Source organism: Schistocerca gregaria, chromosome 4, assembly GCF_023897955.1.
Source record: "Schistocerca gregaria isolate iqSchGreg1 chromosome 4, iqSchGreg1.2, whole genome shotgun sequence".
NCBI classification, from domain to species: domain Eukaryota; kingdom Metazoa; phylum Arthropoda; class Insecta; order Orthoptera; family Acrididae; genus Schistocerca; species Schistocerca gregaria.
In genome coordinates this window covers 675,176,569-675,426,270 of record NC_064923.1, presented here as the reverse complement: position 1 = coordinate 675,426,270, position 249,702 = coordinate 675,176,569, and the positions used below count along the sequence as shown (strand labels likewise).

At 40.1% G+C, this 249,702-nt stretch overlaps 2 protein-coding genes and 1 non-coding gene across 11 annotated transcripts; all 3 read right to left on the bottom strand.

The window, feature by feature from the left end:
• Positions 1 to 13,376: 13,376 nt before the first annotated feature.
• LOC126268088 (peptidyl-prolyl cis-trans isomerase 5-like) lies at positions 13,377 to 22,296 on the bottom strand. The gene is made up of 4 exons (XM_049973592.1): positions 21,922 to 22,296; positions 21,476 to 21,683; positions 21,042 to 21,226; positions 13,377 to 13,680 (listed from the first exon to the last, which is right to left on the bottom strand). Exons 1-4 carry the CDS (start codon positions 22,015 to 22,017, stop codon positions 13,546 to 13,548), a joined length of 624 nt encoding a protein of 207 aa, XP_049829549.1. The 5' UTR covers positions 22,018 to 22,296; the 3' UTR covers positions 13,377 to 13,545.
• A 75,761-nt stretch (positions 22,297 to 98,057) lies between these two features.
• LOC126268086 (threonine--tRNA ligase 1, cytoplasmic) lies at positions 98,058 to 235,000 on the bottom strand. 9 transcript variants are annotated; one of them, XM_049973582.1, is made up of 18 exons: positions 234,667 to 234,773; positions 217,409 to 217,744; positions 195,089 to 195,178; positions 187,110 to 187,264; positions 185,142 to 185,257; positions 174,085 to 174,218; positions 167,429 to 167,542; positions 164,829 to 164,972; positions 140,643 to 140,789; positions 132,416 to 132,610; positions 130,149 to 130,219; positions 126,515 to 126,677; positions 121,513 to 121,650; positions 121,248 to 121,426; positions 120,918 to 121,092; positions 114,496 to 114,610; positions 99,090 to 99,286; positions 98,058 to 98,236 (listed from the first exon to the last, which is right to left on the bottom strand). In XM_049973582.1, the coding sequence occupies exons 2-17, from the start codon at positions 217,706 to 217,708 to the stop codon at positions 99,138 to 99,140; spliced, it is 2,385 nt and encodes a 794-aa protein (XP_049829539.1). In that variant the 5' UTR covers positions 217,709 to 217,744; positions 234,667 to 234,773; the 3' UTR covers positions 98,058 to 98,236; positions 99,090 to 99,137. The 9 variants fall into 9 exon arrangements, with proteins under 9 accessions (XP_049829539.1, XP_049829542.1, XP_049829543.1 ...); XM_049973585.1 differs by having other exon boundaries at positions 98,058 to 98,233; positions 234,549 to 234,750; XM_049973586.1 differs by lacking the exon at positions 234,667 to 234,773 and adding an exon at positions 234,553 to 234,640.
• Positions 218,651 to 218,724, bottom strand: Trnat-ugu (transfer RNA threonine (anticodon UGU)). Its single transcript has one exon. It is a non-coding gene; the product is annotated as a tRNA-Thr (tRNA).
• Positions 235,001 to 249,702: the final 14,702 nt, after the last annotated feature.

The window sequence follows — 249,702 nt, the reverse complement described above, 5'->3', positions numbered from 1 at the left end:
AAACCAAAACCACAGTGACTGCTATCTGAATGCAAGTAGTTTACATTATCCTTTGCATGAAGAGCAGCCTTAATACATTGAGGCACAGAACAATATAATTTCTTATGGTGAACATCAGCAGTATCTACAAAACCCATACAATGTGCACTAGTGCTGATGGTTGGTTGGTTTTAAAGAGGGGGAGAAGGGACCAAACTGCTAGGTCATAGGTCCTTTGTTCCGAATAAAACAATCGAGACTGACAACACAAAACAGAGAGAAAGGAAAAACCACAAGAATGACAGAAGGGCAACCAACACTTAAATGGACAAAAGGGGACAAGAAAACCATAGAAATGCAAGGAACAGGTAGAATAGATTAAAACGACAAAACAGGTTACCATGGCTGGCTGACCATGTGAATAAAGAGAGGAGGAAGACACAGAGGGACAAAAGACATGCGCTAAAACTTATATCAAATGATAAAACCCACCATCACAAATAAAACGTAAAACTAAATCAGGTGTTGTCAGGTAAAATTAATGGCAACGAAGCCAGTAACCGAAGATTTCGTCATAGGGCATTCAAAGTGGGACAGTGCACCAGGATATAAGGCACTGTCAACTGGGCACTATACCGACACTGAGGCAGGTCTTGGCAGTGCAGGAGGTAGCCCTGGGTCGCGCAAGCCGTAGTCTCCTTAATTGCACGTAGTCTGTTGTGTGTACAGAGACTGTGCCATTTCGTCTTCCAAAGCCAAAAAACCTGCCGGTGTAAAAATGAACGCAGGTCAGTTATTGGAATGCCGATCTCTCTTAGCAATTTCCGTGTAGCCTGTTCGACCAGCCTACAGCAAGTTTGTTGCCTGGGATTCCGAGTCTTGGGATCCACAAAAACACCACTGAACGACCGGACCATTCCAGGGCATAGATGTTCTCCTGGATGGTCACTATCACAGGATGACGAGAGTAGCACTGGTCGATAGCTTGTAGGCTGCTCAAGGAATCAGTGCACAGAAGAAACAACTCCCCAGTCCATGAACGGATGTGTTCAAGAGCATGAGATATAGCCACCAGCTCTGCAGCGAAAACACTGCAGTCATCAGGCAAGGAGTGCTGTTCAATATGTCCTCCATGGACATACACGAAGCCAACGCGACCATCAGCCATTGAGTTGTCTGTGGAAAACACTTCATGGCCTCGGTACATTTCAAGAATTGAGAGGAAGTGACAGTGGAGAGCCGTCAGGTGAAGTGAGCCCTTGGGCCATGTGAAAGGTCCAGGCGAAGCCGCAGCCTAGGTGTACACTGGGTCAGACGTAAACTGCAATTGTATGCCCTGACCTGGGCCACTGATGCGAGAGAGGAACCGCTGTGGGTACGAAAAGGAGATGGTAATTCAGATGCGCAGGAGAACTACGAACATGTGTAACGTAACTGGCAAGCAGCTGTGCACGCCTGATCTGCAATGGAGTGAGTTCAGCCTCCACAAGGACGCTGGTCACGGGCCTCGTCTTAAAAGCTCCTGTTGCTAGTCAAATGCCACAATGGTGCACTGGTTTGAGTAAATGCAATGCTGAGGGTACTGCCGAAACATAAACCAGACTCCCATAGTCAAGGAGGGACTGAACAAGGGCTTTGTAGAGCTACAGCAGCGTAGAGCGATCTGCACCCCAGTTGGTATTGCTCAGGCAGCAGAGGGCATTGAGTTGCTGCCAGCACTTCCACTTAAGCTGACGAAGGAGAGGAAGTCGAATCAATCGGGCATCAAAAAACCGGTCCTAAAAATCGATATGTCTCCACGACACTGAGGGGATCATCAGTAAGGTACAGTTCCGGATGAATGGTACGATGCCGACAGAAGTGTATAACACACGACTTTGCAGCCGAAAACTGGAAGCCGTGGGCTAGAGACCATGACTGTGCCTTGTAGATGGCTCCCTGTAACCACTGCTCAGCAACACCAGTACTGGTGGAGTTGTACGAAATGCAGAAGTCATCTGCATACTGAGAGGGTGAGACGGAAGGCCCTACAGCTGCTGCTAGACCATTAATGGCCACTAAAATTAGAGATACCCTCAATACAGAGCGTTGCAGGACCCCATTCCCCTGGATATGGGGGGAACTATCAGAGGCACCAACTTGGACATGAAAAGTACGTAGCAACAGGAAATTCTGGATAAAAATCAGGAGCGGACCTCTGAGACTCTACTCGTATAATGTGGCAAGGTTATGATGTCTCCAGGTGGTGTCACTCGCTTTTTGTAAATCAAAAAAGACGGAAACAAGGTATTGTCATCTGGAAAAGGCTGGTCAGATGGCAGACTCAAGGGACACAAGATTATCAGTGGTAGAGCGACCCAGGCGGAAACTGCCTTGGTACAGAGCCAGTAGACCATGTGACTCCAGAACCCAACCCAACCGCTGACACACCATACGTTCCAGCAGCTTGCAAAGAACGTTTGTGAGGCTGATGGCTCAATAGCTATCAATATGAAGCGAGTTTTTGATGGGTTTTTGCACTGGTAAGATGGTGCTCTCCTTCTAGTGCAATGGAAATACACTATCGCATCAGATCTGGTTGAACATCACGAGGTGGTGTCGCTTGTTGCCAGATGAGAGATGTTTCATCATCTGACTGTGAATCTGATCTGGCTCAGGAACTGTGTCTGGGCAATGTGCAAGGGCACTGAGGAGCTCCCACTCTGTAAATGGGGTGTTATAGGGTTCACTGTGGCGTGTACTGAATGAGAGGACTTCCCCTTCCATCCGCCATTTGAGAGTGCAAAAGGCTGGTGGGAATTCTCCGATACAGAGGCGAGAGCATAGTGCTCATCAAAGTGCTCGGCAGTCACGTTTGCGTCGGTAGATAACACGCCATTTATGTTAAAGCCGGGGACACCTGTTGCGGTCAGGTACCCAAAAACTTGTTTGATCTTTGCCCAGACTTGGGAAGGTGACGTATGGCACCCAAAGGTCGAGATGTATCTCTCCCAACACTCTTGTTTTCGCCTTTTGATATGCTTGCAAACGTGGGCATGGAGCCATTTAAAGGTGCCGCTGTAGAGCTTGCCGACACTCCTTAATTACCTCAGTGACTACTGGGGACCACCAAAAGAATCTCTTTTGCTGGGGCCACCCTAAAGAACGAGAGATCGTGTTTTCCACCGCAGAAACAATCGTAGTCAACTGCTCAACCACCACATCGATGTTACCATGTGGGGGAGATTCAATGGTTACAGCAGAGGTGAAGGTGTCCCAGTCTGCCTTGTTTAAAGCCCATCTGGGCAGGTGTCCGTGGGCCTGATGCCGGGGCTGTGACAGGAAGATAGGGAAGTGGTCACTACCACACAGGTCATCGTGCGCTCTGCGGGGTTAGATGGGAGAAGGTCAGGACTGCAGACTGAGAGATCAATGGCTGAATATGTGCCATGTGCCACACTGAAATGTGTGGGGGCACCTGTATTTAAGAGGCAGAGGTCGAGTTGTGACAGCTAATTTTCTATATCTCTGCCTCGGTCAGTAAGCACAGTGCCACCCCACAAGGGGTTATGAGCATTAAAATCTCCCAAAAGCAGGAAAGGTTTAGGGAGTTGATCAATCAGTGCAGCCAATGCATTCAAGGGTATTGCACTCTCTGGAGGAAGATATATGTTGCAGACAATTATTTCCTGTGTCTTGACAGCCACAGCTTCAAGAGGTGTTTGAAGAGGCAAAGTTCACTGCATACTGAGTTCAGGACATAAACACAAACTCCACCTGATACATTATTATAGTCACTGTGTTTCTTGTAATATCCCCTATAGCCATGGAGGGCAGGTGTCCGCATTGCCGGGAACCAGGTTTTACTGGAGGGCAATGCAGAAAGCAGGTGTAAAGCTTAAGAGTTGCTGTATCTCAGCCAGGCGGTGGAAAAAACCGCTGCAATTCCACTGGAGGATGATGTTATCGAGAGATTGGGAAGGCATGAAGCACGCAATGTGGTAAGTTATGCCTCAGGGTTAGTTGATGCCACCGATAGAGTATTTGTAGCCATTTCTATGGTGGATGAGGCTTCAGTGAGATCCAGGTCTGCAGGGGACATTAAGATCTCCACCACATCCCCAGATGCAGAATTGGTGGTGGTGGTGGTGGTGGTGGTGTTAGAGACACCGGAAGGTCCTCTTTCTTAGCAGACTACTACTTAGTATTCTTGCTCTCTCGCTTCTCTTTAGGGACTTGCTTGATAAGATTTCTCTGAAGAAGGCACGGAGGAAGCTCTTTGTCCAGCAGCTTTTGGCTCCTTGAGCTACTGGAGAGTGTTCGCCATGGCATTAGAGAAGACCTTGGGAGAGAGGGTCCCAAGGGACCCCTTCCGCATGAGAGAAGCCAGGCTGTTGCTTCTCCAGCAGGGGGGAAGGGCCGATGTCCCCTGCGTTTGTGGGGGCCTTGCTCCTGAACTAGGTGCTTTGGGTGCAATGGAGGAAGATTTTTCCCCTACCACCAAGGATGCGGATGTATTCTGATGGCTCGGAGGGCCCACTGTTCTTGGCACAGAGTGAGGAACCATTGGCACTCGGGACGGCATTGGTGGCGTAGCTGAAGCATATGTCGACGTCAACTGAATGGGATGTAATCTGTCACATTTAAGTTCAGCCTCTGTGTAAGTCAACTGGTCCAGGGTCTTGTACTCCATGATTTTCCGCTCCTTTTGGGGTACCGGGCATTCTAGCGTGCAGGTAGAGTGGTGCTCTCCATAGTTGATGCTAGTCGGAGGAGGTGCACATGGAATATCTGGGTGCAGTGGACATATGCAGTTTCGACATGTGGCGCTGGAAATGCAGCGGGAGGACGTGTGCCCGAACTTCCAGCACTAAAATCACCACATAGGGGGAGGGATGGATGGTTAACGTCACAGCGGTAAGCCATCATCTTGACCTTTTCAGGCGATGAATCACCCTCAAAGACCAAGATGAAGGCAACTGTATCAAACTTGTTGTCTTTGGGTACCCTGTAAACGCGACGATGGAAATGAACACCCTGCCATTCTAAATTCACGTGGAGCTCATAGTCAGACTGCAAGAGGAGATCGCAAAGGAAAATGATCCCCTGGACTATGTTGAGGCTTTTATGGGGAGTGACGGAAACAGGAATATCACCCAGCTTGTCACAGGCAAGTAACACTCAGGATTGGGCTGGGGATGCTATCTGAATAAAGATTGTGCTGTTTCGCATCTTAGACAGCAGTCACTTCTCCAAATTTATCCTCAAGGTGTTCAATGAAAAATTGAGGCTTTGTAGGTAGAAAGGGGTCCCCATCAGTTCTGCTATAGACTAAAAACCAAGGCAAATATGCCCCTCTCCGCTCTGTAGCCCTACGTTTGTCCCATGATGTAGTGAGGGAGGGAAACAATTTAGGGTCATACCTGTCAGCACTGTGTTCGATCTTGCCCTTCTTAGAGACTCCTGGCTCCATATGATCACCAGCAAGAGATGACTAAGGGGCTCTCCCCACAGGTGCCACCCAGCCACAGCAAAGGTCACCTAGCATGATGGCCGTTTCCGGGAGCCCTGATGCCCCAGGAAGACAGGTATCTACTCCTTGGCATACGTGGGGAGTTTACAGCTCAGGCATCAGCAGTGGGATCCCTGTGTTGTCGGGGGGGCTACCACCAAATGGGTACATGACGGCTACCATCAAATGGGTACATGGCGGCCCCACCACAACGGACTATCTGCTGTAATGGATACTGGGCACAGAGAAATCCAATGTTGTCGTGGGGGCGAAAGAGGACAGGAGACAACGGAAGAAGATGACATACCCCGGAAAGTGTCCTCACCCAAATGGTTGAATTGCAGGTGGGGATGCAAATTTATGACAAGAGATTCAGGAGATCGAATCTAAGGGCACCGTGGATAACTCGTGCACCACTTAAGGCATCCTTACCCATAGGTCCCGCACCCCTGTAGAATTTTGAAAGTGGCAGGTCAAACCATAGAATGGGACCTGAACTCATAAGGCCAAAAAGTGAGACTCCTTTTAGTCACCTCTTACAAGAGGCAGGAATACCTTGGGCATATTCCAACCCTCGGACCCACAGGGGGGCACTATCGCTGAGAATTGTGTCCAGCTTACACAGTTCATAAAGCAAAGGGAGCAATGGACTAGAGCTGCTTAACTCTACTTCCCGTGCCTATGACTTTCCAGCCTTCCACTGGGAGGTTTCAGACACTGGACCATCTATATGAGAGGTAGCAGTCACATTAAGTGACCACTGGCATTTTTTGACGTCGATGTGCATTAACCCCTCACAGATGGCACCACCAGCAGTGAAGGGTATATAAATCTTGTCAAGGATGCAGAAAACAGTGCAGTCCTTGTCGTGATGTGGAAACAGAGTAATTTGTCTGATATCCAAAGGGGCAATGCTGGAAGCATGGTTAGCTCTGTCAACTGTTCTCATGCCATCGTGGTTAAAGTATACCATGCATAGCAAATTGGTGTTATCCCAAACCAGCACCGAGGCACCTGTGTTGCACCATGGGCCATAGATGACAATGGTGTGGGTGAACAGACGTGCAACTGTTGACCAACTGAAGTCCAAATGAACCAAGTAACTGCCAACACTGTCTCCTCAGTACCATTCAAACAAATTCTATGTATGGGGCTCCACCACAATAGCCTGGTTCATATATCTATTCTGATGGCTGTTCACCAGCAACAAAGGCTGGAAGTTTCACACCAAGATGACTGGAGAGGGGTGATAGGTAGGCTTTTCAGATGAAGCACATTTTACGCTCCACCAGGTTGAAGGCAAACACCCTGCAACAATTGAGGGGCCCAGTGGAAAAGGGGCATGCCACCAGAGTATGTTGTGTTGGGAAATGGGAATTAAGGAAATATGATTTTGTATAGTAATGTGAACTGCTGTGATACCAACAGTAGGTGGTGTTTTGCAAACACTTAAATATTAGGTCACTTTATTACAATTTAAAGTACAGAAAATGAAATCCTTGAGACTTAGTCACATTACAGAGCATGTCATTAATAGTAAAACTCCTCATCAATGTTTTTCTGTTCCATTGTATCATCACTACCATCACTTATCAATGACTGATAAAAGCTTAAATATATTGGAGGCACTAATTGCAGTAAGCTTTGAAGGTCCTTGAACTTTGCTGCCTTAATTTGATGTCCATTTGGATACTTAGGAACTAACTGGCAGTCTGCAAGCTTTGTAAATTGCCCACGACACTTCTGTAAACTAACTCACAGGTTTGTCAGTTTGACTCTGTGAATATTTGATATATACAGAATGTTCATCACTCACTAATCTTAACACCATTGCTTTTCTCATGTCTGCAAGCTTTTTGTCAACAGTAACACTGTTTGACGATACTCCTCATTATAGACGACGAGACATGAAGTCGTCTTTCTTCGTTTCAACCACAATGAATGGGTTCTTTTGCTTGCTCTTTCTTATAAGTTCAGCCCATTTTGCTGGAGTGTACACAGCCTGTCTCTTTCTTTTCAGTTACTCAATAACTCCAAAATCCCTGTGACATGGCAGGAGAAATTGTGCTCAACAAAAAAACATTTTTTTATTAGGAGGTACAACCACAGACCTAGGATAATACAGTTTTTAATTTGTCCAACACACGAATCAGAATAAATGATGAGCCTTTGAGGGCACTCTTCATCATATCTAAATCCTTTAAAATGCAGCTAGCTACTTCATTGGCGCCTCTAGATGCAACATTCCAGGACCAGACACACATCACTACAACGGTGAATACAGAAATCATATGTCCAAACACATCTCTTGTAAAAGATCTGTTTCCGTCAAAATAGATGGTATTGGCAATGCTTGTAAGTCCATGCATTAAACAAGTGCATCACTACCATCCTGTTTTGGCACATGTGTGTCACTTTTCAGAGCACTACATCCAGCTTCAGCTTTCTCAAGGTGTACTTTGATGTCTGTGGATTCAGTGTTATGTGCTTTAGCAGAATCACAAATACGACATATATCACTCAGCGGCAATTTAAAACCAATATTATATTCAGTGTTGAAAATGGGGTCATACACGTTTCACTGGGACTTCATCTGAATTTTTAAGATCTTAACAGTACAAACGATACATTCCAGCAATCGAGTGAACAGAGGTTATGTAGGACTTGTTCGGATTTTATGTTTTACTATAATATGATGTGTACCTTGGAAACATTTTGATGTGGTTTCTACCCCTATTTTTTCTCTCGTCCATTGAATGTTTACCTCTTCTATCCTGTCTAGGTTTATGTACAGAAACATGTTCTTTTATATTCATGATTGTGTGTCACATTCTTCATTGCTATTGACAGTCCTCAAATGTTTAACAGAAATGGTATGAACAGCTAAAAATGAAGTCCTACACACTTCAACCTCAGTAACAGGTGTGTCTGAAATAAAATACCTGAAAGAAACCTTCCTCCTCTTTGGCTACACTTTTTTTGCACTTATTAGGCCGAACTACTCCAAATAAAAAAGCATTTTGCTTATTATAATCTCCCAATCTTTTTTAGAAGGAAAGACAAACCTACGTTTCTAGCATTTGCAGACTTAGAGAAAGTCTTTTGAAAATGTTGACTGGAATACTCTCTTTCAAATTCTGAAGGTGGCAGGGGTAAAATACAGGGAGCGAAAGGCTATTTACAATTTGTACAGAAAGCAGATTGCAGACATAAGAGTCGAGGGGTATGAAAGGGAAGCAGCGGATGGGAAGGGAGTGAGACAGGGTTGTAGCCTCTCCCCGATGTTAATCTGTATATTGAGTAAGCAGTAAAGGAAACAAAAGAAAAGTTCAGAGGGTATTAAAATCCAAGGAGAAGAAATAAAAACTTTGAGGTTTGCCGATGACATTGTGATTCTATCAGAGACAGCAAAGGACTTGGAAGAGCAGTTGAATGGAACGGACAGTGTCTTGAAAGGATGATATGAGATGAACATCAACAAAAGCAAAACGAGGATAATGGAATGTAGTCGAATTAAGTCGGGTGATGCTGAGGGAATTAGATTAGGAAATGAGACACTTAAAATAGTAAAGGAGTTTTGCTACTTGGGGAGCAAAATAAGTGATGATGGCCGAAGTAGAGAGGATATAAAATGTAGACTGGCAATTGGAAGGAAACCGTTTCTGAAGAAGAAAAATTTGGTGACAGAGTATAGATTTAAATGTCAGGAAGTCATTTCTGAAAGTATTTGTATGGAGTGTAGCCATGTATGGAAGTGAAACATGGACGATAAATAGTTTAGACAAGAATAGCTTTCAAAATGTGGCGCTACAGAAGAATGCTGAAGATTAGATGGGTAGATCACGTAACTAATGAGGAGGTATTGAATAGAATTGGGGAGAAGAGGAGCTTGTGGCACAACTTGACTAGAAGAAGGGATTGGTTTGTAGGACATGTTCTGAGACATCGAGGGATCACCAATGTAGTATTGGAGGGCAGCGTGGAAGGTAAAAATCGTAGAGGGAGACCAAGAGATGAATACCCTAAGCAGATTCAGAAGGATGTAGGTACTGGGAGATAAAGCAGCTTGCACAGGATAGAGTAGCATGGAGAGCTGCATCAAACCAGTCTCAGGACTGAAGACAACAACAACAATCTCCCAATCAACAAAACTCAAATATTGCCTCCACCTGTTCTTCATTCAATGTTGTGTATTTGCAGAAACTAGTTTTGGAGCTTGGATCTGTGGCACTATGAAACATTTTCTCGGGACCAATTTTTTTTCCCTGGGATTTATATTCTTTTCCATTGTTTCTTAACCTCTACCTTTCATTATCTATCCACTCATTTTCTTTACGATTTTTTTTTTACTTGTACTGTTGCATTTTCTTCATGTGTAACTTTAATAGCAACATCTTTTGCCACCATCTTGGAAATATATGAACCACATTTGAGAAACACTTTCTGATTCGCTTTCCGAAACCAAGTCAACCAATGAGACGAATCGACTCATGAGACGGGAGATACTATTGGTATGGGCCGCTATCCACTGGGAATTGTCAGTCCTGAGTAACAGCAAATATGATATGCTCTCTAAAGGAACAAGCACATGCCACTGTGCTAAAAGTTCCCACCTACAATACTAGTTGGCATCGGCTGCCTTCCTGTACCAAAATCACTGTGCGTGTAGCATGTGCTCCTTTTCCACTGGGTTCCTCATCTATCAGAGAAGGGTCAAGGCCATAGGAGGGAGCATTACAGGCTGGGGAACGTCATTCTGGAAGTCTATCCTTGGGAACCACATGCACCCCTATATGCAGTTTGTTTCTCCTCAACACTGGTGGAGTCAACAAGTAGTACAATGGAAGGTGTCACACAGCTTGCAGGGTATGCACATAGTTCAAGGAGTACCAGGATGAGTCTGCTGAACTCTTAGGACCATCTCGATAAGGCTGTTCGCATCACGGATTCTCAACCAAGAAAGCTTGCATACCTGGACAAGACACTGGATTTGGCATGGCTTCACATCCTTTCCAGAACTCCAGTGACTCTTTCCCTGCATGTCCTGCAGTGGTCCGCACTGCAAAAGGTGGTTATGCAGGCTTTTTACCGTGACTGGACAGTGTATAAATGGAACACCATGCCAGCCCTAGCAGTCGGTGAAGATTTTATTCAAGCTTGCCATTGCAAAAGACTGAGGACCAATGAAATGATCAATATTCTTAACCCATTTTCAATGAAAAAGTTTGCCTGTTTAGTGCTTTGTGCACAGCATGAACGATGATACTTGGATTGGTCCACTGGTCTGAGACATGCTAGTTGTGTTTTACTAATTAATGGAAAATCTCATAAAGATGTGAAACAATTACTAACAAAGAGAGAGAGAGGGGCTGGCCCGTACTTACCTCAGCTCAGTACAGCTGATACAAACACAAAAAACAACCGAAAATTTAAGTTCCTAGCTTTCGGAATAAATGTTCCTTCATCAGGGAGGAGAGAGGGGAAAGAAAGAGAAGAAGGGAAAGTGGATTTAGTAACTCACAACCCGGGTAATGAAGCAACAGGGAAAGGAAAACAGGGAGGGTAGCAAGGATGGAGGCATGGTTGTCAGAAGGAAGCCAAAGATATTCTACTATAGGTACTGTGCCAGCTTCAAACCAAAGAGGATGCATTCAGAAGTAAAGAGGTGTATAGTATAAAGATGTAGGATGAAAAGATGCATGAATGGCTAAAGAGGAAAGGGGAAGAGGAGAAGACTGAAAACAACTCTTTTTCGAATCTGAATTTCACCTGGTCCTTCTCCAAAACCCAAGCCACCTTCCTGGATGTTGACCATCTTGTTGAAGCTCACATCCACACCTCTTTCCATATCAAATCCACCAACAAACAACAGTACCTTCACTTTGATAGCTGCCATCCATTCCACATCAAATGCTCCCTTCCCTACAGCCTAGGTATTCGTGGCAAACATATCTGCTCCAGTGACGAATCCCTCAACAATTACACCAATAACCTGACCAGTGCTTTCCTCTCCCGCAACTATCCTGCAGACCTTGTCCACAAACAGCTCTCCCGAGCAATACATTCCTCCCCATCCAACAATATTCCTACCCTCAGACCACACAGAAGCATCCCCCTTATCACCCAATGTTATCCTGGCCTCAAATACATCAATAAATTACTCCGCCAGGGATATGACTTTCTCAAGTCAACCCTTGAAATGAGATCATCCCTTGACAAAATTCTCCCCACACTACCCAGAGTTGCCTTTCGTCGTCCCCCTAACCTCCGTAACATCCTTGTTGAACCCTACAATATTCCCAGACTACCTTCTTTACCCAGCAGTTCCTACCCCTGTAACCGACCCCACTGCAAAACCTGCCCCATGCACCCCCCCCCCCCCCCACAACCACCTACTCCAGCCCCGCTACTGGTAAAACATACACAATTCAAGGCAGGGCCACGTGTGAAACTACACGTCATTTATCAGCTGACATGCCTGCACTGCACAGCCTTTTACATTGGTATGACAACAACAAAACTGGCTGCGCGCATGAACGAACACAGATGTACATGAACGGACACAGACGAACTGTCCGCCTAGATGTCCAATACCCAGTAGCGGAGCATGCCCTCCAGCATAATTCAAGGGACCTAGGAACCTGCTACACCGTATGTGACATTTGGCTTCTCCCACCCAACACCAGTCCCTCTGAACTTCGGAGATGGGAACTTGCACTCCAGCACATCCTTTCATCCCGCCATCCCCCTGGACTGAACCTATGTTAAACCACCTCACTCCCATTTACTCTTCAGTCTTCTCCTCTTTCCCTTTCTTCTTTAGCCATTCATGCATCTTTTCATCCTACATCTTTATACTATACACCTCTTTACTTCTGTATGCATCCTCTTTGGTCTGAAGCTGGCGCAGTACCTACAGTAGAATATCTTTGACTTCCCTCTGACAACCATGCCTCCATCCTTGCTACCCTCCCTGTTTTTCCTGTTGCTTCATAACCTGGGTTGTGAGTAACTAAATCTACTTTCCCTTCTTCCCTTTCTTCCCCCCCCCCCCCCTCCCTCTCCTCCCTGATGAAGGAACATTTATTCCGAAAGCTAGGAACTTAAATTTTCGGTTGTTTGTGTTTCTATCGGCTGTACTGAGCTGAGGTAAGTACTGGCCAGCCCCTCTATCTCTGTTGGTAATAGTTGTGTTTTACTGTAGGCAGAAATCTATTTCCCATGTGGTAGGAGTAATGGGAAGTCTCCCATTTGCACACAGAAGCAAATACTGATTGAAGACAGTTTTATATCCTATTACTGATGAGGTAATTACACACTGAGCAGAATCGCACATTAGAGAAAGAAATTGGGGAAGGTCTTTTGAAGGAACCATCCCCAAAATTCCCTTAGATGACTTAAATAGATCACAAAACCTAAATCTGGATGACCATACTTCTGAACAGATTATCTTACTAATGTGCCACCTCAGTTCATGGAAGGCTAAGAGTTTTTACATTGATTAGGTATGGGAGTTACACTGAAAGTTAAAAATACTGGACCCCTCTCCCAAATTCTAGCTGAAGAGACCTACAATTCTCACTCAAAAAGCTAATTTGTAAAACCATGTTTACGATGACACGCTCTTAGCTTTGTGTACTGTCAGGCGTGACAATCAGTGCCATTAAGACAAACTGATTTTGTGTGATCAAATCATGATATAATACATACCAATAAAAATAAAGCTTTGAAGTATTAAAGAGTATGTTACTTTTGTATTTTTAAACACTTAAATCTCTACATCAAGTTTTGTTATGTTACCATTAAACTTAATATAACATGGCTGGTATTTAATTATGCTGTTTTCACTCTTAACAGCATGTCTGAAGGATATTAAGATTGTTGCAATTTCTGAAAAAACTGGATGCTCTGTTTATAAAAAAATCTTTATTCTCCACTTGTAGAAACAGACACACAAAAGTTCCAAGTTATACAAAGATCATTTAACAAACATTTCTGGAATGACCTGCCCACCGAGTTCACTGTAACTTCTGCTTCTGTGATGTTCTTTCACCTCGAGTTCCACTTACACATCTTCATTCGGTCGCTTCTTCCTTAGTCACTGAAAAGGGTTCAGACACAGTTTCTGCACCAGAGTCTGCTATAACAACATCTTGGTTTGGCCTGTCTCTTGCATCCGTAGGTGTGGATTCAATCTTCCTGACAACATCCTGCAATCAAATTTAATACTGTGTGATGCATCAGGAGAAAACAGCAATGGTCTGTCCACAAGGGAATGAAGATAACATTTTACACTATTGCTAAGCAAGCAGAGGGAGAATAAGGAATGCCAACTTCTGGTATTCAATATCTTCTGAAAAAAATTAAAAACTGGTAGTGTAATAACCTAACAAGTAACAATATTCTCTGGGACAGGCCACCCTGTGCAAGGGTTGGCAAATACTGGAGTCCTATGAGGTGATAAATCAGTCTTCCAAAATAAGGACATTGGTAATTAAGAGCCACCAGTGTCAAACTGAGTATCTATTATGAAAATGAACAATGGAATGTATGATACGTGTTTACCAAAGGCCATCCACATTCTAACCTCGAAGTGTCTTAGTAACACCTGTCACGAGCAGTCATGGAAAGTTGAGATGACTGATCAGCTGATTCATACAGCTAATTAGTTGATGTTTCCATTAAAAGTATTAACATTTTAATGTTAACAATGACCTCCCATTGCTAAGTTCTAGAGAGCAATCAAACTGCCTTTTATGAGGAGAACATTGTTTTTTTCAGGAGCAAATACACGAGAAAATGTAAGGAACAATTTAACATTGAAATTTCATTAATTGCTTTTGGCATATATGTATTTTACATTACTGCAGAGATCTAGATGCAAGTAAACAAAAAATGAGGGAAAATACTGCCAGCAGACAAGCTGACAGACCTCTAGCTACACTACAGAGCAATCTGTCAACTCAACTAAGATTCCACCTTTACATTCATTGTCTTCATAAACAGGCCACCAAACTGTCACTTCCAACCTAACCTAGATCTCTGGCTACACATCAGTCAGTCACCATGTAGATTCTGCGTTTGTGACAAAAAAAAAAAAAAAAAAAAAAAAAAAAAAAAAAAAAAGTAGTCATATTTCATAATTATAGAAGCGTCCGATTCCACCCGTCTGCTTAGACCTGTGACATGAATACAGCAGAAATGGCCATTCTCAGCATCTCCAATATGGTGCCTATGACATTACTTCATACACATAGCAACAAACATGAAAATACATATACCAAGACAATAACATCTCCCTCCAATAATACAATCAACTAACAGGACAACCATAGGAAATTGGGGGTTTTAGGGTGAGACAAGCTAAATATAACAGTAAAAAAATGATGCCAGAAAGCACAAAATGATTGGCAAAGAAAAAGCAATTTACTAAATTCTGCTATACCAACCAAATCCACAGTAATCTGACACTTCCCTTGACCTTTATAGGTCAACCATAGCTGATTATACCAAACACCTACAGCTACAAAAATAGGAATCTGACATTTCCCTTGACCTACACAGGTCAACCACAACTATAAATACCAAAAACCAACACCTACAACTACTAAAAATAAAACCAGACTCAACGCCTCAAAAACCCAAAAATCAACATCCAACAAACTGAAACACACTCAATACATACCACCAACAAACTCAGCACTGCAAACTAGGTTGGCCACCCCAAACAAAGAAAAAAAAAAAAAAAAAACACACACACACACACACACACACACACACACACACACACACACACACACACACCAGAGGGCACCATTAAAGACAACAGGATGACATCTACAAACACAACTGATTTGTAAACTCTGCACCATAATGACATCACACACACCCTTATGTCACGGATCAATGCAGACTGGTGGGATCGGACACTTCAGCTGACAATATTTCAACAAGATAGTACAAAAACATTGTATAGATCAATAAAACAAACTTTTATAAACAGCAAAAGCATAAAACTAAGAATTAGCCATCCAGACAATGCAAGCAATCAAAGCAGAATGTGAAGGAAAGGCTGTCCACATAAAATGATTAATTCATAAATTAACAGCCTGAAAAAGTAGGTAGATAACTGCCCACTGGCTACCACATAATATCCTCCCACTGGCTGCTTCAAACTTTACACAGAAACCTGTTGCCAAGATGTACCTTATACTGTCAATAAGTGCAACCCACATGCGATTTTGTATGATGTTAGCCATAAGCATGGTCACTGTTCTAGAGAAATCATGGTGTATGTATGTGTTAGTTATACTTTGAAGACCAGAAAAATATAGAATGAAGTACATAAATACAGAGAGAAATGTAGGCAGCCCTCTCAGCCCACACCTGGTACTGATGGATGTAAAGCATGTATGAGAGTTAAATTTTAACAGCATTCTTAGATTTAATGACCTTACTGAAATGTGTACACTTGGTACATGTTTATATTGAAAAGTTGGTACCAAAACCATTTCTGAAACTTCCTGCCAAATTAGAACCTTGTGCCAAACCATGACTCAAACACAGGACCTTGCCTTACACAGGCAGTGCTCTTATCGAGTTTGCTATATATGCAATACCAAACTTTATTTCTGCCAGTGTTTTACTCCTGCCTTCCAGACTCCACAGAAGTCCTCCAGCATACATGTGGTATTAGCACTCCTGGAAGAGAGGACAGTTCAGAGAAATGGCTTGATTACAACCTTCACTGCTGGAAGAAAAGATAGTGGGGAAATACATGGATTGGCCACAGCCTTGGGAAATGTTTACAAAATGAAAGTTCACATAGCATCAGAGATTCCACTGTTCTGAAACATCCTGGAAGATCAGAACTATGTGCAGGACCAAGACTCAAAAGCTTGACTTTGTATGCTCTTACCTAAAGAGCTATGAAGTTTGGAAAGTGGGAGAGCAGTCCTGCCAGAAGTGAAGCTTAGAAAGTAGGTCACAAGTCCTGTCAGAATAGCTCAGTTACCAAGACCAATACCCACAGAAGGCACAGGCCCATGTTCAAATCCTAGTCTGGCACACAAAATCTGCCAGGAATTGTCAACAACAGTGCACACTCCACAGCAGTATGAAATATTCTTTCCGAAAACTAGTGGTACTGAACACTAAAGCGGGATGACAGAGGCTCATTCAGCTGAATATTAAGAAATTTAGAATGGCTGTAGAATGAAAATAAATGCCATGTGACTAGGGCCTCACATTGGGTAGACCGTTCCCTGGGTGCAAGTATTTCGATTTGATACCACTTCGGCAACTTGCGCGTCCATGGGGATGAAATAATGATTAGGACAACACTACACCCAGTCCCTGAGTGGATAAAATCTCCGACCCAACCGGGAATCAAACCCAGGCCCTTGGGATTGACATTCTGTTGCTCTGACCACTCAGCTACCAGGGGTGGACATTGGGATTAGTGGTGTACTGTCACACAAAGGCTGGCAATACAACACAGTAATTATGCATAGCCAATGAGAGTAGTTTTAGACAGCCACTAAGAGGCAGAAAAATAACCAGAGATGTGTGTGCCACTCCAAAGCCAGACTTTGAATACTGCTTGACACTTTTTTTTAGTACTATAAATAACCTACTGAAAACATTTATGCTGATGCCACCAATTTGCTTTGATCCATGACATCACCAAAATGGTGAACATAAACCAACCATCAATATGTGTACAATATGCACCATAATAAGAGTTGCAATTAGTGTCAGGGCATATTGGTTTCATCAATTCTCAACCAAACTCTCACCTTCCAACTTAACATAGATCTCGTGCAGAGCTACAGGTCAGTGTCACCATAACCTACTGGTTCTCTAACTACACAACCATAACATCATATACCACAATTATCATGGGTCGAAGACGACTGCTGATATCAGTTATATATTGGTTATGTTCAATCCACTTTTGGAAATCAAGATAATGTTGGGATATGAAAATGTTAAATTGCTACTGCCAAACTCATTGTGTTACAGTTCTGAATTAGCTCCTGTATGTTCCAGAGCAGGTGTGACTCGTAGCTGAAGGCTCTGAAGTGGAAATATCCAAAAATATACAGAGTGTTTATAAATGAATATCAGGGTTTTAATGCTTTACAATATTTATTATATTAAACTTACAGTTATAAATGATATGTCAAATGAAAGAGCAACTCAAACAGTTTTACCAAAAACCTTATTAATGTTAATTGTGAGCACCATTTGTCGCACTGCACACATCAAGTCTATAGCAGAGTTCTTCCCAAACATTGATAAGTGTGTCTTCGTGATTGTAGCAACAGCTGCTTCAATCCGGTTTCTTAATTCAGGGTGGACTGCTGGTAGCAGAGGCACGCACACATGATCCTTGATAAAGCCCCAAAGGAAAAAATCTCATCGCGTTGGTTGGGTGAACATAGAGGTCATGCAAAGCAAGCCCTGTCATTGGGCCCCTTGCGACCTATCCAGCACTTGGGTACAGTGAAGTTCAACCAATCACATACTTCGCTATACCAGTGAAGTGGCACTGGTGCCAAACAACTGAGTTGCTCTTTCATTTGACATATCATTTATAACTAAGTTTAATGTAATAAATATTATAAAGCATTAAAACCCCGATATTCATTTATAAACACCCTGTATATTAAAATATATATATCTGTGTTGGATTACAGGATTTAAATTATCAAGACATTGCAAATATTTTTCCAACATGAATTTATGTAATGACAGGCAAGGTTTTTGGAACAGCTGATATCGAGCAGCTTAAGGTTGCACTTTGAAATGTCACACAGCTTTACACAGCAGAGGTTTGAGGGTGTGTCTTCTGCGGAGTATGGCTAACACAGGCCTGATGAAGGCTCAGACCCTTCAACCAAGCTGTCCTATTTCATAAGCAGAACTTGGGAGATGCCATATTGGATTTTGTCCTATTCATCTGAAGCCCATAATTGGCGCATTTTATATTATAACTTGCATCCTATGAAGATGTACTACTTCGAAGCACCAGCATATTAAGGATGTCTCAAAAAGTGCCATTAGTACAACTTCTTGTAAGAAAAGGATGGGAAACATCATACTGGTGGTTAAAGACTGTTTCATATTGCATTTTAGAATTGTAACTTGTGTTTTATGAAAGTATGCTGTTTCAAGGCAATGGCACACTGAAGATATATCAAAACATTTGTGGTACAATTTTTCATAACTAATGAATGAAAGGAAAAATGGTTTGCATCCCGTTTTCTCAACAAAAAATTTATTCACCTTTGTGTTTTCTGAAATATTCTGGAACTGTCTTGATTTGTTATAAGTAAGTTCTGTAATATCAGGTGTTATGTACATATAAGAGCGCCCCTCCCAACTACATTGCTAATCCTGCTGTACTACCATTTGCACAAAACATTAAGGACACTTTAATAACAGCACTACCCTATTCTCAGCTAGCATTTTAAAATAATTGCCTTTGAAGCTGAACTTTATACTTAGATGGTACCAAAATAAGTTGGGAGAATATAACATTACTCTACGGATAGAATAATTTGATGGAACAATGGCAAACATGTCAAGGATATCAATAACAAGAAAAACAAATGCTGGAGACCCATGAATTTCTGTATACATAGCTAAAAATTAAACCTATAATATAATGGAAAGGGGCGACTATAATACCTTTTTCTTAGAAAAATTTTACTGCTTCTCCTTGGCCCCAAGACATCATTAACTTGAAAAGCCTTATTTCACATATCACAGCAATACTTACTATAATTCTTGGGGAACTCTATCCCTGATACTTATTACTCAGGTAAAATTTACCTTTGAAATCTTTTTCAACAGGTAAGACAGACAGATGTGCTTTCTGAAGTAGTTACGGAAAATATACAACTTGTGTCTAAACTAGTGACTCGCCAAGTATAGTGTGACCATGTGAAACCTCCCAGATTTCAATTCAAAAAACCTGAGAGGCAAGGATACTTTCAGTTTGCAATATATGTAACGCAACTCAATTGCTTAAGTTTTTATCCAAACTATTCTTAGTTATCAGAAATGATTACCTCAAGGAAGAGTCCAATGCACAGTATGTGAAAGGGGCATGAAGGGGTGTCTACAGAAATTTCTACCTTTAATTTCAAAGGGAGCTACCAGACATTAAGACAATTAAGACTTTGTATAACAAGTTCCTAGCCCACTAGAAGTGTAAAAAGGGCAGATTCTGGCAGAAAATTAAACCTCAGTTTACCAAGTATCATGAGATCTTAACATCTCCAGCTCAGCAGTTCACAAAGTGTCGTATAAACTTCACTCAAATGCTTAGAAGTTCTTGATAGGATCAGAGACAACCCTAGATGTCTCATATCGTTTTCTGATGAAGCAACCTTACACAGATGTGGGAAGGTGAATGTGTGATGAAAGCATATTTGGACAATTTTCTTCATTGAACCAACAGTAACATGAGCTGTTTATATGGATGTGCTTTGGCACTTTGTTGACCGTCAGCCAGATGTAATCTTCCAGCAGGATGGTGACCACTGCACTGGAGCTTATACATTACCAATTTCCTAGACTGAACATATCCACAATGTACAGCACATGACAGTGTGCCACACCTGTACCACACCTTGGTGTGCACACTGCTTGTGCACACCGATGTATACTACCATCTAGACATTTTGTGGGTTACAAAAACATCCCTGTAGAAGTCAATTTTTTTGTACAAAACTGAGTTACTTCATAGGATGCCACAAACTGCAAGCAACTGCTTTCTTCTTTAACAGCATTTGGAAATTAGGAAGGTTTCCTGTGGATGGTTAAAGTGCACTAACGGTGTCAGCAGGTCTACTGCTGTGCACTGCTCTTAGCAAGAGACTTAAGAGCACTGATCTATTACGAGATTATAAAATTGGTTACTGGGTTTTATATGCATTTCTTGTACTGCATTGTCTGTTTCTTGGAATATGGCAGGATTTCTTGGGCACTGTTTCATAATCCAAGGCTATAGTTTGCTTATCAGTTGACAAAGACTATAAATGTGACAGGAAGAAAACTTCCTGTGGTAACAGATTAACCTGTGTTGAAATGAGTCACTTTGGTTGAGAGTTGGTGAAGTGAACGAATGTCACTTGAGGAAAACTGGCTGTGGTAAAGGACTAATCTATCATTCAGACCAATGATAGATATGAAAAAATTGTGGGTAGGCTATTTCCAAAACATTTCAGTTTCCTAGGTTGTAGTTATGCAGAAGCCTATCAGTACGGTTCAAATTTTACAGAACATTGTTTTACACAACAACATTCTGCACAATATATTCCATTATGCACCACAATCTCATACACTCCACATCATGTTTATCGAACATTTTCTTTCTGCCATTTTGTCTGATCATTCCCAGCAGTTAGTATTATCACCTGCAGCACACAATACAAAACCCACCAACACCACCAGTGTACTTTTAGGCTATACATATAGACAGCCTGTATATGCAACACTTGTCTTCAGATGTTTACCAAACACTCATACAAAAATGCATTCTAAATAAATTAGAGCTTACCATTCCCTTCAACACTTTTCCAAATACAACATGCCTCCCATCAAGCCATGGTGTTTGTTTTGTGGTGATGAAGAACTGAGAGCCATTTGTGTCCTTTCCTGCATTGGCCATTGAGAGCCAACCTGCTCCATAGTGCTTTAGCTTGAAATTTTCATCAGCAAACTTATCTCCATAGATGCTTCGACCTGGTTTTAAGAAAACACAGTTACTTTAAACAATTTTGAGAAAACAGTGGCCATCAAGTCACTGCACAGCATTTTGCTAAGATTGTTTGGGCAATTTAATAGCTCCATAAAACTGTCCAAACAAACTAACCAAAGTGCTGTTTCAGAAAGTCAAGTAGAGTCTGTACTGTTCAGTATATACTTCATAGTATGATAATTCTATCTTTACAATTTCTCTGTAAGTGTAGAGTAAGTCAAGAAGCTACCCACCTCCAGTTCCATCACCCCTGGTAAAATCACCTCCTTGTATCATGAAGTCTTTAATCACTCTATGAAACTTACTTCCCTTGTAACCTTCACCTTGAGGCTTTTGTGCGAGCTCAACAAAATTCTTAACTGTCTTTGGAACAGTTTTACCGAACAGACCAATCTCTATTCTGCCCACATTCTCCTCTCCGATCTTTATGTCAAACCATACCTGAAACAAAGATATCCATATTACATGTCAAAACTAGCAAGTACTGTTAAAAATATGAGAATTCTGTGGTATTTACACCAAACTTCTATGTACTTAAAATTATCACAGTAGTTTTCACTCCAGCGGTTCTTCGTAAATATCAATGGCTTGATGGGACATGCAGCTAGAATATGTTGCTGACGTTTGCACTTAGTATTATTTCTGAAATAATGTTACTTCTAAAATATTTTTCCAATACCTTGTCTGTTACTTTAGGGCCTTTCTTTTGATCACCCTCCGCAGCAACAACGTAGAAAAACAGAAAAACTGGCACCAGAACTTGCCAACGAGCCATTGTAGAACGTTACATGCATCAAAGGCACTTAATCAACACCACCACCACGCTGTCACTGAACTCCCGACCTCTCCAATCTTAGTTTTCTCTCGCCACTGTAGGTGTGAAAAATCTGAAGGTATGCGTTGTCCAATCAGATTTCGACAGCTCACTGCCTTCAAAATCCAAAGATACCGATAATACTGGATCACTCGTCCTGCTATGGCCTGCAATGAAATAAAATAGTACGAAAAAATTTACCTAAGTTATAATAACGTCCATGTACTGCACTTTTTGTACACTGTATTCTGCGCATCATTTATTATCATTAAGATCGATTAACACTGAACAATACGGACAGAAACTGTACGGAACTTCATAAAAATCCACGATGCGTTACGAAAGCGCACAGGCCGTCAATGAAACGTAACAGGTCGCTTACGCCAAGCTTTCTCGAAAGGCGTTGACTTTTACCAAGAGCGGGAGAGAGGGAATGGCGTCGGTTTATTTCATTAATTTGCCTAGTTTCCCCACAATGTTCCATGATAATTTGAATTTTTTTTATGAGTGTTCTCCCACAAGAGAGAGCAGATATCAGAAAGCAAAAAAATGGTTTTGGTTTTACAATGTCTGGACAAAGAGGAAATTGATGAAGCAATTTTCATTAATGACATTTTTAAACGGTGACAGAGTCGTTCCATTTAAGGACAAAATACAGTATTTTGACATTTAGTACTTAGAAACAAGCAACAAAATGCAATGAATAAGATATAAAGGACTCGTGTATTGCTTTATGAACAATTTTTTTAATTTGTTTGTATGCATATATTTTCGCTGCAAATAAATGCCAATGGTTTGACAAGATTTTCCTATTGTTTCACTTCTCAGCAGTTTATTACGCAAAATTTATCACGGAAATCCGTAATTAAGACTGCTTTGGCGATTAATCAATTTTATCAACTCTAGTTTCTTAATTCTAATGCTATATACAAGACTGTTTGTGTCATAGAATGTATTTCACAATTTCACTTTCACCCTTTGGTGGGCTAAGCAAAGCGAATTGTATTAAAGTTCCGTCTATAGTGCGGCTTTTGACAGTTCAGTGTCGAACGAGTGGAGGAAGTGTAGCTGCCAGCGTGAGCTGAGCGACCAGTAGCCTACTCGGCGTGAACAGCAAACCATGAATGCTGATCGATCTGCAATTTTTCGCAAACAATTTTAAAGAAACTATTTGGTAATAAGCTCTGATTCTTGCTTATCGTATTGCTTAATTCGCCAGCTTCATGATGAGCTGCCTATCACTTCGTTAATGGATAGGGTTATTGTGATATTTCGATATTAGGTACAAGAAATTTGCGTTTGATACATGTTAGGTCATATGTTTCTGCGTATGAAATGTAGATAACATACATTCTTTAAATTCCAAAGGATATCGCTGTCTGTCTCCAATATTGAAAAAATGAAATGTACGTACAGCACTCTGGCACTCCGTGAAGAACTCGTGCACCAAAGGAAAAGCCAGAATCAAATATTCATAAACCCCCCATATTTTATAAACGGTTTGATATAAGTTTTTGGCAAATGATAGCACGGAAGGAAGAGAGTAATTTGCCATATTAATACGTGAAGCTTCCTTGTCTGCAGCTATATTCAAGCAACTAGAGACTTTAATAATACACTGTTTGAGGGTTATTTTGCAATTTCAGCTGCATTTTGGCAAAAGAAGCAGATTTTAACATGGCAACAAGAGAATTATATAGTCCTCAAAACTCGTCACAGTTCTTCATGAATCCATATCTCCTCAGTTACCTTCTTAGTTTGGCTTAAAATTCGAGATTAGTCCTGTGGTTTAGCATTTGCAATAGCTGCTTTTATTAGCATTTCTATCTCTTTTCAGGATAAACTTTGTTTTTTTTTTTGCTTCATTCCTTTTCTCCTAGTCCCATGTACTCTCAATGGGATTTAAGTGAGCATAATACGGAGGAAGCCTGGTTGAATTATGTCCTTTAGAGTTAGCTAGCTGGTCGAGCTGGTAGCGTTGAGTTTTTGGCTACAATTTGCAGTAACGTCGCCTTATACATGCTAGGTTCAACTTTACCCCAGCAACATTATTTTATATGTATTCAGAGTAAAATACCGGCTTTCTTCTACTGCATTTTTAGAACTTTTCCATCCCAACAGAGTGGTGTGATGTATTGTCCATTACTACTGTCGAATACAGAGGGATATTTTTCAGCGGAACATTACTTTAGCAGCTAGTGAATGTGTTAATCGATGACACTTCTATTGCGACTATCTTATTCACTAGTACATCACTGTCGTTATCAATGCAATGCCAACAGAAATCACTTGTTAACAGTACCTGCAAATCACTACAACGCCAGAAAATACGACTTTACAACGAGAGCTGACGAATGTAATGTGTGACACCATGTGGTACTGTTTATCCATAGTGTGGCAAGAGGGACGCCTTCCCATCTGAACTGCTGGCAACATGGCAGGGAAAGCTCGTTCACCATTGGAGTTACCTGGGATATGGCATCATGTTTCCTCTAGTGAGCCATACATCAAAATTCACAACTAATTGTAAATGGACTATAGTATGATCAGCGGCCAATTCACACTGTCTGCCACATCATGTCCCACCAAGACATTCTGCAATGCATTTCAAATGGTGGCATAGACAGTGGCTGTCCCATCCTGCCATGTCATGTCACAGCACTGTCAAGGTTTCTCAAGATGGAAGTTTTGACAGGTGACATCATCTGTCCATTGTCGATCACATGCCCCCCAGCCTTTTTCCTCCAGAGTGGTCATGCTCGGATCTACATATTTTGTTTGGATGTGTCTTTCGTGGTTGATATCAGTTGTGTGTTGTAAGTTATTTGTTACAAATAGTTTCGTTTTGTTACCCATCTCACAGTAAAAAACAAGGAAATAGTGGTTGCTGGTGACTTTAATGTGGATTTACTGAAAATCTCTGTCAGTGAACAGTCATTGCGATCAGTAACATTGTCATTCAACTTAGTTCCAGCTGTGAACTTTGCAACTAGCGTATGTAAATGCTCTGAGACTGTTATTGAAAATATCCTTGTAGAGAAATCTAGGGAAAAAGTCATACCCCAAAACCAACAGTAAATGAGCTATCTGATCATGACATGCAGCACCTTGTGTTAAATGTTGAAACTTGTCAGGATGAAAAAAAAATCTATCACATCTGCGTACAGGAGGACAATAAATCAGTTAAAAACTGAGAATTTTGGGAGATTGTCCATAGACATGAACTAGATAGGCGTTTCTAATATTTCTGACTCAAATGGAAAATACAAAGCATTCATTAATAAAGTTAAGTCCTCCTTTGAAAATTGTTTTCACTTAAAGGTAACTGAAATCAAACAGAAGTCTAAAAATAAAGAATGGATTACACAAGAAATAAAGATATACTGTGGGACAAAAGGGACTGTATCTACTATCTAGGAACAGCTCTGATATTAGCATTGTAACGCATTACAAAGAATACTGCTAAATATTGAAGCAAGTAATTCAGAAATCAAAGCAGCTTTTGTTATGAGGAAAAGATAATTACATCAGGCAACAAAATAAAAACAGTATGGGATATAGTAATGACAGAGACAGGTGGGGCCAAAAAGCAAGAGGAACAGATAGCTGTAAAAATAAATGAGACACTGGTAACAAGTGCATATAGTGTTGAAAATCTGTTAAACAAGCACTTTGTTTCTGTTACTGACAGCTTGCGGTTATCAGGTTCGATGGACAGTGCAATGGAGTATCTGAAACCAGTCTTTAAAAAAATCATCAGTAAAATGGAAATGCTACTCACATCTCCCAAAGAAGTAGTATCCATCATTAAATTCTTAAAATCTAAGTATTCTTGTGAATGTGATAAAATATGAAAAGAAGTGTGCTCATGTGAGTTGAATTCGCTTATCAGTCGAACATTTACAGATCGGCTAAAATATTCCGAAGTTAAGCCCCTTTACAAGAATGGGGATAAAGAGATACCATCAAACTATCGACCAATTTCACTACTTTTGCTGGCTTTTTCAAAAATGTTTGAAAAGGTTGTGTTCAAGTGTCTCCTTAAACACCTGACTACAAACAGTATATTGTACAAGTCACAGTTTGGGTTTCTTAAGGGTTCTGATATAGATATAGTTATTTACACTTAAAGTGAGAATGTACTTAATTCATTAGATAACAAATTAGAGGCTACTGGCATTTTCTGTAACATGTCAGAAGCCTTTGACTCTGTGAATCACTGCATTCCTCTAAGTAAATTAGAATATTATGGTGTCATCTGATTGCGAATTAGTTACATGTGGTGTTCGTCAAGGTTCCATCTTGGATCTGTTGCTCTTATGTAAATTAGTGATTGCTCATCTGATACATTGTCAGATGCTAAGTTTGTTTTGTTTGCAGATGATACAAACATTGCAATAAGTTGTAAGTCAAGTACAGCTTTAGAAATGGCTGCTAATCATATTTTCACTGACATAAATGGTTTAAATCTAATTCATTATCATTATACTTTAAAAGACGCAGTATATACCGTTTATAACCTGTAAGAGATTTACTTTCAGCGTGTGTATAACATATGCAGACATGCAGATCGAAGAGGTTGACAATGTTAAATTTCTGGAATTACAACTAAATCCTAAATTCAGTTGGGAAGGGCATACCACAGAATTGCTGAAGCGCCTAAAAAGTCTGTATTTGCACTGAGAATGATGTCCGATGCAGGAGATATACATGTGAAAAACTTGTATATTTTGTTTATTTTCATTCTATTGTGCCATATGTGATCATTTTCTGAGGTAACTCATCAAACCGAGCAAACGTTTTTAGCGTGCAAAAGGATGTAACAAGAATCATTTGTGGTTTAACTTCAAGAAAATCACGTAGAAATCTGCTCAAGGAACTTTGTATTCTAACCACAGGTCCTCAGTATGTTTATTCCTTAATGAAATTTGTTGGAAATAATACATCTCTATTTCCAGCCAACAGCTCAATGCATAGTATCGATACTAGGATCTAGGAAAAGCCACACAAAGACCTAAAATCACTTACCTTGGTACAAAAAGGGGTCCAGTATTTAGGAACACACATTTTCAATAAATTGCCAGCAACCATTAACAACTTGGTTTCAGATAAAGCACAGTTTAAACAGAGTTCGGAAGATTTTATAATAGGCAACTCCTCCTACTACATAGATGAAAATCTTAGCAGGGATTGTTAGACCAGCTTAAGTAAAAACGTCTGCTAGATTTCTGTTTTGACAGCACATGGTCACAAGATTAGGTATTTTGTGTATGATAAAATTATTAAAAGTGCATAACAACGTTTCACTCTGACAGTTTATTAATTCTGTAAATATCATCAGTTCCAGTTTACAATAATGTATTCACCTATTTTGATGATCTCCTGTCAAATGATCAGGGTAGTGAGTATTATGTTCAAACGTTTTATTTTTTTATGTTCTGCTTCCTAACTTGTTCCACGCCAACGAGAATCATCTCATTTCTGGGTCTGAATCTAATCTAATCTAATCTTTAAAATTCATAGTATGAGTCTGTCCAAAAAATTCCGGAAGATTCGCAATTTTGCGCCAATCGTGAGTTGGAGCGAAATGCTGTTGGCATCCGTGCATGTATCTGTGTTTAATGTGTAACTGGCGGAAGTTTCACTATATTAGATTAGATTAGTTTTTCGTTCCATAGATCCGTGTTGAGGAGATCCTCGTGGATGTGGAACATGTCACCTTTTTTTATTTTTTATTTAAATTTTCTTAAGCTGAAATAACAATACTAATAGCATAAATATATACAACACATCATTTGTTTCTATTAAAAAATTCGTCAATGGAGTAGAAGGAGTTGGCCACTAGTGAGTCTTTCAGGCTCCTTTTAAACTGATCTCTATTTGTAACTAAATTTTGTTATGTTTGCTAGCAAATTATTGAAGATGAGTGTTCCTGAGTAGTGGACCCCTTTTTGAACTATAGTAAGTGCTTTTAAGTCCTTGTGCAGATCATTTTTGTTCCTGGTATTGTATGTATGAACTGAGCTATTTGTTGGAAAAAGAGATATATTATTTAGGACAAATTTCATTAAGGAGTAAATATACTGAGAGGCAGTAGTCAGTATACCCAGTTCTTTGAAGAGGTTTCTACAGGACGTCCGTGAGTTTACTCCACAAATAATACGTATTACACGCTTTTGGACTCTGAAAACTTTTGTTTGACTTGAAGAGTTACCCCAAAATATTATACCATATGACATTATGGAATGAAAGTAGGCAAAGTATGCAAGCTTTTTCACTTTTATGTCGCCTATGTCTGCTAACACTCGAATTGCAAATACAGATTTGTTAAGGCGTTTCTGCAGTTCTGTGGTGTGCTCCTCCCAACTGAATTTATTATCAAGTTGTAATCCCTGTGTACATCTATTCGTTATTAGTCAATGCTGCACTGAGCATAACATTTTTGTGTCACATAGTTTGCAAATTTTGAGATGAGTCAGAGGAGCAACATGTCTGAATTAAATTTTGCATTTAACTCAAGTAAACCTTTACAGAAACACAACAAATGATGCAGGAAGCCTATGGTGATGAGTGCTTAAGCCATACTCACAACGGGAGGCCACAGCACTGGGATCGCAGATTTACTTCAAACTTTGTACACATTTAGTATGCCATTAGAACAAGATAATGTGAAAGCAGGAAGGTCTACTATTCTGGCAAAACGGAGAAAATCGCAAGAGAAGTTTTATGCACTTACACTAGCCTCTCGCTAATCCAGCTCTCAGTAGTCTGGCCTCTCAGTAATCCAGGGCACATCCAAAAACAAGTGCACAATGAATTATCGTGCACAAAAATGGTTAGTTAAACTATGTTTTATACACTGTATTTGAAATTGTACTTTCTTTACAGTTCAGAATCGTGGATTCACATCAAGGAATCATGACATCATGTCACGGATTGTGCGGCCCCTCCTGCCAGTGGTTTGAGTCCTCCCCCAGGCATGGGTGTGTGTGTTGTTCTTATCATAAGTTAGTTTAAGTACGGTGTAAGTCTAAGGACTGATGAATTGAGCAGTTTGGTCCCTCAGGAATTCACACACATTTGAACATGTCTTCTAAAAGAAAACATGTTACGCCAGATCTCAAGCAGAAACTCTAAATATTAGTTGTGCTATGCTAGTCTCAGTCATAGTGGAGGGAAAGGGAAATTTTATCAAAACTCAATGAAGGCATGGTTGCGCGATGAAGTCTGGGGCCGCTGGCAGAGTGTGGTAACAGTTGACAGCCAACAGGCCAGGCAAGGTAAACATGGCACTCGCAGGTGTGGAGCTGCAACGGCAGTATTGCATGCACGATTTGTTTTGAGTGGAGCAACAACAGGGCAGGAAACTGGAGCGTTCCTGTAAGTTAAGTTATTGCAATGTATGAGGCGGGGCACTAGGCCAGAGCCAAGATTGGCAATTTGTAAATGGCTGACATTTGGGAATTTATTCCTGCCTTTCCCTCTCTGACACGCCATCAGAAGCGAGGGAGAAACCAATATAAACAGACGGGCAATTTTAGCTTGGGATACAGCGTGCCAGGTCAGTCGAGCGATGGGACAGACATGTGCTGGTCTACACTTATAGGGGCCAGTCTGGCAGCAATGTTATAAGTATTGTGCATAAACTTGTATTCGGTTTTCTATGTACTTGTTTGGGTTATATTCCGCCTCTGGGGACACAACACCAGGGCGGGACGGAACGGCAGCCTGGAACTTGGAGATCGCATGGTCTGCATGAAAGAGGGCAGTGACAGCAAGCTGCAGCAGGTCCAGGAGGTGCTCGGTTTCACTCGAGTCGACGGGCCACGTTCACTTCGCACCTGGCGTACTGGGGTCCGGGCGAGGCGTACGCTGCGGAAGGCGCAGCAGTACTGTAGCAGCGCCAGAGACAGTGGCGGGTGTTGCCATCTGGCAAGCAGCACTGGCAGCAAGTTGTGGCACAGCATCGACGAGGGCGCAGGTTCGAGTCTGGTCCTGTCCTGGGAGCTGCGGCGGCCCGAGGGCCACGGGTGACCAATACACCTACCTTCATCCCACGGTTAGACAAAGCAATCCAAATGGGGTCGAGGGCGGCGAGGACCAGGGACTATAGCAGCGACTGGAAACGTGGGCAGCAGCGCAGCGCGAGTTGCAAAGCAGGCTGGCCTTGATGACAGCAGCAGCGGCATCAGCATACCAGGAGTCTGCTGAACTGGCTGGACTCACACGACAGTCTGCTGAACTGGCTGGACTCACACGACAGCGCTCGGACGGCACGCCGACACTACATTTCACCCATTGAGTACTATAAATTGTCGGAATAAACAGATGTTACCGAATACGGCTGTATCGCTCTGCACTGCCCCTTGACGCTCTTGAACTTGCTCAGCCTGCCGCACTGGGTCCCGTTTTTAGTTCTGCCATCTGGAGTCGCGGGTTCAACCCCATGAGCCTGCAATGGTGGTGTCAGAAGTGGTGCAACGCTGGTACCGAATTTCCACTCCCACATCTTAGGTCAGGCAAGTAGGTGGTGCCTATGTAAAGGGGTAGTTGAGGTGTTTGATTGCGTTCATGACAGGTGGTCGTACACTTCTTGTTACGTCTTGTTGTTCGGGAGGTGTTCGTCCATACCAGTATAGGGACATACCAGTATAGGGAGGAACACAGGACTGTTCACCTGCACACGTGCATGATGTGGAGTGGTGAGTGATGTTTGATTTATTGTTTATGTGTCATCCTTTTGTGTTTTGAAGGGTTAAGTATGAATTAGGATAGACTTTTTAAAGGGGTCTTTTGTAAGGCCGGAGGGTCCTGTAGATTTATCTAGATTCAGGGGAAGAGGGGGACATGATAACATAGTGCCTAAGCGACGTAATTTTTGTAACCTCTCAGGCCACAGATTCCTGTGTACAAAGTGGGTGCCAAAAACTTGTTTTATTTGTAAGATATTTGGTCATTTGGTGCGAAATTGTTCAGAATGTAGATGGGCGACGATTCGCCGCAAGAACTACGTTTAAGGGGTAGCAGAGTGAAATTAATGGCAACAGAGGAGCTATAAGCCAGAATGGTGAAAACACGGCAAGCAGAGGAGGCTGCGGCAGTGACCACAGCGGAAGCTGTAGCTGCTCTAACAGAGCAAATTCGGGTATTGTCAGAGGTGAGGATAAGTGACAAAGAAAAATACGAAGAATTAGCAGGGAGATTTGAGGCATTGCGAGTAGGGGAATGGACGTTGGATGAAAGTAAATTACAGGTCGTGGAGTGTCATTGACCTTTTGACCTGGCAATTGCAGCATTGATTAATCCCTTTTCGGGTAAAGCAACAGAGGATGTGTCGGTATTCCTTAATGACATTATCACAATGGCCGAGGCCAATGGGTGGTCGGTTGTTGTAATGTTGAGAGTGGCGAAGTTACACTTAATACTGGAGGCCAAGTCGCACATATTGTACCATGAAACAGTGAACAATGTGGGGACGTTTTCAGAGCTTGAGGCTGGGTTACGCCAGAGGTATCAACATCAGGGCAGTACCAGGTATTTTTTGCGAAAAATTAAGTGCATTAGTTATGAGGAGAAATGAGTCTGTGGAGGTTTTATCAGACAGGATTCGAAAACTGAATGCACAAACGGTCGAAATGTCAGAGAATGGGTAGCCTCATAGAGTATTGTTACAAGAGGCCGAGAACAGGGCATTAGATGTGTTTTTGCGGGTAGTACCGCCGGAGATGTCACGTCGGGTGAAAATGAAGAATGCCAGTGATCTTGCGGCGGCTCTGAGGATTGCCACATAGAGGAGGTAGATTATGCGACGAGGCAAAGTGTGGAGCATAGAGTTCTGGCAGCGGAAATTAAGTGTTTTGGTTGTGGCCAGGTAGGGCACATTAGGAGGCAATGTCAGCGTCAGTTGCTGTGTTACTCATGTGGGAAGGTGGGTCATCGGGCAGTGAACTGCAGGAGTAAAAGTAGGGGGGAACCTCGGCGGCGGCAGCCGTTAAACGGGAACGGGGTTGCTTCAATCGTCAGAGAGCAGTGCCAGTGAAAGTAGGTAATGAGCTTGTAGGCGCACAGACGAAATGCTGCTTATTAGGCTTGGCGAACGGAAGAGAACAAAGGTTTCTGGTTGACATGGGCGCATTAGTCTGGACCCAGTTGGCAGGAGAAGGCTTGAGCTACCACGTTATAGGTTACGTGGTGTGGGAGATAATAAAGTGGAGTCACTGGGTACGATGGTACTTCAATTTGTGATCGCAGGAACTAAGTTTAGTGAGCAGGTAGACGTGTTACCACGTGTAGTGAGGGGTATTCGGTGATTCTCGGACTGGACTTCCTTGACAAACATCATGCTAGGATAGATCGTTGGCAAACAAACAGTGGAATTTCATGGAACAATGTTTGGCATGGGGGAAAGGGTTGCAAATGGACGAATGTCGCAAGGTGCACTTGACATAGAGGTGAAGCCAGCTAAACTGCGAACGCACTCATTAAAGGTCGATCAGCAGGATAACATACCGGCAGGAACAGGGAAGGTAGTTTGGGTTTCGATAAATATGGAATTACCAGGGGATACGTTGTACATGGTGGAGCCACTCTTGAGTAATGAGGAGCTGGATAATGCGCACTGTTTTGAGCGGAGGAGTTTAGCTCACGCATGTTATGTGGAAGGAGATTATAGAGTTCCTGTAAGTATAGATAACTTCAGCAGAGCGGATTTTAGCTTCACGAAAGGGATTTTTTGATGAATATGACCTCAGTAGGGAGGATTTAGAGGCGAGCCATAAGCAAAACGTCGATGCAGCGAAATTAAGGGCAAAATTACAGCAATCGCAGGGAGACAACAGGGTCGCATTGGAGGAATTATTATTGACATTTAGCGATTTTTTCAGAACGTAGGGTAGGTTATCGGCAACACTGGTTACGAAGCATCACATACAAATGGAGGATAATACACCAGTGTTTAGGAAACCATATAGGAAGCACGTCACATGCAACCACTACTAGAGGAGTTTATAGAGCAACTACTATGTGATGGAGTCATAGAGCATAGAGATAGTCCATATTCAAGCAATGTAGTTCTCGTACCTCAGAAGACTTTGGATGGTACAAGGAAATATAGGTTTTGTTGTGATTATAGGTTTCTGAATGCGAAAACCATTTCGGACGTGTATCCGATTCCGAATGTAAGTATTTTACGACGATGGATTTACAGAGTGGATACCACCAGTTGGAAGTAGCGCCAGAAGATAAGGCAAATACAGGTTTTACTGCTCCTGGGGGAAACTATCAGTATAAATGTATGCCGTTCGGGTTGAAGAATGAATGAGCAACGTTTCAGCGATTATTAAATGGGATTTTAAGGGGATTCAAACCAAAGACATGTAAGGTTTACCGAGATGACACTACAGTATTTTCTAATAATATACCAGAAAATGTATTGCATTTAAGAGAAGTCTTTAGCAGATTGTAGTTGACACAGTTAACATTAAATTTAGAAAAACGTAATTTTGCGCAGAAGCAGGTCAAATATTTAGGTCATGTAATTAGTGAACAAAGGGTTCAAACCGATCTTCGGTTGACAGAGGCAGTTCAAATTTTTCCGACACCACGTACAGAGAAGCAATTACAGTCATATATTGGGTTATGTTCATATTATCGTAAATTTGTAAAAGATTTTGCAAAAATAGCAGAGCCTTTACTAAAGCGTTTGAAGAACGGGGTTAAATTTCAATGGATGGAGGAATATCAGGAAGCTTTCGATGAAATAAAGATGAGATTAGTTTCTGGTCTGGTGTTGGTGTTCCGAATTTTGAAGAAGACCTCATCTTATCATGCGACGCTTCAAATGGCGCAGTAGGATGTGTTTTGGGGCAAATGGTGAATGGACAGAAGCATCTGGTGGCGTATGCTTCTAGACAGTTAAATAGGGCAGAGCGGAATTATTCCACAACGGAAAAGGAGATGTTGGCTGTAATATATGCAGTAACGTATTTTCGTTGTTACTTTTATGGTAGGAAGTTTAAGGTCGTGACGTGTCATGCAGCATTGAGATTGTTACCGGGACTCAAACATCCTTCTAGTCTATTAACATGGTGGGCTCTAAAATTCAGTGAATTTGACTTTGAAGTTCAAAAAATGTCCGACAGGTGGCGCTTCATCTGATCAGAATAGCAATAATTAGCGTAACAAAGTAAGACAAAGCAAAGACGATGTTCTTTACAGGAAATGCTCAGTATGTCCACCATCATTCCTCAGCAATAGCTGTAGTCAGGGAATAATGTTGCGAACAGCACTGCAAAGCATGTCTGGAGATATGGTGAGGCATTGGCGTCGGATGTTGTCTTTCAGCATCCCTAGAGATGTCGGTCGATCACAGTACACTTGCAACTTCAGGTAACCCCAAAGCCAATAATCACACGGACTGAAGTCTAGGGACCTGGGAGGCAAAGCATGACGAAAGTGGTGGCTGAGCACATGATCATCACCAAACGACGAGTGCAAGAGATCTTTCACACATCTAGCAATATGGGGTGGAGCGCCATCCTGCATAAACATTGTACATTCCAGCAGGTGTTTATCAGCCAGGCTGGGGATGATGGAATTCTGTAACATATCAGCATACCTCTCACCCGTCACGGTAGCAGTTACAAAACCAAAATCATACATTTCCTCAAAGAAAAAAGGCCCGATAACGGTAGATGTGGTAAATCCAACACATACCGTGACTTTCTCATTGTGCAATGAAGTTTCCACGACAGTTCTAGGATTTTCGGTAACCCAGATTCTGCATTGACAGACCCTCAGAGTGTGAAATGAGCTTCGTCAATCCACAACACGTTACTCAACCAATCGTCATCTTTCGCCATCTTTTGAAACGCCCACACCGCAAATGCCCTTCACTTCACTAAATCGCCTGGTAACAGTTCATGATGCGGATGGATTTTGTAAAGATAGCATTGGAGGGTACGCCTAAGTGCCAACCAAACAGTAGTGTATGGAATGCCAGTGTGATGTGCGACTGCATGAGTGCTGACTTCCCCATGCATAGACGAACCTGCTACAGTCTCCATTTCTTCCTGAATTGTCTCAGCAGCACTATGCCTTATGCTCAGTTGGCCGCTACGGGGTCTATCATCTAAACAACCCATAGCTTCGAACTTCGAAATCATTCTCGCCACAGCTGCATTTGTCAACGGACCTTTAACCGTTCGAATCCCCTTCCTATGGTCATAGGATCATAACGCTGAACTAGCACATTCCCCATTCTGATAATACACCTTCACTAAAAGCTCGTTTTCTGGTAATGTCAACATGCTGTGACTGCAGGCACATCTGATTCTCTCTCTTTTTTTTTTTTTTTCCTTTATTGTGATTTTAATACCTGTGACAAACAGGTAGGCCGGCAGCGGACCAAGTATGCCGCTCTTCGGCCTCAGAGTATACACAGAACAGAGATGAGTGAGATATAAAAACAATCAAGACGGCGGGGTACAAACAGTAGACAAAACAGAGTTAAAACGGAGTCGGTCACGTGCGTAGCACAATGGATAAAAGCGGAGAAACACGGTGCACAAACGCAGATGGCAGATGGCCACACGTGAACCAGCGGAGCACAAACGACGAAACACAAACACACTGCAGGAGAGTCGAGGCACAAACACATGCGATGGTCTTCGGCGTAGGACGATGAAAGTAACTGATGGAAGACAGCAGAGTCGTGGCCTGCCAAGGGGAAAAGGTGTGGGGAAGAGGAGAGAGAGGGGGAGGGGAAGATGCCAGTGGAGGAGAGGGATGGAGGAGAAGGGGGAGGGTAGGGGGAGTGGAAGCCCAAGGAGAAAGGGGAGGGGAGGGAGGGAGAGAAGGGAGAGAGGGTGCCCACAGGAAAAGGAGAGGAGAGGGAAGGTAAGGCTCAAAGTTGGTAGGAGGGGTAGATGGAGGGGAGGAGGGCATCATCAGGGAGGGGGAGTTGACGGAAGCCACCGAGGGAGAGGGTGTGGAGAGTGTAAAGATGGAGAGCAGGTGGGATATAGGAATGCAGGCGCGGCAGCGGGTTGGGGTGGGAGAGGATGGGAGAGACAAGAGGGTGTGGAGGATCAAGCTTGCGGGAGGTGTAGAGGATCCGTAACCGTTCGAGGAAAAGGAGGAGGTGCGGGAAGGGAATCAGGTCATAGAGGATCCGCGTGGGGGAAGGGAGACGGATGCGATAGGCGAGGCGGAGCGCATGGCGTTCTAGGATCTGAATGGACTTGTAGAAGATAGGAGGGGCAGAGATCCAGGCGGGATGAGCATAGCAAAGGATAGGACGGATGAGGGACTTGTAGGTGTAGAGGATGGTGGAAGGGTCCAGACCCCATGTACGGCCAGAAAGGAGCTTAAGGAGGCGGAGGCGGGAGCGTGCCTTGGCTTGGATCGTCCGGAGATGTGGGTTCCAGGAGAGGCGACGGTCGAGGGTGACACCAAGGTACTTGAGAGTAGGTGTGAGGGTGATGGGACGGCCATAAATAGTAAGATAGAAATCAAGGAGACGGAAGGAACGAGTGGTTTTGCCTACAATGATCGCCTGGGTCTTGGAAGGATTGACCTTGAGCAACCACTGGTTACACCAAGTGGTGAACCGGTCAAGATAGGATTGGAGAAGGTGCTGGGAGCGTTGCAGGGTGGGAGCGAGGGCAAGGAAGGCAGTGTCATCGGCGTACTGGAGAAGGTGTAGGGGAGGTGCAGGTGGAGGCATGTCTGCCGTGTAAAGGAGGTAGAGAAGAGGGGAAAGGACGGAACCTTGGGGCACACCGGCGGAGGGGTAGAAGGTGTAGGAATCAGTGTTGTGGATGGTGACATAGGAAGGACGGTGGGAAAGGAAGGAAGCGACCAGACGGACATAGTTGAGAGGAAGAGCAAAGGTTTGGAGCTTGAAAAGGAGACCGGAATGCCACACACGGTCATATGCGCGTTCGAGGTCGAGGGAAAGGAAGATGGCGGAACGACGGGAATTGAGTTGTTCGGAGAGGAGGTGAGTGAGGTGAAGGAGGAGGTCATCGGCTGAGAAGGACGGCCGAAAGCCACATTGGGTAGGGGGGAGGAGGCGGTGTTGGTGAAGGTGCTTGTGTAGGCGGCGGGTAAGAATGGATTCCAGGACCTTGCTGAAGACCGAGGTAAGGCTGATGGGACGGTAGGAGGAGACAGCGGAAGGCGGTTTGTCGGGCTTGAGGAACATCAGGATCCGGGAGGTTTTCCACAGGTCGGGGTAGTAGCCGGTGGACAGGACCACATTGTAGAGCCTGGCCAATGTGGAGAGGAAGGAGGCAGGAGCTTCACGGAGGTGACGGTAAGTAACACGATCGTGACCGGGAGCAGTGTTGCGTTTAGGGCGAAGTGTAGCAATGATATCTTGAGTGGTGATTGGGGTATTTAGTTCTGTGTGTGTGATGTTGTCCAAGTACTGGAAGCCAGGAGCAAGCGGGGGGACAGAGGTATCAGTTCGATCACGGACATCAGGAAAGAGGGAATAATCGAACTGGGGATCGTCAGGGATGGTAAGGATATCGGAGAGGTAGGAGGCGAAATGGTTGGCCTTACTAAGGGCATCAGGGAAGGGGTGGTCATCATGAAGGAGAGGGTAGTAGGGAGAGGGTTTAGATCCGGTAAGGCGGCGGAAGGCTGACCAGTACTTGGACGAGTTGATAGGTAAGGTGGCATTAAGACGGGTGCATGTCTGTCGCCAGTCCCGGCGTTTCTTTGCCGTGAGTAAGTTCCTGATGTGTCGCTGTAGTTGCCGGTGGCGTCGTAGTGTGTCCTGGTCACGTGTGTGAAGGAAGGCACGGTAGAGCCGGCGGGATTCACGCAGGAGAAGGACGGCCTGTGGGGGTAAGGTGGGGCGGTGCGGATGGATGGCAATGGTAGGGACGTGGGCCTCCACGGCCTCAGACAAGGTCTGCTGGAGAAAGGAGGCAGCACGGGTAACGTCATCAGGTTGGTGGTAGGTGAGGGGGTGGCTATCGACCTGGAGAGCAAGGGAGTCCCGGTAGGCATTCCAGTTGGCACGGGAGTAGTCATGGACATATTTCGGGGGAGGGTCATGGCGCGGGTCGGGACGGGGGCGACGACCGTCTGATACAGTGAGGAGGACAGGGAGATGGTCACTGCCAATGGGATCAAGGACGTCCACCGCTATGCGGCCAAGCAGGGTGGGGGAGGCTAGGACGACATCGGGAGTGGTATTGGATTCAGGGCGGGTGTGTTGGGGAATTGGAAGGACGTCGCCTTGGAGGGTGGCAAGGAACCGATGCCACCGCCGTAACTGGGCGGCAGAACGACTATGGATGTTAAGGTCGGCGGCGATCACGTAGGAGGAGAAGGTACGGTCGATGTGGGAAAGGAAGTCGAAAGGAATAGGTGCAGCGGGGCGGACATAGATGGTGGCACAGGTAAGGGTAAGGCCGGGGAAGAAGAGACTAAGGATCAAGTGTTCTGTGGGGTCAGGAAGGAGGGGTTGGAGCCGGACAGGGATCTGGCGGTGGTGGCCAATGGCAACTCCGCCACGCGCTATCTGGAGTGGATTGTCAGACCGGTGAAGGAGGTAGGGCGAGGTGTGGGCGGTGTGGTGGGGCTGAAGAAAGGTTTCGTTCAGAAGGAAGGCATCCACACGGTGGGTCGTAAGGGTATGCATAAGGAGGTGCTTGTTGGTGGGAAGGGAGCGGATGTTATTGAACAGGATACGGTGCTGTCGTGCCATAATGGGAATTTAAACGAGGGTGTCGAGACGGGAGAAGGTGAAATGGGCCTGGTTGTGGGAATAGGTGGCGTAGGTGTTGAGGTGGAACACGGAACGGGCAGCGAGGGAAATCTGGTGGAGGGTGTGGGGACGCTGAAAGGGATGGACGTTCTGGAGCACTATTGTGACGAACCTGATGATGTCCTCTGCGGTGGGGGGAGGACGGAGGGAATTGCCAGGAGGGGTGGGGTCATCCAAAGGGCGGAGAGGAACAGTGAGTTCAGGAGCGGATGGAGGAGGTCGAGCCTTGCATTTCTGGGAGTAGGTAGGGTGTTGGAGGTTGCAGGTATTGCAGGAGGGAGGAGACTGAAGGTTGGGGCACTGCCGGAGGAAGTGCGCTTGCTTACAATGCGGGCAGACTGGGGCCTCGCGGCACTCTGATGTTGGGTGTGCGTTATAACGCAGACACCTCTGGCAGCGAATGGATTGTGGTGGGGAGCGGGAGGGGTCAACCTTATACCGGCGGTGGAAGAGGAGGGCACCCTCCTTAAGGAGATGGTCGATGGAGGGAGCGTGTTCGGAGAAAACTCGCATAAGGCGAGTGGGGCCCGCAGAGTTGAAAATGCGGCGAACAGCTCGCACCTCCAGGTACGGGTGGGCCTTCAACTCCGCCAGCACCTCTTCCTCCGTGATCGTCGGGCTAAGCCGAGTGATCACGGCGGTGAGGGTCGGCGGGCGACGTGGGGGTTGGGGTTGACGGGGGGAGGAAGGGGAAGGAGCAGGGGCAAGGGAGGCATTAGGTCCAAATCGGGTGAGAGGAATTCGGGAGAGGATGTCGGAGTGTAGGGTAGGGCTTGGGGAGGTGATCAAGACAGAGTCCCTACGGGGGGTAAGAAGGGAGATGGGGGCTGCAGGGAAGTATTGGCGGAGGAGCAAGGTCAGGTTGCGGGCCTCCAGGAGAGAGGGATCAGGACGGGAGAGGAGATACTTGTAGGAGGGGGAGTTAGAAGAGGAAGTAGAGGGGGCTGGAGGGGAGACATCCATGGCATCTAGGGGTGGGGGAGGGGGAAGATGCTGGGACTTCTTGGGTGCAGAGGAGGCGGGGGTGCCACTGGGACGCTTAACAGCGGGGACAGGATGGGAGGAGGCGTGGGGCACGGGAGTGACGGGGAGATGACGGGAAGCGGCAGGTCCCGGTGTCGGTGCTGGTGCTGGTGCTGCTGTTGGTGCTGCTGTTGGTGCTGCTGCTGGTTGTGGCGCTGCTGCAGGTGGTGGTGCTGGCGCCGGCGATGGTGCGGCATGGGTCGTAGCCCGACGAGACACAACCCTGGCAGGGGCCGCATGAGTGGTGTGGGGGAGTGGGGGAAAGGGGTCGTGTGTGGAGGCTTGGGGAGAAGGAGCAGGGGATGGGGCGACAAAGGGAGCTGGGGTGGGAAGGGTGAGGAGGGGCGGGATATAGTAGGACGGGGGCGACTGAGCACACCAAGTAAGAGTAGTGGCAGCGAGGGAGGGCGTCGTATAGACGATGGCGGTGGTAGTGGCGGTGGTGGTGGGGGTGGTCATGATGGCAGTAAGGAAAACTGGAAACACAGAAAAGAAGAATGGGGACAGACAAGGGACAAAGTCAGGAACAGATTACAGATGACAGATGAGAGACGTCGAGGAGCGAAAGGATGAAGGCAAAGACGAAGACGAGAATAGCGACGACAACGAAAGCAGGAGAGGAAGACGAAGCACTGGGTCCTGGCGGCGGCGGCGGCGGCGGCGGCGGCGGGGGCCGGAAGCTGCGGCGGCGGCGGCGGCGGCGGCGGCGGCGGGGGCCGGAAGCTGCGGCGGCGGCGGCGGCGGCGGCGGCTGGGTCCGGAAGCTGCGGCTGGGTCCGGCGACGACTGCTACTGCAAAACTGGCGGCACTGGAAACTGCTGCTGCTGCTGCTGCTGCTGCTGGCGGTTCCGGAACTGCGACTGCGACTGCGACTGCGACTGCGACTTCTGCGAAGCCCTAGCACTTCGATACGTAGCAGTACTCTGCAAGGTATCGAAGGGCGGAACTCTTCCGAGGTCCGCCGAAGAATGGATCGATTCTCTCTCTCATTACAGCTCCTTTTATACACGATTGTCATGTGCAGTCACTGATGTTTTGTGTCCAGTGCCATCTGTCGGACATTTTGTAAACTTTGGTTTTCTTTTTGTTCTAATAAAACTCTATGGCATTTCAAGCATGTGTGTCAATTTTTACCTCTCTATCTACATTATTCCTTGGTTTATTAAGTTTTGACATTTATACTGACTTTTTGATCACCCAGTATAATGAAAGTAAATAAAGTCTTTGTAATGTTAAAAAACTCGTGCTTACACTTATTTTTTAATCTATACTTTTATCATGCCTGTGCTGATTATTTAATTTATATGACATTTGAGAGGTAATGTAATGAAAAAACCCACATGCATTTTCATGAAGTTGTAGTGAGTTTCTTATGTTACTTGACGATTTACTATTTGTAATTAAATTTTAAAGGACGAAGGGCAAGCTTGGAAAGCCCAAATCAAACTTTGATATATAATGATGTGAACGATAATATTCAAAATCTGTAATATAGTAAGTCACAGTGTGCCAGACCAAAAGAGTAATGTAGAATTACTTGTCGGATGTGCTCTCGACATCACACATTGCATGCAGACATGGACAACGTAAATTGAAACTTCATGCAAATACACGGGGCTTTTTTCATGTTCTTACCTCTCAAATGTCATATAAATTAAATAATGAGACCAGTGATGGAAAAAATGTAGATTAAAGTGTAAGTGTTACCAGGATTCGAACCATTGGTACTCCAACGACCATCCTGCAATTCGCTAAATGTAACCACATGACCACAATGAATTCTTGCTGTGAGCACCTTTGCATAGCTGCAGATTTACAGAATACATATGTAAAACATCTCTTGCAATTTTCTCGGAATTGCCAGAGTAGTGCATATTACTACTATCCCATTATATTGTTTTAATGGCCTACTAAAGGTGTATAAAGTTTGAACCCTTGATCCCAACGTCGTGGCCTCTCCTGGTCAGTGTTACAAACGCTTCACAGGATTTAAAAATGGTTAGATGAAAGTTAAGGATGACCCTTGTTGTGGACATCCTGCGACGTCTACTGACGAAGCTCATGTGAGGAAATTAAATGAAATTTTGCATGCCAATTGAAGACTGAATGCCCGAGAGATTGTGGTAGAATGTAACATATCAGTTGGATCACGTCATGAAATTCCAATACAGCATCTTGCAGTGCATTGTGTTGCCACCATGTTTGCCCATGGCTCATGAGTCAAGACCAGAAATACCTTCGCCTCACAATCTGTGAATAGCTTTTCGATCGCACAAATGAGAATGAGATGTTCTGTACGAGAACCATTATTGGTCATGAGTCATGGATCTACAGTTACAACGTTGAGACCAAGGTTCAGTCTTGACAATGGGTTGGGAAAGGTTTTCCAAGACCAAAAATATCTCATCAGGTCAGGCCAAATGTCGAAGCCATGCTGATAGTTTTCTTTGGCTTTGCAGGATTAGTTCATCATGGATTTTTGCCACAGGGACAAACTGTTAATCAATGTTACTACTGGGGTGTGTTGCGATGCCTATAAGAAAATGTGTGAAGAAAATAGCCTGAAATGCGGCAAGATAATTCATGGCTCTTGCATCACAATAATGTACCCGCACATTCATCCCTGTTGGTGTGTGACTATTGCACAAACAGCTGCCTCATCATCAGAAATCTCCAGACCTGGCCCCTACAAACTTTTTTGTATTTCTGAAGTCGAAAACCCTGTTGAAAGGATGAAGATTTGCAACAACAGATGAGATAAAAGAAAATTCTCAGACAGCACTTTGCGCGATCCAGCAAGAGGCATCTGAAGACTGCTTCCGGAAGTGAAAACAGTGTTGGGATCGGTGTATCAACTGTGGAGAAGAGTATTTTGAAGGAGACCATGTATGATAAGTAAAAGGTAAGTGCATAAAAATTTTGTGGACAAAGTCCCTGAATTTTTTGAACAGACCTCATAAATGATGAAAGATTAATTGAAGCAGTGAGGCAACAGCCTGAATTTTATGACATGAGTATACTAAACTACATACCTTCTACTACATTTATAAAGTGGAGTTTTATTCATACCAGTAGCATATTTAATATTTCACAATTTAATGGATAGCAATATTCCTGCAACATGAACTGCAAAAAGTACTTTGTGTAGAATCTGAATAGTAAGTGGAATTTATTTGTATGTTGTCACACATTTGTAATGTTTCATAAAGACATGGGCTGAAACTTTCAGGACAGCAACAGTGGTAAAATTCATTTTTTGCGTATAATACATGAAGTAATGTATTAGAGTTGTTTTTTTAAATGTGTATTTGCAGCAGGTTTATGTATTGTTAAGTGGCTCTCTGTATTGTGAGTGAACAGTTTTGCAAGCATAAGGGGTCAATATTTATGTGGTTTCAGTAGGACAAATAAGGTACTTGAACTATTAAAAGCCAAATACAAGATGGAAAGAAAACCTATATATCTTGAAGGGAAAGGCATTTAGGGAGATATGACTAGTGTACAAAAATTTGCACTTGCCTGTCAACTACGCTTTACTCAAACAAACCATTTTTTCATGGTATGTGATGACAACTTGTAATCCTGTGTTCCTTTTAGTAATTCCATGTGATGAAAAAAAAATCTGGTGCCTCAACTTTCTAGAATACTTATAATATTGAGATGCCTCTTGCTCAAGATCCTTGTATAGTGTTGGCAATTCCCCTTCTGTACCACATAATGACGTTTTTGGACCCACTCTTTTTTGCCTTGTTTTGTACTTCTGTCTCCTTTCTCTAAGTTATCCTTGCAAGCTGCAAAGCATTTGAGTCCAATAAATGTCATTTTCATGCAAATACGAACTCCATGTGACTTGAGATCACAACGCTTGAATTGACTTGATGTGCCGTGATGTAATGGACAGTGTGGATACACCTTTACGTGATGGTGTCATGATAGGCAGAGTGAATTGACCTCAAACCAAAGTTTGATGGTGATGTTGCCTGCTATTTATTTATTTATTTATTTCATGTTCCAAAGATCCAGTTAGTGAGTCAATCACAAGGATATGGACTATACCAAATTGTAAAGGTTTCGATTTAAACTTACAATAAATACAAGGGCAATTCAATGCCAAATTGTACATAGTTTAAGTAAGACATACTATAAATTCATCAATAGATACAATGTCAGCTAGATAACATAACAACCATTTAAGAGAAAAAGGAGTTTCAAATAAAGGTTAAAGATAAGAGCACAAAGTTAAATTAGATATTAGGCCTACAAGAGTAAATACAGTTACAGCCAATTTGTTGTTACAAAAAGTGTGCTAATGCTCAAATGCGCAATAAAATCAACTGAACTACTTCTAGACACAATAAGTTTAGTGATGGTATCCATTTTCTTTCAGATATTCATCCACAGTATAAAAAGATTTCTCTGTCAGGTAATCTTTGAGAACTTGTTTAAATTTTGGCAGTTCTGTATGAACACATTTGATATGTAGTGGTAGAGCACTGAACAGCTCAATGCTGGAGGAGTAAACACCTTTTTCTACCAGAGTGAGATGTTTCATTTCGAAATGTAGATTGTTTTTGTTTCTGGTGTTACAGCCATGGAATTTACTGTTGTCTTGGTAGATAGATTAATTTTTGCACACAAAGGTCAGCAAGGGAAAAATATACTGTGAGGCAGTTGTTAGGATACCTATCTTCCGAAACAAGTGCTTGCAAGTGTGTCTTTGATGGACCCCATACATTATTCTGATTGCTTTTTTTGGATGGTTCCCCCAGAATATGATAGCATATGACATCAATGAATGGAAGTAGCCAAAGTAGGCAACATTAATGGTGTCAACTTCAGCCACTGAAGAAATTACCTGTAATGCAAATGTTGCTGAGGTAAGTTTTTTACATAGATGAAGTATGTGAACTGACCAATTAAATTTGCTGTCTATGTAAGCATCCATTTTGCTGATGTATAGTGCAAATTGGCTTTTAACGCCAATTTACACTGCCGTCACAGCATTGTCGCATCTTGGCATTCACACTGTACGTCATGTCGTGGCCCAAGAAGGAAATTCAAGTCACGTGATCACAACTCAAATGGCTGTCTTCAACTGTTTTTTTCGCAGGTATCCTGAGCTACACAAGATGATTTTCAACTATTTTTACATCCAAAGGTGCCCATACACAATGAGATAGTTTATGCATGTGGATGCGTATTTATACTATAGTGACATTTGTTGGACTCAAATGGTATGCAGGTTGTATGTTAGAGAAGGAAGAGAGAAGTGAAAGACAACATAAAAAAGAGTACGGCTCTGAAAAATGTAATTACATGGTACAGAAGGAGAATTACACTCACTATACTCACTATACAGGGAGCTTGAGATAGAGGAATCTGCATTTTATGTTTTGGAAAGTCGAAGCATCAATTTTTTTCATTTGTTATGTTAAACTGCAGGCAGAATTACTAGGTGTAACACAGTGTAATGAACTGCCATGGGTTTGTTTAAGGTTCAGTTTAGTTGCTTGTCCAGTGCAAATTTTTGTGTAATTGCCATATATTCCTCCAAGATATATAGGTTTTCTTTCCATCTTATATTTTGCTTTTAATAGTTCAAGTGCTTCATTTGTGATAGGGTTAGCTAGTGGAACCACATAAATATTGACCACTGATGCTTGCAAAACTGTTTGACACATAATCCAGAGAACTTGATAACAATAAAAAAAGCCTGCCAAAAACACAACTCTAATACATTACTTGACGTATACTTTGCACAAAAACCATTGAATTGCAGCCATACTGCAATCCATTTCATTGTAAAACATTAAATATGATACTGATATGAATAAAAATCCAATTTATAAATGTAGTAGAGGGCAAGTGCTTTAGTACGCTCATGTCTTACAATTCAGTCTGCTACCTCACTGTTTCAATTAATCTTTCATCTTTTATTATAAATCTTAATGAGAGAAATAATGAAATGAAACTATTTATAACAAATAATGAACGTAAAACAATTGATATCAACAATGAAAACCACAACAAAACAAAATATGGAGATCTGGTTACGGCCATGTATCGGCAAGAAATGAGCTTGGGCTCACATGATCAACAACGTATGGACGACATCAACCATCAAAACTTTCTTCCCAAGAAATCTTGACAGTGTCATGATGTGACTTGGTGGGATGATGATGTTTGGTTTGGCTTGTGGGATGCTCAACTGCATGGTCATCAGCACCCTTACAAAGTCCCATGATGTATGGCGGTATGGCCAGTGTGGATGCCTCCATTTGAAATGCATTGCAGAATGTTTTGAAGGTATATGACATGACGTGACGTGATGTGATGTGATGGGACGTGACGTAATGTAACGTGATGGCCAGGTTGTTGCTCTGCTTCATGTTCTTGAATGAATGATTGCCAGTAAGTCTCCTCCTCTCCACTGTCATCACTTGCACGCGGTTTGTGCAAGATGTCATCATTCAATTCACCATCCAAGAATCTTATTCAGAAATTCCCCTTTTCTTTCTTTCTTTCCATTTTCTGAAGGGTTAGGGACAGGCAACTATTTTGTTGGATGAGCCCTTTCCTTCTGTAAGAAAACTTGAGCTAGGCGTTTGGGGAGTTGTAACTGTTCAGTGGAATCCTCTAAGCAAATGCTTTTAATTGGCTGTATTGTTACTTTTCTTCTTCTCTTGCGTCTATATTGTTTGTTCTACAGCACTGCAAGCACATGTTCAATCTGTGTGACATTCACATGGCTAAAGTGTTTGACAGAGAGGGTGAATAAACTTCACACAGGTTGGCAAAAGTTACCAAAAATGACCAACACTACCTTGCCTAATGACACAGCCCCTTGAGTTGCTTACATACCCACACAGAAATCACATAGATGCTCAAAGGACACAAAGTTCAATGTGCACAGAGTTAATGCTCTTCTGTAGTCCTCATAGGCCCTACTGTGTTGTGATGTAGCTAACCATCATGTTATCTTTTCTATTGGAAAGGGACCACGTGCCTATTAGATCACACTCGCAGAATGCTCTGCCACTTAGAAGTGAGTGGATAGCAAGTGATGGGGAATGACTGTCACTCACTTGGCTTGCAGTGTGGATGCTGTGCTCTAGTTTGTTCCTTTGACTCTTTCGGGTGGTCAGTACAGAGTCATTCAAATACACTGAGAATTCTTCATGATCAATAGCATCTTGGCATGGGTTTTCAGGAAATTTCTTTATTATTTGTTGCTGGTTCAGGGGAAGAAAACCGCTAGCCCTGAGTTCAGGAATAATTTTTCAGAAGATGTGATTTTAGCTTTAGACAATGTGTGCCTTAATAAGAAAGGGGAAATTTTTTTTCGTAAACTGCTATTTATCCTCTACTCCATTTTCCATGTCAGCCTTTAAAGGTTTGAAGAATGACACATCAAGTGACTGCATCAAGTGGTTGCATTAGTTGGTAAGGATACAAATGTTTATTATTATCATTGGCAGCTGTGATGACTTCAACTGAAAAATGACTTGAGAGATTATCTCTGATATTACTTTTGGACCTGTTAGCCGTTTGGCATAAGGCAAATGGACAGTAAAGAACGAATTTAACAGATGACACACATCAAACCAGCCATTTGTAATGAGCACTGTGTAACTCAAGGGCTTTCTGATTTGTAGACAACATATACTGGCAGCAGAGTACATGTGCTGTACCACAGAACATGAGGGAAACTCCAGTTTCAGACAGTTTCCTTTTCCTCTCAGGATATTTATTGCCACTTTTAATGAGAGCAGTCTTATTTTCTGTGTCATCAGAGATGTTTGTAATGTTTCCTGGTAGTTCACCATTCACCGAATTGTTTAGGTTTTCAAAATATTCATCAATAATTTCTTTAGTAAGGGAGGATCTGTTCAGATTTATGTTGTCACACTGATAATAATGCCTCACAAATTTTCATAAATAAATAAGAGTACTCAGTAACATCTGGGACTGGAGCAACTGAATTACATTCTCTGCCAGGGTTTCGATTACCTGTCGTCATGCCCTGAAATGAGAAATGTCCTGCCCACTATCCTTCCCGCCCCTCTTACCATGGTATTCCACCATCCACTGAACCAACACAATATACTTATCCATCCTTACACAACCCCTGCTCCCAATCCCTTACCTCGTGGCATATACCCCTGTAATAGACCTAGATGCAAGACCTATCCCATACATCCTCCTACCACCACCCACTCCAGTCCGGTCACTAACATCACCTATCCCATCATAGGCAGGGCTACCTGTGAAACCAGTCACGTGATTTACAAGCTATGCTGCAACCACTGTGCTGCATTCTATTTAGGCATGACAACCAACAAGCTGTCTGCCTGCATGAACAACCACCAACGAACTGTGGCCAAAAAACAAGTGGACCACCCTGTCGCTGAACATGCTGCCAAACATGATATCCCTCATCTCAATGACTGTGGCATATGGATTCTTCCCACCAACACCAGCTTTTCTGAATTGTGCAGGTGGGAACTTTCCCTGCAATACATCCTACATTCCTGTAACCCTCCTGGCCTCAACCTTTATTAGTCACTGTCCTCAGCCATCCAGCCACCTGTTCCCATTCCAGCACTACACAGCCATCATTTCACCACCACACTCAGTCTTTTAATTTCTTTTCTTTTTATTTCTCTCCTTTCCCCTACTTACCCCCTCCCCCCTCCACACCTTCTCTCCTGCCCTCCATCTAAACCGCAACACTTCACTGTCCGCCACTCCCACCATACTATCCCTTTGCCTTCTTTCCCCAGCCTCCTCTTTACCCCCACCCAGTTGCCACTCCCATCATGCACTGGTGCTGATGTTCGCAGTGTGGTTTCAGTTCTCTGAGACTGCAAACATGTGTGCAAGTTGCGTGAGTGTGTGTGTGTATGTGTGTCTACTGCTGACAAAGGTCTTAATGGCAGAAAACTATAATTCTGTGAATCTTTTTGTTGTGCCTCAGCATCTCCACTATACGGTGAGTAGCAACTTTCCTTGCCATTCTTTGGTTGATGGGCAGTGCTATGATTGTCGGTTGGTGCATTTCCATAGTTCAAAAATTGTGCGTTGTCAGCCTACACAGCATTAGTAGTTTTGGTTCCTACTGGCATTAGCTATCCATGGTTAAAATTTCATGACACAATTTTTCTCCACCCTGCATATATAAGGAACTGTTTGGTTATCAAGATGAGACATGCCTCAATCATTTCATCATAAGAAACTACGGCAGGGGGAAGCTGTTGCATTTGAGACTGGAAAAGTGACAGCAATTCAACAGAAGGACAAAAGATATGTTTTTATTTGGACAACAATTCACAGTGCTGTAATGAAAGCTGTAAAGAAAATACACAGAGAAATGCTGAAGCCAGTAGCTGTTGTGGTGTACAGTGACACAATGGGCAGAGTAGACAAGATAGATTAGCTAACACCCCAGTGACCCTCTGAAAAAAAGGATACAAGTATTACAACAAAATTTCTTCAGTGTTATTGTAGTAACTTTAAAAAAAAGGGAGGGGGGTGAAGAGGGAGGTGAAAAAAATCCCTTTGAGTTTCATATTGCTGCTGTCAAGAACATTATTTCAAAACATCGGAAAGAGAATTTGCTTCAAAAGTAGCATGTCACCCATTCTTAAGCAGCAATCCCATATGACTGATTAACTGCCATTTTCCGTCCACTGGAAAGAAACAGCATGCAACAACGACTTGTGTCATGTGCACCTACGTTTGGGTTACAGATGGGAAAAAGGCGAGATGGGAGTCGAGGTATTGTTGTAAAGACCTTTGTGTCACCCTGCGCATTGTTCTTTGCTTCACACAATTGCAAACATTTAAAGCCATTGCTAAATTCATGGTTGGACCTCACACCCACATAGAAAATAAAAAAATTATTAAAGTTTCAAGATACTTTAGTCAAAGGCCAGTGCAGGAGTATACTACAGATTTTATTTACGGTTATGACAAAAATCTGTAACGCTTCATTTTGTGCTTTAAGAGCTACCTTTAAGTGTCTATATGTAATATCATTTGTTAAAGGTAGTGTTTAATTTCTGAAAAAACAATATTTTGGAACATAATTGTAAAAAAAAAATCACTATGTTAAGGGTGTACGTATTCATGCTCATATAATTGGTATTCCCTTATGCAGTTAAATTCTGTAGCTCCACTAACAGTCTGGCAGAAATAACACAATTTAGTTCATATACTTCCTTTCATTTATGTTTGTTTTGTTGCTTTCATTTACTTGGCTTTAGAATTTATTGTAAAAATTGTATATTTGTTTCAGAAGAATCATAAATAGCATTTGTAGATTATATCACTTATGGTAAAGTCACACTGTTTAGTAGTGTCCATTCAACAGATAAAAATGTGCACAGTAAATAAAGTAGTTTTAATTTAGGAATTTATTTGTGAAAAGTAGGATGACAATCTTTCGAAAGAAACAGGCTTTGTGGATTTACAGAATATCATTCATATTCTGCCATGCATCCTGGGAGGGGGGGGGGGAGGGGGGGGGGAGAGTGATGTATAAATTATCAGAGAATAGGATACTGAAAATAAATTCTAGCATATGATACAGTTTTGAGTTAGTAATTTGTGACATGTGTTTACAGCTAAATTACAAAGTGAATTTGAGATAACAAAGAAAGTACTTTAACTGATCCTGTCAGCAACTAATGTGAGCAGTCCTTTCAATTATAATTTTGCACGATATATTGAATAAGTTTTTGGCCATTAACTTGTATATCTTGTCATCACCATATAAAATGGAGCCTTCAGGCACACCTTGTGATACATACTCCAGTTGGAATAATAATTCACAGCATCTGAGGTGTTAGTTGCTCTTTGTTTTCTGTTGTAGAAGTATGATGTGACCCAAGTTAGAGCATTTTCCTTAATCTTGTATTTGTCTCATTTGTAGAAAAGCAAGTCTTGGTTCATGGAGTGAAACACTTTTATAAGATTGCTGAAGATACCTGCAACTTTACTCCTCTGGTACAATGATTTTCATATGTTTTCAATGCTATTCACTGCATCCAGAAGTTTTTCCAGGTTGAAATCCAAATTAGTCACCTATAGTAATATCATTTTTTTATAATAAAATTTTTGATCTGGTTTGTAGCTCCTTTCCCTAACACTTTTGACAGGACTGGAAGAATAGAAATAGAGCAATAGTTTCCTGTGTCTTTCTCAACCCTTTATTGAACAGAGGTCTGACTTCAGCATATTTCAAAACATTGGGAAAGCATCCGTGTTTAAAAGATTGGTTGAATATTTTAGTTGGGGAGAAGCTATAATGTCACATACTGTTTTAATCACTTTAGTGGGTATCCCATCTCATCCAGCAGAGTTTTTATGTTTTTATGGTAATATAACATTTCCCACCGCCTTTATTGTTACTTTTTTTTTTTTTTAAATTATAAGTCACTCAGCTTCTTGCTGGAGTCAAAAGGCATTTACTTTACTCTGATACTCTACTACATCAACATTTGAAACTTTGCCACACTCTGAAGAATTCACTTAAACACTCTGATATTTGAGCTGGGTTTACAACAAAGCTATCATCTGCTTTAATCCTAGATATTTCATTACTACTAATTCTAACACCTAATTCTGGTTTGACAACAGACCACACTGTCTTCTTCTTCTTCTTCTTATTCTTCTTCTTCTTTTTTTTTTTTTTTTTTTTTCGTACAATGAACTTATTGTTTGCCATTTGTTTGGCTGCCTTCACAACTTTTTTAAATGTTGCTTTATAATGGCAAACATAGTAAAACTTCGTTTTTATTATATTTTAGTTCGTCATGGAGTTTTCTCATCCTGGCACTAGAAATTTTCATTCCCATTTATGTAAGATTATTAGTCATTGCTTTCAACTATGATATTAATATCAAAGTCAGCAGCAATAACTCTCTTTTTCTTCTTTTCTTTACTGATTTTTTCAAGCAGACAATGAAATTTCACCAGAAAAGCTTCAATAGTAGCTTTCTCTGGTACTCTATAATAGAAACTACTAGCCTACTACATTTGGGTTCCTCAATTTGATACAGCAGCTTTCAAATATGCCCTCTTCATTTAAAAGATTAAAATCATTTCTTATTTCATATTTTATATCAGAATAATTGAGTATGCAAGAGCCTGTACAAAAGCTGTTGACTAATCTGAAAATTTATAAAGAATTTTAATACAGTCAGATGTAATCCTGTCTTTATTGAGGCAAATAACTTTGATATTTCTACCTTCAGATAGAATACCGTAATCTGTAATTCGTCCACTTTATGACCTTTGTTTAAAACGTCAGCCCTTAGACCATTTATAATCAAGTGCATTATGCAGGGACGTTCTTTCCTATTTATGGTCTGAAACATACTCTATCTTGGGTACCGTTTCCGTCTTGCTGTTTTCATTACAAAACACTGTTTCTCTCCCATCATTTCTTATAAGTTTTCCCTATTTTTCAGAATTTTATGTGTGTTAGCAAACATTTTACTAAGAATTTTGGTCCTACCCTATTTAAATGAAGACTGTCTGTACCCAAACATTTATTGATTAAGAATTTATTCGGATTTATGAACAGAGCTCCTAGATCATTACAGTTTTCATTTAAATCACGATTTATTCTCTCTGTATAAAGAGTACTGACTGATCTTCTGTAGATAATACCACCCATCACGATTCTAGACATTTTGTAGAGGTTACTGACAGATCAAATTAAATTTCTTGTTTCACTTACACGGGTGAAGACGCCTTCATAATTCTTCCGAGATGTCTCTGCTGAACCATCCTGCGAGCTATATATGTTGCTACAGTGTGTCTTCAACTGTTGGGTGCTGATTCCTGGACGAACATCTGTTGTGGAATTTGACACTACCACATATTTCAGCAGAGAATCGCATAGAACACGGAATTCATTTCTTTGCTCTGTTTTTCATTGCTGAAACATTTTGAATTCTTTTTACTTCATGTTACACTTGTCCACTTGTATATATTTTCGGTTCTTGAGACTTCCACGTGAGATTCTTCCTTAGGTGCAGCAAATCATGTTGTTTAAGCTAATAACTGTACCATTCCGTCTGTTTTTGATGTTTTTTCCATCTGTTGCCTCTGCTGTTTTGCAAAAAGATTTTTTCCTGCTTTTCAAGTCACAGTTTTCTTGCTTCTGCACAGATAATTCTGCTTTTAAAGTGTCAGTGTCACTATGTAGCACTTTAATAATTTCTTCCTGCCAACTCACTGTGAAAGCTAGTTTTGTGTTTTCACCCTGAAAGCAGTCAAGGCATGACTAGTGAACATAATTGATAATGAATATTAAGAATATTTTTGCTTACCTTTTTAGCAACCACATGTTGCACTTCACCCATTTCTGACAGTTTCCACATGACGCACTACTTAATATTTGCTATTTACTTGTGTTGTGTCACTGCACTTTTCAGTGGCACATCTTTCAGTTATTGAGTTTTCATCTATTTCTGATGCCCAAAGAGTTGCTCCATTTTTCAGACAGCCTGACGAATAATATGGTGAAACACCCACAGCCGAAGCTAAATAAAATTTGGTCTATACTTCAATATGTCAACAAGAAATTCAAAAGCTTGTGCGTGGCAGACAGACATGTACCAATTTGATGCTGTATAAACTGAGACTTGGATGGGCGCAGTATCTACCAGTGGAAAGGGCAAGGAATAAGGGGGCCAATGATGTCCATGTGCAGTTGAGGAAATCATCTCTGAGGGATGTCGAACTTCCCAAGGAGAGGGTGGGCATGTCTGCCAACCTTGCAGTATTGGCAGGAAATGGATGCATATGCCCAAGTGTGGCAATCATGTTTGTCATGTAACCAATCATATGGTAACATTGATACCAGGATGGACAAGTTTATTAAGGGCCGAGAAAATAGAGCGCGACAAGGGGGTGGGAACAAGTGGATGGATACTGCCAGTGGGAGTGTCAGAGAGGACCAGGAGGGGAGTTCCTGGCAAGTTACATATCTCAAATGAGAGCAAAGTATTGGCCTCCTGGCATAAAAGTTGGAAGTCTTTGCCATGAAGCTGATGTGTGAGGTTGTCTAGGCTCAGGGGTGATGAGATAATGTTGACATGAGAAAAGTAATCAAACACGACATTGTCTGCATCTTGGGTGTAGCAAGCATCAGTGAAGTACTGATCCATGTGCCGAAACAGACAGGACAGAAGATATGGATAGCAACTGTGAGGGATTTGTGGTCTAGATAATTTGTGGAGGGACGACCTTCATTGTCATCTTGGGAGTATTGTAAGGCTTTATACACTGCGAGTAGTTCACGATTGTAGGCTGACCATTTACATGAATAGGCTGGGTAACATCACCAACATGCTGCATCAAAGAGACTGGGTAACATCAGTGACAGCATCACTGACCTTGGCCGAGAGGGAAATGTGCATCAGGTAGTGAGTGGGCCACTGTGACTGCTTCAGACAAGGCGGTTTTGAGGTATTCAAAAGCATCACCATCTCTAGTGTCCATCGTAGTTTACATTTGACAGAAGTATTCTTGCCTACAAGTGTGCCAGTCAGAGAAATCTGAATAGACACAGCACGTGGTAGGTGGCATCAATAGAAATTCACCATTCTGAGGAAACGATGAAGTGCAGAGTAGTCCTGAGGGAGAGGTAAGTTAAGAATGAAATTCACATGAGCAGAGGTTAGTCAGACACGTTCAGTGGAGACTGTGTGCCCGAAGAATGTGATGGCTGAACTGCTCAGCTTTGACTTAGCGAACTTGCTCAAGTTTTTTTTTTTGGTATTCCTCAGTGGAGGAAGAGAAAATGAGGATGTCATCCAAGTAGGCATTAAGAGTGAGGTAAGTCAAACAGAAGAGAGCTGATAAACCATTGCCACATTTGGGATGTGTTTTTCAGGCAATATGGCACAAAAAAATATTCAAAGAGGCAAAAAGGGGTAATGGTAGCCATTTATGGAATATCTGATGGGTTCATTGGGATCTGATGGTAGGCCTTGTGACAGTAAATTAGAGTTAAAATGTGAGAGCCGTGGAGCAACTGGGTGAAATCTTGGCTGTGGGGGATCAGGTAGTTGTTGATGATGGTATGCACATTGAGGGATCTATAATTGCCACACAAGCAAAAAGTGCCATCCTTCTTAAGAACAACGTGACTCAAGGAGGACCAGCAACCTTTGGAGGGACAGTTGATTCACGATTCAGGTCTTTCTCACACTCCTTGGTGTAATGTAGTTTGTAAGCATTGAAGTACTGAGCTTTATGATGTACCAGAGGGCCTTTGGTGGCATTGATTCTGTGGCACATGCTATTAGTGACAGCCCCTAATAAACTGTCGCTGGGGATGAGGCAGGAGCTAAAAGGAGAAGCTCAGTGGAAGGTGCCAAATCACTAACCTTGGTGTGAGGGGTGCACTGCAGCAGCAGTGACAGTCAGTCGCACTCTGGGGAGTTATCAGGTACTGCATGCATAGCCATGGTGTGAGATGTCCACTGCAGTGGTGGAAGTGTAGGTGCTAGGTTGGAGCTACCCTGTTGAGTGCCTGCAGGGAGTCAGCAGATGATGAACAGAGCCCATGACAGTTCAGCAGACACATATGAGAAACAATAGTGCAATTTTGCATTTTGGGCATGGAATGCATTGACTTGAGAGTACTCGCATGAAAGCTTGATGAGCTGTGTGGTAATTGTGCCATGGGGGCAGAGGGAGAAACCACCGATGGGTTGGAGATGTGGATGCCTATGGCTGGCAGGGTCTGTTGGCACATGAAATGTAAGAATCTGAAGAGTGGCATACAGAAGCAGAATGTAGGTCCAGAGAGAGGCTGTTGTGGCATAGGAAATCCAACATGATGACTGGGGCATCAGTGTATGTGACTTAGAATGTCCAGAGGAAAAGCTGTTCCTGGTAAAACTGAAGTGACATTTTGATGGAGCAATTAATGGCGAGTAATTTGTTAACAGCGACCAGAGCAAGTTTAGCTAGAGACAGCAGAGTAGTGGCAAGAGCAGCAGGTATGAGCTGATATCTGCTCCTGTGTCCGTAAGGAAACAAAGACCTGAGTTTTTCTCCATGATGCATAGTCAATTAGCCATACGAGGTGGGATGGGCTGTGCTGAGTGAGACGGTAGGTGCTGAATAGAGTTATGGTGGGATGTGGCGCCTAAATGTGCCTGCCCGTTTCATTTGGGTAAGCAAAGCAAGGTGGCCGACAGCTCCAGACAGTATCCTCAAATATGGCATGGAATCAGCAAAGCAGATAAGGCAGGTGGGGAGTAGGGGTGAGGTGTCAGCAGCCACCAGTGTGTGCTGCTATAAGACAGGAATCCATTTGGGTATTGGTTTGGCTGGTGGCTGCGGCAGGCGTCATGGAGCTGCTGTTGGTGCTGTGGGTTAGAGGCTGCCAGGTGGCAGCACTGCAGTGGGAGTGAGTGTACTAGAGTGTGCACGACATTGGTCATGTTAAGGCAGAGCTGGGTGTAAATGTGTGCCAACCATGCTAGTTAAAGGAGACGATGCATGTCAGATGTGCCAGTGATGTTGAGCTAATGTACAGGCTTGGTCAGCAACTTGGAGCTTAGATTCATGAGAGTCCACCATGCATGACAGAAGCTGTAATTGCTATTCATACTGCAGCCTCAACAACCAAACGATCCATTGAGGATGTCAATCATCACCTCAGCATCGATTTGTGCTCAGAGATGTCACCAAAGTTGAGACTGTTTTCATTCACCATGTTGCTCCTCATGAATAATGTAGTGAATGACTTCAGTTGGTGGGCACGAGAGGTGTTCAACGAGACAAGCCTTCACCAACAGTTACTTATATTCAGTAAGTGACAACAGTAACAGATCACTTGGGATGTCAGTCTGATGGAGAAATCTGGTAGAGATGACTCACCAAACAGATAAACCATGCGCTGTCATTGATGATACCATGGATGTCGAGAAGATTGCCAACCAAGGCAAACCGCATCATCAGATTATCCTTTTGTAGGGCCAGCAGTTTAGGGAATCTGCTGGGTGCCACCTGTAAATGGCAGAGAGTAGACCTGGATGAGATACTTGAGCTTAGTCATTTGCAGGGAGCACAAAATCTGTACTAAATGTAACGTGGTCTGTTGCTGGAGGTCTCAGTTATGGAGTGAGGGCAATGACCGCTGGTGGAGCACAGTGCAGATGGCTTGGATGTGCAGGGAACTGTTGCAGAAGAAGTGGCCAGTGTTGCCGTGACAGTGAGTGGATGGGTTACAGAAACACGGTGGTAGAGTGGTGCAACGTCATGGACCAGCATGGAGGGGTTGGCCGGTGCCACTGTGAAAATGAGTAGAAGACATGCCACAGCTGGATCAAAGCATGATGCATCTGACCCAGAGATATCATATCCCAATGCAGAAGGAGCAACCAGAGTTACTGAAAATATGTGCGGATGAAACTGATAACAAAACTTCATGGTTGGGAACAGTCAGCTGGACCAGAAGATTTTGCACAGATTTTTGAAACTGTGAATCACATGACTTGGATTACAGTCCCAGGAAGATCCAAGCAGTGGTGAAGGTAGGCATGTAGTTAGTCTGTTGCAGTTGTTGCGCAAACTATCCATGTTGTGCAGTGTGATGAGTTGGCCATGTTGGGGGGGGGGGGGAGGGGGGGGGGAGGGGGGGGGAGGGAAATGTGGTGACCACACATGATCCACGATATGGTAGGCACAAGATCATGGTTGACCAAAGTTTAGTTTTAGTTATGTCATGTTCCGTAGATCATTTTCCTGATTATTTTATCAATACGGTGTGGAACAAGTCAGATTACAAGATATATATATATATATATATATATATATATATATATATATATATATATATATATATATATATATATATATATATATATATATATATAAAGATTCCAAGACTTACCAAGCGGGAAAGCGCCGGCAGACAGGCACATGAACAAAACACACAAACACACACACAGAATTACAAGCTTTCGCAACTGGCAGTTGCTTCGTCAGGAAGGAAGGAAGGAGAGGGAAAAATGAAAGGGTGTGGGTTTTAAGGGAGAGGGTAAGGAGTCATTCCAATCCCGGGAGCGGAAAGACTTCCCTTAGGGGAAAAAAAGGACAGGTGTACACTCGCACACACACACACACATATCCATCCGCACATACACAGACACAAGCAGACATATTTCTGCTTGTGTCTGCTTGTGTCTGTATATATATATATATAAAATAGAAAGAAACTTCCACATGGGAAAAATATATTAAAAACAAAGATTCCAAGACTTACCAAGCGGGAAAGCGCCGGCAGACAGGCACATGAACAAAACACACAAACACACACAGTATATTTAACATTAATGTTGTTGTTGTGGTCTTCAGTCCTGAGACTGGTTTGATGCAGCTCTCAATGCCACTCTCTCCTGTGCAAGCCTCTTCATCTCCCAGTACCTACTGCAACCTACATCCTTCTGAATCTGCTTAGTGTATTCATCTCTTGGTCTCCCTCTACTATTTTTACCCTCCACGCTGCCCTCCAATACTAAATTGGTGATCCCTTGATGCCTCAGAACATGTCCTACCAACCAATCCCTTCTTCTAGTCAAGTTGTGCCACAAACTTCTCTTCTCCCCAATCCTATTCAATACTTCCTCATTAGTTATATGATCTACCCGTCTAATCTTCAGCATTCTTCTGTAGCACCACATTTCAAATGCTTCTATTCTCTTCTTGACCAAACTATTTATCGTCCATGTTTCACTTCCATACATGGCTACACTCCATACAAACACTTTCCGAAAAGACTTCCTGACACTTAAATCTATACTCGATGTTAACAAATTTGTCTTCTTCAGAAACACTTTCCTTGCCATTGCCAGCCTACATTTTATATCCTCTCTACTTCGACCATCATCAGTTATTTTGCTCCCCAAATAGCAAAACTCCTTTACTACTTTAAGTGTCTCTTTTCCTAATCTAATTCCCTCAGCATCACCCGACTTAATTCGAATTAGTATTTTGCAGCTGTGGCTTATTAAACTGATTGTTCGGTAATTTTCACATCTGTCAACACCTACTTTCTTTGGGATTGGAATTATTATATTCTTCTTGAAGTCTGAGGGTATTTCGCCTGTTTCATACATCTTGCTCACCAGATGGTACAGTTTTGTCAGGACTGGCTCTCCCAAGGCCATCAGTAGTTCCAATGGAATGTTGTCTACTCCGTGGGCCTTGTTTCAACTCAGGTCTTTCAGTGCTCTGTCAAACTCTTCACACAGTATCGTATCTCCCATTTCATCTTCATCTATATCCTCTTCCATTTCCATAATATTGTCCTCAAGTACAGTGCCCTTGTATAGACCCTCTATATACTCCTTCCACCTTTCTGCTTTACCTTCTTTGCTTAGAACTGTGTTTCCATCTGAGCTCTTGATATTCATACAAATGGTTCTCTTTTCTCCAAAGGTCTCTTTAATTTGCCTGTAGGCAGTATCTATCTTACCCCTAGTGAGATAAGCCTCTACATCCTTACATTTGTCCTCTAGCCATCCTTGCTTAGCCATTTTGCACTTCCTGTCGATCTCATTTTTGAGACGTTTGTATTCCTTTTTGCCTGCATCATTTACTGCATTTTTATATTTTTCATCAATTAAATTCAATATTTCTTCTGTTACCCAAGGATTTTTACTAGCCCTCGTCTTTTTACCTACTTGATCCTCTGTTGCCTTCACTACTTCATCCCTCAAAGCAACCCATTCTTCTTCTACTGTATTTCTTTCCCCCATTTCTGTCAATTGTTCCCTTATGCTCTCCCTGAAGCTCTGCACAACCTCTGGTTTAGTCAGTTTATCAAGGCCACATCTCCTTAAATTCCTACCTTTTTGCAGTTTCTTTAGTTTTAATCTACAGGTCATAACCAATAGATTGTGGTCAGAGTCCACATCTGCCCCTGGAAATGTCTTACAATTTAAAACCTGGTTCCTAAATCTCTGTCTTACCTTTATATAATCTATCTGCTACCTTTTAGTATCTCCAGGATTCTTCCATGTATACAACCTTGTTTTATGTTTCTTGAACCAAGTGTTAGCTATGATTAAGTTATGCTCTGTGCAAAATTCTACCAGACGGCTTCCTCTTTCATTTCTTACCCCAATCCATATTCACCTACTACGTTTCCTTCTCTCCCTTCTCCTACGCTCGAATTCCAATCACCCATGACTATCAAATTTTCGTCTCCCTTCACTATCTGAATAATTTCTTTTATTTCAGCATACATTTCTTCAATTTCTTCATCATCTGAAGAGCTAGTTGGCATATAAACTTGTACTACTGTAGTAGATGTGGGCTTCGTATCTATCTTGGCCACAATAATGCGTTCACTATGCTGTTTGTAGTAGCTTACCCACATTCCTATTTTCGTATTCATTATTAAACCTACTCCTGCATTACCCCTATTTGATTTTGTGTTTATAACCCTGTAGTCACCTGACCAGAAGTCTTGTTCCTCCTGCCACCGAACTTCACTAATTCCCACTATATCTAACTTTAACCTATCCATTTTGTTTTTAAATTTTCTAACCAACCTGCCCGATTAAGGGATCTGACATTCCTAGCTCTGATCCATAACGCCAGTTTTCTTTCTCCTGATAACAGCATCCTCTTGAGTAATCCCCGAACGGAGATCTGAATGGGGAACTATTTTACCTCTGGAATATTTTACCCAAGAGGATGCCATCATCATTTAATCATACAGTAAAGCTGCATGCCCTCGGGAAAAATTACGGCCGTAGTTTCCCCTTGCTTTCAGCCGTTCGCAGTAACAGCACAGCAAGGCCATTTTGGTTATTGTTACAAGGCCAGATCAGTCAATTATCCAGACTGTTGCCCTTGCAACTACTGAAAAGGCTGCTGCCCCTCTTCAGGAACCACACATTTGTCTGGCCCCTCAACAGATACCCCTCCGTTGTGGTTGTACCTACGGTACAGCTATCTGTATCGCTGAGGCACGCAAGCCTCCCCACCAACGTCAAGGTCCATGGTTCAATGGGGGGGGGGGGGGGGGGGACTGGTCAAATATTGGAGTGTAAGCACCAGACCACTCGTGGTTCCATGTCAGTTGTATCAACAAATGTTCATTACCACTTGTTAGCTTCAGATCACGTCAGGGTTATCAGTGAAGTGGGGACTTGTGTTCACTGCTTATGGTCCTAGATGTGCAGTGAACCAGTTTTACTGCTGCATCAATGCACTGTGTGCAAGGAAGAGGCTCAGTAATGGGAATGTGATGGACACTGATAGGAGTTGTTTTGTCAGTGACATACATTTATTTTGCCATATCTCACTAGATGTTACAAATTCTTTTCTTAATGTTTGTACTGGTGTGTTCCATTGGTGGTATGTCTTGATCACCAACCCTGGAGGGTACACGGACTGGTGATAAGCACACTCATGACTATGTGAACAACCTGAAACAAAGGTGACGTCTCTGAATGGTCAGCTTTTGCTGTGACTCATAGAGAGTTGTGTTTTTCGCGGATGGATGAAAGACACTGAAAAATGAATGAATGAGCGAAACTTTGACTGTGCATTTGAAGGGAGTCATGTTAAATTGAACTTTGTGGTTTGCAGTGAGAAAGATCAGAGGCCTATGTCACGATGCATTGTCCATGATTGCCTGCTTTGTTTTGTGTGGGCTGATGCCTGTCGCACCATTGCCAGTATTTGGCATAACCTTAAAACTGTGCATGTGGGCCAGCAATTGCTGGGCACTGCTTGCGTTGGCTTTGACCACAGTTTCACTATTCACGCATTTCTGCAGTGCAGCTGTCATACTGTGTAATCCATTATGAAATTATTGACTGATCACTACTACTCGCATCAGAGATTACCTAGTTGGAAATTGACCAAGTATAAAGTGCTCTACATACAATTACATTTGCATCATTCTCTTGTTAATACAATCCCATAGTATAAAGTACATGTAGGACTCAAATATTTCATTGAAAGAAGAAAAACAGTTGTGACGAGTACTTAATCTGTCAGCCTTAACATAGGAGGGAGGGCCATGCCTGCAGTATACACAACACCAAACTGTATTAACCACAATATTCACCTGACAGCTGCTGCTCATATACTACTGGTTGCGGTGATTTACAGTACGTACAGTAACATCTTGTATATGTAACTCATTCAACAAGATAGACAATGAGCAGAGTTAAAGGAACAGGTGTAACACTAGGAATAATTGTCCTGTGTTGGTAGTCTCTAATATTTCACTCAACCATGTGTGCAGTAGCACAGTCAAAGGTAATCTGACATCATTCCTGAGCCAATAGATCATCAGTAGATTGCAAGAGGTGAGTCTTGGTGCTGTTTGTCAATGTAGGCTGGCTGTCAGGATTGGGTGACACAAGTGGGGTTTCAGGCAGGTAAAATAGAAAAGATTTGAGGCTAGCGTTAAGTATATGCGTTAAATGGGCAATAAGTTTAACAGTGAGTGTGATTATGGCACACAAGAAACTGTTGAATTGTAGTTCCCTGTTAGTCAAAGTAAGCTGATGGGCCTGGGACATAAATAAACAATTGTAAAAGAGTAAAGCCACTACAATATGCTGTGGTATCGAGTATAGTAAGTTGTTTCCAACAGGTGCAAATGGTACAAATCAACATTCTTGTATCATAATAACATTGCAAGGGCAGGGAGGCATTTTAGTTTCCTCAAAAATAACCCAATTTCACAGTCTGTGACACCAGTGTGGAGTGATAAAGTACAGCATATGCAATATAAGTGGAAAACTGGAGCTTACACGGTCTTCTGCTACTAAGGTGTAGTCCAAACGGTATAACAATGTGATCAAAACTAGCTGTCTGGCAGTAGGAAAATGTTGGTAGTTACCTGAGGGACATTAAGGAGGACTAGTAAACGATTTGTGACAGTATTTAAAATGGCTTCACACTAAAATAATTGACTGGATATTCACAACTCGACCAATGTCCATAATTTAAGAATGCTGAACAAAGTCAGTATGAGAAGATGGATTAGACAGAGGTACTGTTTTGTACTTTCTGTTTGCAAGTCACAATAGGTAGCACTCACATGGAGCAAAATGTAACAGGATATTCAGATTCAATTGACTCATGGCCAAAACGATTAATTAGTAGAATTTACAGAACATTGGCAGAGACTAGTAACACTGAACTCTGCACAAGTTCAAAGTTTGTTCCTCAATTATGAAAAATGTAGTATAGATTTGTAATCAATGGGCTAATTAACGAGGATGCTATCTAAATGAAATGTTTACCAATACATTTCGATTTGAGTATGTAGAAAGCTGCAATAGGAGTATGAGGTGAGATAGGAAGACAATTGTGATCAGCTGTCACAGCTCATAGCGGCACTGGTAATCTGGTATAGCTCACCATGTGATTGATGAACAGGGAACAGATGTTCACAATAGAGAATATGGCGTACTTGGTTATAGTGGGTTAGCCAAATTAAAAAAAAAAGAAAGACGGAATCTAATCTCTCTACTTAGGGATCTAATTGTTCTATGCCAGTGCTAATTAATTCAGATGAAAAGAACAGCTAGCAGAACATAACAACAATAGTCTGAAATGGTGGTAAACACAATAATAGAAAAGGAACAATCACAAAACATTAATGTCAAACTAAAGTGCTATAAAATGTCACAGCGTTTCTCTTATGGGAATGTTGGGGGGAAACGTGATACAGGATAAATAAATAACATGGATAAATTCATAGATGTTAAATGGGAATAATCTGCCATGATATAAATGAAAGTGAATGCTTGACCATTGTCTGCATATGTACACGCATGCATCAAGAATCAAGAAATAAAGGTAGCAGAGTGACATGAGGCTGGGATGGATTGTCCACACAGGAATGTACTTGACTGTAAGCATGTTCAACTGACTCTTTCCCTTTGCTGTATATCATTTATTAATTGATTACTGATTCACTGATTTGTTCCTCCAGAAAAGAACACTGACTCCCCACTTAACTAATCACTTAAGAGGTGATTTATACCCCACAGTAAATCTTTGGAGAACACATAAATGGACACTGTGGAAAGGGAAGAGCAATGCCTCTGTACTAATGGCTGGAAGAGATAGACAGAGCTGGCACTGTTATTGAGATGTAACTGGTCTTTTCAATGGCCAAAGGAGAAAAATGGAGTAAATTTAATGACAAGACAATAGAGTAAGGCATATGGGGGAGGGTTTCAAAAATTAATTGCAACAAGTGTCTACAGGTACTCACTGGCGTCTCATTGACAATACCGGTCGATATATGTCATGCCTTGTCTGTAGCTTAAGAACTGTGTCACTAGGAAGTCATCCCTATTGGTTCAAATGGCTCTGAGCACTATGGGACTCAACATCTTAGGTCATAAGTCCCCTAGAACTTAGAACTACTTAAACCTAACTAACCTAAGGACTTCACACACACCCATGCCCGAGGCAGGATTCGAACCTGCGACCATAGCAGCCTTGCGGTTCTGGACTGCAGCGCCAGAACCGCACGGCCACCGTGGCCGGCATCATCCCTATTCCTCCTCCTCTAGTGTGGGTGAGAATCAATATCTTTACATGAATTAGTTAGCCGGTAACACTATTAGAAAATGCCTATACAATTCCCATTGTTTAGCATCAGTACCATAGGCTGGAATAAAAAGGGCAGTATGGCCAAGTATCTTTTGTGTCTTTACTCACAGTTCCAGGGTAGTGTCAGAATTATACCATATGAATACTGACCCATCATAATACAGGCAACTCCTGCCATATCTCGTGGTAACAATCTGTTTCTGTTCCACTTATGCATATGAATGGATGCCTTACAATCACAACCCCTGTTAGGGAAACAGTTCGACATTATGTTCAGAGTGCATGCGTTTTCGGCACCAAAACTCAATAAAGAGATAATGTATACCACCATAGTGGTACAGAGATACAGAGAAGCAATCCTTAAATGATCCACAGGACGAGGAATAAAACCACAATCAGGAGTGATGAAATTCCCTTAAAGTATTTTAAACGTAAGTTCCACTTTTTTAATGAACAAATAAGAAATGACACGTGGTGTGTCTCTTACATTTTGTAATACTCAACAGCAATGAAATACAGGGTGTCCATAAATTATCTCTGCAAATTAAGACTTTAGTAATTTTAAAACTATACTAGATATTAACAAATGGTTTTCAACATGTGATTAGATAACACATAAATTTTATTTTACCTTCCAGGTGATGCAATTCTGGCACAAAATTGAACTTCAAAACCTGATAAAATGTGGACACTGCAGGAGAAAGCTCAGTGTTTAGCCTGGTTCATTTTGAACAGGATATGGAAAGCAACAATGTCCCAACCAGCTATTCAGTTTTGGTATATTTCATTTATGGAAACAGGCAATGTTCTCCATAAGAAGGTGGCGGCTCACCCATCTGTTTCAGATGCCAGTGTGGACAAGATACAACAGGCATTTGCAAGGAGCCTGACAAAATTGGTGTGTACAACGACCAGAGAATTGGAAATGAGGTGATCAACAGTGAGCAATGTCTTGCATAAGATGTTATGACTGCATCCCTACAAGATACAGTTGTTTCACGCATTAAAGCCTATGGATAAACCTTGTTGTGGATATGGGGTAGGCAAGATTTGTTTCTCTGATGAGGCAATGTTTCATGTATCTAGCAAATCGAATCATCATAACGTTTGTATATGGGGCTCACAGCATCCTCATATTGCACATTAAATGGAAAGAGACAGTCCCGAGGTCAATGTCTGGTGCAGACTGATGCACAGTTGTATCACTTTCTCATCAGTTTTGCTGTCAATGGTGGTGTTTTCCTGGACATGTTACGAGAGTTTGCTGTGGCACAACTGGAACTTCTGAAACCTGATTTCATATTCCAGTAGGATGGGGAACAACCCCATTGGTCTCCAAGCATTTGTCAATTTCTAGGTGAAAAGTTTCTGGATGGATGGATTGGACAAGATGGTCCAACTCAGTGGCTGTCATGATCCCGTGACCTCGCACCACCAGACTTCTTCCTGTGGGATTTTATAAAGGATCTGATGTACCAAACTAAGGTTAGAGCCCTACAGCACTTGAAGGCATATATTGGGAAAGCATTTGTTCATGTCATCATGGAGATATCGAATTGTACATAGAGAAAAATAGAATTCTGACTAGATGTTATCCGCACCACTAAGAGTGCACATATTGATGTGTATAAGTGAGGAAACAAAGCTCATGAGTTATCACATGTTGAAAACCATTTGTTAATGTCTAGTATAGTTTTAAAAGTATTAAAGCCTTAAGTTGTAAAGATAATTTTTGGACACCCTGTATTTTGCTCACAGTGATGTTAAATTCATTACACAATATAAAATTATACTATAACTCATAGTTATGGCTAGGCTCAGGGGAGATGGGCTGTCATGCCCTCCGGATCAACATACACAGAACACAGTACATCAAAATGCAAACATAGCAACTCAAAGCTCAACAGTTTTATGTTAGTGCAAGTGAAATACATGAAATAACATGCATTGTCAGTAACCACAGCAGCAGCAGGAGTGATTAGCTCATCGTTATTAGTTCCAGATCAGCTTTCGTTGTACTATGAGCATTTACTCTTGTGTGATATGGTTGATGCTTTTACCTCAAATAAAGTGTGTTAAATTCTATGTTGCATCCTGCATATTGCTACTAGAAACTGCTTTTCATTATTCATACGCATTTAGTGACTCTCTCAAGTGCCTCCTACTAATACTTGATAAATCATCGACGCTACCAAATGTGTAACTAATGTATAGCTTATCTCATCTACGAATAGTTCACGTACTGTATCTCAGTCTTCAACTGTGTAGTTTTATGAGTCCCCTGCTTATAATCTTCGGATCTCTCTGTCATGTCCTGTTTTTCGTTCTGCACATTGATGATCCTGGTAGGCAGCAGCTACAGCAACGTCTTCTGCCATGAACTTACCTTTGACGCTCATGGAATCAGCTGTAGTGTAGTAGCTGATAATTATCTAACAAAAATGTTTGAGAAATGTGGTATCCCCCTCAGAATGGTATTTGGTACAATTTCTAATAATTTGTATTAGTTTCCTGTTTTTGGTTTAATGGCTGAAGTGAAATTGTTGTTTCCATGACTGTTTCCATGACTGTGCTTGAATGACTGATGCCATTTGACATGCAAGACAGAGAAACAGCCAACCTGCTACTAAGTTAGCTGACTGAAATCCATTCTCCAGTCTGCTGCAAGTGTGTTTTATGGACATTATTGTGGGTGCTTGTGGACTGTCTTTTATGTCTGCTTTAGCTAGGTAGTTTCTTAAGCACTACCCTGCACTGTGTAGTAAGGAAATGACTTGTGAATGTGAGCATATTAAATCTACAACACAGTGGAATGTAGTTGCACCATGTGTTTTGCTATTAGTAATTTGGTGATTGGTAATGAAGTGTTTTGTAGCATTGTATAATTTGTTTAGCCATGTTATGGGGTACAGTGGATCATCTCACTATCCTTGCATGTACCAAAATTTTTCATAATAATTCCTAGATTTCCAGGTTTTTGATACCATTCCTCACAAGCAACTATTGATCAAATCACCCACATATGGAGTATCGTCTCAGCTGTGTGACCGGATTTGTGATTTACTCTCAGAGAGGTCACAGTTCGTAGTGATTGATGGTAAATCATCGAGTAGAACAGAAGTGATATCTGGCGTTCCGCAAAGTAGTGTCATAGGCCCTCTGCTGTTCCTGATTTACATAAATTATCTAGGTGATAATCTGAGCAGCCCCCTAAGATTTTTTGTAGATGACGCTGTAATTTACCACCAAGTAAAATCATCAGATGATCAATTCCAATTCCAAAATGATCTAGAGAGAATTTCTGTATGGTGCAATAAGTGGCAATTGGCACTAAACAAAGAAAAGGGAGAAGTCATCCACATGTTTACTAAAAGAAATCCAACAAATTTTGGGTATATGATAAATTGCACAAATCTAAGGGCTGTCAATTTGGAATTACAACTACGAGCAACTTAAATTGGGAAGACCACGTAGATAATATTGTGGGGAAGGTGAAACACAGCCTGCGCTTTGTTGGTAGAACACTTACAAGATATGACAAACCCACTACAGAGACAACCTACAATATACTTGCCATCCTCTGCTGGAACATTGCTGCGCGATATGGGATCCTTACCAGGTAAAATTGATGAAGGACATCTAAAAAGTGCAAAGAAGGGCAGCTCATTTTGTGTTATTGAGCAATAGGGGGTGAGAGTGTCACTGATATGATACACGAGTAGCGGTGGCAGTCACTGAAACAAAGGCAGTTTTCTTTGCTGCGAGATCTATTTACAAAGTTTCAATCACCAACTTTCTCTTCCAAATGTGAAAATATTTTGTTGACACCCACCTATGTAGGGAGAAATGATCATCATAATAAAATAAGAAATCAGAGCTCAAACAGAAAGATTTAGGTGTTCTTTTTTCTCATGTGCCATTCGAGAGTGAAATGGTAGAGAAGTAGTATGAAAATAGTTTGATGAACCCTCTGCCAGGTACTTAAGTGTGAATTTCAGAGTAACCATGTAGATGTAGATGTAATGTCATCTTTCGGTCTTGAGGCTCCACTTGCATTCAGCAGTTTAACATGAGGCTTATATAGCATGGTTTACCAGATCTTGGGGGGGGCCTGCTTCAAGCCCTAACACAGGTATTAAAAGCAGAAAGGGTTAGTGGTGGTCTTTTTCACAAAGTGGGGCACGAGGCAAGTCTCACCCTCACAGCTGTGTGGACTGTAACTGTAACTAAACAAACAACATATTTTGTTTAATATGTTTCAGACGGCCTTAAGGTGGTGGGCCAGTCCCTTTATCCAGCCATATGGACAGTGGGTAGTAGCTGGTTGAGTTTAGATGGAGAGTTCATAAGTCTTCGTGAACTGTCTCATGAGCATACACCCAATTGATTCGTACACTTGACTATTTGTTGTATGCTGAAGCAACATGCTGATCCTAATCTGAACGTAATTTGTTGACAGAGTATGACAATATTTGGACAATTGTCTCATGTCATATTCGTGATGACCATTAGCTATCAGATGAAAAGTGTGGTTCTCTATTATTTGATTCATAAAAATTTGCATACTTGTATGAATAAGACAGACATAAAATTAGTTTCTTGATTGGTCAAGATAGTGTCAGGACTTCTGTACAGCAGAAGTAAATGATAGACAAAGACACACAAACCAGTTTCCGCAGTCAAGTCTGCAAGAGGTACTAGAATTACGTACTTGGGAAAATGATAGGTGATGAATAAGATGTATTTATTATGCTCTGTGGGAAGGGACCAACAATATCCCAAGTGACATTTTGAAATGACCTTGTAGCTTCTGGGAGGGTCTGCAAGGGAATTTTGGTCCTTGGCTGGGATGCCCTTTGAGCACACGGCAGGTAATTCTGTACGTATTTCAGAACATAGGTCTGTCTACCTTTCCATCAGAAGTGGGAAGCTATCCTAGCACTTGTAACATGTCAGCCATTGTGGCATGCTTGAAAAATGTCATGAGATTGCATCATGATGTGCTGTTGTAATTCTTAATTATATTACCCAGCCTGGACTTACTGTATAAGATACCATCTTCTATAACAAAATCTGAGAGGGAAGCATACCAATGATATTCTACAACTCTTTCTTGTGCTTCTTTTAGTTCTTCTATCAAATCATCATCTTTCGGGACAACCCTCTCCACTGAGTTAAGAGACTACTGGAGACCTTTGAGCTCAACATCCACACAAGGGCCGTGTGGTCAGTGAACACAATAAATTTTTTCCCATAAAAATAACATTTGAAATAGTTTACACCAGAACAAGGGCTAACAGCCTGCCTGGAAATATAACCTATAGGACTTTCTTCACCATTATATTCCTGACTAAGGTTAGCTCCACTAACATAATTTGAAGCATACATAGAAAGAACAAAGGGTTTCTCAAAATCTAGATAGGTCAGTAAAGGTAAACATGTCAAAAAATTTTATTTTTGTAATAGCTGCTGTACACTCCTCTGTCCACTCAAACATAGTGTCTTTCTTCTACAACTTTGTCAATGGTTTAGCCACCGTGGTATAATTCTTCATAAAACAATGGTAATAGTGCAACCAAGAAATGATTGCAATGCTTTAACCTTAGTGGGAAATGGAAAATTCTCAGCTCCTTCTGTTGGTCTTGCAACTGCTTGGCTCCATCTGTACTAATAATATGTCCCAGGTAATGAATATGTGATTTTGCAAAAGAATTTTTCTCTATTTTCAAGCTTAAATGCACACTTTGCAACCTTGGCACACATTTCTTAATCCCTCCAGATGTTCCTCAATTGTTCTTGGAAAAATTATGATATCTAAATATACACTGATGCACTAAACAAACTGGTATAGGCATGCATATTCAAATACAGAGACGTGTAAACAGGCAGAATACGTGCTGAGGTTGGCGACGCCTATATAAGACAAGTGTCTGGTGCATCTACATCTACATCTACATGACTACTCTGCAATTCACATTTAAGTGCTTGGCAGAGGGTTCATTGAACCACAATCATACTATCTCTCTACTATTCCACTCCCGAACAGTGAGCGGGAAAAACGAACACCTAAACCTTTCTGTTCGAGCTCTGATTTCTCTTATTTTATTTTGATGATCATTCCTACCTATGTAGGTTGGGCTCAACAAAATATTTTCGCATTCGGAAGAGAAAGTTGGTGACTGAAATTTCGTGAAAAGGTCTCGCCGCGACGAAAAACGTCTATGCTGTAATGACTTCCATCCCAACTCGTTTATCATATCTGCCACACTCTCTCCCCTATAACGTGATAATACAAAACAAGCTGCCCTTTTTTGCACCCTTTTGATGTCCTCCGTCAATCCCACCTGGTAAGGATCCCACACCGCGCAGCAATATTCTAACAGAGGACGAACAAGTGTAGTGTAAGCTGTCTCTTTAGTGGACTTGTTGCATCTTCTAAGTGTCCTGCCAATGAAACGCAACCTTTGGCTCGCCTTCCCGACAATATTATCTATGTGGTCCTTCCAACTGAAGTTGTTCGTAATTTTAACACCCAGGTACTTAGTTGAATTGACAGCCTTGAGAATTGTACTATTTATCGAGTAATCGAATTCCAATGGATTTCTTTTGGAACTCATGTGGATCATCTCACACTTTTCGTTATTTAGCGTCAACTGCCACCTGACACACCATACAGCAATCTTTTCTAAATCGCTTTGCAACTGATACTGGTCTTCGGATGACCTTACTAGACGGTAAATTACAGCACCATCTGCGAACAGTCTAAGAGAACTGCTCAGATTGTCACCCAGGTCATTTATATAGATCAGGAACAGTAGAGGTCCCAGGACGCTTCCCTGGGGAACACCTGATATCACTTCAGTTTTACTCGATGATTTGCCATCTATTACTATGAACTGCGACCTTCCTGACAGGAAATCACAAATCCAGTCGCACACCTGAGACGATACCCCATAGCTCCGCAGCTTGATTAGAAGTCGCTTATGAGGAACGGTGTCAAAAGCTTTCCGGAAATCTAGAAATACGGAATCAACTTGAGATCCCCTGTCGATAGCGGCCATTACTTCGTGCGAATAAAGAGCTAGCTGCGTTGCACAAGAGCGATGTTTTCTGAAGCCATGCTGATTACGTGTCAATAGATCGTTCCCTTCGAGGTGATTCATAATGTTTGAATACAGTATATGCTCCAAAACCCTACTGCAAACCGACGTCAATGATATAAGTCTGTAGTTAAATGGATTACTCCTACTACCCTTCTTGAACACTGGTACGACCTGTGCAATTTTCCAATCTGTAGGTACAGATCTATCGGTGAGCGAGCGGTTGTATATGAGTGCTAAGTAGGGAGCTATAGTATCAGCGTAATCTGAAAGGAACCTAATCGGTATACAATCGGGACCTGAAAGACTTGCCCATATCAAGCGATTTGAGTTGCTTCGCAACCCCTAAGGTATCTACTTCTAAGAAACTCATGCTAGCAGATGTTCGTGTTTCAAATTCTGGAATATTCCATTCGTCTTCCCTGGTGAAGGAATTTCGGAAAACTGCGTTCAATAACTCCGCTTTAGCGGCACAGTCGTCGATAACAGTACCATCGGCACTGCGCAGCGAAGGTATTGACTGCGTCTTGCCACTTGTGTACTTTACATACGACCAGAATTTCTTCAGATTTTCTACCAAATTTCGAGACAATGTTTCGTTGTGGAACCTATTAAAGGCATCTTGCATCGAAGTACGTGCCAAATTTCGCGCGTCTGTAAATTTTAGCCCATCTTCGGGATTTCGCGTTCTTCTGAACTTCGCATGCTTTTTCCGTTGCCTCTGCAACAGCGTTCGGACCTTTTTTGTGTACCACGGGGGATCCGTTCCATCTCTTACCAATTTATGAGGTATGAATATCTCAATTGCTGTTGCTACTATATCTTTGAATTTGAGCCACATCTAGTCTACATTCGCATAGTCAGTTCGGAAGGAATGGAAATTGTCTTTTAGGAAGGCTTCTAGTGGCACTTTATCTGCTTTTTTAAATAAAATTATTTTGCGTTTGTTTCTGATGGATTTGGAAGAAATGGTATTGAGCCTAGCTACAATGACCTTGTGATCACTAATCCCTGTATCAGTCATGATGCTCTCTGTCAGCTCTGGATTGTTTGTGGCTAAGAGGTCAAGTGTGTTTTCGCAACCATTTACAATTTGCGTGGGTTCGTGGAACAACTGCTCGAAATAATTTTCAGAGAAAGCATTTAGGACAATCTCGGAAGATGTTTTCTGCCTACCACCGGTTTTGAACAAGTATTTTTGCCAACATACCGAGGGTAGGTTGAAGTCCCCACCAACTATAACCGTATGAGTGGGGTATTTATTTGTTACGAGACTCAAACTTTCTCTGAACTGTTCCGCAACTGTATCATCGGAGTCTGGGGGTCGGTAGAAGGAGCCAATTATTAACTTAATTCGCCTGTTAAGTATAGCATCCACCCATACCAATTCGCACAGAGTATCTACTTCGACTTCACTACAAGATAAACCACTACTGACAGACACACACACTCCACCACCAATTCTGCCTAATCTATCTTTCCTGAACACCGTCTGAGACTTCGTAAAAATTTCTGCAGAACTTATTTCAGGCTTTAGCCAGCTTTCTGTACCTATAACGATATCAGCCTCTGTGCTTTCTATTAGCGCTTGAAGCTCAGGGACTTTTCCAGCGCAACTACAACAATTTACAACTATAATTCTGACTGTTCCTTGATCCAAGCACTTGTTAGATCAGTTACTGCTGCTACTATGCCAAACTATCAAGATTTAAGTGAGTTTGAATGTTGTGTTATAGTCGGCCCATGAGCGATGGGACACAGCATCTCTGAGGTAGTGACGAAATGGGGATTTTCCCATATGACCATTTCACAAATGTACTGTGAATATCAGGCATTAGGTAAGACATCAAGTCTCTAATGTCGGTTCATGCAGAAACAGGTCCTGCAAGAATGGGACCAATGATGACTGAAGAGAACCATTCAGCGTGACAGAAGTGCATCCGTTCAGCAAATTGCTCCAGATTGCAATTCTGGGCCATCAACGAGTGTCAGCAAGTGAACCATTCAACGAAACATCATTGATAGGGGCTTTTGGAGCCAAAGGGCCACTTGTGTACCCTTGGTGACCGCATGACACATAGCTTTACACCTCACTTGGGCCCATCAACATTGACTTTAGACTGTTGATGACTGGAAACATGTTGACTGGTCGGACGAGTCCCATTTCAAATTGTATTGAATGGATGGACGTGTACGGGTATGGTGACAACCTCCACCTCATGAATCTATGACCCTGCATGTGAGCAGGGGACTGTTCAAGCTGGTAGAGGCTCTGTAATGGCGTGGGGCAAGTGCAGTTGGAGTGATATGGGATCCCTGATACATCTAGATATGACTCTGACATGTGACGTGTACAAAAGCATCCTGTCTGATCACCTGCATCCATTCATGTCCATTGTGGATTCCAATGGACTTGGGCAATTTCAGCAAGACAATATAACACCCCACACATCCAGAGTTGCTACAGAGTGGCTCCAGCAACAATCTTCTGAGTTTAAACACTTCCGTTGGCTACCCAACTCTCCAGACATGAACATTATTGAGTATATCTGGGATGCATTGCAACATGTTGCTGGATTCATGGTGTCAATTCTCTCCAGCACTACTTCAGACATTAGTCGAGTCCATGTCATGTTGTGTTAAGGCATTTCTACATTATCTTGGGGGCTGTACACGATATTAGGCTGGTGTACCAATTTCTTTGGCTCTTCAGGGGCAAGACACATTCATCTAAATATACAAGAAATATAGTGGATTCAAACCTCTCAACAACAGGTCAGCAAATTTGCAAAACAGCAGGCACATTCTTGGACCAAAAAGCATGCTTAAAAACTCATACTGTCCAGAAGGCAACACATGAGAAGTCTTTGGTCGATCTTGTGGTGCAATTGGAATTTGACGGTAAACAGAGCGCACGTCGCAGGTGGTACAGTACTTACAATTCCCTAATCTGTCCTATGATTCATCGATATGGGGTAGAGGGTAGATGTCCTGTGTTGTGACCTTATTTGATGCCTGCATATAAATGCACAGACAACAGGTTTTTGCCCTTTGATTGATTTCTTCGGTACTATGGCAACTAGGAGCAATCATGGACTTCCAGAAGTTTGAATTATCCCTGTGAGCCAACTGTTGTTGAATAATATTCTCAACAATGGATTTTAGATGACATGGTAGCCTGTAAGGCTTCTGAGCAATTGGCCTTGCATCTTCTGTGGGAAATTTGTGTTGTAGAAGTCAACTGCTGGCAAATACTGCTGTTCCTTGAATAACCATGCATATTTCTCCAGAACTGGGTCAAAAATATTCTGTTCTGTCTGTCTGTGATTGTCCCCAGTTGTCATAGTATGTAAGAAGCCAATCAGTCGGGGAAAAAGCCTGTTGTCTGTGCATAAATTCTCATACAACTCATTCCTTAGTAAGGGTGTTATGGTGCAAACCTTTCTTACTGACATCTGCTCCTTTTTGTTTTGTTTAAACTGTTGTTCACACTGAACACCTGCTTTCATTACTTCTATACCACCAACAAGTATAGTTCCACATGGAAGCTCTATATCTCTTTGGCCAAAGTTGTCAACCCGCATTGGTACTGCCAGAAAACCGAATTTCAGTTGTATCTGGGTTTTGACATCAATCCAGAAAACTTTTCGCATACCTCTGCTGATTGCAAGAGCGCTGTTAGTTTTTAACAACCACATACACAGTTCTGTTGGAGTCTGTGGAAGCAAGGGTGGATAGCATGGCCTGTCCCGTGTCAGTTTTCCTCTGTGCATTTTCATCACATGTGTTATCTTGTGTAGTACTCTGCTGTTGGTAATTCTGCTCGCAGCCATTGCTTGTGTGAATTATTGTACAACATTACATACAACACTGTGTCCAATACTGATCAGCTGTGTCCTTTACTTTTCCATACGGTTGGAAATTTGAGTCATTTACAAAAACACAACATGGCTCATCATTTCGCACAAGGGTTGAATCAAGTCCAACCACCACTTCTTACAACAGAGCCAATTTCATGGCTTTATCTAATGGGATAAGGAAGGGCACCTTAACTTCAATACAAATCTGTGGGTTTATTCCTTGAATGAATACATCAGTTCCTCTCACCTCAGCTTCTGCAGTTAGTATTTCATAACATGTGGCAGCCTTCTCCAGTGCATACATAGGACAGGATACAGTTAGTATTCAGGCTGCAAAAGCCTCAAGATCTTTACCATTTTTCTGGCACAAAGTGGACAAAAGATCTCTGTAATAACTAACTCCTCTTTTGCTAATCCCCTTGTCAGGACATCTAATGTTCTCGCATCGCGTAATGCAGGGAAGTTCCACTTTCGCTAACAGCAACTGCAATTCATCTGACCCAGAACATAAATTGCTAAAGCAAACAATGGTCTGTAAAAAAAGTAGTAACATTCACACAGGGCTTCCCTGAAAAGGGCAGAAGCAGAGCAATAGCCAGAAAAGTGCTAATTAGCCCTACGTGTGAGGATGCCAATGGAGATTTCTGTTTTAATTTTTGTTGCATGTATACCAGATAAGCAATCTTGAGTAGGAAAGCAGGGCTCCTACAATGACAGCTAAACAGGTGATGCATCACTATCCGTGCCTTGAGTCACAAATGGTGAGCACTATTTCCAAAACACATTGACAGAAGTCGAGAAAAGTTACAGGAACTTCGTAGCCCACATCTGTATTAGGAGTATGGGCTTCTAATGTGATGTGGCACAGCTGGTAAGCAGTAGGATAGCAGGGTTCATCTTTGCCCAGATAGTGATCTTATCACATATGGTGTCAGGTTACATATCCGGTGTCAAGTTACACATTTGGGTTCCTTGGTGCCTGCACTACCTTTCCTATGGGCAATCACTGGAAACTGATCATGGTTAACTGTGGAAGCCCCACATAGGCAATTTTGCAAGTTATATTCAAGGTCATGACGTAACTTTATAGTCGTCATGACATATAAATTGTGGGAAATCCATCTCAGTCAATGAGAGCACAATAAAACACAATGGACCAATAGGAATCGAGCACTCCCTCCTCCTCCCCCTTATCGTCTTTTATAACCGGCTCATCTGTGTGTAGCCCACACACACACACACACACAATGATGTAACTAATTAACTAATAGTTTATTATGAACAATTTTATTTTTTGCAATATATTTTTTACAGTTGCTTGCGACAAAAGAAACGTCTCTCACAAAATTTCGTCCGACGAGTACATCCGACAGAAAAAGGATGTTAAAGAGTGTCAATCTGGCAGCCATATGTATGGTAACAACCTCTGTTGTCAGCACATATTAGTCATGCTGTACAGTTGGTGCAGTGGATAGAGTTTTGAGTTAGCATGCAAGAGGTTGATGGTTCGATCCTGGTTTGAGGCGTATGTTTTTCATTTGGTAAATGTAGCCCATGTGGTATGGATCTGGCATCTTACTAATCAACAGCGATTGCAGCGGGTCATCTAGAAAACATTTGCACTTACAAACTACAATCGTAGAAATGGAAGATTGGTCAGCTTTGAAAGAAGCCCTTTCCACATCATGGGCATGAATTTATTCGCACTACTTCATCAATTAAATGAAAAACCTGTTTTCTTCGTACCCTCCACCAATGGTTCCATAGATTAGTAGCAACTATTATTCTTGCCTCATTCAGCTCCATTACATTTCATTAGAGCCTTACGTTACCAGTAAGACTAGCAACATGCTTTGCAAATAATGTCCAAACTCGGTTTCTATTTGTATGTGTTATCACCATGGTCCCACTAATAATACCTTTCAACATTTAGTCTGGTAACAGCATTCTGTTCAGTACGTATCTCAGTGCATTATTATTTCTTTCTTTTCTCAGACGTTATGTCTGGTTAAAAATGGAAAGAGATGCGGACCTTGATCAAGCGTGACTTCCTTTTAACTGTACGGTGTATGTTACATTGCATTTAGGAACTTTCGGGTAATTGAACATGTATAAATAATTACAGATTTCTGTAGTTGTATATATACGTTTGGATGTAGCTGTATTGCGTTGATGTACTGGTGGATATTGTGTGGTACGACTCCTGTAGTTGATAGTATAATTGGTATAATGTCAACTTTACCCTGATGCCACATGTCCTTGACTTCCTCAGCCAGTTGGATGTATTTTTCAATTTTTTTCTCCTGTTTTCTTCTGTATATTTGTTGTATTGGGTATGGATATTTCAATTAGTTGTGTTGATTTCTTCTTTTTATTGGTGAGTATGATGTCAGGTTTGTTATGTGGTGGTGTTTTACCTGTTATAATGGTTCTGTTCCAGTATAATTTGTATTCATCATTCTCCAGTACATTTTGTGGGAATGTGTTGGCTGGCTCTGAGCACTATGGGACTTAACATCGGTGGTCATCAGTCCCCTAGAACTTAGAACTACTTAAACCTAACTAACCTAAGGACATCACACACATCCATGCCCGAGGCAGGATTCGAACCTGCGACCGTAGGAATGTGTTGTTTTATTAGTTTATGTTGTATGGCAAGTTGGTGGTGTATTATTTTTGCTACATTGTCATGTCTTCTGGTGTATTCTGTATTTGCTAGTATTGTACATCTGCTTGTGATGTGATCTACTGTTTCTATTTGTTGTTTGCAAAGTCTGCATTTATCTGTTGTGCTGTTGGGATCTTTATTAATATGCTTGTTGTAATATCTGGTGTTTATTGTTTGATCCTGTATTGCAATGATGAATCCTTCCATTTCACTTTTATATATTGCCTTTTCTTAGCCATGTGTTGGATGCCTCTTGATCGATGTGTGGCCTTGTTAGATGATACAAGGTGCTTGCCATGTAGTGTTTTCTTTTTCCAATTTACTTTCAGTGTATCTGTTGATGTTATGTGATCTAAAGGGTTGTAGAAGTGGTTATGAAATTGCAATGGTGTAACCAATGTATTTATATGAGCGATTGCTTTGTGTATTTTGCTAGTTTTTGCTTGTTCTATAAAGAATTTTCTTAAATTGTCTACCTGTCCATTATTATTATTATTATTATTATTATTATTATTGTTATTATCTTATTGGTGGGATAGTGGAGACATCACATCTATTACCATTAGGGAAACAGCATAATTCAAAACTGAACATTTCACAATTAGCACTGTCGGGATGAATCATGCAGAACAATATCTGTCAGAGGGGTAAGACATGTTAGGTGGAACAGTGTGCAGGACTGATGGCGTGTTTATACTGTATGTGCTGTCCACCTGACAGGGACTAGTTGCAAGTAATGTGTCCATGACAGACTCCAATGTACATGCATACAGTTATCGAATTTTCTCATTGTAAGCCTCTAAACCAATGTGCCAGACGTATGACATACACAAGTGATGATTACATGGATATGCTTCTGGTCCTTGGTGCATCTGAGAATGAGACTGGTGTTGCCACCCATGAAAATGCTGCTAGATATTCTCATTGACACGATCCAGATAAAAATGTGTTTCATCATCATCTTCGAGAGTCAAGTTCTCTCCTTCCCCAATCGCGTGACAGAGGTTGTCTGTGGACTCAACATACTCCAGCTACTGAGGAAGCTATTCTGGAGGTCAGACAGCAAGAACCTCAGCGAAGTACATGTAGTGTAGCATGGCAGCTGCATGTTTTGCAATGTACGGTCATTAACATGCTGCATTAACATGGACTGCAGCCCTATCATTATGATTTCACACAACACCTGCACCCTGCAGATTGCCATCCGTGGATGAAATTCTGTGAATGGATCTAACATGAGGAAGCCAATGATGACTTCATGAACACCATAATATGGTCAGATGAAGCTGAATTCACTCGTGAGGGTGTCTTCAATATGCACAATGCCCATCATTGGTGTGAGGTTAACCCACATCATCAGCGACCACGGATATCAAGAATTCTTTGGTATCAACATCTGGGCCGGAATATTGGGCGACAGGTGTTTGGGGGCCCTACATGTTACCTGACCAGTTGACTGCACAAAGGTATCATGCATTTCCCTGCCTGTTGTGCTGGAAGATGTTCCATTACATGTTCAGCAGAGGATATGATTCCAACAGGACGGTGAGCCTCCACACTCCGGAATTACTGTGCATCAGTATTTCAACAGAACTCGTATGTGGAGGTCCAGTTGTATAGCGACAGCATTCACCTACCTAAATCTCCTGGATTTCTTCCTGTGGGGACACTGGAAGGAGCACGTGTACTCTACTCTGCCGAGGAAAGTGGAAGAATTGGCAGCGTGTGTTCATCCTGCTCTTGTTACTGTGGATGCAACTTGACTGCGAAGGGTCCAAAGTTGTATGATCCAACGGGTTGGGCAGTGTTTGAACGTGCAGGGAGGTCACTTTGAGCATCTGTTGTTCTGAGGACAATGTATTCTGTTGTGAAGGTCATGCAGTTATTAATATGGACATTATTATTGTCACTGGTTGCTAATGTGTGACATCTGAGTGCTCATATTACAAGTGCAAGGTGTACAACTTTGCTTCCGCCGTTTGTGACAACGGTAAGTAGCGGTCAAAAGAAACAGATTGCAGATATCAGGCAATTAACTTGCATGTCGGACAACATAACCTCATTCAAACATTAGTTTAATTGTCTCTGCATCATAAAGTTGTTCTTGATTGAAAATGTCAGTTTACGAGCCCTAATTCTCGTCATTTGTGGGAGTTGTTACTGTTTTGTTTCAATACGAAGAAAACAGCGGCTGAGTCTCATCGAATGCTCTCAAGTACATACGGTAAGGACACTATTAGTGAAAGAACATTTCGCGAGTGGTTTCAACACTTCAAGAATGAAGAACAGTGATTTTAACGTCATAGACCGGCACAGTGGTGGAAGAGAGAATGTTTTTGAATATGCAGAATTGGAGATTGCTGAGTAAAGATTCGCGTCAGACTCAAGGAAAATTGGCACGATTAGTGGGAGTGAAACAGCAAGCCATTTCAAAATGTCTCAAGGCTATAGGCATGATTCAGAAAGAAGGAACTTAGGTCCTGTGTGACCTGAAACCAAGAGACATTGAAAATTGTTTGTGTGTTTGTGAACAGTTGCTTCAGAGGCAAAAACGGAAGGGATTTCTGCATCGCATTGAGACCAGGGACAAAAAATTGGTTTCATTATGATAACCCTAAACACAAAAAATCATGAAGATATCCCGGCCATGCTTCCACATCGATGGTCAAACCGAATATTCATGGCTCCAAGCTCATGCTCTGCATTTGATGGGACCAGCACGGCATTGTGCACTATGAGATGTTAAAACAAAGAGAAACAATCACAGGTGCTCATTATTAAATGCATTTAATGCATTTGGGCAGAGCATTAAAAGACAAACAACCGAAATACAGCAAGAGGCACGATAAAGTGATTTTGCAGCAGAACAACGCTCAAGCTCACATTGCAAAAAGAGGTCAAAATGTACTTGGAAACATTAAAATGGGAAGTCCTACCCCACCCACCGTATTCTCCTGACATTGCTCCCTCTGACTATTACCTGTTTAGATCAATGGCGAATGGCCTGGCTGACCAACACTTCTGATCTCATGAAGAAGGCACAAATTGGATTGATTTGTGGATTGCTTCAAAAAATGAACAATTTTTTTGACGCAGGATTCGTACACTGCCCGAAAGATGGGAGAAAGTAGTGGCCAGCTATGAAAAATACTTTGAATGATACATGTGTAACCAGCTTGTTTCATTAAAGCCTCAAATGTCGGGGGAAAAATGGCAGAAGCTAAGTTGTACACCTTGTAGTATCAATGACAAGTAGATGTGTTATTGAACTGTGCTATCATCTTTAGCATCTCGAAATTGATATTGTTTTTGTAGTTGTTCTGTCTGATGACAGGTCATTTGTTTCAACTGTCTATTTTGTATTTGTCTAACCACATATTTGTTATTTTCAACATTACAAAATATTGTAAATTTAGGATACAGGTGACCTAAGAAACAGTGTATATTACAGTACAAACTGTAAAAAAAAAGTGTACCCCAAACCAGGATCGAACCCTTGACCTCCTGCATCATGCTAACCCAAAACTCTATCCACTGCACCAACTGCACAGCATGAGTAATCTGTGTTGACAGAGGAAGTTACCATACATGTGGTTACAGTGTTGCCAGACTGCCACTCTTAACGTCGTTTTTCTGCTGGATGTACTCGCTGGCTGGAAGTTTGAGAGAGAGATTTTTTTGTTGCTGGCATTTGAGGAGTCATGCTATGAAGCCTGAGTGTGTGAATTATTTAGCTTCACCCTATATAAAAGCAATGTTTTCTTATACAATAATTTGCAATTTTTTGTTGCTGTATTTACACATATTCATACATTCATTGGCTTTATTTACAACATGCTTTCACTGATGACTTATGACTGAGGTACAATTAAACCCAGAGCTTAATACTTTGCTTCCCATATAATCACGGCATTTAATATATGCAGTATCTCTTCCAGTATACTTACATTTCAATCAATCAGCTGTTTCTATTCATAATATATTCAGTTCTTTCAATAATCCAGAATTAAATCAATGATTTCTGTTCTACTTACAATAAGAACATGGGAAATGGGCACACACACACACACACCAGCTATTTATAGATAAATACACAGCCACACACTCAACCAGTCAGTGAATAGTGAGGGGCCTGATCCGCTTCCCACAGGTGAACCATTTGCTGTCGTGACAGGACAGCCCTACTTTTAGTTGCAATGCATTATGTACCTCATAACCTCTTGACACAGCAATTATCAGGCACACCATGTGTGGAACTGCACCAATCCCCTCGAGAAGACACCTTTTGTAAGCTTTGAATGTGAGAGCCTTTGATAGTGCATGATGCACACCCTTCATCCGCCTGTTTGTGTGTTTTGTTTATTGTGCCTAACTACCGGCGCTTTCCCGCTTGGTAAGTCTTGGAATCTTTGTTTTTAATATATTTTTCCCATGTGGAAGTTTCTTTCTATATATATATGTGATGATCTAAATAAAATAGAAAGAAACTTCCACATGGGAAATACATTAAAAACAAAGATTCCAAGACTTACCAAGTGGGAAAGCGCCGGTAGATAAGCACAATGAATAAAACACACAATGAATAAAACACACACACAGAATTTTGAGCTTTCGCAACCGGCGGATGCTTCGTCAGGAAAGAGGGAAGGATGTGGGTTTTAAGGGAGAGGGTAAGGAGTCATTCCAATCCCGGGAGCAGAAAGACTTACCTTAGAGGGAAAAAGGATAGGTATACACACACACACACACACACACACACACACACACACACACATACGTACACAGACACAAGCAGACATATTTAAAGGCAAAGAGTATGGGCAGAGATGGAAGTCAAGGCGGAAGTGTGGAGGCAAAGATGATGTTGAATGACAGGTGAGGTATGAGTGGCGGCAACTTGAAATTAGCGGAGATTGAGGCCTGGTAGATAATGAGATGAGAGGATATATTGAAGGGCAAGTTCCCATCTCCGGAGTTCGGATAGGTTGGTGTTGGTGGGAAGTATCCAGACAACTTGGACGGTGTAACACTGTGCCAAGATGTGCTGGCCGTGCACCAAGGCATGTTTAGCCACAGGGTGATCCTCATTACCAACAAACACTGTCTGCCTGTGTCCATTCATGCGAATGGACAGTTTGTTGCTGGTCATTCCCACATAGAAAGCGACACAGTGTAGGCAGGTCAGTTGGTAAATCACGTGGGTGCTTTCACATGTGGCTCTGCCTTTGATCATGTACACCTTCCGGGTTACAGGACTGGAGTAGGTGGTGGTGGAAGGGTGCATAGGACAGGTTTTACACCGGGTGCCGTTGCAAGGGTAGGAGCCAGAGGGTAGGGAAGGTGGTTTGGGGATTTCATAGGGATGAACCAAGATATATATATATATATATATATATATATATATATATTAATGATGATGTAAATAAAATAGAAAGAAACTTCCACATGGGAAAAATATATTAAAAACAAAGATTCCAAGATTTACCAAGCGGGAAAGCGCCGGCAGACAGGCACAATGAACAAACATACACACAGAATTACTAGCTTTCGCAACCGATGGTTGCTTCTTCAGGAAGGAGAGGGAAAGACGATTAGATTAGATTAGATTAATACTTGTTCCATAGATCATGAATACGACACTTCGTAATGATGTGGAATGTGTCAGGTTAATAAAAGATGTCTGTACAAGAAATTACATTACACAAAATATTGCATGACACTAATGATTAAGTTTTTTTTTCTTTTTTCTTTTTTTTTACTTAGTTTATATCTAAAAATTCAGCCAATGAGTAGAAGGAGTTGTCATCTAGAAATTCTTTTAATTTATTTTTAAATGTTAGTTGGCTATCTGTCAGGCTTTTGATGCTGTTTGGTAGGTGCCCAAAGACTTTTGTGGCAGCATAATTTACCCCTTTCTGTGCCAAAGTCAGATTTAACCCTGCATAGTGAAGATCATCCTTTCTCCTGGTGTTATAGGTATGCACACTGCTATTACTTTTGAATTGGGTTGGATTATTATCAACAAATTTCATAAGGGAATATATATATTGTGAGGTTACTGTGAGGATCCCTAGATCCTTAAATAGATGTCTGCAGGATGACCGTGGGTGGGCTCCAGCAATTATTCTGATTACACGTTTTTGTGCAATGAATACTTTTCTACTCAACGATGAATTACCCCAGAATATGATACCATACGAAAGCAGTGAATGAAAGTAGGCATAGTAAGCTAATTTACTGAGATTCTTATCACCAAAATTTGCAATAACCCTAATAGCATACGTAGCTGAACTCAGACGTTTCAGCAGACCATCAATGTGTTGCTTCCAGTTTAACCTCTAATCAATGGACACACCTAAAATTTTTGAAAATTCTACCTTAGCTACAGACTTCTGTTCAAATTCTATATTTATTACTGGAGTTGTGCCATTTACTGTACGGAACTGTATATACTGTGTTTTATCAAAATTTAAAGAGAGTCCGTTTGCTGAGAACCACTTAATAATTTTGTGAAAAACATCATTTACAATTACATCACTTAGTTCTTGGTTTTTGGATGTTATTACTATACTTGTATCATCAGCAAAAAGAACTAACTTTGCATCTTCATCAATGTGGAATGGTAAGTCATTAATGTATATCAAGAACAGTAAAGGACCTAAGACCGAACCCTGTGGGACCCCGTGCTTGATAGCACCCCAGTTTGAGGAATCAGCTGTTGTTTTAACATTACATGAACCACTTATTTCAACTTTCTGCATTCTTCCAGTTAAGTATGAATTAAACCATTTGTGCACTGCCCCACTCAAACCATAATGATTTAGATTATCTAAAAGAATTCCATGATTTACACAACCAAAGGCCTTTGAGAGATCACAAAAAATACCAATGGGTGATGTCCGGTTATTCAGAGCATTTAATATTTGATCAGTGAAAGCATATATAGCATTTTCTGTTGAAAAGCCTTTCTGAAAACCAAACTGACATTTTGTTAGTACTTTATTTTTACAAATATGGGAGGCTACTCTTGAATACATTATTTTCTCAAAAATTTTTGATAGAGCTGTCAGAAGAGAGATTGGGCAGTAGTTGTTGACATCCGACGTATCCGTGGGTTTTAAGGGAGAGGGTAAGGAGTCATTCCAATCCTGGGAGCGGAAAGACTTCCCTTAGGGGGAAAAAAAGGACAGGTGTACACTCGCGCGCACACACATACACACACACACACACACACACACACATATACCCATCCGCACATACACAGACACAAGCAGACATTTTTAAAGGCAAGTAATTCTGTGTGTGTGTGTTTGTGTGTTTTGTTCATTGTGCCTGTCTGCCGGCACTTTCCCGCTTGGTAAGTCTTGGAATCTTTGTTTTAAAAGCTTGCAAGAGGTTTCTTCTCAAGGGGATTGGTGCAGTTTCTCACATGGTGTGCCTGATAATTGCTGTGTCAAGAGGTTATGAGGTACATAATACATTGCAACTAAAAGTATGGCTGTCCTGTCATGACAGCAAATGGTTCACCTGTGGGAAGCGGATCAGGCCCGTCACAATTCACTGACTGGTTGAGTGTGTGGCTGTGTATTTATCTATAAATAGCTGGAGTGTGTGTGTGTGTGTGTGTGTGTGTCCATTTCCCATTATGGATAGGGCAAGAAGGGCATAAAAAGTACGCTATAACTAGCAAAGAGGGCACTCGTACCAAAAATAGTCTACTAGTATAGAACTTAGGCCTTAATTTGAATATATATATATATATATATATATATATATATATATATATATATATATATATATATATATATACGACCTCCTAAAATCCTGCCCCGAAATGAGATCCATCCTTCATGAAATCCTCCCCACTCCACCAAGAGTGTCTTTCCGCCGTCCACCTAACCTTCGTAACCTCTTGGTTCATCCCTATTAAACCTCCAAACCACCTTCCCTACCCTCTGGCTCCTACCCTTGCAACTGCTCCCGGTGTAAAACCTGTCCTATGCACCTTCCCACCACCACCTACTCCAGTCCTGTAACCCGGAAGGTGTACACGATCAAAGGCAGAGCCACATGTGAAAGCACCCACGTGATTTACCAACTGACCTGCCTACACTGTGTCGCTTTCTATGTGGGAATGACCAGCAACAAACCGTCCATTCGCATGGACACAGGCAGACAGTGTTTGTTGGTAATGAGGATCACCCTGTGGTAAACATGCCTTGGTGCACGGCCAGCACATCTTGGCACAGTGTTGCACCGTCCGAGTTATCTGGATACTTCCCACCAACACCAACCTATCCGAACTCCGGAGATGGGAACTTGCCCTTCAATATATCCTCTCATCTCGTTATCCACCAGGCCTCAATCTCCGCTAATTTCAAGTTGCCACCACTCACACCTCACCTGTCATTCAACATCATCTTTGCCTCCACACTTCCGCCTTGACTTCCATCTCTGCCCATACTCTTTGCCTTTAAATATGTCTGCTTGTGCCTGTGTATGTATGGATGGATATGCGCGTGTGTGTGTGTGTGTGTGTGTGTGTCTGTGTGTGTGTGTGTGTGTGTGTGTGTGTGTGTGTGTGTGTGTGTGCGTGCGCGCGCACGTGCGTGTATATACCTATCCTTTTTTCCCCCTAAGGTAAGTTTTTCCGCTCCCGGGATTGGAATGACTCCTTACCCTCTCCCTTAAAACCCACATCCGTTCATCTTTCCTTTTCCTTCCCTCTTTCCTGACGAAGCAGCCGCCGGTTGCGAAAGCTCAAATTCTGTGTGTGTGTTGTTTTATTCATTGTGCCTATCCACCGGCGCTTTCCCGCTTGGTAAGTCTTGGAATCTTTGTTTTTAATATTTTTTAATATATTTTTCCCATGTCGAAGTTTCTTTCTATTTTATATATATATATATATATATATGCGAGTGTACACCAGTACACCTGTCCTTTTTGCCCCCTAAGGGAAGTCTTTCCGCTCCCGGGATTGGAATGACTGCTTACCCTCTCCTTAAAACCCACATCCTTTCGTCTTTCCCTCTCCTTCCCTCTGTCCTGAAGAAGCAACCGTCGGTTGCGAAAGCTAGAAATTCTGTGTGTGTGTTTTATTTATTGTGCAGATAGGCACAATGAATAAAACACACACAAAGAATTTCGAGTTTTCTCAACCGGCGGCTGCTTCGTCAGGAAAGAGGGAAGGAAAAGGAAAGATCAAAGGATCTGGGTTTTAAGGGAGAGGGTAAGGAGTTATTCCAATCCCGGGAGCGGAAAGACTTACCTTGGGGGAAAAAAGGACAGGTGTACACTCGCACACACACACATATCCATTTACACATACACAGACAGTCTGCTATTTAACAGACTTTCTGTTATTTAATCTTTCTCACTTTATTATGTCAGCACACTTATCAAACCCTTCTGAAAACTTCTTTTCTCAAAGAGTAGTAGTTACTGCTGGAAGTTAACAGTATAAAACCAGCATCAAGCTCTCAAAATAAATGTGAGGCTTCTCCTTAACAGTCTCTCATATACTGCACTCTTATTTACAATAAATGTGTTTCCCAACAAAGTCAAAAATGTTCTGTTTTCATTAACGGATGTTAGTAGAATGTGTCTGTATAACAAGTTCTTTCTTGTCCTTGTGATGCCAAAGGTATTGTCATGGCCACTCTTCCTCTACCGTGAGCACCTTTATTTCCAAGGCAGGAACTGACGACAGGCAATAAACCTCCTGATCAACAAGTACCATGAGCATGGCATGATGTTTATCATTGTCCCAGCTTGCAGATATGCTGCGTCCTTTGATCTCATGATACATGTGCACAAATAAAACATACATCCAAACAGTAGATTATCTAATACATTATGAAAATAAACTTTTTGTAGTGATGATCATCATTTGTTGGTTCAAAAATGCTTGAGCAACGCATAACTAAATCAGAGTGATGTGTTACACTACAGATTTTTCCCCTTAGGCAAATGATGCTGTCACTACATTGAAACACTAACCAAATAACAAATACTTAAAGTTCCAACTTCACTACAAGTAATAAAATTCTCTCTCTCTTTAAAGTACACTCCTGGAAATTGAAATAAGAACACCGTGAATTCATTGTCCCAGGAAGGGGAAACTTTATTGACACATTCCTGGGGTCAGATACATCACATGATCACACTCACAGAACCACAGGCACATAGACACAGGCAACACAGCATGCACAATGTCGGCACTAGTACAGTGTATATCCACCTTTCGCAGCAATGCAGGCTGCTATTCTCCCATGGAGACGATCGTAGAGATGCTGGATGTAGTCCTGTGGAACGGCTTGCCATGCCATTTCCACCTGGCGCCTCAGTTGGACCAGCGTTCGTGCTGGACGTGCAGACCGCGTGAGACGACGCTTCATCCAGTCCCAAACATGCTCAATGGGGGACAGATCCGGAGATCTTGCTGGCCAGGGTAGTTGACTTACACCTTCTAGAGCACGTTGGGTGGCACGGGATACATGCGGTCGTGCATTGTCTTGTTGGAACAGCAAGTTCCCTTGCCGGTCTAGGAATGGTAGAACGATGGGTTAGATGATGGTTTGGATGTACTGTGCACCATTCAGTGTCCCCTCGACGATCACCAGAGGTGTACGGCCAGTGTAGGAGATCGCTCCCCACACCATGATGCCGAGTGTTGGCCCTGTGTGCCTCGGTCGTATGCAGTCCTGATTGTGGCGCTCACCTGCACGGCGCCAAACACGCATACGACCATCATTGGCACCAAGGCAGAAGCGACTCTCATCGCTGAAGATGACGCGTCTCCATTCGTCCTTCCATTCACGCCTGTCGCGACACCACTGGAGGTGGGCTGCACGATGTTGGAGCGTGAACGGAAGATGGCCTAACGGTGTGCGGGACCGTAGCCCACCTTCATGGAGACGGTTGCGAATGGTCCTCGCCGATACCCCAGGAGCAACAGTGTCCCTAATTTGCTGGGAAGTGGCGGTGCGGTCCCCTACGGCACTGCGTAGGATCCTACGGTCTTGGCGTGCATCGCTGTGGTCCGGTCCCAGGTCGACGGGCACGTGCACCTTCTGCCGACCACTGGCGACAACATCGATGTACTGTGGAGACCTCACGCCCCACGTGTTGAGCAATTCGGCGGTACGTCCACCCGGCCTCCCGCATGCCCACTATACGCCCTCGCTCAAAGTCCGTCAACTGCATATACGGTTCACGTCCACGCTGTCGCGGCATGCTACCACTGGTAAAGACTGCGATGGAGCTCCGTATGCCACGGCAAACTGGCTGACACTGACGGCGGCGGTGCACAAATGCTGCACAGCTAGCGCCATTCAACGGCCAACTCCGCGGTTCCTGGTGTGTCGGCTGTGCCGTGCGTGTGATCATTGCTTGTACAGCCCTCTCGCAGTGTCCGGAGCAAGTATGGTGGATCTGACACACCGGTGTCAATGTGTTCTTTTTTCCATTTCCAGGAGTGTATTAGTATTATTACTATTTTACAATATGGTTTTCACTCGTGCATCACTCATTACTAGGACCGACAGTCCAGTAGCCACTTAGTCGAATTGTTCGTATTTCATCCAGCCAAGTATAATATTTCTGAATTCAGGTTTCATTAGCCAAGCTCATAAGACTTTTGGAAATCATTTGACACATGCTACACCTTGGACAAGCCTATGGATACTCCCAAAAGAGGGTCAGAAAGGAAAAGAAAGGCTAAGGATTTTAGAACCTAAGAGACAAAGAAAACAGACCCCAAAGACTGATACCCATCCCATTCCTACTCCAGGATTCCCTTTACAATGGGTTCTGTGTCAAGGAACCAAAGAACAAAATTGTTTAGCATACTTTACAGAATGGGCATCCTTGCACATCGGATGGGCTAAATACAACAAAGATATATATGATATGATCTGACTGCACATATATGAGATGTGTGCAAGCCTGGAAGTTGGAGTTGGGAGTCTGAGGGAAACAGCTCAAATTTTTAACAAAAACTGCATCTGTACACACAAAGCCTGTTGCAAAGCACGTTCTATGACAGTGGTCTCCATCTTGTCCACAGTGACAGGTCAGAAATGCGACCCACAACTGAACCTTGCTTACTGAGCAGCTCCCATAATGGGTTGTTTACAAATCTAAAAATCTGACTCGCTTAATGAATGATGTTTCACACAAAGAGTCTGTTTAGTGTTACTTTTCCGTCTTTAACAAACATTTCAAAAAGCACATTCTGGTCTGGATTGGTCTCTTTGGCTACTATAATTGTATGCCAAGTCATGCATTCTCCAATAAACTAATGTTCTATAAAGTAAAAGCTCTGACAATGCTGTATTCAGTCAGCTGTACTGATTGCAATGTACCTCATCCTACAATTGATGTCACCTGTATCACTGCTCAGGCTTCCATAACAATGTTGCAAATTCTCTGCAATGATGTTTCAAGTTTTTTTCTTCGATGATGCATAGTAACACTTTCCCTTGCAATATCTGTTAATGAATTTCAATTTCGATTTGTCACTGTTAACTAACATGAATTCATTAAAGATGCTGATAGGGCACACTACGAATTTAATTAAGGATAATGCTATGTCTCTTTTTTTTTTACAAATTTTGAAGCACGGTCATGAACAAATATCTTTAGACAACTTGCTTCTAAAATAGAATGTACTATACTATAAACAAAAAATTACAATACTGTATTATAAATCAGTTAGAACCTCTATGGTTCACAACCATAATTGTAATTTGGAGCTTGCTCGATCCAAGGCTCACTGCCTTCGATAGTCAAATATGGGCGGAAATCTTTTAAGAAAATCTCCACCGCTTGGCACTACCCAAGGAAGACTGCACTTGGATACGGTGGACAGTCACTTAAAAGATAAGTTGGATGAGTCGGAGCATCTAGAAATACCCAAGACAGACCAAAGACCGAAACAGAAATTAAAAATGAAACAAATAAATTATTTAGCAACATTTAACATTAACTCCCTGGCACAAGTAGGAAAATTGAAAATTCTAACTAATGAACTAGACAAACAAGGGATCCTAATAGCAGGACTACAAGAGATGAGGAATTCGGACCAGGTGCCCATGGAATCTCAAGGTTATAGAATATACAAAGCCATCCCGGGAGAAAGAGTGATGAAAAATTGCCCACAATTTGGTACGAGATTCATTGTAAACTTAAAAATAATTGATTCGATAACAGATTTCTAGGCCCAATCTCCTAGGCTCTCGATGCTGACAGTAAAAGCATCAAATAAAATCTATACAATAATTAAAGCCCATGTTCCCACGAATGATAAAAACAATAGGAGAAAAACCAGAGAAGAGAAGGATGAATTCTGGGACCTACTAAATCAAACAATGACAAATATAAACAAAAATCATAGTAAAATTTTAATAGGTGATTTCAATGCACAACTGGGCAATGAAAAGAGACGCAGAGACATAATAGGAAAATGGCCGGCTTAAAAACCAACCAATAAAAATGGTATAAGATTAGTAGAATTCTGTAGAAACCATAACATGATATCAAAATCGACCTATTTTATGAGAAAACCCAATAAATTAAAGACATGGAAACACCCAGATTGGAAAAAGGGGGAATGGCAATTAGATCACGTCTGTATGGACAAAAATTACCATAAAGAAATCCAAAATGTTAAAGTACTTAGAGGAATAGACATGGGGTCAGACCATTACATGGTGAAAATCAAATGTAAATCCAAATTTAAAATGAGAAAAATATATGATCCTCATAAACTAATAAACAATGATCAATATAAAGAACTAACTCAAAAAATTGAGAAAACGGATAAATTAGAAGAGATAGTCCCGAAACTAAAAGAAATAGCCGAAAAAATTGCCCCACCAAACCCAAGGAAAAAGCATCAATGGTGGAATGAGGAATGTGATAAAGCATTTGAAAATAGACACCAAGCATGGTTAAATCATCAAAGCCAGAAAACAGAGAAATCACATGAAGAATTGACTAAACAAAGAAAACTAACTCAAAAAACAATCAGAAGTACTAAAAGACAATATCAAAAGAGCATTATTCAACAAATAGAAATAGATCATAAAATGACAAATTCAAGGGATTATTATATAATATTTAGTAAACAACTTCAAAACTATGAACCACCAACACTCATGCTAAAAGATACAACCGGAAAAATAGCACACAACAATAAAGATAATGCCCAAATTCTAGCAGATGCATTCGATCAACTACTGAATGGTGAAGAACCAAAAGAACGGTTTCATATAAACACAGAAACTCCCATTAAAACTTCAACAGAATACATTGGTCCACCAAACATTAATGAAGTAAATCAAGTCATTAAAGAATTGAAAAATTATAAAGCTAGTGGCGAAGACCAAACATTTGCAGAGCTGTGGAAAAATGCATCAGAATCAAGTAAAGAATCACTTCACCAAAGTTTAATTAAAATGTGGAATGATGGAACATTGCCGGATCATTGGACAACAGCAATAATACACCCTCTACACAAGAAAGGAGATAGAAGTAATCCGGACAATTATAGAGGAATCTCTCTCTTGGATTGTACATATAAAATATTTTCTAGAATAATTTATAATCGATGCAAAGGTGATCTGGAAAAAGAATTAGGGGATTACCAAGGAGGATTTCGACCATGGCGCAGCTGTCCAGAACAAATCATAACACTAAAATTGGTAATGGATATTTACAAAAGAAGACAGAAACAAATGATTATAACTTTTGTGGACTTTAAAAAAGCATATGATAGTATTCACAGACCTTCAATGTTGAAAATACTACGAAATCTTGGATTACGTCCTAAACTAGTGAAGATGATAAGCTTAACTTTAACAAACACTAAATCAAAGGTGAAGTTCAGAAGTGAAATGTCTGAACCCTTCACAATTAAAACAGGACTAAGACAAGGTGATGTATTATCAACCCTTCTGTTCAACTGTACTCTGGAATATTTAATCAGAGAATGGTATAAAGAAAATAAAAAAAAAAATATAAAAATTGGGTACAATAAAGACAAAATTAGCCTAAATTGTTTGGGATTTGCAGATGATCTGGCACTACTAGCCAACAACATTGAAGAGGCTAGGGATCAACTCACAAATCTACAAAATATTGCAGGAAAAGTAGGATTAACAATTTCATTTGAAAAAAAACAAAAATAATGGCAGCAGACCCCCTTGTAATAAATAGTGTTCAGATGTGTGGGACTGATATAGAAATTGTAAAACAATTTAAGTACCTTGGAGATAATATAACCTATAACTTAAATGAAAAAAATGTCCTGGTCAGAGAGAACTAATAAATTATCAAGAGCCCAAAAAGTATCCAGAAACACATACAACAACAAATGTTTGTCAATAAATACAAAATTAAAACATTACAAGACTGTTGTCCAACCAGAAATAACCTATGGAAGTGAAACCCTGTTTAAGCTAAATCAAAAGAACAACACAGACAAAATTCTAAAAATAGAAAGAAGAATAATAAGGACATGCATCAATAAAAAGTACCAAAAAGCAGGAGAATGGCGTAGTGTCCCAAATGCAGTAGTATATCAGGAGATAGAACCAGTAACAGATACCATGAGAAAGAAGAGAATATCATTTTTTGGCCATCTATTGAGAGCACCTGAAGACAGATTAATACGCAAAATTTTGGAGAAACTCTGGAAACAAAAACAACAACCTGTCTGGATAAAGGAAATAAAAGAAGACATGAAAGAACTAGACATAACACTGGAGGACTTGAAAACCAAATCAAAACAAGTAAATAAATTAAAAAATAGAAATATTAGATTCTTGCCAAAAATTGATAAAAGAGAAACATCTAACAGAGTATTTTCAGCAGAGGAACGAAAACAAAGATCGGATAGAATGAAGAAATACTGGAAAGCCACGAAGGGAAAAACAATGAGAAATCTTAGGAAGACTGGAAAGAAATTGACTGAAGTGGTACAATGAGGCCGTAAAAGCACAATAAATAAAAAAAATCTGTTAGAGCATCTATTTTTCGGAATGGAATGCTTTGGCCAATTCTACATGGATTCCTAAGTAAAAAGGTGTTTCAGTTAACGAGTGTTAATTATTAGTAAGATTCAGGAACAAATCATATTCATTACGTGAAGTGACACTGTATACATAAAATTTAGAAAGCAAATAAATAATACAGAATATGTACAATAGTCAGTTGATTTTATTTGATGATCAATTAAGATATACATTAACTTACATATATAATGTAATTGAACATTTTAATTGTAATTAAGTATGTGAGATTTCCTGAAAATTTACTGTACCTAAGTGACACTCATAGGCAATTCTCAAAATGAAAGTAAGCATTGTAATTATGATTAATGAGATTTATATTGCTCTAGTTTACCTTTCGCAATTGTTTGCAGTTGTAGATTGTTTAATAGTGGAAATTATCAAGAGCAACTTTCAATGCTCATCAGTTAACTTAGATCGCTAAATATTTTTTATGTATATTTCATGTTGAGAACCTCTTTCCTCCCACAGAGATAAGTAGTACCGCACATGGAAAAAAGCCTTGAGCTGACTTGTGCAAGTGACCTAACTGTGTGAGTGGAAGACTCAAAAAATTCCAGCAATGTTAGATTTAAGCATTTATCTTTACATAAAATTTGTTACATTGCGCATCAACCATTTCCATTTGAAGTTAGAGGCAAGAGTTTTTATAAAGGCATTAAAAGGATCTCGAAAAAAAATTTATATTATTTGCAATGGTATCAAAATCTGAAAAATGAGATTAAAAATTTATTTTTAAAGCACTTAAAATTTCTATTACGGAATCTACTGGAAATGGAATCTCTGATTGTAGGCTTAATGCTTGGCATGTATTAAAATTTGTGAAAAACTTTTTTATTCATTTGAGATTGAAACATAACGTTTTTTTGTGAAAAGAATTTAATGTCAGTATACAGATCACGCAGTAGTTAGTTTTCTCCTTATAACTTTAAATTTAGGTCATTCATAGGTTTAGTTGAATCTGTAAAAGATAACAACTCACTGTTTTGTAACTCAGCCAGAAGAATATTTTGATTATCTTTTGGAGTTCAGATGTTTCCCACATCTACACTAGTGCAATGATGTATAGTATGATAAGTCATTTTCATTAGTAAACTTGTGGAATTGGCAATGACTACAAGTATGTGATATTATATAATTAATAAATATCCAGTTAAATAATTTTGTCCATAATTGATTATTTTCAACCTCCTTATATAATTAATGGCTGAGATGACTAGCTTTGTAAGACTTCTGACATTTCTACACATTTTCTGCCAAAAACTGTTGTTGAATGATGCAATGTATGATTAATGGTTTTAATCCAGAGTCAAATTTCTACTGCCTTTGATGTGAGAGCAGCAACTCCTTAATTTTTTCATGCTGCTAACAGTTGTGGTACACATTAAGTTTTTACACTGAAGGTCTTCTTCTGAACAGCATTTTTAATCCTTTAAAAGTTCCTTCTCACAAAGCCATTATGTGAATGTTATGAATGTCAAGCAGCTTTTCATAATTTTTGTTTACCCCTCAAATAAAAATTAACATCTGTGCAGTGTCTGAAACACCTGTTGACTCATTTTGAGCCAACGAGAGCCACTGTAAATGTTGTTTTCTCAGACAATTGAGTAAATATATTTTCAGCAATATTATGTACTCTTTGAGTCACTGTGTTTGCTGAAAAACTGATGTTTTTAAATAAATTAACTTTTTATGAACACATTTCAATTGTTGCAGTCATGCAGACCTTTACTAATTTGCGTCTACCACGCGGAAACCAGCAAGAGTTGCTGCTTCTCGTTCAGCATTTACTTTCTTAAACATCATTTGCCGATCTTTGAAATTAACTTTTCTTGGGCCATGCCAAGAGAGACCATAGGGAACAAAGAAGACACCACTGTTGCTGCCACATGGTGAGGAAAGTTGTGGTGGGACGGTATTCCGCAGTGCTCATGCCATTTGCAGCTCACGCTACTTTCTGACTATTTGCTGTGTTAATTACACTTAGAAGTAGCAAGGTTTCGTGGAAGATGTTACAATGACTTCACAAGTGGTATTTATTGTTAGCAATGTATATGAAATGAAATTAAGGCCACTGCTCAAGGTCAAACAATAAGCAGCTCACTGCGGAATTACTACTGCAGTGCCACACAGTATGACTGGAAGCAGTCTTAAGTGTCACGAAAACGTCTGAATTGTATGGAGGAAATCTGAGCAGTATTAGGGCATCTGGCCCCAAGAAAACTTAGATAGACTATAGCTAGCTTGGGACTTTGTGGAAGAGCCAGGGTGGCCCTTTAATAAGGTTAAAATGTTTGGAGACCCTGCTCTGCAACATGACAGCCATGACATAGGTGCTTGTTTCACAATCTGTGCCATTTGGATTGTCCCTCATGACAACAGACCCTCACAAATCTGCCGGTGGGAACCAACATTACATCATGTGCTCAGTTCCTGCCACCCACCTGGCCTAAATTTATGTTAACTTTTGTGGTCTCAGCATTTCTTTTCAGTACCTATTCCATTTCTTTGCTCTCTTTTATTTTTATACATCTTTTATTCTGCCCTGTCTATGACCCCCCCCCCCCCCCTCCCTGTCTACCACATATAATGCACCTAGCTTTCCACTATTATAGACTCTTGCAATGTTTTCTCAGTAATCTCTGTCTTGAATATTATCCTATCTTCCACCTTTAAGCTCTCAGGTTTTCAACTCTCGTCCAGTGCAGGCACCAAAAACCAGTATTTCCTTCTCATCCCAGACTCCCCAGAGCCAAACTTCTGGGTGAGTTTTCTGTAGCTCTCTCCATTTGCTAAGCCTCACCAGTCCTTTCCCTCCTTCCCCTTCAATCTTCCTGTCACAGAAGTCACTAGCACTCCAAGCTTACACACTTCTATATATTTTATTCTTCTCCTTCTGCTATTCATTGAGTAGATTTTTTTATCCATTCTATTATGATTATTTATTTCTTTACATTTTCTTTGCGTGGAGCCATCGTAATGATGGCTTTTGCAAATGTCAGACTTAATACTACGGTTATATTTACACTTCTAAAATACACTATATTCTGTAGCTGTTGCTTCTTATGTCTATTTTTACATTTATCACATTACAGCTGTTACAATCACTATCTTCAAATTCGTTGAAAGAATATAAACATCTTTCTAATAGAAAAGATTTTAATTTTGTTTTAAAAATATTTCCCGTGTACATTCTTAGAGCGTTTGGTAGCTTGTTATACCAAATCAAACCACTGATATATGGACTTCTATCAGTCATTTTTAATGTTGTTCTGTTACGGAAACAGTGACACTTTGTTCTAGTATTGTGATCCTGTACATCACTGCCCTTGATAGCTTCTGTGCTACACAAACATTTCACAACATGAATCTGTATGTCCCATCCCATGTATATGTCTTACTGCTCTTTTCTGTAGTTGTAGTATTCTTTTTAAATATACATCGGCTGCACAGCCCCATAGTTCAAATAGTTAAATTCCATAATTGAGAAAGGGGTAAAGTGTTCCATAATATACCAATTTCATTGCTAGGAACTATCTTTGCAAACTGGCTGAGGAGATATATGGCACTAATGACTTTTCCGCATATGAAATTAATGTGGTGAGAACTGCCTGTTTTAAATGTCAATAGTTGAGATTATATATATAAAAGGAAGAAAAAGGGTCCAAGGATGGAGCCCTGTGGTACACAGGATAGATTAGACATTCTTAGCAATCTTATGATTTCTTATTGTAATTAACTGTAATTTTGTGTGTTTAAATGAATTGTAATTTCACGACATTTGGTGATCCTGGGTTTATATGTATCAATAATTATTTCTATTAATTAATGGATTTTTAATGAAGAAAGCAGACTAAGACAAAATAAAGCTCTTCAGTATCCAATTTATTGTATATTCTTACTGTTTAAATACAAAAACAAAATAAATTAGGCATTTGGGCGGAGATAGAAGATCATAGTTTAAATACAATAAAATGAATACTGGTGGCAGTCACATCTTCATTTAGTGGCTGGCAGTCAGTTCACAAGATGAGTACCACCTGCTAGAAAGAAGCAAGCAAAAGGAGTCTTAGTTCCACAGTGATAAAATATATGACACAATAAATGCATGAAAAGTATCCAGAAATTTTATGATCTGTTAATGAAGCTATCAAAGGGCCTAGTAATTCACAATACAATCCTATAAATGTATGCACACATTATGTTCTTCCAACGTAATCTGTAAAAATATGATTTTTCTTCAATGTATCAGCCTAAACACATCTTGATTACACATAGTGAACGTGAGAATCTTAAAAAGTTACACAATAATCTAGCTCATTGTGTTCAGAATGCACAACATATCACAGAGAAATTTGTTTTCACCTTTATGTGAACAGTCAAGCTCTTTAACACTGCTAGACTTTTGTGTACATATACTGTTAATTATTGGATCAATTTACTGTCTCACAATAATGTAAGTTGAGATTGTATAACAGATAACTTGACAAAAATGAGAGCAATTACTTGTTAGTTTTGCATGTTCAAAAAAAAAGGGGAAATAGTTGCCTGCTTTGTACTAATCGTTCAAGTTTAAGTAGCTGCTACATACACACTGTACATTTAGCCGGATAAACTTCATAACTTCACTTCATGGTACCTGCAAAAATCTACAGGATGGTGTTGGAATGAATCAATAAGTTCTTTTACTGAAGATATGATATAAAGGCAGAAGTCTGTTCTATGTGCCTGTCAAATGGGAGAAACAGTTCAGAACCAAAGTTTAATTCCAAAATTTTTTTCTTATGAAAACAAAGCTTAAATAAGCTGTTAAATGTTACTGCTACTTGATCATATATTATTGTTAATAAGGATCACGACTAATGGGTCTTGAAGAATATTGATTATATTACTTACTTTATAAATGTCTTTAGCAATACTGATGGAAGAGGTTCCTTACTCTTCTCAGAAATTTTCTTCACTCTTTAGGGTCCTGTCCTGTTTCAGTTTGCAGAATTTTTCAATTACTGTTGGTACAGAAAATTCACCATGTACAATATTGTCTCTGGTGCGAACATTCACAGTTCCTGATGTCTTCTCTTTTTCACCAACCACTGGAAAGAACAAATATATGTTTGCATTAGTTACAGAATCACACATTACTGTGCAATATGAGTGTGTCTTCCATTATGGCTCTGCCTTTAATCAAAACAATCATTTCCTTCACATTTTCCACTATTTTCATGTACAAATCAAGATTTTACGCATTTCTTTTATGGCACTAGCTGCCATGTTGATCTTCAGACAGTACATGTGCATAAAACAGTTGCTTCTTTTAGTTAATTCTATGAATGAAAATAAGCAAATGAATTGTTGCAACATGCTCTAGTCAGGGGCACTGAATTGTCTGGCATCAACATAGCATAACAATGTCATACGGAGATAGGTGCTGTCACTGTGAGACCATGCACTATGAAATAAGAGGACATATTCAGAGTGCAAGAGTGCTCATTCAGAAAGCTGGTGAAGCAGAAGAAGCCAGCCAGCACCTCTGACAGAAACCGGAAGAGCAGAAATGAACTTATTGGAATCCAATGGAGATATGATATTACACTGTCTAAGTTATTCCAAAATTACGATGCAATTTTCCTTTGGACACGCATGCAAGTTGTAACAGGACATCATCCTTTAGCATTACTTTTCCTCAACAGTAGTTGTCGATAACAGTATTAGTTTTCGAATTTTGGAACAGGAATTACTTTATAAAATATTTTAGTTTTGATGTTATAATCGATAAGTACTAGTTCTGAATGCCCAGTGTTTTCTTTTCTTTTTCTTTTTCTTTTTTTTTAAATTACGAATTACTGGCACACTTAAAATTTCTATTATTAATTATGCAATTCTGTACTGTTTACTGTGTTTTATTTCTGGGTTCATTTACGAAATAATTGAAACTAATAATGTACAGAAACTAGTAGAAATTCATTTGTTAAGAAAAATTATAAACCCTTTGGTGTTATTTCCGCAGAACATGTGAGACGTAAGCATGCCTCTGATGTGATCAAATGTCTTTTTGTGCGAACAATTTAATTTCGGTTTTGCTAATGAGAAAAATGACAATACTGTATGACATACTAAAATTTGAAAAATCAATTTACGTAGATAATGCTATAACAACAATCTTCAAATTTATTCAGTTCAAACCAACCATGAGGACCTGATGTGAGATTTTCAGTTTCAAGAATCAGACCCCTAGACAAAAAGCACTGGAGCCATCTCAACATGAAAAGCTAAGTAAACTTGAAAGCTCGCTCCTCTCGAATCTTCATGAAAGACTTCGCTTATTAATTTCTTTAACTGGACACTGTTTAATATGTAGATGGAATCAGGAAGGAGGGGGGAGATTACAAAATCCAAAGGAACATAGCACCGTAATTTGGATAATACAGGTAGTGCAATATCATATTTATCCACCAAAACCAGACAAGTGACTTTCAAGTAAAAATGTCTTGCCTGTTTGGGAATATACATAATGAATAGGTTGTAGACACATGGCTGACAATATCTGGAAGTTTGGGTCTGTCGGTGAGTCGTGCTCTGATAGCCTTATGGTAAGGCAACCGCTCACAGTAAATGGGATACCCAGGTTCAAGTTCTGGTCCGGCACAAATTTTCATTGTCGTCATTCCATTATACAGGTGATGATTGTCCGTAATGGAAATTGTGAATACATTTCATGTACCCAATGGTGATGCCCAGCTATTGTGACCTGTTATCTCTTACAGAGATGAGTGCTGCTGCAGGAGATGTGCTGACCAGTAGTCTTACAAATATCCCTCAAATAAGGCACTCAGTCTCAGAGGTACTTAGTTGTCCTCAGTTGCACACCAGTGTTCTCTGTACATAACCCTACCGCAGTGTGTAAGTGATGCCAACCATCACCATTTACATTTGCTGGCTTCGAATAGAGACTACTGCTGTGCTTGATGGGGTAACCAGCTGTCAACAATGGACTCCGCCTCCAGTAGCAGCATCTGTGATAGGATTGCAGGCAGATGAGTTACTGCCTTCGCACTACTGGGTCTCCCTCTGGAAGGCTACTTCCTGCTGGCAACCACTCTCTAAAGAGACACCTGCTCAAGCTCAGGATGGAGGCAGCCCAGCACCTCTGTCACCGCACATTCATTCCTGAAATGCTGATCACCACTGAGGGCGGACACAAGCCTTTGAAGTAGATCATGCTTGGAGCTACGGTTTGAGTATGTTCCTTCCCTGCATAGCATTCTATGCTGAAAAAGGGCCAGCAGCCTGGGTGATGTAGTCAAACATCAGCTGCGGCACACACCGCTACTCAGGCATACGTGCTGACTTTGGTTCACCGAACTCTGTGACTCACTACATCATCCTAGGGTCGGCAGCCTTCCCTACAGCAGCGACCGCACCTCTGTACCTAACATGAACAGAAGTCTAATTCAACCAGCAATGTCTTACTAGTGGTCAGTCACTTGATTCCAGTCACCACCACCACCACTTACAACCCACGCCTTGGCAAAAGAGGTGGCGTTACTTGATGACCTTCACACAGCAGTTTCCTCTGCAACAATAGCGGTCACACCTCAGGCCTCTGCTATCTGCATAACTAAAAGTAAAATAATAACAACGATAGCACGAATAACAAAACAAGGTGCATGAAAATACAAGAAAACAGCTTCCACTGATACCAGCAGCATTATTGTGACATCTACATGATTACTCTGCAGTTCACATTCAGGTCAGCTTTTGACAATGTTGACTGCAATACTCTCTTTCAAATTCTGAAAGTGGCTGGGGTAAAATACAGGGAGCGAAAGGCTATTTACAATTTGTACAGAAACCAGATGGCAGTTATTAGAGTCGAGGGGCATGAAAGGGAAGCAGTGGTTGGGAAAGGAGTGAGACAGGGTTGTAGCCTCTCCCAGATGTTATTCAATCTGTATATTGAGCAAGCAGTAAAGAAAACAAAAGAAAAATTTGGAGTAGGTATGAAAATTCATGGAGAAGTAGTAAAAACTTTGAGGTTCGCCGATGACATTGTAATTCTGTCAGAGACAGCAAGGACTTGGAAGAGCAGTTGAACGCAATGGACAGTGTCTTGAGAGGAGTATATAAGATGAACATCAACAAAAGCAAAACGAGGATAATGGAATGTAGTCAAATTAAATCGGGTGATGCTGAGGGAATTAGATTAGGAAATGAGACACTTAAAGTAGTAAAGGAGTTTTGCTATTTAGGAAGTAAAATAACTGATGATGGTCGAAGTAGAGAGGATATAAAATGTAGACTGGCAATGGCCAGGAAAGCGTTTCTGAAGAAGAGAAATTTGTTAACATCTAGTATAGATTTATGTATCAGGAAGTCTTTTCTGAAAGTATTTGTTTGGAGTGTAGCCATGTATGGAAGTGAAACATGGACGATAACTAGTTTGGACAAGAAGAGAATAGAAGCTTTCGAAATGTGGTGCTACAGAAGAATGCTGAAGATAAGGTGGATAGATCACGTAACTAATGAGGAGGTACTGAATAGGATTGGGAAGAAGAGAAGTTTGTGGCACAACTTGACTAGAAGAAGGGATCGCTTAGTAGGTCATGTTTTGAGGCATCAAGGGATCACAAATTTAGTATTGGAGGGCAGCGTGGAGGGTAAAAATCGTAGAGGGAGACCAAGAGATGAATACACTAAGCAGATTCAGAAGGATGTAGGTTGCAGTAGGTACTGGGAGATGAAGAAGCTTGCACAGGATAGAGTAGCATGGAGAGCTGCATCAAACCAGTCTCAGGAATGAAGACAACAACAACAACAGTTAGTATTCTACATTGTAATGAAAGAAATTATCTGATCCACGATAAAAGTGTTTCAATGAAACACAAACTTTAACACGTTTTCATTTGGTCTCTTTTTTTGTCTGCCTATCTGTATGGTAAAATTTTGCAACTGACTTTAAATTAACTTCCCGATGAACTAGAAACTAAAAATTTTAATTCAGAACTGGATCACAAGGCAATAGTAATCTGCTTTCTTGTCTGTTCAGTAGGAGTGGGGCTAGGAGGGTTGAAAACGACTGGCAATGCCTAACATCTTGGCTGTCCTGCAGGATCATTGTGCTGTGTGGGCAGTTTCAAATGCATTGCAGGTGGTATTCTAACCAGATATAATATTTTTTAAATCAGTCTAAAAAGTAGAAATTTAATTTCTCCTTGCATCATACAGTTACCTAGTCCCATACAGACAGTTTTGAAAATTTACGCTAGTGAATTTTTAAAGCCCTATGGCAGTATTAGTAAGATTTATAACCAAAAAACAAGGGGCACATACAACAGACAATAGATAGGAGATGAACTGTACATGCATAAATTATGTACTGCATGCACCCACATTTTTCATTATAAACCTTACACGTATTGTCATAGCCTTGAAAACTTGAGCTTGTGAAGTTTTAATAACTATCTGTATAGGTGTTAGGAATGTGTATGGAGCTAGGAGAAATTCATGTATATCTTTTAGTCTAATTTAAAAACGTGTTATATTAAAAATTTACGAGGGTCATTCAATAATTAAAGACACAAATTGGTCTGGAGAAAAAGGTGTTTATTTTTACAAAATGATACTTTTTATACATTTCAAAATAATCCCCTTAAAGATTTATGCACTTGTTCCAACGGGCTACAAGCTTTTTTATTCTGGCTGCAAAGAACTCTTTATCTTGATGTTTGAACCAATTTCCCACAAACTTTTTCACGTCCTCGTTCTCCTGGAACCTCTTTACAAATAATGCCTCCTTTAGTGTACCAAACAAATGGAAACCACTAGGTGCTAAATCAGGACTGTCAGGGGGATGAGGCAGTATTTCCCAGCCCATTTTGTCAATGGTTTCACGGGTTAGTTGAGTAATATGAGGATGTGTGTTGTCTTGCTAGAGAGTCACACCTCACCTCTGAGACCAACGTCGTCTCTCTGTCTCTCTCTCTCTCTCTCTCTCTCTCTTTCTCTCCCCCATGGCTGGCTTCACCTCGTTTAAAAGCAAATACGAGATAATAAAAAAAACACCAACATGACTTTTCCTACTAATGCTTGGCTTTTGAATTTTTTCTTGACAGGTGAGTTGGTGCTCTTCCTCTCCATGGTTTGTCTTTTTGATTCTGGAGCACAATAGTGAACCCAAGTTTCATAATAAGGTAAAATTTTGTTGAGGAAGTGATCACCTTCTCTTTAGTAATGTTCCTTTAGCTCTGTGCACACTCTCAAACTTGTTTCCCTGTGTTGCCATGCCAACTCCTTTAGAACTCATCTTGCACATGTTTCATGGTACTTCAGCTTGTTACAGATAATGTTATCAACTGTACCAGTACTAACTTGAACTTTATCAACTACCATTTTTACGGTCACACGGCGGTTGGCACAAATAATGTGATCAATTTGACTTTCAAGTGAGGGAGTTGAAACTGCAACTAGTCGGCCAGAACGGTGTTCGTCAGTCACTGAGTCGTGATCATTTTTGAACTGCTCTACCCACTTGTAAAATATTCATACAACCTTCACCATAAACTTTACACATTCTACAGTTTTCTACTGGTTTCTCGCCTTCAGCAAGTAAAAACAGAATAACAGAATGGACGTTTCAAGTGGACTCACCATCTTGAAATCTATTTTTGAGGTTATAAACAAAACAATGTTGAGGCATCAGCTGATCAGGACTCATCATAGTGATGCCAACTGTAAGCCATAAAAGTACCAAACTTTCCCTACTAACAATTTTTTCCCCAGAATAATTTGTCTCTTTAATTATTGAATGAATTTTGGATAATGTTATGTTAATTACGTGGCCCTATCTTATTTTGTTAAAGGTCATTGGTTCCGATGATATCCAGTGGACAAAATTTTGAATGGTTGGTACTTTAGTAGCCATATGAATGCGCTTACATAATTTCTACAAATTGATCAGTTCGCCAACGGATAGCATGTCAACTCAGAAGAGCTTACTTAATTCTGAAAACTGTCATTTTTTCAACAATTTTCTCAGTTGGGAATATTTTTGTATCCTTGTATACTGGAAATTAAACACACACACACACACACACACACACACACACACACACACAAACTATTCAGAGAGACTTTTATGGAGCAAAGTTTTATATTAAGTTCACAAAATACAGGTGGGAGTAGTTTTTTTTTAATTGTCTGATGATGAGTCAACAGATAAATATCACACAAGGAGCAGTAAAAAATAGCTCCTCTCTAAGAAAACATTTAGCCTAACGCATCACTAGTGCATAAGGGCAAAATTAGAGACAGAGAACATACACAGTACACAGCAAAAGGTATAAATTTATGTGAAGGGAAGAATGGCAGAAAGGACACTTCAGATGAGAGTGGTGAGTATAAGGCTTCACCGTGTCTCTCTCCTCTTTCAAATTTACTGCATATGATGCTGCGCTAACAATGCAAAATTTAATTTTGTTCTCACACTTTGTGCATTTATTTGGCATATAAATACATCATGGATCACATTTAAATAAGTAGCTCACGTGCTCACTAATGTACTTACATAAAATAATTTTTTCTACATTTTATCCTACAGTAAATACCACAAACTGAATTTTTTTCCTGTGTAACCAGTTTCAACATTATCTGTAGGAATATTGACACACTGAAAAGTAGAAACCTGAAAAGACCTAAAACAGTGTTCTAATTCCCACTGAAAATTGTAGCCGTAACAGGTACACAGTAAGGCGATGAAAGTCATGGGCTACCTTCTAATATCGTGTCAGACCACTTTTCCTCAACGTAGTGCGTCAACTGGATGTGGCATGGACTCAACAAGTTGCTGGAAGCCCTCCAGGAATACTGAGCCATGCTGGCTTTACCGCCATCCATAACTACGAAAGTGTTGCCAGTGCAGGAGTTTGTACACAAATGACCTCTAGACTATATCCCATCAATCTTTGAAGAGATTCATGTCGGACTATCTAGGTGGCCAAAATATTCACTCTAAATAACTGGAATGTTCTTCAAATCCACAGCGAATGATTTTGGCCTGGTGATAGGGTGCACTGTCATCCATAAAAATTCAATTGTTGTTTGGGAACATGAATGGATAAATGGTCTCCAAGTAGCTGAAAATAACCATTTCAAATCAATTATCAGTTCAGCTGGATCAGAGTACCCAGTCCATTCAATATACACACAGCCCACACCATTTTGGAGCCACCACCCACTTGCACAGTGCCTTGCTTACAACTGGTGTCCACGGCTTTGTGGGATCTGCATCACACTCAAACCTTATCATCAGGTCTTATCAACGGAAATCAGCACTCAGCTGACCAGGGCATGATTTTCCAGTCATCTAGGTTCCGATATGGTCACAAGCCCAGGAGAGGCACTTCAGGCACTGATGTGATGTTAGCAAAGGCACTCATGTCGGTAATCTGCTGCCGTAGCCCATTAATGTCAAAACTTGTCCAAACGCCACTGCTTTCAGTTGTTAACTGAAGGCCAATGGCCACTGCGTTGTCTGTAGTGAAAGATAATGCCTAAAATTTTGATATTCTTGGCACAAGCTAGACACTGTGTATCTCAGAATACTTAATTCCCCTACCATTCAAAATGGAATGTCCCATGCATCTAGCTCCAACTAGCATTTGTTTTGGTCTATTAATTCCTGTAATGCGCCCATAATCAAGTGAGAAACCTCTTCACCTGAATCACCTTAATACAAATGACAGCTCCGCTAATGCACTGCCCTTCTATACCTCATGTATGTAATACTAGAGCCATCTATATATGTGCATATTGCTATCCCATGACTTTTGCCAACTCATTCTACATCTATTAATTGAAGCAAAAAAGGAATTAATGCAAACAAGTCACAGTTTCTGGGGAGAAGAGAGAAAAACAGTCTGCAGCATAAGGGTTGTCATTAAATTTTAATTATCAGTTTGGGGTGGAAGATTTATATAATTAATCTTTTGTTTGTTTTCATGTGTGACCTCAATCCCTGCACTACAGCATTATAGCACACTGCTAGAAGAGTCAAAACAAAATGGTGCAGGCCACCATACACATGAGATAGGCTGCAGGATTGTTTTGCCTCTTCTAGGGGTTTCATACAATACTGCAGTGCAGGGATTTAAGTGGATATGAGGACTGCAGTTATGCAAGATGTGACCAAAAAGTAACACGATTTTTTTAAACTTTGTAGGCTTTATACATGTAATTTAAAAAAATATGTTTTTACCTTATTGGTACACACATTCCTGATGTATATTTGCATTTTCAACTGTTTTGAATATTTACCTTATTGTTGATAGTTGCAAAGGTTAAACATGTTTTTAAGCGTAAAAAAAAAAAAAAAAACAAGAACAACAACAGCCACAATATTCTCCAGACATGGCCCTCTGCCATTCTATTCTATTTTGCCACCATTGACGAAATAACAGAATCACTGATGGAGCTGAACACCATAACGAAAAGTGAGTTCCAGAAGTGGTTCCAGGATTGGAGAAAGTGTTGGCACAACTGTATAATATCTGAGGAGGATTACTTTGTAGGGGATAAAGTTGATGTTGATTAATAAATAAAGATTATCTAAGAAAAATGAAAATTCCCATTACTTTTGATCATACATTGTACATATGCAAACAAACGTGACTCTTCGTTTTTCAGGATTATAGTATAAAACTTTATGACTACCCTCGAACAATTTCCACTTTATCAATGGACTGGGCCATTTTTGTTTGGCTTCTCTAATGGCATGCTACAGTTCTGTGGTATGGGATTTCAAGGTGTAGCAAGCTGGTAGTAATGTGCCTGTACACATACAAATCAATTGTGGAATTTTATTTCAATTGTAAAACAAATCTTTACATTTTTTTTTAACATTACGGTTATTACTTGACCCTTCAGGTCAGCTGGTTTTGGGGCTGGATTTTTTTTAGGCTTTCTGGAACACATTATGATTGCATAATGGGGAGTGTTGATAATTTTCTGTTTAAGAAGGAGAAATGTGATTAAGTTTAGGGACTGATGTTCCATTGATGTTGAGGTCACAAGAGAGAAAGTACAAAATTGAATAACACAACAATGGGGGGAAGAAAACTGAAAGCGTACTTTTCAAGGTAAATGTCTGGCATTTGCCAAAGTGGAATAAGGTAAACCAAGCAAAATCTGAACCTTGAAGGCTAGAAGGTGATTAGAGCACCACACCTCCTGAATTTTTTATTATCTGACACGGTCATTTCTGGGGATAAGCAGTCTACTGGGTTAAAGCTGTGGATTCAGAAAAATCCTCAATAGTCATGACTGCAAATATAATTTTACTGATTACTAGTCTCAGCATATCTAAAAGCCCTCTTCAGACCATAACAAAATACAGTGATTAGCGTACTGCTGCCAAATGGTGGGAGACAATTTTTGTGAGTGGGATCATTTGTTATATAGTAAAATGAAACAGTGATGTGAATTACCCCACAATAAAAGTGCTCATGCAAAGGCCTTTGTCTGCCATAACATGGGCACTTCCTTCTCCAGTGAGGCTTGTGTCGCAAGCAACATATAATGTTTATGTTCACATATGGAGGTTACATAGGACTAGTTTCTAGTGTGGAACAGGCATCTCATTCTACAGAGTCAATAACAGTCACTGCTTCTGATGTTACTTTAGAATAATAATGTGGCAAGTATGACCTCAGTGTCCGCATATGGAAACTTTCTGGTTCTGTTAGTGTGCATTACAAATGATGATCTTTTACTCTGGGATAATTTATATCACTGTTCCATTGGATTGTATAACAAACGATATTGCTCACAGAAAGTATGACAACATGCCCCCCCCCCCCCCCCCAACCATGTTACATGTTTGCTAGTTACTGTAGTTAGAGCCAACAACAAATTTCATGAGATGATAATTATACTATGTGGCTGCTGTCACTGCACCCAGCTATCTATGGGGAAAAGATATGGGTTTAATATACGGGGTGTTTATAAATGAATATTGGGGTTTTAATGCTTTATAATATTTATTATTAAACTTGTAGTTATAAATGATATGTCAAATGAAAGAGCAACTCAAACAGTTGTGTTTGGCACCAGTGCACATGTGCAGCATGCAATATTTACGCTGCAATCCACTAGACAGCGGTAGTAGCGAATATGGCGACTAGTGAACAGAAAGCGTTTTGTGTTTTGCAGTTTGCAAAGACCGAATCTGAAGTTCGGTTGTGATCCTCCAAATGATAACAACATTCGTAGATGGTATCATCAATTTGAAGATACCGGCTGCCTTTGTAAAGGGAAGAGCGCAGGAGGACCAAAAGTTAGTGAAAAGACTGTTGAGCGAGTGAGAGAGTCGTTCACTCATAGCCCAAAGAAATCAGTGCGGAAGGCTTGTCGTGAATTACAAGTTCCCATGTCGACTGTTTGGAAAGTTTTAAGAAAACGTGTACAACTATGTCCTTACCATTTACAGTTATTACAGACTCTAAAGCTGGCACACCATGGATTACATGCCAACTTCGCAAACAAAATGTTGTTTCATGATGACAAAGATTTTCTGCATCATGTTGTCTTCAGTTATGAATTGACCTTTCACCTTAGTGGACATGTTAACACTCGCAATGTGCGCATCTGGGGCTCAGAAAATCCTCACGAGGTGGTACAAATGCAACGAGATTCCCCTAAAGTGAATGTTTTTTGTGTCGTATCCTGGCGGAAAGTTTCTGGGCCTTTCTTTTTTGGTGAACCTACTGTAACTGGCACTTCTTACCTTGACACACAAGAGCAATGGCTCTTCCCTCAGTTGGAAGATGAGCCAGAGAACTTCATTTTTGAGCAAGACAGTGAGCCACTTCACTGGAATAGTAAAGTACGCGACTGGTTGAACTTCACTGTACCCAAGCGTTGGATAGGCCACAAGGGGCCCAATGACAGGGCTTGCTTTGCATGGCCTCCACGTTCACCCGACCTAACGCCATGCAATTTTTTCCTTTGGGGCTTCATCAAGGGTTGTGTGAACATGCCTCTGCTACCAGCAGACCTCCCTGAATTAAGAAATTGGGAAGAACTCGGCTATAGACTTTATGTGTGCTGTGTGACAAATGGTGCTCACATTGAACATTTGTAAGGTTCTTGGTAAAACTGTGAGTTGCTCTTTCATTTGACATATCATTTATAACTGTATGTTTAATATAATAAATATTATAAAGCATTAAAACCCTGATATTCATTTAAAAACACCCTGTATGATTGTCCATGAGGTTACAACTCTAACAGCTGTCTGAAGAGCTGAAGACATCCCTACAAGAGATACAAGGATGCACCTTACACAGTATTATTATTGTAAAGATTCCCTGCAGTGGTGTGTGAGGAGGTAGTTTAAGGGCACAGTGAGCAGTGTCTTGTTTTATTACCCTGTATGCTTTTTACTTGATGTGCTTCTGATAAGAAATTGTGCTTTGTCTTTCATAAAATGGGGTTTGTATCAATCAAGAATTTCAACTAGCAATAACAGAATATTTTGTACTAGATACTTGCATACAACTGTAAGAAATACAAATCCACCATTCATTTGAACATGTGTGGTAACCAATATACAGGTATTTAATTTCAGTATGTTAATAATTAATGAGTAAATGAGACCACCCATCACACAGTAGAGGCATTGACTGTTTTCACTGAAAAGCTAAAGTGAATGGTTGGAGACGACAACATTTATCCATGTTCATGACCTTCACATAGTTCAGCACTCCTTGCCTCAATAAGATATTTGACATCCATTCACTAACCCTCCTGGTCAGCCTCACTAACTGCACTTTAATTCATAGCTAGTACTACTAAAATATTCATTATCGTGGTCTTGGTAGCTCTTCCCGTCACCCACTTTCTCTGAACTGTATTTGTGAGCATTTACAGAATAATGTATTTCCTGATTTTCTGAAAGATATAAATTCTTGTTTGCAGTAATCCTGCAGAACTGTTTCAGATAGGCTTCTAGATTTCCTTTATTTGATTATGTAAGGCCAACATCTGGCATACATTGGGAAAATATCAGAGGCAGGACAATACGGTAAACTAATAATGACCAGAGGGATTTTTTCATCTCCATCTTTGTAGTAAAATAATCTGCATCTGATGGGATTTAAAGTAGTCTGCGTTTCTTTTCTTTAAGTCATCAATACACATTGTCTAGTTTACTAAAGCCATCGTTCAATGAACTGATACCTGATAAGCTTTCCCTACCACTTACAAATCTTATCAATAGTGCTACCACAGGAATTCACTGAGAAATTTCACCACGATAGTATTCTAATGATTTAACATCTTTAAATTAAATTTTTTAGGCAATTAGTGAGGCAGTGCAGTTCGCAAGGCAATGTGAGAAGTGGGGCTCAAATTAAGGCAATCCTGATTTAGGTTTCATCATTTTCCTCGACTGCTTTAGCAAGGTGGCCACAAGTTTCTCTGATTTAAATTCCCTGATTTCCAGAGAAGTTTCAGCATTTTGAGATCTCAAAAATATGTAAGGACTTCTGTATTTCTCCCCCCGCGCGAGCAAAAATTTAACATCAACGTCTTTTCTACTGAACTATGTTTACGTACAGAAAGGAAACAAAATGGTACATGTGTTTCATTAAGACTACTGTTATTATATTTCAATAAAACGAAACATATTTGGTGACAAAAATTTACATTTCCTTGGAATCGCAAGGCAGAATTATAATACTTTCACTGTTTTTAGAAGTGGCCTCACAAAAAAGTAGACCTCTTGGCAAGAAGTGTATAAGGCAGAGAAAAGTTGTGTAAACTAACAGGTGAGCGCCAATAAAATGTTGGTCCTACTATGTTATCCTTATTGTGTTATTACCCACGGTGTTAAGCCTATTATTTTACAGGTATTGTGTGATTTTTCTTTTGAGAAATATAAGAGTACTTAGGGTACAAACTGCCAGTGACTGCCACAATTTTCTTCTTCTTATTGTCCATACTTTCTAATATATATATAACTCTCGAAGTGACAAAATATACTACAATAAATAAAACATTTATACAATGCTGCACGGTACAATGTACTTGTGGCGAGACAGTCGCAATTCCTAAAATCCATAGCCTGTGGCCTCTGGCCTGCCATGGAGCACCACAGTGAGACTAAATCTGATGGACAGGGCCTGCACATTCGTGGGAAACAATGGGCTTCAGACCGGCAGGCCTGATCCATTAGAGATACACATAGAAATCGCCTGTGGTTTTGGCCCACCCTGAAAATTCACTCGTGTGGCCAGTTATTCAAGAGCTACAGACACCATGTTGATTAAAAGAGACCACGGTGATCAATCCATGCAACAAATAACTTGTCCAAACACACTGAGAATCAATAATATTGAGGATAGGTAGGAACTCACTGTAAATATGATCGCTGAACGGCAGACAAGTACGTAGAAAAGACAATCACATTCTGAGAACTAAATTTTCAGCCATGGCCTTCATCAGAAAATGGGAGTGCACACATGCATTCACACAATCATGAGACACAACTCATGCACACATGACTGTCATCTACATCTGCTGAGTCAACAATCTCTGAGGATCAGATCCAAAGAAACCACTCCTCAGACCTCCCTACCTATTGACACAGCTGCTAGGGTAGTGGTAAGAAATGGTGGCAGCACTGACCGAAAGCTGAGGGGAGTGGTGGGAAGGGGAGAAGTAGGAGGAATGAGGAAACAGGGAAGCAATGCATGTACTCAGCTACACCAGGTCAGCGATGATGCATGACATCTCAGTGAACCAGCGATGATGCATGACATCTCAGTGAACAAACCATTTCTTTCAAAAAAAAATGAGATATTCCAGTGTTTTGTTGTTGTTGTTTTTGTTTTTTCTTTTCAATTTTCGTGTCAAATTTGTCTGATATTTCCCTGATTTCGCTGACACGTTTGAAATTCCTTGATTTCTAGAACTTGGAGCGACCCTGTTTAGGGAAAAAAAAGTCAAAATGTTTTCTCTAATAAGGCACAAATTTAACTTCCCCCTCCCTTCCAAAGTGAATTTGACTTTATCTCTAATTACTGTAACATTGATAGCAAATCAAATTCTAACCAACATTACGTCATTCATTACATTATGTGTGCGTGATTTCATACATAAACAATGTAGTGTATGCCAAAGTGAGACTCTGAACGAAGACCATACACCTGAACAATATTCAAAGGTGGAATGTGTAAGTGATCTGCAAGCATTCTCTTTCATCGACCAACTGCATTTTCCCAGTATTCTGCCAATGAACTGAACTCTGCCACATGCCTTACATATGACAAAAACTACGTGATCATTCCATTTCATATACCTACACACTGTTACATGCAGGTTTTAGGCACACATCACTAAGATAGTAGCTCTCTCTGTTTTCTAAAATTCACAGAGGCTCACCAGAAAATCTTACTAGAATAGCATTCCTTGGAAAGCATTTGTGGGGTTTTGAAAGTAGGAATGCAGTACTGGAACTTTTACTTTGCGTTGTGAGGTATGCACAAACAGTACACCTGATAACAGCACTGCCTACAACGATGAGCAAGAATACTACAAATGGAAAGTACAAAATCACTAAAGGAGAAAAAAATGTGTGTGTGTGTGTGTGTGTGTGTGTGTGTGGGGGGGGGGTTGGAATGTAGTAAAAAGTCAACCAAAAGTTTAATTTTCTCTCTTTCACTAAATATCATAGCCTTGGCACAACTATTATATTTCCATTTACATGTGGCCATGCTAATTTTTGTCTGCATTCCATATTTTTGCCTTTTTAATATGATATATTATGGTGAAAAAGTGTACAATTTTTGGGCCAACTGAACCCCTTGGTACCAGACACTGGCTTCATCCCATGATGTAATGTATTGTGTCGCATGACATCATATGCATGCAAACAGAAAGAGAACAGAACACTGACAATTTTTTTTTGCATATATATTATTTTTTGAATGTATGTTATGATGACAGACTGATGCAAGTATGTATTGTAGCCCAAAGTGTAAGTTATAATGAAAGGTGACAAGCTAACTGTGAACTGGCGAAGCCAACTAATATGAATATGAAATATTACTTGTGGTGACAAAGTGATCTGTAGCACTGCCCAAAGTCTAGATTAGGTGGAAAGGTCACAGTTTGGTTGACAGTTTACAAAGTGGTATCTAAGGTTTCATTTAATCACAATTTTTCGAAGACAAAGCTTTACAATGCATGTGAATAAGCTGTTACAATCAAATACAATTACTTCTAGTTTCAATAGAAGTATACTCACCCATAATGAAGTTATACTGGGACAATTGCGCATTTCTTATTTTCTTATTCATTGTATCACCTGGATCTACGTCCACATCACACAGGAAGCCTGAATTATAAATCTCTTTCTGCACCTTTAAATAAAAGGATATGATTAATGTGGCAGCAACATTTCCCCAAATCCATATAAGAACTAAATACAATAAATTTTTTGGTGGCATTGTTATTAGCATTAGACAATAATAAGAAATAGGTAACACTTACATTCATAATGAACAGGCATCACAATACATGTAGTGCACAAGCCAATAAGGGGCAGTACTATATGTCAACAGACGCAAACCTAATTAAGATACCATAAAAAACAAGGAAGGGAAGATATGTGCGACCATACATTTCAATGGCCATTTCCATTTCTTATAACATTTTGTAAAACTTAACAGTGCTTACCACCATACCATCTCTGACACGTCTCCTTTCATCCTAGTCCTCACTACAAGTGGATACCTCTCACCCTGGGGTCTTGAGTGCCTTCTTTCTTAACCTTCTCCATCTCACCCCTCTCTCCTCCTCGAGGAAGGAACCGTTAGTTCATAAAGCTACACAGTGTGTCACTTACATTTTTATACAAGCCTATCAAAAGTATTCTACACTTCTCCACCTCGAAGTAAGTACTGGTCACCAATTCTGTTCTATAATTTATTAGTAGTCTGATTGAATTTTCCTTTGATACATTTAAACAGATTGAATGCGTTGTAATGTTGTATAATTTGCACAAACATTTTGACCATTTTTAACAATGGCCAGAACACTGGTCTATATAACAACAAGATGATGCAGTCACATACATGGTGATGTTTACTGAAGAAAGAAAAGTTAGTAGAGGTGAAGAGAGAAGAGAGAGAGAGAGAGAGAGAGAGAGAGAGAGAGAGAGAGAGAGAGAGAGAGCAGGAAGTAAGACTTAACGAGTTGGACGGTCGTTGCTAAATTTCTATTTATTCATTGTATAATTGTATTTCCTTTGGCCTTTCGTCTCATTTGCTGGACAAAAGAAATCCTGGTCTTTCTTTGGCCAAATGTTTGTATGTAACAAAAAACAAATGTTTGTGTGTAACAAAAACATGACTCCCTATAAACTGCACAATAGATTTTTGTCCTAATTTTCACAGCAAAACAAAGAGTGAGAAATATCAAATGGGGTAACTAACTGACAAGTGTGAGATCTAGTTCTGCAGAAAAAAATATTTAATTGCTTTAAAAATATCTGGATAATTAGGAAAAATGTAAAGAGTTATTTGAAGGAAAATAGACTATGGATTCGTGTCTGAATTTTCATAGCCAAACAAAGGAGAGGAAAATGGACAAATGGGGCGCCAAATAGATTACAGTGAGGTGTAGTTTCGCAGGAGAAGATTTAACTGTGCAAAAGAAATCATGATAACTAAGAAAAGTTTAGTGATTTGAGAGAGAATTGAAATGTTTCATGAACTGCTGTTGCTACCTATGTAAATGAAGTGCTAAAATGTTCAACTCTATAAAGCCTAGACATTTTGCACTTGAAAAGTTACATCGAAGTGATATTTAACCATCAAAATTGTTTCCTTCGAACCACATACTGAATTCAGCGTATTTTGAGGGGAGAGGGGGGGAACCACAATAGGAAAGCAATTCTGTAAATGTCTCTATGGTAATGTCTCAGTGTTGTTGCAATTCTATAGATGACTACTGTTTCTCCTGCAGCTGTTATCATTTCAAAATTGAAAACTGCTAACTATCATGGATCTTCTTACACTGACTTGACTATAGATTGTCTGAAGCACCACCTGAGGTTTGTAAGTGTGGTCGACCATCAAATACGCAAAGTAAACATGGATGACCTTTCAGAACACTGAAGGCAGAGAAGCATGTGAGAAGGACCAAGAATGTAAAAAATCACCCAGGAGCAAGGAATGACCTGAAATAGTAGCGAGAAAATTCTTTGCACACACTGACACTTACTTGACCAGTCTTGTGTTTGCAGTTGTCAAATGTTTACACATCCTTTTGTATGGTGTGCAGATAACAAAAGGATTTGGAAGTTGATGGTACATAACAGTTTGTCTGTCAACGATGATGCTGAAAAATAATGCACAAGATGCTAACAATCATTGATCAGTCATCGTATTACTTCTCAAGTGAAATGCAACAAAACAGAACTGGAAGTAGTTCCGCCTGTCTTCACTGACTTGTCAGTTGCAGAAAACTATCCTCTTGAGTTATTACATGCACTTATTGATTTGACATCAGAGTGTGAGTAGCAGCTGCTTCACATTCATCCAACAAATGCTCAGTGCAGTGCATGGAACCAGCAGGGGCTTGAAGAAATGGCTGGAAAAGCTTTTTAAGTTTGTCCCATCAATATTTACTCTGAGAAGTCAGAGGATACAGGAAAGCCAGTGTTGTAAAAGCATCATAAACAAAAAAACCAATGCATTTGATGAAATCAGTATTGTAGTTGGCACCCAAGGTGGTGGTGGCATGTATAGGGCACTCAATGACGAGACCATCAGTGCCTGTAGTCAATTCAAAGAGTACAACTGTGGTTATCGGTTGTTAGAAGCATGAAACAGAACATACATTTTAAAATGGAATCCACAGTTATCCTGGGACTCTCTCACTCACACTTTCACATTAAACATAAAAATAAAATGCATACACTATAACCACGCAATATCTACAATAGTGGAAAAAGGAACTGTGCTTGCACAATCAATTGGAAAATAAATGCTGAAGCAACCACCTAGAACCAAATTAAACCCTTCTACCAACAACACTATTGAGAAGACCAGACCATCACACAGAAGTTTAAAACACGAACCACATCTGATTCATCAACACCTAAAATAGAGGGAAGGTCAACTGGTTAAAGGGTTACGACCCTCATGGCATGGTGTAAAACACTTTCAGTTACAACTTGGCATACAGAAACCTATATATCACAAGCATTTCACACCTGTAGATCTTCCTTCCGAAGGAGGAGTTCATGTGTCAGAGCAGACAGTGCCCTGTTGAAGAGGCATTATAAGTACTTGCTCCCATTGCAGTGGCCTGAATGAGGAATTCTATGGTCATGTTATTGGTCTCCTGGGCCTCAGCTTGTTGCTCTCCAACCCTAAGCACTCCACTTTACACAAAAGCATGATGATGTGTCTCAATAGCAAGGTAACTAACTACATGGACAGGGGCAGCACATTCAGAAACTGTAACTTCCAAACAGGTATCCTTAGCTGCTTCATCTGCTACTTCATTACCCTGAATACCCAGCAGAATGACAAATCCTTTCCCTGCCTATGTAAGTGGAAAAGGGTATCATGAATCAACTGAAGATACTTCTCGGCTAGATACACATGATCAATAGCATGAAGGGCACTTAGGGATTTGGTGCAGATGAGGAATTTTTTATCAGGAAGGCACTGTCAGCACCTGAGTTATGTGGAGGGTAACATTTCAGTTACTGCCAATCTCATCAATGGCACATTAGGTGAAATTGTCAAGATTCACTACACACATCAAGCTCAGCTTTATGAAAGTTAGCAAGCTCTGGAAGTTCTCATTTGCTTCGACGATCCTCTCAACATTTCAACTAATGAAAAACATCTTTATGCAATTCAATCTATAGTTGTTTATTATGATGGCAAATGAAAGACAAAAATCAAGGGACTTCAACTGCCTTTGACCCTGAGCTGGGCGATAATTGCTCACAAGTAGCAAGGACTCACTTTGCCTTCAGGTGCAGTCTACTGGGGCAGATGAATACTCAATATTGGTCAAGTACAGGTGATGTTGAGCAGATTTCGATCTTTGGACTCTGATATTGACGAAGGCAGAAGTTGTTGAAGAGTATGTGCATTTGAGAGGCCTTCCACTGTTTGATGCAAAGCAGCACTTTACAATAGAAAGATTTCCTACAACTATGATTGAGCTGCTCTTCGACTATGACAACAATGAGAATGAAGACCTACGATAACAAGAATGAATAAGTTATCACACTTCCACTTTTCATTACATGAGAAATAGTGAATTTCTTTCCTCATGTTGAAAAAATAAAACAAATATCAAATCACAGCATAAATTGAAACTTCTCTGCTTTCTTTTTACCTGCATACTGAATAACAATGGGAAACCAACTGATTTTTAAATATATTTTATTTATATGTTCTTTCACACACACACACACACACACACACACACACACACACACACACATATATATATATATATATATATATATATATATATGATGTAAATAAAACAGAAAGAAACTTCCACATGGGAAAAATATATTAAAAACAAAGATTCCAAGACTTACCAAGCGGGAAAGCGCCGGCAGACAGGCACATGAACAAAACACACAAACACACACACAGAATTGCTTCGTCAGGAAAGAGGGAAGGAGAGGGAAAAATGAAAGGATGTGGGTTCTAAGGGAGAGGGTAAGGAGTCATTCCAATCCCGGGAGCGGAAAGACTTCCCTTAGGGGAAAAAAAGGACAGGTGTACACTCGCACACACACACACACATATCCATCCGCACACACACAGACACAAGCAGACATATTTAAAGGCAAAGAGTAAGGGCAGAGATGTCAGTCGAGGCGGAAGTACAGAGGCAAAGAAGTTGTTGAAAGACAGGTGAGGTATGAGCGGCGGCAACTTGAAATTAGCGGAGGTTGAGGTAATGAGGATCACCCTGTGGCTAAACATGCCTTGATGCACAGCCAGCACATCTTGGCACAGTGTTACACCGTCCGAATTATCTGGATACTTCCCACCAACACCAACCTATCCGAACTCCGGAGATGGGAACTCGCCCTTCAGTATATCCTCTCTTCTCGATATCCGCCAGGCCTCAACCTCCGCTAATTTCAAGTTGCCGCCGCTCATACCTCACCTGTCTTTCAACAACTTCTTTGCCTCTGTACTTCCGCCTCGACTGACATCTCTGCCCTTACTCTTTACCTTTAAATATGTCTGCTTGTGTCTGTGTGTGTGCGGATGGATATGTGTGTGTGTGTGTGTGCGAGTGTACACCTGTCCTTTTTTTCCCCTAAGGGAAGTCTTTCCGCTCCCGGGATTGGAATGACTCCTTACCCTCTCCCTTAAAACCCACATCCTTTCATTTTTCCCTCTCCTTCCCTCTTTCCTGACGAAGCAACTGCCAGTTGCGAAAGCTCGTAATTCTGTGTGTGTGTTTGTGTGTTTTGTTCATGTGCCTGTCTGCCGGCGCTTTCCCGCTTGGTAAGTCTTGGAATCTTTGTTTTATATACACGCAAGGCTCGATCTCTTATGGGAATCGGTGAATACTGCAGTAATGAGGATGATACAAGGCACACTACATCAGTAGTGTGTGGCTAAGTTGAGAATTTATGTCTGATTATGGACATGCTAGGGTAGCCCATACAGTTGTGTTGACCACTGTGTCTGGGTAGTACTGTGATCAGCGCATTTGCTTAATAAGCAAGACATGCAGGTTCAAATCCTGGTCTGGCACAAATTTCCAACTTTTCCCAGTGGTTAAAATCAATGCCCACACACAGCTTTTCCTAAACTTCACCAATCCTTTTCCTTCAGCACTCTTCCTTCCCCTTCAACCTTTCTGTTAGAAGAAGGAGCCACTGGCTCCAAAAGCTTGTAAACTTTAATACCTTTATACATGTGTTCTCCTGCCACTGCTTCCTGAGAATAATTTTTATCTATCCAATTACATTATATTTAAAAAAAAATGACTATTTTCATTGACACTCATCTACATTTGTAACTCTCAAATATGACATGAGAATTCTTTCACATTTACACTGTTTACTGTACACTCTACTATAGCAACTACTATAGAACTATCAACTTAGATCTCATCATTTCCCCCCTAAAATAACAAAGCACTTACAAAATAAACCTTCTTACATCCACTTAGGCACTCTACAAAATATCTTAAGCACATATTTTGAGTTCATACTGAGAAAAAAATGAGGATTACAAAAATGGAAATCACTTGGCACCATTTCCAAGAGCTTTCTCCATTTTGAAACTATAAAAATCACTGCCATTTGCAGTCACTGAGGTCAGCAAAATATGTTGCGTTCACTGATCACAGACAATAAAAGAAGTCTTTATATTGGTCACATACTATCCAAATCCCATGTAAAAGTATTTCTGCATTTATAGACATTAGGCAATAGATGGTTAACTTCAATGTTTCACTTAAAATCTTGGAATTTTAAAGAGTACTAGATGATATTTATCTGGTGGATTAAGTAGCCTATGCATTCAGCTGTTGTGTGGCTTGATATATTTCTATTCTCTATGTCCAAAGATGTAAGCTACATATCTAATTTTAACTGAATCTGGTTGCATTTTGAAGCTTATTTAGTTTGGAAACAGCGAAAAAGATGTGTTGTTAACTTACCTTGTGTGCATAATCATCTACTGACGGACCAACAGGGATAACAATACACTGTCTTGGTGACAGCCAAAACGGCCACTTCCCAGCATAAGACTCTGTAAGAATGGCAATCATCCTCTCTACAGATCCGAGGACTGCACGATGAATTATGACTGGCCTCTTCTTGTCACCTGACTCACTGAAAATAGTGAAGCACTCTAAACTTCTCTAATGATTCATTTTCTGTTATGTCTTGACTATCATCTTCAAGTTTGAGGATTGGCTAAAATAAGCATGAACACTGAACATACTTTGTGAACTTGACTATAGTTTTCAATGTTACAAAAAAATTACCTGACATATGATAAGTTGAATCGAATAGGTAGTTGGAAATCTAACTGAATTGTAGCACACTGATGTGACCTCCGTAATGCATCCATTATTGTTATGTCTATCTTAGGACCATAGAAGGCCCCATCACCTGGGTTTTCCTTCCAAGGTTCACCAAAAGCATTCAGACTCTCTGCCAATTGCTGAAATTGCAACAGCAGTAATAAAATGGATGAACTTACAAAATGTTTCTAAACTTTTCTGCTAACATTAAGAAATGTATTCTTACCTTCTCTGCTTCATTCCACATACTAATTTCTCCGAGAAACTTCTCTGGTCGAGTAGACAGTCTTAATTGAAAAGTAAATCCAAAAACTGAATATACAGATCTCAGGAAGTCTAGTGCTCCTAACATCTCATTATGAATCTGTAAAGATGAAATAAACAAAACTAATATGAGAAAAAAAGCAAATATATTTTTAATCTAACTTATTATTTATCCATTCTTTTTGTTTTCTCTGTGACTATACACTTTATAGTTTCTCCTATATTTATATTCCCACTACATTCTGTATCTATAGCTTGTGATTGGCTCCCTTACCACTACTGTTATTTTCGAGCCTGATTCTGCCCTGCTGTATTATCCATGATTTTGATTACTGTGCAACTTTACTGGCTAACTGTTGACACATAACTGTCTTTAACCAATTACATTTACTTTTGCTTCACACATGATGGTCATGTTCTTAGATTTGTCAGATTTATTCTATATTTTCACTCTACTGTTGAGTGCAATATAAACAAACAGATAAAAAGATCTACTCCCTAAGAAGCAGCAGGAGAAAACACACAAAAAATTATGAAAATGTGCAAGCTTTTGGCGTAAGTGGCTTCTTATTCTGGCAGAAGGGGAAAGAAGAGGGATGAAGGAAAAAGACTGTTGAGGATTACAAAATGGGAGAGTTGCGGAAAAGTTGCCCAGAACCTCGGGTCAGAGGACACTTATCAACAGTATAAGAAGGTGAATCTCCTCTGACTAGGGCTTCTGGGAAATGTTTCCATAGCTCTCCCCATTTCCCCAGAACCCTGGGTCAGGGGAATTGGCCACACTTGCCATCTTGTCAAATAAGTCTCCCCTCATCCATGATTCTGGGTTACTTTTCTACAAATCTCCCCGTTTTGCAAGCCTTGGCATTCCTTTTCCTTCATCCCTTCTGCCAGAAGAGGGTGCCATTGAGTTTGAAAGCTCGCATATTTCCATAAATTGTCTACGTATTTTTCTCCTGGGGCTGCACGGTGAATAGATTTATATCGAGTCATTATATTATATTCTCAAACACTAATTATTTTCATTGATATATTAGCCCTACTATTTAGTAGTTAGATGTTCCTTCTAACTTTATATGATCAAGGGTCACGAATCATGAGTCGTGTGTAGAGAGCTCAGTTGGTAGAGCAATAGCCTTGGAAAGGCAAAGACAAAGGTTCCAGGTTGGAGTCCCAAATCGCAGACTCTGCTGCAGAGTGAAAATTCGTTTTGTAAACAATCATCAAGTTTGAGGCTAAGTCAGTTCTCCGCAAGATCCTTTCTTCCAGGGGTGTTAATCATGCAAGATATGCAATAGAGCTTTTGTGATGTTTGGAAGGTAGGGGAAAGGTACTGGAAGAAGTGAAACTATGAGTGTAGGATGTGAGTCATGCCTCAATAGCTCAGTCAGTGAAGCAATTGCCAGCGAAAGGCAAAGGATCTGGCTTGTGTCCCAGTCCAGCATAGCTTTTCAATACACCAGGAAAAATTCAAATTCATTTTTTGTTCGCTTTAACATGTGTGTGGGATAAGATAAAAATCACATGGTATTTATGCTTTCAATAACAATTATTTCTATCTCACATTATCAATGTAAGCATCTAATGTTTTATTAGAAGAAGCATCTGTAGATAGTTAATTTACTACACTAGAGGACATAACGATATGTTTACGTATTGTGTATACATAAACATACAGTTATAAATGTCCCATTTGTAGTCGCTAATTATAACAATATGTTTACTTTTGTGCTGTAACATATAGCTATAATCAGCGGTGGAAATATATTTGCGAACGCCGACCGTGTGCGGCTGTTTCTTGTTGGATCGTCTGATCAGTTGGAAGTTGCATTGCAGAAGAGAGTCAATTCCTATTTAAAATATAATTATTTTTGGATAGCTCAACATGAACTTCCTAAGGGACCATAGTTTATCATGCATTTACCAGTAGAATATGGCTTGGAGAAAATATTTTGCTGCATACAACTTCCGCCCGATTTCGACGAAAGAAATCGTTACTGTGAACTCTCTATTTGACAGAAACATGAAGAAAATTAAATAACTTCAAGAAGGAGTGAGACATAGATTCCACATTAAATAAATAGTCCATACACTAGTTCCATTTAACTCTGAATTTATGGCAATTAATAGATTAACTTACATTGCAATGAAGAATTTAACATGGATGCCGTTTTGACTGGCACTTCTCTTCTCGAAATGAAAATAATTCCTTTGACGTTTTCACATACACGTCGCACAGTAAATCTACTGCTAAGCAGTATATCACTTTTAGTATTACACATTTACTTTACACTAAAATAGTATTACTTTTAACGATAATAATTCGGCGGCAAGACATGCGCGTCCGACACAAGTTACAAGAGACATCTGGGAACATCAAAAGAATGTGTAAAAGTGTTCTTCTTCTGTCCATTTTTCGCGCCGCGGTTTTCAAAGTCAATAACTCACTGCATCTCTGACGGCGCTCCGACAATAAACATGTCATGTCACAGGTTGTTCACCTTTTACATTCTCAGAACATTATTTGCTAACTGTAGCTGTTGCCGAACGACTGCTCGATTAGTGAATGATTTAAAATGATAAGGCAATCACATAATGTTACAAGGATTAACAAGGAATTGGCAAAAAGGTATTAGCAATATAAACCTTTTTCAGGTGAGAGAAAAAAATGGGGAAAGGAGGGGTATATCTACACATTGGATGGAAGGAAAAATAGCCCCAAATCCTACATTTGAGAAAATAAAATGACAAAAATTTCCCTTAGCAACGTAAGCTCAAAAGTAAGGATTCAAATTCATAATATTATCAGCACAGAGGTATTGGTAGATGGCAGATAAGAAAAGTAAATAGAAGATGAAAGAGTCAAATGGAAATGAATGAATGCTCTTAGGTGGTGGGCAAGGATGACTATAAGAATAATGATGATGGTGATTTTAAAAATGAAATAATATTTAAAGGAGATAATGACAAAGCAGAAAGTAAACAGAAGAGAGGATAGAGGGTAAAATAAAATAACAGGGAATCTCTTCAGTATATACGTGACTTTTGCCATAATTCTGAGTGGAACTCATGTTGCTCTTTATGCTTTGTCCTCCGAGCAAAGGACTAATAGAGGAGAAGTATTGTTGTTTGAAGCTCAAGAATATTTATAATGTACATCTCTCTCCAACAGTTTTGTGTGGTATTTGCAAATGATAAATAAATGTTGTGAATCATTTTTGCTATAAGAAAAGTAAAGAAACAAGAAAGATATTTGGTTGGAAAACCAAAAGGCAATGAAAGGTCTACTATATCCCACTCAATGCCGCTGAGTCTGGAGTGGTAGTGCCTACTTATGAAGACCCTAGTAGGACTTTCAGGAAGTCTTGGATATAATGCATTATTGGAAAACTAAAAGGAAGGAGAGTTATGTGACTGATCAGTCAGACAAAAGAGCAAGATGCAGCAATATTTTAGAACATTTATCTCCTTGTTTTTGGTTTGAGGGTCAATTTATTACTTGAACACTAACACAGAGAAGCAGAATACTCCATCAATGGTGTATAAATTACTGCCTGAGATGTAAAATACAGAATGTTTATCTGTATGAATTGTCACATTTATGGTGAGTGGTAGGTCAAAAGTTATAACAGCTGCACAAAACAAGTGTAGCTACTCCAGTGAGACTAGCTGATGGGCTACTGATGGAGTGCTCCCTTTGTCTTACTGCACTTCATCACCATGAATTTCAAAGAATACCGTCTGCTGCCAATGCCAGGGGGTGGTAATGGCTGTGGGTTGTGAACTTCAGGTTTTAAAGGGGATTAAAAAGTGCAGCTTTGAAATTACTTTTGAAAAATTCACACAATATGGTGGTATGATAGGAAGGGATGATTTAAAAATGAAATGGCAATACTGATAACCACGCAGGATTATGTGTACCTGGTATCTTTAATAAAGATCTGATTGATGAAATATACGAACCAATGAGCCTTTGAAGTCAACAAATATCAACTACCTGACAAAGAATGGAATTAAAAAAAAAAGACTGAAAAAATAGAGTAACTAATCATGCTTTTAGTGTGAATGCCAATATCAGCATTACAAAAAAAAGCAATATGAGCTCAGAGCTGGCATTAAAGAGAAGCAATAGCATAATGTTCCAGCCACTAATAAGAGAATAAAGCCTATAAAAATAATTACTAGTTATTAACACCTCAGATGCCAAAAAGTGCAAAGCTTGTTAAGAAAGCATTTTCCAATAAAAGCAGTTAAAATATTTTTGTGTTGGAATATATGACTGTTATAAAGTAAAGCATTTGAACACATTCAAGGTACAAAGGAATTATTGTAAAGCACATTTGTGGTGCTGCCGAAATCTAATATTGCAAGTTTCATTTTACACAATCAATATTAAGTATGTGGCTTGAAACATTTATTGAAAATGAAGCTTTACGTGTCACCAGTCATCCAAAATAAAACATGACAATTACAGAAGCTGATGGAACTAAAGTCTGTCATATTTGACATGAGATATTTCTGTAATAAGGCCTATTACGCCTGAGTTATAATCTTTGGAACCTATTGTTATAGATATAACAAAACAAACACACTGACAACATTATGAATAGGGCAGTTTGCTACTCACCATGCAGTAGAGATGGTGAGCCGCAGAGAGGCACGTCAAAAAGACCTCAGTGGTCAGACAGCATGCGCGCGCACTCCTCTGTGTGTGTGTGTGTGTGTGTGTGTGTGTTTTATCCTTCAGAAGACCTTTTGCTCAAAAGCTTACGTGTTTAGCAGTCTTTTTGTTGTGACCGTCTGTGACTCAACATCTCCACTATATTATGGGTAAAAACTCTATTCTTTTCATAATACTGTCATTATTCCACCCTCGATTGTCTATTATTTGAAAACAATCAGAATACAATCTGAGAAATTGGATATATGATTGATCATCAGAAATCATCACTCCTCTGACTAACCTGTTCCACCGTACAAAATATGTGAGCATCATCCTGCTGGAAGCGCCTCACTCTGGTAAGCCCTGTGAGCGCACCAGATAACTCGTTCCGATGTAGCACTCCGAAGTCTGCTAGACGAAGTGGCAGTTCCCGCCAGGATCGAGTGCGCTGGTCGAACATTAAGCTGAAATGAACAATACCACCAAAGTTTTATGATGATCTTCTTTTTCATAATCCACGTCTGTTACAAGTGGAGTCTTCAGTCACCAAAGAGTAAAAGCATTGAGTTGCTGACAAGTTAAAAAAATAATAATAATAAGTTTGAAAAACTTGCTCCTTTCAGATAAATCCTTTAATGATCTAGGGCACAACTGCACAACTCCACCAAACAGTTTCCCCTCCCTCTGTCCTGTCACCCCTCCCAATCCATACCACCAAGCCACTGTCATTGAGCACCACACCAACACGAGTTTTGATGCCTGTGTGTTGAATTCCTGTCCTGTGCTTCTACTGCCTCTCCATCTTGCACACCTGTTGCCTCACACCGAGCCTCCAGCTATCCTCTCCAACACTTCCCCCTACTTCCCACCTCTTTCTTCGTCTACGCACCCCACCCACCACAACTCCTCCCCCCCAATCCATGTGATAAATGGCACTCTCAACATTGAGTGTGTCCAACTGGCACTATGAAGCTGCATAGGTGTGTGTGTGTGGGGGGGGGGGGGGGGGCACTTCAAGTATAATCTGACAAGAGTGCTTCACACAGCCACTCCTGTGCACCATCAGGTCACGTCAGCATTGCCAGTAGAAACCTGATGCGATTTTAACTGTTGTTTGTCATGGCTGTATGTTCATGTGCTGCATTAGTTCACTTGTGACTGGAAAGAGTGTTATAGTTGTTGGCAATGAAGGTATATGTAGTGAAGTGTTGGAATTGAAGAATTTTATTGTTGTGTGTGTGTGTGTGTGTGTGTGTGTGTGTGTGTGTGTGTGTGTGTAAATTTTTGTTACATTTGTGCAGATGTTTTTTGTGGTTCAAGAAGGCAGCCCTTGGCTAAAGCAGTGAAACAAGCATATGCCTTGTATTTCAAGTGCCAAGAAAGAGACCAAGATAAATTGTGGACTCCACTTGTGTATTGCACCTTATGTTTGACTACACAATGTTTGGATGCATGGTAAAAACGCTCCCAAGAATTTTGGTGTGCCTGCTATTTGATGTGGACCTACAAACTGTGCACCTGACTGCTGTTTTAGTACGATACCTCCCTTGAGGAAACGAGCCAATACAATGAGTAAGAGGAATATTCAATACCTGACATCCCACCTAGCGTTCACCCTGTGGCTCATGGTGAAGGACTGCCAGTTCCTGTTCCCCTACTTGTACCAATATCAAGCAGTGATAGCGATGATGCTGAATTGACACATACAGCTGAAAAAGCGCAACCATCTGTCAGTTACACTGACCCTGCATTTACACCTACACTAACACCTGGAGAACCACACATTGTGAACTCAAGTGATCTGATTAAGGATTTAGATCTTCCAAAGCATAAATCCGAAATCTTGGGCCTCAACCTGCAGCAGCGAAATCTCCTCTCTGGCACAGTATGTTTGTCTGTGTTTCAGGATCATCTGAAAAACCTGAGTGTCATTTCAGTACTGAAGGCAACGTTACATTCAGCAGTGACTCTGACAGTTTGTTGGAAGACCTGACCATTACATACATACCAGATGTGTGGAGACAATTTATAGATGGTTCAAAAATAACCTGACACCAATATTGTTACACCGTAGTTCTGAAAGTTGTAAACTGTTTTAATTACAATAAGCATGAATGGCTGGTATGTGGAGACTTTAAATTCACTGCAATGTTGTTGGACACGCAAATAGGATTACACTAAGCAGGCTGCTACTGTGTGAGTGGGACAGTCATGCAAAAGAAAAACATCACACACTGAGGGAATGGCCTCCATGAACAGCTCTGGAGCCTGGGTCAAAAATTATTGACAAAGAACCTCTTGTGATTCTGAACAAAACTGTTCTTCCACAATTGCAGGAAATTACAGGAACTTCGTAGAAAAACTCATTCACCCTTATAAGGCCATCGACTGCATCATGACCCTGAAGATGAAAATGTGTTCCCTGAGCACTGTGGTGCATTCACGTATGAGCACGGTGGCCAGTTCCACGAGGAGATTTCTCCCACGGAACAGCAGTACATAGGGCAGTGGACTACTTGTATATGTCCTATTGATTACAGCAGCAATATATGTGAAACAAAGTTCCAATACTGAGTAAGGAGACAATTTTAATTATGATATTAGTGTTCAATGCATCAAAATCTATAAAAACTCTCTACTTTGGTTTCCGCAAAAAATTCACTATGGATCAGTATTATTTACATTCTGCCAAATCTTTTTTGTACCATAATTACACAGATATGTAGTTTGTGTGAGCGGCAACATCCACAGAAAATTTTCAAGAAATGAAATGTGTAGCTGCCTCACATAGTACCAAGGTATATTTTCAGATTGATTAGCTTATACAACTGCTGCCTTTGAATTTTTACAAATGAGCAATAGATGGCACTAATGTCATGTGATGTTACTACTGTCTTAAAATTTGTCATTGTTATTGTCAAAATTGGTTGAATAATTTGTTGGCATTGGGAGTTAAAAGAAACAGTGTTGTAAAAAAAAATTTAACTTTTTCATGAAGATTTCTGATGGAAGGACTTTTTATGATTTACGTACAGGCCAAGTTCAACAACAATGCCTCGAATCACTTAATTTAACTCTTGGTAATCTATAACCTTCACAAAAGTTTGTTTACAATTGGTCAGCAGAATTTCTATGTAGTGGTAGTCTGTCAGTGATGAATTTCATGAACGCTGATTTGCAACAGTTGTCCCCAAAACATTGATGCTGTGTGCAACATGTTTGACGAGTATTACTATACGCTTACTGTGAGACAAAGCATCCTCAGACACACTGGAGACAGCAGTGCACACTGAATTTGCATGAACATTTTGCTGTGAAAAGTGAGTTTGTTTGTAAATATTCACTGCAAAACTATGATGACCTTACATGTATTTGTTTTAACCTAAAATATCTTTTACAAAACTGAAGTAATTAACTAATAATCGTACAGCAGTGCCTTTGATATATGGATGTAAGAACAAAAGAAGAATTTGTGTTTTAGTCAGTTAAGCATAACAATTACAGACCAAGATGATAGAAATGCCTTAACTAATAAATATTAAGTATTCTTCATATGCTTAGAATGTATTTTTTGTACCTCTGTAATGTTATAAGCAGCTGCACTTTTAGCAGGTACAATTTTCTAATTTCTTTGTCAATTGACAACACAGAGTCTCAAGAACAGTAAATGATTATACCCAATAATTTATTACAAAAGATATTGAGACGGCAATTATTGCAGAAGCTGCCCAAACCACTAATTTTGGCCATGACCGTCATGGTGTTTCAGTGTTACCTTTGATTTAACATGGTGTTTCAGTGTTACCTTTGATTTTAAAGTATTTAGTTGTGTGTATGATATGATATAGTTATCCTATTTCATCCATAATTTCTGCCATCATATCAGTATCACAATGACTAATTTAGGTACTTTATATGCACAATTCCCTACTTACCAATGTCCTGGACAATTCATAGGCTTCAGGGCATATTTTTCTTTTTCGACATCAAATGAAAACATATTTTCCTGTAACAAAAATGAGGAATGTAACTAAGAACTAGAACAAAAGAGTTGAAGAGTAAAACTCAATTGCTAGTTTTGGCAGAAAGAAAAAAAAGTCACAAAACTAAAACTGCAAGCAGTTATGAATGACTGAATTACATATTTTTTCATTGGTTCATCCATAAACTTCTATAGATTTTACCATGAAAGAATGAGTCACCTAAATATTATTGTCTTTTATGTAAATTGAGAGCACTGTAATCTGTTTACCACTATTAAATAGAAGAGGGGGAAAGAGCACAATATTAGGAAACACCCCACATCATTTTTCCTTCTTTTACCCATACTAAATATGATAAGACTCACATTCAAAAGTGTATCCAGCAATGGGCCTGAGAAGGCAGCTGGTCCCCTATCACACAAAAAAATAATTATGATTTTCACAAACCAAACTCAAATTCTACCCTGCAACAAAAACGAACAATTCAATTCAGGGTCAGTTTGAAGAATGTCAGAACATGTAACGGATACTACGTGGTAGCAAATGTAGCCAGAGCCATTTGTTGCGAAATCTCAATTGTTTTGCCATGCACTGTTATTGTCCTTGCAACTCAAAAAGCTGGACGGCTCTGGGTTCTTAAAGCTTCCAGTAGCACTGTACTTTCAATTTGACACTCTGTCTTTTGTTAGCAGCCAGTGTAAAAAACTACTAAAAATGTGAATATACCAAGTATTCACATGCATCTGAATGCCTAACAGAAAAATATGTACAAATATCACAGAAACTATACCCTGTTAGTTAATTATGCTGTAGGTAGGAGAAAGCTATCATAAAGTGGTTAGTAAAGCGTCTTCAAAGTTGACTGGTAGTTCCCTTGATTGTCAGGGGGAGATAAAATAAAGTTATTCATTGTAGACACGAAACCAGTGCTGAATTATATAGTTACAGTATTATTAAACACCATTGCCTCCAACCAGCAGCACATTTAAACAAGAAATTTACAAATGCAGTATTGTGCTGGTAACAATTAAAAGTGAATTTGTAACTGTACTGAATCTTTGAAACTGGTAGTTTATAGACACTACAATTCACAGGTCTTTTGATTTGCAAAAAATTACAGGAAGAATAAAGACTAAGGTTTAATACCCAGTTGGCATATTCTCTCCTCAGGGTCTGGATGCATGTCATAGAAAGACATTATGTGCAAATTGAATGTTTGTAATTTATGCTGATATGTTTATGTATAACTGTTTATCATCAATTATAATGTGATGTGTTGGCTTGTTTTTGTATGTTTCAAGTTTGCTGCGATTTCCTTGCACATATTGGCATTGGCGCAATCACTGTGTAGGTGCACATCTGTACTACAGATGGATGGCGGTGCACTGCTATGCACCATTCAAACACCATTAGCTGATGCTGATATCATTGGCCATCGTTCGCAATAACAGACTTGAGAAACCACAAAACATCTTCCTGTTGGAAACATTAATAATATGGAGGAAGCTAATGAATAGCCATTTCTAAGGAATATAATCACAACTCTTCATACTGAGCAGTTATATGGAAGTTGTGAACTGACAATGTATTGCCCAATCAAAACAGAAGACACAATGAACAAGAAATCCTTTGTATTAACTATTACATTTATTGAATATGTTTCCAATTTTAATCAAAATGTTCACAAGATTTGGTTCTGGAAAATTATTCTGAAATTTGAAGTAGTACTGTTCATTTTACTAGGTCAATTTTTAATCTAGAACTTGTCAACAATAGAAGAGAGAACTGAAGCATAATCTTTGTTACTAACATAAAATATCTTTGCTGGTTTTTTTCAATGAAGGGAGAGATGGGGGGAGAACAAATCTAAGATTCCTTGAGACATATTAACAATGCACTAGCACTAAACTCACAGTGAAGTTCCATGAGAAACTTGAGTTATTTCATGGTAAAGAAATAATCCAAATAAAATAAGCATTTTTCCATGGAAGGCCAAACACAGTACATCACTGGGAAGAAAACTGCTGTATCACATTTGAAGGAATCACCATGGCATTCGTTTAGATGAACTTTGTCCTTTATCAGTACTTTTTCACTTTCTGAATGAGGATTTACACAATTTCTGAAACAGCTTGCAATCTTTATTGCTCCACTGAACTTGTGTACAAATGTTTGAGTCATAATATTTTACATTCCATGTACAAATAAGTAATACTTACTGCATAGTGGGCCCAATGGCCAGATGTCTGCCAAAGTTTGGAATTGTAAATATTTGGAGTCACGACTTCGTGGAATCCTCTTTTTCTGTACTCTTGCTTTATAAATTCAATAAGAGTGTTATATATGTGGGCTCCTTTTGGTAAGAAAAAGCAAGATCCTGCACTTAACTCATGGAAAAAGAACAATTCTTGTTCCTGAAAAATAAAAGTAAGCCACAATTGTATAATTTGTGAAAAATTATGAAGTTAACATACACACATTCAATAAATAAACAAATATTAAGAAACCTCTGGTGCTTATTAAATAGTATACAAAATCAGTAGTATGTGTAACTTAATCTTTTGTCATGACGTCCTTGAATGCAAATCCACAGCTTGCCTGCTTTAGTGGTTCTTACTGAATATTTCTTGCATTTCATGCATGACAATAGACTCACAGTCACTTGATGTACTGACCTTGAATAATACTCTATTTCATATTTCCAAATTTTTACCTGCTGTCATCTATGTGGTTTTTTCTGGTAAAATTCTTTAATGATTTGTCCTACATCTCTGTCACATTCAAAATGAATGCAAATCTTCATAACTCATCAACTAAGGGAATTCATTGGCCTGATAATTCTTATTGTTGTAACAAAATAGAAGCAACAAAAATGTTTCAGGATGTATAAAACTGTAGGGTCACTTGGACTTATCTACTACAAAAAGGAAGGAAGGAAGGAAGACTAGAGTTTAACACCCTGGCCATAACCAGGTAATTAGAAGTGGTGCATAAAGCTCCAATTGGAGAAGGAAATGAACCATATCCTTTTCATAGGAAGTATCCTGGCATTTACTATGAAGGATTTAGTAAAACCATAGAAAACCTAAATGCTGATGGCTCGATGGGGGATACAAACCACTCTCATCCTGAATATGAGAGTGTATAATGACTACGATGTGGGTGAGTGGATTGGAGAGAATAAAGGAAGGGGAGACTACTGTTGGTGGGATGAGAGTTTGGTGGTTGGGTAGAGGAGACTGAGATCATAAGTATTACAGCATTGCTAGCATAACTCCTATCTACATAGCTTATAAAAGATGGTATTAGGGGCAAAGATCTAGATGGCACTGGTTGTGAATCAGCCATTGAAATCTAGCATCTGGTGCTCATTAGTATGTTCATCACTGGGTGATCAACTCCACTCTGTGCCAACATTTGGTAGTAGACATTAATTTGGGTTAACAGTTGGCTAATGGTCATGCCCACAGAAAATGCTGTACAAAAACTGGAGCAGAGCTTGCATAAGACTTGGCTGCTTTTTTTAGAAGTTCCTGCCTCTGATAGGATAGGATAGGATAAGGCTGTAAAAGGGTGGGAGTTCCTCATTTCCGTGCATGGTGATTAATAGTTGAAGCCTGGCAAAGGAATGGTTTTGTTGTTCCAGACTGGGATGATATTCGGTGATGAAGGGGGCGGTCCTATGCAGCTGATTCTTGGGGATGGTAGAAGAGTTAGGGGAATGTGAGATATGGCATGGGAAATACATTTGTGGACTAGGTTTGAAGGACAGAGACTGTCTGTGAAAACCTTAGTGAAACCTTCAGCATACTGGGCAAGGAAATTCTTGTCACTGCTGATGCACCGTCCATGATGATGAGACTATATGGAAGTCATTTTTTGGTGTGAAAGGTATGAGAACTGTTGAAATGGAGGTTCTATTGATGGTTAGTGGGCTTGATATGGACACAAGACTACAAGGAGCAATCAGAGAGGTGAAGGCGGCACATTGGACTGAGGAGCATCAGGTGAACTGTATGGGAGATGTGTTGAAGTTGTGGAGGAATGAGAGTACAATGTCTTGGAACTGGGTCCAGATCACGAAGATATCATCAATGAACCTGAACCAAACAAGGAGTTTTAGAGTTTTGGGAGGCTAGGAAAGTTTCCTCTAGACAGCCCATAGACAGACTGATACAAGGAGGTATCATGTTGGTGCTCTTGGCTGTGCTGCAGGTTTGTTTGCAAATTTTCCTCTCAAAGTAAAAGAATTTATGTATAAGGATGTAGCTGATAGTAATGAAGTGGTAGGTTTAGACTCAGAAGGACACTGGGAGAGGTTGCGTTCGAGAGCAGGAAGGCCTTGGGTGTGGTAGATATTATTGCATAGGGAGGTGGACTCAATAACAATGCGTATGAATACAAGCGCTAATGGGGTGAGGATGGCTTAGAGTCGGTGAAGGAAGTACGAGAGGTTACATTATGGAAAATTGGTTGGAGGTGTTGAGCAACATGTCCAGAGATTCTTTCAGGGGTGCACAGTAACCAGAATTGCTGGGAAGAGCGTAGAAGGTCGTTGTGTGGGGGGACTGTTGGGTTGAGAAGGGAGATGGATTTAGGGGAAGGATTCTGATGTGGGCCTAAGGATTTGGGTAGTGATTGGAGGCTATGCTGGACATCTTGGATGGGATCATTGTGGCAGCACTTGTAGACTGAGGAGTCAGACAACTGGTACACACCTTGTGTCGGATAATCAATGTGCTTCAACACAACAGTGGTACAACATTTGTCTGCAGAGAGGATGATTAAATCTGGGTCTCTTTTGGGACTGTGGATGGCTGTTCTTTCTTCCATTGAAAAGTTCATGTTATTGGGATGGGACATGGAGAAGGATAGTGCCATTCCAACTCACACTCCCAATCCACTGCCATACCTGCGCAATCCATCCACCCAGCACTTCCTGCTCCATTCCTGTCACATGCTTATTCAATCCCATAAGAGGCTGAGACACCTGTGAAAGCCACCATGTCTTGTTCCAACTCTACTGCAAACACTGCACAGCTTAATAAAAACCACCTGTCCACCACTGCCAAACTGCTGCCAAGTGCAAAGCTGACCACCTCATAGAACAACATGCAGCTGAACACAACATGCTCAATTTCAATAATTGCTTCACAACCTGGACCATCTGGATAATTCCCTCCACCATGAGCTTCTCTGAACTATGCAGAAGGTACTTATCCTTGCAAGCACATCCTTCCTTCCCTACTGTAGCAAGAACAAACATGATTTGTGGAACATAGCACTTTATAGAACCAACATAAGAAACAAGGAACTACATGTTGCACGTAACCCTGATCACACACTCATTTGCGATCACTTTGGTGGCTCACCAAGAGTGCAACAGGGGGGCGACTCAGGTGGCCTCTATAAGTGAATCTGTGAACTGTATGGCTGTGTGATCTCCGAAATCAATCAGATCGTGAGTGAAGGTACACTAGATGTATGGCAAGGTTGGAGTTGAGGAATTCCTGTAAGATAACCAGGGGGTGGTTAGGTGGGAGAGCGTGAGGGTCATGGTCAGATGGTGGTATCATCTGGGAAAGGAAAGGTTCAATGTTGGGATTAAGTTAGTTTTGGTTATAGGTATTGGTAGCAAATATGTTTCCACTGTAGGGATTAGGAGTGGGACAGTAAGAGATACACACACACACACACACACACACACACACACACACACACACACACACAGAGTGGTCCATTGATAGTGACCGGGCCAAATATCTCATGAAACAAGCATCAAATGAAAAAACTACAAAGAATGAAACTCTTCTAGCTTGAAGGAGGAAACCAGATGGCACTATGGTTGCCTCGTTAGATGGCGCTGCCATAGGTCAAACGGATATCAAATGCATTTTTTTAAAGTAGGAACCCCCATTTTTTATTACATGTTCAAGTAGTATGTAAAGAAATATCGATGTTTTAGTTGGACCACAGAGCACAGAGCATAACTTAATTATAGCTAACACTTGGTTCAAGATTCATATAAGAAAGTTGTATATGTGGAACAATCCTGGAGATACTAGAAGGTATCAGTTAGATTATATAATAGTAACACAGAGATTTAGGAACCAGGTTTTAAATTGTAAGACATTTCCACGGGCAGATGTGGACTCTCCCCACAATCTATTGGTTATGAACTGTAGGTTAAAACTGAAGAAACTGCAAAAAGGTGGGAATTTAAGGAGATGGGACCTGGATAAACTGACTAAACCAGAGGTTGTACAGAGTTTCAAGGACAGCATAAGGGAACAATTGACAGGAATGGGGGAAAGAAATACAGTAGAAGAAGAATGGGTAGCTCTGAGGGAGCAAGTATTGAATGCAGCAAAGGATCAAGTACGTAAAAAGACGAGGGCTAGTAAAAATCCTTGGGTAACAGAAGAAATATTGAATTCAATTGATAAAAGGAGAAAATATAAAAACGCAGTAAATGAAGCAGGCAAAAAGGAATACAAACGTCTAAAAATGATATCAACAGGAAGTGCAAAATGGCTAAGCAGGGATAGCTAGAGGTGAGATAGATACTGCCTACAGGAAAATTAAAGAGACCTTTGGAGAAAAAAGAACCACTTGTATGAATATCACGAGCTCAGATGGAAACCCAGTCCTAAGCAAAGAAAGGAAAGCAGAAAGGTGGAAGGAGTATATAGAGGGTCTATACAAGGGCGATGTACAATATTATGGAAATGGAAGAGGATGTAGAAAAAGATGAAATGGGAGATACAATACTGCGTGAAGAGTTTGACAGAGCACTGAAAGACCTGAGTTGAAACAAGGCTCCAGGAGTAGACAACATTCCAGTGGAACTACTGACAGCCTTGGGAGAGCCAGTCCTGACAAAACTCTACCATCTGGTGAGCAAGATGTATGAGACCCGTGAAATATCCTCAGACTTCAAGAAGAATATAATAATTCCAATCCCAAAGAAAGTAGGTGTTGACAGATGTGAAAATTACCGAACTATCAGTTTAATAAGCCACGACTGCAAAATAACAACATGTATTCTTTACAGACGAATGGAGAAACTGGTAGGAGGAAACCTCGGTGAAGATCAATTTGGATTCTGCAGAAATGTTAGAACACGTGAAGCAATACTGACCCTACGACTTATCTTAGAAAATAGATTAAGGAAAGGCAAACCTACATTTCTAGCATGTGTAGATTTAGAAAAAGCTTTTGACAATGTTGACTGAAATACCCTCTTTCAAATTCTGAAGGTGCCAGGGGTAAAATAGGGGGAGCGAAAGGCTATTTACAATTTGTACAGAAATCAGATGGCAGTTATAAGAGTCGAGGGGCATGAAAGGGAAGCAGCGGTTGGGAAGAGAGTGAGACAGGGTTGCAGCCTGTCCCCGATGTAATTCAATCTGTATACTGAGTAAGCACAGAAGGAAACAATAAAAAAATTCAGAGTAGGTATTAAAGTCCATGGAGAAGAAATAAAAACATTGAGGTTCGCCGATGACATTGTAATTCTGTCAGAGACAGTTAAGGACTTGGAAGAGCAGCTGAACGGAATGGACAGTATCTTGAAAGGAGGATATAAGATGAACATCAACAGAAGCAGAATGAGGATAATGGAATGTAATCGAATTAAGTCGGGTGATGCTGAGGGAATTAGATTAGGAAATTAGACACTTAAAGTAGTAGGAGTTTTGCTATTTGGGGAGCAATATAACTGATGATGGTCAATGTAGAGAGGATATAAAATGTAGACTGGCAATGGCAAGGAAAGTATTTCTGAAGAAGAGAAATTTGTTAACATCGAGTATAGATTTAAGTGCCAGGAAGTCTTTTTCGAAAGTATATGTATGGAGTGTAGCCATGTATGGAAGTGAAATATGGACGATAAATAGTTTGGACAAGAAGAGAATAGAAGCTTTCGAAATGTGGTGCTACAGAAGAATGCTGAAGATTAAATGGGTAGATCACATAACTAATGAGGAGGTATTGAATAGAAATGGGATAAGAGGGGTTTGTGGCACAACTTGACAAGAAGAAGGGACCGGTTGGTAGGACATATTCTGAGGCATCAAGGGATCACAAATTTAGCATTGGATGGCAGCATGGAGGGTAAAAATCATAGAGCGAGACCAAGAGATGAATACACTAAGCAGATTCAGAAGGATGCAGGTTGCAATAAGTACTGGGAGATGAAGAATCTTGCACAGGATAGAGTAGCATGGAGAGCTGCATCAAACCAGTCTCAGGACTGAAGACAACAACAACAACAACAACAACAACAACAACAACAACAACAACAACAACAGTTGGACCACTTTTTTCGCTTTGTGATAGATGGCGCTTTAATAGTCATAAACGTATAAGTACTTGGTATCATGTAACATTCCGCCAGTGCGGACGGCATTTGCTTCGTGATACTTTACCCTTGTTAAAAATGGACTGTTTACCAATTGTGGAAAAGATCGATAACGTCTTGATGTATGGCTATTGTGATCAAAACGCCCAACGGGCATGTGATATGTATGCTGCTTGGTATCCTGGACATCATCCAAGTGTCCGGACCGTTCGACGGATAGTTACATTGTTTAAGGAAACAGGAAGTGTTCAGCCACATGTGAAACGTCAACCACGACCTGCAACAAATTATGACGCCCAAGTAGGTGTTTTAGCTGCTGTCATGGCTAATCCGCACATTAGTAGCAGACAAATTGTGCGAGAATCAGGAATCTCAAAAACGTCGGTATTGAGAATGCTACACCAACATCGACTGCACCCGTACCATATTTCTATGCACCAGGAAATGCATGGCGACGACTTTGAACGTCATGTACAGTTCTGCCACTAGGCACAAGAGAAATTACGGGACGATGACAGATTTTTTTGCACGCATTCTATTTAGCGACGAAGTGCCGTTCACCAACAGCGGTAATGTAAACTGGCATAATATGCACTATTGGGCAACGGAAAATCCACGATGGCTGTGACAAGTTGGACATCAGCGACCTTGGCGGGTTAATGTATGGTGCGACATTATGGGAGGATGGATAATTGGCCCCCATTTTCTCGATGGCAATCTAAATGGTGCAATGTATGCCGAATTCCTATGTAATGTTCTACCAAAGTTACTACAACATGTTTCACTGCATGACAGAATGGCAATGTACTTTCAACATGATAGATGTCCGGCACATAGCTTGCGTGTGGTTGAAGCGGTACTGAATAGCATATTTCATGACAGGTGGAATGGTCATCAAAGCACCATACCAAGGTCCGCACTTTCACCGGATCTGACGTCCCAGGATATCTTTCTGTGGGGAAAGTTGAAGGATATTTGCTATCTTGATCCACCGACAACATGCGTCAGCACATTCTTAATGCATGTGCGAACATTACACATATTGTCTAATTTATTGAGGTTGACTGACATCATTCTGAGCATTTATTGCATTAATGTGGTATTTACAGGTAATCACGCTGTAACAGCATGCATTCTCAGAAATGATATGTTTACAAAGGTACATGTATCACACTGGAACAATCGAAATAAAATGTTCAAACATACCTACATTTTGTATTTTAATTTAAAAAACCTACCTGTTACCAACTGTTCATCTAAAATTGTGAGCCATATGTTTGTGACTATTACAGTGCCATCTGCACCAAGCAAAAAAAGTGGTCCAACTAAAACATTCATATTTCTTTATGTACTACATGAATATGTAATAAAAAATGGGGGTTCCTATTTTAAAAAATGCAGTTGATATCCGTTTGACCTATAGCAGCACCATCTAGCGGGCCCGCCATAGCGCCATCTGGTTTCCCCCTTCAAACTAGACAAGTTTCGTTAAGTAGTGGACATGCATATAAACAAGAAGGTGAATGCTGTGGCTGGGTTTCTGAATTAGTGTTGTCCCCTAAATGGCAACATACACTTGTTAAAACTGTTTACTCAATAGCAAAGAGTATAACAAAAAAATACATTCTCAAAATTCCAATAATCTTTAATGTTGCGTGTTTCTTGTTTTTGAGGTATTTCATTCATTCATTTTGTAGACAATAAACAATTCTTGCACATACTGTACTTTCAAAATAAATTTTCTTTTACTGTTATCAGTTTAAACACACTGTTACTGATAATGGTTTTAATTACATTGAGATGCTAAACTCAAAATAGGTTAGGAAACAAGGACATTGTCAATTTTCTGTAGTTTATATAATGTGCAATAAAAATGTCAGGCTGAATTTAAAAAACAAACAACTACAGACACTCATGTAACAGGTAATTCCAAATAATGTTAGTAAATTTATAATTTTAGTTTGATAAAATAATACTTTAAAACAATGCATATTATACAGTCTATTTTCACTGCAAGACTGAAGAAACAGTAATAAGTACAAACAAATGTTATTTAATGAAAATAAAAATATACAAACACATACTCTTCCAATTTTGCGATGGTCCCTCTTCGCAGCCTCCTCCTGGAGCTTCTCCCATTCTTTAAGTTGCTTTGAATCAGGGAAAGAGATTCCGTAGACTCGCTGCAATGACTCAGCCTCACAGTTACCTTCCCAATATGTTGCAGAGTTCTTCAGTGTCAATGATAAATAAATTAATGAATGTAAAATTTCCGAAGTCAAGTCACATATATTTCACACATTGTTAGTGTAGACTAAATAACTAAAATGTATGTATTGTCTATTGGTTTCTGTTGCAGGTTCTGTGGACAAAGTTAGTTTGATGATTTTCCTTACGTTTTGATAGCATTGTCAGAGGCGAACCCTTCTCTGCTGGTGGTGGACTAGAATCAAGCTGATGGCCAGAGATTATAAGTACCTGTCATCCCAATGTCTGAATACTTTTCCATTGTCATTCCCTAGCCACTGAAATCATAAACATGGAAACAATTTCAGCAAGCAAGAAGAAATTCTCCAGGTAAACAGATCATGGATTCCCATGCTGCAGTGAACATTGCTGATAGCAAGGGGAGAACCACAGCAGTAATGAAAAGGGAAAAGCCCTCAGACCCTGATGCGACAATCTCTGGCTGTGAACTTTTCTCCAGTCCTCCACCAGCAATAGAGGGTGAACCTTTGACAATGCCAGCCCCCCATGCTGGTGAAATGTCAGAAAAATCATTAAATAAACATCAGCTGAAGAACTTAAGACAGAAGCCAATAGGCTTCAACAATTTTATAACTAAAACTTATTACTAAATGATACTTTCTCTCACTGCAAGATATGATCCTTGTAATACTTTACACAAAAACTAAAAATCTAGACATGACATGCAGAGATTTCAACTACAAATGTACAGCCTCAGCTGCAAAAACAAGAAGTCATACTTAGGCTACATGTGTAGTCAAAATCATGTATTAAAATTTCATAATTACAGAACACACACTCAAGGACTGAGGAAAATGCAAGTATTGGAAAATAGTAGGAAAACAGAGAAGTGTTAATTTATCAGAATGCATGCCAAAGCATTCACACATGCCACTAGTGCTATTTTTGGATTGCTACATTATTTCAGGCAGCAACTTACTGGAATAGCTTCTTAATATTGATTTTTGATGACTTACTGACTCTCCCACAGCAACGATTATTACACATAGGGACACGAATATGTCACATGAACAGTAACACAAGAAATAATGGAAAACAAGTGATTTTATTGACATAATGTGATATCTCTCTCCATGAGGCTAGCTGCTGCAGCACCCGTATCAAGATTATTTTGAAGGAAAACAGTACCAGTTGCAAACATTATTGTTTAGTGACGTGTTTCATCCTTGTCGTGCTACTTATTTAAATGTTCAACATCTTCAAATGAGTTAATCAATTTCTCTATACTCTGTTTAAATGACCCACATTCTGTAAGTGTGGTCCTATTGCTACACCACCACACCTGTTGCGTGTATTGAAGATTCATGCCCTGTACAGCACGATCTTGATATATGCTGATTTCACAGCACAACAGCAAACAAAAGGTGATGACACCCTAAAAACACGAAACATCACATTAAACAATAATTTTTTCAACCAAACCTGTTTTTCTTCGAATTAATATGAATCGGCTATTTTTAAGAAAAAGTCAGAAAGTTTGACATTTTCCCAGTTCCCGTGCAAAAATTTCATAAATTTTGGGTCGTCACTTTACTACTTGCAACTGATAGTTATTTAATGTAGAAATTTGTCCATGACTTTTTCTTGTTGGACTCTGATGCCCCAGATGTGACATGCTATTTTTCCAATTATTCTGGCGTAAGCATACAAGTATTTTATGGCAACAAATGAATAGTAATATGTACTAACTTCAGCCTGCTTGACAATTTTTGGGTGAATAGACATTTTTTCCCACCTCAGCCACGTAGTTCTGAACCTGTTACGTATGTCAGCAGACATAACGCCACATAGTGTGAGGAGGGCTATGTGAGAGGCGTTCAATGGATTCGAAAGTAAAATTCTATGTACTGACTTGGCAGAAAATCCTAAGAAACGTTGGTCTTATGTCAAAGTGGTAGGTGGATCAAAACAAAATGTCCAGACACTCTGCGACCAAAATGATACTGAAACAGAGGATGACAGACTAAAGGCCGAAATACTAAATGGATTTTCCCAAAGCTGTTTCACAGAGGAAGACTGAACTTTAGTTCCTTTTCTAGATTGTAGCACAGATGAAAAAATGGTAGATGATGGAGGGATAGAAAAACAAGAAAAATTGCTCAAAAGAGGAAAGGTTGCTGGACCTGATGGGATACCACTTCGATTTTAAACAGAGTACGCGAAGGAACTTGGCCTCCCTTCTTGCAGCGGTGTACCGTAGGTCTCTAGAAGAGCGTAGCGTTCCAAAGGATTGGAAAAGGGCACAGGTCATCCCCGTTTTCAAGAAGTGACGTCGAACAGTTGTGCACAACTATAGACCTATATCTCTAATGTTGATCAATTGTAGAATTTTGGAACACGTATTATGTTCAAGTGTAATGACTTTTCTGGAGACTAGAAATCTACTCAGTACGAATCAGCATGGGTTTCGAGAAAGACAATCATGTGAAACCCAGCTTGCGCTATTTGTCCATGAGACTCAGAGGGGCACAGACACAGGTTCCCAGGTAGATTCCGTGTTTCTGGAATTCCTCAAGGCATTCCATACAGTTGCCCACAATCATTTAATGAACAAAGTAAGAGCATATGGACTATCAGACCAATTGTGTGATTGGTTGAAGAGTTCCTAGATAACAGATCACAGCATGTCATTCTCAATGGAGAGAACTCTTTTGAAGTAAGAGTTATTTCAGGTGTGCCGCAGGGGAGCGTCGTAGGATCTTTGCTATTCATAATATACATAAATCACCTTGTGGATGACATCGGAAGTTCACTGAGGCTTTTTGCGGATGATGCGGTGGTATATCGAGAGGTTGTAACAATGGAAAAGTGTACTGAAATGCAGGAGGATCTGCAGCGAATTGACGCATGGTTCAGGGAATGGCAATAGAAATCTCAATATAGACAAATGGGTAATGTGCTGTGAATACACTGAAAGAAAGATCCCTTATCATTTAGCTACAATATAGCAGGTCAGCAACTGGAAGCATTTAATTCCATATATTATCTGGGAGTACGCACTAGGAGTGATTTAAAATGGAACGATCATATAAAGTTGATCATCGGTAAAGCAGATGCCAGAATGAGATTCATTGGAAGAATCCTAAGGAAATGCTATCCGAAAACAAAGGAAGTAGGTTACAGTACACTTGTTCACCCACTGCTTCAATACTGCTCAGCAGTGTGGGATCCGTACCACATAGGGTTGATAGAAGAGAGGGAAGATCCAATGGAGAGCAGCACGCTTGGTTACAGGATCATTTAGTAATTGCGAAAGCGTTACGGAGATGATAGATAAACTCCAGTGGAAGACTCTGCAGGAGAGACGCTCAGTAGCTCGGTACGGGCTTTTGTTAAAGTTTCGAGAACATACCTTCACCGAGGAGTCAAGCAGTATATTGCTCCCTCCTACGTAAATCTCGCGAAGAGACCATGAGGATAAAATCAGAGAGATTAGAGCCCACACAGAGGCATACCGACAATCCTTCTTTCCACGAACAATAAGAGACTGGAATAGAAGGGAGAACCGATAGAGGTACTCAAGGTACCCTCCGCCACACACCGTCAGGTGGCTTGCGGAGTATGGATGCAGATGTAGATCAGATCACGTAAGCTGAGTCACTTATTAGGGATGGAAACTGATTTCAGATTTGTCCAATACACTTTTTGTATCACTATAAGTGAAGTCGACTGATTATGATTTATCACATGATACAAAGTACGACATGTGTGAAATTTAAACAAACTGAAATCTCATTTGGACTTGTGAGGAAATGTGTATCTGGATTTTAATTTGCAGAATGTTTCATGTTTATTTGTTAAAACTGGAATTTTTCTAAAAGTGAGGTTCATTAAAGTTGGAGAGGTATAACACTGCTCTTGTGTGAGATTCACTAGGACTGATACAAACATCCGTTAAAAGGGGGACTTCCTTAAAAGTAGGTTCATTAATTCATGGTTTTACTGTATATATAAGAAATCTTATAGAGACAATACTATCTTCATTATTTTACAAACCTGTATCTGCACTCTAATTATGTAGCAAAATATACTGAAAGTCACCAATTTATAAGCCCGACTTATTACCCCAGAAGATTGTCACGTACGTTAACTTCCACCCATTCCCGAAGAGAGAGAAAGCTACCTTCCTGACTGTTCAGTTGAGACAATAATCTGAGCCCTAGCAATCAACCTCTACACCTTGTTGACTGCAGTCAACATTATCAGATGGCTCTAACCTTAGTTATAACACCTTTCAAGCTTAGTCATCAATTTCCCACCAAATATCTTGTCTTGAGGCTGGTAGGTTAGACTGCCTAGAAACAAATACATGAATTAATGTGTCAATGTATGATCTCTGTAATATATACCCTGAAATTAAGGCATCGCTAATCTTAAGATTTGCCGTGCCACTAATGTTGTGTTCTCTTCAATGCTAAATCTTTGGTATTCTATATACAGTACTTAGCTCTTCTGTCTCAGGTAACCTACTGTTGCATTGCAGCTGCTTTTCCAACTCTTGTGTTATTGGCTGGTAGTTCTGGCTGCAGAGTTGCATGTGTGGGAAACTGTGACGCGGATTCTGCAGCACTGCAATGAGCACGGAGTTGAGAAGGCTTACTCAATAAGAATTTTCCTCATCACTTCTGTACAGTGCTTTGATGTCAGTGGTCCAGGAGCTGTCCCTGGAAGGAGGATGGGACAGTCATGGTGAGTAGTGATGTTATTTATGCATGTTGTCTTGGCAGCATGGTGCAAAAGACCATGCCATGTGGGAGAGTACCACCAGTGCTCTGTGACAAATGTCCTGCATCAAACACTGGATCCCTCGAGACTGGGTGGAGTGTCAGGTGATGGCACCTACTGGGCAGCCTCATTTAAGCAGATTAAGCTTAAAGCCTAGAAACATCTGGGGATAACTGATGGCTCATAGGTCAGTGGCTTTGTCCACTTGTTGATACTGCTTCATGAGGCTGGGGTAGCTTAGCCACATATTCAACCAGTGACTGGTACAGAGACTGCACTGGTTAAATGCACAGTGCCAAACAAACAATGGAACGAGCTGAGCTAGAAGCACTTACACTGCTTCTGGCAGCTATGGCTCTGAGCACTATGGGACTCAACTTCTGAGGTCATTAGTCCCCAAGAACTTAGAACTACTTAAACCTAACTAATCTAAAGACATCACACACATCCATGCCCGAGGCAGGATTCGAACCTGCGACCATAGCGGTCTCGCGGCTCCAGACTGCAGTGCCAGAACTGCACGGCCACTTCGGCCGGCCTCTGGCAGCTACACTCCTGGAAATTGAAATAAGAACACCGTGAATTCATTGTCCCAGGAAGGGGAAACTTTATTGACACATTCCTGGGGTCAGATACATCACATGATCACACTGACAGAACCACAGGCACATAGACAGCATGCACAATGTTGGCAATAGTAAAGTGTATATCCACCTTTCGCAGCAAAGCAGGATGCTATTCTCCCATGGAGACGATCGTAGAGATGCTAGATGTAGTCCTGTAGAACGGCTTGCCATGCCATTTCCACCTGGCGCCTCAGTTGGACCAGCGTTCGTGCTGGACGTGCAGATCGCGTGAGACGACGCTTCATCCAGTCCCAAACATGCTCAATGGGGGACAGATCCGGAGATCTTGCTGGCCAGGGTAGTTGACTTACACCTTCTAGAGCACGTTGGGTGGCACGGGATACATGCGGACGTGTATTGTCCTGTTGGAACAGCAAGTTCCCTTGCCGGTCTAGGAATGGTAGAACGATGGGTTCGATGACGGTTTGGATGTACCGTGCACTATTCAGTGTCCCCTCGACGATCACCAGAGGTGTACGGCCAGTGTAGGAGATCGCTCCCCACACCATGATGCTGGGTGTTGGCCCTGTGTGCCTCGGTCGTAAGCAGTCCTGATTGTGGTGCTCACCTGCACGGCGCCAAACATGCATACGACCATCATTGGCACCAAGGCAGAAGTGACTCTCATCACTGAATACGACACGTCTCCATTCGTCCCTCCATTCACGCCTGTCGCGACACCACTGGAGGCGGGCTGCACGATGTTGGGGCGTGAGCGGAAGACGGCCTAACGGTGTGCGGGACTGTAGCCCAGCTTCATGGAGACGGTTACGAATGGTCCTCTCCGATACCCCAGGAGCAACAGTGTCCCTAATTTGCTGGGAAGTGGCGGTGCGGTCCCCTACGGCACTGCGTAGGATCCTACGGTCTTGGCGTGCATCCGTGCGTCACTGCGGTCCGGTCCCAGGTCGATGGGCACGTGCACCTTCCACCAACCACTGGCGACAACATCGATATACTGTGGAGACCTCACGCCCCACGTGTTGAGCAATTCGGCGGTACGTCCACCCGGCCTCCCGCATGCCCACTATACGCCCTCGCTCAAAGTCCGTCAACTGCACATACGGTTCACGTCCACGCTGTCGCGGCATGCTACCAGTGTTAAAGACTGCGATGGAGCTCCGTATGCCACGGCAAATTGGCTGACACTGACGGCGGCGGTGCACAAATGCTGCGCAGCTAGCGCCATTCGACGGCCAACACCGCGGTTCCTGGTGTGTCCGCTGTGTCGTGCGTGTGATCATTGCTTGTACAGCCCTCTCGCAGTGTCCGGAGCAAGTATGGTGCGTCTGACACACCAGTGTCAATGTGTTCTTTTTTCCATTTCCATGAGTGTATGATAGGAGGTAATGTTCCGTCATGTAGTTGGCTGCGAAAACATTGCTCTGTGCTGACCTTTTAATAATCAAGTCTACTTTTGGTTAAACAGTTTTGCAGGGTGCTGTGCCAGCAGTATTCCAGTACCATTTGCAGAATTACATTAGTGGCTGGCCCGCATATCCCTCGGGCGGTGCTCCTGGAACCTTTTATGGATTCTCAATACTTTTTGAGGAATGCAATGTCTGAATTTTGTTGTTCACCTTGGACAATTTATACTTTTACTATCATCTGTTATGAATGGTTCATTTCATAACAGTGCTGAGAGTACAAAAGTTATTGTGATATAGTGTTTTCATAGAATGGATTGATATAATGCGGATTTGACTTGTAGACAGATGTTTCCAGTGTTAGACGTGTCCAAAATAAAAGAGGTCACATGTCTTATAAACAACAAACATTTACTCGTTTATTGTAAATGCAGAATAGTCAATTATTATCATGGCTGCCATAAAAGGCTGTTTCTCTTCTCTTACAACCTGGCATGAGAGAAGGAAGGACATGCTTGACTTCCGCAACTGCCATACAGACCACATTTGGGAGCTGATCATACCTCTTTCGTCTGACACTCTTTCTATTGCATTTCCTTGATAGGCTTGCACCACTTGAGTTTCTCTATTGCTGTGACATTGATAACCAGAAGAGCTTGGTACATGTCTTCTGCAACTCCTTTAATCAAATGTGAGATTTTGTTGGCCTATTTCACATTCGGATTCACAATGTTGTAAAGGACCAAAACATTCAGTATGTATGACTATGTAATTTCACTATGATGTTGGGCCCAGTTCTTCAGTTGTTTTTCTGCTGAGCAGACTTGCTACTGATTGTAGCTAAATGTTTTCTTCAGTTTGGCCTCGAATCCAATCCAGAAATTGAGCTTCTCTTTGTTGCTCTTGAACCACTGTTGGGCTGTGCCATCCAAGTAAAAGTACACATTTCTCATGTCACCCCCCCCCCCCCCCCCCCCCCAACCCTCCCCCCAGTTTTATTTGGTAACTCGACCAAATACTGTCAGCTATTTCGTCGAGTCCTGACCAGCATCTCCAGCGAACCAGGGAACACTGATGTACAAATGACTTACTGCTGGCTTGGACTCCACTGAGCCCTGAATACATGAACTGTGGAAATGATGTACTAATTGTATTCTAGATCCTGTCCATGTAAGAGACAGCTTTTACTTAGCCTAATAAGAACCAGAGTGATGCAGATGTTTTGAAGCACACAGTATCTCCACTAAACAATGTCACATTGTAACCCCACACTAGTCCAAGTTCGAAAGAATTGTTATCAATGAAATAAAATAAAATACTTAGTACTGAAATCATATTTATTATGAACGTCAGTGTACAACCAGAACAGAACTGACATCCTGGGTGGAGAGTGCAGCTATTTATACAAACATTGAATTTTACAGAATACACTAATATAAGGTACTTCAAGAACGTTCCAGAAATGGCAAATACTAAGTAACAAATAATTGCTGGTGGATTTGAATTGGTGACCTACAGCGTGCCAGCCAGTGATATTAACTGTTAGATTCACACTTTATACACCATAGCTCATGGCAATATTCTTAAATGACATAACGTTTCTCACTGATGGTACTATTTATTATAATGTCCACATTTGAAATATCTGTTTTTAACTCAGTTTCATGTGATTAAGGTGCTGAAAACCAAGCAGTTTTCAACATTAGTAAAGCAGTATAAATTGTAATAAATAGTAGAATTGATGAAATTCAACAAGATTGTAATTCCATCCACGTACTATCATATTCATTAAATCCTTGGCACATTCTGTAAAAAACTAGTCTCCCAAGAATTCAGTGCATTTGATAACTTCTGCATGTCATCAAAACAGAAGAAAAGTGACATGCGAGCATATTAGGAGAAGGGGTGAGAAGCTGGGGGCACTGAAGTCACTTTTTCATGTTTTTTCTTTAGCAACTCAAAAACCACTACATCTAGTGAAAATGTTTCCCATTACAGAATTTCAAGGGATGATAAAATAGCAGATTATTAAAAGCACTGTTTTAATGGTGTGAAATTAATGTTTATTGTTAAATGAAATGGGTTAAGAACAAGTATTAAATGTGTGTACCCCATGTAAGTGCAGTAGAAGTGTATTAATGGATACATTGTATTTTAGGGGTGTGAGGGACTGGAGGAGGGGGACAAAAGTAGATGGGAGAGCAAACAGTGGGCATTATACCCTTTGTTAAACCTTAACGTACCATTGGGCCTCAGAGGACCATTCATGATGTTTAATATCTTCTCTATTAGTAAGTATACATTTTATTTTAATGAAATTTTATGACTTTTTCTAATTTGTCAAGTTAGTCATAATTTTGGAATTTTTTTTTTATAAAAATTTACCTATGCTTTGTGTTATAGCATTGGTGCACATTTCCTCCCATACGAGCCTTGCAGGCCTGTGTGGTTAGAAACAATTTTTCAACATCCTGATGTCTGTTTGTGGAGTATCTGTTGTGTCATTTGCCACTGTTAACTCAGGCTGTTAACCTTTCAGAGTGCAACAGTCCTCCTCGTGATATGCACATGTGTATTTTTGTGCATTACTTCACAACAGTTGTCTGGTCTACAAACTGAAAATGTTATGGAGAAGAGGACTATCAGATGAGGAGATAAGGAAATTGTGGGAACAGTCGTCTGGTTCTGAAAACTTGCCTAGTGAATGTGAATCTTCCAATGATGATGACAATAATGAGGTAGATGTCACTGAAAACTCAGAACTGCATGAATACAATGATCATGGAGAATCCCTTTATGAAGGTGGATAAGAACAATATAGTGCAATTTCTGTTGAGTGTGAATTACTGTTCTATTATAATAGTATTGAACTATTGACTACAGCTCCTTAAACTGGAATTTCTGGTAGGCAGAGCAAAAAAGGATGTATTGAAAGTAAACCAGGGACCTACATAATTATTCGATTAGGAACTGTGATAATGAAGAATCTTGTTTTATGTTGTTCTTTCACGTAGCCCTCACTGACAAAGTGTGTATGTGGACCACCAAGAAAGGTGGAATTGTTTACTAGGAACTGTGATAATGAAGAATCTTGTTTTATGTTGTTCTTTCACGTAGCCCTCACTGACAAAGTGTGTATGTGGACCACCAAGAAAGGTGGAATTGTTTACAAGGACAGGGCGGATACTGGAGTTGACAGGTCAAGAAATGAATATATCTGTCAGCTTCGGAGTGTCGAGAATGGCTGACCACTGTTTAATGACATTATGTCTCTCAACACTTCCTTGCTATCCTGAGGGTGTTGCACTTTGACAATGCTGAAGCCAGACATGAACATAGGATCACGTGACAAATTGGAACTAATCAGACAAGTTTTTGAGATGTGGGAAATCATCCTTAGGAATGCCTACATTCCAGGATAGTGCATGACCGTGGATGAACAGTTGGTCACATTTCGAGGTCGCTATCCATGTTGACAATACATCCCATCAAAACCTGGGAGATACAGAATAAATTCCTGGACAATTTGTGACAGTGCAGAAAGCCACTGCTTGAGGATGAAAGCGTGTTTGGGGAAGGAGGAAGAAACCAGAGCTGTGTGATTTGGAGAGAATGTTGTGAAAACCCTGGTGATTGAAATTGAAAAGTCGAGACGTAATATCACCGGTGATAATTTTTTAGATCTCTTGATTTAGCTCATTATTTGTTGTCAAACGATCAGACACTAGTCGGTAAAAACAAAAGTGAACTGCCTCCCGATTTTATTACACATAAAGGATGTGAAGTATATTCTACATTATTTGGTGTTCACCCAGATGTAACAATAGCCTCTTATGTTCCCGAGGCAACTAAAGTTGCTACTGTCTTTGGATCTTTTCATGACCAACCAACAGTGTCACCAAGATCCATGTAAGAATAATGAATGCACACATAATTTGGATGATGCTGGCGAAGAAAACAGAGGGGGGGGGGGGGGGGGGGAGGAGAGAGAGAGAGAGAGAGAGAGAGAGAGAGAGAGAGAGAGAGAGAGAGAGAGAGAGATCGGACATTCATTATCAATTTGGGAATCAGCTAGCACGGATAGAGACGTCAATGAATTCATTTGTAGCACCACATCCAGAAAGGGCAGTGAAACCAGCAGCTAAGAAAAGACTATGATGTGCATATTGTGTGGAGAAGAAAGATCGAAAAAGTCAATTACATGTTATAAGTGCACAAAACCTGTGTGCTGGGGACATTCTGTTGTTGTCTGTACACTTTGCACAAATTTGCAATAAGAATAAAAGCCACTAAAAGTATAAAAATAGTGTTTTTCAAAATGTAAACTTAAAAAAATAACATTATTTTAAGGTATTTATATCTCAAAAGTTTTTCACAACGTAAATAGTCACAACAGTGTCAATCAATGTAAATTTAAACAACTGGTAGGCAATGCTATACACATTTTCTTGTAAGCAGAGGATTACAACCAAATACAGAGTAGCTGTCGTACAGAACTCTATTTCATTCCTAGAGAGGGAGGGAGTGATAAGACTCGGCATTCTACAGTCTATGCATATGTTTGCTGCTGCCTGGAATAGTGGAACACAGCAGACTGTGTTAAACTGTTACACAAAGGCTGGCTATGATACATCAGTTGCTGCTGAAGACAAAAGCATTCCAGACGAAGGGTGGAGTTAGTGTGATGAGTTCCATATCTGCGACTGATGCACGTGAAATGTGTGAAACTATTGTGAAGGAACACTGGCGGTGGTAGTGTCGTTGTAGTGGTGCAAGGGAAGCCGTTTCACTAAGTTCTGCTGCTGCTATGCAAAGCATTGTTACTGTCAGGAATTTCTTTTCCTCTTTTAATGTAGATGAATTACTTCTAATTTACATTAACCAACTATAGCAACAACCTCTTTCATGACAATATGCTGGGAGGACAAAACAAATAAGTCTCTTTTCATATTTTATAAATCAAAAGGATTCGTATCACCTAAACAGGCTTGAATTTTGATTCTGGATCAATCTTTCCACTAGTCTGGCAAAATCCCCATTTAAGGAAAACCCCTGCTTAAGGAAAAATATCCAGGTCCCTAGAGATTCATTAAAAAAGGCATTTTACTGTATTTCTAAGAGCTGAAAATATAATCAGATGCTTGTCACATACAAATATCACTGTAGTTGAACTAGTCTGCTGGAGAAATCGTAGTGACTCCTCTCTTGACTGCCTTCAAAAGTACTGACCATTGGTGGTTGTGTATATACACACTGCTTACAGCCCATTTACACATTCCTCAAAGTGCAAAACAAAGTGTTTGCTAAAGCAAAAGGGAAAAGTCGCATGTGGTTAGATGGGCCACAAAATGCATGTCAGTCGACTTTACAATATGGTCATGGCGTCCAGTGCTAAAAGCAAATCAGCAATTGTTTTCTCTGCTACATTATATACTGTGGCAGTGAGTAACATGAAAAGAAGAAAACAGTCCTTATGGATGAAAAAATGGATGAGAAGATGAGAGGAGAGAGGAAGCTTGACAGTTCTTTGGAAAGAACTACTTCTGAAGGACAAATACTATTTTTGAAACTCATTGATGCTGAGCGAGGTTAATTACTGATTCCCACTGGACCTAGTGCAACAGAAATTAATGTGGCAGGACTTTTCAATGAGAAAATTGATTACTTATCTTGAGAAGTTATCGGCTGCTGTAAGATTTGATGCCACTGGTGAATTGAAACCTGTCAAAAGAACTTTACTGTCGGTATGTAAACATCATCACTGTCAGCACCCCTTCTTCTTGAGGTCTCAATTACACTTTTTTTGGCAGTACTATGAACAGAAGGTTTTTATTTTCTTTCACTCTTTTCTACAGCCTACATTATTTTAACATACAGCACATTTGATTTAATACTGTATTACGTTTGTTGCTGTTTTGATAATCTTTATTTCTGATGGCAACAAACTATTGTGTTCTTTGCACTGAGTTGCCTCATTCTTCTTGATATCACTTTGTCAGTGCAATGCAGGAGCTGTGGAGCGCACTGTTGCAGATGTCTTCCCCACCTGAAAGCATACCCATGAGTGAACGGTTCAGGCTTCTATTGGCAGCATTCATGAATAACTGGATGCGCTTTCATGTGCGGATATAGACTTGTCTTTGGCTCAGAGGAACACACAGCTTCAGTGTCGGGATAACGAAATTAGGCATTCTGAGCAGCTCAGCGGACTCATGTTCATTAAAAGGGAATGTGTAAATGGGCACTTAAGGGCAGTGATGAAGACTTCTGATCTATTCATTATTTTTTTAATTTTCTTTATAGCCTATATATATTGGCATATATTGGCACTATCTTTAGTTTTACATTAGTTCGGAAGGGCTCAGGTACAATGTCTTGTCTGAGATTGTTTGATAATCTTTATTTCCTTTATTAAAGGAAATGTTATTTCAGTATGATTTTACGAACTGGTGACAAACCCAACATCAGGAAAGCAGCATAAATCACTTAATAAAGGCAAGGCCTTCAGCCTATACTGTATACCAGTCAGGTTCCTTACAAAGTATGCTGATACAATAGCTCCATATTTAGCAATCATATATAACCACTTGCTCGTCGAAAGATCGGTGTCTTAAGACTGGAAAGTTGCACATGTAACACCAATACTCAAGAAAGGAAATGGGACTGATCATTTTCAAGTTTAGGACAGTAATCTGCTGAATTACAAACTCATATCTCTAAAGTCGATTTGTAGTAAGATTTTGGAATATATTCTGTGTTTGAACATTATGAATTATTTAGAAGAAAATGATACATTAACAAACAGTCAAATGCATTCAGAAAATATCATTCTTGTGAAACACAACTAACTCTTTATTCTCACAAAGTAATGAGTGCTGCATACAGGAGATGACAAATTGATTCCATATTTTTTGATTTCCAGAAGGTTTTTGACACTGTTCCCCACAAGAGACTTCCAATCAAATTGCCTGCCTATGGAGTATTGCTTCATTTGGGCAACTGGATTCATGACTTCCTGTTAGAGAGGTCACAGTTCATAGTATCTGAAGGAAAGTCACTGAGTAAAACAGAAGTAATATCTGGCATTCTCCAAGGAAGTGTTATAGGCACTTTGCTATTCCTGATCTTCATAAGCGATTTAGGAGACAACCTAAAGTAACCTTCTGAAGATTGTTTCTAGATGATGATGCTGCCATTTAGTGTCTATGAATCTCAGATGATCAAAACAAATTGCAAAACAATTTAAACAAGATATCCGTATGGTGACAAAAGTGGCAACTGGCTCTAAATAACAAAGGGTTTTGAAGTCATACACACGAGTACTAAAAGGAATCTGCTAAATTTACATTACACAACATATCACACAAACCTAAAGGCTGTAAATAAAACAGAAAGAAACTTCCACATGGGAAAAATATATTAAAAACAAAGATTCCAAGACTTACCAAGCGGGAAAGCGCTGGTAGATAGGCACAATGAATAAAACACACAAACAGAATTTCGAGCTTTTGCAACCGGCGGCTGCTTCGTCAGGAAAGAGGGAAGGAATAGGATAGATGAAAGGATGTGGGTTTTAAGGGAGAAGGTAAGGAGTCATTCCAATCCCGGGAGCGGAAAGACTTACCATAGGGGGAAAAAAAGGATAGGTATATACTCGCACGCGTGCACACACACACACACACACACACACACACACACACACACACGCACGCACGCGCACGCACGCACGCACGCACGCACACACACACACACACACACACACACACACGCATATCCATCCATACACAGACACATGCAGACAACCTAAAGGCTGTAAATTCAACTAAATACTAGACTCTATAATTACAAATACCATCAATTGGAATGAACACATAGGCAATGTTGTGGTTAAAGGAAAATAAAGACTTATTTATTGGCAGAACACTTAGCAAATGCAACAGCGGTACACCATGCTTGTCCACCCTCTTCTGGAAGTGGTGTGCGATCCGCATCGGATAGGATCAATGGAGGATATCGAAAAAGTTCAAAGAATGGTAGTTTGTTTTGTGCTATTACAAAATAGGGGAGAGAGTTCCACAGGTATGATACATGAATTAGGGTCACAATCATTAAAACAAAGGCATTTTTATTTGTGGCAGGATCTGCACATGAAATCTTTATCACCAACTTTCTCCTCAGAGTGTGATAATATTTTGTTAACACCCACCAATACTGGGTGGAATGATGATCACAATAAAATAAGAGAAACTGGAGCTCACACAGAAAGACTGGACTGTCCATTTATCCCACGCATTTTTTGAGATTGGGACCGTAGATAAATAGCTTGAAGGTGGTTCGATGAACCCCCTGTCAGGCACTTAGATGTGAATTGTAGAATAATTGTGCAGAGTAGGTGTAGATGTAAATGTACTATGTTATAGTCCAGTCAGCAAAGGAAAATTAGGGCAAAAATTCGTGTAGTCGCAAATTTTTGCATAATGGTAGAATGGTTAGTGAACAAAGTAGTAAAAATCTTGACCGGTGGAGTGTAAGCACTGTTGTGGAGGAGGGACGTTTTAAGGTAACTTTTTAGGTCTTCAAATAACTCAAAAACTATAGCTGCTAGTGAAAATGTTTCCCAGAAGAAAATCAAACTACATTAAATTTCCAACAAAAAAGGCCCTGTTCATTTTTCAACAAGAACAAATAGTTTCTACATTGTGAGGGAAGTAAAATCATCACAGATAATTAAAAATATTGCTATAATGGTATAAAATTGATGTTTATCTTTAAATGCAGTGGGTTAATGACAAATATTACAAGTGTGTACTACGTCTAAGTGCAGTAGAGCCATATTAAGGGACAAATAGTGCTCCACATATGTAACAGGATGAGGGGGGGGGGAGGAGGAGGAGGAGGAGGAGGAGGTTAGAAGCACATGGGAATATAGGTGGTCAGATCTAGTTCATGCACTTCCCTTCTTGGTAGTTTTGCATATTGAAGATGGAGTAAGTGATTCCCTTCTCTACCTACCCCACTACATCACAAGGAGCAACCTCAAGGTGTTTCACGAAGTTATATCGACCCCCACAGTGCCCCATGAAGCACTGGCAACACAGTGTGCAGACACGTTCAGGGGATGTTTTTTCCCCACACAATGTGTTAACACTATATGGAATGCAACAATCTGCTTATGGACAGAATATGCTTAAATCTCTGCACATTGTTATACATTGCTACAGGGGAGATTGATCCTTAGTGATCCTATGAGGCAACTGCAGTATTCTTCTGGGAAAGGCAACTTCCTCCACCATGAGCACTGCTCGGTTTTCAGTTTACTGACAGATTATACCTTCCCAGCATTTCCAGTCCAGTTCTCTTCTGCAAAGAGACAAAATAACTTCACTTAGTGCATGTTTATGTAGTGTACCTATTTTCAGTTTATTAACTGAGTACTTTCTGCACATGTTAAGTGAGTTTTTATATAAAATATATTCCTTTAAATGGCCTAGGATGTTTAATTTGTAAATGTGATGATACCGGTGATCTATGTCGTGCTGGTGGGAAAGGGATTGGATTGATATATGTGACACCTTGCTACCGTCTATCATTAACGGCATATTGCAAAACCATGCAATTATGTTTTAATCAGTCTGGGGTGTATTAATGAATGACCATTTCGTTTAAAATTAACCGTGTTACTGGTAGATTGCATAAATCTTTTCGTCCAGGAATTGCTGGCACTTGTAGAGCTGGTTGCACCAAATACAGTCAAGATGGGTTTGACTATGTCTGATGGAATGAGATTGATCATTTTCAGGTCTAGGACAGTAATCTGCTGTGATGCATTGCTTGACTTATGTTGAAATATCTGAAGTTCTGTAATACCTAGGTGATCTTCTTCTGTTGTAGAGGGATGCAATTTAAGTGTCTGAGCCTCTTCAGATGTTGGGAGAACTGAGGCTGGGGCGATGAAATGGACACTCCTCATGTTGTGAAAAGTATACCAGACAGACGTTGTGGTGACAATGAAATTGACATTGTCGAGAACATATCGACAGCAAGTTACACTTGGGGTATGCTCTTCAGTGTGGTAGACAGTTGACAGCTCAGTGGTTAAGCTTTTCTATCTAAGAGTTCACTTAACACCTGCAAATGAGAACTCACTTCACTGTATGAACACGAACTCAGTAAAGTTGTTTTATCCATTCACATAACAGACCTGGACATGAAATGCTGAGGAGCTGTAGTATGTGTGTAAATTGAAAGCTCACAATGGAGGAAGTGTACTTTTCCTGAAAGAACACTACAGATGCCATATAGGCTGACTAAGAATCAACTTCCTCTATAGCAGTGTAATACAGTGTGTACACATTTATATAGATTCTGTCCATAGCATTTCTTGTATTAGTGTTATTAGTAACTCACATTTTGCTCTCCATGTAGTGTTAACATATTTTGTGGAAAGTAAACATCCCCAGGCATGTCTGTGCACTGAGTTGTTGGTGATTCATAAGACACACTCTGCAGGCTCAGCATAACCTCTTTTTTTTTTTTGTGGTTTTAGGGCGCACAACTACAATGGTCATTAGCGCCCTGACTAATTTAGGAATGTACCGCGAGGCACAAGGTTAAAACAGCAACTAAAAGGGACAACACTATAAAAGACGCATTAACAGGCATAGGATTTAAAAACTACAGCATAATCAAACGTCCTTAGACAGGTGTGTCAAGTTGATAAAACGAAGAACGCGAGCAGCAGCTCCTGGGTCATCGCTAAAATGACATCCAGAGTACATGGCAGGTCAAGATCAAGACGCAGCATAGTAAAATCCGGACAGGACGTTAAAATGTGGCGGACCATCAGCAATTGCCCACATGGACAGAACGGCGCCGGCGCTGCCGTCAGCAGATGGCAATTGCTGAACTGGCAGTGTCCAATTCGTAGCCGGGCCAAAATGACCTCCTCCCGCCGAGAAGGACATGAGGAGGACGTCCAAGCTGCGGGAAGAGGTTTCAAGGCCCAAAGCTTGTTGTCCCTAAGTGCAGCCTAATCGGCATGCCACAGCGATAAAATGCGCCGACAAATGACCATGCTACAATCTGATGAAGGGACACAACAAGAAGCCGTCCGAGGCTGGAGGACCGCAGCCTTGGCCGCGGCATCTGCAGCTTTGTTCCCAGGGATACCGACATGGCCAGGAAACCACATAAAGCTAACCGGAGACCCGTCGTCCACCAGCTGCTGAAGAGAGCGTTGGATCTGGTGCACGAAAGGGTGAACCGGATACGGATCACTGAGGCTCTGGATGGCGCTCAGAGAATCGGAGCAGATGACATAAGCAGAATGTCGGTGGCGGCAGACGTAAAGAACAGCCTGGTAGAGGGCAAAGAGCTCAGCTGTGAAGACTGAACAATGGCCATGTAGCCGGTATTTGAAACTTTGTGCCCCGACAATAAAAGAACACCCAACCCCGTCATTGGTCTTAGAGCCATCTGTATAAATGAAAGTCATATTAATGAATTTCGAACGAAGTTCGACAAAATGGGAGTGGTATACTGAACCGGGGGTAACCTCCTTTGGAAGCGAGCGGAGGTCAAGGTGAACGCGAACCTGAGCCTGGAGCCAAGGTGACGTGTGGCTCTCGCCCACTGTAAAGGTTGCAGGGAGTGAAAAATCAAGGAGTTGAAGGAGGCGACGAAAGCGAACTTCAGGGGGTAGCAGGGCAGAGACATACAACCCGTATTGACGGTCGAGAGAGTCGTCAAAAAAGGAACGATACGATGGGTGGTCGGGCATTGACAGTAGCCGACAGGCGTAACGACAAAGCAGTATATCGCGCCGGTAGGTGAGTGGCAATTCACCGGCTTCAGCATGAAGACTCTCGACGGGACTAGTATAAAATGCTCCGATCGCAAGCCGTAAACCCCAATGTTGTATGGAGTTGAGGCGGCGTAAGATGGACGGCCGTGCAGAGGAGTATACAAAGCACCCATAATCCAGCTTGGAGCGGACGATCGACCGATATAGGCGAAGTAGGACGGTTCGATCCGCTCCCCACGACGTGCCACTGAGAACACGGAGGACATTTAGAGAACGGGTACAACGGGCAGCCAAATATGACACATGTGGAGACCAACTAAGTTTCCTGTCAAATGTAAGACCTAAAAATTTTGCTGTCTCCACAAATGGGAGAGCAACGGGGCCGAGTTATAAGGACGGTGGGAGAAACTCTTTGTAGCGCCAGAAGTTAATGCAGACTGTTTTCTCGGAAGAAAAATGGAAGCCATTGGCGACACTCCAGGAGTAAAGACGGTCAAGAGAACGCTGAAGACAGCACTCCAGGAAACATGTAGGCTGCGCTCCAATAGATGGCAAAATCGTCCACGAAAAGGGAGCCTGATACACATCATCTGGGAGGCAATCCATTATTGGACTGATCGCTATGGCGAAGAGAGCGACGCTCAAAACGGAGCCCTGTGGCACCACATTCTCCTGGTGAAAGGTGTCCGACAGGACAGAACCCACACGTACCCTGAACTGTCGATCCATTAAAAAGGAACGAATAAAAAGAAGGAGGCGACCGCGAAAGCCCCATGTATGCATGGTGCGGAGAATGCCAGCCCTCCAACAGGTGTCGAAGCCTTCTCTAAATCAAAGAACACAGCCGTGGTCGGGCGCTTCCACAAGAAGTTATTCATAATGAAGGTCGACAAAGTAACCAGATGGTCAACAGCAGAGCGGCGCTTACGAAATCCACATTGAACATTGGTAAGTAGTTCGTCGAGATTCGAGCAGCCAAACCAAACGAGAGTTAACCATTAGCTCCATCACCTTACAGACACAGCTGGTAAGCGAGATGGGTCGATAACTGAAGGCAAGTGCTTGTCCTTCCCCGGCTTAGGAATCGGTACAACAATAGACTCGCGCCAGCATGCGGGAACATGTCCCTCAAACCAGATGCGATTGTAAGTACGAAGAAGGAAACCTTTACCCGCAGGAGAAAGGTTCTTCAGCATCAGAATATGAATAGAATCAGGCCCCGGAGCGGAGGACCGCGACCGGGCAAGTGCATTTTCGAGTTCCAGCATGGTGAATGGGGCATTGTAGTTTTCACAATTCGAGGAGTGGAAATTAGGTGGCCGAGCCTCCTCTGCCTGTTTTCGGGGGAGGAAGGCAGGGGGGTAATGAGTGGAGCTCGAAACCCCTGCAAAAAAAGCGGCCGAAGGCATTGGAGACATCCTCAGGGGCCACAAGGACGTCATTCGCGACCATCAAGCCAGAAACTGGTGAGTGGACCTTAGTGCCAGATAGCCGGCGCAGGCTACCCCAGACAACAGAAGGAGGAGTAAAACTGTTGAAGGTGCTTGTTAAAGCAGCCCAGCTGGCTTTCTTGCTTTCTTTAAAAATACGACGACACTGCGCACGTAATCGTTTATAATTGATACAATTCGCCACTGTAGGGTGGCGTTTAAAGGTGCGTAAAGCACGTCGACGAGCACGTAAGGCGTCTCTACATGCAGTGGTCCACCAGGGGACCGGTACACAGCGTGGAGAAGAAGTAGTGTGAGGGATGGAATATTCAGCAGCAGTGAGAATGACTTCTGTGAGGTGTGCGGCCTGACTATCGCAGCTTGTGAAGGTTTGATCCTGAAAGGTCACCCTGGAAGAGAAGAGCCCCCAGTCTGCTTTGGAGATGTTCCAACTAGTTGAGCATGGAGAGGGGGTATGATGCAGGAGTTGGATAACACACGGGAAGTGGTCGCTCGAATATGTATCAGAAAGCGCATACCACTCAAACCGGCGTGCAAGTTGGGTAGTACATACAGAGAGGTCTAAATGGGAATAGGTGTGAGAGGTGTCTGAAAGGAAAGTAGGGGCGCCAGTATTGAGGCAGATAAGATTGAGCTGGTTGAAAACGTCTGCTAACAGGGAGCCCCTCAGACAGGATGCAGGAGCGCCCCAAATAGGATGGTGAGCATTGAAGTCTCCAGTTAACAAAAATGGTGCAGGGAGCTGAGCAATAATTTGCAGCATGTCTGCCCTGGTAACGGCAGACGACGATGGAGTGTAAACGGTACAAATGGAAAATGTAAAAGTGGGGAGAGTAATGTGGACGGCAACTGCCTGCAGGCCGGTGTGCAATGTGATGGGATCATAGTAGATATCATCCCGGACCAGCAACATAACCCCTCCATGAGCCGGAATACCTGCCACAGGGGTAAGTCAAAACGCATAGAGGTGTAGTGTGCCAAGGCAATTTGATCGCATGGGCGTAGCTTCGTTTCCTGGAGGGCTACGACGAGCCAACGGTGCAAGTGGAGCAGCAATTTCAAGTCCTCTCGGTTGGAGTGAATGCTGCGAATATTCCAGTGAATAAGAGCCATTGTGAGAGGAAGAAGATGCAAGAAGGGGTCATCTCGAAGGCCGCTGAGGGCCCGGCTTCGAGCGAGCACTGCCGCCACTAGCAGGAGGCGGACAGTCATCATCCATTTGGTCTATAGGTTCATCGGCCATCTTGTGTAGATGGCCGGGAGGGGGAGCTTCCTCTGCTCGTAAACGGCCAGATGTTCGGCTACAAACGGTGCAGCCAGGCGAAACGGATGACATCCGGGGGTGGCAACTGCTGGGGGGGGCGCAGGAGGAGAAATGCGCCGTGGCGGGGAAGGAGAACTGTGCTTCCTATGAGCCTTCTTGGAAGGTCGTTTTGTGGAAGGATTGGTCGATGGCTGAGTGTTCGAGGTACGTAGAAGGTCTGCACGAGACGGTTCTTTCTTGAAGGCCCGTGCTTCTGACTTCTGGGTCTTCGTCCTGGCTGAAGCTGATAAAGGTGCTTGTGTCGGAGGGGCGACGAGAGGAAGAGGAGACGTCGACCGGGCGATCTTAGCACTGGCCGAACGGACGACCGTAGTGCTGAAGGTCAGATCGCATGTCTGTGTCGCCACCTCCCTGGTAGTCTGAGGACAGTACTGTACTTCCCCACTGGGAGCAACGTGGGCTTCCTACTAGCGAATAGCTTGCGAGCAGCCGAGGTGGAGACTTTCTCTTTGACCTGAATTTCTTGGATACAGCGTTCTTCCTTGTAGACGGGACAGTCGCGGGAGGACACTGCATGGTCACCGCGACAGTTCACACAATGAGGAGACGGAGGTGGACAGTCACCCTCATGGGCATCCCTGCCACGAGTCACACATGTAGCCGCATTGGAACAAGAATGGCGAGTGTGATTAAAATGCTGACACTGGTAGCAGCGCGTAGGTGTCGGGACATAGGGGCGAACAGAAATAACCTCGCAGCCCGCCTTGATGCGCGACGGCAGCTGAACACTATCAAAGGTCACGAAAAGTGTCCGGGTCGGTACAAGGTCATGGTTGACCTTTTTCATGACCGTATGGACAGCCGTCACGCCCTGCTCAGTGAGAAAAGCCTGAATCTCCTCGTCAGTCAATCCGTCGAGTGATCTAGTATAGACCACACCACGAGATGAATTCAAAGTGCGGTGAGCCTCCACCCGGACAGGGAACGTGTACAGGAGTGTGGCCCGAAGCAGTTTTTGTGCCTGAAAGGCGCTCTCAGTTTCTAGTAACAAGGTACCATTACGCAACCTGGTACAAGACTTGACAGATCCGGCTATGGCATCTACGCCCTTCTGGATAATGAAAGGGTTGACAGAGGAAAAATCCTTTCCGTCCTCAGATCGAGAAACTACGAGGAACTGTGGGGCAGGCGGTAGTACTTTTATCACTGGTGGCTGGTCAAGTTTCCGTTTGTGGGCAGACGTCAAGAGAGAAGAAGAAGAGAAATCCATTGCGGAAGAATCCCCCATGACTGCCAGCATCTCCGATGGCGCACTCCTTCCTTGTGGGGACCCTCTCAGAGGGCACTCCCGCCTTAGGTGATTGTTCACACCTCAGGTCACACTTCCCGAGAAACGGACGGAGGGACCAATCGGCATGGTCGGAAGGTGTCAGCTCAGGCAATCACCCCTCCCTGGGCCTGGCCTTTACCAGGGGGTACGTGCGTGCCTTACTTGTCTACCCAGGGCGGGGAATTACGCGTTACCCCATCACCGGCTACGCATGCGAACGCATGGGTCGGCCTTCAGGCTTGCGCAGGGAGGAAGGAAGAAGAGGAAAAAGAAAGGAGAGAGGGAAAGAAAGGACAGACTGTCTCAAACGTCGAAGCGGAGACCAGAGAAGGAGAAGAAGGCAAGGAGAAGAAGGCAAGGAGAAGAAGGCAAGGAGAAGAGTAAGTAAGACAGTGAGATAGAGAAAAACAAAAAAAGGAACCAACCAAAGGAAGGAAGAGAACAGAAGAAGTGAAAAACCAAAATGAACGCAAATATAGGTCGTGAATCCGTCCGTCTCCGGACGCAGGCGCTAACTACCCCCTTGAGGGGGAGGGACTCCTTTTAGTCACCTCTTACGACAGGCAGGAATACCGCGGGTCTATTCTAACCCCCGAACCCCCAGAGGGGTGCATAACTTTGTGAGGCACCCCGCAGTGGCTTCTTGTGACTCAGTGGGGTATCACCTGCCCCATCTTCAATTTGGTGACCTACCGAAGAGAGAAGGGCATGACACAGTCTCGTAACTCAGCTTTCCTCACACTTCTACCCCACAGATGGCCCCCTTCACCTTGTTACACACCTGGAACACAATTTATCTCTTAATATGGCTCTACTGCACTTAGACATGGTACACACATTTACTATTTGTTGTTAATCCACTTTACTTAAAGATAAACATTAATTTTATACCATTAAAACAATATTTTTATTTATTTGAGATTTTTCAATTCCCTGCAACACAGAAACTATTAGTGCTAGAGAAAAAAATGACTAGGGCATTCATTGTTTTTTTGTGGGAAATTTAATGTAGTTTAATTTTCTACTGGTAAACAGTCTAGAAGCCACAGTTTTTGAGTTATTTGAGAAAAACCTAAAAAAAGTCCTATAAACACCTTTCCCTCTCCCCTACCCCCAACAATCACACCCCACCAGTAAGGATTTATAATATGATCTTCAGGACACTCCCTTCTAGCACTGTGCAAAAATTTGCAACTACACGATCTTTTCTCCTAATCTACCTGTTTTGGTCTTCGTTGACTGGGCTATTAGGAGAGTTTACACATTCACACACTGCTGTTTGTTAATTTCAAATGCTACAACTTTCATCATTAATTACAAATAAAGTCTCATTTCAAATGCTTTGGTATAGTTTCAGAAAATAAAACAAAGAGAATGGCACCAAAATGAGAGCTTATGATGGAGATATTAAAATAATATAGTTCAACAGTGCTCACCTTAGTGACCTTGAAAGCTTTCACTTTGCCAGTATGCCTCACATGTGGTCCACGACATAGATCAATGAGAGGCCCACAGCGATATACTGTAGTAGTTGGTGTCTGGACCTTCTCTTTTAGAATTCTTACTTTGAATGGATTGTACTGTAAAGAAAGCAAAAAGAAATATACAAGAAGTTCTCATAGGATTATAACGAAAAAAAAAAAATTTTTTTTTTCGAGTTAAGCCCTGTGAAATGTTGCTTACTATTTGCACTCTATAGCAAAAAGGATGTTCAAATGGACACAACAGTTAAGATTAAGATGGGAGGGAGCGACACACAATTTCAGATACACGCACAAATGGATGAAAGACCTATAATGTAAACAACGTAGTAATATGACAAAAATACAGTCAGTCTTGGTTGTAGGAAGGTATTTATTATTTATTTATTGCCTGATTCAGTCATCTTCAGATTGGCTGAATATTAGATGGTATTAGGTACAAAGGATACTGAGCATACAGTACATCCCAGCAAATAACTGACCTTGTCAAATATGTCGAAACATTGTGTGGTGTTCTTTCTAAGGCAAGCAATGCAGTCCACTGTATCAAAAAGAGTACCAGGTATATGTAGATCTGTCAACATGCAAATATGTTGGACGCTACACACATAATGATCGTGTGCATAGCCGGAATATGAGAATGTCTCTGTAAGGACACTGCACAATGTCTCCAAGTATTTGATGAGTGCACTCATTTGCTGGGATATTCTGTATGTTCGATATTCCATGTACCTAACACCATTTAATATTCGGGCACTATGAAGATGCCTGAATCAGGCGAAACATGTCATTGGCAAATAAATAATAAATACAGGTGGATCCAGAAAAATGTAGACATGGCGTATCGTTACAATTTTGTGCAGTAGCGCTGGCCATTGTGTTCTCAACAGATCTTGCCATGCATTTTACAGCATATGACAGTGCAGCAATGAATGAAGCAAGACTGTCATTTGAGCTAGGTGTTGTAGTGGCACTGGAAGTTGAAAACATGATGTAAATGCAACAGAAATGGCATAATGTGTACGGCATTTGGCCACCAACACGAACAACAATTTAATGTATTTGGGATAAATTTGAAGCTGATGGTACTGTTCAGAATGTGCATAAGCAGAGGTCTGGCTGACCAAAAATATCAAGTCCAGCTGCCAGAGCTGCTATGTTGCAACATTTTACTAGGTCATCTCAAAAATCTGGAAGCAGGGTGCAAGTGATAGTGGGGTAAGCCAATCAAGTGTACGACAAATTCTGAAGATTGCAAAATGGAAAGTGTACATTCTAAGATCGCTGCATGTTATGAACAAAGACAACTAAGACTGAAGGATGGAGTAATGGGAGTGGTTTGAAGGCATGCTTCATGAGGATGAACAATTTGCAAGGCACAATTAAAACTGAACGGTACTGTAAAATGCCACAAATGGATGTATTGGGCTCCTGAAAATCTTCATCATCGCGTGGACAAACATGTTAATTTATCAGGTGTTATGTGTGGTTTCGTCTGTCATCGCACAGTTTGATTGGCCCATTCTTACAGAATGGGATTTTCACTTTGCAGCGGAGTGTGCTCTGATATGAAACTTCCTGGCACATTAAAACTGTGTGCCGGACCGAGACTCGAACTCGGGACCTTTGCCTTTCGCGGGCAAGTGCTCTACCAACTGAGCTACCCAAGCACAACTCACTCCCCGTCCTCACAGCTTTACTTCTGCCAGTACCTCGTCTCCTACCTTCCAAACTAGCAGGAGAGCTTGTTCTTTGTTTGTTGTGTTATCCAGTCCACTGGTTTAGATCCACTCCCCCAGGTATTATAATTTATCAACTCTCTTAGTTTTTCCATACCTTGTTTTCATAAATGTTTCGGTATTATGTTTGTCTTCTATACACTCAGTTTTTTCATAGGATATTTTTAGTGCAGTCTTTTCAGCAATTTCGTGTAACAGATCAAGCATAACTGATGCATCTGTTCGGTTTTCAGTTATCAATACCATATCATTCGCAAAGGCTAAACATTTCACTTCAAATTTGTTCTTTGATAGAAGAGATAGAGAAGATCCAACGGAGAGCAGCGCGCTTCGTTACAGGATCATTTAGTAATTGCGAAAGCGTTATGGAGATGATAGATAAACTCCAGTGGAAGACTCTGCAGGAGAGACGCTCAGTAGCTCGGTACGGGCTTTTGTTAAAGTTTCGAGAACATACCTTCACCGAAGAGTCAAGCAGTATATTGCTCCTTCCTATGTATATCTCGCGAAGAGACCATGAGGATAAAATCAGAGAGATTAGAGCCCACACAGAAGCATACCGACAATCCTCCTTTCCACGTACAATGCGAGACTGGAATAGAAGGGAGAACCGATAGAGGTACTCAGGGTACCCTCTGCCACACACCGTCAGGTGGCTTGCGGAGTATGGATGTAGATGTAGATTTCCTTGGCCCATGCTTATACCCTTTGTGCCTCTATTTCTTAGGTGCTTTCCCATGTTTGTACTATTTTATCTAAAACCAGGTAAAAGAGAATCAGTTATGTAATATTAGATACAAAAGAAATCAACTATACCTCAAACATTTTTAGTAAATCTTCTTTCTTGACCTCAAGTCGTTCAAAGTTTTGCTTCTCCTTTATAATGGTTTTAACAAGACCTTCCACCACTGGGAAATCCAAATTAGACACCTGAAAATATGAAACCATGCATATTTTAATAAAGTAAGATTATATTTGTCAATTTGACAAAAATAGTTAGAAAGAATAAATGAATTTGGTATCCAAGGTACCACAAAACCTGATTATAAATAATTGTGGGTATTGGCAAACATCTGTCTAAAAAAGGGAAATAATAATGTAACTGTAATAAGTTACTGGAAGGATTTACTCCCAGTAGTCTGTCGCTTTCAACAGGGTCTCCAGCTCTTATTTACTATGGATACAATTGACAAAGTGGAATTACTTACTTTCATACACTATTTCTTGTCTGTACAAACAACAAACTGCATGTAGGAAAACCAACGCTCACACAAGCAATGCACCACTATACAAACTTGCTGAGTTTAGCCACGAAATCAATGCAAATCGCGGCAAAAATTTATGCTTTCATTCATTCTAACATTTCAGAAAACCATCTCTCTTCATTGTTAATATACGAGAATTATCCAAGCAGAAAGACTGACTAGTTTTGAAACCGTAATTACATTTATTGACTATGTTTACAGGAAACTGATTATGATGTATGACTGCTGCCCGTATATTTCTAAATTAAACCCCTTTTGTTATTTACTCAACCCCAAAGGAAAATGAGAAAGAATTTCTTGTCTCACACAAAGTATCACTTCCACCAGAAAGAACACAAACTTGGGCTGTGTTTGTCTAATAATACACTGAATTTGTGGTGTAGTACCATCAACATGCTGTCCCACCATTTTTCAATTTTGTGATTTGTCTCTAGTTCTCCAATTTGTCTGGCTCCAATTTCTCTTGGCTCGGAAATCCCATCCAGAAAGCACAATAAAAGACAGAAATGATAAATGACACACAAAACTGATGGGAAGTGAAGCAAGTTTCATACTCTGCATTATGAGACACACAAATGTACAAACAATGTGGGAATAATTATGGACTGACAGTAAAGATTCCAATCCCATATTACTATTACTAGGTAAGATCAGAAAGTGAACTGAATTGATGAGGTGATATTGTAAATTAAAGTTAAGCTAATCAAGCTATTGTTATCAGGTGAAAATCCCTCTTAGAATGCATTTTTACCTTGAGTAACCATCACTTTAACCCACTATCCAAACACCTCCGCCCGAGACACCAATCTCGCCATTGTACAATCAGAAATCAGTTCCTGTCCCACTTTTACCGAACACTTTCCTGATGTCTATTTTTGTCACACCACTCTCCTCGAGTGTTTTCATTACAGTCCAGAGACAGGTAGTGCTATTTTCATTGTTTTCTACAAGAAGTGTCTAGCAACTACAGTTTAGTCAACTATCAGCCGCCTTTAGTGAATTAGCAGTCTAGTTAAAAGTTGACTAACTCTCTACAGTAAATTGATTTCTTAGGATGGATAGAATGTGTGACTGCTGTGTACGGGCACAGAAGGAGCTGGCCACTGTTCGCGAACAGCTGAACGTGTTGATGGTCGCGGTCAACTGTCTTCAGGCTGCTGACTCGAAGTGTAGCGGCAGTGGGGAGTCTGGTGCGTTGCATGGTACACCCCAGGTGTTACATGCTTCACCCACTGTCCCTGCTGTCGAGACATCTTCGCGGGTACCAGGCGCGATTGGGCAAGGTTCAAAACCATCGTACAATGTGCGATAGATGAGTATGTGCAAAGCAAGATCGTAAGAGATGGAAAAGAGCCACTGTGGTACAACAACCGAGTTAGAAAACTACTGCGGAAGCAAAGGGAACTTCACAGCAAACATAAACATAGCCAATGCCTTGCAGACAAACAAAATTTACACAAGGCGAAATGTAATGTGAGGAGGGCCATTCGAGAGGCATTCAATGAATTTGAATGTAAAGGTCTATATACTGACTTGGCAGAAAATCCTAAGAAATTTTAGTCATATGTCAAAGCAGTAGGTGGATCAAAACAAAATGTCCAGACACTCTGTGACCAAAATGGTAATGAAACAGAGGATGACAGACTAAAGGCCGAAATACTAAATGTCTTTTTCCAAAGTTATTTCACAGAGGAGGACTGCACTGTAGTTCCATCTCTAGATTGTCACACAGATGACAAAATGGTAGATATCGAAATAGACAACAGAGGGATAGAGAAACAATTAAAATCACTCAAAAGAGGAAAGGCCACTGGGCCTGATGGGATACCAGTTCGATTTTACACAGAGTACGCGAAGGAACTTACCCCCTTTCTTGCAGTGGTGTACCGTAGGTCTCTAGAAGAGCGTTGCGTTCCAAAGGATTGGAAAAGGGCACAGTTCATCCCCATTTTCAAGAAGGGACGTCGAACGGATGTGCAGAACTATAGACCTATATCTCTAACGTCGATCAGTTGTAGAATTTTGGAACACGTATTACGTTCGAGTATAATGACCTTTCTGGAAACTACAAATCTACTCTGTAGGAATCAGCATGGGTTTCGAAAAAGACGATCGTGTGAAACCCAGCTCGCGCTATTCGTCCACGAGACTCAGAGGGCCATAGGCACGGGTTCCCAGGTAGATGCCGTGTTTCTTGACTTCCGCAAGGTGTTCGATACAGTTCCCCACAGTCGTTTAATGAACAAAGTAAGAGCATATGGACTATCAGACCAATTGTGTGATTGGATTGAAGAGTTCCTAGATAACAGATCACAGCACGTCATTCCCAATGGAGAGAAGTCTTCTGAAGTAAGAGTGATTTCAGGTGTGCTGCAGTGGAGTGCTGTAGCTCCGTTGCTATTCACAATATACATAAATGACGTTGTGGATGACATCGGAAGTTCACTGAGGATTTTTGTGGATGATGCTGTAACAATGGAAAATTGTACTGAAATGCAGGAGTATCTGCAGCAAATTGACACATGGTGCAGGGAATGGCAATCGAATCTCAATCTAGACAAATTTAATGTGCTGCGAATACATAGAAAGAAAGATCCCATACCATATAGCAACAATATAGCAAGTCAGCAACTGGAAGCAATTAATTCCATAAATTATCTACGAGTACACACTAGGAGTGATTTAAAATGGAATGATAATGTAAAGTTGATCGTCGGTAAAGCAAATGCCAGACCGAGATTCATTGGAAGAACCCCAAGGAAATGCAATCCGAAAACAAAGGAAGTAGGTTACAGTACGCTTGTTCGCCCACTGCTTGAATACTGCTCAGCAGTGTGGGATAGAGGTACTCAAGGCACCCTCCGCCGCACACCGGAGTATGGGTGTAGATGTAGATGTACCCAGTACAGCCAAGTGTGCTGCAAGCACATGAACTGTCCAACCAAACAGTAGTCCTGAAACTTCTACAGCACTAATAAGAGTCTTCTGAAACTCAGTGGTGCAATTACACGATATCCACATTATTTCCTACACACTGTCCCTTTCCTTATCCAGAGTTTAGAGTGACATTTCTATCCTTTGGCCCTTCCCCCTTCTTTTTCTCATTTGTGTCTTCCTTTCTCCTGTTGATAGTTCTTTTTTAATTTCTGGAGACGTAGTTTCAGCTTTATTCTTTCTTTAAAGAGTTTGTCAAGCCTGCTAAAGTTGCTTCTAGATTGATAGATGATTCTCTTTTATCAAAAATTTCATCCCTATATTATCCAATGTTCATTATCAAGTACCACAGAGAGAATTTTTTTTTCACTGAATCCGAGATTGAAGATTTTTTTTTTTTCATGCACACATAGCAACAGTTGCTCTAATGTGTAGTAATATTTGTTAATATTTTTATTTGAGTTCATACAGTTTAGATGTAAATTTTTACCGTATTGTACAGTGCCATATATGAAAGCTGATGACACAGTGAGATCTGTGCTACGTTTTGAATTAAATTATGTAAATACTGAGTACCAAATGTTTTCTCATTTCAGTGATAGTCAACAAAACTTTGTGAAATCTTTATGATTAAAGAGACAAAAGGGAAAGAACAAGCACACCTGTGTGATATTTTCAGCACATCTGTGTGACATTTGCAACTATAGAAGTAAACTCGTCTGTCAACCAAAACTCCCAATCCTCACTGTAAACAGACAAATTACTCCTGCTTATTCAGCTTCTTATAAGTTTTGTTCCTTGTCCCCCTAGACAACCAGATGCCTAGTTTGACAGATAAGGTGACATGACATCCTTGTTCACCCCACTCCACAAGCCAATTCTAAGTTGTTACACATTGATTAAATAATTATATCTGTGTATTTACATGCTTTCTTGTATCCATTGCATTGCTTACAAGAAGTGTTAGACCCAAAAACATTATTTCAATTACAAAACAGAAAATTTTCTTAGCTCACCAATTTTGTTGATTTGTCAAGTTTACAATTCATCCTCTGTTGAAACAAAATTATGTTGTTGGTTTAGAATTTCCATCTTTGTCAGCATATATTGTGGTAAATTGTTATCAGTCATTCAAATCTTAAACTTTCTTCCCAGTTCACTTAGCAGTCATACAGGTATATTTATTAGACTGTGTAGAGATGGTTCTTTGAACAATTAGATGGTCTTATGCTCCTTTTTTTTTTGTCCACTTACTTTAAGGATTGGTTTTGATGCTTAACATATGTGAAGTATTCACAATAATTCTAAATCCCTTAGCTAATATTATCACTATTTGAGGCATTTCTTTTGTGAATACGGTAAGACTGGTATCATCCCAACAAATCATGTCTATCATTGTAATGTAAAAGTGAGACATTACAATAGTGTCACTTAGACAGAAACCTTTATAGGCTTCACAATCTTTCGTCATAGATTAGAATTATGCACAAGAAAATATCAAGAAATTAGAAATAAAAATCATAAGAAAAATCTTAGGGTTGAAACAACAGAAGAAGGCTACAGATTGCATCTACACATATTATCTGCTGATGCATCATGCAGTCCAAAATGCTTGGGAAATATCTGACTGCAGGTAACATAAGAAATCCAGCATAGTGAATTCATTTGCTGTGTTTATTGTTACAAATACTATCTATAATGTATACTACTACTACTACTACTACTACTACTACTACTACTACTAATAATAATAATAATAATAATAATAATAATAGTAACGATTACTTGTTGCAAAAAGAGTTACCAAAAACAATTTTCAGCACAGAAGTTCAGTTCAGTTCATATAAATCAATTCCCACACAATATAAAGTGCAGAGAGAAATGACTCCTTGGATCATTTAAATAGGGCCAGACACCGATAAACTGTGCACTGTTACATACTTCACTAAACAAGGGTGACTACACAGGAATGTCGTCATATATACTCATAAAAACATAACAAAGTCAACAAAGAGATGTGCCATGCAAAGTGGTACTTTTGGACTTCATGCTGCTAGGGCTAAGTTTGGCAGATTTTGGATGACACTCTCCACCACAGGGCTCGTTCTATGCACAGGCTTTGATGCAATTGCTCTACGCTCTTCCTCTAGCGAAGAAGCGGAGTGGAGAGCAGTTAATTGGTGGTTAGCCACTGAAGTAGAATTTCAGCTGGAACATGGCACGCTGATGAGCTGGGCAGCCTGTGCACTGAAAGCAGGGCATGGCCACGCTGTTGTGGACATTGCCTACCTGGAGGGTGGACCTGTTTTTACGTGGCCATAAGATGACAACCACAACCACAACCACAACCAGACACAGAGAGAACAATTTTCTTATTGCTGTAATATACGGAACACTGGGAGTGTGCTTTTGTGCCCTGCAGCATTTGGTGGACAACTTATTAGACTGAGATTATTTGTACAGCAGATATTGTGCACTGTGAAGTTGTAATCATGTTGAGAACAAGTTCTACTTTTGTACATAGCTATAATTTTCCTGAATTTCACATTGCTGTTGTTATCCACAGACTAGATAGCCTTGGTAACCCTGTTGTATGTAACAGTATTAAGTTGCTAGTGGAGGTCTGTGGTAATAAAGGTAGACACTGTTGTGGTTTTATTCGTGATGTGTTTATATTACTGCCCAATTGGAATATGTTATGGTTGGAGAGTTTGAATATTCTGTTTTCTGCTCTGTTGTTCTTGGCTGGTGCCTGCTTGTGTTCCGCACTGGCTGAAACAAATTTTAAGTATTGTGTTGCTGAGCAAAATTTATACTTATTTTATTATTGTGCAATACCCATATTTACATAAGTATTAGCTCTGATCAGAATATTACTGAGTCCTTATTCATTGCCTAATATTCTACTGATGTGATTGTGTTTGTGTGAAAATACTTATGTTGTTAATACATGATTTTATAAAAGAAGCCCAATGCCTATGCAATCTCAATCCACCCAAATTCTGTGTTACAGAGAGCAGTAACTACTATTCCAATGCTGTCTATGTACAGGGAGCCAAAATCAGTGTAGCAACCAAACATTATGCAGCACTGACTGACATAGAAGAAAACTGAATGTATGCTGTAACCTACATTATTTGAGAACTATTAATAAATGGGCAAAGCATCAGTAATCTATGCATACAAGAGTAGTAGTAACATAATGAATTTCTTCCAGCAGCCATCAGCTAATTAAATTCCTTCATTGTCATAAACTGAGAGAGTTTCTGCTACCTGTCTGTCCTCCAGAAACATATCGTAGTAAAATCCATTCTCAATGGGAGGCCCATAGCATAAACAACCTCCATATATCCTCTCCATTGCTTCACCAAGAATGTGTGCTGATGAATGCCAGAATACTTGCTGGGCTGCAATAAAAGAAAAATTTAGTCACACAGTGATGTTAGATTTTCCCTATACAACTGAACATGCAACAATAGCACTGATTGGGGAAACTAGGAAAAGGAAGAAAACAAAAGACTGAAAACATTTTTTCCTGATTTTTGTATATTTTCTCTCTCTCCAGAAACCTGTGTAATGAGAAGAGCTAGGAGCATATCACAAAAACTAAACCTTTTTAAAATCAAACAATGGAAAATCCAGAATGGAATGCAACAGTATTATGAGAAGGAAAGTTGCTACTCACCATATAGCGGAGATGCTGAGTCACAGATAGGCACAACAGAAAGACTCTCACAATTAAAGCTTTCGGACATGGGCCTTCGTCAACAATGCACACACAAATACACCCACGCAAATGCAACAATCACATATGACTGCAGACTCAGGCAACTGAAATCTCTTTGTTGTGCCTATCTGTGACTCGGCATGTCCACTATATAGTGAGAAGCAACTTTCCTTCTCATAATATTGTTACAAACCTTTTTAGAAGACAAATGACATTCCTATTTTCTAACAGTTTTCCCAATCTCTTCTACGAATCTCCTACTGGTAGGTAACAATCTGCTTACTGAATGACAAAAGTTCAGCACTTTTTGTATGAGCATGTCATGAGAGAAGCTAATCAACAAGTTATTATAGATATTGCCTATATTATTACAATAAAAAATGCTCTTCATACACACGTTTCAAAAATAAAAGCTTCACTGAACTAACAGGTGTCAAAGGAACATGACCATTTTGCAAACACTAAGTGCAGCTAGATTATATTTTTTTTTTCTCAAAGAATTTGTTGTAGATCATACAGAAAAGTTTGCAAGGAATAATCATGTCCATAATTACATGTACATGACTACTCTGCAAATAACCCATAAGTGTCTGGCAGTGTGTTCACGGGACTACTTTACATTTAACACTTAATCTTGCTGTGTGAGCTCTCTTTTCTCTTATTTTTTCATGATACACAATTCTCCCTATGTAGATGGTGCAACAAAATATTTTCAAATTCGGAAAAGAATGCTAGTGATTGAAATTTCATGAAAAGATCTTGCCACACCAAAAAATACCTTTGTTTTAATGACTGCCACACCTACTCGCTTATCATATCTGTAACACACACTTCCCTATTTCGCAGTACTACAAAATGAACTGCCCTTTTCTGAATCTTTTTAATGTCCTCTGTCAATCCTATATGGTAAGAATCACATACAGCACAGCAATACTCGAGTAGAGGATAGAGAAGTGTAGTGTAGATGGTATCTAAAGTTGACTGACCTAAGTGTTCTGCCAATAAAACACAGTCTCCAGTTCACCTTTCCCGACAACATTTTCTGTGCAATAGTTAGAATCTAAATTATTGGTAATTGTAATTCCAATGTATTTAGTTTAATCAACATCCCTTAATAAATTCGTATGACCTATTGCGTAAGTGATATTTAACAGAACTTTTCTAGTACTCCAGTGGAGGACCTCAACCTTTTTAATTGTAACAATCCTGTTAGAAGAACATAAGCAACTGAGGATTATAGCAGAGGTTGAAAATACTGCTTCAGTTGTAAATTTCTTTATTTTCACATGACCTGTTTTGGACTGTTATAAGCCCATCCTCAGGTGTCGTAGCTATGCTGTGGTCCCCGAGCGCTGTGTGTACCAGTGCACTGTGCTGCCTATGAGCACAGAACTCCTGGGGATGGAATTGTAAGTCCAAAACCGGTCATGTGAAAATAAAGAAATTTACAACTGAAGCAGTAATTTCAACCTCTGCTTTTTATTTGTTTGGAATTGCCACTTTTCGCCTCATGCAGCTATCTTCTGCAAATTATTTTGTTGTTCGTACTGACCTTCTGACAAGTTTATTAGACCACAAATAATAGCATCATCTGCCAGCAATATAAGAGGACTGCTCAGATAATCTCCTACACTGCTTATGTAGAGCAAGGACAACAGAGAGCCTGTAACAGTTCCTTAGCGAACATAGCTTATACTTTTCTTTCACTCAATGACTTCCTGTGTCAATTACTACAAACTGAACATTCAAACCTGGATGGAAACTAATGACTAGAGGCCGGAAAATGCAGCAGCTATTTTTGGCAAAATTCGCTGATATTTGTGTTAAAATTTGTACCTATTTTCTTGGTATTAAATGAATATTTTCTTCTATTTTTCTATATTTAGGCTTTCAGAAAATGATTGTTCTGTGAAAAAGCAGCAACATTTTCCCCATCAGTGAACTGAATGTGTTTCCAATTTAATATGTTTCTGAACATTACTTGTCTTTTCCCACCCATTTCAATAGTTACAAAATCTGCCAAACATTAAATTTCAATATTTTGTGGGCATTTATAGCCACATGACCCACACTTGACAATGCTGCTGACAGATTTGACAAGGCACTTGCCATGGCAGTGGGACCAAAAGTAAATCTATTAGACCGATACAGAAAGAATTTCGGCACAATCGAAAAACATGACAGATTTTGTTTTCCAACTGCCGTAGTGTAGAATACGGGCACAATATAGCCACAAGCATAAACGAAGTATAACTTTGACCCCCATAAATCTACATCTACTACTACATTTATACTCCGCAAGCCACCCAATAGTGTGTGGCAGAGGGCACTTTACGTGCCACTGTCATTACCTCCATTTCCTGTTCTAGTTGGGTATGGTTTGCAGGAAGAATGACTGCTGGAAAGCCTCTGTGCGTGCTCGAATCTCTCCAATTTTACATTCGTGATCTCCTTGGGAGGTATAAGTAGGGGGAAGAAATATATCCGCTATCTCATCCAGAAACATGGACATCAAGCTACACCGCGGTGCAGAACACCTCTCTTGCAGAGTCTGCCACTTGAATTTGCTACATATCTCCATAACGCTATCACACTTACCAAATAACCCTGTGACGAAACGCGCTGCTTTTGTTTGGATCTTCTCTATCTCCTCAGTCAACCTGACCTGGTACGGATCCAACACTGATGACCAATACTCAAGTATAGATCTAACGAGTGTTTTGTAAGCCACCTCCTTTGTTGATGGACTACATTTTCTAAGGACTCTCCCAACGAATTTCAACCTGGCACTCACCTTGCCAACAATTAATTTGATACGATCAGTCCACTTCAAATTGTTCCATACACATACTCCCAGATATTTTACAGAAGTAACTGCTACCAGCGTTTGTTTCGCTATCATATAATCATACACTAAAGGATTCTTCTTTCTATGTATTCGCAATACATTACATTTGTCTATGTTACGGGTCAGTTGCCACTCCCTGCACCAAGTGCCTATCCGCTGCAGGTCTTCCTGCATTTCGCAGCAATTTGCTAATGCTACAACTTCTCTGTATACTACAGCATCATCCGCGAAAAGCCGCATGGAACTTCCGACACTATATACTAGGTCATTTTTATATATTGCGAAAAGCAATGGTCCCATAACACTCCCCTGTGGCACGCCACAGGTTACTTCAACGTCTGTAGACATCTCTCCATTGAGAACAATATGCTGTGTTCTGTTTGCTAAAAACTCTTCAATCCAGCCACACAGCTGGTTTGATATTCCATAGGCTCTTACTTTGTTTATCAGGCGACAGTGCGGAACTGTACTGAATGCCTTCCAGAAGTCAAGGACAGTTTGAAGTCAGAGATATAGGCCAATTGTTTAGCGCATCTGCTCGACGACCCTTCTTGAAACTGGGACTACCTGTGCTCTTTTCCAATCATTTGGAACCTTCTGTTCCCCTAGAGACTTGCGGTACAGGGCTGTTAGAAGGGGCAAGTTCTTTCGCGTACTCTGTGTAGAATCGAATTGGTATCCCGTCAGGTCCAGAGGATTTTCCTCTGTTGAGTGATTCCAGTTGCTTTTCTATTCCTTGGACACTTATTTCGGTGTCAGCCATTTTTTCGTTTGTGCAAGGATTTAGAGAAGGAACTGCAGTGTGGTCTTCCTCTGTGAATCAGCTTTGGAAAAAGGTGTTTAGTATCTCAGCTTTACACGTGTCATCCTCTGTTTCAATGCCATCATCATCCCAGAGTGTCTGGGTATGCTGTTTTGATTCACTTAGTGATTTAACATAAGACTAGAACTTCCTAGGATTTTCTGTCAAGTCGGTACATAGAATTTTACTTTCGAATTCACTGAACGCTTCATGCATGGCCCTCCTTACACTAACTTTGACATTCTTTAGCTTCTGTTTGTCTGAGAGGTTTTAGCTGCATTTAAACTTGCAGTAAAGCTCTCTTTGCTTTTGCAGTAGTTTCATAACTTTGTTGTTGAACCACGGTGGGTTTTTTCCACCCCTCACAGTTTTAATCGGCACATACCTGTCTAAAACGCATTTTACAATTGCCTTGAATTTTTTCCATAAACACTCAACATCGTCAGTGCAGAGAGCATGTCTGTAGTAGCAAAAGGGTTGAACATGAGAACATAAAGAGAACAAAGCGGTAAAAAGTCAGAACTGAAGAAGAATTAATTACTATTGCTTTATTGCACATATTACCTCAATAAGCAATGGGCATCAAAAATGAATCTTTCACTGTGTCATGAATGTATCATACAACTTCTCACAGATTCTCCACGGAAGGGTATTGGGACCCTTGCTGTTCATGCTGTATAATAATGACCTAGGAGATAATATTAATAGTAACCTCAGAATTTTTGCAGACGATGCAGTTACCTATGATGAAGTACTGTTTGAAAGAGGCTGCATAAATGTTCAGTCAGATCTTGATAACATTTCAAAGTGGTGCAAAGATTGACAACTTGTGCGGCCCATTATAGAATATGAATATAATAGAGGGAAACATTCCACGTGGGAAAAATATCTAAAAACAAAGATGATGAGACTTACCAAACAAAAGTGCTGGCAGGTCGATAGACACACAAACAAATACAAACATACACACAAAATTCAAGCTTTCGCAACTGGCGGTTGTTTCGTCAGGAAAGTGGGAAGGAGAGGGAAAGATGAAAGGATGTGGGTTTTAAGGGCTCCCTGCGCTTTTGTTTGGTAAGTCACATCACCTTTGTTTTTAGATATATTTTTCCCATTATAGAATATTGCTGAATTGTGTGAGGACTCATACCAAATAGGACTAACAGGAGTTATTGAACGTACACACACACACACACAAAGGCAGCACAAATGATCATAGGGTTGTTTGATATGCAGAAGAGTGTCACAGAGATAGTGAAAGAACTGAACTGGAAGACTCTTGAAGATAGATGTAAACTACCCCGACAAAGGCTATTAACAAAGTTACGAGAAAGAATATACAACATATCACTCACGTAAGGATTGTGAGGATAAGAGCAGAATAATTATTGCACACACAGAGGCATTCAGACAATCATTCTTAATGCTCACCATATGCTAATGGTATGGGAAGAAACCCCAATAACTGGTAAAATGGGGTGTACCCTCTAACATGCACCTCATGGTGGTTTGCAGAGTATATAAGTAGATTAAATCTGTGAGCTGTACTGAGTCTTGAACAAGTGGGCAAAGATTTAGCCTCAGTTAGTGAGTATACTCTACTCCAGACAAAAAGTTTCATTCTGGGAACAACCTAAAACTTGTGGCTGAGCCAGTCTCTGGCACACAATTTTGCAACATGAGTTCTATTTCTGCAAATGTCACAAAATAGCTCCTGCGAGTTTTGCAGAGCAGTAAGATTTGAATGAGGTGTGCTGATGCTACCAGTTGGTAAATACAAGGGTTGTTTCAAAAGTAAGGTTCCCAACTCTGTGCTCTTTGTATGCATGGTTCAATGCGAAATCTGGCAACACCACTGTGTTTACTGGATCCCCCACCACCGATTCCAACAACCAGCATGGCTCTGCAATGGTCAGTACCGGCCTGACAGCCATAAGCAACAGAGGCCATCACCACCAGGTGTGAAATTCATGTGGTCTTCCAATTTATGCACACCAGAAAGTTACCACCTGTAGAAATTAATCGGCAATTGAATGAAGTGTATGGGGAAACATGTATAAGCATTCAACGCATCCCCAAATGATGTAGGGAGTTTGCCAATGGCTGTACGGACGTTCACGACAAACAACGAAGTGGGAGGCCATCGATCTACGACAAAGTTGTGGTGAAAGTTGAGAAAATCCTGCTCGAAGATAGCAAATCACCATCCGGCAACTGGCTGCTCAAATTCCTGAGGCTTCTGAAGCTTCAATTGACAGGATATTGATTGAAAAGCTAGGTTACCACAAGGCGTACGCAAGCTGGGTGCCGCACATGCTTTCGGAAGTCCACAAACAGCAGCGCGGCGATTGTGCTCTGAAGTTCTGGAGAGAATGTGACGAGAATAAGGAAGACTTCCTCGAATCCATTGTTATGGGGGATGAATTATGCTGCAATAACATTATTCCAGAAATAAAAGAACAATCGCGCCAATGGAAACACATCACATCACCATCACCATCACCAAAGAAGTTTAAGCAGCAGCTGTCAGCAGGAAAAATCATGGCATTGGTGGTGGTTAGTGTTTAACGTCCCGTCGACAACGAGGTCATTAGAGACGGAGCGCAAGCTCGGGTTAGGGAAGGATTGGGAAGGAAATCGGCCGTGCCCTTTCAAAGGAACCATCCCGGCATTTGCCTGAAGCGATTTAGGGAAATCACGGAAAACCTAAATCAGGATGGCCGGAGACGGGATTGAACCGTCGTCCTCCCGAATACGAGTCCAGTGTGCTAACCACTGCGCCACCTCGCTCGGTCATGGCATTGGTGTTTTGGGGCTGGCGTGGTGTACTGCTCACTGATTTTATGCCTAGAATGTCTACCATGAACTCAACAGATTATTGTGAGACCTTGAAAAAGCTTAAGACGGGCAATCCAAAATTGTCGTAGGGGAAAACTCAGCAAAGGCGTTAGGCTGCATTGTGACAACGCTCGTCCACATGTGTCGCAACAAACGAAGGAGATAATCTACAGCCCCGATTTGGCACCCAGTGATTTCCATCTGTTTCGGAAATTGAAGGAGCACCTAGGCGGTCTACGATTCCAGATGGATGAGGAGTTCAAAGAAGTTTCCAAGTTTGTCAATGGGTTGTTGGTAGACTTATCTGAGGTGGGAATGAAAAAGTGGGTTACCTCACAAAAAATAAGCATAGAAAAAAATGGTGACTATGTGGAAAAATAGCTTAAAGATCGTCGTTTCCAATGGTGTAATCGTTTTTCCGAATGAAAAATTCCTTAAAAAATGTGGGAACTTTATTTTTGAAACAACCCTCATATGATGCCCAAAATGGAAAAAGGCTATATTTTAATGCACATTTGTTGCTCAATTTTAATAAGTCAGGAAGTTTCATTAAGAAATCTCATGTATGTCAGTATAGAAACTTTGGACTTTAAGATATTTTCTCAATATATGGAAATTGGTTTTCATTTACATTTAGTATTTTATTACCTGATCCTTTCGCGAATGGAATGAGGGAAAACAACTGTCTATATGTTTCTGCTTCCATATGAGCCCGAATCTCTCTCATCTTGTCTTTGTGGTCCTTATGTGAGATGTATCTTGCTGTCAGTAGGATCATTCTGTGACCTGTTGCAAATGCTGATTTGCTAAACTTTCTCAATAGTGTTTGGTGAAAGGAATGTCCTAGCCCCACCAGGGATTCCCATTTGAATTCATGGAGAATTTCGATATTACTTGCATGTTAACTGAACCTACTGGTAACAAATCTAGTAGCACACCTCTGAATTTTTTCGACATTTTCCTTTAATCCCACTTTGTGAGGATTCCAAACACTCAATAAGTACCCAAGAATGAGTCATGCAAGTGATCTGTACACTGTCTCCTATGCTGTTGTTGTTGTGGTCTTCAGTCCTGAGACTGGTTTGATGCAGCTCTCCAAGTTAATCTATCCTGTGCAAGCTCCTTCATCTTCTAGTACCTACTGCAACCTACATCCTTCTGAATCTGCTTAGTGTATTGATCTCTTGGTCTCCCTCTAGGATTTTTACCCTCCACGCTGACCTCCAATGCTAGATTTGTGATCCCTTGATGCCTCATGACATATCCTACCAACCAACCCCTTCTTCTAGTCAAGTTCTGCCACAAACTTCTCTTCTCCCCAACCCTATTCAATACCTCCTCATTAGTTACGTGATCTACCTACCTAATCTTCAAAATTATTCTGTAGCACCACATTTCGAAAGCTTCTATTCCTTTCTTGTCCAAACTATTTATTGTCCATGTTTCACTTCCATACATGGCTATACTCCATATAAATACTTTCAGAAACGACTTCCTGACACTTAATCTATACTTGATGTTAACAAATTTCTCTTCTTCAGAAGTGCTTTCCTTGCCATTGGCAGTCAACATTTTATGATGAACAACTCTTTCCTAGATTTCTCTCAATAAACCAAAGTTAACTATTAACCTTCCCAACAACATACCTTAAATGCTCATTCCATTTCATGTCACTCTGGAACATTATGCCTGCTCTTTAAAGCACACAACCAATTATACTATATCAAAATGTTACTTGATTGTCTGCTACTCATCTATACTAACTCACATTTTTTTTCACATTAAGAGCAAGATGCCATTCCTCACACCAAACAGAATTCCAACTCATGTCATCCTGTACACAAGTTAAAGCATCAATAAAATATCTGTGAGAGTTCTAAATTAAAGCAAACAACATGATTGACATACTAGTGGCAGCAGCAGGGAAGTGGGAAAAGTAAGAGGTTTATGTAGTGCAATGTGTCGTGTTATCCTGTGAGGTGGAGGTACTTCAGATTAACACTGACTTTAAAGGCTGGATAAATAATCAGTAGGCTGTATTACAGGTTAATAAGAACACAGGTTTACAGGCAAACATTCTCTTTCAGGAAATTGACCTTAGATCACTGTCACAAAGACATTATATGAAGGGAGATGGTTTAATACTACCTTTTTACTGCTTAAGATAGGTTATACATTTGCAAGAAGCAAGAGCGAATGGTTTCCACATTTCCACAGAAAAAAAAGAAATTCATTTCAAGACTTTGTTTACATCTTTACTTTGCAACAACTTAACTGCATGACAGAGGGAAAATCCTATTTTTACCAGTTATCATGATTTCTTCCTGTTCCATTCATGTATGGGTACAGGAAGAATAACTGATTAAATGCCTGTGTGAGGTGCTGTAATTAATCTTATTTTTCCCTCACAATTCCCATGTGAGCAATACCTACGGGATTCTACTACATTCCTAGAGTCATTAACTTTATGAAATCAGGCAAGCATAGGCTTCCTTCCAGCTATTTCTTTTACAATTGTCAGTTATGGTAATTGAGGTGTTCTAGTAGAAGTATTACTTTATGAGTAAGAAGCTGAAAATTTAGCATCTATTTTTAGCAAGTTTTGCATAATTTTTATTTACTTACTTTTTTTGTAAATGATTAGGAACTAAAATTAAAAGCTTGTCCACACTATGTACTTGAAGACGAAGCCTTAGTTCTCTGAAACTGTCTGTTAAAAATTTGGTGATTGGGGCAGCTCTTTGACTGGAATGTTTACTTTTGCAAAAACTTGCACTCTTTTTTTTACAAAATTGTCTCTGTTTGTTTTCCTCCTTTGCCTCTACTTAAAGTTTTCAACAAATGATTGTTTCTGTTGAGAAGCTGCAGCATGTTTCTGTTGACAAGCTGCAGTATTTTCTCACCAGTGAATAGGGTTCTTCTTTGATTCTAGGTGTTTCTCGAGATTATTTTTCTCTTCTCAACCAGTTGCACAATTACTAAATACAAAGAATGTTGTTTTCAATCTTTTGTGGCCATTCCTAGCTCTGCGACCCATGCTTGAAAATGCTATAGATAGAACTGATAAGGTGCTTTGCACAAAAGTATAGGTCTATTTGCATGTTATGTGAAGACTTTCAGTGTGATCGAAATAAGCTGACAGGTTTTGAATTCTTTTCAGTATAGTGCAGAGTACGGATACCATAAACTGGAAGTCTGCTGTGAGCCTAAATAAACTAGAATTATGAGTGCCAGAGAGGAGCAGTGGTGCGAGGGAAACAAGCCCCAACTCCCTCTAGCAGGGCACATCTGTGTTCAGTGTTTCTGCAAAAGCAGAACTGATACAAAGAATTGCCAGCCACTTCTGGTGTTATGAGGGTCATAATCAAACTCCATGAAGGACCATGATATTTCTCTTCACTCATTTCGAAATAAGAACACAATGCAAACATAAAGCATCTGGTAACAGCTACTGCGTACTTGTCTGCTGAGGCTGGCAGTATCGTACACGATGTAGTTCAAGCCCGACCTCTACTGGTATTTGATACAATCACAGTTCAAAACACCCACTACCTAAAATTACCACATTAAAGTGTTCACACTATATGAATTTATGAACTTTAATCAGCAGACAAATTTAGGTATTATTTTGTTCTAAGATGCTACATTGTATGACTAAGTACGAGGTAGCATTACATGGCATGTATCTTGTAGACAATTCAGTCACTCACAATCGATGCAGCACCAGAGCACTGAGCACACTAATACATCATTGCATTCATGAACTTTTTATTTTGCAAACACACTCTTATGCACATTATATTTACAAATTGGGCTTTGCCAAGTGAAGTGATGTACAATATCAGTAACAAAAAACTGGTTACATTTATGATATTTATATGCAGAAAATAAAGCTATGCCAAACTATCTCTGAAAAAATTGTTTCAACTTGCCATGAAGTATCATTTATTCAGTAATTTTGTTTTTTGTGAATTTTGAGACAGAATTCACATTTATCTCAAATGTAATTTTTTTAGTTCACTACTTATGACAAACGTACAAATGAGCAACATTACGCCTAACATGAAAGAGAAATTACTGCATTAAAATCTAGTGAAGATTGTTGTGTAACATACCTTCTTCATCATCAAACTTCAGCAACTGAAGCTTGCAGCTATTGGTCAGTGGCCTATCTAAGTCCCAAACAACTCCATCAACTTTGGCAATTACTGTGTTATCTGCCAGGCCCTGACTAGAAAAAAATGAATATTCATTTGAACTAAGATTATCAACAGCATAGTACAAAATTTAGTTTAGCCACCTCTACAACTCTGTAGCCACAATCAAAAAGTCAACAACCCTCACATGAAATAAGAACTACAGCAACGTGAAAATGTCAGTGTTTTTCTTTTCTGAAGAAGACTTTGACCGAAAGCACATATACATATCCCCAAGAAACAGCTACAAAAGAGCACCCCTCTTGTGATCTAATACGAGCCCTCACCAGAAGAACTGAACCATTTCCTCCACCAGGGATTTGTTCCTCTACCATCATGCCCTGATATGAGGGACATCCTATTCAAGATCCTTCCCACCTTCTCCTAAAGTGGTGTTCTGTGTCCCCCCCCCCTCCACACACACACACACACACACACACACACACACACACACACACACACACACACACACACACAGCAACCTTATCCATCCCTATGCTTCTCCCAATCCCAACCCCTTGTCATAGGGATTATATCCCTGTGGAAGACCCAGATGCAAGACCTTCCCAATCTAACCAACCAGCACTACCTATTCCAGTTCTGTCATGAGCTTACCCTACCCAATCATAGGCCAGGTCTTCTGCAATAGCAGCTCTAACGCAATCACTGCTCAGCTTTTTATATTGGTATGACTACCAAACCAGGTATCCAACAGGATGAACGGCCACTGCCAAACAGTGTCCAAGAACACAGTGGACCATACTGTTGCATAACAAGCTTGATTTTAATGGCTATTTCACAACCCAAGCCATCTGGATGCTCCTCTCTACCACCAGCTTTTCTGAACTCCGCAGATGGGGAGTTATCCTTACAACACATTATTTGCTCCCCAAATCATCCCAGTCTCAACTTAGGGTAACCTAATGTCCCCACACCCTCCACCGAACAGTTTCTGCCTCGCTGTCCAATCACCTCTTCCCAACTCACAACTCCTCATCCTGCTTTTATCTTATCCTCTCCTTTCCACTCCCCTTTTTTTCCTTCTCTCCTTTCCTCACAGCCTTCGACACTGAACCAGGTAGCCTTGTCTTCCAGCTCTAGTCCCTGCGCATTCCACCAGGGAACATTGTTTCCTCTTGTCCCACACATAACCTGCTATTCCTCTACGTTTCCTGCTCCTCTGTAGATTGTTGCTCCTGTCTGATGTGTTACAGTTTCAGCCTGGCCTGAGCAGCTAAAGACAGTGGTCATATATACGAAGAACCATACCTCAACGTGACAAAATGATAAATAAAGTTCGCAGTGCTCGTAGACTGAATTATCTGAGAATTTTGAGGTGAGCTGTACCAGCATACATTTAAGTAAGTAATTCCACAAAACTTGTGCTTTCTCTTCACGGCTTTATTGCTTCTTACATGTTTTGTGATTCTGGTGAAATTTGGAATTGAGTCATGCTCTCAATTTTTCAAATTTTTCTAGTTCTCCCCTTTTATTCTTTTGGAATGGAACTCATGTTTCTTGAAAATATTGGGTTGAAGATGACCTCCAATGGTTAAGTTATTTTATTTGTAAGTAAAGTCCCATTATCTCTTATTTTATTTTAGAAATGTTTATATAATTATTTATCCAACATTTAAAAATCATGAGAATACTCTCCCACTGTCTTGTAACACAATATGTTCATTATTACAATTTGCACCCAAAGATGAGACAGGTGGCATAAGCAAAAAAATATTGTTGCTTCACAACTGTTATGGTGTTTCTTCATTTTACAAAATGGACTTGCATAGTTGTGGCTGCCCTGCTCAAGAAAAACTCTCTGTGCATAACTTAAATGGCTCAATTTTACTTTCTACACAAAGACCAAAAACTGTTTTTTAACAATACCTTATTCCTTTAGCTACATCATACGGGGTAGTACGCCATGACATGCCATCTACAGTCTTTCCATCAGGCAAAGTGATTACAATAGGCTCTGATGGTTTAGCAGCTATCTCGGCATCATATTCAGCTTTCAGTTTGTCCCAGAGATCCAGTCTCTCCTGCAGAACAAAATCAAATTTTAAAGAAAGTAGTGGTTTACCCTGTAACAAAACTAAACTCTTACAACACACTCTTCAGAGCTAAATCCAGCACTCCACTTTGGGCCCGTTCACTCAGTAAACAATGAAAATATATCCTGGACATTAATATTTAAAATTCAATTAATGACAATCAAAGGCAAACATTCATCTTTGAAAACATGTTTGTGCATGAAAGTACAAGGGATAGGCAAATAATGTGAACAGTGGTAGTAATGGGATGGTTGTGTCTGATGATCAACAGCACAGGTAAGGCATGTGTCGTGCTGGACTGTGCTTGTTCAGTACGGACTAAGCATCAGCGTAGGTTATTTGCGAGCAGTGCAAACTTCATATTTGCAATCAGAGGCTGAGGTCAACAAGCAATAAAAGACCTAACAAGAGTTTCAAAGACGGCAGATTGTGGGGGCCAAATTAGCTGGAGCATCAGTAACCAAGACACCATAAGTATTGAATGCATCAAGAGCAACTGTTTCAACAGTCATGATACATCACACAAAACACGGAAAGACATCATCGTGTAAATGTAATAGTGGGTGCAAATAAAAACTATATAACAGAAATGATTGTATGCTAACACAAATTATGTCGAAACAACACAAAATATGGCAGTAAAGTGACTGTGGAGCTAAATAGCCATCTTCTAGACCCCATCTTTTTATCAACAATGTCTGCCAAGAACGGCATAAAGCAAATATTCATGGGCAAGCTGCTATACCAAAACCATTAGTGATGACAACCAAAGCAAAGAAGTGTAAACATGGTGTCAGGAGCACAAATCTTGGACGGATGATCAGTGGAAACACGTCATATGATACGACAAGTCCATGTTTTTGTTATTTCGAACATTAGGCTGGGTTTACATCTGGAGAACACAAAAAAAAGTCTACAATCCTGATTGCTTGATTCCACGAGTTAAGCATGGAGATGAAAGTGTGATGGCGTGGGCAACTATATCATGGTATTCTGCTGGTCTCGTCATTACTCTCAAAGGCCATGTTACAGCCAACGATCAACTGAAAATTTTAGGTGATCAGGTGCACCCCATGATTCAAATGTTGATCACCAACAATGATGCCATATTTCAGGACGATAATGCACCCATTCTCACAGCCAGGACAATACAATCATGGTATAAGGAGCACGCAACTGAACTGAAGTGTCTTCCCTGGCCAGCACAGTCCCTGGACTTCAACATTATTGAACACTTGTGAGCAGTATTGAAGCGCAGACTCAGGAGCAAATTTTCACTTCCCCCGTCACTACAGCAGTTAGAAGAGGTTCTGATCGAAGAGTGGCATAACATTCCGCTGGAGACTGTACAATCATTATATACCAGTATTTCAAGAAGAATTGCAGCTGTATCACGGGCACATGGGGGTCACGTAAGTACAGGTGTTCACATTATTTTGCCTATCTCCTGTACATACAAAGTCTAAGCCAGCTAGCTGGTAAAATAATTTTCTTTTGTATGTGAAGTTGCCATCAGGAGTTTTAAGTGTAGTTGTCATACTGATTTCACTTTTGTTGTTTATGTCCAAATCTGCATCTAGTCATACATTGCAAATCACCTAGAACTATGAACCCTTTTATTCTGCAAACAGTTCAAGATATTGAAATGAGATTTTTCTCAAGTGACAGTAGGGACAGAGGGAGAGAGAGACCCCCCCCCCCCCCCCCCAATCCTATCTCTCTTTTTTTGTATGAGTATTATATTTATGATCAATGGAGACTCTGAAGTAAATATTCCTTTTTCTAAATGAAATGATAAAACTTCTTTTAACGAAATGATAAAACTTCTTTTAACAAAATGATAAAACTTCTTTTAACAAAATGATAAAACTTCTTTTAACAAAATGATAAAACTTCTTTTAACAAAATGATAAAACTTCTTTTAACAAAATGATAAAACTTCTTTTAACAAAATGATAAAACTTCTTTTAACAAAATGATAAAACTTCTTTTAACAAAATGATAAAACTTCTTTTAACAAAATGATAAAACTTCTTTTAACAAAATGATAAAACTTCTTTTAACAAAATGATAAAACTTCTTTTAACAAAATGATAAAACTTCTTTTAACAAAATGATAAAACTTCTTTTAACAAAATGATAAAACTTCTTTTAACAAAATGATAAAACTTCTTTTAACAAAATGATAAAACTTCTTTTAACAAAATGATAAAACTTCTTTTAACAAAATGATAAAACTTCTTTTAACAAAATGATAAAACTTCTTTTAACATCATTTAAAAGTTATCGCTTGTTTATGTTGGCGGTGAATCTTTCTACAAAAGAATCTCAGAAATGCGCTGAAGTTGAAAGGCATGGCAATCGGAATCTGCTAGGGTGGTGTGGACTTTACCAAGTGGGGCTACTATGCCAAGCTATGTCATCATGTGCAGAAAGAAGTTAGGCTTATGCTTCTATTATAAAATGTATTTCCTCCTGGCCTTCCTTTATACAATATAGATACAATGCCAGCTATGAATGCTGTAGATCAAACTATATGCTGGCTTATATTGAATCATAAGCACTTTGGTAAACTATTCCAAATCCGTATACCTACTCATGTTCAAGTAAACAGCTTTTGTGGAAAAAGGTAAACAGTTGAGCAGCTTGACATAACAGCACTGGGTGGCACAAGAGCCGCACTTGGTGGGGGTTACACACCGACAGTCAATTTTCAGCCACCTTGCCTTGAAATTTCGGCACACTTCTTGGATATATATACACAAAGTTTAAATGTCAACACCAAAAAATCATTATATTACTTATTCATAAATTAAATAACTTTTGAATGCAGTTAAAAAAATTATCACAATCCACTTAAAAAAGAACATAGTTGATTCACAAGTTAAGAGTATTATCTATAAAATAAAATTATGTGCTTCTCTGCCGACTCATTTGCCAAAAACCTTGTTTCGAGTCTTGAACCATTGACAAAATAACAGGTGTGCAAATTTTTGGTGATTCCCCCTGTATTTTTGCATGCAACTGTATAGAACATAGTGGAGGGTATGTGGCACAAATATCAATGACTGACAGTCCTATTTGATTTACCACACTTCGAGAATCCAACAGTAGTGCTCCTGAACCAACATTACAATATTTCCATGATGTAAAGTGAATACACATGCAGGGCACAGCCTCTGTACCCCATATCAAGGCAATATTGAATTCACAACTGATTTGCAGCACTGTGGCTCATCTACCTTCCACTACATTCAGAGATGCTCCATTATCAACAAGCTGTTGGCCAGAGCAGTTGACTCTGGTTATGGGAGAGCTTTCTCTTTATAGAGGTATTCTCAATGGTACGTCAAAACACAGCCTTGTTTGATAATGGAGATGAAATGTGATATAAATTTTTGATGAGCCTTCTGGCCATCCAGTAATTACTCAAGGCAATCAATGGAAGCATGTTTCTGTCTGTTTCACACAGAAACTGACTATGTATGTCTATGACCTACAAACTGCCTTTAGGTGTTCTGTGATTACACCCACCAGATTTCACACTGAGCTGAAAGTTCAGAACCGATTAGTTACCCCTAAAACCATGAAGCACAGCACAACTGGACAAAATGCAAACTGTGGGAACAATGGGTACTTTTGTTGCATGATTTTTGAACTGTAAGCTAATATAATCCCAGTGGGAGAATGAGTATTAGGTATTCCAGCTGTAACCACATAAGGCTCCACTGTCACGCCAAAAACAAATCCGAGATCTAAATATGTCCCAGTGGCATGCTCCACTACTAATTCGCTTTTGCAACAGTACAGAAGGAGAATACAACCCCCCCCCCCCCCTCCCCCAAAGGCAATAGCTCTTTCTGGTTCAAATGTTCGCTGTTGTTGTTGTCTTCAGTCCTGAGACTGGTTTGATGCAGCTCTCCATGCTACTCTATCCTGTGCAAGCTGCTTCATCTCCCAGTACCTACTGCAACCTACATCCTTCTGAATCTGCTTAGTGTACTCATCTCTCGGTCTCCCTCTACGATTTTTACCCTCCACGCTGCCCTCCAATGCTAAATTTGTGATCCCTTGATGCCTCAAAACATGTCCTACCAACCGATCCCTTCTTCTAGTCAAGTTGTGCCACAAACTTCTCTTCTCCCCAATCCTATTCAATACCTCCTCATTAGTTACGTGATCTATCCACCTTATCTTCAGTATTCTTCTGTAGCACCACATTTCGAAAGCTTCTATTCTCTTCTTGTCCAAACTAGTTATCGTCCATGTTTCACTTCCATACATGGCTACACTCCAAACAAATACTTTCAGAAAGGACTTCCTGATACATAAATCTATATTCGATGTTAACAAATTTCTCTTCTTCAGAAACGCTTTCCTTGCCATTGCCAGTCTACATTTTATATCCTCTCTACTTCGACCATCATCAGTTATTTTACTTCCTAAATAGCAAAACTCCTTTACTACTTTAAGTGTCTCATTTCCTAATCTAATTCCCTCAGCATCACCCGATTTAATTTGACTACATTCCATTATCCTCGTTTTGCTTTTGTTAATGTTCATCTTATATCCTCCTTTCAAGACACTGTCCATTCCGTTCAACTGCTCTTCCAAGTCCTTTGCCGTCTCTGACAGAATTACAATGTCATTGGCGAACCTCAAAGTTTTTACTTCGTCTCCATGAATTTTAATACCTACTCCAAATTTTTCTTTTGTTTCCTTTACTGCTTGCTCAATATACAGATTGAATAACATCGGGGAGAGGCTACAACCCTGTCTCACTCCTTTCCCAACCACTGCTTCCCTTTCATGCCCCTCGACTCTTATTACTGCCATCTGGTTTCCGTACAAATTATAAATAGCCTTTCGCTCCCTGTATTTTACCCCTGCCACCTTTAGAATTTGAAAAAGAGTATTCCAGTCAACATTGTCAAAAGCTTTCTCTAAGTCTACAAATGCTAGAAACGTAGGTTTGCCTTTTCTTAATCTTTCTTCTAAGATAAGTCGTAAGGTCAGTATTGCCTCACGTGTTCCAACATTTCTACGGAATCCAAACTGATCTTCCCCGAGGCGTGCATCTACCAGTTTTTCCATTCGTCTGTAAAGAATTCGCGTTAGTATTTTGCAGCCGTGGCTTATTAAACTGATAGTTCGGTAATTTTCACATCTGTCAGCACCTGCTTTCTTTGGGATTGGAATTATTATATTCTTCTTGAAGTCTGAGGGTATTTCGCCTGTCTCATACATCTTGCTCACCAGCTGGTAGAGTTTTGTCATGACTGGCTCTCCCAAGGCCGTCAGTAGTTCTAATGGAATGTTGTCTACTCCGGGGGCCTTGTTTCGACTCAGGTCTTTCAGTGCTCTGTCAAACTCTTCACGCAGTATCGTATCTCCCATTTCGTCTTCATCTACATCCTCTTCTATTTCCATAATATTGTCCTCAAGTACATCGCCCTTGTATAAACCTTCTATATACTCCTTCCACCTTTCTGCCTTCCCTTCTTTGCTTAGAACTGGGCTGCCATCTGAGCTCTTGATATTCATACACGTGGTTCTCTTCTCTCCAAAGGTCTCTTTAATTTTCCTGTAGGCAGTATCTATCTTACCCCTAGTGAGATAAGCTTCTACATCCTTACATTTGTCCTCTAGCCATCCCTGTTTAGCCATTTTGCACTTCCTGTCGATCTCATTTTTGAGACGTTTGTATTCCTTTTTGCCTGCTTCATTTACTGCATTTTTATATTTTCTCCTTTCATCAATTAAATTCAATATTTCTTCTGTTACCCAAGGATTTCTAGCAGCCCTCGTCTTTGTACCTACTTTATCCTCTGCTGCCTTCACTACTACATCCCTCAGAGCTACCCATTCTTCTTCTACTGTATTTCTTTCCCCTATTCCTGTCAATTGTTCCCTTATGCTCTCTCTGAAACTCTGTACAACCTCTGGTTCTTTCAGTTTATCCAGGTCCCATCTCCTTAATTTCCCACATTTTTGCAGTTTCTTCAGTTTTAATCTACAGGTCATAACCAATAGATTGTGGTCAGAGTCCACATCTGCCCCTGGAAATGTCTTACAACTTAAAACCTGGTTCCTAAATCTCTGTCTTACCATTATATAATCTATCTGATACCTTTTAGTATCTCCAGGGTTCTTCCACGTATACAACCTTCTTTCGTGATTCTTGAACCAAGTGTTAGCTATGATTAAGTTGTGCTCTGTGCAAAATTCTACTAGGCGGCTTCCTCTTTCATTTCTTAGCCCCAATCCATATTCACCTACTATGTTTCCTTCTCTCCCTTTTCCTACACTCGAATTCCAGTCACCCATTACTATTAAATTTTCGTCTCCCTTCACTATCTGAATAATTTCTTTTATTTCATCGTACATTTCTTCAATTTCTTCATCATCTGCAGAGCTAGTTGGCATATAAACTTGTACTACTGTAGTAGGTGTGGGCTTCGTATCTATCTTGGCCACAATAATGCGTTCACTATGCTGTTTGTAGTAGCTTACCCGCATTCCTATTTTCCTATTCATTATTAAACCTACTCCTGCATTACCCCTATTTGATTTTGTGTTTATTACCCTGTAGTCACCTGACCAGAAGTCTTGTTCCTCCTGCCACCGAACTTCACTAATTCCCACTATATCTAACTTTAACCTATCCATTTCCCTTTTTAAATTTTCTAACCTACCTGCCCGATTAAGGGATCTGACATTCCACGCTCCGATCCGTAGAACGCCAGTTTTCTTTCTCCTGATAACGACATCCTCCTGAGTAGTCCCCGCCCGGAGATCCGAATGGGGGACTATTTTACCTCCGGAATATTTTACCCAAGAGGATGCCATCATCATTTAATCATACAGTAAAGCTGCATGTCCTCGGGAAAAATTACGGCTGTAGTTTCCCCTTGCTTTCAGCCGTTCGCAGTACCAGCACAGCAAAGCCGTTTTGGTTAATGTTGCAAGGCCAGATCAGTCAATCATCCAGACTGTTGCCCCTGCAACTACTGAAAAGGCTGCTGCCCCTCTTCAGGAACCACACGTTTGTCTGGCCTCTCAACAGATACCCCTCCGTTGTGGTTGCACCTACGGTACGGCCATCTGTATCGCTGAGGCACGCAAGCCTCCCCACCAACGGCAAGGTCCATGGTTCATGGTTCGCTAGCGTACACATATTGTGCTGGACATGGCATACAAACTAGAGGAATGCAATTATTTGCTGGATTTTTTCAGAGTGTGAAATGGACAAGCTCATGTAATCATAACAACGTGGCTACCTACCAATCTAAATGATTAAGGGTACTCACAAAATTCTTGACTATTTGAGACACCTGAAATAAAAAAAAAAAAGGCTAGCACAAATGTTTTCAATAAGCCTACTCATCCACAAAGTTTGATTCCAATGCTTAAAGTACGAGAACGTTTGGAACAGTTAAAGAAATATAAAAACAGGCATTCATCAGCTCTTATCAATCTGAAGAGGCTCCCAGTGTGAGAACTGCTCCAAAATCTGTGGCACATGATGTAACAATTGCTTGAAGTACACAACTGGATTTAAACATTTACAAAACAGAATGGCAGTGTCAAGTGCTATCATGTGTATTATCCAAAGGGCGACAAACTTTTCTATGTCTAGTCAATTTTTATGCGGTAGTGACAGATCTTAACAAAGATTTCTCCAACAGCTTACAAGTTTTGCATTACTAATGAAAGACTTCATACAAAAACAGAGAGTAGTGTAATTTTTAATCTCCACTCTTCTGAAACTGGAGAGCTGCTAAAGGGTGACAACAGACATTTATAAAATACCTGAATATATGATGGCCATGGTTTTAATTCTGCCACATCTGTCTTGGTTCCAGCAGGTTTCTTCTCCTTTTTTGGCTTCACAGTAGCTGCCTGAGAATTAAAAAGGAAGAATGATTTAACGTGAAAATTCTGAAATATTACAATTTTTTTTTGTTCCTACTATTGTTACATGATCATATTATTTGGCATCACATTATCTGCATAAAGCTATTGCTATTACAATGTGATATTTGTGAAAATCAGTTTTAATCTAGGTGTGGCAAATTCATGCTACAAATAAATGAAATATAAAAAGTAAGTATTTATTAAATGATAAAAGATTTTCAGAAAAGGCATGTATCTGAAAACTATATCATTGCTGTCTGCATCATAGGATTCGTATTTAAGAATAGTCTCCTTTAACATGATCCACACATTCCCTCAATGAACTCTTTGTAGAAAAATAATCTGCACCGTGAAAGCACTTCCTCAACCACTGTTCAGAAAGGTGTGTTCAATTTTGTAAGTTGCGATATAAATGAATGTCAGGGAGAAACTCGGGATTTTCTATATCTGGAAAGATAAACAAAGAAGGGAGGGGTAGGAAGTGGGGTAGGTGAAATTACTGAAATATGCACAACAGGAATTATGTATACACAGTCTGCTCACAAAGAGAATATGGTAGGGATATAACATTTAGTTTGAAAAAAGCATACAGTAAAGACTATGAAGTAGGCGACTCAGAGAGCTTGTGCTGCTAACAGAGTAAAATATACAAGGTGCTGGAATGAATGGTACTAATACTGCAAAGGACAACTTTCAGGGGTTCAAGAAAAGACTACAGAGGAGAATTAGCAGAAAACATGGTAAGAGAAGAATTACCAGAAAAGATGGGGATGGAGAGTGTAGTCAAAGATGCAAGAGACAGAGCATTGCTGTGCTGATGTCTGTGGGAAGAATCCAACTCAAAGGGGGGAAAAAATTCAGCAAGGACATTCCATATTGCAGAAAGTTTTCAGATGTGTAAACTGGGAAGATGAAGATGGAATAGGACATATTTGAACATTCTTTGTTTTTATGATAACACTGTACCATCTGCCTCTAGTTTAGATAAACTTTAACACCGCATGTAAGAACTTCATGAGAGTGAAAAATAAAATATGTGTGAATGGGTCAGGCATAAATGGTAGTAGATTGAAGATGACCTAAGGAAGTTTTCAACTTTATTCAATGAAATAAGGGAATACTGAGACAACAACTTAATGGAAGTTGGTTAGATATTAGGAATCATGCAAGTTTACTGGATGAAGAGTTCTAGGACGACTTTCTTAAGCAATGTACATTCAATGACTGCTGCTGCTAATGATGATGATGATGATGATTCCATTGAGTGGCAAGCTACTAATATCAACTGAATATTGAGAAACACTCACTTAAAGATTATAAGTTAACAGCCCCCATGACAGTATTAAGCCTAATTTATTCATCTGTAACATGCTCTAAAATTTAAACTGCTTTGTGTATTGTGAATATAGTATGGCAAAAGTATATGGAGTAGGCCTATCTAATAGCACAGCAGTCATCTGATTGAGGCAAGGGCTATTTGCAAATCTGTTTTCTTACAGTACATATATCAGAGCAATAACCAATAATGCAATATAAAGCCTCTCCCACCTGGAAATTTCCACAAACTATTTATTTCATTGATATGCTAGTTTATGCATGTTGACAAGATTAGGGTTGTAAGACAGACAAATTATGCGAATAGTACTTTTTGAAAAGTACTTAAATATTTGTAACTACTTTCTCTGAAGAAATATTGACAGTAGCACTGCGACAAATTTTGATTCAGCACACAAAGCAAGATTAAAAGTCGACAAAACAAACAAAAATGAATTAGAGATAAAGTACACTATAAATGGCATATGTGCGATATTAATATTTTTGCATCAAGTTAAAACTATATGCTGGGCTGGGACTCAAATCTGGAAACACAACTATTTATAGGCAGTGCACCACCAATCACTGCTATTCATGCACAACTTAAAGACCAACTCATAATTCCAGTTTGTTGTCTGTTTTTCTCCTTCCCTTCCTAGCTCTACAGAGTGACAAATTGAAACCTTGAACCGGTCCACGATGTATGTGTTATGTTTGGCAGGAGAGCCTACCGTATTGCCAAAGGAGGCCGAAATGCGCGCGTTTTAGCTCACGCAGGCTGGCGTGAGGTCTGGAACATGACAAGGGAATTAGAATTGAGAAAAACGGACATAGCTGGTGGAATACTTAACTTTAATCCATTAATGACGAACGTCGCTCTTGACGGTACATGATTTACAATATCAATAGAAACTGATCATGGCGCCTTACTAGGTCATAGCAAATAACGTAGTTGAAGGCTATGCTAACTATCATCTCGGCAAATGAGAGCATAATTTGTCAGTGAACCATCACTAGCAAAGTCGGCTGTACAACTGGGGCGAGTGCTAGGAAGTCTCTCTAGACCTGCTGTGTGGCAGTGCTTTGTCTGCAATCACTGATAGTGGCGACATGCGGGTCCGGCGTATACGGCTGATTTAAAGGCTACCACCTAGCAAGTGTGGTGTCTGGCGGTGACACCATAGTATGTATCGAGAGTATTACTGGCAATACACTGTCTGTGAAAGGCTGAGTATAAATATATGTTTCTTCGGCTGCTAGCAGAAGCACCTTCATTCTGTCAAAAAGAAAAGAAGGTTGATGTTTGATGTACTATCAATGTCATTAGAGTTCAAGAGCGCTGGAACAAGAATCAAAAATGGAGTTTTCAAGGGAACCATAAGAACATTGGAAAATGACTCTAAAGGATGCACCATTTTATTTTTGTACATCATATTATTAATGCAATAGAAATCCCCCTCATGGGAGAGGGAGTTTATCTTGGGAAAATTCTTAGGGCTTTTCAGTGTGAATAGTACCAATCAGTCTACCCTTTTTACTGAATATATCTAAAAACAAAGATGATGTGACTTACCAAGCAAAAGCACTGGCCGGTTGATACACACACAAACATAACACAAAACTCAAGCTTTCGCAACCAACGGTTGCTTTGTCAGGAAAGAGGGAAGGAGAGGGAAAGACGAAAGGATGTGGGTTTTAAGGGAGAGGGTAAGGAGTCATTCCAATCCCGGGAGTGGAAAGACTTACCTTAGGGGGAAAAAAGGACAGGTATACACTCTCTCACACACACACACACATATCCATCCGCATATACACAGACACAAGCAGACATACTGAATATAATGACAAAATATTGTTTCCCAATTTATCTTTGCTAAATAGTGAGAGAAATGTTTAAACACTGGAACTATTTTCAATAAAATCATATTAAAAATATTGTATGAATAGCAACATTAAACTGGCTTTTATTGCAAATGATAGTGCAAACTAAAAATATCACAAAATTTATGGTTGTGTGGTTTTTTAAGGAAAAAAATTAAAAACTTGACATTGCTCAATGCATTTGCAATTGTGTGAATCTACGGGTGAAGTAAATATTTGCCAAAGAACACTTCATCACAGTAAAAGATATGCCTGGAGACAACTTTGGGAATTTTAGATTATTAATCCACTTCTATTTTGTTTACTGGCAGGTAAGAGATTGGGGAATTACAATGAACACTCAACATATTTATGGTGGGTTTTTTAATGCATTTTCGAGACTTCCTGAAAGGTTCTTAGGCAATTGTGGGTAGCTGTAGTCACTTGTTTGTCACAGCTACAAATGACAAAAGTTGCCTCAATGAAACTAGCACAGTTTTCTTAGTACCAGTGAACACAATGCCAAGGAACACTATAGTTGTAGTTATTACATGGGGAAACCCTCAAAAAGCACATTTTCAAGGTTATTTACAATGACAATTTGTAAGGAGGAAAAAATCAGTTATCAGTGCTTGATGAACTGTGCTATTTGAGACTTACTTATTATTTCTTGTATTGTGTAATATAAACAATGTAGCAAAAGATAAGATTGCTACTTACTGTAAGGAAGCCACACTATGTTGCAGACAGCCATGATTAAAAGGCACTTACACAAAGCTTTTGGCCACAGCTCTCATCAGCAAAAGAGAAACACGCACCATTCATACATATAAGCAAGCATACCTCATGCACACATGACCGCCAACTCCGGCAGTTACACCTTAGCAGAAAGAGTTGGTGGTCTTGTGTGTGGTGTGTGTTTCTCTTCTGCTGATGAAGGCTGAGGCCAAAAGATTTGTGTCACTGTCTTAATCATACCTGTCTGCAATTTAATGTGTCTTCTGTATGGTATATAGCAATCCATCTTTTCCTAATTGTTGATATTCATACGTGGAGTTTCCATTGTTTGACAATGTCATAATTTCTGTTTAATATTTATATTTTCTTTTGCTTGAAGGAAGGAAGGAAGGAAGGAAGATAGGCAGGTATAACATTCCACTGTTGACAAAGTCCTCAGAAACAGCGATTTTAGTAAACTCAGGGTGGGAAAAAAACTTAGAAAGAGGGAGGTGTGTGTGTGTGTGTGGGGGGGGGGGGGGGCGCATATGTGGGGAGGATTTTCGGCACCTGTATCTTTTTCTAGAATATAACCCCTAGCATTTGCATTAAACTACTTCTCAAACGACTGGTGTGGATCTAAACCTTCTGTCTTTCAAATGCAAGCACAGGTCTTAACCACTGAGCCACTTCGCTCAACTCCTTAATATTCATGGTGGGATGAAGAAACCAATAGATTGAAATGTGTTACAATATTGATATTAAAATCATCTAATTGATAAAAACAAAGAAAATTAATAAGTTACTTTCGTTACTTTTCCAAAACAGTTAAAGTTCTGGGTCCTGACAACATACTTCCAATAAAACCTATGAGACGGATTAAATAAAAGAAATAAAAATAAAAAATACGTTAAGTACGAGTGAAAACAGATCCAACATGGAAGGCTCCATTGAGAGTGTAAATGATGAGTCCATTCATTTGTTTTCCATACCATAATGTTAATATATATTCAGAAGAAACTTTTCTTATTATAGCTATCAGTAACATGCCTTACAATTTGGTTTGCCAACAATTACACATATTTCAAACATCAAATGAATTCAATAAATTAACAGAGTAGAGGAAAAAAGTTATTATGAGATTAGCTGTAGCAGTAGTATGCTGCAAAAGGAATTTGCCACCATGATTTACATGATTGTACATGCTAAAAACGAAGTGATTAAAAATATTTAATTAGTGATTTCCAAAAGTAGCCCTGTACCAAAACAGAGCAAAATTAAGCAATTATTGTAAAGAGGCAGCATAACATACAACAATTAATCATAACCCACTGACTATATTTACCTTGAAATAACATTTCAATATCTGAATAATAAATCATCTAATAAAAGTTAATAAAAAATCAATATCACACAGTTTTGTTCAAGAATTAGGCGCAACCACCTTCATTTATTTTTTATGAATTATGCTGTTATTGCATATGGCCTGTTATACTGCAGTGAAACACATTGCTGTACAATGTAATAGTGTTGTTCATCAGAAACATAATTCTGTTGTCACAAATTTAGGTTAACTATTGTTCTATGATAAATAATTGTCAAAAGTTGGTCGTTAAACCAACAGCAGAAACAATAAGTGAGAAGGAGAAAACTTTTCTGTAACTAATTCTGCATTAAAATACTTAGTCTAAGTAAGCAAAAACAAACTGCCTGAAAAAAAGGTGAAACACCCAGAAGACACAGTCAAGCTTCAAAATAATTTCATACATATAGATACAATTGGTGGGTGCGTAAATGATTAGCGCTGCAATAACTGTGACTGGTAGAAGAACCACAAGAGAGTAATATTGCATTAGATGTTAAGTGCTCTACATCTACATCTATACTCTGCGAACCACTAGGAAGTGCATGGCAGAGGGTACATGAGCCAGTTACTAGGATTCCATTCATGTATGGAGCATGAGAAAAATGATTATTTCAGTGCCTCTGTGCGTGCTGTAATTAATCTATCACTGTCCTAATGATACCTAAGGGGGCAATATGTAGGGGGTTGTAGTGTACTCTATAGTCACAAAAGCCAGTTCTTGAAATACTGTTAGACTTTCTCAGGATAGTTTTAGCCTATCTTCAAGAATCTGCCATTTCAGTTCTTTCATCATCTTCTTGACATTCTCCTGCAAGTCAAACAAACCTGTGACCGTTTGTTATGATCTTCTCTGTATGTATGTTCAATATCCCCTGCTAGTCCTGTTTGGTTAAGTGTCCCACACGATTGAGCAATATTCTAGGATAGGTCTGCATTTTTCTAGTATTTTACCAACAAACTGAAGTATGCTGCCTGGTTTACCCAATACTGAGCCTATTTGACTGTTAAATTCCATGTCCCTACTAAGTGTTGGCACACAGGTATTTGTATGAGTTTACAGGTTCCAACTGAGACTCACTGATATTATACTCATAGGACACTATATTTTTTTGTTTTGTGATGTGCATAATTATACATTTCTGAACATTTAAAGCGAGTTGCCAATATATGCAGCAGTTAGAAATCATATCGAGGCCTGACTGAATATTTTTGCGGCTTTGTTAAGACTGTACTTCGTTGTAGATGACTGCAATATCTGCAAAAATTTTGAGGTTATTGTTAATATTGTCCACAACATCATTAATAAACAATAGGAACAGCAAGAGATCCAACAAGCTTCCCTGGGACATACCTGAAATTATTGCTACATCTATGATGACACTCCATTCAAAACAACACGCTGCATCCCCCCTAGCAAGAAATCCTCAATCCAGTCACAAATTTTTATTCAATATCGTATATGATCATACTGTTGATAGTAAGTACAGGCGTGGTACTGAGTCGAATACTTTTTGGAAATCAAGAACTACTGCATCTACCTGACTGCCTTGATCCATGGTTTTCAGGATGACCTGTGAGTAAATTGCGAGTTGTGTTTCACATGAACTATGTTTTCAAAATTCAAGCTGGTTGACATGGAGGAGGTCATTCTGTATGAGATACCTTACTATGTTTGAGTTCAGAATATGTTCTAAGATCATACAGGAAGTGGATATCAAGGATATTGGATGGTAGTCTTGTGGATCATTTCTGCTATCCAACTTGTACACAGGTGTGACCCATGCTTCCTTCCACCTACTGGGCATGGCTTTTTGTATGAGGTATCTTTGACAGATTTTAGTTAACAGAAGGACTAACTCAGCTGCAAATAGGGTGCAGAATAAGGATTCCATCAGGCCCTGGGGCTTTCTTCAATTTCAACAATTTTAGCTGTTTCTCGACGCTGCTGTTACTAATATTTATTTTACTCATATTTTTAGTGGTATGAGAATTAAATTGGGACGATTCCTGGGTTTCCTTTGTGAAGGAACATTTCAAAACAGCATTTCAGCTTTTGCTTTTCTACCCTCAATTTCAGTTTCTGCCTCATTCATTAGGGTCTGGACACTAACTTTGATGCTACTAACAGCCTCTACATATGACTAGAATTCCTTTTGGTTTTGTGAAAAATCTTTCAACAATATTCTGCTATGCCAACCGTTGAATGCTTCATGCATTGCTCCTCCTGCCTTCCAAATGTTTCATTTATCTCTCTGTCTACAGCCCCATGCTTTCTTTCACACGTATTATGCATTGGTGTCTGTTTCTTTAGAAGTTTCGTTACAATGACTAAATACCATGGAGGATCTATCCCATCATAAACTGTTTTACTAGGTACATATTTATCTAGTGCACAGTCAACTATTATTTTGAACTTGAGCCATAGTTCCTTTACATGCTCCATTTCTAAGCTAAATGTATCAAGTTCCTCACTGACAGATGACACTACTACTTCTCTGTTTAGGTTGATGAACAGATAAATCTTTCTGCTTGTTCTAGTTGCCCTTTGTACTTTGGTATTCTATGTCGCTGTAACTGCCTTATGGTCACTGATACCAATTTTGATGTGGACTTCCTCAAAGAGATTAGGTCCGTTTTCTGCAATTAGATTTAATATATTTACCATCATGAGTGGGGTTCTGAACTATCTGTTCTAGGTAGCTTTCAGACAAGGCCTTTAGTAATGTTCACAGGATGTCATGTCACACCCACCAGTAACAAAACTATAATTGTTCCAACTGATAGTTGGATAATTAAAGTCTTCTCTAAAGAGAAGCAAACTATTTTTTTCTCCAAAGTTTTTGGTTATGTCTGGAGGTGAGCCTGCTGATCACTAGGAGCAGCCTATTAGAATTTTATGTCTTCTATTGGTATTAAACCTTGCCCAAACAATCTCACAAGCAGCTTGAACTTCTATCACAGTGGATTTGAGTTTCTTGTCTACTGCAACAAATAAACCACTTCCATTATGCAGTATTGCTTGAATTTTCTTCAAAGATCTCACTACTCTCAACTTCAGGTTTTAACAAAGTTTCTGTTTCTAGTATTATGTGAGGTTCAGTGCTTTTTAGGAGCACTTCAAACTCAGGCACTTTGTTGTGAATGCTTCGGCAGTTAACCACTAGTATTTTGATATGACCCTTGTGGGAGGCTTTTCTTTTGATCCAACACTGACACTTCTGGGTTTCCCACAATGTACTGTTATCCACATTGGATGGAGATTTTCGTAATCTAAAAAGCCCTTGTAAGCACCCTACACACAGTCAGCTACCTGAGTAGTACCCTATGATGTGTAGTGCACACCTGCCCCATTTAAGGGGACCCTACAGTTCTCAACCCTATGGCACAGTCTAAGAAGTCACTGTCTAGCTTGTCACAGAACCTTCTGAGTCTTTGGTTCAACTCTTCTATTCAACTCACAATCGGCAGGCCATGATCTGTTCCGGGTACACTGTTGCAGTTTGTGAGCTCGATTCACTTTTCACAACCCCCCATATACACATTTATATCGCCAGTGCACTATTGCTTAACTTTCCATAAGCCTCATTATAGTTTGCAGGAGAACATCCACATACTGCTACAACGGTTTCCTGTTGAACATCTATGAGGAGTAAAACCTGACCACAAAGTTCACAGTTCTTGAAGAATAATCAAGTACATATGGAGCAAACACCATCACTGTTTTTACACTTGGCCTAATTGTTTAACACTTATTCTACAGTTAATTGAAGCATTGTTGTTGTTCTAACCAGCACAGGTCATTCGTCTGAAACTCAGCTGTGGACTGACTGTCTCGTGACCAAAAATCGGGCTCTTGTATATCATCACAATAATAGGGGCTGAAACTACACATTTTTGAAAGTTTAATTTACAGAAATTACAATTAAAACTTAACTCATTAAATTAACTGAATAAATCAGAAAATTGTGTCATTTTAACAGTTTCTTTTACTACAAGGGTTCAGCCGAATTATTTGTTTAAATGACGAAATTGACATATATCATTAAGCAAACAATACTTTGGATAAAACTTTCAATTACTTTGGAATTAATTAAGGGCTGACTTTGCTAACATATTTTTGAAGAGAGCCAAATATTACTAGCATTTCGTCTTCCAAATGTTTATACTTAGTACAGAATTTATAGTTGTTTATACGACAACAATAGAATTTAAGTTACGAAACAATCACTGATTTCAGCCTCTAACAAAAGATACTAACTAGGAATAGTTGAAATAAAGTAGAAAATCACTTGAATACCTAAAACTAAGCACAAAATTAGATCTGGTGTTATATTCTTTAAAACTGAGAGCCAACTTTTCTCTTACATGACACTGCAGATTCTACTCGCGTATGCTAATGGTAATTAGTTAAAAGTGAGAAAATGAATTTAAGAAGGCAGATGGCAAAACAAGAGAGGAATTAAAATTATACCAGCTTGCTTAGTCACAGGATGCTTTGCGATTTTTGCGTTTACTATCTGCCATTTTCAGTACTCTTACAGTAAAGGATTTGGAGAGCTCCTCTGTCTCTTGTGGTATGTACTGATATATGATCTTTTTAATTTTGGTGCTGTTATTGTTTGGGATTTCCTGTTTAAGAACAGCTAATGTGAGATGTGGTCCAGTTTAACATTTGCATGTGGTACTGTTCAGCAGGAACACTCAATAGGTACCTTAAAAAGAGATTCTCTAGGCCCTTCAGTTACTTGCACTCATGTCAACAACGATCAGCTTGATCAGTCGCTCTCTCTTTTCCTTTGACAGTGAAGAGACAATGAGCCTACCCTTCATGGATGTGCCAAATGATGTTGTCAGTAATGTGGCCACAGAAGATACAGCTCAGGTTCTTTCCACATTTATTTATTTTAAAGTAATACAATAAGTGCATTATCATGTAAGAACTAGACGACTCAGTTTAAAAAAATCAGACTACAAGGCTCAAAACTTTGCTTCTGCCGTTTTTTCCCCAACATCTGAGGCTTTAATGAAACAAATTGGTTACACTTGTATCATTCAAAGTATTTTCCATCACTGGCCACTACTTTCTCCCATCTTTCGGGCAATGTACAAATCCCGCATTAAAAAAAAAAAATTGTTCATCTTTTGAAGTGATCCACAAATTGATCCAATTTTGTGACTTCTTCTTGAGATCAGAAGTGTTGGCCAGTCAGGCCATGTGCCACTGATCTAAATTGGTGGTGGTCAGAGGGAGCAATATCTGGAGAATACGGCGGGTGGGGTAGGACTTCCCATTTTAACGTTTTGACCTCTTTTGCAATGTGAGGTTGAGAGTTGTCATGCTGCAAAATAACTTTATCGTGCCTCTTGCTGTATTGCGGTTGTTTGTCTTTTAATGCTCTGCTCAAATGCTGTAATTACATTCAATAACGAGCACCTGTGATTGTTTCTCTTGGTTTTAACACCTTGTAGTACACAACGCCATGCTGGTCCCATCAAATGCAGAGCATGAGCTTGGAGCCATGAATATTCGGTTTGACCATCGACGTGGAAGCACGGCTGGGATATCCCCATGATTTTTTGTGTTTAGGGTTATCATAATGAACCCATTTTTCATCCCCGGTCACAATGCAATGTAGAAATCCCTTACGTTTTTGCCTCTGAAGCAACTGTTCACAAACACCGTTCAACGTCTCTTGGTTTCAGCTCATACAGGACCCAAGTTCCTTCTTTCTGAATCATGCCTATAGCCTTGAGACATTTTTAAATGGCTTGCTATGTCACTCCCACTAATCATGCCAATTCTTCTTGAGTCTGACATGAGTCTTTACTCAGCGATGTCTCCAATTCTGCATCTTCGAAATCTCTCTCTCTTCCACCACTATGCCAGTCTACGACGTTAAAATCACCGTTCTTGAAGCATTGATACCACTCATGACACATTCTTTCACTAATAGCGTCCTTACCATACGTACTTGAGAGCATTCGATGAGTCTCAGCCGCTGTTTTCTACATACTGAAACAAAACGGTACCACCTCCTGCAAATGATGAGAATTAGGCTCATAAACTTACATTTCCAATCAAGAACAAATTTATGATGCAGACACAAATCGACTAATGTTTGAATGAGGTTATGATGACTGAGGTCCAAGCTAACTGCCTGATGTCTGCAATCTGTTTCTTTCGACCGCTACTTACCGTTGTCGCCACCTATCAGAAAATGGTGGAAGCAAAGTTGTACACCTTATACATAAAATGTGTGTGAAGAACTGCCACATGAATTAAAGAAGTTAGTGATTTATTTAGATGAAACCTGGATTCATACATGCAGGGGGTGCACAAAAATATGGAAACACCAAAAACACAACACGATACTGCGCCTTATAATCGAATCAACAAAGGAAAACCAGGAGAAAAAAAATTGTGTAGTTGCAAATTTTTGTACATTTATGGAGGAGGGGAGAGGGGGGGGGGGGCAGTATAGTGTAATGTATAACGTAATAAAAATCTTCAACAGTGGGCTGAGAGTGTGAGGGTTTTTTGAGTTCACCTTTTTAGGTTTTTCTTGAATAAATTGAAAAGCATGGCTTCAAGAAAAAAATTTTCCCAGTATGAAGTTAAATTGCAGATCGAATTTCCTACAAAATGGGTTCTATTCTTTTTTTCTCTAACACTAGTAGTTTTCAGGTTGCAGGGTATTAAAAAAACCACAGATGGTTAAAAATAGTGTTTTAATGGTATCAAATTAATGTCTATTGTTAAACAACATGGGTTAAGAACAAATATTCAATGTTTGCACCACACCTAAGTGCAACAGAACTGTATTAACGGATAAACTCTTTTCTGGGAGTATAACAGGGTGGAAAGACGGGGTGCAGGGTAGAGACACAAGGGAAGATAGGTCGCCAGATTGTGGTCATACAATTCTCTCCTTCACAGGGCTGGAAAATGATGAGTTAGCAGCCAATTCCCCATTCTCTCTACTGCACTATGTAACAAGAGCAACTAAAGGGTGTTTCACCAAGTTATACCAACCCTCCTACAGCTAACCTTACAAATCACTGAAGGCACAGTATTCAGACATGCCTGGGGGTGGTTTTTTTTCCCACAAAGTGTGTTAACACTACATAGAATACTGATATGAATTGCTTCTAATACCAATACCAGAATTGCATATGGACAGAATCTCCACAAATCTCAGCACTCTCTTCTACAACGCTAAAGGGGAAAATGATTCTTAATCATCCAGTACGGCACCTGTAGCATTCTTCCATGAAAGACAATGTCTCCCACCACGAATGCAGCTCATTTCTCAATTCACAAACAGGCTATATCTCTGTCCATTTCTCTCATGTGAGTACACAAAATAACTTCACTGAGCTCACATTTATATAGTGGAGCATTTTCAGTTTACTAAGTATTTATTCGCAGTTGTTAAAAGAGCTATCATGCAAAAAAAAGCTTGACAACTGGAGCTGTCAACTGCCTACCACACCCAAGAACCTGCCCCAAGAAAATATTCTATCACGTGTGTTTGGCAATATTGATATCTTTATCATGACTATCAGTGGCTGGAACCTTTTTTGCAGCTTGAGGGGTATCAAATTCATCACCCCAGTCTCAGTCAAAATCCGAGGAGCCCAGAGGCTTAAACTGGCTCCCTATTCAACAGAAGTAGATCATCTAGATGTTATGGAACTTCAGATATTTCAACAGACGATTTAAACGTGATCATTCCTATTCCATCAGACATATTGAGACCTACCTTGCAAGATATACTGTCGATGTATGGGAAGTGGTTTCACTCAGTGCAGCCCACTCCACAAATGCCAGCAATTCCTGAATGGAAGACATTAATGCAGTCTAGCAGTAACACAGTTAATGGCAGGAGACGTGCAGTAATTTTCTGGTCACCCATTAATTCACAACTAAGTGACTTCAACACAATTATGCGCCTCTGCAATATGCTGTCAATGACAAACAGCAGCAAGATGGCACATTTAGACATCCAATCCCTTTTCCACCAACACTACATAGGTCACTGACTATCACACTTATAAATTACACACTTTTCAGCTGTTGTTTATTGGAATGAATTTTACATACATGTTAATTTAACAAATGCTAATAAGGACCCACTAAACTGAAAATAATTCCACCCTAAAACACAAGTTCAGTGAAGTTATTTTGATTACTTATATAAGAGAACTGGACAGGAAATGCTGGGGAGATAATAGTCTGACTGTAAGCTGAAAAGTGAGCAGTGCTCACGTGGGAAGGAAGTCCTGGAAGAATGCAACAACAACTGTACAGCATGATTAAAAAACAATTTCTCCTCTAGCATTGTAGAGCAGCGTGCACTTTCTGTCACTATGTGTTTCTTCATTAGTATGTAGGAAATTTAATAGATTTCAATTTTGTACTGGGAAACGTTTTCACTAGAACCTGCAGTTTTTAAGATAGCCAAGAAAACCCCCCAAAAAAAGTGACCTTTCCATATTCCCCATCCCCACCCATTGGTCAGGATTTTTAAGTTGCTCATAACACTTCCCCTACCACTGCACAAAAATCTGAGTACTTGAATTACCCCTCAAACAACATCTTTCGTAGACTGGGCTATAACATGGTTTAGGACACCTGATGGTGGCATTCAAATATAATTCTTCTGTCAAAATAGTGACAAGTTCAGGTAATGATGATGGCAGCAATACCGATTATGCACCTTTCTCTCCAAGGTAGAGCACAAAGGCTCAATAACACTGAAATCTGGTGACTGTGGTAGCCAAGGGAGATACAACCACTCATCCTTGTGCTTGCCCTGTCATCATGAAACACAGCAACACCAGTGAGGAACAAATATTTTATTTTACCATAAGATGGTATTGATCCGCTAAAATGGTCACATAATTCTTGGCAGTAACGCGACCTTGTTGCGTAACCATGGAGCCTATGGAATACAAAGATATGGCTGTCCAAATCATCAGTTGTGGCCCCTCCCTCCCACCCCCACCACCTAGCAGTCTGCACTGTAGGCTTAGGACAGTGTGCGTAAAGCTGATCACAAGTTAGAGTTAGTGAAAAACAAGACTCATATGACCAACTAACTTTCTTCCATTACCTCATAGTTCATGTTTTATGGCTCTGGCACAAAATTTTCCTTTTATGGGCATTTGCAACAGTGGTGTGTGCTTTTGAATTCCAGCTTCTCCTGCACTTCCCAGATTATGGAGCTCCCTTCATGTTGTTTTGGTGCTGACAGAGTTTGTGAGTGCAACATTCAATTCTGCAGTGAATTTGCACCTGTCATACTCCTTATTTTTTGTCACAATCCTCTTCAACGACTATCTACCACAATCACTCAACACACACTTTCATCGCATTGTGACTTTTGGATGATGTTTTTCCACTTTCCTTGTACTCAATACAAATCATCGATAATGTGCCTCCTGAAACCCCAAACACTTCAGCTCTCTTGGTTATGGAACCAACCCCCCCCCCCCCCCCCCCTCAATCATACAAGCACCAACAATGTGCCCACATTTGAAGTCTTCACTTAGGTCGAACGTATTGCACTCACACTTACACAGAACACTGTTCTGACCACAGCTGACACTTCCAGCACATTGAGGGCATTGCACAGGTGTGATTTGTGACTAAATACAACAGTGCCACCTGCAAGCTTGACTAGCATCTACATTCACGCATGCATTTGTCATGATGTTTTCATACTTTCCTCGAATCCCATGTGAATATTGCCTACCCTGCTTGCTTCTTTAGAGGAAACCTAATGGTTCTGCCGCACTGGTTAGGTTGTCAGTTCACTTTGCAAGGTAACAAATTTATGGCATATAAATCTGTTGTCAACCTGAAGAAGCTTTGAACACCAAAGTGGTTTTCTAGATACACCCTTACATATCATTTAATGTGGATTCTAAATAATTGTGCACATTGGCATTTTTCGCTTTGCACAAACATCACCAGAGGTGAAGTAGTGATAAGGAACAGATAAAGGCCATATTAACCACCAAGCTGAGCCTGTACAGAAAAAAATTAACATAACTTGCATGCATTAAGGAGAATACCAAATCAACTAAACAGTGAAACACTGTGTCAAAAAATTAAAAAAAAGACAGGACAAAGTTATAACAATATGAGTTTTTTTCTGGGTTCCAGAAACCCCACAAAATAACCGACAAAATTCAACTCGACGAGAAAAAATTGACAAACAAGATAGTGGTTGTCAATCAAAATTGGCTCTTGCATCATCAAGATAAAAACATGGGGCACCCAGAAAGACATCCCTCTGACAATTTCTCTCATTTATTCAGTAATGCATAAGATCTCAGCTTGGTGTGTGCCTTCAGATGACAATGAACACTAAACGGGTTCTTGTTTGTTAGTCAATAATGATCAATGCTTTTCTGTCTTGTACAAAGTTACAAAGGATTTTTTGGAATTTACAAACACATAAAAATATTTCTGGAAGATAACTGATGTAGCATCTATTGATTGTTGGGAACATTTCCCAGAAAGGCTACACGTGAGCAAAAATAACTGATCAATATAGTTTTCAGGAAGCTGAGGTAACATAATATTATATCAATGAAATCACCCATGGCATTTTTATGACAAATTGTGTGACTTGGACTTCACTGATATCTGCTGATGTTGGTTAGCACATGAACTTGCCTGTCTGCCTGAAGCTTTACTGTTTTCATTTATTGTTCAACTAACACCTGTTAGTGAACTAACTGACAGCATGTGGGCATCATCTGTATTTGAGTGTTCCACTGCCAAATATACAAAACTATGTTCTCCTGGGCTAATGTGGGAGCTATTCAACAAACTTCTACACTACTATATTCACAATTTATAAGAATATGAAATGGAATGATCACATGGGTCTGTCATAAATAAACCAGGTGGCAGGCAGCAGTTCATTAGTAGAATATTAGGTAAATACAATCTGCCTACAAATGAGACTCCGTACCAAACATTTGTGTGACCCATCTTAGAAAATTGTCAAGTGTGTGGGATCCATACTGAATAGGACTGACTGTGCATACTGAATGGATACAAAGAAGAAGAGCACAAATGGTCCACGGGTTCATTCGGCTAATGGGAGTGTGTAAAGAGGACACTGAAAGAAATGAACTGGCAGATACCTGAAGGTAGATGCAAACTATCTTGTGAACACCTACAGCAGAAGTTTCTAGGAGCAACTTTAAGTGATGAGTCTAGGAATATGGTTACAATCTCCTATGTATGGATTGGAAAGACAGGAGTATGCTAGTTATACTAATTACAGTACATACTGAGGCATTTAAGCACTCCACACACTAAGGAAACCAGCAGCAGCCCTAGTAACTGGTCCAAGGGCTGTTACCCTGTGCCATGCACTTCACAGTAACTTGCAGAATATGAATACAGATACAGGTATTCATTAGTTTACTGATACTGAGTATGAAGAGGTGATCTGTACTTACTTTCTTAGGAAAAGAAGAACTACTTAGCAAAGGCCGAAATAAAACACACTGTGGATAACTGATTTCAGTTAACTACATTACCATCATTAGATCTGTAATAACATTACAAAGGTGCTAAAACAGTTAAACAAATAATGCCAGATTAACCCATAGAGGAATCAGTGACAACATACCCTCATACACGTTATTACAAACATTCAACATACCTTCATACACATTATTACAAACATTTTGTGCCTGATGCATACAAAATCTTTCCATTAAAGCTCCAGATGCACAACAAATGACTTGACTGATGTGTTGGCACATCACAAGTAAAAGTTTAAAATTACTATGTACACAACATTGCATCCATATAATCACACGTCATGCCTACTAGGGCGCTATAGGACTGACTGTCAACAGCCAAGACATAAAGTAAACTGACAACAAGTATGGCAGATGTTGCCGCAGTACATAGTTTCTACCATTAAAAGTCAAATATGTAATTTAAAAACCCATGTGCTCAATGTAAGAAGCAGACTGTAACCACTTTTGACCACTTTCTGTTGGCATGCCACAAAGTAATTATGGACTTGATACAGCCAATCACATTGCCTAATCTTACTGTGCTCTAAGCATGGTGCGTTGCACTAGAATAAAAGGCCCATTAACAAATATAATAAATGAATCCTTCACATCAGGGACATTTCCAGAGCAGCTAAAACAGGCAAGAGTTGTACCTTTGCTTAAGAAAGGTAATGCAGAAGACATAGAAAATTACCGGCCCATTTCCCTGCTGTCAGCATTCTCAAAAATAATAGAAGCAATTATGAAAGACAGATTAATGAATTATCTGAATAAATACAATCTTTTAAGCAAATCACAGTTTGGTTTTCGAAGTGGCAAAAATACGGAGTCAGCCATAGTAGAATTCACAAAAGTTGTACTTAATGCTCTTGATAAAGATGAGTGTGTCACAGGCATATTTTTGGATCTTTCTAAGGCTTTTGATACAGTCGACCACAAGATTCTATTAAATAAATTAGAAGCATTAGGAATAAGAAAGGTAGCTAATGACTGGTTTCGATCATACCTAACAGATAGGGTACAAAGAGTAGAGATAACACATACTTCAAATAGATCTAAACATTTAGTAAAATACTTATCAGAACCAAAACATATTAATATAGGGGTTCCACAAGGTAGCATATTAGGACCAATACTATTCCTGATATACATCAATGACTTTCCCAGTAGTGTTACTCATGGTGAGAAAATTCTCTTCGCTGATGACAGCAATATTATAGTCACTGAGAGAACAAGAGAACTCCTTACCGAGAAAGCAAATGAAACTCTCAAGGAAGTTTACGATTGGTCAATAAGCAACAAATTGACATTAAACATAAAGAAAACTAATGCCATGAACTTCAGTTTGAAGAGGAAAAATGACAATGTTAAATTAAATATAGATGGCACCTCTATAGACTGTGTAACAAATGCAAAATTTCTAGGAATGAATATTGACTCTCAGCTGAAGTGGTGCGAACACACAAAGGTACTTGCAAACAGAATGTCATCAGCATGTTATGCCCTTAGAATTCTATCATCTGTGTGTAACATGCAGTGTCTTTTAGTTACATATTATTCATATGTACACTCAATTCTTAGCTATGGCATTCTTTTTTGGGGAACAAATCCACAAAATATGAACACAATTTTCAAACTCCAGAAAAGAGCCATAAGAATAATAACCAGAAATAGTAGTCGAGCTCATTGTAAAGATCTGTTCAAAACACTGGGAATTTTAACTGCTCCATGAGAACACATTTACCAGTCAGTTGTACACATCAAAAGTAACATTGGCAATTACTGCACAAACAGCTCTGTCCATGACCATGCAACAAGAGATAGACTCAACTTACATTTACCAAGAAAAAATAAACATAAAACTCAAAACAGCATTTTCTACCAAGGAATAAAACTGTACAATAAATTACCAAAAGAGATTAAAGAAATTTCAAAAATACACTTATTTAAGAAGGCAGCTAAAAAGTACCTGTTATGCAATACATTTTATACATTGAAGGATTACTTAGATAAACCAGAGTAGGGGTTTGATAAAAAAAATGTTATACAAACAAATAATAATAATAATAATGATTATAAAACATCCAATATTCCACATAACACCTTCACTTTATTATTTTTCTTCTTTTTTCCTTTCTAGAGACACTCTCCCCTCAAGCTATGCATAGCACAATACTAACACCTCTTCCTCTTTCTGAGCTCAACATCTCACTCATTATGAAGGGATGCTGACTCAGTTTTTCAGGATAGCAAATGGGAACTTGCAGTACAGAAAATGGCCCAAGGATCACCTGTGTGTGTGTGTGTGTGTGTGTGTGTGTGTGTGTGTGTGTGTGTGTGTGTGTGTGTAGTGAGTGAAGTGTTATGAAACAATGTGTGTATAGTGTGTGCAGTGACTGATAGTGAAATATGAGTGAATAGTGTGGCATTACATTATTTAATGAGTTATTTGTAAATAAATTATTGTATACCAGGAGTAAAATCTAATGATTGTATCTAACTAGAAGTCTGTAAATATATGTGTATACGAATTAGCTTATTGTAAATTGATCTAAGCTTGTAAATACTTTGACATGTCCTATATCCTTGTAAAAAGAGATCTACGGATGAATAAAACTACTACTACTACTACTACAATTTTAAGATTAGTTGTGCTAGCTCCAGACTTTGGGTTGAACACTGCTGTATTTTAATAATTTCCTAAAAGTTTTTTTTTGGCATTTAGTCTCAGTTCTTTTTATAATGTTTAAATATTTTTAATTTTCATTAGTATTTATGTTGGCACTTACTTAGCTGTGTTGTCACAAAGGTACTAGCAGTTTGTGATGAAATAATGGCATTTATCATAAATATGATTTATAGAATGTCTTAACTATGTTTTGTCAGGACGAAATCATCAAGAAGTATTTTTCTTTAATAGCATTTCAGAACTTTTATCTTTGGAATTATGGTAGGTTTCAAAATAAGTATTTGCCTTTAATGGTAGAAACTATGCACTGCAGCAATGTTTGTTGTACTTGTTGGCAGTTCATCTTATGAATTGGCTGCTGAAAGTCAAATCTTGTCCTAGTAGGCATGACGTGTGACTATATGGATGCAAAGTTTGGTGATTTGTGTACATAGTAATTTTAAAATTTTACTTTTGATGTACCAACACATCATTCAAGACATATGTTGTGCATCTGGAGATTTAATGGAAATATTTTGCATGCATCTGGCAAAAGATGTTTATAATAACCTGTATGACTGTATATTGTCATTGATTCCTCTATGAGTTAATTTTGGGATTATCTGGTTAACAGTTTGTAGCAAATTTGTAATATTATTGCAGATCTGATGATGGTAACAGTTTACAGAAACTGGTTATCCACAATAGTGTTTTATTGCGATCTTGGTTAAGAAGTTTTGTTTCTCTTAAGATATAGATATTCACTTCCAGGAGTGTTTCGTTTTATGTACTTCCAGAAGAGTTTGGAACTATTGCTTTCTGTGATTTATTTGTACCTAATGGGTGCTTAACAAAATCCGCATTGTTGAAGAAGGGGGACTTACAACACACTGAAAGAAGTTTTGATCACCTGTGCCTTTTTAAGAAATATGCTGCATTCATCTGATTCTCTACAATACGCAGCAGGTCAAGTCCATAGATAAATGTAAAGCTACCTTCTTGTCAGTAAATAAAACAAAATGTTACAAGATGAACTTTTATTGTTTCATTTCACTTCACTTCACTTCATAGTGTTACAAGCAAGAAGATGACATCAGCTGTTCTGGAATAAGAATACTAACTTATGGAATAAGTCTGTACATTTTGGCTTTTAAGAATATGCCATTAACTATGCATGGAAGAGGGATGTTAAGGTAGTCCTCAACCTGAATGCAGGTTTGAACATAACAGTGCTTTACAAGACATGGTCCTATTGGAGTTAGTATGCTGAAGGAAGGAAGGAAAGAAGAGTGGGTTTAACATCCCATCGACATTGAGGTCATTAGAGATGGAGCACAAGCATGGATTGTACCAAGAATGGGGAAGGAAACTGGCCATGCACTTTCACAGGATCCAGCCCGACATTTGCCTGGAGCGATTTAGCAAAATCATGGAAAACTTAAATCTGGATGGCTATACATGGGTTTCAACCATTGTACACCTGAATGCGAGTCCAGTTGCTAATCACTGCAGCACCTCACTCAGTGAGGTGGTATGCTCTCTTCTTCTTCTTCTGACATTTGAACTGACTTACCAAGCCAGTTACTGGGGGACTTAGAGTTCAATGTTGACTCTGAACCACCATGCAACTTGGGATTTCAATTTCATTTGCCATGCAGAGACACGTCTCCAAGCACTTTGATGTGCGAAAACAGTTTATTCGAATATTGTAAAACAAATGATAGTCTCTCAGTTTCATGTGAAGTTGAATTAATGGTATGGTACTGTCTCTTCTGCAACAGTGTGTCCAAAACTTAAGAACTTATAGAAAAATGACCAGTTATAATGAACTCTCACTGGGGTATTAACAATTATGAAGCTAGACTACACAAAGCTGATCACCAAAAATGGATATCATAAAGCAGATGTACAAACCAGACCGCTAAAGCAAAAAGTGTCTTCAGAAAAAGCAAAGAATTTAACATACCAATATAAATAGCTGTCAAATTTTAAAAAAGAACTGGTAAAAGTGTTATGAACACAGTGTTGCTTCATATACTGAAAAGACTGAATTTGTCTGACGTGTGACTCTAAAGACAGGCTGAGAAGATAACAATGAAGTGCCACATATTGGCAGTGAGAGATCTACTGTAACAAAATCAAAATCACTTACTGGACATTTACTGTGGAATGAGGAGTGCTACAAACAATAACAGAATGAGGAGCAGGGTGACAGTAAGGAGTAAGAACACATTTGCCTTATGCGTATAAATTACAAAACAAGCAGGGTGTGCTGTGAAGATAGTATTAGAGGAACTGGAACTACTGCCTATTAGTTTCAAATTGATCAGCAATGGGAATTATGAACTAGAATGAGTATTTAACAACTCCTTGCAAACTGTAACAACACTGCAGATTTAACAACCAAAGAGTGAAGAAAATATGAACTCCTTGTGAGGTATTATTGAGGCCAGCAATACACTACTTTCACAGGCCATTTTTATGTGATTACGGGCTTACTATATAAAACACTTAACTGTAAAGAAATGTTTACTATACTCTAAATGGCAGAAATAAAGCTTCTAATTACACTGACAGGCAAATTTGCTGGCATGCAGCTTATACTATTTTTACACTTATATGTGCTACATCCTTACAAAATTATACTTGCATTTTACTGTTACCAGAAAAATTTATAAGTGAATGTCGACATTAATGAAACAATAATCAGTATTAAACCCACAAACTGAATGCTCACCTTCACATTATTAGATACTGTGGGAGATAGTTCTGCCCCTGAAGATTCATTTATGTTATTAGAAGGGTTGTTCTCTGAATTAATCTGAGTATGTTTTCCATAACTGGCAATGTGTCGGAACCAGCGACAAACATGAGGGAGGTTTTCTGGTGGTTCACTTTCTACTGCAGAAAATGTGATAAAATCTGACTGGCTTATCACAAACCCTTCCACAAAACTTTTATCTGAAAGATGACAATTCAGCACTTCCAATCCCTCTTTTGTTTTGAGGTTGCCGAAATTTGGCAATCTGTCAGCCATTATTAGCTACAAATCTGTGTACTGGATTCAAAACTTCTGTAAGGAGTAAAAGTTTAGAAATAAGCTGTTTGATTGTTATGTTCATCTAAATCAGAAAGTCGTTTATAGAAATTTCACACACACACACACACACACACACACACACACACACACACACAAAGAAGAAAGAAAGCAAGTAAGAAATACCACACTGAAACAAGCACCAAAAAATATGAGTATGCTGTTAGTTCTCTTTCGACCACAGAGCATTTATGAATACAGAGAGAGAAATATGATGAATTTAAATACATTTGATATACAGGAAACTTCTTCAAACTGATTCTGTTTAGAAGCATTACAAGTAAGCAACTTTTTAAAAAGGGGAGAGGGGACAAGCACTATGACAGTCAGTTTGCAACTTTACAGATATCCTTAGTTGCAGAATGTGTTCACTGAAGATTTAGCAATGATGCATTATGTACTATTCAGCCACCACAGATTGTTAGCATAGCTGAGTAGTAGTTATATGGTGTACTTCCGTAGAAAGAAAAATATTGTTGATTAAACTTTACCTGCGTCACAATATTATGCAACAAATGTTCAGGACTAGCTCATCACCATGAATCTGAAACTGGCACTGGTCACATCCAACTTGTCATCATCTACATTGTTAGTAACTGTCAACATTATTTTAGTCCGGGTGGAAACTTGGAAAGTATAACCATCTAAATACACGGTAATGTGTTAAAATCATGAGGCAGAAGCAACATCTTATGCCAATTTCAGTAGAAGACCAATAGTATTGAATTTGTGTGTTTTGGTGAACTGTGATGTATGCTGATATGATGGCTAAACACCCACCCACCGTCAGCATATGACAAAGAAACTATGAATGATGACTAACTGACAACCTCAGCTGCCGATAGGTGTTGTTATACCTCGATGTGGACAGCTGAAAATGTGTGCCCCGACCGGGACTTGAACCCGGGATCTCCTGCATACATGGCAGACACTCTAACCATCTGAGCCACCGAGGACACAGATGAATAGCGCGACTGCAGGGACTTATCCCTTGCACGCCTCCCATGAGACACACATTCCCAACTGTCCACAATTCTACAAATGTATTGTACCTTATAGACATTTGCCCACCCACTCATTACTCGCGCACGCTTTGGCGATTCCCGTAAGAGTTTGGGCAACCTGTGCGCATTCACACAGACGAAGGTCAATGGCTGGGTAGCTGTTAACTATATATACGAAGACAGTAACTCGAACTCTCGTCTCGGTCAGGCACTGTTTCAATCTGCCAGAAAGTTTCATATCAGCGCATACTCCGCTGTAGAGTCAAAATTTCATTCTAGAAACAGTTACTGTTGATGAAGAATTGTGGACAGTTGGGAATGTGAGTCTCACGGGAGGCGTGCAAGGCATAAGTCCCTGCAGTCGCGCTACTCATCTGTGTCCTCGGTGGCTCAGATGGACAGAGCGTCTGCCATGTAAGCAGGAGATCCCGGGTTTGAGTCCCGGTCAGGGCACACATTTTCAGCAGTCCACATCGAGGTATAACAAGACCTGTCGGCAGCTGAGGTTGTCAGTTAGTCATCATTTATTCCAGGGAAAAGCTGCATGGTCATCAACAGTACCTGTCATTTCGAGAACAAGTTACTGTCTTCGTATATAAAGAAACTATGGTTTCTGGATCAGGCGCTACGCAGTATGCATGATGCCAACTTGGATAAGGTTAGTGCCAGTCAAAGATTCCTAATGGTGGCTTAGTCCAGAACACCAGCCAAAAAATAATTTATACGCAGCTTAAAAGTGTTTTAAAAGATGTAGTTTACACAGAATATGGAGGCAGTGCAGTAAGATGCATAAAATGTTCACCTTCAACCCTCTTCCTGACTCTAAGCAAATAAGAACACTAAAAACACTGGAAATATTTACAGTACATTTACTCCATTATAAAGTTTGTGGCTCACTCATGATTTTAAAACAGAAGCAGACTCATAAAAATATAATAATATCAGGAATAAAAGTAACATCCAGTACTTGTAATTTATCAGTACTCTGTCACAGAGAGATGCTGAGTACACAACCGTAAAAATCACTGATTGTCTCACTAGAGAAGGAATGGCTAATATACAAGTAGGTGAATTTTAAGAACAAATTGAAATATTTTCTATTTTTGATTTTCCTAAAACTTAGATGAATATATGATATTACAACGTGTTGATGAGAATGAATTAATCAAAAAATCTAAACTTAAAATTAATTTTGTCGTAAATAGGTGCAGCATGTACTCGTGTAAATGACTAGCAAGCAATCATATAAGCTCTGACAAAATGTGTTAGTTCATTATTTGCAGTTCTTTGCATACTAGATTGTAGCACAGCAATACCAGTGGAAAAAAGACATTCTGATTTATCTTATTTTACTTTTACACATTGCAAAAAGTTATTGTATGCACTAAAAGTAGCTAAATATTCCAGCATAAAATAATTAAATAATTATTTAATTGCTTCTCACTAATATCCTGGATTTCTAATAATTTCATGAAGTTTTTTGACAGTGTAATCTGCTCAGTCTTCAAAAGCTGAAATAGAAGCTTGCTACCTGGGCTGTATAAAATCAAGTTCTCGGATAAGCGCAATGCAATTCAGGAAAGGTTTTTTGTGTGAAGTCAGACTACAGACGCCTTCGCACCACAACTGAATAGGAAATCAGTTGACCTGCACGCCACCATCTTTTTCATACTTTGTGTTAGATATAATGGATGACAATATTTACAATCAGCACACCTATCTCCAGGTCAGCAACATTAATTTGCATAACTGAAGCCACTCGTTTTTCTTCTCAACTGTTCTCATGAAGCTCAGACATTGTTCCATTACACCCACCAAAGAAAACCTTGGTAGTTCTAAAGATTAAATCCTGTACTTATATGTGATAATTCATCATGTTGATCACTCAACTGCAAAAGTGACATTTTTTCAGATTAATGGGACAAAAATAAGTACTTTGCAAAAGCACCTCAACATTCTTAAGGATGTTCCTGATGCTGGATGCATTCTTAGCTTCACGACTTCAACAGATGCCCACTAGTTTTACTGCAGTCTGGAACACGGGTGTCCAAACCAGTGGGCAACATACAGCCCAAAGGAATTATCAAATTGGCCCAAGAAGTGAGTATGTATCACACGATCAGTGGAGCGGGGGCTGTTTATCTCAAATTATCATAAACTGAATATTTTCAATATGAAACTACTGCCACATAATGCTATTCCCTCACTGGTCCATTGTGACCCCCCCCCCCCCCCTCCAAACAAGTGTTAAGTCTATTACGTGCAGCTCAAAAATCAAATACAATCATCTTCTTCTAATATGGCCCAGATAATCTAAAAGACTGGAGATCCCGTGGCTAAAACATGGATATAAAAATGTCTTTGTGACTGAATTATGTTTGAATGTGTCAATTCTTGCATGTCTTAGAACAACTGTAATATTCAAAACCAAAAGTTAAGAAAAAAATTGATTTGTACCAGAATACAAATGTATAAATGCCAGTTACATCTGAAACATTGCACTGTATGGTGCGGAGACCTGGAATTTGAGGTAGGAAGATGAAAGAAGATTGGAGGCACTAGAGATGTGGAAAAAGAATGGAAAAAGTGAAATGGGAAGACCGACAAAGGAACGAAGGAGTATTAATAAGAGTTGGAGAAGAAAGAAACAGGCTGAAAGTCATTATAAAGAGAAAACAGGACTAGATTGGACATTGAGGAGGGGCTGTTTATTGAAGGAAGGAATCGAAAGAATGGCGGAGAGAAAAAGGAGAAGAGGAAAAAGGAGATATCAAATGCTGCACAATATCCAAGGAGACAAATATTCAGAAATGAAAAGACTGGCTATGGACAGACAAAAGTGGAAGAGGTTTAACCCATGACAAGACCTGCCTTAAGGCAGAATGCTAATGCTACTACTACTACTACTACTACTACTACTACCTCACAAAACATAACATATATTTGGCAGGAATTTTTAATTTTTTTAAAAAACCAATGTGACAGTTCTTTTCAATAATAAGATTGGATTAAGGTAACAAATGAAGACAGACAGAAATATGCTTGCATGAATAATTGGCATACAATTTCTGTGGTTGGGAGTAGCAAGATATTCTTAGGGGGTAGTTAAGGTGTGCTGTACTTGCTCAGTTGAGGTAGTTACTCTTTTACTGTTTAAGATGTGGTCATTTCCAACTTGATAGGATGCTACCTGCTGCACTATAGTGCTAAGATATGCTAAAGGAAGGGTAAACCTTCCACATTTGCAGTCTCTTTATGATTGTGACTGCTGTGAAAATGTCTTTAAATATTAAGTGCCAAGACTGATTTGATACCAGTAGGTGCCTTGATCATTATACCTGCAGTTCAGACCACAGTGTGTCACAAAACTATACCAAAACAAGACAGTCATCATGATTTTGTTTAATCTACTGAAGAACAAATTATAGCTTAGAAACCAGACCACTGATGACCAAAAAAAGACAATTTTACCAATGTACATGTCATTTCTGTGCTCGCACAAACAACAACAGGACTCATTTAAAATTAACTACAGGAGTTCAGAATCAGGGACCAGACATATCTGTCAATGCTCCACTGTTGTGTTAATATTTCAATATTTCATGAAAGGTACATGGTCATTGCCATGTTCACAAAATGTCTGACATGTTACAGTGCCAACACACTAAATGGTTCAATGCAAGATATCAGACTTCCCAAGTTTACTTTGGCAAATTTCCAAACATTCATCAATGTTTTTGCAATAGGCCTCACTCATGTAAGAACAGAAATCCTTTATTAGTACTTTGGTCTGATGCCTGAGAGGGCCTGATGGCCCAATGTGATTTGAGTAAATAAATACATAAAAATATATTAAAAACAAAGATTCCAAGACTTACCAAGCGGGAAAGCGCCGGTAGACAGGCACAATAAATAAAACACACAAACACACACACAGAATTTCTAGCTTTCGCAACCGACGGTTGCTTCTTCAGGAAAGAGGGAAGGAGAGGGAAAGACGAAAGGATGTGGGTTTCAAGGGAGAGGGTAAGGAGTCATTCCAATCCCGGGAGCAGAAAGACTTACCTTACCCAGCTAGAAATTCTGTGTGTGTGTTTTATTTATTGTGCCTGTCTACCGGCGCTTTCCCGCTTGGTAAGTCTTGGAATCTTTGTTTTTAATATATTTTTCCCATGTGGAAGTTTCTTTCTATTTTATTTAAATACATACAAACATTTAGAACATTAATTTGCATTTATTCCAAGTTGGAAATTTCAGTAATGACTGCTTTACGATGTTGAAAGCTCCACAGATAAGATAATCAATGACAAGTTACTAAATCGAATAGGGGAAAAAAATAAATTTATGCCACAACTTGACTGAAAGAAGGGATCAGTCAATATGACACATTCTGAGGCCTCAAGAGATCATCAGTTAGGTAACAGAATTGGAGGTTGCAGGGGAGCAGGGGGGGGGGGGGGGGGGGGAGGCGAGGAGGAAGGAATGACAGGTGTAAAAAACTGTAGAGGGAGACCAGTGCTTAACTATAGTAAGCAGTGAAAATGGAAGTAGGTTGGACCAGTCACACATGGATAAAGAGACTGCTACAGTATAGACTAGAGTGGATGATTGTATCAAACCTGTCTCTGGATTGAAGACTCTAACAACACTTAAGCTTCTGACTACCATACACAACTCTTTTTTTCTAATATTCCTCAAGCTGCAAAAGAAGCATTTCCGAATGTCAAGTAAGACTAAAGCTTCCTGTTGTTGATCTCAGGTGGATAAGAATAGACAAATTCATAAATATAAATTTAGCATTTATTTCCAATTGTGCCACCTCATTCAGTGGTTCCAAAACTCTCTCTCTCTCTCTCTCTCTCTCTCTCTCTCTCTCTCTCTCTGTGTGTGTGTGTGTGTGTGTGTGTGTGTGTGTGTGTGTGTGTGTGTGTGTGGACGAGATTCTTGAAAATAACACATCCTCCAGTACTTATATGATTACTGTTAGTCATTTACAGAGTGCCATAAATCAGCATAAAGGTACTGACAATTCTAAAACAATATGCCTTTTCAAATAATGGTAAAGCAAGGCAAGGCCTATTTGAAAAGTTAGTATTGTGTCCATTATGTATAAAACAAAAACTACAATGAACTAATAAATGTCAGAAGAGAGAACAGCACCAACAAAAATGCTGCTATCTGTAAAAATCTCAAGAAAATACACAACAGTATTCAAATAGATCGGGGACTCTTACTACCAAGTTTAAAAAATGTCTAACTAAGGAATAAAATTCATTACTGAAAGCTTATGTTGTTTGCCATATATCTATAAGAATTTTCTGTGTCATCATTCATTATGTAAGAACTTACAATAACTCATTATGAGCCTGCCTTTCAACTTTTCTCCTCACTTTCCAGCCATGAATTCCAACTATGTACTGCTTCAGAGTATTTGTCATTTCTTTTTGTTTTGTTTTGGGCACTGGAATTTCTGAATTTCTTGGCTTCTGTAGTACTTTTGTGTCTTCCTTATATTTCTAGATTTTTTTAAATATTATTTCTCGTGTTGTAGTTTTATTAGTTTTTTTCTCTTCCTTTCTTGTTTTCATGTATCATTATATACTAGATGAAGTGGTTACATTTATTGTGACAGCTGCATGTCTTGTCACAGAAGCTTCCTGTGTCACCCCTGAGTTACCCATGACTTTTTCATTTCTGAGTCCAACTCCTTTCCATCAGTATTTCTAGCAATGTATTGCACCTGTATGCAACTTGCATCTTTCTGAAATCTCCATGAGATTTGCATTCAGTATTAACTATCTTTGGAGACACAGAGAAACTTACTCAATTCTTTTCCCAGCTTTCAGTTACATTTGTTGTTGTTCAAAGTTGTGGGAGGTGGCACTGCTTTTCTACATGTCATATCTTTCAAAACACAAAATGGCCCAGTAGAAAACTAATGATTTAAAGAAATAACATGGTTTTTCAGAAACTTTTTACAATTTCCAGTGAGAAACTTATGACCTATTCCTAAAAATACTTAAGAACAATAAGCAGCAATTTCTGTCTGAATGATGTATATGATATCTATAATGAAATATTTTTGCAGTCCAAAAGCTAACTAAAGCACCCTCCACTATAAAGCAAGATGCAGGAAACAATGAACAGATTATGAAGAACAGATCTGGTACTCCACATTTCACTTGACAATTGAGCACACACCGTTCCAACATAAAGATGTGTGTATACCCATTCATTTACAATGAACATTTTTGTGGCAGCTTTAGAACACTGTACTGAGCAAACACATATCAAACCATGACAATTTGTGTACACAAAAAAGAAAGATAAATGCCTAAGACATAGAACATAAATATAAAATGTGTTCCAAGATCCCCTGATACTGATATAGGGAGGGCAGACAGTATTAACCATTACAGTGCCTTCAACTAAGTTTTTGGTTCACAGATATATCATACTATCTTCGTGCAGGACCCCTTTCTAGCTGCCCAAAAACTACTAGATTGAGAGATGTTTGTATACAGCTACTATAGCAATAAAATTATCTTTTCAATCATGAGTACCCACGGGCATTAAGTACAAATTAAGCTGTCTAGAAAGTACATAATATGGGAAGGGAACTACATGACAACCTTAGGTTTGAAGTGAAAGTAATAAGTGGACTTCTGAGATAATTGAGCCTGACACGAGCAATGACTGGCTTACAAAAGATGAACAAAAAGAAGGGATTATACACATTTTACAAGTGCTTGGTATCTCTCTTGGCACTTACAAACTTGCTAATGGGGCTCAGTTAATGGTCAGCACTAACTAAATGTGTGCAAGAAAAAGAGCCCATTCATGTGTGCATCTGGTGAATCAATATTTCATCTCTTAAAGAAATGGATGTGAACAAGTAAATCTACACTAGTATTCAGCAATTCACACTTGAGTGCTGACATAAGGTTCATCAAACCAAATTCATGCTACACTCATACTTAAAGCCACTACAGCTCATCCACAAGATATGAGCTTTGTGGATTGTCTGCACAGATTCAGTCTGGACATGGGGGAGGGGGGAAAGGAAAGCTTGATGACTTCCAACAAAAGGAAAGTTTCAGCATTTCATATAAATTCTAGTGTCACATTACACATCACTACTGTGAATTTATCTTACAACACTTCTTGTGCTGAAAGATGCAATACTAATTTCTAATGCTAAGTGATGGGAGTGGCAGGTTCCACAACAGATTTGAAACAGCAAATGCAGTGAAATATTAAAGTGATGAAGCACTGCAGCATGGAATAACACTTTTAAGCCTCCAATACAAGCTAATAAATTATCATTCAGAAAAATGGAGGAAAATCCTCTTCCAATGGCAACATCGATATCTTTCGTGGGTAAACATGGAAAAAGCAGTTACAATTATACAAATATTTTCTATTGACTACAATGTCCACAAAACAAAAACACACACATCTTATCTCAAATACATGCCTTCCCCCGTCCCCCCATGAGTAGATTAGCAAATGATTGGGATTTACTGTGCTACTCTCCCACTTCATTCAAATTCTAATAGTACTGTACTGTATAATGAGAAAAAAAATACAACAAAATGTAATACTGTAATGGTAGTAGTTTCTGTTCAATACCTTTGTAATTCAGTAACTGTCAATAGTACCCCCAATATGTACTAAGTTCATATTTATATGACAACATACAATAACTGCCAAATACAATGTAATAAATGTCTACCTCTCCGTACATAAGCTTTTTGGTACCTGCTATCAAAATATTTCATCACTTGACCAGTAAATTAAATGACTTACAGGCACACCCCTCCCCCCTTCCACCCAACAAACATTGTTGAAGTGTAGTGGCTTGAACGTCTCAACAATACAGATATCTGTTCCATAGGTGAAACCACATTTGAGGGGTATCTTTGGAAAGACCATGAGCAAATGTAGGTCCTGAAAAGGGTCAAGCAGCCTTTTCAATAGTTGCTCCATCAAGAATATGAATGACTAAACTGATCTGGCATTGTAACATTAGCCAAAATGGCCTTGATGTGCTACCACTGTGAACAGCTGAAAACGAAGGGGGAAACTAAGAGTCAATATTTTTTTTCTGGAGGGCATACAGTGTTTCTGTTGGTTCAATTATGCTCCCATTCTTAAGCATAAAATAGTTCCCCATTTAGTCTCTGGGTGGAAACTACTCAGGAAGATACCATCACCAGAACCATGGAAAGTCACATGGCTTAAACCGGTAGAATTCTTAGAAAATTTAAAAATAGAGATGGATAGGGTGAAGTTAGTAGTGGGAAACAGTGAACTTTGGTGGTATGAAGAACACAACTTTTGGTCAGGTGAATACAGGGTTATAAATAAAAAATCAATTAGGTGTATTTCAGGAGTATGTTAGGTTTACCATGTGTCTGGGATTAGTCCAAACACTCCTGGTTTTTTAATGCTGTCCAAAGTTGGGAAAAAAAAGTCTGGGGTTTGAGAATTTTATGAGTGGTGAGGATTTTTCAAAATTTTTGACCTATCTGTTCTATACTGCATTTTTAAACATTCTCTCTCAGTTGACCTAGGAGAAAGCACTGACGACGAAAGGGAGGCATGGCTACTGGATCCACTGCAATATGTCACTTAGTGATTTGACGACAAAAGTAACTCATCTACACATATTTGATCATTTTATCTCTGTTCATTTTTTGTCTCATTGTTTTGCAATGGGCAAAAGAAAGTGTGCAATTAATGTTAACCTGTAACACAAATTTCAACTTGTGTAATGGTGATAGCAATGAACATGTTTATCATACACTATGTCCTGCAGAATTTTCTTTCGAACATAATGGAAAGGGTTATATTAAAGACCACATGAAAAAAACTAGTGGTATTAATGCTACTGAAGTTTTCTTAAAGCTGAAGGTGAGAATAACAGTGATATGGACTGTGCTGCTAAAGAGGCTAAATTTTCATATCACACTGCTAGACATAAACATAAGATGCACACCTAAACTGGTTAAAAGGTTATACGATCAAAATTTTAATCTGCTAACTTAGGCAGTTATTGTTATGTCTAATGAAAAATACAACTGAACAAAAAAGGTTTTATGTTTCAGTAAATTGTTAAGATTTTTTGTAATTTCAAAAATATGTCCTGGATTGGACCCATGGTTAGTGACAATGTGTCTAACAACAAATAAGAAAATAGGAATGCAGGTAAGTTACTATGGACAGCCTAATGAACATACTACTGTAGCCAAGGCAGACACAAAGTCAGCATCAACCACAGTATAAATCAAAAGATGTACACTGAGGTGGCAAAAGTCATGAGATAGAGATATGCACACATACGGACGGGGATAGTATCACATACACAAGGTATAAAGGGTAGTGGACTGGAAGAGCCGTCATTTGTAATCAGGTGATTCATGGGAAAATGTTTCCAAAATGGCTATGGCCGCACATGGCCGAATCTGAACACAGAGTGACAACTGACACGAGTGCCTTTGCTAACAGCATGACATCGCTTTCAGCACCTCTCCTGGTCTCATTACCATATATTGGGTGGATCCTACACAGGAAAACCATGGCCTGGTCATGTGTTCCAGTCAGTTGGTAAGAACTAATGGTAGGGTTTGAGTGTGGTGCATCAGACCCCACAAAGCCATGGACCCAAAATGTCAAGGCACTGTACAAGCTGGTGGTGGCTCCATAATGGTGGGGGTTGTGTTTACAAAGAATGGACTGGGCCTCCTGGATGTTCAGCCACTTGCAGACAATAAGTGGCCATTCATGGACTTCATGTTCCCAAACAATGTTGGAATGTACTGAGGCATCAAGAGATCACCAATTTGGTATCGGAGGGCAGTGTGGAGGGTAAAAATTGTAGAGGGAGACAAAGAGATGAATACACTAAGCAGATTCAGAAGGATATAGGTTGCAGTAGGTACTGGAAGATGATGAAGCTTGCACAGGATAGAGTAGCATGGAGAGCTGCATCAAACCCGTCTCTGGACAGGCTTGGGAAGCCCAATTCAAAGCTCGATACATAGTAATGTGAATGATGTCATTCACAATCAGTAATACAGTACATCACAATGTGCCAGACCCTAAGAGCAATGTACAATTACTCGTCGGATGTGTTCTCGACATCACACGCTGCAGGATGGTATTAGTCATACATACATGGAAAACATAAATGGATACTTCATGTAAACAGACTTTTTTTTCATTGTATTACCTCTCAAATGTCGTATAAATTAAATAATATGACCAGTGATAAAGAAAAGATCACTAATAAGTCTGAGTGGGAGTTGAACAGTTGCCTCATACATGTTCACCTTACAAAGGTTGAACACGAGACACTTGACCACCATGAACTCTAGTGTCCAACACCTAAGCATAGATACATAAGCCAAAAATAGACATGTAAAAATTCTGTTGCAATTTTTTCAGAATTTCAGGAGTCATGCATATTACAGCTTGAACATTATGTTGTTTTAATGGCTTACTACAGGTGTACAAAGTCTGAAATAAACCTGTGATCCCAATGTCGGGGCTTCCCCTTGTCAGTGTACAATGAGCTAAAAGGAATTATTCATGTAGTTAAGAGAGAGAGGAAAATTTAATTGTGATGGAAGACTTGAGATTCAGTAGCAGGAAATGGAAGAAAAGAAGGAACAATGAGGAACCTACATTATAGAATTTTGCACAGAGCCTAATTTATTCATTATTGACACTTGGCTTAAGAATCGTGTAAGGATGTTGTATACATGGACGACATACTGGGAAGTTTCAGATTGACAATACAAAGGTACAGCAGAGATTGTGAAACTATATTTTAAACCACAAGACATTTCCAGGAGCAGATGTGGATTCTGAGCATAATTTATTGATTACGAAGTATAGGTTAAAAGTTAATAAATTGTAAAATGGTAGAAAATTAAGGAGGTGAGACCTGGATGTGTTGAAAGAATCAGAGATTATTGAGAGTTTCAAGGGAGCATTAACTAACATTTGACTGTAGCACTAGAAGAGAATAGAGTAAAAGATGACCGATAACTTAAGAGAGATGAAATAGCACAGGTAGCATAGCATCAATTGGACAAAAGGGGTGAGACGTAGTAGAAATCCTTGGATAACACGGGAAAATTGACTTCAACTGATAGAAGGCAAAATTATAAAAATGCAGAAAATGAAGCAGGTGAAAAGGAACAGCAACATCTACATAATGAGACTCATACAAAGTATGAAATGACTAAGCATGAATGGCTACAGGAGAAATGCAAGGCTGTAGAAGCACGTATAACTAAGACACTGACTGATCGATACCACCTATAGAAAGATTAAATAGAATAAACAGTCTGAATATCAAGAGCTCAAGATGGTGAAAGAGAATTAAATAAATTATGTAAAGTTGAAAACTGGAATGAATATATACAGGGTTACAAGTAGGGAAATGGACCTGAAGACAATATTATTGAAAAGAAAGAGGAAGTACATGAAGATGAGATGGGAGATATGACACCACAAGAAGAATTTGACACATGTTAAGTCAGAACTGTGCCCCTAGAGTTGATGACATTCCCTCAGAATTATTGAGATCTTTGGGGGAAACAGCCATGACAAACCATTCCACCTGGTGTGCAAAATATGACAGGTAAAATACCCTCAAAAATTCAGGAAGAATGTAATAATTCACATTCCAAATAAACCAGGTGCTGATAGGTGAGAGTATTACTGATCTATCAGTTTAATAAGTCATGGTTTCAAAATACTGAGAAATTATTTACAGAAGAATCGGGAAAATGATAGAAGCTGACCCCCGGGAAGATAAGTTTGGATTTCAAAGAAATGTTGGCAATATTGACACTACATATTATTTTAGAAGGTACATTCAAGAAAGACAGATCAACATCTAGGCCTATAGCATTTGTAGATTTACAGAAATTTAACAGCATTGATTAGATTATGTACACATTCTTAAAAGACAGCAAGTATAAAATAGGAAGAGAAGGGTCTGTGGGAAGGAATGTAACAAAATACTATTTGTATTTTTACTGTGATAATGTAGGCACAGTAGGATTATTATTCCTTGGAATGTGACAAAATAAGAATGTATGTTACTCCATGGTTATTGTAATTCACGTTTCAGTGTGTGCACAATAAGAAAATAAAATAAATGAAAAAATCTAAGGTAAACCGAGTTCTTAATGAATGTAGAGAGCAACAAAGTGGTAGCTCCGATGTCACTGGCAAGACAATAGTATTTCCAATGTAATTTGCATCAAAATTTTCAATGTGTTTTTTTAAAACTTGAAATTGTCACCTACTGTGTTTGAAAAATACACAAATGTCAACAATAAGTGGAAATGAAGGGAACAATTCAGAATGTCAGCTGGAAACTGATAAGGTTAGTGTTAACCTATTACTGTTTTGCACGGAGAAGCCAGACATCTGGTTTTGTCAAGCCAAAGCGCAATTTACAATCACTGGTATAGCTATGGAGGTGACTAAAGTAAACGATTTTCTTGCTCAGATGGAGTAAAATTTGTTGAAAATGTATGGGATATTGCTAGAAGTGACAAGAACAATAATCACCCCCACAAAGCAAAAGGAACACCATTCATACATAAGGACCTCAGTAAATTGGCACGTGTTTGAGTTGACCCAGTGAACAAGACACAATCTCAATATGAAGGCCAGATGAAGTAAAACCTTTTGGACTTCTAGTGGCAGATCAGATAAACAATATTGATACTAAATGACTAAAATCGGAATACCTGATGAATGAGAATGATAAATGGACTGAAGGCATTCCAGTTGAACCGTCGGCCCTGGACCAATAATCAGACTAAACAGGGGTTGACAAACCAAGAGGAACAACAAGATCTTGTTGTGAAACTCAATTTCCAACAAGATTACTTAATGTCCTAAACTGAAAATGCTACTGAGAAGGCGGTCATGTGGGAACACGACCAAATACTATCAGTAGATGTATGTGTTTATAAAGTGTGTGCCATAATAATGTTGGCACAATAGGATTGTTATTCCTTGGAATTTATCAAAAATAGAAAGTTGTTACTTTATGGTTATTATAAATCACATTTCAGTGTATGCACGATAAGAAAACAAATGGAAAAATCTAAATTAAACTGAGTTCTTAATGAATGTAGAGTACAACAGGCCATTTATAGCTTAGGTTATACAGAAATCATACTGCACTTATAACAGTTGAAAGACTTGAAAGGAAAGCAGTAATTGAGAAGAGAGTAAGACAAAAGTTGAAGCCCACCTTTGACGATGGTCAATCAATGCAATGAGCAAGCAGTAAAACATTGGTGTTTCGGTACCGTCAGCAGCCGTTGACCTATATAGGTCAAGAGAAGTGTCCAATACCTGTAGATTTTGTAATTATTTATACGTATTTTCGTGTTTATTGCTGTGTGTCTGTAGTGACATAGGCGCCGTATTGGAGATGCTTAGAATAGCCTATTCCGCCATACTGATGATGTCAGGGGTCAAAGCAGACAGGTGGAATCTAACACTTACATATTCCCAGAGAGGTTATAAGATGAGCATCAACAACAGCAAATCAAAAGTAACAGAATGTAGCAGTTGAATTAAATTGGTCAATGCTGAGGGAATTACATTATATTTATCTTATTACGACACCAAAACAAGTGATGATGGCCAAAGTAGAGATAGTGTAAAATGCAGACTGGCCACAGCATGGGAAGCACTTCTGAAAGAAAGAAAAAAAAGAAAAAAAAAAAGAAAAAAAAAAAAAAAGAAAAAAAAAGAAAAAAAAGACGATTTTGTTAACATTGGATATAAATTTAAATCTTGGGAAGGTTTTTTTTTTTTTTGAAGCTTTTCATAATTTAGACAACTAGCACTTCAGCCAAAAAATTATAGAAGCTTTGGAAATGTTGTGCTATACAAGTATTTTGAGGACTGATGACAATGTGTAACGAATAAGACGGAACTCTATCAACTGGGGGAGAAAAAAAACTTATGGCACTATCTGGCTACAACAAGGGATCGGTTAACAGGAAACAGTCAGAGGCACCAATGAATTGTCAATTTGGTACTGAAGGGAGAGTGGGGTGTAACAATAGCAGAGCGAGACTGAGGGATGAAAACATTTAACGGGTTCAAATGGTTCTTTGGAGATGTAGAGGCTTAGACAAGACAGACAAGCAACATAGCTATGTTAAATAGGTCTTCAGATGGAAGACCACAATAGGCCCACTTGTACATAGGAATGCATTTGTAAATGTGCTGCACACAGCCATATTCCAAATACAAATGAAGCTCACTACTTGTAAACTTGCCCATTAAAATATGTCTTGCGCCCCCCCCCCCCCCATTTTTTTACAGTTTCTGTTCATTACTATGATTTTCCTTGCTGTATTTCTATTCATTTTTGAAAGTATGAAAGTATCTTCACCAATATTCTGAACTGTTCTTCCTTCTACTATCCAGTGTGTAGTCCGTCCATCCTCACACAGTACAAATGTTGGAGTTACAGGGACAGAATATAAATGTTTCTTCCACAAAAGAAATTTTATAAAATGTAAAAATCATTTTAAAGTTTTTGAACCAATATTTATTTCTTTACAAGCAACGTGCATGAAAAACCTACTAAATGATAGAAGCAAATAATCATGTAGCTTTGCCCCTACTTTTTATAATAATGTTGCAAACTAATAATGTTAGTTCACAATCACTTATGAGAAGATCCGTCTCAAAACAAATATGTATTCTGAAAAATTCCAAGTCATGTCATGTAGCCTATCCGCCATACATGGACTCATTTAACTTTTAAGTTTCATAGTTTTTACTAAAGTGTTTAGAAAGAAAGATGCAGTATTCAATGTTTATAAAACATGTATGTAATACAAGTAGTAACAGTATTACAATGAACTGTCAGTCTATTTATCATTCATCCATACAACATTATAGTTACCATCTGATGTGAGCACTAAATAATCTCCTGGAAGGGCATAACGCAAATTAATACAAAAATACAAACAGTGACTGCCTTAAATGTCAGCGCTTTAGAACCTGCTACAACCTATGAATGCAAGGCCAGGAAGCACTGTATAAAAATGCATGTGTATTGTGTCTCAGGGTAAATCGTCAGAATAATGAACATTAAGCTATGGGCGGATGGAAAGTTAAGAATAGCGCAACATAACTAGCATGTTTTTGGAAATTCTTGAACGTCTTTCTGAACGTCGAACAGCTCTAGTTTCCTTTGAAATGTCAGATTCTGGGAATTATGACGAAAACGAAACAAAGCAATGAACTAACGTACTAGATGAACAACATGAAATGGGCTACTATAGATAACAAATGATGCCGATGGACAACAACACCCACATTGCAACAGAAATAACTAATAAGGCACCATTACAAAGAAAAGGAAGAGTTTTGCAAGCACATTCAGAGCAGTGAGGTGTACCCATATTAAGCTCTTTTGGAACTATTGGCCCTACCCAGAGCGATTTTAGGTTACTCCTAACAACGTTGATCTAACGCAAGAAACGAAAATTAAATGGCTATACACAAGTTACATGCAGCACGACGAAGACAACACGTTAACGTATGTAACATAGCCCTGTCACGTAAGCGCGGAACAGCACTCAACCTTTACACATTAAAATTATATGAAGTACAAGATGCAGAAAACATTCACATCACATATGCAAGCTGTGTTATAGGGTATTCGAAAGAGTGCTAAATATCTGCTAGCGGGCCAACAAAGCATGGCCTACCAACCGCTGCAAAATTCCTGAACAGTACACGTGCTACGGATTTACTGTGTCTAATTACAGCTGACATCGTATAGTCTATAGTTTTCGGATATTACAATAACGTTGCCTTATTTCATGCCTTTTCACTGTTTTGGAGCTCGGATTCTCCGACCACGTTGTCACTCATTTTTTTGTATGTACACAAATTCACAGATACACACACGCGTACAGTTATCACTCTTCCTCATTCACGCAATGTAGTCTTGCCAACATAGGAGCTGAGACGAACAGTTTACATCACTCAACGCAGAAAATTCTTGCGTCAGCTGACTCTCGGTCGATCAGTACCGCCATATTTAACTCGATATCATGAGTAACTTCGTGTTCAGGAATAAACATATTTGGTCCAAAAACTGATCTAAACGTGGTTCAAGAAATCATTTTTATATTTGTTATACCGGTACCGGTAACTTAAGGCTACCAAGTAACAAACGTTCGAGGTATCGAAACACAATTTTGGTCTAGTGGGCGTACGCAAATGGTTATATTCCTGGATAGTTTCACGGAACGTTTCTCTGCTCACGCTTTTATGTGTTTTAATACAGGGTTCCTTTCAGCATGAGAACGCCAAAACGATATAGAGTTTATTTAAAAATATACCTCATCATTTCGGCACTTGAGAAAGTGACTCGAGTGTTAAAGTATCGAGAAAAAATGTAAAGCAAATGCTTTTGCGTTAAGCTTACACTATGCGTACCGTTACTTATTTGTTGTTATATGTGTCAAAGTATGTAAATGTGCTGAAGCATATAGATAAACCGTCAAAGCTTCACTGACCTATAAATTCGTTTTATATAAGGAGCACACCCAGGTGTAGCACGAAAAAGAAGGGAACCAACGAAAAAATTCTCCTGCCGGAGAACATAAAAGGCGAATATGTTTCTCTTTAAACGATTCTGACAGAAAAGTGGGGATCAACTTCATTCCGCCTTCCTCACTGAACATTTTGGCATGCGAACATTTCACGCTCTTTCAACACACTTAAAATTCCGATCCAAATTGCACCCTCCCCTATACGTGTTTGCCGGTCTGGTAGGATTCAGACACCTCCCCTCCTCCTCAAACCTCAGCATGATCCCCACTCACCTATATTTTTCATTTCAACTGTCCCCTGTCTTTTCAGCTCCCATTGCTATTGTCTTCATCCGTCTCTCTTTCAGTGCACTTTCTCTCATCACCATCACTGTCGCCTCTTTCTGTCTCTCCCACTGGTAATCTCTTCCACCGTCACTGTCTCTCTACATCTACATCTACATCTACATCTACATCCGTACTCCGCAAGCCACCTGACGGTGTGTGGCGGAGGGTACCCTGAGTACCTCTATCGGTTCTCCCTTCTATTCCAGTCTCGTATTGTACGTGGAAAGAAGGACTGTCGGTATGCTTCTGTGTGGGCTCTAATCTCTCTGATTTTATCCTCATGGTCTCTTCGCGAGATATACGTAGGAGGGAGCAATATACTGCTTGACTCTTCGGTGAAGGTATGTTCTCGAAACTTCAACAAAAGCCCGTACCGAGCTACTGAGCGTCTCTCCTGCAGAGTCTTCCACTGGAGTTTATCTATCATCTCCGTAACGCTTTCGCAATTACTAAATGATCCTGTAACGAAGCGCGCTGCTCTCCGTTGGATCTTCTCTATCTGTTCTATCAACCCTACCTGGTGCGGATCCCACACTGCTGAGCAGTATTCAAGCATTGGGCGAACAAGCGTACTGCAACCTACTTCCTTTGTTGTCGGATTGCATTTCCTTAGGATTCTTCCAATGAATCTCAGTCTGGCATCTGCTTTACCGACGATCAACTTTATATGATCATTCCATTTTAAATCACTCCTAATGCGTACTCCCAGATAATTTATGGAATTAACTGCTTCCAGTTGCTGACCTGCTATTTTGTAGCTAAATGATAAGGGACCTATCTTTCTATGTATTCGCATCACATTACACTTCGCTACATTGAGATTCAATTGCCATTCCGTGCACCATGCGTCAATTCGCTGCAGATCCTCCTGCATTTCAGTACAATTTTCCATTGTTGCAACCTCTCGATACACCACAGCATCATCTGCAAAAAGCCTCAGTGAACTTCCGATGTCATCCACCAGGTCATTTATGTATATTGTGAATAGCAACGGTCCTATGACACTCCCCTGCGGCACACCTGAAATCACTCTTACTTCGGAAGACTTCTCTCCATTGAGAATGACGTGCTGCGTTCTGTTATCTAGGAACTCCTCAATCCAATCTCTGCTAGTCTCTACCAGCCCAAATATGTTTGCATGCCAAAATTTTTGTGAGGATGGTGGAATGAGGTTTGAAGGAGCCACCTCTCCACTTTTTGAGTCTCTTAAACAGGATCGTGTTCACTTTTTTTGTACTCCTACAGGAGCATTTTCCCGCTGGTTCCCTTCTTTTTCTTGGTATAGCACGGTGTGCTGCTTATGTAAGACACATTATAGAGGCCAGTAATGTTTTCACGGTTATTCATGTCGAGACACTTGTATACTTTGAAACGTATAAACAAGTAAATACACATAGTATAAGGTTAATACAAAATCGTTTGTTTTACATCTGTTTATATACTTTGCCAACATGGCCATAGCTGGGTGGGGGGGGGGGGGGAGGGGGGGTCTGATAGGGGTGGCACTGTGGGGCAATGCTCTGTGTTAAAATACCAACTCTCTGTCGTAACATATACTATCAACTAAGATAAAATGCTAAGTAAATTACTTGCTTATAATATGATTGTTGTTGTTGTTGTGGTCTTCAGTCCTCAGACTGGTTTGATGCAGCTCTCCATGCTACTCTGTCCTGTGCAAACTTCATCATTTCCCAGTACCTACTGCAACCTACATCCTTATGAATCTGCTTAGTGTATTCATCTCTTGGTCTCCCTCTACGATTTTTACTCTCCACGCTGCCCTCCAATGCTAAATTTGTGATCCCTTGATGCCTCAAAACATGTCCTATCAACTAATCCCTTCTTCTAGTCAAGCTGTGCCACAAACTTCTTTTCTCCCCAATCCTATTCAATACCTCCTCATTAGTTGTGTGATCTACCCATCTGATCTTCATCATTCTTCTGTAGCACCACATTTCGAAAGCTTCTATTCTCTTCTTGTCCAAACTAGTTATCGTCCATGTTTCACTTCCATACATGGCTACACTCCATACAAATGTTTTCAGAAATGACTTCCTGATACATAAATCTATACTCGATGTTAACAAATTTCTCTTCTTCAGAAACGCTTTCCTTGCCACTGCCAGTCTACATTTTATATCCTCTCTACTTCCACCATCATCAGTTATTTTACTTCCTAAATAGCAAAACTCCTTTACTACTTTAAGTGTCCCATTTCCTATTCTAACTCCCTCAGCATCACCCGATTTGATTTGACTACATTCCATTATCCTCGTTCTGCTTTTGTTGATGTTCATCTTATATCCTCCTTTCAAGACACTGTCCATTCCGTTAAACTGCTCTTCCAGGTCCTTTGCTGTCTCTGACAGAATCACAATGTCATCGGCGAACCTCAAAGTTTTTACTTGTTCTCCATGAATTTTAATATCTACTTCGAATTTTTCTTTTGTTTCCCTTTGTGCTTGCTCAATATACATATTGAATAACATCGGGGAGAGGCTAAAAACCTGTCTCACTCCTTTCCCAACCACTGCTTCCCTTTCATGCCCCTTGACTCTTATGACTGCCATCTGGTTTCTGTACAAATTGTAAATAGCCTTTCGCTCCCTGTATTTTATCCCTGCCACCTTCAGAATTTGAAAGACAGTATTCCAGTCAACAATGTCAAAAGCTTTCTCCAAGTATACAAATACTAGAGACTTAGGTTTGCCTTTTCTTAATCTTTCATCTAAGATAAGTCGTAAGGTCAGTATTGCCTCATGTGTTCCAACATTTCTACGGAATCCAAACTGATCCTCCCCGAGGACCGCATCTACCAGTTTTTCCATTCGTCTGTAAAGAACTCGCGTTAGTATTTTGCAGCTGTGACTTATTAAACTGATAGTTCGGTAATTTTCACATCTGTCAGTTAGATTCTTCTCGAAGTCTTAGGGTATGTCGCCTGTCTCATACATCTTGCTCACCAGCTGGTAGAGTTTTGTCAGGACTGGTTCTCCCAAGGCCATCAGTAGTTCTACTCCCGAGACCTTGTTTCGACTCAGGTCTTTCAGTGCTGTGTCAAACTCTTCACGCAGTATCTTATCTCCCATTTCGTATTCATCTACATCCTCTTCCCTTTCCATAATATTGTCCTCAAGTACATCGCCCTTGTATAAACCCTCTATATACTCCTTCCACCTTTCTGCTTTCCCTTCTTTGCTTAGAACTGGGTTGCCATCTGAGCTCTTGATATTCATACAAGTGGTTCTCTTCTCTCAAAAGGTCTCTTTGATTTTCCTGTAGGCAGTATCTATCTTACCCCTAGTGAGATAAGCTTCTACATCCTTACATTTGTCCTTTAGCCATCCCTGCTTAGCCATTTTGCACTTCCTGCCAATCTCATTTTTGAGACGTTTGTATTCCTTTTTGCCTGCTTCATTTACTGCATTTTTATATTTTCTCCTTTCATCAATTAAATTCAATATTTCTTCTGTTACCCAAGGATTTCTACCAGCCCTCGTCTTTTTACCTACTTGATCCTCTGCTGCCTTCACTACTTCATCCATCAGAACTACCCATTCTTCTTCTACTGTGTTTCTTTCCTCCATTGCTGTCAATTGTACCCTTATGCTCTCCTTGAAACTCTGTACAACCGCTGGTTCTTTCAGCTTGTCCAGGTCTCATGTCCTTAAATTCCCACCTTTTAGCAGTTTCTTCAGTTTTAATCTACAGGTCATAACCAATAGATTGTGGTCAGAGTCCACATCTACCCCTGGAAATGTCCTACAATTTAAAACCTGATTCCTAAATCTCTGTCTTACCATTATATAATCTATCTGATACCTTTTAGTATCTCCAGGGTTCTTCCATGTATACAACCTTTTTTTATGATTCTTGAACCAAGTGTTAGCTATGATTAAGTTATGCTCTGTGCAAAATTCTACCAGACGGCTTCCTCTTTCATTTCTTAGCCCCAATCCATATTCACCCACTATGTTTCCTTCTCTCCCTTTTCCTACTGACGAATTCCAGTCACCCATGACTATTAAATTTTCGACTCCCTTCACTACCTGAATAATTTTTTTTATCTCATCATACATTTCACCAATTTCTTCATCATCTGCAGAGCTAGTTGGCATATAAACTTGTCCCACTGTAGTAGGTGTGGGCTTCGTATCTGTCTTGGCCACAATAATGCGTTCACTATGCTGTTTGTAGTAGCTCACCCGCACTCCTATTTTTTTTATTCATTGTTAAACCTACTCCTGCATTACTTACCCCTATTTGGTTTTGTATTTATAACTCTGTATTCACCTGACCAAAAGTCTTGTTCCTCTTGCCACCGAACTTCACTAATTCCCACTATATCTAACTTTAACCTATCCATTTCCCTTTTTAAATTTTCTAAATTACCTGCCCGATTAAGGGATCTGACATTCCAGGCTCCAATCCGTAGAACGCCAGATTTCTTTCTCCTGAGAACGACGTTCTCCTGAGTAGTCCCCGCCCGGAGATCCGAATGGGGGACTATTTTACCTCCGGAATATTTTACACAAGAGGACGCCATCATCATTTAATCATACAGTGAAGCTGCATCTCCTCGGGAAAAATTACGGCTGTAGTTTACCCTTGCTTTCAGCCGTTTGCAGTACCAGCACAGCAAGGCCGTTTTGGTTAATGTTGCAAGACCAGATCAGTCAATCATCCAGACTGTTGCCCCTGCAACTACTGAAAAGGCTGCTGCCCCTCTTCAGGAACCACTCGTTTGTCTGGCCTCTCAACAGACACCCCTCCGTTGTGGTTGCATCTACGGTACGGGCATCTGTATCGCTGAGGCACGCAAGCCTCCCCACCAACGGCAAGGTCCATTGTTTGTGGGGGGCTATAATATGATATAATGATTTTTTTTATAATATGATATAATGAAAAAAATTACTACAAGCGTATTGACATTTAAGTACTCTGAATTAACTGCAATTTGTTACAATCAAATATATGAATTCTTTATTTTACCCATAGCCAGCATTTGAACTATGTTTGGGAGCTTTGTCCATATTGTAATCTATAGTACAGGAAATCCCCTTTTAAACTAAAGTGAGCAAATTAGAGATAATTTGTCTGTGATATTGGTTAGTGTAATGTAGGTACAGTGTCTCAGTCAGTTAGCGACACAGTTGCTTGTTTATTGCTGTGAACTGAAGACTGAGTGATTTTTCGATGTATATACGGGCTTTCTTTAGCAAAAACCGAAGAGTTGAAGAGAAAAATTATCTCGAAGAACGTTATTCCTCAAAACAGGTGGAAGCACCAGATATGATTACTTCTCCCAGTCCTATGGAAACAAGTTCGGTTGAAATATGTTGATGGTGTTGGCTATGCCATTCCTTCTGATATTGCACAAGTCGGAGAACTGATGAAGTAAATTATTTCAGACATACACACATCAAAAAATATGTTGCATCACCTTGGTTCCAAGCTCTCCTGAACACTGACCTCGAATGTGTATATTGTAACAATAACACAGTCCGTTTGATTGTTGATAAATCTCATTCTAGCCGCACAGAGATGTAAAACAACCACAAATGTGGAGTGCCTACGTGATGGAGTGGCTAAGACAGCCGGTTAATTGCAGTCATAACACTAGGAAGGAAGAGCACTACTGTTTTGTCTGTAGTTTCGTCATGCCTAGTATGTCAGTTCCAGATTTAGATCGTATCAGCACTGTTTCGTTGTGACAGGAAGGGCTCTTATCAAGGAAAGTTTTCAGATGTCTCAGAACGAACCAAAGCTATGTTGTTCGGACATGGATGAGGTACAGAGATACCGGAACTGTCGATGACTTGCCTCGCTCAGGCTGCCCAAACGTTACTGCTGCAGCTGGAGACAGCTTCTTACGGATTTCAGTTTAGAGGAACCCTGAAAGGAAAACTATCTTACTGAATATTGATCTTCGAGCAGCCAAATGACTCAAACTGTGCGAAATAAACTGCATGATGTGCATCTTCAGTCCTGACGCCCATGATAAGGTCCAACTTTGACACCTAGACATCACGTAGCGCGGTACAGATGGGCCCAACAGCGTGGTGAATGAACACAATCTGCGACATGACCGCGAATAAAGCAATGACCCGAATATAGAATCAATTTCCTTTAGTTACGTCGATGATCACAAATTTTTTGTCATCAGACTACCGGTTTCGGTCTTTAATGACAATCTTCTGATCTACAGCAAAACATGGGAAAACATAAATACACTAGCAGATTGTCCGAAGATTAAAATCGTAAAACAGACCATAATGAAAAGTACTACTGACATACATGTACATTTATGCGATGTAATAAATTGATAAATAATCAGCATTGGCGGCCGAAGACTTCCGGCATAAGAAGTCAGCCTCATTCCTGCCAACGGCCTTGTCAAAGAGGGCGGAGGAGCGGATAGAGGTTCAGGGCACTCTCTCGTCCTAGGGGTGTGAAATTGCCCCTAAAGGCGGAAGAATCAGCAATGATCAACGACACGAGGATGCAGAAGGCAATGGAAACCACTGCAGACACGTAACGTGTATCCACAGGACATGTGGCCTGTAGTTGAAGAAGTGTCATGATGATCTCTCCATTGGCAAAAGATTCCGGAATAGTCCCCCATTCGGATCTCCGGGAGGGGACTGCCAAGGAAAAGATTACCATGAGAAAAAGATTGAATAATCAACGAAAGGATAATGTTCTACGAGTCGGGGCGTGGAATGTCAGAAGCTTGAACGTGGTAGGGAAACTAGAAAATCTGAAAAGGGAAATGCGAAGGCTCAATCTAGTGAAGTGGAAGGAAGACAAGGATTTCTGGTCAGATGAGTATCGGGTAATATCAACAGCAGCAGAAAATGTTATAACAGGTGTAGGATTCGTTATGAATAGGAAGGTAGGGCAGAGGGTGTGTTAATGTGAACAGATCAGTGACCGGGTTGTTCTAATCAGAATCGACAGCAGACCAACACCGACAACGATAGTTCAGGTATACATGCCAACGTCGCAAGCTGAAGATGAACAGATAGAGAAAGTGTATGAGGATATTGAAAGGGTAATGCAGTATGTAAAGTATGGGCTTGGGACAAGGAATGAAAGAGGAGAAAGACTAATTGAGTTCTGTAACAAGTTTCAGCTAGTAATAGCGAATACCCTGTTCAAGAATCACAAGAGGGGGAGGTATACTTGGAAAAGGCCGGGAGATACGGGAAGATTTCAATTAGATTACATCATCGTCAGACAGAGATTCCGAAATCAGATACTGGATTGTAAGGCGTACCCAGGAGCAGATATAGACTCAGATCACAATATAATAGTGATGAAGAGTAGGCTGAAGTTCAAGACATTAGTCAGGAAGAATCAATACGCTAAGAAGTGGGATACGAAAGTTCTAAGGAATGACGAGATACGTTTGAAGTTCTCTAACGCTATAGATACAGCAATAAGGAATAGCGCAGTAGGCAACACAGTTGAAGAGGAATGGACGTCTCTAAAAAGGGCCATCACAGAAGTTGGGAAGGAAAACATAGGTACAAAGAAGATAGCTGCGAAGAAACCATGGGTAACAGAAGAAATACTTCAGTTGATTGATGAAAGGAGGAAGTACAAACATGTTCCGGGAAAATCAGGAATACAGAAATACAAGTCGCTAAGGAATGAAATAAGTAGGAAGTGCAGGGAAGCTAAGACAAAATGGCTGCAGGAAACATGTGAAGACATCGAAAAAGATATGATTGTCGGAAGGACAGACTCAGCATACAGGAAAGTCAAAACAACGTTTGGTGACATTAAAAGCAACGGTGGTAACATTAGAGTGCAACGGGAATTCCACTGTTAAATGCAGAGGAGAGAGCAGATAGGTGGAAAGAATACATTGAAAGCCTCTATGAGGGTGAAGATTTGTCTGATGTGATAGAAGAAGAAACAGGAGTCGATATAGAAGAGATAGGGGATCCAGTATTAGAATCGGAATTTAAAAGAGCTTTGGAGGACTTACGGTCAAATAAGGCAGAAGGGGTAGATAACATTCCATCAGAATTTCTAAAATCATTAGGCGAAGTGACAACAAAACGACTATTCACGTTGGTGTGTAGAATATATGAGTCTGGCGACATACCATCTGACTTTCGGAAAAGCATCATCCACGCAATTCGGAAGACGGCAAGAGCTGACATGTGCGAGAATTATCGCACAATCAGCTTAACAGCTCATGCATCGAAGCTGCATATATAGAAGAATGGAAAAGAAAATTGAGAATGCGCTAGGTGACGATCAGTTTGGCTTTAGGAAAAGTAAAGGCACGAGAGAGGCAATTCTGACGTTACGGCTAATAATGGAAGCAAGGCTGAAGAAAAATCAAGACACGTTCATAGGATTTGTCGACCTGGAAAAAGCGTTTGACAATATAAAATGGTGCAAGCTGTTCAAGATTCTGAAAAAAAGTAGGGATAAGCTATAGGGAGAGACTGGTCATATACAATATGTACAACAACCAAGAGGGAGTAATAAGAGTGGACGATCAAGAACGAACTGTTCGTATTAAGAAGGGAGTAAGACAAGGCTGTAGCCTGTCGCCTCTACTCTTCAATATGTACATCGAGGAAGCAATGATGGAAATAAAAGAAAGGTTCAGGAGTGGAATTAAAATACAAGGTGAAAGGATATCAATGATACGATTCGCTGATGACATTGCTATCCTGAGTGAAAGTGAAGAAGAATTAAATGATCTGCTGAACGGAATGAACAGTCTAATGAGTACACAGTATGTTTTGAGAGTAAATCGGAGAAAGACGAAGGTAATGAGAAGTAGTAGAAATGAGAACAGCGAGAAACTTAACATCAGGATGGATGGTTACGAAGTCGATGAAGTTAAGGAATTCTGCTACCTAGGCAGTAAAATAACCAATGACGGACGGAGCTAGGAGGACATCAAAAGCAGACTCGCTATGGAAAAAAAGGCATTTCTGGCCAAGAGAAGTCTACTAATATCAAATATCGGCCTTAATTTGAGGAAGAAATTTCTGAGGATGTACGTCTGGAGTACAGCGTTGTATGGCAGTGAAACATAAACTGTGGGAAAACCGGAACAGAAGAGAATCGAAGCATTTGAGATGTGGTGCTATAGATGAATGTTGAAAATTAGGTGGACTGATAAGGTAAGGAATGAGGAGGTTCTACGCAGAATCGGAGAGGAAAGGAATATGTGGAAAACAATGATAAGGAGAAGGGACAGGATGATAGGACATCTGCTAAGACATGAGGGAATGACTTCCATGGTACTAGAGGGAGCTGTAGAGGGCAAAAACTGTAGAGGCAGACAAAGATTTGAATACGTCAAGCAAATAATTGAGGACGTAAGTTGCAAGTGCTACTCTGAGATGAAAAGGTTAGCGCAGGAAAGGAATTCGTGGCGGGCCGCATCAAACCAGTCAGTAGACTGATGACAAAAAAAAAGTATGAAGAGGTGTACATGTTTTATAAAACGTGTCCTAATGTACTGAAGCCATAGTGGTATTGTCAAATGTTAAACACAATATTAGCACCAGCATCGTTATATATATATATATATGTGAATAACAGTCTGATGTCAAAAATTTCGTGACTGTAAAGGAAATTTATGGTGAGTGAACTCGGAAGAATTGACATCAAGTTCTATTCACAGATGAGACTCGCACATGCCTTCAACCAGACAATAGTCAGAGGCATCTTATGACGTAGTGTGGTCAGTTTGAACGTCTTAATCACACTGCCCAGGGGAGGCATTACGTCGGACGAACGTACGCCATTTCAGGTCATTGAAGGCCAAACAGCTATACGATACAGGAGTGACAACCTCCGATGAACAGTGCAACCATATCGGCAGAATTTGAGAGAAATATTCGTCATAATGGACGACAATTCTCGCGCCCATAGTGCACAGCTTGTGAATGTGTTCTTTCATGATAACGAAATTGTTAGATTAGAATGGCGTGTGTGTTCTCCATTCATGAACCCTATCGAAAGTGCCTGGGATACATTTAAAAGGGCGGTTTCTGGACGAGATGACGCACCATCGACAGTAAGTGATGTACACCGAGTCGCCGCTGATGAATGGGACAATCTGGACCAACAGTGCCTTGATGATGTAATGGACAGTATGCTACGACGAATAAAGGCATGCATCAATGCGAGAGGACGTGTACCGGATATTAGAGGTACTGGTGTATGCTGCGATCTGGAACACAAATTCAGAAAGTTTGGAATATTGTTGTATAACTTGCAATTTTTTGTTTTCATGAGCAATAACGAGAGCTGAAATGTTGTTTTTGTATATCTCTCTTCCATTGTTATGTAAAGGGCCAGGAACTCCTAGAACTGCTGTGATGCAACATTTTTTTTGATGTGTATCCAAAAGAAAATAACAGGGCCTTTGTAGCGGACTGGTTCAAGCGATATAAACGACTGCAGTTGTCTGTCGAGAGATATGCTGCTTTTTTGCTATCCTTGACAGCAGTTTTTAATTCGTGGTAGCAAACCGAATTCTAACACTTCAACAGTATTCAGAAAGTGGAAGAAAACCCTGATTCAAAAACTAATTTTCCAAAACACGAAAAATCCATTTCTCAAACACAAATAATTGCAACGTGGCATGGAAAATTACATAGAATATCTACAACTAGCAGTGTTGAGATGTTGATACATCAAAAAGTATTAGGGAAGAAACAAGTATTACTTGAATTCTATTACTGAAGTAATACACATGCTAGTTGTAAACAAATAAGCTTTGCATGGAAATTATGTTTTGGAGGAAAGAAAAAAAATTCAAAATTTCTTTGAAAACCGTGCCTGAAAGATAAGAATCTGAGAGAGACTCGCAGTCATATACCACAAAATGCAACACATCCTTCACCTGAAATTCAAAATCAAATAATTCAAGAAAAGCATACATGTTAAACATATTAAGGAATCTGACGCAAACTGTTTTACCCTAATGGAAGACGGGACGAGAGATACTCTCAGAGTGACACTTGCAAACTACTTTCTCAATTATTTGCTGAATGTATTCCAGTCTCTATTTTTCTCTACAGTTCTTACCCTCTACACCTCCCTCTAGTACCATCAAAGTTATTCCTTTATGTCTTAACTCTTAACAGATATCCTATCAGCATTCCCCTTCTTCTGGTCAGTGTTTTCCATATATTCCTTTCCTCACCGATTCTCTGGAGAATCCCCCATGCCTCACCTTACCAGTTTATCTAATTTTCAACATTCTTTTGCAGCGCCACATCTGAAATGCTTCAATTCTGTTTTTTCTGGTTTTCCCACAGTCCATGCTATGTTCCAAACGCACATTCTCAGAAATTTCTTCAACAAATTAAGGTCTACGTTTGACACTAATAAACTTCTTTTAGCCAGGAATGCCAGTATCTGTCTGCTTTTTATGTTGACCTTGCTGTGTCTGTAATTTTTTTTTTTTTTTTTTTTTTTTTTTTTTTTTTTTTTTTTTTTTTTTTTTTGGTAGCAGAATTCCTTAACTTCACCTGCTTTGTGAGACGAATCTTCATGTTAAGTTTCTCGCTGTTCTTTTTCTGCTATTTCTCATTACTTTCGTCTTTCTTCGATTTATTCCCAATCCATAGATGATTGTTGCAGTGTCTGTGTGTTTACGGTTTGCATTTTTTCATATGATTTGTCAAGCCAATGGCAGCACGGCATCTCTTGCCGCAATTGTCACAAGTGTATCTGGCTGCTGAGGCAGGAGCAGTGGTAGCATTGCGAAGCTTTTTCTGCCGTAATCTGTCTAACAAGCCTTCATCATGCTTCGACATTCCAAATGATATATCATCACGCCACTCTGGTCTCATGCTAGCCCGTGCCTCCCATCTGTTTGTGTCGATTCCAAAGCTCTCCATATCTCGTTTACAGGAGTCCTTGAACCTCAATACAGGACGTCCTAGAGGTCTTTTGGCTATAGATATCTCTCCAAGCACCACCTCACGTGGTAATCTGTTAGGATCCATACGGTGGAAGTGTCCCAGCCAGCGGAGTCGTCTCTGCTTCAAGATAGCTGATATACTGTTGCAGTTAGTTTTAGATAGCACTGCTTCGTTGGTCACTCGGTCCTTCCACGCTACTCCGAGGATGGATCTCAGGCACCGCATGTGGAAAGCATTAAGGCGACATTCTTGTTTGACATAGGTAGTCCATGTTTCCGATGCATACAAAACGATGCTGAGGACGCAAGTTTTATATACAAGAATTTTTGTGATCAAAGAGAGTTTGTTGTTTTTCCAAACACGTGTGGAGAATTTGCCAAAAGTTGTCGCAGCTCTTCCAATGCGAGCATCAATTTCCTTGTCAACAGACATGTTTGATTCTATAGTAGATCCAAGATAGCAGAAGTTATCTACGACTTGAAGAGTAGTGCCATCTAATGAGATATTCAGCTTTGTGTTAGCACCCTGAACCATAATTAAGGTCTTACTGCTGTTTACTCTCATCGAGAATAGGTGGCTGTTCTTTTCCTGCTTTCCCTATAGATTACCCATATTGTTCTCAGAATTTCGAACACCTTGCGCCATTTGACACTGTCGAACTTTTTTTCCGGTCGACAACTAATATTAAAGTTTGTTGATTTTCCTTTAGTCTTGCTTCCATTATCAACTGCAACGTCAGAATTGCCTCTCTGGTGCCTTTACCTTTCCGAAACCCAAGCAGATTCTTATCTAACGCATCCTCTGCTTTCTTTACCATTCATTTGTATATTTTTCGTGTCAGGAACTTGGCTGCATGAGCTGTTAAGCTGGCTGTGCGATAATTCTCGCACTTGTCGGTTCTTGCAACTTTCGCAATTGTATGGACTATGTTTCTCCGAAAGTCTGATGGTATATCGCCTGATTCACACATTCTACACACCAACGTGAATAGTCGTTTTTTTGACACCTCCACACAGTGATTTTAGAAATTCTCATGAAATGTTATTTACCCTTCTGCCTTATTCGATCTTAAGTTTTCCAAAGCTCTTTGAAATTCCAATTCTAATGCTGGATTCCCTTTCTCTTCTGTATCGGCTCCCTTTCTTCTTCTACCACGCCATCAGACAAGTCCGCCTCCTTAAAGAGGCCTTCAATGCACACATTCCACCTACCCGCTCTCTCCTGTGCATTTAATAGTGGAGTTCCCATTGCACTCTTGATGTTAGCGCCCTTTATTTTAATTCACCGAAGGTTGTTTTCACTTTTATGTATGCAGTCAGTGCTTCCGATGACCTTCTTTTCTTTTCCAATTTCTTCACACTTTTCATGCAGCCATTTCGCCATTGCACTTTCTATTTATTTCATTCCTCAGTGATTTGTATTTCTGTATTCCTGAATTTCTCTGAACATTTTTGTACTTCCTTCTTTCATCGATCAGTTGAAGTACTTCTTATTTTACCCACGGTTTCTTCGCAGTTAACTTCCTTGCACCTATGTTTTTCTTTCCGACTTCTGAGCTATTTTCTTATTGTAGTATATATATCCTCAGAGAACTTCAAGCGTACCTCTTCATTCCTTAGTACTTCCGTATCCCATTTATTTCCGAATTTATTGTTCCTGATTGGTCTCTTAAACTTCAGGCTACTCTTCATCACTAGTAAATCATGATCTGAATCGATATCTTCTCGTGGTACGTCTTACAATCCATTATCTGATTCCGGGATCTCTGCCTGACCATGACGGAATCTAAATGAAATCTTGCCGCATCTTTCGGCGTTTTCCTCTTGCGATTATTGAACTGAGTATTCGCTGTTACTAGCAGAAATTATTGCAGAGGTCAATTAATCTTCCCCTCTCTCGTTCCTAGTACTAAGCCCGTATTCTTCCGTAAACCTACCTTCTACTCCCTCCCCTATAATCGCATTCCATTCCACTATGACTATTATATTTTCATCGCCCTTTATGTACTGAATTACGCATTCTATCAAGAATGGAAAAAAAACTGAGGCTGTGCTAGGTGA

What these genes read in the sequence shown, in the direction of transcription:
- LOC126268086 (XM_049973582.1), bottom strand. Translation starts at nt 217,708, where the DNA reads ATGGCTGACAGATTGCCAAATTTCGGCAACCTCAAAACAAAAGAGGGA. An exon ending in TGTTTCTGGAGGACAGACAG is followed by an intron (nt 167,543 to 174,084) that starts GTAGCAGAAACT and finishes TCATATTTTCAG; the next exon opens with GTGTCTAATTTGGATTTCCC. An exon ending in CCAGTATAACTTCATTATGG is followed by an intron (nt 99,287 to 114,495) that starts GTGAGTATACTT and finishes TGTTCTTTCCAG; the next exon opens with TGGTTGGTGAAAAAGAGAAG.
- LOC126268088 (XM_049973592.1), bottom strand. Translation starts at nt 22,017, where the DNA reads ATGGCTCGTTGGCAAGTTCTGGTGCCAGTTTTTCTGTTTTTCTACGTT. An exon ending in GCCCTAAAGTAACAGACAAG is followed by an intron (nt 21,684 to 21,921) that starts GTATTGGAAAAA and finishes TCTTTGTTTCAG; the next exon opens with GTATGGTTTGACATAAAGAT. An exon ending in GAAAAGTGTTGAAGGGAATG is followed by an intron (nt 13,681 to 21,041) that starts GTAAGCTCTAAT and finishes ATTTGATTGCAG; the next exon opens with GATGTTGTCAGGAAGATTGA.